Genomic DNA, 267,158 nt, shown 5'->3' on the forward strand with positions numbered 1-267,158 from the left:
ACAGACAGTCCCAACCACAATCATCTGCAACCCTCATCCAAGCAGGATGAACTCATGAAATTAAATCCCACCTACAAAACTCATATTTCCTACTATATTATGAAATATTTCCCGTGCTTACAAAGACATGTGTGACTTTTTCTCGAGGTGCCTGTGTCAACAAATATCTCCTTACATTTACTAGCTACACACCTCTGCAAGGACTGACCTACAACCTGTGTGTCTTTAGGTGTTGTGGAACTACAAGTCCGAGCATGCTATCCCAGCGACTGTATTTTTTATAGGGCATGCTGGGACCTGCAGTCCCACAACTGCTGGAGGGCTACAGCTTGCTGATGTGCACTGTATATCATTTCCATATCACAGTGGTTTTCACATTTGTCATGATTGGAAAAGCACAAAAGGCATAACTGTAATTGTCACTCAGGCCACTGCGAGGTGTGTGCCCAGGTGTGTTTTGATTGTCCTAATTTATTACATGTAGTCCTATTCAGCTATGTCAGCATCCTTACAGAAAGTTATATAGTTGTTATATTTGCTATATATCTATGACATAGGAACACATTCAGTAGGTGATACATACTTTATTGAAGTTGAAGGGCAGACTTCTGTGCCAAAATAAATAAATAAACAAAACAATATCAGGCACCACGATGATGCCCAGTGTAATAATAAGCATCAGGTGGCAGATATTGCATCACAATTAGAATATTAGCACATAATTTAGAGATATGAACGTATAGCCCTATCTCAAAATTATTGTGTATATATATATATATATATATATATATATCTAAATACTGTATATATATATATATATATATATATATACATGCATACACACATATGGGAGCCGGAATCCCGGAACTTGTGTGTTGGATCCATGCTGACAGACTAGGCTTCCCATGCTCGGCTGTGTTTGTGTGTGAGCGTTGCAAGGACGGTATATGGCGAGGAGTGCATTGCACACAACGGCTGCTTATTGCTATGAATTCAGAAACTGAAACTATGAGGCACTGCTGTGCCACAGCTCACCGATCGCCATATTCTAAACCCACACTGACTTAAATCTTTACTCTCCATTGACATTGTGTGTGTGTGTGTGTGTGTGTGTGTGTGTGTGTGTGTGTGTGTGTGTGTGTGTGTGTGTGTGTGTGTGTGTGTGTGTGTGTGTGTGTGTGTGTGTGTGTGTGTGTGTGTGTGTGTGTGTGTTTAAGTCGTCAAAGTTTGTTGAATTAAGAAAATAAAGTGAACAACATACTGGTCACAACTCTGAAATATCTTGCTCATATATTTGTTCCTCTAGTTTTATTTATACCTAGGTACATTTTATGGCTTATATAATTAAGGTAACGACGTGCTCCCTACTGACTGAAGTATACCTTTTTTTTAAGCAGCATAAAGTTAAGGATATACGTTATTATGAAGGACTGTGGTTGGAGACACGTGGTTGGTGTAAGGTGACACCACTTGCCTAAAATATTCTCAGACAAAGGAACCACCAAGAAAATGTGCATTTAACCGAACTAGAGTGTAAAAGGACAGTAGTGAGAGAGCTATTTGGAGTCCACACTGATCCATAGACCATGTTGGGAAAAAGTTAACTTGCAAATATTGATCAATGCAGCACTGTACAGTTTAATAAACAGACAATAAAACCGAGTCACAGTAACAGCCCTGACATCTCCAGTAACAGGGCTAGATTCACACACATGGCTTTCATTAGAAAATACGTTCAATGTTTCCAATCATTTTTCCTGTACAATTAAGAAGAATGAAAAGGGGCTTGGCAAGTGTGTGATAGATAGATAGATAGATAGATAGATAGATAGATAGATAGATAGATAGATAGATAGATAGATAGATAGATAGATAGATAGATAGATAGATCTTCACTAGTCTTCACTGAGAAAAAATAATTAAATTAAAACCCAACTTCATTTTTCATATCAACAGTTTTAATGCAACATTTTTACATGTTCCTTCATTTATAAGCAACTCGAATTTAAACCCCCACAAAACGCTGAACACACCTTTGTTTGTTTTATTTTATCTCTTCACTTAATCAGACTCGATGCTGGAATAATAATAATTCAGGATGTTCTGAATCGTGGTTTTCAAGAAAACTTTTTTTTTTTTCTTTTTAATTTAAAATGAAGGTGAAACATGCTTTTCAACAGTGCAAATTTCATTTTTTTTCTTCTTTTTTTGATTTACTGCTTTCAACACAACATTACACAAGAAAAGTATACACCAAATGGGTCTCTACAATATTTATGTAGTTCAGTCATAAGTGCAAAGGTAGAGAACTGACTCTGATTGTCATGTGCAGTATTCTCCTGTTTAAAAAAAAAATCAGGGTGGTAATGATCATTCAAGTTTTGAACTACAATTAATAATAATTGTAGTTTATAATCGGCGTTAATGGCAGCGGTTTTTTTTTTTTTTTTCAAAAACAAAACCAAAATAAAAAAAATACAAATAAAAGGCAAACAAACAGAATATCAACACAGCACACGCTCAGTCACATTTATACTACGACTCCCGTCTCATCTGCACGATTCTAATGTCTATTTCTTAAGACATAAATATGTTTAATTATTTCTGTTTTCTTCAGTAAGAATGCAAATAGCCAGATGCCTCTCCAGCCATATCACAAGAGGTTATTACTGGAGTGACAGCTAAAGCGAGGCCTATGGATACGATTGATGGGATGCCACTAACACATGTACGATTGTGCAGTTAAAAAGACAGCATTTAAAAAAAAAAAAATACAATGACATTTATTTTACTAGTTGTCGAGGCAGCTTATTTTCCCAAGGCCTGAGATAATCTCAAACCTAAAACCATTCCAGTTCACAGAAAAAAAATGAGTTAAGTGCAACTACTCTTGAAATAATAATAAAGAAATGTTCAATACAACATTTTTTTTTTAACTGCCACATATAATTATTGGTGACCCAACACTGTGCAACCAATTAAAACAGTCAGTCTTCAATTTTAAAAAAATCTAGTGCAGAATCTGCAATGGCTCATACTGTTATTTTATTTTTGTGGAACGATGTGACGTGTTTGTTGCAGAAGAACTGAGGTACCGGGTGCTTTGCAAAAAAAAAAAGATTTAAAAAACAAAACAAAAACAAACCATCAACTTCCATTCAAGACCAGGGATAATGTATGTCTCTAGCACTGAGTAGTCTGCGGAATGTAACCAAACAAACCTCCATATTGCAAATTCAAATTGTATCCACTTTCCTTCTCCACGAGATGTCACGCCATATAATTCCAAAATAACAATAGTAATATTAATATATATATAAAACAGGCTGATGCAACCATTTGTTTGGAGAAGACGATCCCCCAACCCCCAAAAAAAGTGTTATGATTGAAATGTCCTGAATTTGTGACTAGGAGGGAGAGGTACTGCAGTACCACCCAAATGCCATTTCCAAATAGGATGGGCCTTGTGGGGTGGGTAAAAATCCTTTGTACTGTTTAAAGAGTAGGCAGGGACTAGATCTCCGTCTTTGCCAATAATCAATGACGGTGGACTGGGGAAATTTGCCATGAAATTAAAAGGTCTCTTTATTGTGGATGCTACATTGTTGGCTAACCTTTTGCGTCTATTGTTCACTGTCAAACCATCCAGTGTCCCTTCATAAAATTCACTTTTACCTGGGGGCCGAGGGCTCCTTGCTGATTTCAGATTTGGCTTGTTGGGTGGTGTCTGTAACAGAGGTCGTTTTCCTAGCACCAGTGTCCTGTAATTTTTCCTCACCTTAGCACCAAATTTGTACTCTCCTTCCTCAGGCTTGGGTATACCTAAAGTGCATGGAGGAGTCTGACTGGGAGCCAGCAGATTTGCTAGAGAAGTGGTTTGTTGCTCAGTGCACACAGTGTTCTGCTTGGCCTCTAATAAAGCCTCCTCGGTTTTATGCTCGCTCACATCACTGTCAATCTCTTCCTTAGTAACATTGCACTCATAGTTTAGCTTATGTTGTGTAGTTTTGCCATATTCTTCGCTACCACTATTGTCCTCGATTTTAATTTTGACGTTGTGCAGGAATGATAAATCAGTGTATGCCTCCCCATTCACAGCACTGTACGTCCGCTCAGGGTCAGCGGGGAAATCCGCTCCTCCTGGTGTTTTGGTCAATTTTTCCACATTTTCAGAGGATGCAGGGACACAGTTCGGGGGCCTGGGGGCCGAGGTATTCCTTTCCACGCCATGTGTGAGAGCTGACTGAAGGCACTGCTTTGCCTCTCTGTGTATTCTTTGTTGTGGAAATGCATTGTTTTTCTTTGGGCTAGGTGAAGAGCCCCCCTCTGCTGCACAGTTAATGGTCAGGTCAGGTCTCTTTGCATGAGAAGAGAACCCAGAAAGTGGCAATTGAATCCCACAGGCTTTGTTACTACTTCTTGCCTCGGCAAAGGAGCTCCCTAGGCCAGGGGGGCAGCAGATACCGTGGGTCTTGGTGGGTGCCCAGCCTTGGTGACTCCAGTCGTGGCTCTCAGATTTGATCTCACAGTTAATTGCCTTGCTCTCCCCCAGCGTAGCAGAGCTGGGACTGGGGGGCCTGGGAAACTGGCACAGGGAGTTTGGTTGTGCACTGTGCGGAAGTTTATTAGCCTGGCTGGAAAAACTGGTTCTGCGGAAACGAATGCTTTCCACCGAGACCTGGCTGGACGCAGAACTGCTGTCAGACGCAGAGGAACTCTCCTCGTCTGAGCTGAGATCACTGGAGTCAGACAGGCTGCCCTCATCCTCCTCCTCCTCCTCTTCCTCCTCCTCGTCCGAGGAGACAGAGTTGCTGCTGCTGGACAGGCTGGAACCAAAATCCGAGTCGTTTGCAGCTTGCTCGGAGTAAGAGCTGGTCTCCGAGTCGCTGCTGTGGCTCTCCTGCAGCGCGCCCAGATGCTGGGCGCAGAAGCCATGGATGAAGTGGATGCGCTCCAGACACACCGGCGTCCCTTTGGATCTGTAGGGTTTGGGGATGAAGAGGAGCCTCCTGCCGCTGTGGAATGCGTCCTTGCCCGCTGAGGACCTTTTCCTCTTGCATTTGTAAGTCACCCCGGCAGGGCTGCGTAGCCTAGGCTGGGCAATGGCGGTGGTCTGGTGGTGATGGTGGTGGTGGTGATGGTGGTAGTAATAGGCAGGGTGCTTGCTGCACAGCACGCCCCTGATATAGGGCAGGCTGGAGTGGAAAGCTGCAGCACAGTCCCCGGGGATCTGGCTGGTTTCATAGTTCTGGGGGCTTTTGCAAGGCGACCTTGCAATTTCTGGGTAGCTGTGACCAGTGTATTTACTTAAAAAATGAGGTAGATCGGCTGCCGGTAGGACGCTTGGGTCTCCAGGAGCAAATGCTTTTCTCTTTATTGGCTGGGCAGATTCATTCAAACGCAGCCAAACTTTGTTCTCCTTCCAAAAGCTGGAGTAAGGGTCGGGGGATGGGTGCTCCGCTTGCAGATCTTTTGTTGACAGGGGCCTGCTTATCCTCCTCCTTTTTGTTTTAAGGACCCTCTCCGTCTTGCAGGATGTGTACAGGGCTTCCACGTCCTCCCTGGAGATCAGAGTGCACTTAGCTGCATGGAAAGCGATGGAGTTGATCGCCTTGAGCTTCCTCAGCTCGTCCAGGTCGCAGTGGTGCTTTTTCACTTTTAAGTGATCCATGCGCTTGTGCACTGTGGTCCTGGGGATGTTCTTCAGGAGATCTGTAAAGACCTGAGACAGGGCGAACATCTGCTTGCCTTTAATGATCAGGTAACCCAGCCTGACTCCATCCACCTCCTCAAACCCCGACTCCAGATCTCCCATTGCTCTGGTCATATTATCCCCAACATTTGCAGGTGACCATAAAAATTACAAAAAAAAAAAAAAAAACAAATCCAGGGGGCTGGTGCTTGCAGTCTCAAGGCATCCTGCTAGGGAGAAAACCGACAAAGGCTGTTATTGCTCTTCAAACTCTATAGCCACATCTACATTTATATATGCATCTATATCCATGGATAGGCAGTGTGCAATACAGATCCTATAGCCACAGTGGAGCATTCGAGTGGCTCTGCGTAAAAGAGGCAAGGAAACTAGTTCTCCATTGTTAGAACAGTTCAAGGCAGAGCCTGCGAAGCCCCGTACCTGAGTCCTTTTAAAGCCCCCTGCTCCATTTCTACCCTGGAATAATGGAATGTTGCACAGAGAGGAGACACCAGCTGCTGTTCCCGCCGATGCTATAGCTCCAAATAAAATGACACAGTATAGTGAGCCCGTCCGGAGACACCTTCATCAATTAATTCCCCTAAAGCCAACGCTGATTGGACACTCCTGACAGGTGATGCAATAAAAATTGATATTCCACCCCTTCCCCCCCCCCCCCTCCCTCCCCAAAAAAATCTCCGGCTAATTAGCATACTCTTATACTGCCACCTCCCCTCACAAAGTAAATAACGCATTCTACTATGTCAATCTATTCATAAAACTATCCAAAGCTGCGATGTGATCTGACATTTTATTGTCTTTTTTTGTAGAGTGTTATTTCATTTTTTTAATGCAGAGCGTATATATATATATATATATATATATATATATATATATATATATTCACGTACATACAAAAATATATATATTTATTACTGGCATGCTATCATCTACGTATCCAAAGTTACCCAGTCGGCTGTATGCAGATAAAGGAGGACTTACTGTTTCCCTTTCTTGATATTCCTCTTTCAATAAATTATTTTTTCTGCCTCACAGGTTATGAAAAGGTTGGGGCTCCAGCGCACATCATTTGTGCTGCTCCTCTCCTGTATAGCAGGAGATGGTTCTGACATCATGTGCTCAGGAAGACAAGAAGATGAGACACAAATATGCACAATTTCGAAAATGAAACGAAGTGGATGAAAAGCTGCTGTGTGCTCCGGCCCCCTCTAGCCCAGTCTCCTTGCCGTGGTTCCAGACGTCAGAATCCTAGTGAGCTGGGCTGCTCCAGAGCTCCAGCAGGGTGCAGAAATGGGAATGATCAAAGGTGCTCGCCGAATTTTGCCAAAGCTGGACAGAGTTCTATGTGAAACATACGTAGGGAGCTGCTCCCCTGCATCTGTGCACTTCCCACTTTCTTACCTACCCCCACTCCCACCCCTCTTCACTCTCAAATATACACACATACATACTCACCCCCATGATAAGGATATATATATATATATATAATATATATATATATATATATATATATACGCACAATTATACATGCATACATACATACATAAACACACGAACACAAACAAATACACACACACACACACACAGATAGATATAGATAGATATATAAACTCATATACACAATTATACATACATATATAAATATATAAACACACACGCACAAGCACACAAATACACGCACACACAAACATATATATATAATTATACATACATATATAAATACACACATATATACACACACACATCACAGATATACACATAAACATACACACATGTATATAGACACATACATAGGTATACACACACACACACACACACACACACACACACATATATATACACAATTATACATATATAAATACACACATATATATACACACACACACACATATACACATAAACATACACACATGTATATAGACACATACATAGGTATACACACACACACACACACACACACACACATATATATACACAATTATACATACATATATAAATACACACATATATACACACACACACACATATACACATAAACATACACACATGTATATAGACACATACATAGGTATACACACACACACACACACACACACACATTATCATGGATATCTTCTGCTGTTGTGACGTTTGAAGCTGAAATTTAATTAAAGTAATAATGTAATTTCTCAAATAATCACCAAGGGAATATGATTTGCTGGAGCACTTTACGCAGTTTCGCCTTTCCTCATAAACAGGCGACCAAAAAGGACAGAGAGGGAACATTTACATCTAGAATATCTATGCTGTGGATGGTAGAACAAACAAATTACATTTTCTTTTATTGTTATTAATATTATTATTATTATTCAGGCCCTGACTTTTTTTTCCAGCATGGGGTAGTTTATTAGTATATAATTAATGATCTACATTTATAGTTGCATTTCCCAGTCAGCCATCTCTTTGACATTTTAAATGGATTGGCAATTTTAATGAGGGGACATCAGGTACCAAGATTTCAGTTCAGTGCCGCGCTGCATAGAGCAGATGTAAGGCAAGATCACTGCTCTTACCGAGATGTCTCCATGTCTACTAGCCACAGAGTCACCTACGGCCAAACGCCACTGCGTCTACCGAGCGAGGCATTCACACTATATATATGTATGTATAAGTATATATATATATATTGCTGGGACTGTTTCGCGATGCTCCAGACAGACACTTAGAATACAGTTAATTCAACAGACTATGTACATACCCTTCTCTGCATCTGTAAATATTCTTTACATACAGGGAACAGTCATGATCTTTTAATGTTGCTTCTAGGATTAAGTGGAGGGTTGTTTTAATAGCACCCTGCTATCCAAGTTTTGCATTAATTAATTATAAATTATTAATAATTATATATATATATATATATATATATATATATATATAAAATCATACTTAACTATTACGATCTCTAGTTGGCTTGAACGACATGAATGCACATCACCGTCAGAGACTGGTTTTCCTTCGTGCAGGAAAACCAGTCATTGCACACACAGAAGAAGGGACGCTTGCAGCCCGCATGATTTGTGAAATCTCTAGTTAAGAATGTTGTTTGGCCAATCTATAATGATTAGCCTTCGGGTTATTTGGGATCAAATAAAGGTGGCAGGGTCCCACACTCAGAGTTCCTGCGGAATGTGCAGGATTCTGACTTTTTTTTGTGTGCTGTATATCCCCCCATATTATCCTTATTCACTTTACACTGAGGGAGCTTTTGTTACCCCAGAGCTGCCCATCATTTTGGGGGTAATCTTTGACAGGCAAATCAGTCTGGGTCATCAGCACACGTTCTCTATCTGGGTTTCTTTTTTCTTTTTTTTTTTCAGGCACATTGGGGGTCGTACCCGGCAGAATAGACAGACAGGGGCCCCTGTTCTTGCATAAATGAAAGGCTGGAAGTCGAAGATGGATTTGCATCTACACAGGGGGATTTCGATCAATAGTTACCAGCATTTATGGTGCAGATTATTAATGTGAATACTGGACAACAGGATCAGCAGGCAACTCTAAAATGAATGTTATTATTTATGATTAAAGTTGGAACAGCTAGTTTCTTTGTTGCTGTACTGGCTAATCTCCCCTCCAGATGTAACAAGCCACCTCCACAGAGGCAACCCTGCTTCCTAAACAACATATACAGTATAGATGTCCCTCCGACTACATATACAAATAATGGACGTTTTTCGTGTGTGTGTATATATATATATATATATATATATATATATATATTTAATTCACTTGCAAAAGACTTGCAGTTTTTATTACTGGAACGCCTCTTTATAGTAATGGGAAAATGATACCCTGCGTTCTTTGTCCTGTTGCATGGAAATCGTCGTCAGCACACGAAGACATTGACCAATAACCAGATTCATGTGTGAGTCTTCCGTAAACCTATAAACCTGTGGTGCTCGTGCAAAACAGTTTTAGTGACCCATGTGCTCACTATTGGGTGCCCACGTACATGTCAGAGGCTGCACAGTTACAACATGCAGGGCCGACAAAATATCTATTTAACAGCACAAGGGCAGAAAGGGAATAGAACAAGACAAGCAGGAGTTCTCTGGCCCAGCCAGGACATAAACCTATAGCATAGAATCGCATTTGTTTGTCAAAATACCTTAGCCAAATATTGTATTTAAATTCTAAACTGTCCCGTGACTATACAAATTATTCGCACTGAATAGACACGTATTTCTGTAATCGTATTAACTCAGGACAATGTATGGGTTTTATCATATGACTGACAATGTTTTACATATACGCAACAATAACCAATGTCAGCTATCTATCTATCTATCTATCTATCTATCTATCTATCTATCTATCTATCTATCTATCTATCTATCTATCTACATCCTACATCGTTTGTGAGATCATTTATTAGAAAATGAAAAGACAAATAAAATAATTAAAAACAACACTAAATTCCTAAGTAGCTGTTTGCCATGGTTATTGGGGGTTTGTAGACACATACTGCACACCATGTTGTGTAGTGACCCCTGTTCACAATGCAATGACCTCTTACCCTTTTTTTGCCCCCTGACCCATCTAAAATTCAATGCAGCCTTTCTACATTTGCAAATCCTTGGGTGTAAAGAGGATTTGGTGAGGGTTTTTGTTTCTGAAACTGCATTTTTTAATTCAGACAATAGTGCGAGGACAAAAACAAAACAAAACAAAGAAAAAACAGGGAGGGGGGGCACATTAAATAAAAAAAACTGTGAACGTGCTTATATAACAACTTTGATTGGATCTTTTTGGCTAGAGATTGGAATCGATGCGAGATGATTCAGCCAGATGAAAATCATCACCTGATTCGTATATCAGGGTGGCACAAACCCCACTTGTGAGCAGGGCACAATACACACACACACACAAGCACACACACCATCTCAAAGCCACGGGGGGATTGTGGTGACCAAGCAATGAAGCAGCAGCGGGGGGTGGGGGAAGGGAAAAGGGATCTAATCTTGTGCTACAGGCACATTCCCTTATCTGTAATGGTATCAACTGGTCTAAAGGACGCCGTAATTTTGTTGCTGATAAAACAATGCCTTCTTTTGTGACTTAAGTAAATACATTAATATATAATGTTTGTAGAGGAATTATCTTGTAATTCCCAATACATAATTTTAGGGGAAAAAATATATATACTTCTATTTTTCTCCATCGACGGGTCTTGTTTCTTATACATCTTCCCCAAATTGGATATTTCATGCTTGAAGCATATATACACACATATATATATATATATATATATATATATATATATATATATATATATATATATATATGTAGTAATTTACTGATTACCTGTATGTAGGTGCAAACGTGCAAATACAAACACTTTTTCAGACGCATGCCACCTCTTATATATTACACAGACTAAGACTCGGCGAACTTTTCTGGAACAATAGAAAAACATCACAAGCCACTGATGAGAACCATCAGAAAGGGGGGAAAAAATAATACATACATATTGTACATTTATCACTGAGTGGACGCAGATCGTATGTGCTACACACAGTGTTAATTGTATCTGCAAGATCTAAATGGGAGCTGAGCTAAAGCCATTATTCCCTGAATGCCTAATAAATATTAGGCAGATTGGCCAATTTTGTTTATTGAATGGCTTGTTAAGATCGGATCAAATTCAAATAAACAGGTTGCGAAAATACAAAAGGGCTCTAAGTATAGCTGAGGGTTTCACAGTGCTCGCCCAAAAGGTGTAAAACACGTTTCATAGATCCTTATTTTATTTGCATTGCAAAATAAAAAAAAACAACAACAGATGGGCAGAGCATTTAAACACAGGGTTAATCATGCTTGCACAGAGAGCGCACTATTCCTGTACAAGTCTTTTTTTTGTTCCCCCCCCCCTCCAAAAAAATATTTCTAAGTTATTGTTACTTTGCAACATTTTTTGATCTGACGGTGTTACATACTTTTTTGTTTATGTGTAGTTGTTTTTTTGTTTTTACTCTTTTACTAGTGGTAACTTGTAATTGGAAGGTGTAAATAAACAGTCGATTTAACATGTTAACATGTTAGTGAGAGAGGATATAGTTTATATATATATATATATATATATATATATATATATATATATATATATATATATATATATATATGAGAGGTTGAGATAGAGGGCGAGAGAGAGAGAGTGAGAGGAGAAGGCCCCTTCTTTTGAAAGTTCAGACCTTCACTGTTCGCCCTCTCTCCCTCTCTGGGTGGAATTGGAAGTCCTAATCGTGAGAGATTCACAAGGCGGGGGTCTCCATCTTGCAACAACGTGCTCGGCAACTTAATCCTAAAGAAAGAAGAGGGGTATAGCGATTAATAAATGGGATACTCAGTATAATTCGTGCCCTGGGCTCTGCCAGCCTGGATCTACTGCTTGCTGGATGGAAAGCCCTGGATCTTGGATCAGATACAAGGAAAGGTAAGAATTTGTCTTTCTTTGCCCCCTGACTGTAGACAATGGAGGAACAAAGACGGTCACCCGGGTTCTCCTTTGATTCTGTCAACGTTTTCCCCGATTAAAACAAAAGTTTCCTCTGCTATTCCGCGCTGCAGAAAACCTCTCTCTTACACATGGCTTCTCCGGATTTCAGTATTTTTTTCCACTCCTGTCGCACGAATTAAAATGATCTGTCATTTAAATGTAGCGGGTTGATGTGCAATTTGCTACCAGACGCACAGCCACAACGTTGCACCAATAAAATCATTCTGGTCTGCATTACTTGCAGCAAGGGTGTGTAAAAGTTCAACTCAATTTGTAAGTTGTCAGCTGTGGGTTTGGGACTCACACATTGAAAGTTGTTTTGTTTATTTACATTTTATTTTCTTTATAGGACAACATAGGGTAAAATGATCAGAATGTGTAAGCGGGAGGGGGGAGGAGAAAGTAAATAGGAGAGAGAGAGGGGGGTTCATTATCAGCGGCTTCCTTGAATGATCTTACCCGGGTGAGGGGTGCAACCTGGTCGAACACCGGAGCATGGGGATATAGCACAGAACAAGAAGCCTGTTGTGTAAACCGGGATACACTAAAACCGGGGTGGCATTAGGGGAAGGAAGGGGGGAGGGGGGCATGGGGGTACTGTACTGCACGGGTCAATGTGGAGTGCAGTCAGCAGCTGAACGTTGAGTGGGTCATGGAACAGCACCGACACACTTAACTGGATAAGCGGAGAATATCATGGTGGGATGATTAATAAAATCATTGATGGGATTACACAGGACAAAACAGGGCATCATGGTGTACTATCCAGATTACATAGGACATCATAGCAGACTATTGATATTAGATAGGGCATCTGATCCTGGCAGGCTTCTGTGATAGAACAACCCATATTAGCGTGCTCTAGTCTTGAGTTTGCGCAAATAAATAAAGTAATTCCAGGCACTGGCTTTTACACAGACTTCCTGGTAGGCTATTGGTATTGCATAAGAAGCATGGCTGAGGGGGGGGGGGGGGGGTGGCACACAGTAACATGGCAAGCCTGGGATTTCATAAAAAAAGTACCACAGGAAGCACACTAATAGAACTCCAGTTCGTCATAACAGGCCCTGTATTTGCTCATTTCAAGCTACTAGGAAGTTAGCATTGCAGAGGGCACCGCTTTATGTTACATGGGCACCAGGCCTGATGCTGTGGGCATTATGGCACACTCCTAGGGCAACATCATTGCCTCACAGGATTGCACATGGCATGATGGGCAGCGGGTTTAAGTGTATTGGGGCAGGCTATTAGCATTGAGAAGGGTTAGCACGCCTCGCAGGGTGGCACATGGTACTGCTGTAGAAGAGGTACACAAATACATGTTATTTTTAGTAACATCATAACTAACCTTCAGCATGCACAGCAAACAGCCAGGCCCCTGATAATACAGTGTTAACCCTTGAAATGGCATAACAAGTAAGGTGCAAAACATTTCATATCGTGGACTATTGGTGCATAAGCAATATGTGACATATATAATAACATTTCCCAATCGCCTATAAGATCCCTTGCATAACGTCCTGTATAGATAGCTGTCATTTCATTTCCCATATTTTCTGTTGTGTCTATATATGCATGTGTATTAATAGCAATCAGTATTGAACACAAAATCCCATTTCTCGTAGTTTATGAATGTAGAGATGCATTATAGTAAGAAAATGCAAGCAAAACAATAGTATATGTCTAATATGCTTCCCTAATAAATTGGTCGTTAGGCAAAATAATTAGTAGTAACTTTATATGCTCATATTTTGACCTACATGTCTGTATGTATGACATATAATCATTGTAGCCATTTGCAGGCCTCATAAGGCACACATCCCACACCATAGTACATAAATTGTTAATTATATATATTGGCTATCCATACAACATTGGAAGAACGTTTTATCTATGTGTATAGGTTACAGTTCTAGGCCATTTTTTAAGGGAATACTAATATTAATATGACTCAATTGTAGGAGTAGCTATGCCAGTCACAGATCCTATTAAACTCTGGAAACACAGTGGGAACCTCTGAAGTGAAAATACAAAGAAAGACAAGATATTTTAAAAGGCCTATATGTTCATGTATACCATTGTTATTTGTATGTTGAATTACAGTGCCACCAATAGTACATTATATTTTACAGTCAAAGCAACATATGCAATCGTTCACTAGAAACATTGGTAACTGATGTTCCACGATGTGCTTACATTTTTTTAATTGTTTTATTTAAAGTCAGCAGCACTTCATATTTTTAACCTGTAATAAATATTGGCATATAAATTAGTTTTATTTCTATGTAGCACTGCAACTCTCAGTGAGCGCTGTACACTGAATTTTTCCTCTGCAACACTGAGCTATAATTTAATGCCTCTTCCCATGTAGGATCTGAACAAATGATGAACTGATTATAGCTCATTATGCACCAGGGAAGGCTAATAAATGAAGCATTATTTAAATATATATTTGAAATATTTAAATATATATTTGATAAGCACTGCTTGTTTTCAGAATGCAGACAAAACATGGTTATTTCACATTACATATGGGCTTTTGTTTGCTGCATGATTAAAGACCCACACAAGTATGTTAAGCATCTGTTGCTCACTTCCTATCAAGTACAATTATTTCCCAAAGTGTAAAATGTTCAAGCTAAAAGCTTCAGCCTCAATTTTCTTGCACTAATCACTGAAGAGACCTACATCTTGCTCTGGCATGGAGAGTGTTAACCACACATGAGGATGCTACCTTCCTGCTTACAGCCTGACACATGTATATGTTCTATAATCCCCTTGTTTGTAGTGTTGCCAAGAGCTGCAGCCAGGGCAGGGAGTGAGAAGGGGGAGCTGATGTGGTTGGGTTGGGGTTAGAGTAGTCGGGACAGTGACATTGGTAGAATGCACAGCTATTAATATAAATAGACCCCCAATAACAAAGATTTGAGGAGTTACTTAATAAAGCTTATAATTGTTTTGGTTAGTAAAATTAATTTGTTACACACAAGTTCAGTTAAAAGTTGAATGCTACAAATTCCACTATCATTCATTGCAATATGGCACTGCAATAATCATATAAATAAGACAACGTATGCTGCGCAATTTGGTCAAGACAATCTTTTATTGTATTCATACATCATTTTCCTTTTCACATTGGTGTTAAAATTAAAGAGATAACTACTGGCCTATTTATTCATCAAACTGGCACATGCTAATTAGTTCTGAAAATAAATAAATAAATAAACTGAGGATTAAATCTATCAGGTCTGAAATCACCTTATTCAAAATTCACAGCGTCCTGAATGTACATTGTAACCTGAGTCTATACCGTACAGTTTGGTGTTCTTAGCAAACTAAAAGACTCCTCAGCATGACTATATACTAGTATAGAATGCATTTTCATGTTGCTGTCTGTATCTTATCTGTGAAATAATAACAAGGGAATTGGAAAACACAAACTGTACCTAACGACCCAATGGAATTATGCATTTACCTCGGTGATCTTTAGTAAAGGTTGAACATGGTGTATTTTTTTCTTTTGCATGCCTAACCTGCTATCTATGTTTATAATAGATACTCTGAATGATGCTACATCTGGAATCATATTTATCAAACACAACAAAAAAGCAATTATGTATCTCCCCGTCTTTCTGTGTAGAATCCTAATAAATGATTTGAAGTTTTGTACATTTCCCAACAAAAGCCTTCCCTTTGTTTGACATCTGCATACATTATAGGTCAGAGTTACAATTCATTGCTGCTCATCGGCCTTACAAAAGCCTCATCGGCCTTACAAAAGCCTCATCGGCCTTACAACAGCCCTGACAACTTTTTAGAGTATCACAAAATATCGTCTTTTAAAAATAACGAGTGTGTGCGATACGTGAATATAGCACGTTTACCATAGATGTAATATATATGACTTATTGCAACGTTTTGTATTAACATGTGTTTACAATAATACAATATGGCAAAACAAGGTATGACAGTGATACAGTAGGGTGTGACAGAACATTTGGTGATTTCCGAAAAGGAGCAATCATAACCTGCAATCATACACAAGCAGGTCACTACTGTATTACAGAACGGCTCATTCTCCTTTCTGTCTCAGTGATAAGAGCACAGATGTGATAGACTTGTGCATGATTAAATATACATGCAGCAATCATGGCTTGTGCTGCAGGGGTTAAGCTTGCACGGAGTGCATCCTCTGCATCACGTGGTGTGAGGACTGAGTTCCCGAGTTGACCTTTCACCTTCCACCAGCGTTCCATTCAGATCTCTCTCTCTCTCTCTCTCTTTCTCCCTCTCTCTCTCTCCTTATTCAGACCTACCTCTCTCTCTCTCTCTCTCTCTCTCTCTCTCTCTCTCTCTCTCTCTCTCTCTCTCTCTCTCTCTCTCATTCCTTATTGAGATCTCTCTCTCTTTCTCCCCCCCCCCTCATCCCTGTGCCCCCTCTCCTTTCTCTATGCCCCCAGGAGAATCCCTGCTCGGGCCCCGTGACGTCACCCACGGTCAGGGGTTCCATTCACAGGATACCCCTCCAAGCAGTCAGAGGCTCCAGAGCCACCTCAGGGATAAGGAGCCCTGAACACATTGCACCATGTATGTTTTACAATACTGTGCCCTCAAACTCCTTATAATATCATCATTTAATTCTTGTTTGTTCCAAAATGATAAGCTGCATCCTAATTGTATGTATGTATGTATGTATATTATTATTTCTATGGCGCCACAAGGGTTCTGCAGTGCCTTACAAAGTACATAAGCAATTGAGCAGAACAAGAGAACAGTGACTTACAGTACAATGCAGGACAAGGACATGGCATATATACATTGCTGCAATAGCGGCCATAACCATCAAATAAGTAGTACGTGGCAGAAGTCAAGGGTTAGTGCTGAAGGTTATATATATATATATACATATATATGTGTGTGTGTATATATATGTGTGTGTGTGTGTATATATATATATATATATATATCTGTGTGTGTGTGTGTGTGTGATGTATATGTGGGCAATAATAATTCCCATTCATTTCAGTGTGGCATTTTCCTGTGTCATTCTTTTGTGTATGATTCATGCTTCCTAAAGAACTAAGCTGCAGCCATGTCATGGGGCAGAGTGCTGAAAGCAGACACTTAGGGATATTATTATTACTATTATCATTTTAATACCCAGCACTCCAAGATGTTTTACCTCTCCCATATAGAGAAACTGTATAAAGTGCTACACTGTAGCCTGGTAAGAAAGGCACAGGCCAGGCACAAAGCCTTTACAAATGTCCACACTTTGCAAGGAAACAACGGAAAAGCACAAGTGGATTTTATCATGACTGCGTTGACGTTTATGCAGCTAAATGGGAGGGTTATTATTAATACTGGTAACATTTATTTACACAGCACAGTAGTAAAACAAGACTGGGTATTAACAAACAGACAAAAAGGTGAGAGAATTCTGTTTGGGAGCTTACAGTCTATAGGAAAATAAAATTAAAAGAACTAGCAAACGTTTAATTTATTTATTGACAGTTTCTTATATAGCGCAGCATATTCCATTGCGCTTTACAATTGGAAACATTAATAGAAAAAAACTGGGTAATAACAGACAGATATATAGGTAGGAGGACCCTGCGCGCAAGCTTACAATCTATAGGATTGATATTCCATTCTAGATATTCCATTATTTATCAGGGAACAATACTTATATTAACTGTTCATTGAGATACTATTAAAGATGAAAAAACAGCACAGGAATGAACTTGCTCATTCCCCACTAACAAAAACAAAACAAAACACAAAATGATCAGAGGCCGAGTTTAAATAGAAGGAACGCGCCACATGTGTAGCTGTCAAGGTTCAGTGATCTCAATGAGTGAAATTCCTGAGATCTGGACCCAAAAACTATATTTTAATGGGACAATTCCACATTCGACCCATTTACTGATTAAACATCCCACTTTTAAAATATGAAATCAACAGTAACCAAACACCTTTCCAATTTCAAATATTTACATGTTTTAAAATTAACAAAGTTGTTTACAAAAAAAATAGAAACATACTTATATAAATATATCCTAGAAATTGTGCTCAAGTCATGTCAATAGGATTTTTTTTTATGGAATTTGCTTTAGAAAAGGAATGAAAACTGTACATGTACAATAATTATAGATGAGTAAAATCACGTACATGAAGTTTTGTGGTGAAACAGGATGTTTTGCAGTAGTGCACAATATCAACAATGTGTTTGCATTGTGTTTTAGCATTACCATTTTGAGGTGTATTTGTAAATTCACATAGTTTGTATATAATAATAATAATAATAATAATAATAATAATAATAGTTATTTATATAGCGCTTTTCTCCTAAAGGACTCAAAGTGCTTTACATTTGCCTTTACAGCACAAAACAGTCTTAACAAGGGACATTAGTGAAATGCTTGGGTGAATAGGTGAGTTTTGAGTCTATTTTTGAAGGATTCTAGAGTGGATAGCTGGGAGGATGACGACCAATTCATTTTGCTGTGTGGTGTAGTGTGGTCGTGGTAAGACTGGGGAAGCTTAAGGCCAATTTTATTCAAAATGTGGAATGAGGAGAATACAAAACTGCTATATTTAAATAAATATTTTGTAATAATATTTATTTTATTACACACACACACTTCATTTCTTGTATCTCAGTTTTTAAAAATGCTGTTCCTTGTTTTACTCCGTAGAATTCTGTATCTTGCAGTGAAAGGATATAAATTAATATTAACTTTTTACATTGTTAATGTAGTAATGTATTTATATATATATATAGAGAGAGAGAGAGAGAGAGAGAGAGTTCACAGGACAAGCTACATCCTTCTTAAAAGAAAATTATATAAATATATATATATATATATTTTAATTATTCTTTTGAGTTCAACATTTGGTAATGCTGCCTCAGTTGCCTGGAAACCACAAGTTATAGCATTAATGGGGCTACAGAGACTTTATGACACAGGGCTTTTTGCGGTAAGGAGGTTGACTCTCCACCCTATCACCTCATGAGGTTATTATTTTCTGTGTAACAAAAAATAAGAGGAAATTTGAAGCCAGTACTCCTTGTTTGACTCTTCACTAACACTTGTCTCTGGTCTGTTACTTAGAATAAATAAAGCTAGGTACACACTGGAGCGATGTTGGGACGATATGCCATTTCGTAATGACATATCGCCTACGTGTACCGCGGATTAGTGCTTTTTAGATCAGTGCTTTATATATATATATATATTTATATATATATATATATATATCAAAGAATGCTCTTCAACTTGCACTAAATTAGACCAAAAGTAACATCAAATTATATAATAGGCAGCACCTCCTAATTGACACCCTGTTAGTATGATGTCCAGAAAATGGTATAGAAACAAAGAAAAAGAGGGCGCGCCACAATCTTATTTCTTTAAAAAATTAGAGTGGACAGTACCACATATGCCAGAGAAGGACCACACTGGAAATTTAAAAGTTCAATACAGTCCTTCTTGGATGATAGATCAGGTTCAAATGGTTTGTTCAAATGGAAGCTGTATTCCGTCTTTTAGGGTGCTTATCCGTAGAAGCTACCCCGACTCTTCCCTAGAGAGGGCAATGCCCGTAGGACAGTTCTCCAAGGAACCAAATTTTTCTTTGGGTAGTACTAAATAATACCCTCACACCAGAAGCACCCAAAAAGGCCCAAGGGCCAATAATAGTAGTATAAAATATTTATTTGGACACATAAATGATTTAAAACGTAGATAGTCAGCGTACATCTGATAGCTTTCTTTTTCATCAATTGGTGAACATTCACCCACAAATGCTTAAGAACAGTTCAATCAACTAAGTGACCCAACATGCACTCGCTATCTTCTGGAGTCGTGATACTAGAAGCTACCTTGGCACGAGTTGAGAAACTGTAAAAAAAATCTGGGTCAGTTGTGAACCTGAATCATTTCGGATTTGTTCAACAAAGTGTGGATATACCCCTGAGGAAATCCTTATAAGGACAAAACGCGTTGAGTCACTTAGTTGATATCTCTGGGCATCTGTTACCCACAAATGTTTGGCACCAGTATCTGAGATTTGCCAAAACAGGAAAAAGTTTATTAAAAGATTCAACTTACGCAAAACTGCCAAATTAAATATGGCCTTTAGCATACACATGATTTAATAAAATAAATAAGTAAAATCTTAAACTCTATAGTTAGAGGAATACAGAAATTACACAGTGACTAAGAAAAGTCTTGATAAGTCAAATGCCCTGTCCGTCCTTCCTTAAAACGGCCTTCCCACCCATGTACATACACAAATACTTATTATTTTATGCTGCATCTGTGCATGAAAACAAATGTATTTTTATGCTATTTCAATACTGTAATAATACTTTTTTTTGTCGTTGGAAAGTGGCAATAACAAAAATCAGCTAAAAATATGATAACACATTAAAAGCCTGTCGTCTTCTATACACAGATATATATCATGTAAAACTCACACCAGACAATATAGAACTCAAAGCTTTAATTTTCCAGCCACAACGGTGATTGTGTTAGCTATGATGATTCCCTTTGTCTTAATGAAAAAAATGTTAACATGCTATTTGTTCAGCAGTTCCCCTAAAATATAGTTATGTGGTTGTCATGTGGTTACAGTCCTTGGTTCTCTTTTTTTTCTCTTTTTCAGTTGAAACACTAAAAGCAGAATGTATGTGTGTATATATAGATTAGATAGGTGTATCACTGGGGTGGATGAGCCTGTTTGTAACGAATGATAAATAACACTGTTTCCTTCTCTTACCCACAAGTGCACAGGAAGGGGGTTTGCACTAAGTTCCTGTTGAATATTAGCATATTAAGTACATTCATTGCAGGAGTATAGACTCTGAGCTCTCTGTATTTCATTGCTGCAACCCCACATGGTATTATAATTAAAAGAAGGGAGTGAAAAGCTAGAATGAGTTTCTAAACCTGCCCTTCTGCGGTTAGTGTTTTGTAACAACACATTCTCAGTAGAATAGGCATTTTTGTGTTTATACTACTTGCCAGAAAGTTTTTTCTTTGTTTGTTTGTTTATTTAGCTCTTTATAGCAGAATAATTTTTTATGAGCTTAAACTTCAACCTGCTGTGATTTAAAACAAACACTCAGGGCCATATAACTGCCAGGGGTAGAAAGAAGAGGTTTATTAATTAGATTGTAAAGTGACAAATTACATCTGCATACTGGGCACGTAGTACTCAGAGAGTGTTGATATTGTATGTGGTGAGAACAGATATTTGTGCATAGACTCTACTTTTTTTTGTTTACACATTTATAATTTATTGTTAGACAAAATGTTTATCAGGCCTGATTTAAAGCTCCTGGTGAATGGAAAATTAATCACAGACATAGCTCCTATGTATCAAACTGCTAACTGGAAATAATACCTAGCTGTTAGTGACAGTCTGTTGACATTCTCTTCAACCCATTTGGAAAGGTTCATTTATGACCTGCAAAACCTGCAGACCCACAATACTCTTCTTCTATGTTTGCAAGTGCTTGTCCTTCAAGTGTATTCAATGTGTATGCCCACTTCAAATCCTCTGTAAAAGTATTCAGCGCCTAGATTTGTGGGTAGACAGACATGCTGAAAAACGCCCTGTGTCAAAGCAGTCAAAAACGGTTGCAACAACTTCCAGCCTACCACCATGTGGCAATTTTGTTTGTGATGATTTTAATTATATGGATCAGAGACACTTAGCAACGCGTTTTCCCGCAGAAACGCAACTGGGATGTGCAAAGCTCCTCCCGTTATAAGTATGGGGACCTGAGCCGCTCACTCTGACCTCAGAGTAGGGATGGACATGGGAAGTTAATGGTTAGCAACTATCAATGTTCCAATCTTTTCCATTTTGAATTACGGGCATTTCAAGGTTGCCAGATATCGGATGCAGCTTTCCAATGCCCTTCCGATGGCTATCTGCTTCTGTGCAGCTGCGAACACTTGGAAGTGGTGTCGGCAAACCAGCGAATGTGCAGATGTGCGAAGCTCTGTATGCTTCTGCGCATGCACACAGTAAAACCATTGATGGTTATACCATCGAATGGTTGCGATGCGATGAGTAGTAGCCATCGCATCGCTGGATTTGATGTCAAATGGTGGCCGGACTTCCGATGTCCATCCATACCTCAGAGGTGGCGGAAAATTCAAGGCCATTTGAGGAAAAGGCCATGTGCCCAGATAAAAGTTAGGAACACATGTCATCATCATTCTTTATTTGTAATGCTGGATACACATTACAAATAATGGCCGACCCTAAGACCTATCTGGTGTCTGGTAAGTGCATATTCACTTACCAATCATCACCCTGATGTGTCGGGCCAGACGTCACAACTGGGCAGGCATTTAAATTTGCCGGCCCAGTTGAGCTGTCACTCTCCACCGGGTCCCTGCAGAAAGTGTACGGGCTATTGGCATGTACACACCAGCAAATGCACCAATATATATGCAGATATATCGGCCATCTGTTGTGCTGCACAGGTAGACACCCGCTGACGAGCTTGTGATAAATCGTCCGTTCAATTGAACGGCTGATATATATTGCCCAGTGTGTACCCAGCTTTAGTCCATATAATGACAAATCATTAAAGAACAAAGGCCCTCATTCAGAGCCGCTCGTTAGCGGCAGTACGCTCGTTCCGAGCGATGTTTGCACATCTGCGCATGCGTACGGTTTTTAGTACGCATGCGCGAACCAGTCAGTGCGGCCGAAAATCGTTTGTACGCTATATAGCGAGTGCCTGCTATTTTGAGTGACAGAATGAGGCGTATGTGGGTGGTAACAGGGGAAGGTGCTTGAAAATGGGGAGTGGAGAACCGAACGCAGGCGTGCTTAAAGGTCAAAACGGGCGTTTTATGGGTGTGTATATTTAAAACAGCAGCGTCAGTGACCACGTCACTTGGTTATTTTAGAGCCAGAACAGCTCGCAAATTTGTGGTAGCAAACACCAACCACAAGAATAGCGAGCAGTTCATACACTGGTCGATGTACTCGATTAATCTAATAAATAGCGGACATGACGTATGGTGCGAGCGGCCAGGAGGCGTTTTTAACAAATAAACGAGCGTATGTTTTGCTCGCTCGTTCAGACTTAGAGGTGTGAACAGACTGCAATGTGCGTACGGTTCATTTGAATAGCCACCCCTTGTTTTTAAACGAACGACCGCAAATAGCGAACGGCTCTGAATCAGGCCCAAAGAGTATGATTTTATGCAAATTCACATAATCTAGTCCCACAAAACCAAATGTTATTTCTGCATTTCAGTGCAAAAGTAGGTGACTGTACTTGTGTGCCTAACAGCACTTAGCAGGGAACACCCACAATGTGATTAACTTCAGCCCATGCAAACATTTACACATCTGATGTTCCGATCTTAGGGCCTGATTCAGCAAGGATCGCAGTTACTAATACGCACACAGTCGGCTGATTATTGCATGCCGCACATGCGTACGCATCACAGTGCGCGTACCAGCCGATGTGATCAGGACTTCGATTGCAGAGGCTATGCAGGACCATCGCAGAGTGATTGACAGGAAGTTCATTTGTGGGTGGTGATGAGGGGGTGGTTGTGCAAACACAGGCATGCCAGTGCCTCTCAACACCGTTTCAAGGGTGTTCATAAATTATCCTCTGCGTGGCCTAACGCAATGTAAGGACTCATAGCGTGCCAGGCTGTTAGCAATTTTTGAGTAAGGTTAGGGCTTGTGCAAGTGTGCGTATGGGTCCGATGGTATTCGATTGTACCACTGGTTTCGCTATTCTGCTAAGTATTACGGATGTGTGTAAGGATAAGTGGGCGTCCTTATGTAGTGCTGAGTTTGCTTTGCGATTGCAGTGCACTGCCTTGCTATCGCAGTTGAACTGCATTGCGATCCGTAGTAAATCAGGCCTTTAGACCAAATATCCGAAGGCAATCCCATAGTATATCGTAAGCTACCATAAGCAGGACCATCTCTACCCTTTCTCATATCTGCATTTTCTCCGTTAATCTCATATGTCCTTGTTTTGTATCTATGTATGGAATGGTTTTTGTCCCCATGGTTAAGATGATGTCGGTGCACATGTGCAAATCACACCTGTGCTCCTAGGCTTTCATTCAGACCCACTCGCAAGCGGGTTGATGGTGGGGCACGCGCGTGCGCATAGCCCCGTATCGAGTGAGAAATTCACTCGCTCCGGGGCTCGCTACAAACGGGGCGGCTGTCGATGTTGATCCCCGTTTTGTAGGCGGGGAGGGGGGGTGGCTGGACAAACGGAGGCGTTCCTGAGGGAACGCCTTCTGTTTGTGGGCGGCCCTACTGACATATCTCGTGATGTCAGTAGTGAGCTTCCTGTTCTATTTGAGCAGGAAGCTCACTGGGGCTTGCGGCAGACGAGACCCTACCACAAGGGTCTTGTCACAAGTCCGATGGTCGCGATAATCGCGACCATCACCTGGCCGCTCGCAAAAGCTGTGGGTGCTCACCCACAGCTTAGCGAGCGGCCAGGAGGCCGGCTTAAAAAAGAGCGGCCGTCCTCATTCAGTGCGACTTCTCGCTTTTTGCTAACACCTCTGAATAAGGTCCCTAGTGAGAACAGTTGCGGTTCATAAATGACGCTTTGAGACCACTAATATTTACATTACAAACCATTTTCTGTGGCGTTGGATTTCTCAGTCTTTGTTAATTTCGCAGTATGTATTGGGCATGCTAATAAATTGCCATTATTTGCATATGCGTTATCCATTTCTGACATTTGCATATGGGAGGTACAGGCTTTGGTTGAATCACCAGTACAACAATACAGATATAAGAAAAAAGTTTTGATATAGGAAAGGACTGTACACAAACGCATGGGGTGATTTACTAAGGCTGTAACGTTATGGCAATTGACTAGATCTCTGCTTGTCTTCATGTTTTGTTATTTTAATGCATGTGCAATGTGTTTGTTTTGTTTTTCATTGATTGATTCATTTTCATTTGTTTAAGTCTGAACAAAGGAGACAACACAGATCTGAAAAACTGCTGAACAGTTAGGAATAGGATAGTTTAGCTTATTAACAGCGTACACCCACATATATATGAAAGGCAAACGTGGACCACATGCCGTGATTTAAAAATGGCATCACAAAATGGCAGTTGCGCTGCTCCTATTGACGACAAGCACGATTCTCACTTTTAGGGCCAGCCGGAATGCCCGGTGATGGGACAAAGAAGTAACCATACATAATGGTGCCTGGCTCCACAATCATTACACACAGCATTCAGTTTAAATTACGAAATGGTGTATACTTCCGCATTTGCAACAGGAAATCTGTGTAACGATTTACACTTGTACTAGGGCTGAGAATAGGGAAGACCTATTGGAATTGGAGCTTGAAGGCCATTCTGTTACAAAGAAATAAATTGGAAAGAAATGTCAAACCATTGGCCTTGGCACTATAACTACCTCAAGCCTTAAAAATTTACAATTATGTAGTATCCCCAAAATCAGGTGTGACAATGAAGCTGTGTAGTGGAAGTACACACTGACTGGGTTTAAGCACTATGGTTTATTTTGTCAGGATGACCGTAGACCAGTAAGCATTATACAGTTCATGCTCATACGAGCCTTGACAAAGGTTCTCAGATTCATACAGAGACTTCCCAAGTGGCCCTATCACTAACAGAGGGCCTGATTCAGACCCGCTTGCGAGCGCTATGCGCTCGCAAGTGGGTCGATGGCCGGGCAGTGCACATGAGAAATCACTCGCTCCGGTGCTTGCATCCAAAAGGGGCGGCTGTCGATGTTGATCGACAGCTAGCCCCATTTGGTAGGCGGGTCGGGGGGGGGGCTCAAACGGAGGCGGTCCCGAAGGAACGCCTGCCGTTTGGGGGAGGCCCCACTGACATCACGAGTGATGTCAGTGGTGAGCTTCCGGCTCTATTAGATGAGACCCTACCACAAGTGTCTCGTCGCAAGCCCCAACAGCTTAGCGAGCAGCCAGGACGCCGGACTGAAAAAAAAAAAACGCCCTTCAGACCTGCAAGCTGCCTCTGGGTCTGAATCAGGGCCAGAGACCATATCTCTAGCCACTGGCCAGCTTTTCCAGCTTCGGTCACACAGATAAATGCCCCAGACAGTCTTTTAAACTATAAACTCCTCCCCCTCCCAGATTGACAGGCAAACAACACTCCCACCTTGCCTTCTTAAGGTAGTTCCTCACAGCTGCTCTGTTTGGTTAGTCACATGCTGCAGCTGCACCAGGCTGCAAGAAATGCACTGCAATTACTCAAGCAGGTAAGACATATATTTTCTATCCTCCAAAAGCATGACATTCCTGGACTTATCAGCTAAATACCCCTGGTTCCTCTGCAGCATACTGCTTCTATTGCAACATATCCCTCTACCTAGCGTCGACAAGTCAGGTGATGTGGACCTCGCTAGGAGCGCAAATTTCCGGGCAGGGCATGTGAAGTTTTGTGTAAGATTCCAGGCCTGTGCTCTACCGTAAGCAGAAAAGGTTGTAGCGTTAAGAACCACCTGGTAACCTTGGCGTTTACCTCCCGGTTTCTCTGCACCCACTGTAAAGGGGCATAGCCCATTATTAAGGAGTGTTCCTTCCCCAGCAAATAGTACCAAAGTGCCTCTTGGCCCACTTTATGGCCAGGTACTCCTTTAGTACCATAGATTATTTCTGTTCCCACTGCAACAATTTCCTGCTTAAGTACAATACTGGATGCTCTTTCCCTTCACGTTCAGAACTGCACCTAAGCCAACATCAGAGGCGTCTACCTGGAGGAAGAATCTGCAGGCAAAATCGGGTGCCTGCGGGACCCGAGAGTTACCAAGAGCCAGACGAAGGTCTGTCCATGATGTTTCAGCAAGGCTGGTCCACTCCAGCTAAGTGTTACAGCGTTTCTTTAAGTTTGTTAACCCAGCCGCTCTAGTTGCAGAGTGACTGATAAAACACCTATAGTAACCTACCAAGCCTAGGAAGGTTCTCAACTGTAAGTTAGTCTTAGGCTTTGACCAATTTTTGACGGCTTCAACTTTTCCTATCTGCGGTTTCACCTGACCCTGTCCAACTATTTAACCCAAATATTAGCTTCTCTTAGGGCCACTGCACATTTCCCAGGGTTAGTTGTGAAACCTACGGACTTCAATGCGGCCAGTATCGCCTCACCCTTCGGAAGATGTGATTCCCAGTCTTGAGAGTGTATAATATTAATGTCCAGGTAAGCTGTGGCATAGGCAGTATGGGGATTCAGCACTTTGTTCATAACCCTTTGGAAAGTGGCTGGCGCTCTATGCAAACCAAAGGGTAATACTTTATACTGGAATAGGCCTTCAGGGGTAGAGAAAGCTGTCTTTTCCCTGGCTGGAATCTGCCAGTAGCCCTTTGAGAGATCAAGAGTGGTTAAATATTTGTTGCCAGCCAAACTTTCCACCCAGTGGCGGAACTCCCGGAGAGAATGGAGTCATTTGTCGCCGGGTGCCAGCCCTGAAGAGGGCACCTGGCTCAATTGTCACCAAGAGCTGCATGGAGAATGAGCACCGCTGATCGGCGCTCCACCTCCAGTGGCGTAACTACGGAGGGTGCAGGGGGTGCGGTCACCCTCCATTTGCCAGGCGCCAGCTGGTAACAGAAGGCGCCAGGCTCCTTCTATCCCCCGGCGGTAGCTGGAGGACGGAGCTCACTCTTGAGCTCTGGCTTCCGGGTCCCGCAGTGCACTATGGGAGTGACGTCATGACGTCACTCCCATAGTTCCGAGGAGCAGGCGCCGGGGACGGACGGCAGCAGGCACTGGTGCGGGCTTTAAGGTAAGTTTTTTTTTATGTGTGTGTGCGCACGTGGTGGGGGGCACTACGGGGGCTTACTACTGTGGGCATTACTGGGGGCTTACTACAGGGAGCATTCCAGGGAGATGCCACTTATTACAGGGGGTTTACTACTGGGGGCACATTACCGGGGGCATTGCAAGGGGCTTACTACTTGGGGCACTACAGGGGGCTTATTATAGGGAGCTTACTACAGGGGGCTTACTACTGGAGGCGTACTACTGGGGGAACTACAGGGGGCTTATTACAGGGGGCTTATTACAGGGGCACTAAAGGGGGCTTACTACTGGAGGCATTACAGGGGGCTTACTACTGGGGGCACTACAGGGGCATTACAGGGGGCATCATATGGGGACACTACAGGGGGCATTACAGGGGGCTTACTACTGGGGCATCATATGGGGGCACTACAGCAGCATTACTACTGGGGGCATCATATGGTGGTCTTACTATTGGGGGTACTACAGGGGCCTTACTACTGGGGGCACAGCATAGGGGGACCACTACTAGAGGCACTGCATAGGGGGACCATTACTGGGGGGCACTACATATAAGGGCACTGCATAGGGGGACCTCTACTGAGGGCACTGCATAGGGGGAACACTACTGGGGGCATTGTATAAAAGGAACTGCATAGGGGGGCAGCTGCAGCTGGGGCTGGCATAGGTGCTGGGGTGGGTGGTACATTTTAATTTTGGGGGTGGGGGGGGGGGGCACCAACATTTATCTTGCCTCCGGGCACCTGGGATGAAGTTACACCACTGTTTCCACCAGTTCGTCCACCTGAGGCATCGGGCAGGCATCAAACTGGGATACACTGTTTAACTTTCTAAAGTCATTGCAGTATTGTAAGCTACCATTGGATCTTGTAATCAGCACAATCAGGGTACACAATTCACTGGTAGAATCCTCAATTAACCCTAGTTGGAGTATGTTCTCCTCCTCCTTTCTGATTGCACTTTGCCAGGCCTCAGGGATCCGGTAGGGCTTTTGTTTCACTACTACCCCAGGAGACATGACAATATCATGTTCAATCAAAGCCATGCACCTAGTAGGGGAGAGAACACATCCCTGTTCCGCCATTCCATCTCCTCCACCTGCCGATTTGGCTCTGTGGACAAGGTAGGGTCTATGGAAAATGATGACTTTTCCACTACAGTACTCAACAACCCTGGCAGTGAATACTCATCATGCTATGGTTTCAATAGATTAATTTAACATGATATACAGTATCTGCTCTTCCTTCCTCCTTCTGGCCTTCCGGACATTATAGTTCACAGAGCCAACTGCCTCCACCACCTCATAGTGCCCATGTCAATGAGTGAAGAACTTACTCTCTTGGGTCAGCACTAAAACCAGAATCTTATCCCCAGGACAGAAGAACCGGGTTATTTCAGCAGTATCATAATTTTTCTTGTCGACTTTGTGCGTCTTCTAAGTGTTGATGCACCAAAGGACTTATCTTCCCCAACCTTTTGTACATTTAAGAAACAAATTGTACCATGTTTGTTTCCCTAGGTCACTGTTGTTGCCAACCATCCTTTAGCATATCCAAAATACCCCGGGTTGCCTTCCATACAGTAGCTCAAAAGGGTTAAACCCCATTGAGGCTTAGGGAACCTCTCTGACAGCGAACAACAAGTAAGGAAAAAGGGTGTCCCAATCCTTCTTTTCCCGTGCCACTGCCTTCCTGATCATATGCTTTAGGGTCCGATTGAACCTCTCTACTAGTCAATTTATTTGTGGATGGTAAACAGAAGTGTTTTTACCCCTAGCAGCTGACTCATATCCCGCATTAGCCTGGACATAAATGGCGTACCTGATTGGTAAGAATTTTCTTAGGGATTCCAATCGAGTTTATACAAATTTACCAGCTGCCTAGCTATCGTGCTAGATTTTATATTTCCATGCCCTTTGCTCAAAGGGTACTTGTATCAATGGTAGTGGAACAATAGAGGTCCGGTATGATGTTAAGGGCAGGTTCTCTGTCAAATGGTGCAACCCTGGCAATACTTTTTCACAGCCTTGTGTATCCATGGCCAATAAAACCTAAACAGAATCCTCTCCTGGGTTTTGTCTTCTCCAAGGTGCCCCCCCAAACATGGTATGCACTGTTTTCAAGACCAGCAGGAAATGTTCTTGGGCTACTACTACTGTAGGGTCTCCCCCTGATGGTGGGGTTACTCAGGGCACCCCGTTTATCTCCACCACTGCCTTAAAGGCTTGTTCCTGGGAAGCATCATTGACTTGATCCCGTGTAAAGTCCTGTAGTGGAAATCATCTTGGCACTGGTGATCAATCTGTATTTTCATTGTGTCCTGGGATAGGTTAATCTGTTGGTTCTAAAAAAGGAAAAATATCACCATTGACTCTGCAGGCGCTAAAACCATGGAAATATTCTTATTGAAATCGAAAGTCTTTTACGGTGTCCTCCAAATCTCTAAAAAAAGAGAAAATATACACAAACACATGGTGAAGTACATCCAAACTGAAGTGTAGCTTTCAAAAAGAATTAACAAGGTACTCCTACCAGATGTTTTGGTCTACTGTTTAGGTAGACAATAATCGTATTCCTCACACTTTTCTCCAATTTTCACTGTTCCATATTGGGTCCCCGATGTTGTATATGGAAAAATAAAGAAAACTATATAGTATAATATAGTTTTAATAGGAGACATAACATACAAACATGACAAATGGCCTCTTACCAAATATCAATAAAAATAAATCACATACAAAAACATCAATGAATCAAAAATATCCAGAAAAATTCCCATAAGTAGAAACAAGTAATAGATAAGCCTCTCACCAGATGGTAATGTCTACCTAAGTAGACAAAATGGGCATTGAATATGGATAGTTCAGGCGTCCCCGTAGTCCATAGCCAAAAGATCCCAACGGAGAGTGCTATATCGATTGCCTGGATCCTGGTACAGCCAATGCGTTTTGATTTACAGTTTAATCTTTTTCAAGGCACAATGGGAATAAAGTGGGAGGAGATATATATATACCCCTCTTGCATCACATGCTAAAATACCTATTACCAGACATGGAGTAACTAGCAATCTAAAATCCTATAATAAAGCAGTGTATCATCCACCAAAAATAATACATCCGGGTTTTCCATTTATTCTTCTATTACATATTCCCGCCGCTAAATACATGCGGCATCGTGAGCCAGCTGTGTCTTCCGGACCCGGAAGTGACGTCCCATCACATCTACACATACCGCATCTTTATGGTGAGTGTAGCCAGTCCTCCACTCTATCAATACTCTTGCCGCTCAAAGCACGCGGCGGTGGACGGCGGATATTGCGTCATAACCCGGAAATGGCATCTCGTCATGATGAGATTCTCCACTCTATGGTCATTGTTTCCAGTCCTCCCAATAATTATGCACGTGGCAGGAACCGGAAACTTGCTCGCTCTGAATAAAACATCTCATCAAGTTATTTATGTTGCCATGGTGACCTTTTTGTAATAGGAAATAACTGCATACATAAACGCCATGCTGAATTAGAAATACCTCAAAGGGGAAAAGGAATAAAAATATAATAAAAAGACATTAGAGGAAGGATAAAAGATTATATATAAAAAGTCATGATAATCATATGATAAATCATTTATGTTAAAAACATATTAAAATAATTATAAAAACCACTTCATTTCAAAGTCCTTATTAAGGCCCTCAGGGATTAAAGTTCTAAAATTGAAAATAAAATTAATTTCTGCCTTAGCTAAAGCTTCAGCTGTATTAGTGTATCGACAACCTACATTAATTTTTTTCAATCCATAAAAATTGATTATACATTTGCTATCACAATTGTGAACATCCTTAAAGTGCTTTGATAGTGCATGCGTCTCCAAGCCTTTTTTTATATTTCTAAGGTGTTCACCTATTCTTACTTTCAAGGATCGGCTGGTTCTTCCTATGTAGAATTTGTGACAAGCACATTCAATTCCATAAATAATATTCCCAACATTACATGTAATAAAATCTTTAATTGTATGTTTTTTACTATTGATAAATACCTCTGTTTTTTTTATTTCCGAAGGTATTAGGGATATTTTTGCATCCCATACAAATACCACATCGGTAAAAACCTTTTGATGTAATTTGGGTAGGTCGTGATGAAGATGGATGTAAACTTTTCACTAATTTAGTTTTTAAATTAGGTGCTTTTCGAAAAATGCAAATGGGCTTTTCAGGTAGATCTTCTCCAATAATGGGATCCTTTTTTAGGACTCCCCAATGTTTAGTTATTATTTTTCTTACTTGATTATATTGTGAAGATAAATTACTAATGAAAGCCCATTTGAACTTATCATTATTTTTATCTTCAATCACTTTAGGATTCATTAAATCTTCCCTTTTCATTTTCATCACTGTATCCAATGATTTCTGTACTAATTTTTCATCATATCCACAGCTAACAAAATGTTTTTGCATCTCCAATGCTTGGGACGAAAAGACAGATAATTCCGAACAATTTCTTTTAAGCCTCTTAAATTGTCCAGCTGGAACAGTATCCAACCATTTTGAATGATGACAACTCTTCCGATTAATATATGTCCTGGAATCTGTTGATTTAACGAAAGTTCTAGTTTTTATTTTTCCGTCTTCAATATAAATGGTTAAATCCAAGAAATTAACCGATAACTGACTGATTTCAAAGGATAAGATGATCTGATTGTCATTAGTATTCAAGTATGTACAGAATTGATCTAAAACACTACGCTCTCCTTTCCAAATAAATAAAATGTCATCGATATACCTTTTCCATGACACTAGGTTCGCCCCAAATGGGTTATCATTCCATATAGTAACATCTTCCCATGCACCCATAAAGATATTTGCATAACTCGGGGCCAACCTAGTGCCCATCGCAGTGCCTCGTTTTTGAATAAAAAATTGATTTTTAAAAATGAAATAGTTATTATGCAAAATAAAATTGATCCCCTGCAGTATAAATTCTTGAACATTATTCTCAAGTGAAGATTTTATCATTGTTTTTTTAATGGCATCTAAACCTTGCTGGTGATTAATAATTGTATATAAAGTGCTTACATCAGCGGTCACTAGAAAATAATCCTGTTGCCATCTTACTCCATCAATAAAGTTCAAAACATCTCTTGTGTATTTTAAATGGGATGGGTTAGTTAAAACTAGAGGCTGTAAAAATGAATCAATCATATGAGACAAATTTGATGATGGGGAATTGATGCCCGCAATTATGGGGCGACCCGGAGGATGTACTGGGTCTTTATGTATTTTGGGTAGGATGTAAGGATGTTCACAATTGTGATAGCAAATGTATAATCAATTTTTATGGATTGAAAAAAATTAATGTAGGTTGTCGATACACTAATACAGCTGAAGCTTTAGCTAAGGCAGAAATGAATTTTATTTTCAATTTTAGAACTTTAATCCCTGAGGGCCTTAATAAGGACTTTGAAATGAAGTGGTTTTTATAATTATTTTAATATGTTTTTAACATAAATGATTTATCATATGATTATCATGACTTTTTATATATAATCTTTTATCCTTCCTCTAATGTCTTTTTATTATATTTTTATTCCTTTTCCCCTTTGAGGTATTTCTAATTCAGCATGGCGTTTATGTATGCAGTTATTTCCTATTACATAAAGGTCACCATGGCAACATAAATAACTTGATGAGATGTTTTATTCAGAGTGAGCAAGTTTCCGGTTCCTGCCACGTGCATAATTATTGGGAGGACTGGAGACAATGACCATAGAGTGGAGAATCTCATCATGACGAGATGCCATTTCCGGGTTCTGACGCAATATTGGCCATCCACCGCCACGTGCTTTGAGCGGCAAGAGTATTGATAGTGTGGAGGACTGGCTACACTCACCATAGAGATGCGGTATGTGTAGATGTGATGGGACGTCACTTCCGGGTCCGGAAGACACAACTGGTTCACGATGCCGCATGTGTTTAGCGGCGGGAATATGTAATAGAAGAATAAATGGAAAACCCGGATGTATTATTTTTGGTGGATGATACACTGCTTTATTATAGGATTTTAGATTGCTAGTTACTCCATGTCTGGTAATAGGTATTTTAGCATGTGATGCAAGAGGGGTATATATATCTCCTCCCACTTTATTCCCATTGTGCCTTGAAAAAGATTAAACTGTAAATCGAAACGCATTGGCTGTACCAGGATCCAGGCAATCGATATAGCACTCTCCATTGGGACCTTTTGGCTATGGACTATGGGGACGCCTGAACTATCCATATTCAATGCCCATTTTGTCTACTTAGGTAGACATTACCATCTGGTGAGAGGCTTATCTATTACCTGTTTCTACTTATGGGAAATTTTCTGGATATTTTTGATTCATTGATGTTTTTGTATGTGATTTATTTTTATTGATATTTGGTAAGAGGCCATTTGTCATGTTTGTATGTTATGTCTCCTATTAAAACTATATTATACTATATAGTTTTCTTTATTTTTCCATATACAACATCGGGGACCCAATATGGAACAGTGAAAATTGGAGAAAAGTGTGATTAATACGATTATTGTCTACCTAAACAGTAGACCAAAACATCTGGTAGGAGTACCTTGTTAATTCTTTTTGAAAGCTACACTTCAGTTTGGATGTACTTCACCATGTGTTTGTTTGTATTTTCTCTTTTTTGAGAGATTTGGAGGACACCGTAAAAGACTTTCGATTTCAATAAGAACATTTCCATGGTTTTAGCGCCTGCAGAGTCAATGGTGATATTTTTCCTTTTTTAACATTTCACTGTAGAGGATCACTAAGGGTAGATTCTACATCACCATTCTTCACGGGCAGCTATCTGCGCTCTGAGCTTTCCCACATCTTGTGCCTTTAATCTGTTGGTTCGTCCAGGAGAACTGCAAACAGTTGGCCTATGTCTTTAAACTGGTGCTATTTTCATGTTGCCTTGCCTACAACCGCTGGGGCAGCTTCCTGCATCAGCAACTGGGTTGTCCTGAGCTTATTCTCCCTTGAGCATATCCTTTAAAACCGAAGACACGGACAGTGAATCAGTTGCTGGTATGTCCGGTCGAACTTGCTCTAAGATCACCTCCTGGAATAACAGTCACATTGCAATATGAGTGGATATGGCAGTGAATATGGCAGCTTAGGAGTGATCGCCGCCATGGTGCACATAGTCTGACCCCTGACAGTTACTGAGAGGAGGGTCCTCTCGTATTCCTCAGATGTCCCATGAATACATAGGACATTCAGTTTTGGCAACCGAGGTGCTGGCTCCACTGGGATCAGTGAACCCAAAACCAAAGTAAGTTTACTACCCATGTCCACCAAGGTCAGGACCACATTCTGGTTAATGAAGACTGTTATCTGGAACAACCTTCTGGGGTACACAAATGGTACAGTAAATTGGATACACTGGCCCCACCTCCTGGGTTAATGAGTAGTCACAGACTCCTGCAGTAACTATGAACCCCATTCTCCTGGCTGTCCTGCGTTGAGATCTGAGTCAGCACCATGAGCAGCAGTCCTGATCCAATGTAGGTGGTCAGATGGATCCAGCCAGTGTAGCCAACAGTGAGGTGCTGCAGCAGTTATACATACAAGAAACAAGTGGTTCCAGGTTCTTGTGAACTAGCTTGTTGGAGACAACTACTCTCCAATAAATGGCAGCTCCATATTGGTGCATTGTTTGCACTTGCCATCAAGCAATTGAGTGAGGTATGGTAAGTATTGGCAGGTTGCTGACTGTATACAAAACCCCAAACAATCTGTAAATCTCTGACAGGGTGTTAGTAACAAATATCTAGGAAACCCATTCTGGATAATAGACCTGACAGCTGCATTTACATGGAGAGTTCTGCAAATATATATAGAGTGAAGAGTTCTGTCATATGATATAATATGTAGAGGAATAGATGGAGGCCACAAACAAGATAAGGAGAGACTAATCAAATGACTATTTTCAGTAAATCAAAGAAAAATGTAAATACTTAGGTGCGAGTACAGGTCAGGTACTTTCTGTACTGGTGCCACATTTCCTACACGAGTCCTGGTGCGAAGCCAAGTATAGATGGTTGAATGCATACTTGATGCATCACTAACACAATGCATTATAAATGAATTGATCTTTACTCCCACATTACTATTAGTTAGTGCAGCACATATGCTGCACACAGCAGTGGGCTGGGCCAGGAACAGTTTAGCATATGGTCCCTTGGCCAGTTCTATAGTGCACTGCCCAGATTTATATGATTTGACCTGTTTGCAATAAGCTAACATCCATCCATGACCTCTTTATTTCAGCTAACCTCAACCTTCTGGCGATAACAGAAACATGGCTCACACAATCAGACACTGTTTCCCCTGCTGCACTTCCACACAGTGACCTACACTTCACACACACCTCCAGGCATGGTAATCGTAAAGGAGGTGGGGTAGAAATATTACTCTCCCATCTTTCACATACACAGTTCTCCCACAGGTACCTTCACTCACATTTACATAATTTGAAGTACATTCTAACAGGACTTTTACCCCTTTCTCTCTGCGAGTTGCTGCCAGCTAGGCCACCCCAACAATTTCTGGAACATTTTTCTGCCTGGCTCCCTCACTTCCTATCCTCAGACATCTCCACCATCATTATGGGTGATTTCAATATCCCCATTGACAGTCAACAATCTCCTCATGCCTCCAAACTACTCTCTTTAACCTCCTTTCTTGGCCGCTATCAATGGACTGATTCCTTTACTTATCAGGAAGGCCACTGCCTTGATCCTGTAATCACCAGACTATGCTCAGTTTCTGATTTCACTAATGCTCCTTTCCCTCTCTCAGATCACAACCTTATCACCTGCGCACTCTCCTCCATTACATCAACCTCAATGTCATTGAAATCAACCAAACCTCCTAAAACCCGCAGAAATATTAATTCTATTAATTTTCAACAACTATCCACCTCTATCTATCCACCTCTCTACAACTACTCTCACCAATTTCTACATTCAATTCTCCTGAGATTGCTGCATCACACCAGAACCAGATTCTAGAAAAAGCCCTCGATGAAGTAGCTCCAGCTACACATCACACTCCAAGTAGACTTAGACGTCAACCGTGGCATTCTAAATTAACATGACATCTACCAAAACTGTCACATAAAGTAGAACGTCAGTGGCGTAAGTCTCGTGACTTCCTGACATATAACACAATCTACAGCTCTTATCGTATTGCTCTGGATGCTGCCAAACATATTTCCAATCTGTAATCTATGCTCAAGCCTCTAACACCAGCAACTTTTTAATACATTTAATCTGCTTCTCACCCCTCCCTCACCCAACCCACCTGCTACTATCTGTGCACAAGATCTTGCTTCTTATTTCAAGGACAAGATTGATAAGATCTGAAATGAAATGGTGTGCTCTTCCTCAGCTAGTGACCTCCTAAATTCCCTACCTGAACCCTCTGGCACATTCTCTTCATTTGACCCCACAATGAAGATGAAGTATCTACAGTTTCTCATCCTCCTACTCTATTACCTCTCCTCTTAATCCTATACCCTCACAAATCAATAAAGTTATGTCTCCTGTGCTCATCCCACTCTTATCTAAAATCTGTAATCTCTCTCTCTCTACTGGCATCTTTCCATCACTGTTCAAGCATACAGTGGTTAATCCCATTCTGAAAAAAAACTAAATTCTGACCCTAACACTCTCTCAAATTACTGTCCCATCTCCCATGCCCTTTCAAGCTATTTGAGAGACTTGTCTACACCCGCCTCACACACTTTCTGAACTCACACAACTTATTGGACCCACTTCAGTCTGGCTTTCATTCCCAATACTCCACAGAGACAGCACTGACTAAGGTAGTGGATGATCTAGTCACTGCCAAGGCTAAAGGCCATTACTCACTTCTAATTCTTCTACATTTCTCTGCTGATTTTGACACTGTTGACCACTCTCTTCTCATACAAACACTACAATCCCTAGGTCTTAAGGATACAGCTCTTTCTTGGTTCTCATTCTATCTAATAGCTCTTTCATTGTTCGTTTTTCTGATTCTGCCTCCTCCTCGCTACCTCTATCAATTGGGGTACCGCAAGGCTCTGTTTTAGGACCTCTGCTATTCTCAATCTATACCACCTCTGTTGACAAACTAATCCGCTCTTTTGGATTTCAGTACCATACTCAAATCTACCTATCCTCCCCAGATTTATCACCATCTGTATTGGTCCGTGTCACTGAATGTCTTTCTGCCATTTCATCTTGGATGTCATCTCGCCACCTCAAACTTAATATTTCTAAAACAGAATTAATTATATTTACATCGGCCAATAACAGTTACCAAACTGATCTCTCTATCACTGTTGATAACTCGACAATCCACCCTGACCCACAAGCTCACTGCCTAGGTGTCATTCTTGACTCTGAACTGTCCTTTGTTCCCCACATTTAATCTGTCTCAAAATCATATTACATACGTCTAAAAACATATCCAAAATTCGACCATATCTCACACAAGACACTGCAAAAACTCTAATCCATACACTCATTATTTCCCACATTGACTATTACAATAGTCTCCTTACTGGTCTTCCCAAAAACAGGCTCTCGATATTACAATCCGTTATGAATGCAGCTGCAAGGCTGATCTTCCTCGCCAAACTTTCATTGTCTGCTGCTCCGCTCTGTCAGTGCCTCCATTGGTTGACAGTTTTCTACCATATTCAATACAAAATACTTTTACTTACACATATGGCTATTAACCAAACCACACCAACATACATCTCTTCAATCATCTCAAAATATCTCCCAACCCGACCTCTCCGCTCAGCACAAGACCTGTGTCTCTCATCCCCATGCATTACTTGCTCCCATTCAGGGTTACAGGACTTTTTTCAGGCTGCACCCACTCTATGGAATGCCTTTCCACGCACAATAAGACTTTCCTCTAGTCTCCAATCCTTCAAGCGTTCCCTGAAAACTCACCTCTTCAGGCAAGCTTATCAGATTCTAGAACCGCCCACATAACCTTCATAGCTTCTATATCTAATTACATCCCCTTTCACAGTCCACATATAACCTCATACATGCTTTCTTTCACATCCTCCTGACATTTGGCCGACATTCCCGTGTGACTGGATTATGCAGCCCACCAAGAAACTCTGCATTCTGGCTAGACCAAAATGCGTTATATGGCACCTATCCTTGTGTATCAATGACTATTTTCCTATAGATTGTAAGCTTGCGAGCAGGGCCTTCCTATCGATATATCCGTCTGTTATTACCCAGTTTTGTTATATTAATATTTCCAATTGTAAAGCGCAACGGAATATGCTGCGCTATATAAAAACCTGTTAATAAATAAATATTAAATAGTAGGGGTTCACATGAGGGGTAAGCCTACCTAAGTCTTCCCCTCGTTGTTGCCATGGGGATGGAGCCACAGGAGATGTGATAATATTAAGCCCCACCCCTTCCAGGCCAAACACTGTTGACATTTTGAAAGAGACAAGAAATAGTGAAAGGTGCATTAAAAGTGATCTAACATCTCCATCCTGACATCTACAGTTTCAGAGGTACCCTTGTTTGAAACAGGGAATGTCCTACTTTCAAACAATGTGATCCCTAACATGTTATGCTCTTTTGATCATGTGTGATATAACAAAAAAAAAAACGTAACCTAGCCTGCAGAAATCATTATGAAGTACAGGGATGGGGGAGTATTTCCCTGGACTTCATACTATTAATATTTCCCTTTGGGGGTTGGTGGGGAGCTAAAGGGCTCTATTTATCAACATTATTTTTACTAAAATAATGTGAAAAGGGGTGTTTTCACATCCTTTTCACATTATTTTAGTATCACCTATAGTTATTACAGGGCAATTGGAGTAGAATTCGTAAAATTCTACTCCAAGCCCTAAGTATCACTTATTTTTAGTAAAGCAGATCGCATTTCCCATGACTGTAATGGGAAATGTGATCTCACCATAGTTACTAAAAAGGTGGCGTTATCCAGGGTCTTCCCCGGTTACCGGACTCCTGGCCTGCTCTAACGGGGAGAGCAGAGCCGGTCCCAGTGATCATCTGTGTGGTCTACTCTAAACAGACCGCAAGCTGATTACTGTAAAAAAAAAATAAAAAAAAAATTGTGAAAAAAAAAATTACTTACCTGACTCCAGGGACCGGTGATCGGGCCTCCCGAGATGAGTCCCCTCCGGTCAGCTGGTCTCCCACAGTGCACTGCTGCCCGGTCATCAGGTGATCAGGCCCCAGTGCAGTATGGGAGATCACCTGACCGGAGGAATGGAGATCATCACCGGAGGCCTGGAGCATGCAGGTAAGTGTAAGTAAGGGAGAAGGGGGTCGTGGGGGGGAGGGGGGGTCGCGGGGGGTCCGCGATCGTGGGGGGCGGGGCTTAGTGCTGGGGGGCGGGGCTTAGCGCCAGAGGGGGGTAGCAGCGGCGACCGGTCGGCACATGCGCGGGCACTTAACCACGGTATTTTTTGCGAAAATACCGTGATAAGGCTCCGAAGGGGATTAGCAGGGACAGAGCTTTATCGCAAGCTCTGTCCCTGCAAGGGATTTGTAATAAATCCCTGTGATATTGCCTGAATTCGCAATGCGATTTCACTCGGTAATATCACACTACAATCTGCATTACCAATGTGGATTGTAGTAAATAGAGCCCTTAATGTTATGTGGAGACTTATGTGGAGGCTAATGTTACAGTGTGTGGGAGAGTGAGAATTAGGTCAATAATTAGTGAGGCCTGGTATGTATGTGCAGGTTACTGTTAATGCTCTTAATTTGATTTTATGAACGGTTAAATGTTATTGCAATTGATTTAAAAGTCAAGGCTGATTGGGGGAGGGCCCTAAAGTGTACACTCATTTGTTTTGTTTTCCAGCAAGTGTATTGTTCCTATCAAGTATCACCTTCCCATAAAATGCCCCCAAATCCTAGTATCTGGCCACAACTGACCTTACCAGGTGCAGGTAGTCAAAGATGCAAGAACAGGTAGGAGAGAGCAGCACTCTCTGACGATTGTCCCAATTCTGCTAGGACAGTGCCAATTTTGGAAGACTGTCCTGAACACTCTGGACGGGTATGTCCTGTATCATGCTACTCACCTAGTGAAGTGCTACCTTTCTCTGTTGAATAACCTCTGAATAGAGATTAAACTATTCCTTCCCCTTCCTCACCAATCTAATATTATTGGTCTTGTCATAGGCCTGGACTGCACCCAGATATCTACTATATATTGTGCTCTCTAGGTTGTGGTTGTTTTTAATTATCTCCGTGTGGTTTTCTATTTTCTGCAATACCTAATCCTTGAACAATGTACCATGTTTTCTGATGTCTGTAAAGCGACTTTGAGTCCTGCAGGAGAAAAGCGCTGTATAAATACAATTATTATTATTACATAAAAGCGAAAATTTGTCCTTCTGTCTACAATTGTGAAATTTTACATACGAGCGTATTAAAACACGGCGGAGGCAACTAAAAAAATTTGAAATCGAAATTAATTACTGTTAATTTTTAATTAAGAAAAAACACAATTTTTGCATAGCATTCGCCCTCTACAGGTCAGGTACGGAATTACAAAAGGATTTCGCTTATCTACTATTTTTTTTTCTATCTTCTCTACTAAATCGAAATTAATTACTGTTACTTTTTAATTAATTAAAAAACAAATTTTTTGCATAGAATTCACCATCTACAGGTAAGGTACGGAAATTCAAAAGGATTTAGCTTATCTACTATTATTTCTTTTCTATCTTCTCTACTATATCAAAGCAAAAATTTGTCCTTCTGTACTTCTGTCTTTCTATACAAATCCACAGTTTACAAGCGAAGATCGTGACATTTTACATACAAGTGTATTAAAACACAGCGGAGGCAACTAAGAAAAAATGTAATCAAAATTAATTACCGTTAATTTTTAATTATTTTAAAACCACAATTTTTGCAGGACACTCATTGTGGGGCCTCATGGCATATGGGTAGGGCCTCGGAGCAAGCGTTTTGTGTTGTCATGTTTTGTCATGATGTTAATGTTTATTATCGAAGAGAGCTTTAGCAAGCTTTGCCAGCATTCTCAGTTCTCTGACTATACCAAATTATGCAACAACATTTACTTCTTTCCTCCAACTGTGTCAAAATGATGACTTTGCAAGGACCCTGCTATACTATGAGCTGCCAAAATATTACACATGGAATGCTTCTCCCAAAGTTTTTCTGTGCAGAAAAAAGGGAATCACTGTAAATGGTCATCCTGGTATCAGAGCAACAGAAGCTCTTGGCTGTGTTTACACTGTACATCCTACTAATTTTGAATGCTTCTATTTCCAAAGTTTGCTTTACACCGTTACAGGTCCTATTTCCTTCGAAGACCTTAGGACTGTTGATGGGGAAGTTTGTCACACTTTTCGTGAGGCCTGCCTAAGGAGAGGTTTGTTGGAGGATGATGTGTAAACAAACATTCTTAAAATCCCGGGAAACGCTGGGTACTTCAGCTAGTATCAATAAATAAATTAACCACGTATAATAAATTAACAACAGTTTGTTGTTAACAAGAATAGTAAGGATCTTTTTTGAAATGGCAAAATTATATTATGTGTCTTCATTTGGCCCTTTTACACAAGTGCACTCAGTTTTGCACACCATATACAACATGAGAGTGCCTGCAGGGGTGCAGTGTGCAGTCTGATGTGAGGAGTTGGGTGTACAAGGCAGTTAAAATTGACATGTGGGCCGTTCACATGCAGCTCGTGTTCTGCTCATAAATTTTATTTTACAGGTAGACACAACTCACCTGAGAATGCAGAGTATTTCTGTTTTAAATATACAGTATATCTGTGTCTAATGTACAGGTATATTTATATACTGTATGTCTAATGCAGTGGTTCTCAAACTCAGTCCTTAGGACCCCACACAGGTCATGTTTTCCAGGTCACCCAGCAGGTGCACAGGTGAAGTCATTACTCCCTGACACATTTTAAAAGATCCACAGGTGGAGCTAATTATTTTACTTGCAATTCTGTGAGGAGACCAGGAAAACATGCACTGTTTGGGGTCCTGAGGACAGAGTTTGAGAACCTGTGGTCTAGTGTATAGGTATATGTATATCTGTGTCTAATTTTCAGGTATATCTATATAACAATAATAATAATAATAATAATAATAATAATAATAATAATTTATTTATATAGCGCTTTTCTCCAGTAGGACTCAAAGTCGTTTTACAGACATCAGAAAACATGGTACATTGTACAAGGGTTTGGTGTTGCAAAACATAGAAAACCACACAGAGATAGTTCAAATCAACCGAAACCAAGAGAGCACTATAAGCATATTGAAGGGTTGGTGCAGACATTTTGGGAATTATTTTCCATGGATTATATATTCCACCCACAAAAGGTACCAAATGATGCAGCTGTCTTGGGCGCACTACGTAGGATTGCCATGGGTGGAATAGGTTACGCCTAGACGAGATGACAATATATCTATGTCTAATGAGGTAATGGACAACCACTCCATTACCTCATGAACTTTGCAGAGAAATACTCTTTTCCATACATTCAGATAAGCTGCTATATTATCTTTTAAAATATATTTTAAAGGAAACCCGTTCATTTTTTAGATGCTTACCTATATACTTGTTTTATTTATATATATATATATATATATATATATATACATATATTATTTTTTTTTTATTATTATTTATTGTACAAGCACATATTTACTCATATGGTTTATATACACCTCCAGACACATTCAGTAGTAAATGTTAAGAGATTACACCTCCACTTAGCAAACTAGTCGCTATTTAGTCAATTCAGTTTAAATCCAATATATATACATATATATATAAAACATACACTCACACATAAAGAGTACACACAAATACACACATTAACACATACACACTAAAACATATATACACATACACAGTATACACATAACACAAATAATCACATACATACATATACATACATACACATACACACACACACACTGAAACAGTACACAAACATACCTTCACTTGATGCAGCAGCTGCTGCAGGACCAGCACCTTGATTCATGAGCCACCCCCCCCCCGCGATGTAATGCCGCAATTGGTGGTTATATGGGGGCGGGACTTGTCATATTAGCTCCACCCCAATGCGACCGGTCACTGTCAGGGGGAATCTGTGTGTCAGGGGGGTTTTTAGGTACTCAGAAACCTCCCCCGCATTCGCTAGTGTGGAGCCGACCCTTCTCCCTAGAAGAAAACTGATGCAGCAGCATTGACTGTGCTGCTGCATTCAGTACAACAGCCACTGCTGCTTCTGAGCCTCAACTCGGGAACAGGTGTCGCTGGGCACCTGTTCTCTGCAGAGTCACATTGGCCCTGTGTGGGGGCCCTCTGTGTGTGGGGGCCCCTGGATGACCGCCCCTGTCGCCCCTCCCTTAATCTGGCCCTGCCTGGGCCGGAAAGAGCATTGGCACCCCCATTTTTCAAAAGGGGTCATAAGATGCGCGCCTGAAAAAGGGGCATGGTCTCATGGGGAAGGGCCATGACAAATTTTAATTGTCCCGTAATTTATGTACACTGCGCCGGCAGATAAACTCACCAGCAAGGGTACTTGACGTGTGCTGGTAACACCTGGGTCAGGAATTTTGTGCTGTGTTCAGGGCTACCATCAGAAATTGTGGGGCAGATAGATCCATGTGTAAGGTGGCTGACTGGCATGTGAGAGGTGATAGGTTTGAGTACCGGGTATGACAGTATTTTGAAATATGTGTTTTAAGTAAAAGAGGATGTGACTGAAGGTGTTTGGGGAGGTGGCCAGATGGAGGGGGAGTCAGCCAGGGAGGAGATAGGGGTGGCCAGGAGATGCCGGGGATAATAAAAGAGGAAGCTACAAGTGAGAATGATTATTAACAGAAAATTGGCGGTGCCCTGTGCCATGGCACATGTTGCACCACCCTAGTTAGGGCCCTGCATTGATATATATTTCTAGCAGGAATATATACATGTACATTACCCATAGATACATTATAACAGCAATATCTACATATACAGTACACATAGATATATAATTAAAACACCAATATATACATGGACATTAAACATAGATATATTATAACAGCAATATCTACATGTACATTACACATTGATATATAATTATAATACCAATATATACATGGACATACATAGTTATATAATATACAGTAATTATAACGGCAATATCTATAGGTACATTACACAGATAATATTATTTTTCATATACAGTATATTTATTTCTATCAGGAAATTTATACACGTACATTATACATTGATATACAATGTATTTAAAACAGCAATATATACAGATACAATATACATGTTTAAAGATTTATGACAGCAATATACACAGGTATATTATACATAGGTATAGATTTATGACAGCAATATATAATGGTACAATATACGTAGATATATTATATTTATATCAACAATATATACATATCTATTATGCATAGATACTGTATATAGTTATACCAGCATCACACTGCATCTACAAATGAATTAGCATACAGATAAATATAATTGCTGACTTAGGGCCTGATTCAGACCCGGTCGCAAGCGATGAGCGCTCGCAACCGGGTCGATGGTGGCCCAGAGCGCATGTGCACGATGGAGCCGGCTCCGTCGTGCGCATGTGCGAGACCCGGATAGTGACAGGCAAGCCGTCGCTCCAGGTCTCGCACCAAAGGGGGACTGCGGTCGATGTCGAGTGACAGCACGTCCCCTTTGGTGGGCGGGCCGGGGGGGTGGCTGGCCAGACGGAGGCGTTCCCATGAGAATACCTACCATCTGGGGGCGGTCCCACTGACATCACAAGTGATGTCAGTGGGAGAGCTTTCTGCTCTGTTTGAGCCGAAAGCTCTCTGGGGCTTGCGGCAACGAGACCCTACCACAAGGGTCTCGTCGCAAGCCCGATGGTCGCGATGGTCCTGACCATCGCGACCATCTTCCTGGCCACTCGCTATAGCTGTGGGTCAGAGCTGGATTAAGGCTTTGGGGGGCCCGGGGCACTTAAGACAGGGGGGCCCTAAAGTCTAAAATTAAAATCATTCATCATCAATCACTAGAGAGAGAATTACGGTACAATTCGGTGGTATATATTAATATTATATATAGCATATAGGTATCCTGTAGAAAGGAAAAAGCTGCACTCCACAGACTTTTAAAATAGTTCAAATTTGTTTAAATAGTTACCGATATTTCAAGACCTCTATGAATCTTTTCCTCAGGGTACATATTTACACTAATTTAAAAGTATGTGGAGTGATGCTTCTTTCTTTCTATAGGATACTGTACCTATTTGCGCCTACTAAAGTAGGAGTGCACTCCGGCATACTGTTTCTTTTCCAGAGTGCCAAACTTCACATTTAAAAAAAAGTGACTTACCGATAACCTACATCTCCAACTCATTTAGCCAACTGAAGCCATGTCACTTTTGTGGCATCACAGGCATTGTATAACACAGCGCGGTTGCTGCGTGCTGAACAGCGATGCGTTCCACCCGCGGCACGCTAACCCCTGCGCACGTGACCAGTGTGTGTTAACCAATGGGCGCTTCAAAAGAGAGTTGCTATGCAACATGATAAATACACAATCTCGGTATAAAGAAGCATGGATAAGCACTCAAAAAAATACCTGTATAGTCCAGGCAGACTATCTTGTCCAGGGGGTAAAATAATATAGGGACTTGGCCATAGGGACACACAAACCAATCTCCAATTATTGTGTTAAAGTACAAGCATATCACTTCTAGCTATACCAGATACATTATATATATATATATATATATATATTCACACACACATGTACATATACTGTGTGTGTGTATATATATATATATATATATATATATATATATATATAATTATATATATATATATATATACACACATCTATCTATCTCTCTCTATAGATCTATATATAGATATATATGTATAATATATAGATATATATATCTATATATATATATATATATATATATATGGAGAGAGAGATTTATATATAGATTTATATGTATATGATATAGATCTATATATATATATATAATATATACATATGTATATATATATATATACATAGATATATATATACATAGATATATATATACATAGATAGATATATATATATAAATCTATATAACAAAAATTGAGCTGCCTAAACGAATAAGGTCTGTCACTGACTTACCCTAACACTGGGACAGACAGTGCACAGACCAGGCTCCCTGCTGTCGTTGTTGAGCCCAGTGCCCGCTCCTCAGTGGTGAATAAGAAAGGAGGCCAGGGTGGAGGACCGGCGCAGGCAGTCGCGCAGCGTCATGAGATGGGATTGAGTTCATGACGCTGACGCGGCGCCGCGCATAATGTATGCGCAGTGCAAGCATCTGACCTCTGGCGGCAGCGCCCACAGCCCATTCAAGTAAGAAAGACGGGGGCCAGGGCCGGCGGTGGAGGCGATGCAGTCTCCACTTGGAGCCTGGCTTTCTGCCGCGGAAACGCGGCAGAAAGGTGCTTGGTGCCCTGAGCACTCGGGGCCCCTCTGAACTTCGGGGCCCAGCACAGATGTGCCCCTAGTCCCCCCGTCGCCGGGCCTGGTGGCAGGGGGCCCTCTCTGAGAGGGGGGCCCGGGGGTACATGCCCCCAATGCCCCCCCCTTAATCCGGCCCTGCTGTGGGTGATCACCCACAGCTATGCGAGTGGCCAGGAAGCCGTTCTAAAAAAAAAAAAAAGGCCGGCCCTGATTCAGAGCGAGCGTCCTGTCAGAGAGACCGGCTCTGAATCAGGGCCTTAGTTATAATACATAAACTTAAATACTGGGGCATATAACTTATTTTCCTACTAGAATTATTTTATGGGGACGGAATGGAAAAACACTGCGGCCTACCCATATACACAGGCACCTCCAAAGCTCACCACATATTACTTTCTAATTATATGTTTATAATGTTCTTTTGTTTCTAGTATAAAATTCTTTAACTCGCCCACACAGTGGACCTCATTCAGAGGCGGTCGCACGGAGCGATTGGACGTAGCGAGCGATGTTTTTTTCAACTGCGCATGCGTGTACCTGGCTGTGCGCGTGCGCAAGCCTGTCTTCCCGACCGCAATCCTCTTGCTCGCTAGTCACTACGAGGTCGTAGCTGTGATTGACATTTTGTGCCGTTTGTGGGTGGTTACAGGGGAAGGTGCTTGTGAACGGTGGTGTGGTGGTGCGCACGCAGGCGTGGTTGACCTTAAAAAGGGCGTTTTAAGGGCGTGCATATATTACTGAGCGAGTCATCATACACGTCATCTCGTTGCAATAACGACGCTACTGCTCGCAGAGCTAAGGGTAGCCCAGGGTCTACCTTAAGCATTGCGAGTGCTGGCGATGGTTACTGCCTCAACCGATGTTTGTAGGCAATTAACAATGTAACAGGTGTTAATTGTGCTGACGTAGGTTGCCGCCTGCGACCGACTCTGAATTAGGCCGTAGAGATAGGAGGTGTGCTTTCATTGTTGTGGGTGTTTCCGCGCTTACGATGTGCTTTGCGACTGAGCGCTCGTTTTGCATATTCTCGGTCACTTTGGGTGCCACCGATCGCTCCCGAGCGACCGCCTCTGAATGAGGTCCAGTGACACAAGAAGAGAATGTAGAAAGTCTCTGCTGTTGTTATATTTGGTAAAGTAACATCTAAGTTGACAAATTGCCATGACCTATTTAACACTTCTATCCACTTATGGTAGTGCTGTCGACAGTCAATGTTGACCAGAGAATGTGAATACAGTTTTGATGTAATTTAAAGCATTTTTTTAACATTATCAGCATTAATTTATATGTATAGATTAATTGACTAATGGTCACACAGCCTCATACCGCTTTTATACGAAAATTATGGGTCTGACCCGGAGGTTGGAACAGGGCTCCAAACCGGATCAGACCCGGAATTTAGCTGGCGCCGACCCAGGATATTCCCGAGTCGGCGCCGTTCACACCGGAGCTGGGTCTGCAGTGACCCGGCTCTTCCGGCGTGGAAGTGGACACTTGGAGATGACGTCATCTCCAAGCACCACTGAAGCCGGCCAGTCGGCCACCATGCGCCACGCTCCAGATGATCGTGACCCGGATTGCGTTGTTTACACTGCAATGTTTCATGGGTCATTCCCGTGTTAAACCCAGCAAGTTACCTGGGTTGGATTGTCGGGTCACTCGACCCGGGAATCCAACCCTGTCCGCTTTTACACCAAGGAGCTCCCCGGGTTAATCCTGCAATAACCCGGGTTTTAGGTCTGGAGTAAAAGGGGTATGAGTGAAGCTGCATACACACACAACGATTTTGTAAATGAACGATTTTATTAAACGATTTTCGTTAATTTTTTCAAGGGAAAAATGAACGAAAATCATTTACTAAAATTGTTCATTTACTAAATGTAATGAACGATTTTTTTGAACTACAAACGATTTTTGCATATTCCCTTAATGAAAATCCTTGAGTTGGTCAGTCTGACTGAACTACAAACGACAAACGTGAACGCACATGAACGGTAATCGTTCATCGTTTTAACTCAGAAAGTGAACAATTTTTTTCAATGATTGAACGATAACTGATATCGTTATCGATAATCGTTCAAAAAATCGTTGTGTGTGTAACCTTCAGGAATACAAGTGCATGGGTAACTTGCATAGATGTATGTAGTATTTGACACGCTTACAGCATAATGTAATTCAGTCATACTGCATTCCTGCATCCTGCGTCCACTTCCATTTTGGCTGTGAAATTGAATGTCAGGTGGTAAGTACAGTAACAGCAGTGACAATCAATTTATGGGTTGGCAGCTGTGGGTCTCTGAGAATTCTAGGGGGATGTACTCTGTAGATACTGATACAACTTAATTGATTATTGCCACAGTGAGATAAACTTTATCTACTACTGAGTGGTGTTATTTTGTTGTTGCACATGCAACATATGTGTGCAAGCATGTTCTGTGTGATAAATGGCAATTATTGCAGATAATATCTAAATAATGCGGATAGTTTTAGGATTGTAGGGTTTCACTGGATAATGAAAAACTCTGAAATCAGGCAGAAAATACTGCACCATTATTTTTAAGCCCCATTATGTGATAAGATGACTTGCAAATCACTGTTATAATATTTTCAATAGCTTTTTGTTTGTTTCAAGTGCTACATCTTATACATGTCCATTTTGAAATTAGGACACTGGCCCTGATTCAGAGCCGGACGCTCTGACAGAGCGCTCGCTCTGAATCAGGGCCGTCCCTCTGAATTTAAGAGCGGCCTTCTGGCCGCTCGCATAGCTGTGGGTGACCACCCACAGCTATAGCGAGCGGCCAGGAAGATGGTCGCGATGGTCAAGACCTTCGCGACCATCGGGCTTGCGACGAGATCCTTGCGGTAGGGTCTCGTTGCCGCAAGCCCTGGAGTGCTTTTGGCTCTATCAGAGCCAAAAGCACTCCCACTGACATCACTTGTGATGTCAGTGGGGCCGGCCCCAGACGGTAGGCGTTCCCATGGGAACTCCTCCATCTGGGCAGCCACACCCAAGGCACGCCCACCAAAGGGGGCGTGCTGTCACCATCGACAGCACGCCCCCTTTGGTGCGAGACCCATAACGACGGCTTAAAACTAAGTTTAAAAAAAAAACACCCACAAGTTACACTGCAGTAACCATGGAGACCCATTGCAGTGCGATTGACAGGAAGTGACCATTTGGGGGTGTTGACGGGGGGGGGGTTTGTGGTCGGGGAAACACAGGCATGTCTGTGCATTTGAACGCTGTTACAGGGGCGTGCATAAATGAGCCACTGCGATGGCATACTCAGCTTGAGATCACACTGCGTGCGATGATGTTAGAAAATTCTGACTAAGGTCAGACCTGTTGTAACTGTGCGTGAGGCTCCGATGGTACTCGATGTTACCGATGGTTTTGCAGACTTGCAAGGTAATACGGTTGTGTGTAAGGAGAAGTGGGCATCCTTATGTTAGGCTGCGACAGCATTGCGATTGCAAACATTAGCATATTTTCGCAGTTGGTCTGCGTGCGTAATCGCAGCTGCGATCCGTAATGAATCAGGCCCTTACTTATATAGGCAGCACAGATGGCATAGTGGTCACAGCACTGAGGTCATGAGTTCAGTTATTTGTCATGGCCAATGTGTGTGGAGTTTGTATGTTCTCCTCATTTTTTGTTTGGGTTTTCTCCAGGTGCTCTGGTTTCCTCCCACACAATACATGATTAATTGGCTCCTGACAAAACAAATTAACCCTAGAATGTACACGTGTATCCATGTGATAGGGAACATAGATTGGAAGCTTCCCTCGGGCAGGGACTGATGTGACCGTATAGCGCTGTGGAATATGTGTGCGCTATATAATAACTGCTAATAAATAAAATAATAACGAATTTACTGAATCCGGCTAAAGAGTGCTCATTGCTCCTGGACAAACCATGTTGCCATGCTAATGGAGCTAATGCCTCTATATTTTGCCTGTAGGATACAAATACTGACTGACCATATGTAAATATTGTATGGGAATTATAAACTACAAATTTCCTTTGACTATCTGCACAATGTTTACATGCGTTTTTTTTTTTAGATATTATATAGCTAATTATAAGAGTGTGAACTTTCATATATGAGGAAAAGTGTTCTTAGGGCCTGATTCGGCAAGGAACGCACGCACCCGTCTGCTGCAAGAATATGCTCAGGGGTGCCGAGAGGGGGGGAGCGAGGACAGATTACCCAGGCCTGGGCTTCCTGAGGGGCCCGGCGCTGCCCCCCCTCCCTCACAGCAGCCCAGCACACAGCGTGTGCTGAGCTGCAGTGGGAGACTGCTTGTGGTTGCTGAGCAGCAGCCACAGCAGTCTCCTATGCCTGTGGGGGGGAGCGATCACACTGATCGTGCCCCCCTGGCTTTGAGCAGGGCTGAGGGGGCTCAGAGCGCCCCCCCTCCCCAGCAAGCAGCGACGGTTCATGATGCTGCAAAGCTTTTTTATTTTTTTTCGGGAAGGGGGGCGTGGCCACGCCTCCCACGATTAGGCCATGCCTCCTGTTACCCAGGTCCGCCGCGGCTTTCGGCGGGCCTGAATATGCTAATGTATAATCATGGAGACAGCAGCATAAGCCGCCCATCTCCCTCTACTCAAAGCCTGATCAGTACGCAAGATACTGTAAATATCGCACTGGTTAGTTCACTCACACTCATTTGCGATGCATACGTATGCGCAGTGCGAAAACATCGGCCAAGTGCGTGCGTTCTCTCCTGTGCGTTCTTTGCTGAATCAGGCCCAGAGTCACCATCTTTACTTCCTAAAGCTGAGTGCTGGAGCAGTAGGGGCGACAACAGGCTTACATTGCTTAGGAAATTGAATATATAGCGGTTGGGCTTGCACACTCAACATGACTAAACTTCAAGCTAACATTGGGTGAGGGTGCTTACAGTTAATGCACCCCTGTGAAATCCTATTGTGACATTGCAAACAGTGGCGGAGCTAGAGAGTGGTGGGCCCAGATGCAAGAATATGCTTTGGGCACCTCCTCCCCTCTCCCCTTGTGTGTATCCTGATGAAGGGGATGTAACCCCGAAATGCTGAAAATAAAACACGTTTGTTCACAGAGGTAGAAGTCTCTGTAGTGTCACCATAATTACATTATGTCCACATAAAATACGTTGGAAAAGCCGGATGTAAATTAAATACATGAAAAAAGTATAATTTACATAAAATACATTGAAATAGCCACTTCCACATAAAGTACCACCATTACACTTGTGCAGTTCAGATGGTAAGACTTCACTTGTGTTTCTCAGCCCCAAACCCATCCACTGCATCTCTCAGCCACAACCTCAGCCCCTGCATCTCTCAGACCCAACCTCAGTCCCTGCATCTCTCAGCCCCAACCTCAGCCCCTGCATCTCTCAGCCACAACCTCAGCCCCTGCATCTCTCAGCCACAACCTCAGCCCCTGCATCTCTCAGACCCAACCTCAGCCCCTGCATCTCTCAGACCCAACCTCAGTCCCTGCATCTCTCAGCCACAACCTCAGCCCCTGCATCTCTCAGACCCAACCTCAGTCCCTGCATCTCTCAGCCCCAAACCCTGCCCCTGTGTCTCACAACCCTCAGTCCCTGTGCCTCACAACCCCCAGCCGTGCCTCACAACCCCCAGCCGTGTTTCACAACCCTCATCCTCTGTGCCTCACAGCCCCCAGCCCCTGCCTCACAGCCCCTGTGCCTCACAGCCCCTAGCCCCTGTGCCTCATAGCCCCAGCCCCTGTGCCTCCCAGCCCCTGTGCCTCACAGCCCCCAGCCCATGTGTCTCACAGCCACAGCGTCTTCATCTACAGCACTGCCCATACCGTGGCTCTCTTCCCCAGCCAAAACTTACCTGCTGCCTCCTGTGCTGATATGGTGCATACACACGGTCAGATTTTTCTTCAGATCTGAACGATAACGATTTAAAAAATCGTTCAATCTTTCATATCTGAAGGAAAATCTGACATATCTGACATGCCTGAACGATGAACGATACGCGTTCCCGATGGTCAGATAATGATATCTGACATCTGATGTGTTTGCACTTGCAGTCAGACTTGGACGATTCCATTCATTTTAATGCAGTCAAAAATCGTTCAATCGTTCAAATTGTTCAAATCGTTCAAATCTTTGGTAAAATCGTTCAAATCGTTCAATCGTTCATCTGACAGATCTGACAAATCTGACCATGTGTATGCACCGTTATGGAGCGTACACACGGTCAGATTTGTCAGATTTGTCAGATTTGTCAGATGAACGACTGAACGATTAAACGATTTGAAAGATTTGAACGATTTTACCAAAGTTTTGAACGATTTGAACGATTTGAATGATTGAACGATTTTTGACTGCATTAAAATGAATGGAATCGTCCAAGTCTGACTACAAACCCATCAGATGTCAGATATCGTTATCTGACAAACGGGAACGCGCATCGTTGATCGTCCGTCGTTCAGGCATGTCAGATATGAACGATTTTCCTTCAGATATGAACGACTGAACGATTTTTAAATCGATATCGTTCATATCTGAAGGAAAAATCTGATCGTGTGTATGCACCATTACTCTTCTCTGGTGGCCTGGACCTGGCTCCTCTCTGCAACCAGCGGCGTGACATCACGCGCGGCACCGGCATCAAAATAAACTTTAATGCTCCAGGCCTCCCAGTGCCTAGGCTCCGCCTCCCTCTGACTGCCCGCAGCTGCGAACCAATCATAACTTGTGGACCGGCAGCATATCAGTGGGCTTCGGACCGCGAGCTGTGATTGGCCCGCGGCAGGCATTAACTCTGAAAAGTTGCCGTGCTGACTCCGTTTCGATGCCGGTACGTGAACTGCAGACAGAGGGGGGCCCGGGACTAGAGTCTGATGATGGCCCTGCCGGGGGACAATGGCGGCGGGTGCAGCGGCGCTGTCGTATGCAGGCGGCTATGGGCCCCTGCACCATGGAGGGCCCCAGTGCAAGGCACCGGCTGCACCGCCAGTAGTTCCGCCGCTGGTTGTAAATGTATGGCTCTTGGTAGCTCCGCTATATCACAACTGATTCTAAATCTTGCTCCAAAATCTACCGGCAATCAACCATGTTTCTAAAGCAGTGTGAAAAAAGCCACAAAACATGACACAAAGAACTGTCTGTTTACTAATAGCTGACACAACAACTTCTAAAATGCTGTTTGTAAATAATGTGAAAATTATGAATAATGAGAACAAAATTTATAAGGTGTTATTTATAAGGGGTAATGCATCCCCTGCTGTATATTATATGGATATTAGACGTCACCGAGGTGCATCAAGAAGTTCTCACACAAGTAATGAGTTTGTGATCTTTACTGTATTTTGCATATAAAAGTGAAACAGGCGCTAAAACGGCACTAGGTAATGTTTGCACATTAGGGAACAATAATAATGTAATACAGTTAAAAGTTATTTTTTTTTCCCAAAAAAAGATTAAAGACACATTAGATAATAAAAAAGTAGCTAATCTGTATATACCAGGGGTGATTTTTGTTCAGTCTGAAGGCTGCTTTGGGAGACAGCTCTTGTTTGAAGGGGTCACAACAACAAACAAATAAAACATAGGGCCTGATTCAGACCCACTCGCGAGCGGCTGTCCACTCGCAAGTGGGTCGATGTTCTGGACTGAGCATGCGCACGACGGAGGGAGCTCCGTCGTGCGCATGCGCCAGACGCGACGAGCGAAGGAAAGTCCTTCGCTCGTTGTGTCTGATCAAAGGGGGCGTGCTGTCGATGTTGATTGACAGCACGCCCCCTTTGGTAGGCGTGCCGGGGGCGTGCCTCCCTGACGGGGGCGTTCCCACGGGAACGCCTCCCGTCAGAAGCCGGCCCACTGACATCACTAGTGATGTCAGTGGGAATGATTTTGGCTCTGATAGAGCCAAAATCACTCCGGAGCTTGCGGTTCAAAACCTCAACCGCAGGCTCCGGCTCGCAGTTTCGATGGTTGCGATGGTCAAGACCATCGCGGCCATCAAACTGCACGCTCGTATAGCCTGTGGGTGGTGACCCACAGCTATACGAGCGTCCAGGAGGACGCTCCATTTTCATGGAGGCCGGCCCTCATTCAGAGCGTGCGCTCTGCTCAGAGCGTACGGCTCTGAATGAGGGCCATAATTTGCTGGAACTGTGCTTAGAGAAATACTATATTTTTTCTATTTTAGTCATTAAGAATTTGCATGCTTATTAAACAGAATCACTTAGTGCCCTATCACATTTTCTGCACCAGTGAATTTTTGCATTTCTACTAAGCAAAGAAGCAGACTTGTAGGGGTCCCATTCCAGGTACCCAGCTAGCCAGATACATGGACCATGGGTGAGCGGCAGTGCTGCCCATAGAACTCTGCGCTCTGGGCCTGATTCAGACCCGTTCGCGAGCGCTGAGCGCTCGCAAGCGGGTCGTTGTTGCCCAAGTGCGCATGCAAACGAGGGAGTCGGCTCCATCGTGCGCATGCGCGAGACCCGAATAACGACGGCCAAGCCGTCGTTATGGGTCTCGCACCAAAGGGGGCGTGCTGTCGATGGTGATTGACAGCACGCCCCCTTTGGTGGGCATGCCGGGGGCGTGGCTGCCCAGATGGAGGCGTTCCCATGAGAACGCCTACCGTCTGGGGCCGGCCCCACTGACATCACTAGTGATGTCAGTGGGAGTGCTTTTGGCTCTGATAGAGCCAAAAGCACTCCAGGGCTTGCGGCAGCGAGACCCTACCGCAAGGGTCTCGTCGCAAGCCCGATGGTCGCGATGATCTTGACCATCGCGACCATCATTTTGGCCATTCGCTATAGCTGTGAGTGGTCACCCACAGCAATGCGAGCGGCCGGGAGGCCGCTCCAAAAAGGAGCAGGGACGGCCCTGATTCAGAGCGAGCGCTCTGTCAGAGCGTCCGGCTCTGAATCAGGGCCTCTGTGCGGTGGTACCAGTCACCCACAGCTAGTTACGGTCCTGGCGACCATAATATAAAATAGTATAACCATTAATGTTCTTATCAATGTCATATATAAATATATATATATATATATATATTTTTTTTATTATTATTGTTTTATTCTATTTATTTTTTTTAAACCAGGAAAAGTATAAAAATGAAGAAGTGCATTGGATTCATGTGCTAGAAATTGGCATGGTGATTTTCCTCAGCACTTTGGGGATGTTAATTAATGATATATAAGCAAATGCACTTCATCACTATATATATAAAAAAATCAATTATTCTTATTATTTATTTATATATTCACATAGAGTGCATATATGTTATTCATATATGTCCCTGTCCCATTACAGTCTAAAAAGGAGATTCATCAAAGCTTTCAAAAAGTGGAGAAATTGCCCATAGAAACCAATCAGCATCGAGGTAGCAATAATCCAGCACATTCTATAAAATGATAAGCAGAAAGCTGGTTGGTTGCTATGTGTAACCTCTCCACTCCACAAGCTTTGATATATCTCCCTCCTCAATTCCCTAACATACAAGTGCAAATACACACACACACATGCTAGGGTTCACTTAGACCTACAGTAGCACGGAGGGGACATATAAACTCAGCACAGATGAGTCACGATTGGGAATTGAATTTACGACCTCATCGCTGTGAGTCTGTATTGCTAACCACTATGCCACAATGCTGCCAAATAAAATGACTACAGTGATTGCAAGATAATAATACTTGTCTTCAGAGTAGAGACTCTTTCAAAGATAGTCAAAAGTAAATATTATTGGTTCCAGTGGCATATTCTGCAATAATCCCACATTATCTGAAACAATGATCAATATAACTGTCCGAACTAACAATAACAGTTAATTGCTTAGAGCAGGGGTGGGGAAACTTTATTCTGCTGAGGGCTATTTTGATATATATAACATTATTCGCAGGTCGGTGCAGGCCACGCCCCTCCATGTGACATCACACGAGGGCGGGGCCACAATAGCCGGTGATTACAGCAATGCCCGGAGCATTCTGAGGAAACTTCGGGGAGCTGTTAAGGCAGCGTTGTGACCGTCTGAAGGACGATCCAGGCGGCACTGCTGCATAGATTCTGGCTGCAGGGTGCCGTTTTTTTTAATATATACATATACTAAGGTACACTTGAAATATGATATAATTTTCTCTGGACCGAGGATATTAGAATGGCTGTACACAACATTAAAAGGACACCGATTGGGTTACAGAGTCTGTGCCGTTCTAGGCACCCTGATAGCCAGATGAGGCTAGTAGAAAACAGCTCTGGGGGCCAGACCAAATGATTCCGCGGGCCTTATACGAACCCCGGGCCTGAGGTTCCCCATCCCTGGCTTAGAGAAAGAAGTACTTTGTACATGGGAAGACAAACTAATAGTGCTAGTTTTGCAATTTTATATCCCACTACTGGTGTATAAAATAAGATAAAATAACACACTAACAGTATGTTCAAAATTGTACACACAGCCGGTATCCGGTCAGAATGTTGACACCAGCATGTCGACAGGTTTTGAATTAGGGCTGTCAGAGTGTTGACATGGACATAAGGTCGACAAGAAAAATTACGACATTCACAAATGTTGATATAGTTAAAATGTAGACATGTTCACAATATTAACATTTAACATGTCAACATCAGAATATCGACAGTACATTTTTTGTGTTATTTTTTTAAGTTAGGATTAGGTTTGGGGTTAGGGTTCGAGTTGGGGTTTAGGGTTAGACTAAAATATGCAAAGAAAAAAATGACGGTGTCGACATTTTTAATGCCGACATTTTAACCATATTGGCATTTGTGAATGTTGACATTTTGCTTGTCGACCTAATCTCCATGAAGGCATTCTGACTGTTGATATTCGGAACCTGTTGATATTTTGAATGTCGCCTTTTCATACCACGCCCATGCAGCCATTATGTGCACAACGCAGATTTTATTTCTGTTTTGAGTTTATCTTCACATTTTGATGGACTGCACACACCTAATAATTGTTATTTTTGTATATACGCGTTATCTCTCATTCAAAGCAAATGATGGATGACTTTGTTCCGGGTTGTTTGCATTCACACACAGCGAAAACCAGGTCAATGCGCGTTCACGTGCAATAACCCGGGTTTTTGCTCTATGAGTGAAAAGGGGCATCGGTATGTAATCCCCCTTAGTGGTGCCTTACCCTAACCGCCCCTTCCCGCACCCTAAACCTAACCCTCCTGGGGGGTGCCTAACCATAATCTCTCCCTAGTGATACCTAACCCTAACCCCCCCTTTCCCTAGCCTAACCCTAAACCTCCCTAAGTCCGCCCCCCGGGGGTTCCTAAACCTAACCCTCCCCCCTGCGGCTACAACCTAAGACACCCTGCTTACCTTTGTTCGGTATGCCGGGCGTCGGGATTTCGATGTGGGGCTAATGATAGGCGTCGGGATTTCAACGCCTATCTTTAGTCCCATGTCGGGCTTTCAGTGTCGGGATTCCGGCGGTCGGAATGCGGTACATCCCGTGAAAAGAATGCAATTGTGTTGGTAAAAGCGGAACTCCTGAAAAGGGCACATACATACATATATTAAAATGTTTATTGATATTAAATATAGTATTAAGTATAGTAAGGAAGCTGCTACTCTATCTAGTGATTGACTGGCAGTGTAAGGTATCAGAAATGGTCTTTATACACTGAAAGTCGGGGAACCGTAGAAAGGAGCTAATTACTAATGACAAAAGGAGCCTGTTTATTACTAATGACAAAAGGAGCATGTTTATTACTAATGACAAACAAAACTGACATGCTATACTTTGTCATTTTCATTTTTCTTCCTGAATCTGTATCACTTTGAATTTAAAAATGATGTGCTACTGATTTGTTACTTTCTGATTTTAAGGTACTTGCCGGGTTAACCCGGGTTGCTGCTAGGTGTAAAAGGGGCCAGAGTTGGATTCCCGGGTAGTTTGCAGGGATTAACATGGGAACAACCCGTGTAACCCTGCAGTGTAAACAGGTAATCTGGGGAGTCTGACCCGGGTCTTGTCTACAGGAGGGTGATTTTCAGATCTTCCGGCGCTTGGGCATGATGTCATCTCCAAGTGCGGGCAGACCAGTTCCACTGCACCCATGTGCAGTGTGAACGGCGCTGACCCAGGAATAACTCGGGTTGGCGCCACGGTTTGAAGGGGAGCTGTCCCGGTTTGGAACCGTGTTCCAAATACTGGGTCAGTCTCAGGAATTTTGTGTAAAAATGGTAAAAGAAATAGCAAGTAACTGTACCTGGACAACCATGCTGCAATGCAAGGGGTGCAAATACATACAATTTTTTTGCCTGCAGCGTAGGGTAGGGACATCGAAAGAAAACATTGGAAGTACCGACGTTTTTAACATTGGATGCAAAACATTGTTTAGTCCTAAACATTGGTTTTGGAACATCGATGTTATCCGATTTTCTATTTTTTAAGTAAACTACCTACATAAACATATAATACACTTATAAACTTCTGAAATCATACTTATGTTTATTTCATGGAGGCTTACAGTATATACAGTGAAGCAGTTCAAAAAACAGCGGCACTCAGAGGATTTAAAAAATGCAAAATTCCTACTTCTTAAGGCCCCCACACACGGCACGATTTTTTAAATTTGGACATTTACGACCGATGAGAACGACAAATCGTTTAAAAAGTGCAGTGTGTGGTCATGATAACGATGCCGATGCAGATGCTGATCGTGGTCGCTGATCAATTGAACCTGCAGAAAGAAATCGACCTATCTTTCACGATTTGGCACACATCGTTTCGTGTGTGTGCACAATGAGCGATGCGATGGACGATTTGTCAACACTGATCCTGGCACTCCCCTCCACAATTTTATATGTTCCAGCAGATACATCGTGAGGTTGTTTGCTGCCAAACGATATATAACGATTTGCAGTCGTTAACGATCCATCTATATCGTTTGGTCGTTAGTACAATCATTCCATGTGTAGGCACAATATCGTTTGTCCTGGAGTGTTCAGGAGTTCAAGGAAAATCGCAAACGAGATTGGATCGTCGTGCCATGTGTGGGGGCCTTTAGGCAGCATATTGCAAGCAGTCCCCATGAAACATTGGCATTAAATGAGGTATTTGTATTCCCGGGACGTGGGCATCTAGCACCTCGGCCGAGACTGTGTGATGTAATTTTTGAGCAGTTTGCTGTCTGCGCCTCGTGGTTCTGGCGGTCACTCACTGGGTCAGTATCTTCTCTATTTAGAGCGGGGTAAGTAGCATCTATTTGTGGCTGCAGGTTTTTTATTTTGCTGCACTATTGTCCCGAGGACGTTCTTTATATATACCGAAACATCGACTGTCTGTATGTATTAATGGTTTAAATACACTTATTTATTAGAGTGCTGTACCTTTGTGCCTGGATATATATATATATATATATATATATATCTATATATGCTGTATATATATAAAACAGACAGCAAGAGATAAAAGTGAGCTGCTAATGTACGTGTATTTACGCCAATGCACTCTGATGATGGGTATCAACTCAAGTGAATGGATCGGGGTGGTCTAGCTACAGAGATGTGTACAACTCAGCCTAGGGGTGAATATCTGCATTTAGGGCCTGATTCACTACCGATCATAACTGCGATTACGCACGCAATAGGCCAATTGTTTGGTTCTGTGCATGCGTATGCATCGCAGTGCACGTGCACAAACCTGCCACTGCGATCGGGACTGCGATTGCAGTGACTACGCAGACCCATCACAGAGTGATTGACGGGAATCAGAGCCGTAACTAAACTTTTTGGTCCCCTGTGCCATAGAGAGCATTGGCGCCCCCTACCCCATTTTTTAAATAGGGACATAAGATAGTGCACCTGAAAAAGGGCCATGGCTTCATGGGGAAGGGCCAGGGAAGAGATAGGGGTACTCCTGGGGCAGCCAGGAGATGCTGGGGATAAAAGAAGAGGAAGCTCCAAGTAAGAATGGTAATAAACAGGAAAATTGACAGGCCCAAACAGCGCCTCCTGCCCTAGGGTGCCCTGTGCCATGGCACAGGTTGCACTACCCTAGTTATGGCCCTGACAGGAATATTTTTATATATATATATATATATATATATACAATATATATATATATATATATATATACTGCACATGCAGTGAGTGACTGACACTCACGCACTGCTCAGTTACGAATAGCTGCTGATTGGCTGACCAGAGTGTATTTCACTGTCAGCCACTTCCCCCAGCAGCACAAATGCAGCCAGCCCAGCCCTGCAGCCAGTGACTCACTGGGAGCAGCACCAGTGGCAGTGAGTTCGGGGTGGGGCTGTTCTATTTGCTGCTGCTGATTGGCTGTCCAGAGTGTTTTCACTATGTTAGCCACAGCCCCCAGCAGCAGCATGCACAAACTCAGCAGTGCGTGTAAAACCATCTGGGAAACATCGGGGGAGAAATCTAGTGATGGTGATGGAACATTGGATCCTCATCAATGCAGGATTAAACATCAAACATTGGAACCATCTGACCGATGTTTCCGATTAAACATGAAATGATTCCCATCCCTACTGCAAGGTAAATAATGGCTGCTTTTGCATGTAGCCCACAAATGCTGGACAGCTTTATTGCAACACTGCAATTTAGTTTTCAGTTTTGGAAACCCCCTCACACATCCAAATGACTCGATTCTAATTAAATCGCTTCACATTGGCCCTGCCTCCTCCATATTCACCCGCAAGGGGGTGGGGCTTAAGCATACGGTGCCTGCACTCCAGTCTGTCAGGGGGTGTTTCTGGGTACCCAGAAACCCACCTGCGTCCGCTACTATGTATTTATCCTTTAAGGATCTCTGGGCCTGATTCAGAGCCGGGCGCTATTTGCGCTAGCTCGTTCAGAAAAAGGAGCCGGATATTTAAATAGAGCGCTCGCTCTTTGCGGTCTGTTGACGCCTCTATGTCTGAGTGAGCGAACGAAATATGTGCTCGCTATTTTGTAAAAACACCCCCTGGCCGTTCGCATCATACGTCATCTCCGCTATTTATTAGATTAATCGAGTACATCGAAAGGCGTCTGAACTGCTCGCAACCAACCGTCAACCAAGTGACGTGGCCGATGACACTTCTGTGTTAATTATGCACACCCTTAAAATGCCCGTTTTGACCGTTTGGCACGCCTGCGTTCGGATCTCCACTCCCCGTTTTCAAGCACCTTCCTCTGTTACCACCCACAAATGCCTCATCCTGTCACTCAAATTAGCAGGCACTCGCAATTTTACGAACACACGATTTCCGACCGCAATGACTACTTGGCGCATGCGCATTACGACCCATACGCATGCGCAGACGTGCGAACATCGCTCGGAGCGAACGAGCAGCCGCTTACAAGCGGATCTGAATCAGGGCCCCTGTTCTACGGGCCTGATACAGAGATGTACACTAGTGCCATCGCAGCTGCGATCCTGTACACTGCTGCTGTGCAGAAATATGCAAGTATCGCAGACACCGAGGAATATATGGAGATGGTCGCCTGTGGCTTTGCAAATCCAAGCATCTGCATACATTGACGCAGTATCGGTTGCAGAACCTTCGAAAATCTGACTTCTGAGTATCCCCATGGTTGGGCAGAATGGCCGCATGTACTAAGATGCCGGAGCAACTTTCTCTGCACACGGTATCACACACGCAGGCTGTGACACTCCTTAAAAAGGTTGTGATATACCTGCGCTCTTTGCCGCCACTCCCTGTTACCTCCCAGAAATGCCCCCTGACTGTTAATGACACTGTGAGTAAATAGTTGCAGTGAGAAACTAGTGTACACTGAAGCATGCGCAGTGAGACTCCGATGCACGCAAAGAATTCCGATCATTACTCAACTGCGTAAACATCGGAATAGCATACAACTTAGAATCAGTCCATATATACATGTATACATTAGTAACAAACATAGCTGAGCCCCTCTGCAGTTACTGTGTGGGTCTCAGAGGTATGATTGTGTGTATCTGTGTATAATAGTATGGCTTATTTGTTACCCATATTATTCATCTTGAATGTCTAAGCAATGGGCTCTCTTGATAATTCATCTTACTTCTTATGCAACATGACAACTCATTTTAGAATGAGTTGCCCTAATGCATAAAAAGCATATAGCATAGATATTTATGTAGATAAGACAAAGGGGACAGGGTCCTACTTAAGCAATCTTACAATCTATGGGATAGACATTAGAATAAAATAGTATGGTGCAGTACAGTTCCTAATACTAAATAGAATGCAGGTGCAGTTGTGTGTGTATTTATATGCAATAAATGCTGTGAACACGATGTAAAAATAAAATAGCACAATAATAGAATAATACCCCTTTTCCACTGCCGCTAAAGCCCGGGTTATTGCCGTGTCAACCCGAGTCAGGGCTCAATGGAAACAGCTCCAGCTCCGATCCGGGTCCCATTTACAACTTAAGGAGAGCCTCATTCCTGGCGCTTGGAAATGACTTCATCTCCAAGAGCCAGCAGAGGTAAGCCCCGGCAATATCCCGGGTCCATCCTGCGGTGTAAACTGGGTTTAAGTTGCTGTGACACGGCTTGAAACCAGTGTTCAGTGCAAAGGGCTGGATCCGGGATTTTGGTGGAAAAGAGTTATGAGCTATGTATATATATTTTCACAACATGCTTTCTTGTACAGTTTTCGAATTTTTCATTGTGTCCCTAGGACACTGCTTTGCCTACAGTATATGTCTAATTATAAATAGAGTATCCAACCCCTACATTACAGAAACTTTTCAAGTACCCATAAAAGTCACAGCAAGCATCCCATATATATATATATATATATATATATACACACACAAACTATATATCATTGATACATCCACACAGATTATATATATATTTATGATTGCTCAGTAATACCAAATTAGGTAATTCGGTCACTAGAAGGCACTGTTCTTGTGCACTATAATGGAGTTACTTTTTTTACCATGGCCAAGTAATAAAAATGGCAACTTCCATGTCCAGTGCAAGTATTCTGCGAAATTATTGGCTTGGCTGTGTGTAGAATATAGTATTATCTGCATTCTAATCTAAACATGAATTGATAAAAAAAATAAATGAATAAATAGTTGAAATATTGCATATAATGCAATAGAATGTAATCTCTAACAAGCAGGGCCCCCTTCTCCCATGTGCTTTTCCTTCCCTTACTTATACTATCCTCTACTCCATACTTCCTACAAAGGCACCTAGCCCTTGATTTCTGCCACCCTGCTGCTTATTTGAGTGTTATGACCACTGATGCTGTATTGTTTATAAAACATGTATTTGTCTTGTACTGTAATGGTGCATACACACGGTCCAACTTTGCAGGACGATATGGACGATAACGATATTGTTTATCGTTATATCATTTACTTTTTTGCATTGAACGACCAACGATGCACGAGGCCGTATGGACGATAATGATATCTGAGGTCAACCGTACATGCAGGCCAACTTGGTCGATTTAATCATTTAAATACTGTCAGATATCATCCATCGTTCATGAAATCTTTCATGATCGTTGATGAAATCGATCAACAATATCGTTCATTTTTAAAGTAGAAAAAAATCATTCAACGATATCGTTGATCGATCAAGTTGGACCGTGTGTATGCACCATAAGTCACTGTTTTCATGTTCCGCCCATTTGTTTATGTCATTTGTTAGCTGCTGCGAAACTCTTGTGGCACCATATAACTACAGGATAATAAATAATTATAATAATAATTAATAATAATATAAACTACACACATAAAACCAAGGTGTGAGTTGTGTCTATATTAAAGATACATAAATAGGCTTCCAAAACATATAATTAACAGGCAACTGAATGACAAAATATTATTGTAGTTCAGAAAAGCACTAGCATTGGAATCATGCAAAAAAAAAAAAATCCTAATACCAGATTTAAAAAAATGTGCATAAAGAGGAATGCAGTCTGTAACATTCATAGGTTACTTATGCCAGTAGATCATTTGGGGAGTAGATTTACAGCGAAGGGAGGTCTGTATAGGGGGCTGGGTTATATAGCCAGGAAATGCAGCAAGTTTGTACTAGTCTACTTCTCCTCGGGGCACTGCCATTGTTCGCAACCGTTCTTGGCTGTTTTCAAGCAGAGAAAGAAAAGAGCATGGGAATGGGTGGGGAATATACAGAACACTTTAAATAGGCTCCGCTCTCACAAGGTTCTGATCTACACGAGCTCACTCATGGCAGCACCGGTTTATTGCCCTGCATAGCACATGTAACTAAATGGCATGATCATGCAAGCTTTTTTTTTTTAATTACTTATATTTTACTATATGCCAAACATATAAACATTCTACCTAGAACTTCAATTATTAGGCTAACATATATTAGACTTCAAAGGATTTCACTGCTCACCAGAAAGCCTCATATAACTTAACCTCCCACATAATAATAAATATTAACAGGCAGAGGCTATGGTGAATTTGGATTCCTGCTCCCGAGGACCACAGCTGAGGGGATAAGATAAACATTTCCATTTTATATGTATCATTTATTGGAGAAGTGAGTGAGACGTCGCGTATGGAACTACTGTAACGATCGGATAGAACTTTGTTACACATTGTCATTGCAGAGTTTTGCTTGGAAGCACATGTTGCAATCAGAAGCACCTAACACACTGCGGGGACTGCTTTGTGCAGTATGTACATAGTTTAGTCGGTATTGATTTACGAACACGCATGGTGAAGCAGTACGGGGGTAATGTCACCCGTCAGGAAAGGGGTTTCTTATCAATGAGAAATTACCTTTTCCTATTTTATTGTTTGCTTGAGATAATTCAATTAATTATGGTGTATATTCATGCGTGCTGATTAGCTCTTCTCACATATTTTCAATCAATATCGTGCATACATATATAACTAGCACTTGCATGAGAGTACAGGACACAAGTGTGTTACAACATTGCATTTATTGCAGTGACACTGAAGTAATATACATGATACATATATTTGTATATAAACACCCACACACATATGATTAAAACACATACAAAATGTGGCAATAAAAAGCAATTAAAGAAGACGTTTCAGAGGTAATGTGAACCTCAGTTATGAAATGACTATTATATATTTAGACATATATACATATATAGATGTCAGCGGCCTCAGAACTAACAGCACTGATGTGAGCCTAGAAGGACGCAGGAGACCTCAGCTGCTCGTCAACGTTTCAGTTATCTAATAACTTTCGTCAGTGCAGCTGCCGCTTACATCCATATCTACTTCATTATTGCAGAGGGCACCCAGGCGTCTATACGTTGGAAATAAATAAGTGCCACTGCCAGCTGTGTGTGTGTGTGTGTGTGTGTGTGTGTGTGTGTGTGTGTGTGTGTGTGTGTGTGTATATATATATATATATATATATATATATATATATACGCGCACATACACACGCATGCGATATACATATCTCCCTCTCTGTCTCTCTCCACACACATACAGAAGACAGAGTACAGCACACCCTGTTAAGTAGAGATGTAACTTCACCCCGGTGCCCTCCACTCACTGACGTCATCAGATATAGATAGATAGATAGATAGATAGATAGATAGATAGATAGATAGATAGATAGATAGATATAGTAGAGTTCGGCACTCACTGCGATATGAATCATTCTCGCCAGTCCCATATATTAATGCAAATATATACAGTCTCATGTAATGTTGTGGTGTGCACCAAACACCCAGGATGGGTTCTATACCATTTAGAAAATTACTGTATTAAAAAAATAATAATTTTTGGGCTGCGGAGAAAATATGTTGTTTGTAGATCCTCAAGACAGTGCTCTCTGCAGCCCAGAAACGGTGATATCTTTTTAATACAACAATTTTCTAAATCCTAAGTGCCATCCTGGGTGTTTGTTCAGTGCACTTCACAACATCTAAGACTGTTGATAGATAGATAGATAGATAGATAGATAGATAGATAGATATTTTAGGAAATGCTTGGTATTCCCCATTTTTCAAATGTAATGTTCAAGATCAACCTGAAGAAAAAAAAACCATAAAAAGAACAGCATACCATAGTTATTTATACAGATAGTACGCTAGAGCTTGCGGTGTGTGCTGCTTAGGGTGCCCACTTCCTTTCTCGTTCATTTCACAATAACCGATGCCTATAGAAAGTCCCTGGATGAAATTGGGGCACGCTCTCTGGCCCAGCTGTACGTGTAATAAGCTCAGCCTTGAATGTTGGTTATAATCCCTGACAATAAAGGATAGGGTAATGTAGTGATCAGCAATACGGTGCTAAGGGTTACTGGGAATACCAGGTTAGTTTTTTATTATTATTATTTGCATTCTTAACCCCCCTCCCTCCCTCGTTCTCTTTCAGAAACACGATACTATTAATATATTCCAGGGTCAGCTGGAAGGGGTGTATTGTGCTTTGAAACAAAAACATGGTTAAATATCACCTAATTCCACCAAAGTGTATTTCGGTAATTCCCCTGAATGTACAATTTGCACACGACGAGACATGTTATGATTTTGGACACAGAAAGTAATTTATTATACTGATTTTACCCCATGTATTAATGCTGTACTTGCACATGTAAAAACACTGCCTGGGCAATTACTTTTAAAACCCCAAACCAAAAGTAAGCAGCCTGTGGTTGTCGTGTAATTAAACAAATACGATAAGACCTGCCAGTTAGATCCCGCTGAGACTTGTAGTTCCACAGCACCTGGGAACCGATAGGTTGCCCAAGAGTATACTGCAGTCCAGTATTTCCAGATTGCAAAAACGTTTTAGCGGTCAGCATGCAAAATACGATTTATAGGGAATACGAATATTTAGCAATTCCTCCTTTTAACAACCTCACAAGAACGTGTCAGGATTTCTAGAAATGTCTCAGGAAAAAATAAAAAAGTTTTATCGCTAGATACAGGATCTAAAAAAAATAAATCTCAAAAACGAGCCTTAAATTTCAGCAAATTTGTGTCCATACGGTTCTTCTATAGATATGTTTTCTTGGCTGTGAACCTTCCTGCAAGTGGGAACTGGTTGGAATTTGCTGAATATTAAAGATGAATTAGCAGCGTCCTGCCAGAGACACAACCGCACATCGCCTCTGCTTTCCTATAGAGAAACCAAACCACTGCAAAAGAAAAGGCAATTCTGGGGATTTTTTTTCTTGTAAATTTTCACTTTATATAATGCAAAATATGCTGACAAAGAGAATTGGCTGCATATACTTTCAAATTATAATATATTGCAGCATGCATGTTCAATTACGTGGATCCTTTGCAGATAACGTTAATTCTATACAAAAGTGATCAGAACGCGAATAGCACACCAACACAAACACACACACACACACACACACACATATATATATATATATATATATATATATATATATATATATACATACTCCATGTTCTGTACGTGTACAGGTAAAGTAGTGCTATGTAAAAAGTCAGCTGCAAACCGAGGCGTATTTTGCACATAAATATATAACATAAATGCTGTGGATATATTAACAGCTTTTTAATACAGAACGAGTCATATCATGTATCTTCTTTAGCTGAACCATGGGCAGAAATAATTTTGTTGGATCAAGGCCAATATTTCATTTAAAAAAAAACAAAACCGAATATTTGTAGAAGTTTATACAGCAAAGTCCTGTAAAAGGGTGACCCCCCTCCCCCTATTTGAACAAGCACAATGACCGAGACGTGTTTTCACTGAGGCTGTTTTGTAAATTGGTTTATAGGCTATAAACGCAGAGAGGGGCTCATGCAAATGATGTCACCTGAAGGGTTAAAGGGTTAGAGAATATTGTCGGTATATAAGGAGAGCCTTGCACCAGATACTGTTACAGACAGAACAATGTGTGCCAATGGAGGGAACTGACATAAATCGCAACAATCTTGCAATACTGATAATTATGTTTGACATGATCATAGTGCCGGGGAATCGCCCAATGTGTCATCTAAAAATAACATGGAACGATCATATTTATTTATTTATTTATTTATTTATTTTTTTGTACTTATTTTCTTTATGTACTTAGCCGCATAAGATATTTTACAGCGCATTGCGTGGAAATAAACGTGCATATTAAAATATTGTCATAATGGCAAGATTATTAGGAATTTCGGAATGGCATACAGTACTGGTCTTTGACTCATTTTTATATTTAGATATTAGCATGGGGTAAACATGCTGGATACACTCCTCTAAAAGATACAATGTATTTCCATGTTAACCCCCTCCTAGTGAAAGGCACAGCCCGTGGCAAAAAAAAAAAAAACCTATACTGTTTTCCTAGAGATTTTTTTTTCCATGTGCATCAAGTGGAAAAAAGCACATTAGGGCCTAGGCAATAGGAGGATTTTCCCAAAGGCACAGCATGAGAAAGCCCTCTCTGTATAACACTGTAAGGGGTTTCCTCAGTACTATTCTTCCCTAGGAGAATCCGGCCACAGATATTCTCAACATATTCTCAGGGTGGAGCCTACAAAGGTTTAAATCTTACTAGAGAAAACATTAATTTACTACATACTGAAAATAACACAACAGGCTTACCCCATTGGTCAAAAATAATAAAAAATTTAAAATTTACAATTTAGTGTACCAACTGCTTGTGAACTGAATTCTCTATACCATCACTCTATCAATCAATCAATATATATATCCATCCTTAAATATAAATTAAAAGATCTTAAATGTCAGAATGAAATCTCTCCCCTCCTAAAATAGTTGAAACCACCAAAGTATTATGTTTTACTTTCAGCATAGTACAAACGTGCCCTTTAAAAATTTCCAGTATTATTAGCAGGTTAACTCAAGTGGTTTAATTCATCTACTGGGCCTGTTTAGGAGCATCAGTGCCCCCCACACAAACACATTTGTAATAAATGTAAATATAAAAGCTGCCAATTTCACACCATAACATCACATTATTGGGAGGCCCAGATAAACACAGTAGTTAAAAGTAAAAAAATAATAATAAGTAAAATAACAAAGTGATTCTTCTGTAAATGAGCCATAACTCGGTCTGTATGCACAAACAACTACCTACAATGCATTAGAAATAAAATGAATGGGGTGAATTATTTAGAGCATTGAGGCTTGACTGAATTTTTCCAGCAAGGGATAGCATTTCCCAATTTACTGTGGAGATCCCCATGAATATTGGGTGTACTGTAGCTACACAAAAGCCCTTCTCACATCGGCCTGGAACTGGTTTATCTACACGTCAGAGTCATGAAAAATGTTGTTAAAAGTGTGAACCTGAATTATTAAATCATAACAGTGAGTTTATAATCTCCCTGGGATTACATAGTCTAAATACTGGGAAGTGCATATTAGGATTATAAAACCTGGTATTTGGCAGAGAGAAAGAGATTATGCAAGATGTCTAGCTAATGCTATTTTATTAGCTGTTCACAAGATAACACTGCCCCTTACCTTTCAATGAATGGCAAATAATATATTAAAATATTCATGCTTTTGGTATACCATAACTAAAAAATGGGAATAGAGAAATGTGAAAATGCCTTATTTTTGTATTGATCAAGTACACATATTAATATAATTTCATTTTCATTACAAATGTAAAATGTTGCATTTTTCTTGATTTAGCAGACAAGGAGATGTAACAGGAATATCAGGCTAGTAGGTTGCTATATTTTAGCTACTCGCAGGAAGTGGTCTATAAAAGTGTTCTCTGGTTTATAAATATGAGACAGTTAAATGTCTTTTTTTTTTTAAAAAATCCTATAAGCAAATACTCCAAGAAAATGGCAAAAGTCTAAGAGGTCCAGGCACACAAATCAACCTCATAGGGTGGAAATTACTTTTGGCAAATTGTAGTAACGCTTTTACTGCAGCATAATTCTGTTGTGACTTCCCTTTCTATGTTAAGGCCACAACATTTCTGTGTATATACAGTGTGTCAATGTTGCAATCATATTCCTGTAGCCACACCATGCCAACATTTCAACAACTGTTCCAGGAGAGAAAAGGCTGATTAAGGGATGTACTAAATTGCAGGACAGTTGGTAAATATAGCTCAAAAGAAAAAAATAAATAAACAATCAAGAACAAATAGAACACTTCCACACTAATATTATACTTTTATAAAATGTAGGCTATTTAGCTGTACAGCATGGACACAGGTGTTTAACAAATACATGTATTTTTAGCCTTAGACCCTGCATTAATCTTTCCAGCATTAGTTATTGTAACATAAAATTTGAGGCCATTGTGGAAGATTTTTAGCAGCAGCATTTAAAGTGTAAAGCAATTAATGAAGGGAGCGCACCCCTCACACACTTTTTTATATTTGGCTTTACATAGGTTTATTACAGATGCACAAATGTAATCACTTATGCAAGAGATATTAAAGTTATAGTCACTTTACATCAGAAATAGGAAACATCTCAGTATTTATGAAACTACAAATTGCAGCCATTCAGGTTAGCTTCTAGTTGTCTGACCATACAGGGAGTTACAGTTCTGCAATAGCTGGAGAGTCATTTAAATAAACCTTATCTGCTGATTATCTCCAAATATGTAACAAACTCATCAATAGCTGCTATTCATCTGTACTACAATATATTAGAGTATGCTCTTTCATCCAGACTGAATTCCAAAGTACAATACAGAAATATGTATACAATATAGAGCCATACACAAATCACTCTGATAAAATTGTTTACTGCACACACACAACAGCATTTATTATCTTTTGCTTGAGATAAAAGACAATAGACTGTCCACTGCAAACAGGCTCTGTTATCTGGGGAATGTCATTAGGTAACATAATTACAATAAGTAAACAATACAAAGAAATGCAGAGAGGGCCATTGCTGGAGAGCTGTAGTGAGGAAGCCTGGCAGTGTAATTTAAGGAAGTATAAGGGTGAAATCTCACTATTTTAGCTACTTGGCTGAATGTGAAGACATTTTCTGGGATTCGCAACATCTGTGGCCTCATGCATACACTTCAGTTGAGCCAAGCTCTTTGATGCGAGGATCATTGCATTAAATTGATGTTATTTGGTACAGGACCCCCAATTCCACTAATTTGAGGCATTGGACCGTGAGCTCCATTTATCATGTGAAAAATGCATACACAATTACACAAGATCACAAAGTTGGATGCAATGAACAGTTTCATATTCCATAACATACTGAGAGAGCAGAGTGAACAAACAGATGGAAAAGAAAAGGTTGCATTGACATTTTACACTGTATGTTTGGATGCAAACAAATGTATCACAATGTAAAGTTTGGAATAAAACAACACTGGGCAGCTTTCATATTGTAATATTTAATATTATACACAAGCAACAAGGATTACAATGTACTAGTGGCACTCGTGCTGCCAGTCCTTTGATGCACAAATTATATCTCTAGAACAGCTACAATTGCTCCTGCATCAGACATCACAGCTAACACAGTGTCACTATATTAAATCACCTATGAATTTGTACAATTTCTATTGGCCCTGTAAGTCTATAATGTAGAATTCATTGTAGATGTCACCCCGCCGGTTTATTTATTGCTTGCTTTGTAATTCCATAAAGTCCGATTCATGTGCTGCCATTCAGCAACAAAGAGGTTAATGATGAGTAGCTGCAGCTCTGTCTTTGCTTCCCAGCTCTGTAATCCAGAGCCAGCCAGCTGCCCCTCTCCTTTTACTATCACTGCTCCTGGAAATGGGCGGCCCCAGCAAGGGGGAGGGGAGACTCTTTAACCCTTAATTCTGTACACAGTAGTCTGGAATGCATTACATACTGTATGTCTTCTGGAGAGGAAAGAACAAATTTATATATGGGGTAAGGTAAAAAACTTAATAGTAGTCACAGAGGAATATACTTCTTATATGAAAATCACAAGGTCACAGACAGAATGCTTTTATATAGGTCATAGAACTCTGATGTGACTGTTAAGCGCATGTAACATTTATATTATATATATATGCTATAGGCCAAAAGAAACACTTAAACACTTATGTTGATATTTTTTAAACTTGATGCATTCACACACTGGAGTATGTTTTTATTTTATTGTATTTTATCTATCAATTTCAGCAAATTAATAGGAAATGAGATTTAACATTTATACAAAAATGAAATGGTAAAAGTCATACCGCAACAGAAAAAAATATGTCTGAACCCATGAACTGGGTCTTAGGCATCCATGCTTACATATAATGGACTGTTGCAGAATCTCATTCATGGTATAATACCTATTATGATGCTATACAAATACTAACATCTCTATAAATACCAAAAATGTACTGTTTATCAATTGATCCACACATTCCTATACTTGTATTAGTGTATATGATTCCAAAAGAAAAGGCTATTTAACTCTCCAATGTAATTCAGCATTGGATGGTTTTTCAGTACATTTTAAGGAATTATATTTGTTACGCTAGCACGCTGACACAATTTTCTATATATTGTGACTTTATATGGATTCAGCTTACACACTCATCTTTTTTTTTATTTTGGACAGAGTTGCCGGTGAGAAAATATGGAAGCCCCAGAGAAGTCTTCTTTCAACAATGGACCTCTCAGAAACACAAAGGGAAGGACACTGGAATTCCATCAAAATACCATATCATTTGCATGATAAGGTAGGTATAAATCTAGGTAAACATGGGCAATAATGTTTGCAATAGCCTTCAGTGCATCTACCATTTAAAGCACTTCCACTGTGGCAACAACAATATTGGTAACTTTAATGTATTCTGTGCAGACATCAAACAAACTGTGACCTCTATTATACAAACATGTTTATGTACATACTGTAACAATGCATACACTAATTGTGGTAGGTAAAGATTAATGAAGGTGTAGGCTTTTATAACGCAGTGATGCTTGCTTATCTCATATACTGATGGAGATTTGAAATGTTAGACTACATTTCTGACAAGTGTTTGCCAATAAGTGTTTGCGGTGAGCCTAAGTAAAACATCTGTACCATGAAGCAACATTTAGTACAGATAATAAAACTGTCGCCCTGTTGGATCAATAAGATGCTATTCATCATTTTGCCCATTTTCTTCTTTGATTAATATTTTTGCATAAATGAGAAATGATGATGGAAAAAAAAAAAGAACCTTATAGTTGGGAGCCTTCTTTCTAGGCTCTCTTTGTAAAATATCTCCCATTCTGTTCCTTAAAGAATAATTCCACCCAAAAAATACAATATCGTCTTTGGGTGGAGTATCCTAACCAAACCATGGTCCCAAAGGTGTCTTTAAGAATGGTCTAGCATCCTGCATACTGCTCCCAACTTATTTCATTCTAGCATATTTCATTCTAGCATACCACCCCTCCTCATAACTCTGCAGCCCGTCCCCTTTTTCTTATTGTGTTCACCAATATCCACTGTAGTTTGCAAGCCTGTGCGAGCAGGGCCCCCTATCCGCTTTGTCTTCCCTACATAATTATGCTAACTGCCCATTGTAACATGAATTCATGTGAAACTAAATTTTTTTTGTATTGGTCTGGACTCATATAATGGGGGCCATACACCTACGGTTCCGATCCCCCATTCTACCGATCCGCGGATTGGCAGCCATCGATGATTTGTTAACAGTCATCGGATCAGGGAAATTCAATTTATAAAAAATCCCTGACTCACCGATTCTGACCAATTTCACGTCGGATTCGAGGAATAGAGATTGGCCAACATGTTGAATATACTTGATCCCCTGACCCCTGCATTGGCAGAACGGGGAATTGTGGCAATCAGTCGCAGATGTATGGGCCCCTTAACTTATTTCCACTTGTATTCTGTTTTTGGCGATTTGGAACCCTTGTGGCGCCTATTGCCAAACTTCCCCATTCTGTGACATTGGGGTCGGGGGATCAGGGATATTCAACATGTTTAAAAATGTTGATTCCCCAATCCGAAAATGGTCAGAATCTGCGAGTCAGGTATATTTAACATGTTGAATTTCCCCGATCTGCCGATAGATCGCCGATCATCGATGTCCATGGATTGGCAGTTTGGTACGTCGATCTGGTCGTCGCCAACAGAACGGGGAATCGCTGCTCACGCGTATGGGGCCCTTTATAAATAAATAATAATAATAATAATATAAGACAGGGTTGGCAGGATGGAGTAGAGCACAGCAATGCCTGATACAATCTCGGTCATCTTTTATACAAGCCACATGCATGGGTGAAGGCACACAGGGAGGCAACAAATAGCCCAAAGGCCAAACACAAGGTAAGTAGATTTTGAGGACTGTGGTTTACTTAGGATGTTCCAGTCAAAACCGACTTTCCTATCTTTACGGCAATACTTGCAAAGGTGCCTACTATATCCTATTTTCAGGTACAGTCCCACATTTAGTGGATCCCTGAATTTTTCGTCCCTAACATAACTCAGTTGTTTTTTTACCTGACCACAGTGCTATTCAAGATTCTTGTATTGCATGTTGGTTGCAATTTTGAATATAATTTTTTTTATAGGCTTTGTATATTAAAGATTAGCAAGAACTATTATAAAAGAGGGTGATCTTGCATTTTCTATTTACCACATGGATGCAATGTGCAGGATCCCAGGAAAACCAATATGGAGCCCAAGCCAACTGCGAATAATTAAACCTCATGTGGGTACATTTATGAGTGTTCTTTGTTGACTGAACAATTATCATTTTAGATTGTCTGAAAAGGGGGCAGATTACCAGAAAATTGAGGGAGAAGTCTTAAATTAGGTGCAGACAAATAATAATAAAAAAAAAAGTTGCAAAATTGTCTCACTGGGCGGCGACTGCACCTTCTATTAGCATTATAATAATAATACCATCTCTCCCTCCCTACCCTAGTCTCCATCTTTTCTGTGTTTATCTCTCTGACTAGTTGCAGGGTGCAGGTCAGGGATTAAAAAAAATAATAATAAAACGATTTAAAAAATTGTAAATAGGACTCAAGAGATCCTTTTACATCAAAGACACTTTTTTGAATGTCCGTAACAATGTGGCATAAACTCTCATCTTTCGTTTAGACACATCAAAGCAAAAAGAGCTAATTTATAAATGTACCTCATAGGCTTTATTATTATCTAATGCACAGTACAGAATTCACGATATATTAAAAATAAAAATATTGTTTAAAACAGAAAATGATGCATGGCCCAATTAGAATATTCTTAGCCAGTGCATCAGGACACATTTGTGTGTCTCAAAAAGGCATTGCAAATATCAAGCTTAGGGTACGCCACTGGATTTGAACAGTTAAGCTGTGATTCATTTTATATATATCAGTGACGTGTGGTGAGGTAAATGACTGGGGAGGCACTGGCTAGTATTAGAGCCAGATATACAGATACCTATATGAACCCGAGGATTCATGTGGAAATTATACAAAGTTGCAGCAGTATATAGTGCTGGAAATTTGGTGAGTTTTGATCAGCGATGTGCGGAAAAGGTAGACAGGGGAGGAAGTGCCTCACCTGCCATAAACTTTTTACTACAGAGTGTTGACTTTAAAAATTATTAGAATAATACAAAAAAGCTATTTATATTTTCTTTGTTTTTTTCTTATCATTTTTATAGTCAAAACTCTGGAGTATACCTAAGTATGACAGGAAAGGCTCTGCCTCACCTGACCGCACATCACTGATAAGTGTATACCTGTATTTAATATATATACTTATCATATTTTGTTAGAATTCTGGTTCTATTTATTGCAATATTTATGTGCCATATGCCAATATATGAAAGGAAGCCCAGGACATATACCACTTGGCAGCTCTATTAGACCCTCCAACATGACCCATTCCATTAGGTACAGAATACTCTACTCATGGACTTCCTTCTGAATTTATGATTGCAGCCACCTGTTTAGAAACTCCTGTCTCATCAAATACCTAGTTCAAAACAGGTGTCTGCAATCATACATTAAGCAGTCCATGAGTAAAGGCCCCCATATATCAGCAATTGATTGCAGCAATCGTGCAATTTGCAATCGATTGTGTATAAAAATATTTCCCTTTTTCAATCGATTGTGGCAATTCTAATTGCACGATTGCTGATGTATGGGGGCCGGAAAATGGACAAAAACTGTCGTTTGAACAAATTGTTTAGATCAGACATTTAACAAACTTGTCTGAACGACCATTTTCATCTGTTTCCTGGCATTTTGGAGCAAATTGCTGATCGATCTACTAGTTGGCTGGTTGGACAGAATCTTTAGATGTGTTGCCAGCTTACGTCTTATGGTCCATACACACGGTCAGATTTTGTGTCAGATCTGAACGATAACGATTTTAAAAATCGCTCATATCTGAAAGAAAATCTGACATGTGAGCCTGCAACGATGAACGATGCGCGTTCCTACGTCAGATAACGATATCTGACATCGGATGTCTTTGCAGGCAGATTTGCACGAATCCATTCATTTTAATAGTCTGAAATCGTTCAAATTGTTGGTAAAATCGTTCATCTGACAGATCTGACCGTGAGTATGCACCATTATATTTTATTCCAGAAGACAACAAACAGGAAAACCCAAGTTCTCCCTGAATATTATACCTTCTAATGTTTCCATATCTGCAATAACTAGCATTTGGTTTAGTTTACCTCAGAAACTCATCTAAAAAAAAATGACATATTACATAAAATCATGAGCCAAAATGGAAGCTGCCCTAGTTGTGACAGGAAAATATATATATAGCAGCAGGCAATATGGAGTTCACCACGAGTTTAGAAGTAAGCTTCTGCTAGGCACTGTGTGTGAACAATAACAGAGGATATTCATTGGAATGAACGTGTGTGCGGCAGTGGGTGTCGGTGCCTCTGCGCACGCAGTGCGCGAGCCCAGGCCAGCACGTGCGCACTGTGTGTGCGCGCCGAGCGCGGCGCCAAAAACGCACACAGGCCAGGGGGAAAACAACACACACAACCTAACCGTCATCTGTAACCCCGCCCCTCTTTGACTTACCGCCACGCCTACTCCAGCACTAACGCCTTGCCCTGCCCTCAATACATCCAGCTAGGCTACACACAGTTGGTGGGCTGAAGTTACAACGAGGCACCTCTAGGGGTGCTGTTGTAGCACTTTGACATCGGTGTCATCATCGCGCATGCGCCCCCTGCCCCTCTCTCCCGAGTCCTCCTCGTTGTGATCCTGCTGCTGCCGCCTCAGTCCGGGCAGCAGCCCCGGCGATATGAGGCGACTAATGCGGGAGCCGAGCGTCGGCCGGCGCGGGGAGCCGTGCCCCGGCTGCCAGGCGGGAGTGTAGAGGAGTAATCGGTTGCGTGTGTTTGTCTCCCTGTGACCGCTGTCCTGTAGATGGTGCCCGGAGAGCTGTCCGTGACAGAGGAGGAGGAAGAAGAGCTGACGACTAGTATGAAGGAGATGATCGGAGGCTGCTGCGTGTGCTCGGACGAGAGGGGCTGGGCCGAGAACCCGCTGGTGTACTGCGACGGGCACGGCTGCAATGTGGCGGTGCATCAAGGTAACCTGCCTGACACGGTGACGGGGGGGAGGAGAAGGAGGGGGCGGAGAGGGTGGGAGGGGGCTGTCATGTTAGCTCAGGTACACAGGCTAGCTCACAGGCACACTCATAAGGCTCTCCCAGTGATATATTGGCCAGGGGGGCCTGGGCACTGGTGGCAATGTATTTGGTGGTGGCTGATGTCAGGCTTTGCCCACTTACTGTTATGGCTGGAGACCCGGTGCTATAGGTGAGTTATGGCCTTGGTGGACTGCTGACTTTATTATTATTATTGTTTATTTATATGGCGCCACAAGTGTTCCGCAGCGCCTTACACTTTAGCACCTTGCTTTTGTAGTGTTTGAGCCAGGTGTGTTTGGCGCCGTGGCATTGGCCCCTGTGTGCTGTGGGCTGGTGCTGCAGCATTGGCCTCTGGGTGTCGTATCTGTGCGCCACGGCATTGACCCCCCCCCCCCTAGGTGCTGTAGCATTGGCCTCTGGGTGTCGTATCTGTGCGCCACGACATTGACCCCCTAGGTGTTGGCCTCTGGGTGTCGTATCTGTGCGCCACGGCATTGACCCCCTAGGTGTTGGCCTCTGGGTGTCGTATCTGTGCGCCACGGCATGGGCCCCCTAGGTGCTGCAGCATTGGCCTCTGGGTGTCGTGTCTGCACCACGGCATTGACCCCCTAGGTGACATGTCATGGGCCCCCCCCTGGTTGCTGTCATTGGCCCCCTGGTTGCTGTCATGGGCCCCCCCCTGGTTGCTGTCATGGGCCCCCCCCTGGTTGCTGTCATTGGCCCCCTGGTTGCTGTCATTGGCCCCCTGGTTGCTGTCATTGGCCCCCTGGTTGCTGTGTCATTGGCCCCCTGGTTGCTGTGTCATTGGCCCCCTGGTTGCTGTGTCATTGGCCCCCTGGTTGCTGTGTCATTGGCTCCTTGAGTGTCATGGCAGGCCTTGGTCTCTGGCTGCCATGACTATGCGCCGTAGCCTTGGTCTCTGCCTGCCATGTTAGGGTGTCGTGGGCTTGGTACCTGCCTGCCATGGCTGGTTGCTTTGTGCTTTTTTTAATTTTATTTTTTTGTGCCGTGGTTAGATGCCATGGCAGTTTCCCTCATGAAGTTATCCCATATTTTTGCTTAGATTTTTACACAGGTGTTTGTTTACATTCTGCTTTTCCAAGTTTGGTACAACCCTTTGTAGCTGTTTACATTCTGCTTTTCCAAGTTTGGTACAACCCTTTGTAGCTGTTTACATTCTGCTTTTCCTAGTTTGGTACAACCCTTAGTAGCTGTTTACATTCTGCTTTTCCAAGTTTGGTACAACCCTTTCTAGTTGTTTACATTCTGCTTTTCCAAGTTTGGTACAACCCTTTGTAGCTGTTTACATTCTGCTTTTCCAAGTTTGGTACAACCCTTTGTAGCTGTTTACATTCTGCTTTTCCAAGTTTGGCACAACCCTTTGTAGTTGTTTACATTCTGCTTTTTCAAGTTTGGTACAACCCTTTGTAGCTGTTTACATTCTGCTTTTCCAAGTTTGGCACAACCCTTTGTAGCTGTTTACATTCTGCTTTTCCTAGTTTGGTACAACCCTTTGTAGCTGTTTACATTCTGCTTTTCCTAGTTTGGCACAACCCTTTGTGGCTGTTTCAGTTGCACAAGTAGTAGGTAGTTTTGGTGACTTATTTCAGTGCTGCTGGATTACCATGCAGTGTGGGCCAAGGGCAGAAATCCTAAACTTTGGCCGATAATAAACTTTATGATATTGGAGGGTGTTTGGTGATATGATGAATGAATGCAACAGAAAAATCTGCAGGTGACGTTGAATTGTGTCGAGTGACATTGTCTTGGGCATTCCAAGCACTGCCCATTATATTTATAAACAACAAAAATAGGCTAAGTTGCAGTCGATGGAGCACAAAGATCTATCGCTCATGTGGACTGAAGTTTGTGCTACTCGTTCCAGATGTATTCTTGCTGTTTGTGTTCTTGTCATCCTCTAATTAGCCTTTATCGTAAACCAAGCTGTAACATGTTCAAAACATTTCTGTTCTTCTCCCTAGGGTATTTCAAAGTATAGTCTGGGCTCACTCTATCAGGCTATTTACTTATATTATTCAATGCGAATGATTGTCTAAGAACAGAGGACTCTTTTTCTTAATATTGTGTCTCTTTTCCTTCTGTTCCTAAGTGCTTACACGTTAGACAGTGAGAGTTTTGTGTAGATTAAAATCAAATGTTTACAGTGGTAATTAATTTTTTGTGTGTTCAGTATAGGTTGTATAGTTTTGGCTTCTGTTGCCTTCCTTCTGTATTATACTTTCACATTGACACGTGCCGTTTCACTACAGCCTCTATAATGGGTGTCTATATATACTGCCTTCCTGCCGCTGGAACATCTGCTGAATGTGAGCAATTTTGCACACACACGTGGAAGACACAATTACATGAAGCTGATTGTTTAGGTGATGGGTGAAACAACTGTATGACAATGCATTTGTAACTTAATTTTTGGCCTTGATGACCCCACATACTGTGATCAGTGACCTCTGTTTTCTGGTCTACTAAAGGGGCCCATACACTAGCCACGGGTTGCTGCGTTCCAGCAATCTTGCAGCCCGGTATCTCTGGATCGGTGAAATCCATGTTGGATTTCACGGATTTGCCGATCACGTTCAAAATATGATCGTGATTTGCAAATCTGTGAAATTTAACATGTATGTTTTCACCGATCCTCCGGTGGATTGCGGATCATCGATGGCCGCCATATCGCAGTTTCCGATCCCATTGCAAGTTCCGGCAATCCGTTGTTGAGTGTATGGGGGCCTTTAGTCAAATCCAATTGTGATATTAACAGTATAGTGCACACATACTCCTCACCGCTTTACAGAGTAAAGGGGGGGTTGGGGGTGTGTGAGAGAACACTATAGCAGGGAGACTCGCAGCATGGGGGTCCCCCTGCCATAATGTTAACCAGGTCCAAACTGGACAGCCCAGCTCCCCTGGGCTTTGGGTATGTGTGTAATAGTGAATAAATAGTTAATTTTGTTCGTTACAGGTGGACCACAAGTACTAGCATGTCCGGATATTAGGCCTGCTGAGCCTTTTAGTCCGCATGTAAAAAAAATAAACCTAAAAAAAAAAAATATATATATACACATATATAATAAAGGGGGCGATTCAATTCAACGCAAATTGAATAGTGCCGGGAGGAGCTATTCAATTCAGTGCGCTGTGTGGTCTTAGAATGCCGGTTATCGCGCCTTAACAAGAGTGTTAAGGCGCGGTAACCGGCATTCTCTGACCAAAGTGCCTGGCGCGCGGCTTTTAGTGCCGCACTATGTAGAAAAACAGCTGCGCTCTCTGAACTTTGGTTGGATTTCTCATCGCATCCCCAGGGGGGTGGGAGAAGAAATCCTTAGCGCGCCCAAACAGCGCGGTGTATTTAATAGGTTTGGGAGTGCCTCCCGTCGCTATTCAATAGCGCGTTGAATTGAATTCCCCCCCTCAGACAGCTTACTGACGGTCACTTAACATGTAGTGAGAAGCGCCGATTGTGGTTCTACAAGTGCCATCATAGCGGGGCAGGCTTAGTGGGGCTTGTAGTCTGCATCTAAATAAGAATATTATTAACTATTTAATGACTATTACCCACGTACCCAAAGCCCAGGGGGTGCGTGGAAGAGCCCTGGGCAGTTGTCCCTTGCTGTGTGTCTCCCTGCTGTAGCGTTATCACTCCGGCTGGTCAGCCTGCTGCTGGTTATTGGAAAATGGGGGGAAACCCAATGCCGCTTTACTCCCACTATTAATACCAGACCAGGCTTCAAGGTCCAGGGCTTGTTATGGATTTGGGGAAGATCATGCATTTTTCTGTACAGATCATGGTTATCTGTGCAGTGCTTCACCAACACATGCATGACATAGGCAGGATTAATGTTTGGGCGGGTTTGCCGCCATTTTTACGACAGCTTTCAAAACAATCGCTTGTAAAATCAGGAGTTACTGTTCTAAGTTTATTTGATATTACATTCTGTTCTATATTAATGTGTGTTTTCTTGGCGGTTTAGGCCTTAGTCGGCAAATAGCAAAACTGCTGCCAAACCGTCGGGATTTAAAACCCGTCCGTGAGGGAGCATGCTGACGATTGCACAACTGTGCTGTCCACTAGATTTAGAAGGATTTTTGAAGCCCACATTTGTTAGGCCCAGTGTGTCCTAAATACCTACCATGATTGTCCAGTTAGTGGATGTTTAGAAAACATTCATATATATCTCTATTGGCCTTAGAATCAGTATGCTCTCATTATACAGCAGGGCTCTACAAAACCCGGGGGCCATGTTGACCAGATTTTGCTACCTGGTGACCAGAATATCTGGGGTGGGAGGAAGCAGATCCTCGTCAGCCCCAGCGTAGATTCGTGGCTGTGACTGTAATGTGGCGCCCACTTCATGAAGAGTTCATGTAGTGAAGACCGCCGGTTCTGCTGTGCTGACTCTCCGTCCTCCACACTTCAGCTGTTTAGGGCCCTCCAGTAAGAGGGGCTATGCGTGGCTGGGGTGGGGCCTCCAGAGCAATGACATAAGCCGAGCAATGACATAAGCGTGTTGGAGGGTTTGCCTGGGGGGTTGATTGCCTAGAGGTAGCCAAGCTGTATGGCTGTGGGGAGTTGTTTACCCGGGGGTAGCCGAGCTGTGGTATGGCTGTGAGGGGTAGTTTGTCCGGGTGCAGCAGAGCAGTGGTGTGGCCGGGAGGGGCTGGCGGCTTGCCTGGGTGTAGCAAAGTAGTGGTGTGGCTGCAGGGTTGCTTGTCTGGGGTAGAAGATCAGTGGTATGGCTGTGAGGGGTGGTTTGCCTGTTTGCCTGGGGGCAGCAGTGGTGTAGCCGCGGGGGTGTTTTGTTCGGATGTAGCACTTTCGAACACCATTTTTTTTTTTTTTTTTTACATCAACTCGGTTTGTTATGGGGGGAGGGGTGGAGCTGAGCAGTGGTGTGGCTAGGTGAGGAGGCACCTTCTTCCTGGTGGTTCATATACTTTTATCCAAATGCTATTTCTTTATTATATTAATGTGCATTTGGATCCTACTGTGGCATAATGAGAATTTGTTTCCTTGTGTGTGGCATAATGTGCATTTGGGACCCACTGTGTGGCATAATGTGTATTTGGGTCTGCTGTGTGGCATAATGTGTATTTGGGCCTGCTGTGTGGCATAATGGGCATTTGGGACCCACTGTGTGGCATAATGTGTATTTGGGTCTGCTGTGTGGCACAATGTGTATTTGGGCCTGCTGTGTGGCATAATGGGCATTTGGGACCTACTGTGTGGCATATTTTGAATTGGGGCAGGTATAGGCATGTGGCAGAATCTGATGACCAGTGAAGAGGCATGTGGGGAGGTTGAGGGGCATGTGTGGTGGTCTATACAAGTTTTCATTTACGTTGGTCTGGCTAAACTTTTTAAGATGGCTCCTATATTTCACAAAAAATTGTCGAGCCCTGTTATATAGTGTTCCCGCTAGGCTGTTTTAGCGGTGCGCGGCGCCCTGCCCTCCTTCTGGAGGGCAAAAAGCACCCTGCCCTCCAGGAGGAGGGCAAAAAGCGCCCTGCCCTAACAGCCTGCGGGAGCCGTTCTCACCCGCGGGACGCAGTGTCCCGCGGGTGGACAAACATGCGGTGATCCGGTCACCGCCGGAGAATAGACGCCGGGCGCATGCGCCCGGCATCTATTCTCCCTTTCTGCACCGCTTGGGGGCTGCCCGGCATGTCCGTAAGCGCCGGGCACGCCCCCAAGTATGACGAAAAGGGGACGCGTCTTATAGACACGCCCCCTTTTCATAACCACGCCCCCTTCTCGGCGGGGTGGGGGGGGAGTCACAAGCGGGTAACTACTTACCCAGGTCCGGCACAGCAGCCCAGCACACGCTGCTGTGTGCTGGGCTGCATTGGAATACTGTCTGAGGCTGCTAAAGCAGCAGCCTGAGCAGTCTCCTATGCCAAAGGGGGAGCGATCATGCTGATTGCACCCCCCCATTGACTGTGCGTCGGGCTGAGGGGCACACAGCGCCCCCTCCCTAGCGCGCAGCGCTGTCGCAGATGTTTTTTTTTTCCGAAGGGGGCGTGGCCACGCCTTCCACGATTATGCCACGCTCCCGGCCCGAGCTGCTGCAGCATGCAGATGATGATGGTCGTTCAGTGTGTATGAACGACCATCATCTGCAGATATATCTGTCAGGTGTGTATCCACCTTAAGAAAAGGCAGTTGATTTGTTATCTTGGGTAAAGCAGGTACTTTAATTACTTTGATCTGGAGGCCTGTTACTCATAATTCAATTGTTTACTCTGTTCCCCCTTTTCTCACACCACATCTGCTCATTTACTGCTTTGTCCCTAATCCAGTGTTATATAATGTGACCCAGTTTACAAAACTCTCGCATATTCCTACCAATCACAGACTACAGACAGCCGTAGCTCCAGAAACAATGACACCAAGAGGGATATTCATCTGTTTTATAGCTCCCATTGCGCCATTCCCGGTGCATTTGGGCACGACAAGTAATGGGTGCCCAGTAACTTGCACCCAACAGCACAAACCATTGAATATCGCCCGACACCTTAGATGGGAGTTGCGGGCACGAGGAAACAATTGAATCACCTCCCCCGAAATGTTGATTCTCCCTTTTCTATTAATGCCAAATGATTATCCTATTGCCTGATGCTCTGGCTAGTTTTTGGATTAGACTCCCAGACTAATGAAATCTCCATTATTTTGTCCACCTCTGCACTAGCTGTTTCATTCATTTATATCTGTTGCAGTTGGTAAGAGAAGCGTGTGAGCCTCTGATACTGCATCCTATATGTGTACTCTTTGACGTTCTTGCCACTGATTTTCTGTCAGTCCTGTATTTAAATTCTCTGCTTTCCTTGGTTGACGCTCGGAAGCTGACAGACGGCAGCATGAGCCCTAGTGATGTACTCGGAGCATTACCATTCCCTGCAGACATTGTCACCCTCCGGATTGTTAATAGTAAACTCTGCTGTGTAACCTTTGTCCCGTATACATATGTATGAATCGCATTATAATGGATGTAGCTCCGCTTTAAAGGCAAGGGCTATTGAATAAATGAGGCCCTGAGGAATGGCAGCAGCCTCTGTTTTATCTTACTTGGCTTATATTCATGATTGTTACTGTCACTTTTTCCCTTTTTGCTTGTCATTCCTGTGAAACAGGTGATTTGCCCCCATTGTACAATCAAACACCAGTGACTATGTTGTTAACTAATACCAGGAGTAAAAATAATCTTCTGAGCTATACAGTGTTTTCAGACAGTTTGTGTAGGATTAAAACAAGTTTGTATGATTTCCGTATCATATTGGGCACATTACTGTTGATGGATGTAGAGAACTACAATATCGATTTGCTTTTAAATGCTCTAAGGCAGTGATTCCCAACCTCGGTCCTCAAGGCACACTTAACAGTCCTGGTTTTAGTGATATCCATGATTGTGCACAGATGGTTAAATCAAAATAACTGAGGCACTAATTAAGTCACTTCTGCTCAAGTATGGCTATCCCTAAAACCTGGACTGTTAGTGTGCCTTGAGAACCGTGGTTGGGAACCCCTGCTGTAAGGGGACAATTCAATTCCCAGTGCGGTGATGTTGCTCTGGGGATGAGTGCCGGAGCTATTCAATTGGCCGCGCTGTAAATCCACGACTATAGGATTTCTACTTGCACCCTCCTGAGGTGCGAGCACAAATGCGACTTTAACTAGTGCCTCGGGGCAGCAATGCCTGCGGTAACAGCACTGCGCCCGACACTTGCGTTGGAATATGCAGTTTAGCGTGACTAAGCCCTGGGCATTAGTCACGGTAAACTGCATCTCCCGACTTAAGTGCAGGGCGCGATGCGGGCAATTAGCTTCGGGCATTCATCTTAGGAGCTACAGCGTTGAGATCTAGAAGAGGCGTAAGAATAGGACAGATTTATATCTAACAAGCAGAAAGGGAGAAATTTTGTTGTATGGTTGATCAGTATTGAAAGTTATGGATATTGCCATGCGGACTGTCCTTGGAAATAAAGGGTAGTAAGTTGCCCGCTATGAAAGCAGAGCTGTCGGCTCACTAACTGTGTGTATACTTTCTATCCCTATTATTAGTTTATGTACTCTGTAAGGCACTGCGGAACACTTGTGGTGCCATATAAATAAAGGATAATAATAAGCCTGCCTGGAGAAACCGGACTCATTGCAATGTTAATGTGCTAAAACGACATGCAACATATAATGGGAGTGGCTTGATTTGGTGACTATAATGAAATAATGAACTTGATTCATGAGTTCTAAGATGATTAAAGTTACCATCCCATGATCATATTAGCATGCACGTAATACACAGGTCTTCAGCAGATTATGCATGGAAAAGGAATGTTGCCAATGAATGTTGCCATTCTGCATTCCCATTAGCTATGCTTTTTGCTGAAAAGCAGACCCTTAGCACAGGGCTGAGCACATTTGTTAGAAAACTAGGACAAGGGGCATAGCACAAACCAAACATTTTTAGAGACAAGGGCTGTGAACATCAGTAGGTATCCCCATCCTGTTTAATAGTAGCAAGAAAAGGATTACTGGGTATAATATATTGTACAGCCCAGATGACCTGACTACCATACACAGCCAGTGCCCAACATAATATAAAGCACAATCAGGGCATTTAAAAATTATTATACCAGCCTCTGCCACCCAAACATGTAGCACACCACAGCCTGCTCCTACCAGTTTGGAAAAAACAGCCTGCGTCCCCACAATATCTACCCAGTCTTTCTGCCGGTGCCAGTATAAAAATATTACACACTAGCTGATTTCCCCCCAAAATGATTAAATGCCATAATGTGCCACCCCAAAAATTATAATGTTTAATTTTATACACCCGCAAGATCACCCTTTCATCCCCAAATAGTCTATTGTCTAACCTGTGCGCCTGCAGAATTGCTGCACACAAACCCATATCTCATGTAGAATTATTGCATGACATCTTGTGCCACCATAGATTGACACAACAGCTTGTGCTACCAGAATTTCTCAGCATGAGAGTGGGGAACATGGGCGTGAGTGCCCCCCCCCATCAGTGTAATCGCTCAGGTGTATCCAATGTAGACACAACTTTGTCAAGTTCAATCTCTCTGTGCTTACTCGCCAACCTCCTGGCTTTCAGATTGCAATACACATATTACAGCCTGGTTAAACGTATGAAATTACAGTGCACAGCATATCAACCAATCGGATTCTTTAATCTTTCTGGGGAAGTTTAGAAAATGAAAGCAAAGACCTGATTGCTTGCTATGTGCTCAGCTTACCACAGAAAGGCAGATCTTGCTAATGACAGAATCGCTTTCCAATCTGGCTATGCATGTGGGTGATCATAGTGCACGGGGTTCGGTTGAGACAAATCACTTTCAGTGTAAGTGGGACCTGATAATGAACCAGTCGTTTGGGATAGTCTCTCATCTGGTATCACTTTTGTTTTGCAGCCGCACTATTGTAACATTTCATAAATTTTACCTTTTTAACAGTTTTCAGAAATGTCACTTATAATTTTATTTAAAGAAAGGCCCAAGGCAGTGACAACGCTGTTAAATGTGAACCACAGCTAATGTTTATTTTATTTTTTTGCCCCCTCCCCCTTCCAGCAAAACATTAATTAAGAGAGCAAGTTAAGTGATTATCTGCTTGACGACCGTTCTGTTCTCAATATTATTGTATTGGACGTAATTTAAATGCATATTGTCACACTTTCTATATCTCTAATTTTTAGCCTCTAAGCTTTTCCAAGCATGTCTTATTGGTGATTTACTGTGGTGCGGCACTGTTAGCAATAAACAATTTTTCTTTATATTAACATGAGTTGTGTTTCGTCTGGAAAATTCGAGTCTGCTGGTTGTCACTGATGCAGACGTCCATGTATTGAAAAGATGAAATAAGATTTGAAAGCATGGGTAGTCACATGGTGTGGCCTCAGGGTAACTTGTAGTTAGATGGCGATCATATGACCTAGATCCTTGTATCACATGTATCTCTAGTGCACAGGTTCTCAAACTCGGTCCTCAGGACCCCAAACAGTGCATGTTTTCCAGGTCTCCTCAGAATCACAAGTGAAATAATTAGCTCCACCTGGGGATCTTTTAAAATGTGTCAATGAGTAATGACTACACCTTGTCACCTGCTAGGAGACCTACAAAATGTGAACTGTGTGGGGTCCTGAGGACCGAGTTTGAGAACGACTGCTCTAGTGTTAGGGATTTTGTCAAGAATGCTCCCACAGTGGTACATCATCACACTGCGGCCGCCTGCAAATTAATGCAGTTTAATTGAACCTGATGATTTATTAAGCACTTTCAGAGACACTCTGTGCACCCAGTGGACTATTTTGAAATCTATACTGTTGTAATACACTGCACTGAGGGTAAAATGTATAACCTCATGAGTACATGACCTTGCAGACTTCCGCACCCTCCCCTCCCTTCCCTTCCCCCTTGCAGTTAAAATATGTGATTAAAGGGATTCTTTCTAAAACACAGCCACACTTTAGTGACCAACAGAGAGGGTGTTCAGCAAGGATTTCTTCTGTCCTAAGCTGTAATGTGATGGAGAGTAGTAAATGTGTTTTGTGGGGATTCTCTCAGCAGTTCTGACAGACTGGCTGCCTGTTACGTTATGTATGTGTCCTGCATGTGAATGAAAGCTGTCCCCTTTTTCCTAATTTGAAGGACCTGTTCATAGAAGGGCTTTCTGATATTCTATATTATGGGTTACTGATGGCGAGCTGATTTTTACGCGAGGTAGTTACCTGTGACTGTTTAACAGGGGGTAGCTGCATGTGGTGGGCAGTATCCATGGTATAAAGAGGGGAGTGGAGGGCTGTATATAGCAATACACTAAAAGCTATGTAATGCCTCAAACAGCTTTCATGTTACACTGAAATGTGTACTTGTTGCTAGCTGGGTCTAGCCAGAAGCTTTCATGTTCCCTTACGAAATTGTTAAGGAGAATTCTTTCCGATTGCCTGTGTTTTTTTTTTTTTTTTTTTACTTATGTTTTTGTTGTACTATAATGAATAACACTAGTTGTAAAGGCGACAAAAGGGTTAAGCCCGGGATTCCTTTGCTCCCTGTTCTCAGTAGACGTCCCTCCCCCCACTCACATTACCTGTCTGCACTAGCCTGAGATTAGGCTGCCTTCTGGCAGTGAGACAGCTGCTTTGTTCGGCTGTGTGACTGGCCTGGTGTGAGCTGTATGTAGGAAGAGAGAGGAATGACAGGGAGGTGCGATGTTCCCAGGACTCCTCCTCTCCCTGCACACAGCAGCACTGTTTGCCCTTTCTTGTGGGGGAAGACAAGGATCCAGCTGCTGGTGTTTCTGCTGAGCTGTCTCCTTCTGGAGCACGCTTCCAGGGTGAAAAGCTGGGATCTTCTCTTCCCTTTTTTTTTTTTGTTTTAATTTTTTTATTTTCATTACCCTTCTTTATTTCCTTGATTTAAGATGTGGCCGTGGAAATATGTGTTTCATTTAGAACCCACAATGTGATCATGCAGCAGTGACTTGTCATTTGGAATGGGATTATGGGCAGGACATTAAAGGGGCTGTAGAACTGGTTAGGTTTGATCTGTGGGTTAGTTTGGAAAAACAAGAGATTTCACTACTTGTCCCCTTCAGAACATTGCAGAAAGTATTGAAATCCACGTGAGCCCAGTGACGTTATCTACAGCATTGCAGCCTGTTGTTTTCTAACTCTCTGTACGTTTGTTTCACAGCTTGTTACGGCATAGTGCAAGTGCCAACAGGACCGTGGTTTTGTAGAAAGTGCGAATCGCAGGAAAGGGCTGCCAGAGTGGTGAGTTATTTTCCATTCATTTCTGTTTCTTACACTATTTGGAGAAGAAATGTAAGCTGATTGGCTGGGTGTAGCATCCGTGATGATCTCCATGACAACAGATGGCTTGTACGCACGTATATTACAGAAAATTATCATTGAGTTAGGAAGCAGCGTGCGCTGTCATTTCCAGTTTCCACGTGTATCGGTAGTTTGGTTTTCTAAGGCATCAATAATCTTTTTTTTTTTTTCCGAGATTAGCGCCATATACCTGTGAGCAGGAGGGATATAAGTAATATAAGAAGTGTATTTCGTTATATAAAGGAAATTTATTTAATTTATGAACTCCATGGTTTTCCCCTAAGAGTCCACCTGTGCAGCACTACGATTCCCTCCCCTGCCGGTGCTTACCCGCCTGAAATAGACAGTATTTACAACACGTCCTGCGCCTCCATCTGGCTGTTTAAGCCAAAATAGCACAGTCCTAGCTCCATGTACGTGCTTTAAGGGACACCGTACTAACGTGTAAATAATGCTCTTATATGTGATAAATATTCAGTAATGATGGAGACCTGGGGGCCGATGCAGACGGCCACAAATGCTTCCACACTGTGTGCATGGGGATTAGATGTGTATATTAACCCTTGTGTAGAGTTTTACGCATGTGTGCACCGGCTCTCCTCTTGGAGCAAAACCTAATTCTGAAAATGGCTGTTTTGCTCTTTACACTTTCGACCAACTCTACATGGCCAGAAATTCCTTTGACACCCCCTTACTGAGGGCTCGATGCAGAGGTGGACGTTATTGCAACCGCATTTGTTTTTTGTTTTATTTGCAGCGACTGTGATATACAAATGCTAGTTTCAGCCTTATGTACTAGCACCGGACAGTGCCAGCCCTGGGACTTCCACTTTCAATGCCAGTGAACAGTGTAATAAGGCCGGTGGTTATTAATAATCCCCCATCCACTATCAGCGCATCATCTCGTTCACCATCAATACTTACAGCTGCCTATAATAAGTGCGGTGCCTCCTTCTCACCTGTAGCTAAACATGGCCGCTGCGGCACTGCATCTGAGAAGCAGGTTGCATAGACACACCCAGAACACGCCCACAAGATGCCTTTTTTTTTTTTGTGTACACTTCACCACCCAGGAATACCCAATGTCTCCTTCAGCCGCAATTAGAAATGCAGCTCTACCTCGCCTGTACTTGCGTATGCTCAACTTTAGTGGTTGCACCATCCACAGACACACAAGTTATGTCCACTAATCTGACTGCATCATCCCATAGTGCACAAGTTACTACATTCAGTGTTATTTTGCTTCCTTTCCTTCTGAGGTCTCTGGTTCTCTTTCAACAGTCCTTGGTCAAAAACAGCTGATAAATTCGGTAAAACCTACCTGCAGTTTGTGCTAAGGCTTTTCCTTCGAAATATATAGTTGGCAAATATTTAGGGCCCGATTCTGAGTGGAAATGCGCATGGATCTCACGGATATCGGCATACTGCGAAAGCGCAGCAGAAAGCGGTGACTGCGCATGTACTGGACGAGGCTTACGCACACGGACGGGAATCTCAAGTGCGGACAGATTGATCTGTCCGTCCATGGAGCCCTCTGTCAGTGAAATGGGCGATTATGGTAGCTAACAGGGCAGCGACCAAGCAGACGCACGGAACTGTTCTGTCTCGGAGTGTTGTCGGCGTGCAAGCCCACTTGCGTTCTTGACCATGGTGCGCAAATGGAGATGGGATTTTTTGTTTCAGATGGGTCTTTTGACAATTTCTAGATAGACACCAGATATTAAGACCCCCATACACTGTGCGATATATCAGCTGATCCATCGGATTGTTACGATTTCGCTGCTATATCGTACCGTGTATGAGCATGTTAACGGACAGAGGCTCTGATTCTGAGCTGGACGCTCTCACAGAGCGCTCGCTCTGAATCAGGGCCGTCCTTCCTGATTTTAGAGCGGCCTCCTGACCGCCCACGGCCTCCTGACCACCCACAGCTATAGCGAGCGGCCAAAAAGATGGTCGCGATGGTCAAGACCATCATGACCATCGGGCTTGCGACGAGACCCTTGTGGTAGGGTCTCGTCTTCCACAAGGCCTGTCCCCAGACGGTAGGCGTTCCCATGGAAACGCCTCCGTCTGGCCAGCCACGCCCCCGGCACGCCCACCAAAGGGGGCGTGCTGTCACTCGCCATCGACAGCACGCCCCCTTTGTAGCGAGACCTGGAGCGACGGCTTGGCCGTCGCTATCCGGGTCTTGCGCATGACGGACCCGGCTCCCTCGTGCGCATGCGCACTGGGCCAACATCGACCCGCTTGCGAGCGCTCAGCGCTCGCGAGCGGGTCTGAATCAGTCCCAGAGTGCGCTCCCTTGGAGTCATACCTCGCACCTCCAGATCTTTCTACAGGTTAATTTGATCTGGGGATGCGATGTACAATCCCATGCAGCGCTATGCGGGTGGGGGAGGCGGGTGCTGGCATATTGGGCGGTTGGCCATCCGATATGTCGTCCGTCGGATCCCCCGTTGCGTCGCAAGGTGCATATCGCACCGTGTATGGGGGGCCTTTAGACAGGTAATAGGGCAACAGGGACAAAAGGTCGACATGTAAGAATGTGCATATGGTCGCCATGAAAATGGTCGATACATGTTGTTGTTTTTTTTTTCTAACCCTAATCTTCACCCTAACCCTCCCTTCTAGTGCTTAACCCTAACCCTCTGGTAAGTGCCTAACCGTTGGGATAGGTGCCTAACCCTAACATTCTGGTAAGTGTCTAACCCTAAACCTAGCAAAAACAAAAAAAATCATGTGTCGACCATTTTCATGTCAACATTTTGACCCCGTCAACCATTTGTACATGTCGACCTTATTACATGTCAACCCCTAGTGTGTCGACCTTTTGTCCCTGTTGGCCTATTGCCTGTCTAACATCTGGTGTCTATCTAGACATTGTCTTCCTTTTTACTGTAGATCTTTAGACCGGATCCCCATCAAATAATGGGCAACGAAGTGCCCATGATTGAAGAAACACCTCTCCTAAAGCTAGACTAAATGGGACATCTTCAGAATGGAGCAAACTATCTAAGAAGGGAGCAATGGTCTGTGAAATTCTTTTCCACACGCACTAAACACAACATACTGCAAGTTTCTATTTTCTTTATGATGACTTACGGTATAGCCATTTGCATTACATGTTCCTGTGATTAATTAGACGCACATTTTAGTGTTTGTACATTGCTGGTAGTTCCTTTTCTGGTAACATAAATTCAGAGCATATTACAGTTCAGCAGTTCTACAAGAATATTTCAGTTGCATATTTATGAATGTCAGATGGCTACATTTCATTATTGTGCCTGGCTTGATGAATTCCTGGAGTTTAAATGTGTTTTTCAAATGTTGTTTTGTTTTCCCAGAGATGTGAATTGTGTCCTCATAAGGATGGAGCACTAAAGCGCACGGATAATGGAGGTACGTCCACTTTTTTTTTCTGCTTAGATTATTTTTTCATTATTATAATCTAATTACCACATCGAAGGTAGAGGATGGTTTATGCTTGTTTTATGTGGGAGAATGCAGCGGTTTCCTCATAGCTTTGTGGCATGTCACATGACAGTCTGAACATGAAGTAAATGAAAGGCATTGGATTTTTCTGGGGGCTGTGGAGGGGTTATTTCGAGGCAGGAGAGGCGTTAATAGATTTGTCAATTTGTGTTGCCTGCTGCTGCTATGTTACAATCATCTCACAAAAATGAAACTTGTATTTGTATGTGCTTTTTTTGGCCATGGTAAGTCTTTCCTATACTTCATTCATTCCACAGGCACCATGAGCCCTATGAACAATTAGCCAGTCGTACACACAGGCGGTCAGACTGAATGCAGCGTGCCCTATTGCCTTGTTTCACTGATCTCTGCAGCGTTCATGTGTCAGAGTTCTCATGTTTACTATTGATGCAATTTTCAGGCGACCGCTCATGTTCATGCGTTTTATTTACGAAAATCGCCCATAGATATAGCTGTAGACCAATCTGGTCTCCAACTGCTTTGAGACAAAACTGAACAGCATTAGATGCTGGAACGTCTGCTTGGTCAGTGAATAGGTTCTGTGCAATCTCTGTGACGTTCGGCTGTACAACGCGAAGTGAATAACGCATTGTGTACATTTCTACTTAATTGGACATAGATTTAATCAGTGTAGCAGAGCAGACAGATCTGTCTGTGATTAGTCCCCTTTAAGGCTTGTGCCGTACAGGCTTTTTGGGCTTGTGTGTATTGGATTTGGCATTCCATGTGATCTTTGCCTCCAAATAGCAGACAATGGAGGCCATTCAATAGAACACGATGTGAATAGCAGCCGGGAAGGTGTTTCTGGAACTATTCAATTGACCACGCTGTTAACTCAATTAAGGATTTCTTCTCACACACTCCTGAGGGTGCAAGCAGAAATTCGACTAAAGTGCTGGCTGCGATGCTGTTTTTCAGTTCAGCACGGTGCTAACAACATCGCGGCCGACACTTAAGTCGGAAAATGCTGGTTAGAATGCCTAAACACCCGGCTTAAGGCGCGCTAACCTGCATCTCCCGACTAAGTGCCGGGCATGGGAACAATTTAATAGCTCCTGGAACTCCTTTCCAGCATTATTCACATCTCATTTAATTGAATAGCCCCCAATGGTGGCGATTCAATTCAGCACGTTGGTAAATAGTCCCGGGAAGGAGTTCCCGCAGCTATGCTATTCAGCGCGCTGTTAAGTCTGACTAGAACCACTTAAGTCGGAGAATGCCGATTACTGCGCCTTAAGCTTGTTTCGTCGCTGTAACCAGCATTCTCCGGTTAAAGTGCCAGTTGCGAGGCTGTTAGCCCTTCGCTAAGCTGGAAAACAGCATCGTGGCCGGCACTTAAGTCTGATTTCTGTTCGCACCTCAGGAGGGTGCGAGCAGATATTCTGTAATCTGACTTAACAACAGCGCGCTGAATTGAATAGTTATGGGATCTCCTGCCCGAGGCTATTCAGCATAGTGCTAAATTGAATAGCCCCCACTGTGGGTAGAGGGTTAAGCTGCATACACACGGAACAATTTTGTAACCAACGATTGATTATCTGTCAGATTTTCCCTTGAAAAGTGAACGATTTTTACAACTATGAAGGAAAAATGTTCCTTCCCTTAATGAAAATCGTTATGTTGGACAGTCTGAAATGTACTACAATCGGGAGAGCGCTTGAACGATTTTCGTTCATCACTATAATTCAGAAACTGAACGATTTTTTGAACGATAACGACGTCGTTATATAGTGTTCACTCTAACTCCAGTGGCAGGCATGGCGCCGGAGCTAGAGAAGGCACAGCTGCATGCGCCTAAGGCGCGTGCGTGCACCCGAAAAAATGGCGTGGCCATTGAAAGGGGGTGTGACTATAAGACGCGTCACCCTTGGGGGCGTGCCCGGCACTTATGGACACGTCGGGCAGCCCCCAAACGCTGCTGACAGGGAGAGTAGATGCCTGGCGTCTATTCACCAGCGGTGACCGGGTCATCGCACATTTCCCCCACCCGCCGGACACTGCGACCCGTGGGTGAAGACGGCACCCGCAGGCTGTGAGGGCAGGGCACTTTTTGCCCTCCTGCAGGAGGGAAGGGCGCTTTTTGCCCTCCAGAAGGAGGGCAGGGCGCCGCACCCCGCTAAAACAGCCTAGCGGGAATGCTAGTTATAGTTAAATCGTTCAAAAAATCGGTACGTGTGTACGCACCTTTACTGTAACACTAGTGCTTTCTGCACACGGACAGCAGTCTTCAATTATGTCCATGCTCATTGTCAGTGCTAATAATGCCTGTTATGTTTAGGTGTGTGAAAGCGCACTACATGAAAGGTGGAGATATTCCCAAGGAAGCATTTTGATTGGTCTTCAGTAGAAATGGGGATGTCCACATAAGTGGGCACATTAGAGATCTCATCTAATTCTGGTTACATTCAGGGTTAGTGTAGTAGTTTTTTATTTTATTTTTATGTTTTAAAGTCCCGTCCTGAGCATGAAACTAGAGCCTGGTTCGCAATTATTTATTATTTTGAATCTTTAAAAATGAACATGTTTGAAATGTAGCTTTTTTTTTTATAAAGTTCAAAGGAACACTTATTTTATTTATTTCCTTCTAACAACACAACTAAAACTAATTTAATCTTTAAAGGCTCGGGTATCTTGGACGTCCTCCAATATTGCCTAATAAGCAGACAAACAGAAGTAAAGGGAACAGACCTGAATAATCACTAATCTTAAACAGCCAAACCTGCTTTATAAGAAGCCCCATTTACATAGAACCCGACCACGTGACATTAAATCGTTGACCCCTACATCAAAGGATTTTGCACTTTGATCCTATCTGAGTGCGCATCATTACTAGAAGATTTTTTTTTCCGTGTTTGCTGAGATTTGGCTCCCAAGATTGCATAGCTCCTGAGGAGGAGCCTATATGTGAGAGAGGTCACCTAGCTGATTGACGCTGCCCACAGATTTACTGCTCCAAGGCTGATTATCATTAAACTCTTTAAATGTTTTTTTTTGTACAGTTACTTTTAGAATTCTGACTCCATTACATACATTTATTAATTTACCACTGACTAGAGAAATGATACGTGCAAACAATGTTTTCAAGTTCTTGTAGTTGATATATTGTACAATTCTGGAGGCTTGGTAATATTTTGGTTGATGTTTTTGCAGTTTAAGGGGGGAGGGGTATCCAATTAGCCGTGATCGACGGAAAACAGGGAATTTTTTGCTGATTATCCCCGTGCAGGGCCCCCTCCTCTCTCCCCAGTGGCCGGCAGCCGACTGACGTGGCTGGGCAGCCACCGGAGCATTAATAGACTCTGGGCACTAGAGTGTGCCTGGAGTCTACTGCGCAGAACGCTGGCCGCCGCGGCCATTTTCCGGTGTTCTGAGCAGCGCTGACACCCGACACGGTACCACGGACAGGTGAGTTTAAAATAATATGGGTGCAGGGTGTGCAGGCCCCCCCTGGACCCGGGGGCCCGTGTGCCCCGCACACACTGCACCCATATAGATACGACACTGCTTCCGAACAACGTTTAGTTGACTCCGTGCTGTGATTGTAGATGGTCTCAGCCCGTCTTGCAGTGTATGCTGGTGCGGCGATTACTGTCCCTTTTCCCCTCCCCTCATCTGTTCTTTCTGGTCGTGCAGTCTATGACCAGCTTTAGTACTTGTTGAACAAGTCTTTAGTTAATTCTATTTGTTTATTTTATCAACTGTATGTTGGATTACTTTCTTTTTCATCCATGTCGTAGGGTAGTTGCTGAAAAAGGGCCAAATTGTAGCCCTTGAGAAGCTTGGTTCTGAATGGAAAACTATTGCCTTTTATTGCTCTTTGTCTTCTTATCACTGTAAGCCCAGCATGGTGCATGTAGTTGGTTCACACAGTCTGTGCCGTAAAATACATGATGGCATTGTCTGGCAGCTAAATAAATATAAGGGACGACGGAGACTGCCACGATTGGCTGACAAGGGACGACGGAGACTGCCACGATTGGCTGATGAGGGACGGCAGAGGCGTCCATGATTGGCCGACGAGGGGTAGCCGAGACGGTCACAATTGGCTGACAAGGGACGGTGAAGAAATTAAATACTGTATAGTGAGTTTATGTGTAAAGCCAATTGCTCTGGTCCCATGATGAGTGATTTAGATGATTGTAATACACTGTGGCTCTGAAAATGTAATCTGCTTGCATTTTAAGGATGACAGGGCCCCTATTGGTCACCTTTCTTTTTGGAAATACTAAATTATGTTAGAACACTCATTAGTCGGTGAACATTCTGTTTTCATAGTTGGATTTAGTATAGATTTATATTTAACTGTTGTATCTTTACTCTGAGAAATGTGTGAGATTACGAAGTATTGAGCTTTTCTCCCTTGCTGCCATTGAAAACATTTCAGTGTACTAATAGGTGTAAATGAATCCCCAGTGTCTGTGTGTGCGATCCTTAACAATAAGTGGATTGGGTCAGAAAACAATGTATCTCCTTAATAAGAAATAGTCTGAGGACAACGCCTTTAACCTTATTTCCAGGCATCCAGGAACCTACACGTGAAGGTAATATGTTTCTCTTGCTGTGTTAATCCCTATGCAGCCGTGTAGGCCCGGTATGCATCATATGTTGTTCTAAAACTCCTGGCACAGTACTAGCTGAGGTGGACAGGGAACATCAAATTGCCAGATGCTGTTTATAAAATCTCATTTTTATAGTATTCATTATGTATCAACGTTTTGTCTTCATTAGCCTCAGGAATAATACATGCCAGATGGAATGGATTTATCTCTGTTCCAACTTGTACCTTTAAGCTTTAGAAGTGTTTTCTCTGTACTTTTGGGAAGAAGCCAGTTATGGGGTTTAAACTTGTTCAGCAGAAAAAACTGGCCAGTTTCTGCATCGTCTTTCACCATCCTGCAGTATGTGTCAGGGGGCGCCTTGTAGGACGCCCACTCACAGATGGCTATACATCCATCAGCGGCGTTATTCGGATGGCGAATTCTGTTTAAGTGGGTCTGAAAATTGGGACCTGTTGATTTGACCATGCTCGCTGGATGGACCAACAAATTGGTGACTTCAGTGCCTTTGTTTTTCACTTTTAAACTAAATATAATATTGACATTTTATTTTTAGTTTCCAACGGCATACTAATTGTTACTTTACATGGTAAAACTAATTTGAAAGATTAACCTTTTGTAGTACAGTAATGAAAATAAGTGGTACTTTCATTTACAATAAGGTTAGTCTGCCATTCATCCAGACCCTGTGGACATAGGACCTGATTCAGACCCGCTCGCAAGTTGCAATCACTCGCTGGCAAAAAAAGAGGCCGGATATGTAAATTAAGCGCTCGCACTGCGTCGCGTAAGGACGCCCACTGTGTTAGCGAGCTACGGCAAAGTGCGCTCGCAAGTGTCTGAAGACACCCCCTTGCCACTCTCAACACACGTCATCTCCGGGAAATGTATGATTAATCGGGTCCATCGTGAGTCATCGGAGCTGCTCGCTGCCCTTGGGGTTGCCTTAACCCCCCGCAAGCACTGCGATCAGTGCGGCCTGAAAAAACATGCAGGTGACGTGTACAGTGACACAACTTTGCTAATTATGCACGCCCTTTAAACAGCGTTTTGGCGGGCAGACACGCCTGCGTTCGCAACACCACTCCCCCGTTCACATGCACCTTCCCCTGTTACCACCCACAAACTGCGCTATTTGTGACTCAAAGCCGTGACCCGATAGTGACTTACGAGCTACCAAAATCAGATTGCAACGAATGGCTTGCGCACTGCGAATTATACGCGTGCGCAGATGGGCGAAAATTGCTCACAGCGAGCGATCGCGCCTTAGCGAGTGGGTCTGAATGAGCTCCATAGTGTAGAGGTGCTGGATACACTTTACAAAATACATTTTAGTCTAATACATTTAGAGCAACCAATGATGTAATATATCATCTGGTTTTCTAAATAAAATCTGCATTTCAGTTCTGACCGATGTCAGTGTGGACTAGCAAATGGAAGCATGGGTATTGGTTGCCAATAAATATTCTTGTAGAGCTTTTTTAAAGTTATAGGAAGTGTTTTGCCACTATCTCAAAACTTATTTTATAAACCGCATAGCGCCTAGTACCGAAGTCACTCCATCTGCCTTTTTATGAGCCGTCTGACTGACGCCTCTTGTAAAATGTTTACAAAGTTTGTGTGAGTCCCGCACAGATTATCTTGAATTATCAAATTTATTGTTGTCCCCTTTTCCCCTTGGTATTTTAACTTGCATTATATTTGAGATATGGTGTATGTTCCATAATTTATTTTAAGCCACTGTAAAGGGAATGGTGCTACCTAGCTCACTGATTACTATTGGAATTAATAAAAGGAAAGTATGTGTAGTGAGAGACTTCAAAGGTGCACTCCAGGGCCTCCTTGGAAATTGGTTACTCCTAAATAATATTTCAAATATAACTTTTCTTAACCTTTCTATTACAATCACAGACAAAAATGAAAAACGAAGAGAGTAAAGAAAGTGCTATAAGAATAGAAATTGTGTATTAATAATATGATTAAAAAACCATTCAGCTGAATCACTTTAATGTCAATTGCTCTGTATTATTTAAAGTCCTTATATATCATGTATTGTTGATATGATCCACCTATGTAGTTAGGCAGTACTGTCTCCTCTGAAGACAGGTTATTTGTTGATGTAGTAACAGAACAATTGTAATATTGTAAACCAATATTGTTTCAATGTTACTAGGGTCCACATATAATGTTAGTGTAACTGTATCCTTTAAGGCAGTTTTTTAGGAAGATATAAAACAGGATAGGGGGAGATAATAGAGAAAGATGTTTTATAACATTTCTCAGTGTTATCTAACAGTAAAGGATAATGTCACACATTTATTGTCTCTCCAGTCCTTCTCCACATTGATTTCACAATATCTATTCGTGGAGTGTACTTTCCCCTTATTTGATGGAGATCTGAGGTATAGTTAGTCTTTCTCAAACATGTGATGCACAAAATACAGAATTCCTCACTTATATATGGGTCCCCCTTCCTATTACTAACATAGTGTGGGAATGCAGCCGCGGGTCTGACACTGCCCGCCGTTACTGATTCCCCTTCCTATCTGCGGCTGCGATTGCCTCGTGGATCTATTAATGTCCACTGCGGGTCTGACACTGCCCGCCGCCACTTCTCTTTAAGTCCCGTGTGCTTCGGACTTAGGTGCTGTTATTAATAAAAGTTATATTTTAAATATTATTTAGGAGTAACCAATTTCCAAGGAGGCCCTGGAGTGCACCTTTGAAGTCTCACACTATACTTACTTATCTCTTGTAAAATGTAAGAATATAGGGGGCAATTACATTATTGTGTGGGTGCCTATAAGTAATGGGTGCCCGTTGGCAGGTATTCAATTATTTGCCGATCGGATGTGAGTGTGCGTTATTTCTGCTCGCAGACCTCAGAAGTGGCAAACAGCAAAAACCGGGTGTATTTGGGCACGATAAGTAGTGCGGTAACGCCCGACCGGCAAAACAATGTAATCGCTCTGTTGGGCGCCCATTACTTATCGCCGGGCAAAAAGCTATTTAATTCTTCCCCCATAGAGTGAAGTTATAGCCCGTAGGGATGAATGTCAGGATCTAGCACAAACCACAGGAAACAAGTGCAGCTCTTTCCTTCAGATAGCTTTTCCCACTTTCCGATAACTTTAATGATTGTTTTGTTCACCATCTGACAACATACACAAAGTATAATACAGCTTTATGTTTTAGGAGTACTTTTTGTTTGTTTTCTTGGCCATTGTATGTAACACAGCCTTGTCCTGCTCGCGGCATTCGCTGAAAGCATTGCAGAAAAGCAAACTAGAAAGCTTGGCAAAGGTAATACTGAAATCTGGTTCCCTCTTGTCTATAATCCTCGGTCCGTATTTACAAACGTCACCTTCTCGCACAGAAAGTATATTACCTTCTAGTTTGGTAGATGATGGTCAGATTCTCGTCCAAGCTTTGTGCAGAGCGAAAAGTCACTTCTTTGCGTTTCTGAATGTTACACAGTGGGGTTTGTACAGCTCTCCCAGGTATATGGAAGTAAGTAGTTACATTGGAAGCTATCACAATCTTTTTTTCAATTTTGAGAGCAATTATCTGCAACCATAAAAAAAATGTATATCTGTAATTTCACAGACAATGTCAAGCGCCAATTAAAAATCTATTAAAGCTGGTGTTGTAACACCTCAATATAGTGTTCACTTTGAATCTTAATGTTTTTATGCCCTGAGCAAAAAAATCTTGTCTCTTCAGTGCATACCACACCCATGTAACCTTCACTGTATTTGAGTGTGTGTATATTTATTTGGAGAGAGAGAGAGATTTAAACATTTTTGGTTTGTTTTTGGTACTGCCCCCTCATTGTCAATCATTTATCCGTCTTCCCCGCCCCTCCTGACGTAAGGCCGGCTGGTGTCTGGCCCTGAATAACCCAGTGTATATTAATGTTTTGTAATAGTGCATGAGCCAGTTAATGTTAATAGTGTGGTGACTGACCTTGCTAGGAATGTAGAATATGGAACTGGAATGCTAGTTAGTTGATAGAGGAACACATGTGGAAGTAATTAGGCCTCACATGATGCAGCAAAGCCCACATAGTGTGACGCTGGCTGGAGCATGTGGTATGGTTTAATGTGCAACTGATCCCACATACTGGTCATGTGACACTGAACTGGTCATGTGACTTTATTACATACAGTATGAGAGCAGAGTCCTGCCGAGTTGTTAAAAGGATGAATTCGCCTTCTACAACTGAAATTTTAGACCCTTATTTTTGGTTCGGTGCTTCCATATGCACCATTTGCTTATACTCCGTGAGATCAGAGATGTTTTGTGAGTTGATATTCATGAGAATGCAGTCTACAAGTTCCCTTTTGTACCTTTATTACCCATTGGTGTCACTTGTTCATAATGAATGGATAGCCTGAATATTGGTTCATTCCTTCACTGTTTTATAGGCGACGGGTCCAGTCTTATGGGCTACAGATTTCCTGTACAACGCCAGCGGGATAAAGCTGTTCTTGTATGAAGTCTAGTGTTAGCATAAAGGCTCGGGGATCCCTGTGCCTGCTATGGCTTCGGTCTCTAGGAAAACATAACTGCTAATTAGGGCTTGTTCACATTTATCCTTTTGTGGCTGAAGAATGTACACGTGTGCCATATCTGCTTCTGCACATGCTCTTTACAGCTTCAGTTTCTGTTTTCATTTGGTGGCCTCTTGGCCCCCAGTGCATGCTAATTATATCACTTGTGTGAGATGGGACTTCTGTAGGGTGTAATACAGTCTGCCTTCAGTTGTAATAAATGGACATGTACATCAATGACGCATAGTGCCTGTTACGGATACAGTAACATTAGGCTTGATTCAGTTAGGAGCAATGCAGCGTGTACATCAGCTGCACTTATGGTAGCCCCTGAATCACATTTTATTACGCACCCCTATGGGGCTGTGAACTAAAATAGGAGAAATCAGCACGATTTAGGGTGCAGTTGCAATGCTGTCACAACTGCACATCACAGATCTCATAAGCAATGACCTCTGTACCCATTTACTTGTTGCATGTGATCTATCCATTGTTTTTGTTTGTACTATACTTTTAACAGTGATGGCATCCTATGAATACTATATAGAAATGATTGTATTCTAATAATATAAATGAAGTGCCAAATCGACAACTTCGGCCCTGATTCAGAGCCGGTCGCTCTGACAGAGCGCTCGCTCTGAATCAGGGCCGGTCTTTTTTCTTATTTTTATTTTTAAGAACGGCCTCCTGGCAGCTCGCAAAGACCTACAGTAAAAGGTATACAATGTCTAGATAGACACCAGATGTTAAGGCCCCCATACACTGTGCGATATAACAGCCGATCCGACGGATTGGTACGATTTCGCTGCTATATCGTACCGTGTATGAGTATGATAATGGACAGAGGCCCTGATTCAGAGCCGGACGCTCTGAGAGCGTTCGCTCTGAATCAGGGCCGTCCCTGCTCCTTTTTGGAGCGGCCTCCTGGCCGCTCGCATAGCTGTGGGTGACCACCCACAGCTATAGCGAGCGGCCAAAATGATGGTCGCGATGGTCAAGACCATCGCGACCATCGGGCTTGCGACGAGACCCTTGTGGTAGGGTCTCGCTGCCGCAAGCCCTGGAGTGCTTTTGGCTCTATCAGAGCCAAAAGCACTCCCACTGACATCACTAGTGATATCAGTGGGGCCGACCCCAGACGGTAGGCGTTCCCATGGGAACGCCTCAGTCTGTGCAGCCACGCTCCCGGCACGCCCAACAAAGGGGGCGTGCTGTCAATCACCATCGACAGCACGCCCCCTTTGCTACGAGACCCATAACGATGGCTTGGCCGTCGTTATTCGGGTCTCGCGCATGCGCGCGATGGAGCCGGCTCCCTCATGCGCACTTGGGCAACATCGACCCGCTTGCCAGCTCTCGCGAGCAGGTCTGAATTAGGCCCAGAGGCCCTGATTCAGAGCCGGACGCTCTGACAGAGCGCTCGCTCTGAATCAGGGCCGTCCATCTTCATTTTTAGAGCGGCCTCCTGGCCGCTCGTATAGCTGTGGGTGACCACCCACAGCTATAGCGAGCGGCCATGATGATGGTAGCGATGGTCAAGACCATCGGGCTTGCGACGAGACCCTTGTGGTAGGGTCGTGGCCGCAAGCCCCAAAGAGCTTTCGGCTCAAACAGAGCCGAAAGCTCTCCCACTGACATCACTTGTGATGTCAGTGAGGCCGCCCCCAGACGGTAGGCGTTCTCATGGGAACGCCTCCGTCTGGGCAGCCACCCCCCCGGCCCGCCCACCAAAGGGGGCGTGCTGTCCCTCAACATCGACAGCACGCCCCCTTTGGTGCGCGAGACCCGGAGCGACTGCCCGTCGCTATCCAGGTCTCGCGCATGCGCTCTGGGCCACTATCGACCCAATTGCGAGCGCACAGCGCTTGCGACCGGGTCTGTATCAGGCCCTTAGCCTGCATTGGGTGTGATGGTTATTTATTTCATATATTGTTAAAAAGCTTTTAGGATTAGTAAAATAAATGCTTATTGTGATCCAGACCAATAAATAGGTATATTTTGCTTTAAGGAGCGAGAAAGCAACATCCCAGTGTTTTATAAAGCCTGTTTTACACGCTGCGGATCTGTCCTCCCCCTGGCCTGAAAGCTGGTGGGGGAGGATTGTTACAACACAAAAGTTGTTAGTGAAATCTGAACCATCTGGCTGATTATCAGGAATGCTGTGTAACTGCATTCTGTGTGACAGCTTTTCACCAAGATTTACCACGTGTGTCTGTCTGGTATTAGGCCAGGGAACAGCAGAGCACTGTTCCTACATGTCATAGCCTTTCATTTAGAGGTTAGCACAGGGATCTCTGTGGAAATTTGCATGCCAACCTTTTAGTCAGCAGGTTTATTTTCTCATTGTGTTTTTTTCCTTTGTGTTCTCCTCTGGGTTCTTTCTGTTCTCTGTAACAAGGTTTATGCCGGGTACTGTGCATGATCTGGTATAAATAATGCTGGCCATACACTAGACCTTCCAGCTCTCATCTTAACTTGCTGCTACATACTCCTTCCTCCCTGCCTACCACATCTGTGTCACACCTGTTTGTCTGCCCCTCCCCTTTAGAATGTAAGCTCTTAGGAGCAGGGCCCTCTACCCTCTTGTGCTTCTCCGTTCTCTACTTTCATCTACTTACTCCCCACTAGGGCACCTAACACTTGGTTGCTTTGCTCTGTTGCTTATCTGGGTGTCATGGCTGTGAATGTAGCAATGTATATTATCCATGTCCTGTATTGTATTGTACTGTAAGTCACTGGTCAACCTATTTGTGTACTTTGTAAGGCGCTGCGGAACACTTGTGGGAGGTTTGGGAGCAAACGGCTGTCATTTGTTCCCATACATTACCAGCTTTTCATACCAACCAACTAGTAGGATGGTTGGATGAAAGTTGGTCTAGTGTATGGGCAGCTTAAGAACATGCTCATCCGATCCAATAAGACTGTATGGAATAACAGGAATTAGACAGTAAATAGTATGAATTGGAGGTAGCCAATAGCAGGAAGCGGACTCGGCTCTGTAGATCTTTTAGCAAACGTAGGAATGCTGGGGCTTGCAGTTCCTCAGCACCTGGTTTACAATTTAAAGGGAATGTTTGCATTTGCACAAGGAGGTGTTTTAGTGCACAAAACACATTTCTGTAGGTTCATGGGTTCTGTGAATCTGTAATTATTGGAAGGAGTTTGTTATTGACGGATTGTAATTACTGTTTAGAGACCCGTAAAGGGTGCAGGGTTACAGGTGTTCTGTTTATAGGAATTTATTTTGGGGCACAGGTTTCCATGGTTTTATTGCCACCAGTGACCGTAACAGATGCAGTGCATTCCGAACAACACGTTCTGCTCTTGAACTGTTATCTGAAGTCATTGATAAATGCAAATGGTATTTTAAACCTCACATAGGATGGGAAGACAATTCCACGCACATACAGATTACTCTACAAAAATAAAAAGGCTTAATAAGAAAGATTATAAGAAATGGGCAAAAATGCTGAGCTACATAAAAGCTGGACTGCCCCATAAATGGTACCAAGTGCCAGGCCTGACTCTCTCTATCAGGAAATCCCCCCCCCCCCCCCCAAAAAAAGCACAAAACGTCCCTTTCCTATAACAGCTAGATATACCTATTTACAGAACTGACACTATATTGTCTGTGATAACTCCCAGCAATGACTGTATCTTCAGTTATCATTTTACTCTTACCAAAGCTATGTTTCTTTGTGTAATGTAATATAATCAATTAGCACACAAGGATTAGCTATCTCTTGCTTGGTAATTTCAGGAATATTACTCAGTTATTGTCCTAATTATTAGTACTGTGCATTTTACTTTTGTATAAATGTAACCTCTTTGTACACAGCTGGAGACGATCAGAGCTTAAGGTGCGTACACACTGAGCGATCAGGAAATACAGTACAATTACGACATCGTAATCGTACCGTCGTTCCTGATCCCCTGTAGTGTCTGCACTTAACGATCAGTCGTTCAGTGCAGGTACTGTCCATCATTTCTGAACATGCCAATCTGTCGTTATCGGCAGATTGTGCTGCATGTTCAGGCGATGGACAATGTCGGAAACGACCAGCGTGCGCATCGCTGCTCATTTCCTACATTTTAGTGCACGAGTACCTAGCGATTGCATGATTACGATGTCGTAATCGTGCAATCGCTCAGTAATATCGCCCAGTGTGTACGCACCATTAGTCTGTGTAAAAGGTTTTTTATGACCAACTACAAGGCGGAGCAGACAACAGGATGTGTATCACAATAACCCCCCCCCCCTTCCCCGCTGCCTAAACCTAAGTCTCCCAGGGGGGTGCCTAACCCTAACCTCCCCCTGGGGGTCCCTAACCCCCCCTAGCCTAACCCTAACCTCACTGGGGTGTGCCTAACCCTAAGTCCCCCCCCCCCCTCCCTCCCGGGAGCCCCTAACCTAGCCCTCCGCCCCCCCTTCGATCTTTAAACCGGGTGTCGGGCTCCCGGTGTAGGTCTAATGACAGGCGCCGGGATTTCCACGCCTGTCATTAGTACCGTGCCGGGATTAGACAGTCGGGAAGCCGGCGGTCAGGATTTCGTCCGTCGGCTTCCCGAAGTGCAAAGGAACATAATGGTGCACATCGGACTGCCTGCGTGGTGGCGGGTGTAGCAGTCAGGTTGTTCTGACCCATCTAAGTGATTAGGTTGGACATGCAAGGAAACGAGAACAGCAAAGTAATGAGTGATTTTTGTATTATATACTGCAGTTTCCCTAGGGTTTTCAGCTGTATTATTCTAATGTCCTAAAATGTGTACCGCGTACCCCGTTACCACTAATGCCTGTAAATTTGTTTTAACTACCCCCAAATATATCTTTTAAGCTAATTATTGATGCTTCCCGTAAGAAGACACTTGGGGCTGATAGAGAGTTGAAGGCAAAATCAGGTATTTCCACACATACGCAGAGCCATACATATCTTGAGATGCATTTGCCTCTGCATTATGTGTGTATGTTATGATCATGGTGTATAAGACACATCTCCTAACAGTACTATATGCGCATCATTACTGGACGGTGTGTGCTGCACTTGTATGGAGATGTCCTTACTGAACTTTTACCTACATGACAACATTAGTATGTGTCCCCCTTACCGTTCCTCCTGTTCTGTCATAAATTTTGATTTGTGAATACATTTTTTTTTGTTTGGGGTTTGTATGGCTTTAAACAGAAGACCTGCTGAGAAACTTAATTTCTCTACCAGCACCTATCCCCATCTTCCCCCTCATCTGCCATGCAAGGTTGCTCTTGTCCCCTGTTATGTGTCTGCAGTACTCCAGGAGAGTAGACTCACAGAACCGATGCCTTGCTCCTCGTCACACTTTTCTGGTCTGCGGACAGAAATGACTGGCAGATGTGGCATGCAGTGCTATCATTTGGTACTGTGGCCTGGAAGGGTCAGAACATTATTTTTATTGCAAATCTACAAGGATAGCAAATGAACAATGGAACACAGACTGCGGCTTCAGTTGCTCTATCTATCCTTATATACATACACTGAAATGCGAAAGTCATGGGATAGCAGTATGTAAAGGTAATGGTAGGTGGCATCACCTTACTGTGACGTCTTGGAAATACCCAGACCTGCATTGTTTGTAGCCTGATCTCTCGGGAGTCGGTTTGAAAGGCTAGGCTGCTTATGCAAGGCAACGTGAATTATCGTAGTTCGAAACGGAGCATGATAGTGGGTGCCCGACGGATGGGACTTTCCATTTCCAAAGTTGCGCGGACATTCTACGTTCCTCGATCTGTGTCAAACGTGTACCGGGAATACCTCATGGAAGGCATTACCACCCACTGCGGACAACGCAGTGGCTGACCATGGGTGCTCTGGCTCAAATCACATCCGCATATCCACATTCAATTCAGGAGATACCAGACGCATCTCCTACAGGTCAGTGCAGCGTTCTTCAGCTTCCATGGGATATGGGAGCAGAAGACGCACCAGAGTGTCCTTGTGAACACTGCTACAGCACCTCACCTTGGCTTGTGACTTCGCTACTCGGACCTTGGAGGACTGGCAACATGTGGCGTGGTCCGATGAGTCATGGTTCCAGTTGTTTCGGGCTGATGGTAGAATTTGGCTGTGGCGCAGACCCCTGGACAAGACACTGTGCAGGCTAGTGGTGGTTCCATGATGGTGTGGGGTGTGTTTATATGGCATGAGCTTGGTCCACCTGAGCACATCATTGACTGGTAACTGCTATGTTGCATTGCTTTGATGACCATTTGCAGCCCTTCATGTACCCCCACAACGATGGAATATTCCAGAAAGATAATACATGGTGTAATCTGTCCCAAGTTGTCCAGAATGGGTTCTGGGATGATTTTAGAGTGCTCTGACAAATGGTGTGGCTACCACATTTGCCCGACGTGAACCCAATAGAGCATTTATGGGACGTGGTGGAAAGGTCCATTCGCACCCATGATTGTGAACCTACAAATATCAGGGAGCTGTGGGAAGCTATCCAGTTGGCATGGGTCAACATCTTTCCAGAGGCCTTCTATGCCACATCAATTTGCTGCACTTTGTCGGGCTAGAGGGGGTCCTACACGATACTAGGCATCTATCCCATGACTTTTGGCACTTCACTGGTGTATATAAAATATATCTCTATATACATATCTCTTTCTCTGTCTCCCACACTTAAAATTGTTATTTTAATGTATTTAGCGTTCCCGCTAGGCTCTTTTAGCGCGGCGCCGAGCCCTCCTTCTGGAGGGCAAAAAGCACCCTGCCCGGCATCTATTCTCCCTGTCTGCAGCGCTTGGCTGCTGCCCAGCGTGTCCGTAAGTGCCGGGCACGCCCCCAAGAGTGACGAAAAGGGGACGCGTCTTATAGACACGCCCCCTTTTAAGGCGCGCGCGTGATCCTTCGGCGCGCCTACATAAGTGTCCTCTATAGCTCCGGCGCCCTGTATTAATAAAAAACCTGTAGCTTTTCAACTAATTTTATTTACTGTCCCCTGTAATATACTGGTAGGTTAATTGGCTCCTAACAAAAATTACCCCTAGTGTGTATGTGTGTGAGCATGTGGTAGGGAATATAGATTGTAAGCTCCACTGGGGCAGGGACGGATGTGAATGGCCAAATATTCTCTGTAAAGCGCTGCGGAATATGTGTGCGATATATAAATAACTGGTAATAATAATAATAATAATCATAATATTTGGCACTGGCAAATGACTTTGATAGTTTCAAGCTAATTATGAGGCACTATATAAATTGCATGTAAAAATAAAGAGATTTACCTTTTTAGAACCTCAGTTTGCGTTTATTGTCCTATTTCTTTGGCCGATGGAGGGGGTGGGGTGTACAATCCCATAAAACATTGACTTGGTATTTCTGTTCTTACATGGCAGAAAATGTATGTTTAGCTCTGGTGTAAATGTCCATTTAAAAAAAAATGTGGTCATTTTCTTGCTTTTAATTTGGAAAAGCTGCTGCTTTTGTTACCATAATTATTCCTGGGCACTTTCAAATCCAAATGAGCGTTTAATATTTGGAAGTATCGTTTCCATTTTCTCCCTCACAAAGAATTTTTTTTTCCGCTGAGTGACTGAATTACACTAGACAATCCCATATGTGTTTTAACAGAATGCTGAAAAGTATATTGACTTACTGCATTTGCCACTCAAGGCTGTGTTTACCTTTAGGGACTAGAATTTGGACGCTGGTCAAGTCGTGCAGAATTATGTTGGCTATTAAAGTAGTCAGAAATCTGCTGCTGTTTCTGGCATAACCACAATAGCCTATTCTGGGAGAGGCAGCACACACATTATGACTTAAAGCTGATTTTCTTCATAATCCAACATAGTGCAGCTTATTTAAAGCGGCACTAACAGCTAAACCCCATTCTTCTAATATTGGCTTAAAGACGACCTGTACTCACAGCTAATGTTAATTACGCAGGAATGACAGGAGAATTGCTTCCTCGCAGGGAGGTGTTTATACATAGCTATAAGCTTTGTATGTTTCATTTAATTCAGAAGCACATTTGGTTGGAGATTTTGGTTGTTCTGTCCCCGCAGGCAGGTCATTTTCTGCCAAATTGGCACAATATGTTTGTAATTCCCCATTCAATTGCTTCATGTGTAACCAGCTTTATGCTATATCAGTGCTGGCTAGAGCCATGGAGTTAGGTAGCCAATGCACCTAAAATAGCTGCTGCTGGCACTTACCTTTAATTCACTTCTATTCATGTCAGTGACTCAAATCTCTTAACAGACCCTGAATTGAGATAGCCCAGGGGTCACTGCTAAAAATAATATATCTGTCTGTCAGGACAGGTCCCTGGTTGGATAGTGGATGTTGTTCTCATATTTTGTAGACCTCATGATAACTTACTATTAATCTTGTCAAATGTTTAACTCAATTCCAGAGATAAAAGAAAATACATGTAGTAAAATATTTCAAAACCTATTTAGAGCCAGTGGGGCATATTTATCCATTTTTTTTTTATACTAAAGTGTTAAAACGGGTTTTCACACTTTTTCACTATATTTTAGTATACCTCAAATCTATGAAAGGTCTTTTGGAGGAGAATTCACAAAAGTCTCCTCCAAGCCCTCAAATGCACATATTTTTAGTATGCAGCTCACATTTTCCATATCTGTAATGGGAAATGTGATCTGTTCCAGATTTACTTGGAAAATTGTTAAATAATTTTGGAGTGAGCATTGCGACAATAATGCCATATTCAGATGGCGTTGTGCATGATTTCCTCAATTTCCCCTATTCCTGCACTGCCCTGTCTGCATGCAGACAGAGAGCCGGCTTCTGTGATCAGTCTCTGTGTCTAAATAGACCACAGGCTGATCACAGAGAAAATAGTTCTAATAGAAACTAAATAAAATAAAACTTAACTGCATGCTGCACCCAGGGATCAGTGAACTCCTTATTTAATCCGTCTAGCTAATCTGTATGATCAGCTGAAGTGTCGGCCTGCAGCTGTCCGCACAGATCAGCTGACCAGTGTTTGCAGAAGCAGCATGCAGGCAAGTTTAATTTAGTTTAGTTTCTATTAGAGCTATTTATGAGCTGTGATTAGCATGTGGTCGATTTAGGCATACAGGCTGATCACAGAAGTGCAGGGGCATTGACGCCAGCACATGCGCATTCTCACTAGATTTTTTGTGAAAAAGACCAGAGAAGTGCGGGGCGTGGATTTGCATGGACAAAGCTTTCTTGCATGCTCTGTGCCAGGATGCGAATTATAATACATTCATGCGATATTTGCAAATATCACATTACGGATATATTCACATTTTTGGCATCACAACTGCAATTTTCAGATTGTGATAAATATGCCTAAATGTGAGTATATGAAAATGTGCACGGATATCCCTGATGATAACCATATGGATAGATAATATCAGATGATAGCGGCCAACACTATATTCCCTAAAGTATTTTATGCTTACACAAAGGTAACTTGGTATTCAGCACATATGAAATTATTTTCCTCTTATGGTAAGAGCAAAGGATCCGGTTTGCTGATATCTGGGTTGCGGCATTCGACGCACAAATCATCAAAACTTTATTGTTCTCAGGTTCATGTACGGTTTAATGCCGGGAAATAGAATTGTCCATGTCAACATAGTGTAGATTTACTTTTTATAGTATCCAAAAAATTACTGATATGCCAGAGCATGCAACAATAAAACAGTGTCATTCCAATTATGGAAGGTTTATTACTTCTTTGTTACACCTGACAAAAATATGCAATTGTTGTTGTTTTTGTTGTATTTGAGTGCATATAATGGTAGAGCAATTCAATGGCTTTTCAGTGGGTGAAAGGCAGCTTCAAAGTTTTCCTCATCCTATGCAAGTGATTGTCGGAAGATGCTGAGAACTATAGTTTAATAGTATACTTAAGCACACTTTAATATGTTTATTTTGTATTTTCCTAAAATGTTAATATTCTTTAAAAAAAAAAAAAAAAATGTATTAAATTGATATTAAATGTTAAATAAATAAATTAAGCAGAATTGGCAAATTAAACTTGTATTAATAAAATTATACTAATAATAAGTGATGGATGTATAATATTGCATTGCAAAACTTTCCCTAGCTTTAGTAAAGCTTGCTATAGTTTGCCATTGTTTTGTCTTCCATAATATCCACTCCCAAACACACCTTAATTGAAATATGGATTGTTTATCCATGAGCAGAACATAGGATAAATGGTGCCTGCAGTAAAGTGCTTATGACCTAAGTAAATTCACATGTGTTTTTATGAGGATGTAGTTTACATACCGGCGGATGGGATGCCGGCAGTCGAAATATCGATGCTGGAATCCCGCTGCCCGGCAAAATGCAGATGCCGATATTCCAAAGGGGATCAGGATACGGGCGTCTGCATCGCCACCGCCGGAATTCCGAACGAAGGATCCGGGTAAGTATCAGCGTGTAAGCAAGGGATGGGGGGGAAGTGTTAGGCTTAGGGACCCCCAGGGAGGGTTAGGTTTAGGCACCACTAATGGAAGGTTAGGGTTGTGGGGGGGGGGGGGGGAGGGGGGAGGGATAGGGTACTTACCAGCCTCAGTCGGGATTTTCAATAGTCGTGCTTCCGGGGTCGGGATTTGAACCGGCGGCTATTGTTTCATACCCAACCTGTGTTTATGTACAAGATTAGGATACCTCTTCAAATTGAAGCCCGTTACTGACTCTAACTATAAGTAAACAAGGAAGAAATAGGTGGTCACTGTTGTATGCTTTGAAATATCATTCCTAAAAAAATATGCAGACTCATTAAAGCTAGGCAATGCGGAATACCCATGAAAAATATACACGTTCGAGATCAATTAAAGTAAACCATATTTCACTGTCTGTACATCTAAGGGATGCCTTACAAATGGGGGCCAATACATCTACAGCCTCTAGTTCCTCATTCTGCCGATCCGCTGCCATCAATGTTTGGCGATCCATCGGCGGATCGGGGGAAATTCAACATGTTAAAAATCCCCGATTGTGACCATTTTCGGGTTGGGATCTGGGAATCAAGTTTGTTGACTTTCCCCGGTTTGCTGACCCCAAGGAATCGGGCAATCCATCTCAGATGTGTGGGCCCCTTTAGGCGTAACCTAAACCATAGACAGTTGATGTTGAGTATACACATGGTTTAGTGTTTTTATATGGGTGTGAGTCATTAACTGCAATGGAACTTTGTTCACAGAATACAGCCCTCTTAAGTTGGGTACACTATATGGCGGTGCGACCTTGTGATGCAGTGTAACGGTACATCACGTCGCTGTACACACTACACAATCTGGCGCAATGTGTCGTTAAATGCTGCATTTAACAACACCACGTCAGTTGTAGAATCTTTCCATCTGATGTGCAACACAGAAGATGTGACAATTCAGTTAACGACGGCAGTAAAGGACGGATCGGGCATACATACTATACGATGTGTACGATAGTTTCTACGCGGATCGGAAAGATATGTATACTGTGTACCCAGCTTTAGAGAGTCAATCCTTGTATAAATTCTAATCGCAGCAGCGGGATGCGTTATTAGTAACACGGTTGGAATAACCAAAAGATTATGGAAATTAGGCCAAGAGGGGAGAGATTTAACCCCACTCCCATCCCACGCATTTGCCTTCCTTTATCCCACCTGTTCTAGACACAATGAAGCAAGGAACATTTGAATTTAGCTTTATTATGTTTTAAAGCAGCTGAAAATGTATGTGTAGCTTGCAGTAACACAGACCATTCTCTTTTTCCAGGTTGGGCTCACGTGGTATGTGCACTATATATTCCAGAGGTCCAGTTTGCAAATGTTTCTACAATGGAGCCTATTGTGTTACAGTCAGTGCCACATGAAAGATACAATAAGGTAAAAAATCTCTACCTGCTACAGTTTGGAGGAAGTGTGTGCGATGTCTTACATAGAGATCAGCACAGAATATGGAGACTGGCAGTGGAGTTAAGCTGGGTACACACTGAGACAATGTCTGCATGAAATGTCGTATCCGACCGAATCAGAACGACCTATCGACCGCATCGCTCAGTGTGTACGGCCAATATGCACGCTCTCCCGCGGTCGCATGCAGTATCGTCCGGTCGGCTGTGCTGCACGTCCACCCAGACTATATCGCATGCAGGTAATGAAGGACGGAACGAGGGATTTTTCCGTTGTTCATTATTTCGTTCTAATGTGCCGACATATTATCCTGGTTCACATCGCTCAGTGTGTACCCAGCTGTAGCTCTGGAAAGTGGCATTGCTCCAGCTATGAGACTTTTATGAGACAGTTAATATATATATAAAAAAAAACACATTTATTTCTATACAGATCGCTAGAAGCTTAATCATTTAAAAATTGCTACAACTTTAAAATGCTAAAGATAAATTAACAGAGTTGAATGAACCTGTATGTAAACCCACCCTTTAGCTTGAGGGTAAACAATGTGGCTTTTTGATATTCTTCAAATGAAGACATTACTATTTTAATCCATCATGAGCCTTGAGGGGAATTTGGTGGCAATTCCACAATAATTTTTTTATTTTTTTTTGTTTTACGGTAAAAAGAGTCTTTGTGTTCTCTTTTATCCTTACTTTTTTTTTTTTCTTCAAGCTGCTATTAACAAAATTATGTTCTCATGTTGTTAGCAAGGCAACAGTCATTGCAAAGATTATATTTATATGGGGTCAATTCAATTACCCGCCATGAGTAAGTGCGGCTATATGCCACACTTACGGCACCTACAGACTTGTGGATTTTTGTTCGCAGCCCCATAGGACTGCGTACAAAAATCCACGACTCCGGGACGAGATTGGAGGGGTATGGTGGTGGGGAGTTGCTTAGCCTTAATGATGTTTCTACACGGTCACAATTGTAATTGAATTGACCCAAAGCACATTGGCCCTTCCCATTTCTCCTGCCATCATGTACAGGGAGTGAAGGCTCTGCCTCCGAATTCAGGTGTCTTTCACGAACAAGTATGTTACAGCTGAGAGACTCTGATTTTGGAATAGTAGCCACACAAGTTTTCCCCACAGAGAGATTTTGTAAATGGGAAAACAAGTTTATAGGAGGACAACCTACTATTCTTCATATTAAGAAAAAAAAAAAAAAAGTACTAAACTTGTGATTGAATATTTTGAAAAAGAGAAAATTTATATTTACACAGATCACCTTTATATTAACACTTACTTTTTGGCTGAGATATGTTTTTAATGTTTGATAAATATGCCTCTCTGTATTAATCAGTACGGAGCTCTAGTGCCGGGAAAGGCATTCCCGTTTCAAGGGGTGGTAGGTAGCCTGTGTAATAAGTATACTGCCGTGATACATGTCCAGTTCTCACCAGAATGTCAATAACACATCAAATAATTTTTTAAGACTGCTTTAGTCATAAAATCTAAATTACTTTTTTTTTTTTTTTTAATAAAATTAACATTTCAATTATAACATTTTAAACCATTTTTATAGTTGTTCTTTTATTTTATTTTTTTTATTTCCCCTTCCCTCACGTTTTCATTTGTGGAACAGAAGCACAAATCAGGGATCGCAATATCTCTGAGCATGCATGAAACATCAAACCTGGTCACGTATGTGCGTGTCTGTAAAATGTGGGCAGTTAACCCTCCCTGATCCGGGCCAGGGGCGCATTGGATTAGCTGTCTTTGCACTAGGCAATTGATAAATTAATCAGACTTGTTGCCGTGATGGTCCTTTCAGTAGTAAATTGACCCGAGAATGGGATGCAAACCTTTGCCTCCAATCAGACAATAGCATTCATTGGTCTAGTGTAAATTACAGAAGGAAAGCAAATTTCATTCATTCATTAACAAATGTCGTGTTATGGTTAGTGTACATCATCTCTTTTCTATTATGTTGGTAACTGACCTCGATGGATGCAATGGAGAAAAGTAACATACAGGCTTGTCTCTATCAATCAGTAACTTCTGAACAAAGTAACCCTTTGATATTGCTATGCACTGGTTTAATCTGGTTTATTTTGGTAACTTATTGCGTGTAAACCCTGTGCTTTAACTCAGAGCACTAACATGACCGCATGAAAGGGTTAAAATGTAAGTAGCAATTGGGTAGGGTCAGCCAGTGAACAAACATTTTCAGGTTTAATACAGTATGTTACATTTTAGTGCATGCAATCTTAGATTAGATCTGTTGACTATATTTTATTGATGCAAGTCATACAATTCATTTGTTCATTTGCTAGCATTGTGCTTTCATTCACTGGTACTTTGTACACCTCTCCTGTATTTTGGTTGTAAAATTCTAACTATTACTTAAATATTTAAACCAAAAATGTATTTTAAAAGTATACATAGTTTGTTGTTTCTTCTACATACACCATCCCCTTTAAATATGAGAATTCCCTTAACCGTCCATTCATTGGACGATTCACCCTACATCACACCATTTCTCTATGCAATATTTTTTAGAATTTTTCTTTTTATTCACACGTCTTCCCAGTTAGGAATTTCGGGATATTGGAGATTTACCATACGATTAGACTAGTGCATGTGATTTTTGTTTTTAACTTGCTGAAGACTGCTGACTTTAACCTTTTCTTAATGTGTGAGTTATGTGTATTTCTATTTGGGATATTTTGGATTTTGAGAATATAGCAAAAATATTCCAATTATTATTATCATTTATTTATATAGCGCCACAAGTGTTCCGCAGCGCCTTACAAAGTACATAAATAAGTAACCAGCAACTTGGAATACAATGCAGGACACTGACATAGATAATAAACATAGCTATATATTAGCAACCTTTACACCCACATAAGCAGCCCAGTGTTAGTTGCCCTAATGGGGAGTAAAGATGCGTACACACACGATTTTTTGAACGATTTCACTATAACGACGTTGTTATCGTTCAAAAAAAATCTTATTTTTTAGCCTGAACAATTATCGTTCATGTGTTTGTAGTTTGTTGTTCATCGTCCATTCTGACTAAACAACTTAACGATTTTCGTTAAGGGAAAGTTACAAAAATCGTTCATTACATTTTCTAAATAAACGATTTTAGTAAACGATTTTCGTTCATTTTTTTCAAGGGAAAAATGAACGAAAATAGTTTACTAAAATCGTTCATTTAGAAAATCGTTGTGCGTGTATGCAGCTTTAGAGATGAATGAAAATACAGTAGGGAGAAGCACAAGAGGGTAGAAGGCCCTGCTCGAAAGAGCTTACATTCTTCACAGTTAATTAGTGAAACGAACTATTTTAGATATTGACAGAATTTGCCAGGCTGGTTCTTGGCTTTTAAAAGGGTAGAGAAAACTATGCAAATAAATGATTAGAACTGTGTTTCTATTTTTATAATGTTTAAATTAATTGGTAGCTAATGACATAATTTTTTTTCAAAGCCATTTAAACCTTCATTTGTTTTTATTTTGGAATATAGAGAATTTAATTTTAATAATCCTATTGCAGGCTTTGTTTACATTCTATAAAGTGTTAAGCTGGGTACACACCATATGGCGGTGCGACCAAGCGATGCAACTGGCGATGTAATGACACATCGCGCCCCGCTGCCCGATCTGGCATACGATGACTCAGTGTATTGTTACATGCTGCCTGTAACTACACCGCATCAATCATTGCATCGTCCTATCTGCAGGACAGCTGGGAACGACGGACGGGCACACACTATACGATGGGTACGCTATATTGTTTCGATCAGTATCGATACTTTGTATAGTACGTACCCAGCTTTGGACTGCAGTGGTAGCTACAAAAACATGCCACATGACAGGGTAGCTACAAATAAATTACAGCTGAACTGTGTGAAGAAACCCATTGTAAAACTCATACATGCATTAAACAGGAGGTAGTTGAAATCCAGGCTGTTGGCGTTCTGAATGCTGGCACTGGAATCCCGACGTCAGTCAGAATCCTGGCGCCGGCATCCCGACCGAAAGTGTGGTTAGGGGGGGAGGGGTTAGGCACTAGGGGGGAGGGGTAGGATTAGGTTTAGGCATTAGGGGGGGAGGTTAGGGTAGGGTTAGGACACTTACCTACAGGTGTCGGTATCCTAACCCTGTTGGGATGCCGGGGTTGAGGTTCTGACTGCCGGGATCTTTAGTGCCGGTATCCTTTACCCAAACCCCTTTAAACATGTAGTAAGCATTGTTATGGAGTTTGCATACAAATACTAGAAACATAGAATTTGACGGCAGATAAGAACCACTTGGCCCATCTAGTCTGTCCCACTTTTAAACATATTATTACCTCAACCCTTATTGATCCTTACTTCTTCTGAAAGATATCCTTATGTCTATCCCATGCATGTTTAAAATGCTCTACTGTCTTAGCCTCTACCACCTCTGATGGAGGGCTATTCCACTTGTCCACTACCCTTTCTGTGAAGTCATTTTTCCTCAAATTTCCCCTGAACCTACCACCCCCCAGTTTTAGAACATGTTTTCTTGTTCTAATACTTCTCTTTCTTTGAAGAACGTCTCCTTCCTGCACATTGTTAAAACCCTTTATATATTTGAATGTTTCTATCATGTCTCCCCTTTCCCTTCTCTGCTCCAAACTCAATAGGCAGATGATCCGAATTCAGGTGGTCACTACTTCTGCAATGTATTGATGTCTTCTGAGACCATTAATGGATTGAGGAATCTGTTTCTTACATTACAAAACTTTTCAATGCTAGCGGGACACTAGTGGTAATGTCCTATATTGGAATTGTCAGGGGTCTTAAGAGCGCTCATGCAGTTTGCAGTTATGTTAATCTAATTACACTATAGAACAGAAATGTGGGAGAACTGCTGGAGCTGGCAGCAGATCAGCATTGGTCATTAGAGGCATAGGCTCCTGTACCTGACACTACTGCTGAGGCTTTGCACGGGAGACATTTTATGCTGCTGTTCAAACTTTAGGCTCAGAGGAGTAATCTGACTTGTACAGAAATATAGCAGATCATAAAGTACACTCCTTTTGTGTGATAGACACCCCTGTGGAACAGTTTGAGGAATTACTGCGTTTTCCGATGTAGAAACCAGTTGTATACACTGAAGTAGTAATTAGTCAGTGGCAGGATGTTTTACTGCTATGTACACACAACTGTTTCTTTTAGTTTTTTTGGGAGGTGGGGGGGGGGCTGCTATATGTATTTTGAGCCTTGAGGGGGGAACACCTGAAAAAGGAAGCAGAGATTCAATTGTAAAGTCCCTCAGGCCTCATGCTTAGGGGCTGTGGTAGAGTTGACCAAGAGGTGAGCACCATTTGGGTGGTCCTGAAAATAGTAATCTTTTTAATCCCTATCAGTATGTCAGTATTGTCATTACTCACCCTCAGATGAACACAGAACAACACACCTATTACCATTCGCTGTCGCACTGCGTTCCAATCTGTCTCTATTCTCACACGACGTTATATTCCTGCGAACGCACTGATACGCAAGTAACAAATGTATGTAGGTTTCTCTGCATGCACTCCCTGTTTACATTTAATATACAGTAAAGGAACATTTATTCTCAGTATAGTGTTCGTTTGTATTCTATGCCTTTGTAATAATATGCACACGTGTTCTGATCAGTTGTAATGTAATCCATACATAACGTAATAAAATATGATATGGCCGATTTTAGATTAATCATAACGACCAATCGCGTGCGGTATTTGTACGATGACGATGCACTGTCTTAAATCTGCATTGTAGATCTTATGGAAAAACGGTAAGATTACGATCTATATGTACGATGTACGAGGTCTTGCAAAATCCCCGCTCCCCCCTCCATTTTATGAGAGACGACACATCGGTATCTTATACAATCGTACACCATTTGACCAAATCGTATAGAGAATTTCAGGGGAAATCGTACAACACATCTTAACGTTAGGAAACCGCACAGTGTGTGGCCGGCTTTAGCGTTGAAAACATTGACATTTACAGCCCACTTGTTTCCTACAGGCAGTCAAGGCAGCTCATTTTGGGTAGAATATATTCATTAGATCATAGAATATGAATTCACTGGGGTCATTCATGGCAGCCATTTTGTGGACTGTGCTAATTTTCATTAGAATGCAGCTACTTCATTCGCTAGAAACCAGTGATGTCATGGAGGCCCAGATATTGGCTCCGCCTACAGAATGACTCCATGTAGGTGACAGGTGCACTTGAAAGGGTTTATTTTCACCTTTATATTTAAGTAAATATCAGGAAAATATGAGTAGCAGTCAATCAGTATAAAAAGCTGGTTTCTCTTTGAATTTACATAGATAATATCAGTGGCAGCTTCTTTATTACATGGTGAGGTCTAAGATTGTAGCTGCATAAAGATCAAACTATGCTAAATGATTATAGAATAGAATGCTTTGTTTCTGTACATGTGGTTCGCATGCCTTGTTATCAGTCCATTATGTGTGTGATGTAATGGTCTTTAAATGTGGGTACACATCAGACAACCCACGATGCAACAGACAACCTATTGTGCGATCCGTACACACCGCACGATCTGGGGAACGACTGCTCGATATGTCGTTCACCTGCCGCATCAAAACGCATGGGGTTGTTCATCAAATGTACAGATAGAGCAGCATGTACTGCAGATCTGCTGATGCGGTGAAGGACCCCGGCAGGGCGCGCAAGGCCCGACATAGTGGGTGCACGATATTTGGGCCTGATCCGCCGCATGGGGCCACATATCCTCTGTGTACCCACCACAAGGCCCATCCTTTTAGTAAATCCGCACCTATAAATACTTATTGAATATACTTAATGGCCTTTTTATGCTTTCCCCATGCTAGTGATGGCATTTTCACCCTCCAGATTTCTTTGCACCCATCTGTAACACTTACTAAATAAATTGCGTCCTCCACCCTTTTCTCCCCTGAGCTTTCAATGTCTTTGTATTCATTCCATTGCCCATTGCCAGATTGTGCATGGATACAAAAAGCAAGGCATTTAGTACAAGTTGCAGGATGGCAATGTATACATGCACCAGGCTCTTGCTGCATCACAGAGTTGGCACTGGTTCATAGGACGGCAGCAGAGCGATGGCGTTTTCGTAGCTGGAAAGGAGACTGCCCCCCAGAGGACTTCTCTGTATTAAGGCTAAGTAACATAGCGGGCACAACATTTTCTGACTCAAATGGAGCAGGAGACAAGACAAGCAGGAATAAAACATACAAAGTTACAAAAGTAACATGACAATAATCCTCATGTCACAGCCTGCTTGTGACAGGTCCTCTGTACATAAATGTAATGGGAAAGTCCATAACATCAGCGTTGTCCAGCCATCACTGTGTAATTGGCATTCATTACATATTCTCCGTGCAGTTTCCCCTGTGCCCATCAGCGGCACTAGGAATAGAGAATGGGGTGGGGGGATGCCATATTTGACAGCAGAGATCCCATCTCCACGAATTGCAGCAGGATTAAAGCCTGGGGTTAGTTGTGGCTCCTTTATTTGACAGCAGAGGTACCAAAAGCGCCAATTACGTAGAGTTAATTGCAGTCCCCATTTCTATCAGTCTTGCTTTCAGCACCCTGAGATTTGTGTCAGAATTATATTTGTTAGATTAACCTCCACTCTTGTGTTTGTGTGTTTCTTAGTTATTAGTGAAAATGATTGTTTCTCAAAGAAAATATAATTTATAGATACATTGAAGGGGTGCTATGAAAGTGATTGAGAATCTATGTGGAGACCTGACCATAGGACCATGATGTATTCTTTAGTGAGTGTTTGTGTGACCTGGGCATTACCATAATAAATGCAATATACACTGCTGTCTCTATTCTGACAATCGGTATGGTGAGACGTGTGAGGTAGTGGAGGTGTAAAACATACATAGGGTGTAGTGATTATATAGAGCTATTATAATATCCCACTTAATTATTATTAATAGCTTCTTATATAGCGCAGCATATTCCGTTGCGCTTTACAATTGGAAACCGTAGTAGAACAAAACTGGGTAATAGCAGACAGACGACATCATCTATATATATATTTTTTTTATTACCTTTCCTGTGCCTTATTGTGACAAATACTATAGAACCTTATACCGACCTCTCTCCCCCCAATACCTATTCTTTTAAAATGAACAACCACAGAAAAAAAAAAAAAAATCCTATATTTCCCATTGATCTGGTCACCACATCATTTTGATTGCATCACATATGGGCTTATTGCATGAAAGACTACAGGATCTTGTCTTAAAGCCGTTTATTAAAATTCCTTATGTCGCAGCCACTGTTTCTCGGACCCTTCATATTATTGCTGCTAATCTGACGCCGGACTAGACAGCAACAGGAAATGAGGGAATCTGGGCTGTAGACGGGGGAAGAGCAGTGGCTCCCCTTTGATGTGTGCAGGAATATGCATGGATTGTCATTGATAAATAAACCTGCCCAGATCACCAGCACAGACTTCAGACACAAAGAATTTACCTCCCAACAAATAGACCTGGGGACCTTGGAAAGGGAAACCGAACAAAGGGGGCGAGGGAGATTCTATTAACCCCTAAATGGTTCAGCACAATACAAAAGCAGTTTATTTTTCCAGGGGATATTTAACCTATTTACTGCCGAGCTCAGCCATATGGCGCTGTGAATATATTCACTTTTGTAAAGGGTGTATTTATGCTTATGTGGTGGTTTTCCCACTTAACTTCCCTGCAAGATGTATAATAAGATAATATTCTATGCGCTGTCTAATCATTAAAAATCGATACTTTAGTAATAATATATGCATTGTAAAAATGGTGACAAGTTTTGAATAGCTTATAGTGCAGAAAACGAGTCAATAGCCTTGTTTGTTGGTACATGGTGACTTTCTAGATCAGATATATATAGATATATACACATCGCATTTATGCATGAATTTGTTATGCATTTATTCATGTGTTGTTTTTTTTTTGTTTTTTTTTATCCCTCTCCCCTTAAAAATTGATGTGCACTTTAGACAACACAGGACGTTATCTTGTTAAAGCCAAACACATGGGAATGCTACTAAGCAGCATCTCATTGTGTTTAACACATTTTAAAATTTAAATGAATGTTTTCAACTAAGTTGATACATATCAGACACCTTAAAATAAAACTAAAAACCCCACTGTAGCGAAAGTTGAATGTAAGATGAAACAAAACGCACAACTGTGAATCTCTATATGTACACAGCCTAAACGTGGGATCTTCTGTTTATGATTTTGTGGTTTATATAATAGGTTTTTTGATTGAAGGTTGAGTGTTGTAACACCTTTTAATTTGTTGTGTTTATTATGTTATATATGTTCAAGGTATTTATTGGTCCAGGGGTGTGTTGTAGGTGTGTTTAAAATGTGTTTTTTTTTTGTTTTTTTTTCTCCCCAATGTTAGTAGTTAGAGTTGTATGGAGATTCTCCTGGCTTGCATTGCTCTTGTGGCCGGGCTGCATCTATACACTGCGTCTTCTTATCTCGTGATACCAGGGAACACACTTGGGCTAAGTAATACTTTTGGCAAGTGTAAGGTATATGTATATACATTTAATTCAAAAAGCCCACTGAAGAGGAATCCTTCATTTCCCCCCATTTCAAGTCAGGCCAAGTGCAGCCATTTACACACAAACGTGGGAAAGTCTGTAACACAGATTTGGGGCATACAAGTGATTTCTGTCTCATAAAGGGCTAGACCTAGCCTAGAGGCCTCGAAAAGGGAAGGCTGCATGTAAGCCAGGGCTACAATGAAGGCAGAGACCTGTGTAACGCTACCCTGCCAAGCCTCACTGCCTTCATCGGCAGCCAAGGGGTTAAATCCTTTCTGGACAGTGAAACCTGTAGTAGGCCTGAGGTGTCCTCTTCCCGTGGGAATGCGGCACTCTTTGCCCCTTTTGCATGGCTCTGAACCAACCAAACAAGTGAACTCCCCAATCACTGGCTTCAGTGCTCGCTTCCTTACAGCCGATTCAGTTGACTGGCTGGGAGGATTTATTTATTGGAAGCAGTTTTGTCTTCACATGATCGGGGACCCACAATATTTCATTGTCTGACTAACTGGAAATCTAGTCTCTTATTGTCCCAATCCTCCTCTAAGCAGATTTGACTGCCGAAACAGCAGGAGACCTTTCCATTACTCCAGTGCCTATAGTAATAAAGTGTGCATTACAATAGTATACATACTCCATCGTCATAATTTGCATTATTAACAATTTAATAAAAATTCATGCCTTATGACACACGTATATAAATCTACCTTTTCTCCCATTGCAGTGATCAAGTATAGAATACATGACCGTCTCAGCTTGCTCTTTTCAGGGCCTTCCTGGCTTAGTACTTCCAGCTGTTTCCCTGATTGCTTTTAATACCCATCCCCCTCTAGCTTGTTATCACTTAGAGGCTACACATGACACTGCTCACCTCCTACCTTCCCCCCACATCCTCCATTATGTGCACTGAATTCTAAGTCACACTGGCTCCTTAACCCTTGTGCGCACACTCCTCACCAGTAATGTACGATTTATCACACGCGGACTGCGCTAAATTGCAATCCTCCGAGGCGTAAGCACTTACAAGTGGTCCCGCTACATGTTGTATGGATATGTATAGCTTTTGTAATGTGCATTAGTCCCTTCCTCCATATTATGGGGGGGGGCAGAAGCAGACTTCCAGCCAAATTGTGTTTTTAGTAGTTTACTTTAACAATGTGTTGAACTATTGTGTGTCTTTCTCCTGTGTTCTTGGCTGGCAGAATAACAATATACAGGGGTAAGCAATATGGGAGCGAAAACTCAGTTTTTGCGTTAATATCACACCTATGACATGATTATCGCAGGTTTTAGTTTTACACCGTATTCAATTTCAAAGACTTTTCGCAGGTTCGAAAAGTCTTTGATAAAAAACGGGGATAACTTTTCACCATTTAATAGGTGTCGAAAAAAAGTGCAGAATTGGGGTTTAGGGGTGCAGGCTTAAAAAAAATAGCCTGCACCCCTGGGAATGACATTTAAAAAAAGAACTGTGCCAAAAAAAGTTAAAAAAAAAATAGGGACACCCCAAAAAATGTGGCAGGTGTTTTCTAGAATAGATTTATAGCGGCAGGTGCACAAATGCAGAATTTTTAAAAACTTACTTTAGGGACATCAAAATATGCTATTTCCCATTTTCATGTACCCCAAATTTGATGGGACCACTTAAAAAAACGAAAAAAATAACCTAAGTGCTCTTCTGCAACACTTCTTCAATGTCGGGAAAAAAACACCTGCTGCGGCTATTTAAATCCCCGACTTTCATTTACAGGCTAAAATGGGGGTACCCATAGTGATCCCCCATGTTTTTACAACTTTAGGGGGGTCCTACAATTTTTTTTAAGGAAAATTTCGTAACTTTACGCAAATCCCACTTCGCCAGGTCCCGTTTTCGTTAGTTTCATATTGAATACGGGGATATGCGGGCGCGCGCCCAATACTTTATCCCAGGTAAAATCTCCGATATGAAGCGTAAACTTCGACAGCGAAGTTTACGTTTCATATTGAATTCCCCTCTTAGTGTTGGTATTCCCCATATCACCACGACTGGTACATGAAGTAAAGATATCACTAATGCTGGGCATACACTGCCAGACAAAATGTCTGTCAGACCGACAGACATTTTATCTGGCTGCCTGCCAGCCGCAGATGTCGCCGGCATACACTGTGAGAGAAATCTCACAGTGTATAACCCGACATCCGCGCTCCGCCCCCGGCTGAGGAGACATTTCCCTGTTCCTTCCGTAGGAAGGAACACAGGAAATGTCTGTCTGTCGGCCGCGCTGGGCATACACTGCCCGATGCGGCCGACAGTTTCCCGGGTAAATATCGCATCGGACGGGCATGCTGGACAATCCAGCATGCCCGACCGAGCAATATTTAACCCTCGGTCGCCCGCATACACGCTGCAATTATCGCGGCGAACCGCCGATATCGGGCGGATCGTCCCGATAATTGCAGAGTGTATGGCCAGCATAAGCATAGTTGTTATAATAATTTTATAATATTTACACATTAACAGCACTTTTACACTGCAAAACATGCTATATGCTTTACCCCCTCCCCCCATATTCTGCCCACAGGTTACTAGGAGATTGAAACAAATTGGTAATAATACATTTACATACACAAATGGAAATGTAGATTTAGTGGGGAAACAATGGTGGATATTTAACTGTAGTTCATACTCTATATTGTGTGCGAACAGCCTACTTCTGATCACATTCCATAAATCCAATTCATTAGCTCTCCGTATGCTAGATAAATCTATGGGATTACTATACAGCAATGGTTCCCAACCACGGTCCTCAAGGCACACTAAAGCTGGCCACACATCTAAAGATTATCTGTCCAACCAGCCAACTAGTTGATTGGTTGGAATGAAAATCTGGTAAGGTATGAAAGCAAATGACAATCAGCAATTTGCTCCCAAACGCCGGAAAATTGATAAAATCTGTTGTTTGAACAAATTGTTTAGATCAAACATTTAACAAATTGTCTGAACGACCATTTTCATCTGTTTTCTGGCATTTAGGAGCAAATTGCTGATCATCATTTACTCCCATACGTTACCAGATTTTCATTCCAACCAATCAGCTTAACAGTCCAGGTTTTGAGGATAGCCATCCTGGAGCACAGGTGACTTAATTAGTACCTCAGTTATTTTGATTTAACCATCTGTGCTCAAGCCTGGATATCACGAAAACCAGGACTGTTAGTGTGCCTTGAGGACCGAGGTTGGGAATCACTGCTATACAGGGTAAACCACTGACACACAGTTGTGTTTGAATATAAATACGTCACACACCCAAGCAGACACTAGTTGCATTATGGTAAGAGGATATGTTTAGGTGTTGTATGGTTTAAAATACTTTGTGCAATTTACTTTTTAATGATTTTAATTTGCTTTGACAATAGTTACATTTTATTTATTTATTTTTATCATCAAACCTGAATAATTAGGTTGTGGCATTAATACAATTCTTTGTTTGCCGATGTGATTATATACATATTATAGGCAGCACAGTTGGCATAGTGGTTAGCATTACTGCCTCACAGCAATGAAGTAATGAGTTCAGTTCCCAGTCCTGGCCGAATTGCGTGTAGTTTGTATGTTCCCATGTTTGCTCTGGTTTCTTCCCACATTCCAAAAACATAGTGGTAGGTTAATTGTCTGCGCCTTAAAAATGAACCCCGGGGCTATATTTACGAAACAAAAGCACATAAACTACATACCTTTTATACCACAGCTCGCCCCGTGCGTCCCAGTGTCCATCCTGGCGCAGGATGGTGACGTCACCCACGTAAGACGCGGGCCGGAGCTGCGACCATGACAACCATTGTCATGGTTGCAGCTCCGGTCCACATAGCACGCGGGTGACGTCACCATCCTGCGCCGGGGTAGTTTATTTATGTTATTCATTCTTGACAAAGGTTGAATAAACCGAAACATTGAGAAGGAATTAGTTCCATCATTCGTTTGTACATGACCTGTGAGTGCGGCCTTGACTTGGATATGTATATGGGCTTGGAATGTGGACCCTGGAGGGCACTTGGGGAAGTAAATCATTGGATATGGACCGCCGGCCTATCTATCTTTTATATATTTATTTTCCTGAAGACCGTGCTGTGTATATAAAATTGCACTGAAACGTTGAAGTTAAACCCTGTTGTCATGGTGAATTATTACAGCACATATTTAGTTTGCTCTATCTATTTTTGTGTGTGTGTGTAAATGTATATTATATATTCGTAGAGCGTGGCAGATGTGCTTTTTGTTCCTTTAAATATCAGCTGTTCTGTTTAGCCAAATCGTTTGGAAGTTCCTCACCACAATTCAGCAAAATGTTGGGATGTGATTTGCCAATGCGGACATTATCATAGTGTTGTCTATAGGATTTAATTAGGGTAGGTCTCCAACCATGATAAAGGGCACACCTGCGCCCAAAAGGAGAGTGACCCCTACCCGCATTGTGAATAGATGCCGTTCGCATGTGCACAGCATCTAGTCACCAGTCAGTAAGTGTTCTTCCTAGTAGTTCTATGGTCTTTTTTTTTTTTTAAATGCAAGGGTCATATTTCTCTATTTTGGAACATGATCTGAAAATAATAATACACAGAATTCTTAAACTGTGTAAAAATGATACACCCAATTGGGCAGGAACCTAAATCCTGAGAACCAGTGTAAAAGTCAAATTTTGATGGTCCTCAGAGTGAGACGGGATATTTGGAGGGAAGGGGCAGTTGGTTAGAGGGTCAATACAAACAGTATGCAGTATAGCTGTGTAGTGCACTATCCAAGTTACTATTGTCCAGATTAATATTTGGAGATTCAATGGTTACACTACATAATGGATATGGGATATAACCTAAGGATAACAGACAAAGACCTCTTCATAGATATTTTAGATAGTTATTGCTGTAACTTATGAAAAGCTCCTACGTGTTAGCCTGACAAGTCCACAATGGTGCATATACAAAAACCATTACATACAGTATACTCTACATTAATAATGTTTAGTATTTATATAGTTTTATTCTATGTTTGTATGTTAATGATCTGCTCATATCTTCATTATTCTTTCCTATATTACTCTGTGACTGCTTTTTCACTATAATTTGGTGGGATTTTGCTCCAAAACATATTGCTTTTAAAATATAATTGTACAGTTCAGCGGCATGTGCTGTTGACGTTGTCATAATTTTTGTTGCGTTAGAAGTGTCCTTTTAGCATTTCTATACACCCATTAGCCATAACATTAAAACCACCTGCCTAATATTGTGTAGGTCCCCCTCCTGCCACCAAAGCAGCTCTGAGTCTATCGAGCCATGGACTCCTCAAGACCACTGAAGGTGTCCTGTGGTATCTGGCAGTAAGACATTAGCAGCAGATCCTTTAAGTCCTGTAAGTTACGAGGTGGGACCTCCATGACTCGGACTTGATTTTCCCACAGATGCTCCATTGGATTGAGATCTGGAGGCCACATCAACAAACTGTTTGTCTTGTTCTGAAACCATTTCTAAATAAAATTTTCAGTGTGGCAGGGTACATTGTCTTGCCACTGCCATCAGGGAATACCTGTTGCCATGAAGGGGTGTACTTGGTCTGCAACAATGTTTAGGTAGGTGGTACAGGGGCTAAATAACTTCCACATGATTACCAGGACCCAAGGGTTCCAAGCAGAACATTGCCAAGAGCATCACACTGCGACCGCCGGCCCCGCCTTCTCCCCATAGTGCATCCTGGTGCTAGCTGTTCCACAGGTAAACGACGCACCCGGCTGTCCACATGGTGTGAAAGAAAACGTCAATCATCACCACCTTCCATTGCCCCATGGTCTCATTCAAACAGAAGCCCATTGTAGGCCCTTTTGGCGGTGGACAATCGTCTCTGACAGTCTGCAGCTACACAGTCCCATATGCAGCCAGCTGCGATGTTTCTCTCATAGCCAGCATTAACTTTTTCTGCAGTTTGTGCTACAGTAGCTGTTCTGTGGGATAGTACCAGATCAACTAGTCTTTCGCTCCCCACGCACATCAATCAGTCTTTGGTACCCATGACCCTGGCGCCGGTCCACTGGTTGTCCTTCCGTGCACTAATTATGGTAGCTACTAACCACTGCTTATCTGGAACACCCCACAAGACCTGCCGTTTTGGAGATACTCTGACCCAGTCATCTAGCCATCACAATTTGGCCCTTGTCAAAGTCGCTCCGATCCTTACACTCGCCCATTTTTCCTGCATCAACTTCAAGAACTGATTGTTTACTTGCTGCCTAATACATTCCACCTCTTGACAGGTTCCATTGTAACAAGATAATCAATGTTATTCACTTCACCTGTCAGTGGTTTTAATGATATCTCTGATGGGTGTATGTCACTTATTCCTCAATGCTGCATAGATCTGTTACTAGACTTTTATAACCATGTCAATTAACTGTTTCAGAAGTGTGATTTGCTACTATTCTTTTCTCTGGTCCTATTTAGACTTGCTACATTTGTGATGAGCAAGGGCGAGAGAGCAAAGCTGCTACTGGGGCTTGTATGACGTGCAATAAACATGGATGTCGCCAAGCCTTCCATGTAACTTGGTAAGTTATCAGATGTTTTTAACCATCTTGTAAGTTCCAATAGATATACCAAAAGTGGTCCAGCTGGAGAAGTGTAAGGGGTGCCAGCAGCCTTGTGTTTCTAAATGCTTTTAAGAAGACATGGTGAAAAGGAGCGCTAATCCCAGAGAGGTTGATTAAGACAACCTAGCAATACAGCATCCACCGTGATCCGACCGTAATGTGCAGTAAAACTTCTCAACAAAAAAAAGATCCCTGCTTACTGATGACTTCAGCAGCTCTCTGAAATGTGCCCAGATCCGACACCAGTCGCTCCTGTTGTCCTTTCATGTCTGCCTACATTAGCTGTATGAGAGTGAAGTACATTCCACCACGGAAATTGCTGACGTGGAAACACTCTTAAATGCATCTTCTCTGTGACATTTTGTCAGCAGTGACTGCACCAACCAGAATCGGACACGTGGGTTTATCCATTGGAGGAAGTGCAGCTTACTCAGGTTTTTAAGATGATTATTTTCCTCTATCTGTGCCTGGTAAGAGCTTTCATTGCCAGTCGCACAATTATACCGTTGGTCACCATGAAAACATTTTAGAATGGGTCAGTCCCCTTAATAAACTTAACCTAATGTCCTTTTAGGTCTAAATACAGGTACAAATAGATAAATCCCCATCCTTGGCGCAAAAAGAGCTGCCTGGCTTAGATTCACCAAAACAAAACCTCACCAAGTTTTAACACAAACTGTATGACAAAATATCATGGGACTCATAAGCTGGGTGCTTTTACAAACCGAGAGTAAATATCAACAGATAATGATAATACATCCCTTATAATGATCGAGGGAGGTATGTTGGTAGAGATAAAAATCCTTCCTCTTCGTCGTCTTCACTGAAATGCGAAGTATCATGCAAGTGACATAATCCAATATATGTGTAGCACAGTTTTTCTTCTTTCTCAAGGAGTTGCTCAATTACATTCTTAATGCTTCCACTGAGGGTAGTGTGAAAGAATCGGCGTACCCCCATCTCACAATTCTGTATGTGTTTCACCACGTATAAAGGTATCTTTACCACCCATGTGTGACCCATGTATAAAGTAGGGATGTGCAGGCTCGGATAGGTTCGAGTTTGCACGTTGAGTTCAGATTTTTCCCTCCAAAAAAACGGAACTCAGAAAGAGGCAAAACGTCATCTTGCATGGACGAACATCATCAATCCTGGACTTTTGTCCAGGAATGATGATGTTCGTCCATGCAAGATGACGTTTTGCCTCTTTCTGAGTTCCGTTTTTTTTGAGGGAAAAATCAGAACTCAACGTGCAAACTCGAACCTATCCGAGCCTGCACATCCCTAGTATAAAGTGGCCCAAAGGTATAAATATAGCGTACCACACTCACTAAAAGTGCAGAGGGTTTCAAACATGTAAAGGTATCTTTAAATCAGCATGCACTCTATAAGGTTGGAGGGCGTACCCTTCTCACGGTAGGTGTAGCTCTTTCAAAGCAAATCTCTGTATTTTTTGTATACTTCTGACAATCGTCACCAATACATAAAATTTCTCCACTTTCAATATGTAATCCAAAAAATATGACCCAGGTAGATAGTACAGCAAAAGAAAGAGAAAGAAGACTCTTTGTTGGGGGCACTCTTATGATAGTATAAGTAGATTAAAACTTAACTTTTAATATATTAGGTTTAGGATATATGGGATAGGAGGGTTATTTTTAACCTTCAGTAAAAGTTCTGACTCTGGGGAGCACCACCAACCAAGAATTAGGGAGCAATCACTACTATTGCTTAGAACCTTATGAAGTTGTTTTTTCGCATACTATAATATAATACACTCTACTGAAAAAATCTCTTATATCAAGTATACGTACAGTGCCAACCACCCCCCTCTTTGTGATTGGCCAACTTAGACTGTTTTTCTCAAGTGTGGTCCCAACTCTTCTGTTCCCAGGTAGATCGTACCAAGAAAAAACTTGGATTAAAAAATCCCTAACAAAACAGGATATCCAGAAGTAGGAAGAATGTTTAAAAAAACACATGCCCAATCAGGCGCCCTAGAAATAAAGGTTAAGGTATATTCAGTATACACAAAGCATGTACATAGCACTATACCATTGCCACTATTAGAGTTGACGTAAGCAGTGTCTCAATGTAGTATTGGGGCTCTGTGTGTGTCAGCACTACATAAGAACAAGTCCCGGCCGAGATATGGAGGCTCAAGTTGGCATATTATATTGTACACCTCGCTTTGCTCATGGTACGCTCTATAGGCAGGCTTGGACTGCAGAGCCTCACACCATGTGCTGTCCTCCTGCCATGCCAGTAATGGTAGTGGCCAGGTGCCTCTGCTCTGCCTAATGATAGGACACCCTCCTTCCTCTCTATCTTTAATCATCAAGTGGGGTGAACAATCCATGGAGCTGATGATTTTGCAGGTATCCTATTTATCGTACTTTATACCACCCTAAAGTGTAACGGTAACTTATTCTGCCCACTGTAACCTGCCTCGTTTGGCATTTTTGAGGGTGGGATGAACAATATGTGGAACTGACGATTCTGTGTTTCTGTATTTCCAAGTTTTCTATTCACCTACTTGTAACCATTGTAGCATGACCAAGATGGCTGCCTCCTTTGTAAGATGGCTTATCTCTTACCAATATAAAGTGCTTTGAGTCCTTTGGGGAAAAAAGCGGCATATAAATAAACGTAATAATAATCCCCCTTATCTCCTCCCTACGCCTGATCTTCTTATGTCTTTTAACTCTTACATTACTGAAAATGTCTCTTCCAGTAGATATGCTAGTTTTGATTTTGGGTACTTCCATTTGGTACAGTACCATATATCATTGTATCTTTGCTTCATTTTTTACTTTTTTTTTTTTTTTTCTTTGTTAATTTTTATTTTTTGCTAACCTTTTGTTGGTTACTCTTCTCATGTATTTGTTATATTAACAGGAATATTTTTCGTGCCCGTTCTGATGTTTTGTGTTTGCTCTTTTAGCGCACAGTTTGCAGGGCTTCTTTGTGAAGAGGAAGGGAATGGAGCAGACAATGTCCAGTACTGCGGTTATTGTAAATACCACTATAGCAAACTGGTAAGGATTTCAATATTCTAGTTTTAAATATTATATTTTTTTTTTTTTTAGTGTAGTGACTGTTAAATTTTTTGTTTGTGAGAGTTGAATGAATGATCCCATATGGCTGTCAGAGTTGACCAGTTAGTGTAAGGCATCACACACATGGGTCTCTTTCATGCAGCTGCGATTCCTTGCTCCTAGATACCTTACAGTGCGCAGAAAGCGCAGCTTAAACGCACCACTGTGCTCACTGGCGCTGGTCTTGCTGCCTCGCTTCTCAGTAGATGACGGGTACATGGAAAGCTTTCGTGTGTACAAACACTTAATGTAATCATCTTCTGTTTGTTTTTTTTTTCGTCAAGTGTCCTAACACGAGGGACAATGCAAAACTCAGACACGAAACCAAAAATGGGTCCGTGTTTATTATAGTACCTTGCAAAGCCCTTTGTATATGGCAGTGTAATTGTAGTACGGCTACCCATCTGTTCAGTGCCATTTAACATTTATCTTCCATGAAATACCCTTCAGGGTCATGTCCTCAGACTTCAGCCTCCACTTTCTGTTGTATGCACTTTGCCCTTCTAGGCACATTTCTGTCACTGGAATAAAGATCTTCAACTGATACGTGACGCATGTAATATGTCACCTCACTCTCAAGATTAAGAAAGTGTGATATTAATATAAGCGATGGTCCTACAGCGGTAGTAAGTTGGCCTTAGAAGTTATGTACTTAATCTCTCCACCATGTGGATTTCCAGAAATATTCCTCTGCTTATAGAATTATATTGCATATTTTGCAAGTACTAATGGAGTTTTAGGGGTGGAATTCAATTTTTTATTTTTATTTTTTCATGCCCGGCAGACACGAGTTACTAGATACCCATTGGTTTAGCGCATGTCGCATCCAAATGCACCAGGGTTATATGTGCAAAACAGCTAAACCGGACTTTTTCGCGGATTTCTGCTCACGACCTCAGCAGGCTTCTAGCAGAAATAATGGGTGTCTGTGGCACTTGTGCCCATCGGTAGAACAATTGAATAGCTCCTGCCCAAAAAACAATTGGATTCCCCCTTAGTGACTGTAGTGAGCAGCCATGATTTGGGTATAGTGAAAGCAAGGACGATTAAAAGGATGCCGTAGTAGTGAAGCTGCTTTTATATTACATAACTGTGTGTTATAACCAGATGATAGGCCGCCTCCGCCACTCACCCATTTAACCTTCTACAGATTTTCCTGTGCCAAACCCTAGATAGTCCCATTCTGTGCTCTGGCGTAGTCTGTTTCTTTATAAATAAATAAAACAATTGTATTTTATAACTCTAATGTTCTCATAAATTCTGTGAAATGTTGTAATTGATTAATTTAGTTATTTTGTTTCTGGAGGGCACAAAGATCTCACTAATGGTGCATACACACGATCAGATTTTTCCTTCAGATATGAACGATAACGATTTAAAAATCGTTCAGTCGTTCATATCTGAAGGAAAATCGTTCATATCTGACATGCCTGAACGACGGACGATCAACGATGCGCGTTCCCGTTTGTCAGATAACGATATCTGACATCTGATGGGTTTGCAGTCAGACTTGGACGATTCCATTCATTTTACTGCAGTCAAAAATCGTTCAATTGTTCAAATCGTTCAAAACTTTGGTAAAATCGTTCAAATCTTTCAAATCGTTTAATCGTTCAGTCGTTCATCTGACAAATCTGACAAGTCTGACAAATCTGACCGTGTGTACGCTCCATAACTCTTTATAATAATTTAAATGCTCTCTCCTGGCCTCATTATACCTTCTTCCTCACCAACCAGCTAGACTAGAATGGGAAGAACTGTAGATTGTCATCCTAACCATTCTGCCTGCTTGCAGCATAGCTGGGTGCAGGAAGAGGGCCGGGCCATAGTAGCCACACCCCCTGGTTGTCTAACCGTTCCGCCAGCTTGCAACATAGCTGGGTGCAGGAGGAGGGCCGGGCCATAGTAGCCACACCCCCTGGTTGTCTAACCGTTCCGCCTTTCTTGCAACATAGCTGGGTGCAGGAGGAGGGCCGGGCCCTAGTAGCCACACCCCCTGGTTGTCTAACCGTTCCGCCAGCTTGCAGCATAACTGGGTGCAGGAGGAGGGCCGGGCCATAGTAACCACACCCCCTTGTTGTCTAACCGTTCCGCCCGCTTGCAGCATAACTGGGTGCAGGAGAAGGGCCTGGCCATAGCAGCTGCACCCCATGCACATATTATAGCTATGCCCCTGCCCAACCGAAAGTTTAGGACTGCAAATGCCTGGTGTCCCCACCCTGGCCAACAGGCTCAAGAAAGGACGTGAAAGTCCCCATGGCGAAAAGTGACCAAAATGGGAAATTCACGCATCATTACTTCTCTGGCTATAGTGCAATTGTGACTTGGCTGGGAGAAGACCCGACATGCTGCAGCTGCTACTCTGTAGATATAAAGGGTTCAAATACATTTTATTGCATTAGCAGAATTGTCATTTATAGGTTATAATTCTCTCACAGTGCAGCCACTTAGAGGCAGTCTGTGTGAACTGACAGAGAGCAGGCAGCGTGTTTTTACATTTCGCCACCATCATCGGCACTAAGACTAGATTTCCTCCTGGACCCTAGAACCCTTTCACAGTGTGCAGATCTCCGAGGTATGTACCCAGGGTTGTGTGACTTGCATCTACAAAACTTAAAATTGTGAGTTTCAAATAAAAGTTTAAAATGTTACAGTATCTACAGGATGAAACTATGTGATTTGGCTGTGATGGAGAAACATCCATTACATCATAGTCTTGTGCTGTTTTAAAGCATACCAGTCATACACAGTCACTGGATTCAGCCAATTAGTGGGCAAAACAAATAATTGGCCTATCTAAGGTATTAGTGACATCGCTGAGGCATAAGGAACACCATGCCTGATTCACAGAAGTACGCTAACGGCATTGCAATTCGTCTGTGTACGCAGCTACTGTGCGAGAATATGCAAATGTGACACCCGCCGGGAGATGTATTGAGACCCCAACCGGTGACTTTGCAAATCCAAGCATCTGCGTAAAAAGTTGCAGATAATTTGAATATCGCAGTCCCGAGTCAGTCTACGGTCCATCAGAATGGCCATGGTAAGTGAGACGCCGGAGCATGCCCCTGAAACCGGACACCACTGCCCATTTTCACCCACAAACGCAGCCGGCCTGTCGATTGCACTGTGAGTAAAAGTCGCAGCAAGCGACTACAGTACAGTACTTTGACACGTGCAGTGCACCGAAAATCGCTCAACTGCAAAAACATGGGCATGGCGTACAATTCTGCATTAGGCCCCACAGTGCCTCATGGCTCAGCGACATCACTAAGTCCTTGTGCAGTCTTGTGAATATTGGTTCCGCTGCCTCCAGTGTGTCCTGTGGGTACAATTTCTAGATGTAATGAATTTATGTTAGTGGAAGTGGGCAAGTAATCAGAAACCTGAACATGTGACGATACCTGTGACATGTCAAGTAAGGGGCAACTTGCTTGACATCACGGTACATAATTTAGCAACACTGCATATTGAATGCTGTGTTCTAATAACCATGTTAATTCCGGAATGTATAATCCATTCACAGAGATTATTATCTACAATGTAATCACTGCATAGTTGGGGAATATAGAACACATTTAGACAATGGGTCCTTGACGCTTATTATGAATTAGACGTTCGTGAAATAAACCGCTTTAGTGCTGAATTTATTGAATTCCTACTTTGTTTGCAGTTATTCCCTTTTTGTGTATGTCTGGTCTGTTTTGTTATTATTTTTTTTTTGCAAAAAGTGGGTCAAGAATATTTTATAATGCATTTATCGAATGGCTGGGTGGTAAGGCTTGTACTTCATTGCCAACTGGTTTTGTGCAGCTTCCATGATACTTAGCCAACTGCTGCGGGCGACCCCACCCTGATGTTTAGGTGTGCGACGTGTTGACTTGCATGCTTATTGATACGGGGAGTTGTTTTAAGCACATGCTGACACCAGAATGGTTTTGGTTGTGTATAACGTGTAGTTGTTGCCTTTGGCAAAGCGCACTTGAATAGTGTTTTTGGAATTGTCACTGAAAACTGCAGAAGTCACATAACAGCAATGAGTATCATGATTTATGTATAGTACAGAATATGCAATAGAATAAGCCTATAAAGTTATACATTCCTATTTTTTCTCTACCAAGTACTTCTGGCTTTAAACAATGTGTCCACGTTTTTGTACTACTTATACCCTTTTCACATAGAAAAGCAAATTGCCGGTTCAAGCATTTGGACCCGGTAATTTGCGAATCAACACGGGTCCTTTTCTGTGTGAGTGGGTCAACCCGAGTCAAAATTCCCGGGACTTCGGCCCTGGTTTTTACAAATTGCGACCCGGTATGACCCTTTCATAAAGAAGAAATACCCGGGTTAATCCGCAAATGACCAAATGTTTGACCCGGCAATTTGCTTTTCTGTGTGAAATGGGTACAGGCTGGGACTGGAAAAAACAAACAAACCTGTGCGTCAAATGCCAGACAAAAGCTGGTTTTTGTGTGAAAGTGGTATTAGTGACATGTTCTAAAGTTCTATTATGCTGATAACTTAAATCGGCTTGTGTCCCTGCTACGCGTTTTGTTTGCTCACATTAGGACTTTATTACAATGCAGTCATGAGTAACAGGATTGTTTACTACCCACAGAATACAAGTCCTTTCAAATGTTTCCTTGTGTATATGTGTGAATTTAAAGGCCCCCATACACGGTGCGATATGCACCTAGCGATGCGAAGGCCAACATATCGGGTAGTCCCCACACACGGAGCGATCTGGTAGCAGACTGCCTGATATGCTGGCACCACCCTCCCCTCCCAACCTCTCCCGCATAGCGCTGCATAGGATCATTAATTGATCTCCTAGATCAATTGAACAAGCAGAAAGATCTGGGGGAGCGTCGGATGACCCCACTGGAGCGCGCACTGGCCGATTTCATACCCACACATGGAACGATATAGCGTTGATATCGTTCCAATCCGTTGGATCGGTCGCTATATCGCTCCGTGTTTGGGGGCCTTAACTACGAACTTCTATGTATAGAAGAAAATTAAAAACACAATGTAGCACTAGAAGACCGTCTTAGAGACAAAGGGGGCAATCCAATTAGGTGCAAGTTGCTATTTTCTCTTGGAATTCGCATAGCGAATTCATTTTGCAATCCAATTAGCAACTCACACTGAATCAGTCAGACTGAATTCGCATCTTTCCATTCTCACCTCCCTGAAGGTGAGAGATGGAAAGGAAAATCTTTATTTTAAGGTTAAAATGTCGGGACACTGTGCTGAACCCCTTGGACACCTCCCTAATGACTAATTCAGCCAGTGATTTTAAACCTTTTCAACTCTAGGCACACTACACAAGATTTTAAAATTGCCAAGGCACACTATCTGGTGATACGGTGTGCGTGACGAATGAAAAAACATATACATTGGCTCCCACATAAAAAATACACACACATTGGCCTCAACAGGAATAAAACCCACTACATTGGCCTCCTCAGGAATAACTCCCACTACAGTACTAAGCTTACCGCTGTGGCACACTTGGCAACTGCTCGCGGCACAGTGGTTGAAAAACGCTGAATTAGGCAATTGTAAGTTTCCAATTAGTTTAATTAGTCCAATAAAAACAGTAATTTTGGGGGATTAAAAAAAAAATTGTCCTCAAATTTCCCCCAAATCAACTTTTTTGTTAGTTTAGCACCCCAAATTTAATTACAAATATTTTTTTAACTGAAAAATAATTGTTTTGTTTTTTTTTGTGCAATTTTTCAAGGTACCCTCAAAGTACCCCAAAATCACCTTGTTTTCTTCCTTTTTTTTTGTTTAATTTGTTTGAGATTAAGCAGTTGTTGAGGATTTTTTTTTTTTTATGATTTTCTTGCATTTGAAAAAAAATACAAATCAGCCATTGGACACCCTTTAAAAACCTACAGTACCTTCCTAATGCCCACAACCCGCCTTCTATAGGGTCCGGCTAACGAAATTATCAAATTTGGGGGGTCCAGGATGGTGTGCCCACTTTTTCATGCACTTCTCTCAAATCTCATTTGGCAGTCAATTCGCACGCCTCCGCTGCGAATAAGGATTTTTAATTGGATTGGAGAATTCTTGGGAGTGCGCTTCGATGCGAAGTCTGCGAGTTTCAAGAAACAAACTCGCCATTCGCACCTAATTGGATTGACCCCATACAGCCATATCCAAGAACACTATAGATGTAGATTTATTTTTTTTTCCTATCAGCTGTACAGTAACTGTCATTGTAAATGGCATTTCCTCATGGTCGCAAACATGCCTTTTAGACTAATGGGCCCCTCTTTCTGCAGGGCAATACATGACAGGTCCCATTGCAATGTTTTCTAGTAACAGTGAATGAGCGTAAATCAGTGTAATTAGCGCTTTACCCACCAGTATTCTTATGAATGATTCTTGGATGGTAGAGTAAAAAATACATAATCTGACGAAGGTAAAACCGATTATTATGAAAATGTTTAGACCGCAATCTTGTTTATTTAACCACTGCTATATTAAGTGCAAGGGGCTCTTGTATGAAGGAAAAATTTCTATTTCACTTGCTGAAATTACCCATTCATAGCTGGGTGATGGTTATGTAACAGTATCAGGAATAGCATTTTTGCTGTGTGGGTGCATCTAGCCATCTCTGTATGGTAAAAAGCAGTGATCTTACTTAAAAGGAGGGTTATCGTATGGATGAATTCCAGATGGTGATTCAGGACTGGGATTTTCAGTTTAGCTGGAAAAGGTAGAGGAGGTGGGAAAGATCTACTTTAGGTAACAGACACGGCAAGTTGAGAGGGGGTGAGTGTTCAGACAAAAAAGGATCCACAGGGGCACGTTTGAAAGTGACTTGAGGCATTTGAGTGCAGCGGGTTTTAGAGAATTGTGAATCTCAAGTGCTCCTTCGGCCAGTGTTCACATGTATGTTTCCATCTGCCGTATGGGACAATGTGGAGTATGATATCACTGTGTGTGGTGCGGATAATGTACACTGCTCTGCACAGACTCCAGCACCCCTCTATACAGGCAGATATCAGTGCTGAAATACTCTGCGCTGCACAGTTACAGAGCTGCCGAATTTCATTTTCTACAAGGGTGCCATAGCTTATGCCAAATAACAAGGCTGCATGCACCACCACCTAAATGGTGAACATTTCATTTTGCCACTTTAAAAATGGCTGTGGGGGGTGAGCCGGAGGCTCTTTGTGATTTGCTGCTTTGCATTGGTCCTCACCTCATTCCCCTTCACAGCATGGCCTGGCCCCACGTATTCAGGCGAGTCAGGGAGACTGATCAGAGCCCTGGGGAAACATGCTCTGGGGTGCAGAAGGACCAAGGACACATACAAAGTGGTAGTGCGAGTCTAATCTTGTTTTAATAATGTACAGAATTTAGGATCATCGATCCCTATGTGACATAGATAAACAATATTTTAATGGTCTGTTTTCCCTTTAAAGAAATGTTATTGTGTATCGGTGATCTATTTCGCAGAAGGGAGCAGTGATCCCTACATTTCACCTGCCTTAGAACACTGGAACATGTCTCTGTGCATGAGCCCATACATTACAGCATTGTCTCTTCCACAGTGCTACATTTCACACACCGTACCAAAGGTTTTACTTCTAGGTACTTATTTCTATTACTTCTGTACTTTCTGTGTTTTTATAGAAAAAAGGCAATCTGGAATTTAGTAGATCATTTGATCAAAGTTTAAGTGATTCTTCCTCTCACTCTCAGGATAAACCTCATGAGAAGGAGAAAAAAGTAAGTTTATTTGCTATATTCGGATGCATGGAACAAGCGCTCCATCACGACCTCTCACCGTTCCTGTCCATTAGTTGAGCTTTTTCCATGGTTTCTCCTATTGTGCCATTCTTAGTGAGCATGTCCTAGCTTCTCATTCATCCCGTGCATGTGCTTCTAGGCTCACGCACCCATTGCCATTACATGAACTCATTGGGGAATCATCCACTCTCCACTCTTAGGGATAGATTTACTAAATGTCAGTTTGTCAAAGCAGCGGCTTGGACCGATGGATTTACAGCGGTTACAGAAATAAATCAGCCTGGTTTAAACCTGTCTGTCAGAGCGACCAATCATTGACGTCTTTGACAAACTGCTGGTCAGTAAATCTAGCCCTAAGTGTTTATTTGAAAGTACCCAGGTTTCATTGCCAATATATATATAATTTTGTATGGACGTTTATTTAGCATGTAGACAATTACATTTTGGTATTGTAAGTATTCTTTGACTTGGCACAGTCATGAAATGCCTAAGGAACTGTGTTAAATGAGAAGTCCTGGAACTACATTGTTTTAATAATACAGGTTGAGTCTCCCATATCCGTAATTCTATTAACCGAAATATTCCAAAAACCGAAGTTTTTTTTTAGGCAGCAGTGACGTCATGACATGACCTGGCGTCATGACGTCACAGATCAATCACCAATCACTAGCGACGTGAGCGTGGTCTATATGCCGCGTCCCCCCACTGCAGCGCACGCCAGGCACTTCGTGACACCCGCCAGACTCCCCCGCAACACCTGAAGGACCCTATTGCAGTACCCAAACCCGCCGCCCATGCCGGGACTCACATGACACCTGCCGGACTTCACCCGACACCCGCCGGATCACTTGCGACATCCACCGGACACCCCCACAGCACACGCCAGGCCTCCTGTGACATCTCCTGGACCCCCCCTGCAAGGTATTCTGAAAACCGAAATTATCCAAAATCCGAAATGCTCCTGGTCCCGAGCATTTCGGATATGGGAGACTCAACCTGTAATTGTATTTATATAGCGCATTTTTCCATTAGGGCTCAATGGGGCGAATCAATTCTTTGACATAATTGGCTCCCGTCTAAAGTGGCCGGGAGCTAATTCAATTGTTTGTGCGACCTGCCCTGTGCTGGTGGTGATGGCTGCATTCTCGCGTGAGAATGCAGAGATTAGCCGCATATAGCAGCTTCTCCTGTGCCAAGTGCCCGTCCCGCAGCAGTTATGGCGCACCTGACACTCGTGCTCAGATCCGAAGCCCTACATATGTGCATGCCTTTCTGCTCACACCAGAAATCCGCTGTAAATTCAGCCTCGGAGCTGATTGCTCAAAACAATTCATGTAGCTCCAGGCTACGTAAGACTGAAGCTAATTTTGTCAGACCATTGAATCGCCCCAAAGTGCTTTACATTTAAGGAAGTAGGGCAGATCTCTTGAGCGCACTGCAATAGTTACAGTAAGGAAATGCAACATGCTCATTACAATTATAGTGATCGCAGTGAGTAAAGCAAAATCCGGTGAGGCAGACATCTTGGGGGCACTGTGACAGAATAAGCAATTTGTAGTACTATGGTAACCAGTGGCTGTTATGTTTCCTTTTTTACTCTGCTTGTATATAATGACAGTGTTCTCAGAGTTATATACTTTTTATACATTTTTGGTCTTGAGTGATATTTTCCCAAAAATGTATTAAAATGCCTACTATTTGTGATGGAACTTGTATAACCGTATGTGAAAGCACGATCTATACAGGATTTTTTCATATATAAATGTAACTTACTAAGGGTGGAAACCAATTAGCCATGATGGGACGTTTTTTCACAAAACAAACGGCTAATCGTGCAACTAAATACTCATCGCGCAATCCTTTTAGCCGTGGTTTTCGCAAGGGTGACTTCTCCATAGCATTTATTGAGCATTAGTTAGGACCACCTCCTGAGCAGGTGAAAAGTTGTGGAAAATCCCTATTTTAAGGTAGAAATGTCACGTCTCGGTTCAGAACCACTGGGACACCATCCTTAATGATTAAGTAGGCAAACATAATTTATTAATTTTGCTTCATTTTGCCAAGTTATTACCTTATCACGGGTAATTGAATTCCCCTATAAGTCAGCTATACCATTCTCCTGTAACTGCACTAAATAGTATGGAAACTCCAGCCAAGGACAATGTTCTCTAAATATCCCAGTACAACCACCACGTATTGCCAGTCATGCTCCTCTCGCACTGCGTTTAATAGCGAAATTTGAGAATAACCTGGAGTTATTGGTTGCAAATTGCTCACTTAGAGCCTAATGGAGTGCTGGCCGCAAAATGAGTATATTCTATGGTTGAAATAAAGAGAATATGCAAAGGCTGCTTACACCCATACTGTGCTCAGGCTGTGTGAGCACTACGCTTCCCACCCCTGTTCCACCCATCCAGACGTAAATAGACTTGCTTTCAGTATGTGTGCAGAATAGCATTTTGGCGTATGTTTGCTTTCTGAGCATACCCACTGTATAAATATACTATGCTAATTGGCATAATATTCATTCTGTGCATCAACCCATAGTGTCGTCACCAATGATCTCAGTTTACTTGCCAACTTTTCCCAGCTGTCAGCATGTAGTAGACCAATCCGGCAGTGTCTGTTTTTTCTACTTTGAGTTACAAAATTACTTGAATTTTCGTGTTAATGAATAAGGCCTGTAAGTTAACGCGTTTCACCGGATTTTTCCAGACTTGTTGGTTCACAGTTTTCCAATTTATTATTATCTCTGTGTTCTTGTTTTGTTGTGTATAACATTTCAGAAACCATGTTATTTATTCCAAACAATACCTCTTTGTGTTTATTAGCATTTGGTTGTGTGTAGTTCTGGTGGTTCTTGTGGTTATACTGTGAGCTTGTAAGTAGATATTCTTTTTTGGGCAGACCAAACTGGATGATCTAATATAGATAACTGGTAATGGCCAGTGGCATAGACCAGCACTGCATGCTAGGTTGTGGGGGTCTATAATGTTGTAAAAGCATGTGAAAAGTATGAGGCGCTTGTAATGAAGTGCAAATAGGTTTTTTTTTTTTTTGCTATAATAGAAGAAATTGCTGATTAATGTGAGACTTGAATGCGTGCCAAGCCTATGGTTTTAATGTATCACATGGGCTGATAATACCACTTAGAACAACATTGTGGTGGCGAGGAAATACATTTCTATACAGTATATTCTGATTTGAATGTATAGGGGAAAGGGAAGATGTGCTTAAATGACTCATAATAATTAGCTGTTGGCAGTAATTTTGTAGGTGAATCCGCTACCTGTCGCCATTTCTTATGTGGTGTTGCTTGTGTTAGTTTTTCCTATTGTCCTCTTTAATCTCAATGTCCTATCATTGTATACATGCTTTTCTCTAGAATGAATCATTCTTTTTGCGTTAGCTAGCATATGAGCTGACTCGTTTGTTTTAGCGATGTTATAGCAGGAAAGTGTTACTTCCTCATTACCTGCAGAACTGACATTTGCCAAATGATGCAAATACATAGACATATCACCTGTTTATAACATCTAATTAAGCTTCTGTTTTTAACGTGTTTCTGCAATTCTATTAAAATATAGTGTATGTACACATACAATACTCTTAATGCACTACAAGTAAAGATGATCATTAATTTGCATATATGGGCGTTTATTTTTACACAGTGACTTAACACATTTTAGATGTTGCCTCCTGGGAAATATTTGTCCACAATTGTAACTGTTTCCCGACACTTCATCATTTTACTCAGTTACTGTGACAAATTCTGAAGAACAAAAATAGATCTTTTAACACGATAGTTTTAAGAAGTCAACCATTTATTTTTATTTTTTTCCAAGATCACATTTATTATATTTAAACACCTCTTTCAAACAAGCAATTTTTATATAACCTACTTGTTTTTTTATGTAAATATATATATTATAGAATAGAAAGAAAGGATGCTAGAAAATTATAATATATACGATTTATCTTATTATAGGTCCTCCTATTATTATATACCACTTATAGATAAATATATTAATAGTTCATTTGTAAATGAAAGTCCCAAATAAGATCACTCCTGGGTTGGTGAAATAATCGGTAGGATTCCTTTCCTGTAGGTCGAATCGGCAATTTAAAAATTCTCTGTAGGAGATGGGAGAGCAGAAAAGTGCCCCTTCGGATATTTGATTTTCTTCTTGATCTTCACTGCAATAGACTCTCGCACCAGAAACTCACCCAAAACATGGCCCAAAAAGCCTCCCTTAATAATTAAAAATATTTATTCCATATAAGAACAATTTTTAAAAAGAACTTATCAAGAACTTTTTTTAAAATTGTTGTTATATGGAATAAATATTTAAAATTATTAACGGAGGCCTTTTGGGCCATGTTTTGGGTGAGTTTCTGGTGCGAGAGTCTATTGCAGTGAAGATCAAGAAGAAAATCAAATATCCGAAGGGGCACTTTTCTGCTCTCCCATCTCCTACAGAGAATTTTGAAATTGCCGGTTCGACCTACAGGAAAGGAATCCTACCGATTATTTCACCAACCCAGGACTGGTCTTATTTGGGACTTTCATTTACAAATGAACTATTCACTTATTTGTCTATAAGTGGTATATAATAATAGGAGGACCTATAGTAAGATAAATCGTATATTATCATTTTCTAGCGCCCTTTCTTCCTTTTTCCATGTTATCACAAAGACCCATCTAACAGGGACAACGGAGAGGTGCAGCTAATATTACACACATTGTTCCCATAAATTGGGTTTTATCTATAATTTTATTAGCGCAAGTTAACGGCTTTTTTGGTAAAAACAAAATAAAGAATTTATATATATATATATATATATAAGTATTTTGGGGGAGGGGTGGCTAATAAGCAGCGGCTATCGGAGTAAGTTGTATTTTTCAAGTAAAACGTAGAAACGGGTTTTTGCTCACACTCTGGCAGATGTGTCGTCATTCTGTAGCATCCGCTCTGTTCACCTTCTCCAGCCAGCGCCATGCTGCAGCATAATAAGCTAATCGCACATTCATGGATAAGTTAAGTGTAAACATGTGCTCTGAGGTAGTTCATTGATTACGTGCACCATCTGGTCTGTCTGTGGGGCGTCCAGAGGTTTCTGTTCATTATGCCAAGGAGCTCGTCTAAGGACTGATGGAGATGTCATCCCCACCCCTTGCCTACAATTAATCTGTTTCCAAAATTAGGAGGATAGGACACTGTTTATTTCCTTCCTGTTGCTGACTGGGTAAAATCAGTCGCTGCCTGTCTGATAGGTTAGTCTGTAAACACTAAAGGGATTCACACGAAGCAATTTTGATAATCTGTAAGTCCAATTTATTTAAAACCTATTACCTCTGTCTTTTCCCTCTTGTGCTGAAATCCTTAGCTGTTCTCATTAATTATATTGTTTAGAGAGGGGAAAAAAAAAAAAAAAAGTCTAACTTACCATAGTAAGGTTTCGTGAATGGCAACCCCATTTCTTGAGCTTAGATCGATTCCTTGTTGGCATGCGTTTGCAGTAGTACTGGCAGCCAGCCCCTGGATGGTGGCAGCATGCCATGCATTTCACACGGAGTTTTAATCTTTTAATAAAAATATAAAGAGCATGACTAAATACTAATTTGCCTCCCTGCTGGCTTGCGAGTCGTCTACCACTTTGATTTAGCTAGCCCAGTGGAGTAGCTTTATCCAAATGTAGACGCACTCGCTCTCGGCTGTGAGGCTCTGTGCGAAATGTACAGTAAAATGCATTTCATTTATAGCACAAAATAAGGGGCAGCTTAAAATGTCACCATTTAGCTTCTACGTGTTTTACAGAGCGCAAGCCCGAGTCCACAAAGAACAGGGAAAAGTGTCAGGCATACACTATATTATTGCCTACAGAAGAGCCATTAATGGGCACTAAAAGCTTGTATTTTTAAACCTGGTATATTCAATAAAGTATTATTTTTATGTAAGATTATTTTTGAGCGCTATATCAATTTGAAAAGAAAAGTGAATAGGTATTGATGTTAGTTTGGATGTTCCTTTATGTTCTGCAAATCTGTTATCAAATGCATTTAAGGGTAATTATTATGAGTATGCCATGTACAGTGCTGGAGAGAACCCCAATAAAGATCGAGCACACCTATTTTATTGTCACCAATGTTTGTCCACCTGCACAAATGTGACTGAAGGGTCTTTGAATAGCCCAGTGGAGGTAAACTCCTCCCGGGACACCCTATCTGCTATTATACCCAGCCACCCGGCTGAGACTTGTAGTTCCATAAAAGCTGGATAGCTATAAATCTTGTCTACAGCATAAAGTACATATTATTCTACCTACAAGAATTGTAAATTAAATGTTTCTGCCGTAAAATGTAGTTCCAAAAAAAACATAGTATTTTTGATTTATATTTATTTTTGTATTAGCAATGTATTTTAGAATCTTGCGTGGCTTGATGTGAAGCCTAGTGGTGAAATAGTGCAAAGGCAGTGTGTAAGGCTTTGCTATGGTCTCTCAGTTTCTTTTTTACTTTTATTTTATTGTTTGAACTGTAACAATAATTGAACCTTTATTTTCTATGTGCTGCATCATGATATCTTGATTCAGCTGAAGACAGACACTTACGGATCAATTCAATTAGGTGTGAGCAGGGCAAAGTGCAGTTGCAACTAGGCAGAAACGCTGGCAACGGCAACTCACCTTGCCCCTATCTGACCCCGGACTCTCGGATGTTTGTACGCAGTCCTATTGGGCTGTGAACAAAAATCAGAGAGCTTGGGGCGAAATGGCTCGCCGGGAGAGCCATTTTGCCCCTAATTGAATCCAACCCCTTTAGGTGTGAATTGTGCCCCCCACAGAGGTGCATATTAAAATAAGTAAATTAGGGGCTATAATGTAAGTGCGGCTTATGTCCGTATTATATGCTGGGCATCGCACTAAATTGCCCCCTTAGACATCATTCACATTAGCAGTACTTGGTGTAAAATCCATCTTAACAGCACAGGACATGCATTGACGTGACCATACATTTACATATCTGCATATACATACACACTTTTAACATTTTTAAATTTATTCAGATCTTATTAGCAAATACATATTATTATTATTAGAAGGCGCCACAAGGATGCCTTAGTGCTGTACAGAGAGGATAGGACTAACAACTTGCATAACTACATAATTACAGTGTTCAATTACATAATTGTATAGAGAAGACAATGGGGAGAGGGCATTGCTCGCAAGAGCTTATGCTGGGTACACACTGCCCGGCCTATTCGCCGTTCAGATGATTAGCCGATATATATTGTGGGCGTGTAGGCCAGTTTGTATAGACGATACGCATGTGAACGGCGTCATTCATAGATATATCGCGACGGTTGTGCAGATATATCTGCACATTGTGCTGTGTGTACGGGTGGTCAGACAACGGTCCGCCAGGGAGGGTGGCGGGACGCGACCATCGGCCAGATTTAATCTTTAGATGGCAGTGATGGTTGTTCAGTGCGTATGAACAACCATCATCTGTAAATAGATCTTTCAGGTGTGTACACAGTTTTATAATGTTCTATACCTGTTCCTTAGGCCAGATCCACACTGCTGTAGTTAGCATTTTTAAGTGCCTGTAATAGTAGGCAAATGGGGATATAACGTATTGACCAATAAGTACATTCTACCAAGACCAGCGTCATTGCAGACTGTTGATTATTTTGTATGCCAGTGATAGATATTGTGTTTGACATACAGGGAGGGAGTATACAGCGCTTAAACCTGCAGGTGGTAGAGGAAAGTGATGAAAGCTGGAGCCTCCATTAATCCCTTTGCATTCAGTGTAGTTGAACATGCGTGAAGGTGCAGGATGTGATTATTGGAATAAATAGGTTACATCTCCATACCTACTGATATGCTTTTACTGGTGTACGGTAAAGCTATGCACTCTTATGTCGGTGGGTAACACTTGGCTTTTGATGCAGCGTGTGTTCTTGGTATTTTCAGTGCTTGTTTCCACCTCTAGAACAGTGTTCGTTGTAGTGATTATTGATCCCAAAAGTGCTGTCAGGTAATGCACAAGGTTACTGTTTACCTGCCTGCATGAGAATGTACAATTCATGAAGACGTCCACTATCATCTCTGTGCAGTGTGATTAAATCCTAGGGCAGGACTTGACAAATTTTTCTACAATCTAGGAGCCACGGCAAAAGTGTAGGAGCCAGACACCCCCCCCCCCCCCCCCCCAAAAAAAAAAAAAAAAAAATTGGTCGGGGAGACGACGACGCAACGCCAGCGGGTCCTACAGGTCCCGATCAGTTTTTAAAACTGCGATCACTGGCACGCTGTTCGTATGAAGTGCCCACCACAATAATCTCCCCTGGGGTTGATAGATCTGCTTCTTCCCTCCCTGTAAAACCTGGTCGCCAGGCAGCAAAATCTGGTTGCCATGGCGACCTGGCCCCCGGGATTTGTTGAGCCCTGTCCTAGGGACATATTAAGTAATCTGTGTCCAGCTGCGCAAATTACAAATAATTTTGGGAGAGCATCATTGCTGAATTTATTGCCCACCCCTATGGTGTTGCGATGTACTGCCATTATGAGTGTTCCCAACAGTACATCACAAATAATTGAAATGGCCCCAAATGCCCGCAGCAAACAGACCTTGTCAATAGCTTTATTTATTGTGAGATCATCGTAACCACAGTACAGGAGCTAACGTTTATATAAAATGTCTGGTAATTATAGAAGGCTGATATTAAATGATTGGCAAACCTCTCTTTAGCCCAACCTTTATTATTTTTTCTAATCTGCTATCACAATTGAATCTATATAAAAGCAGGAGACCGCTCATTTGCTTAACAAACACTTACATTTTTGCCTTCAAACCATCCCAGCTTATTTGGGTCTAAAGCATCCTGGGAGTAAACAGGACGTCATCACTGAGACTATGCACAGATTTAAATCAACAAAGTCTATTGTTCCCAAAAACAAACGAGGGCTGATGGCAGACTTGATATATCACAGGTGCAGAGACAAGTTAAAGGCTAAACTCTGCTTTTCTCTATCCCTTAATAAATTATATCCCAAACCCTAACTTAACAGTTCCTGTAACAGAAACCCCTTCTTCCTAGACGTCTTCATTTTTCCATTACAGGAAGCGATAGTTATCTGTAAAGAATCCAAACTAATTGCAGTTTGCTTCATGGATTGGACGAGCCTTATGTAAACCAGCATAAAAATGGAATGGCACTTTGATCGTGCAATAATATAATACTGATCATCTCTAGTAAATCACTTTGTTAGTGTGTCAATTTAAATATGACTGAAGATTGCAAATTAATTTAAATACTTTTTAGCTTTTGATTATTTTTGGTGCTTAGGTTTTATGAACCTTACTTTAACATGTTACTATTTGTGGAAAACTTTTTCAAGGTTATTGATACCTTTCTATAGTAGATTTTACCTAACCACACCCATACCTGAATTACAACTGTCCCTCCCATCCTCTGTGCTGTTGGGTTCCATGATCTTATTATGTCCCCACAGTGGATGCCCGGTACACACCAGTAACTGACTTCTATGTAAGCTCCATATCTGGATATTATCATGGCTCTGCCTCTGGCTGATTACATTTTGAGGCCTGGGCACAATGCTGTAGCTGCTAGGACCTTGCACTGGAGTGATGACCAGAACTGGAGACTGAGCCGACATAAGGGTTGACTTGCGGTCTACTTGTACATTGGGACTCCATTATGATAACCCAGTAGAAGTGTTGACCCAACAGTGCAGAGGAAGTGATATTAGGGGAGGGACTTTTTCACTAGTCTTTCAGGGTAGAGCTTCTTTCCTTTTCGCGCTAGGGACCTGGAAGTGACGTGAGTGAGGGCGGAAGTGCCATTCCATGCCCATAAAGGCCACCTAAAGAACAAAGTTGTCCGCTCGTCGCGCTTCGGGCCCGGTGGCCTCGCTACGCGCACGACAAGACTATATTCCCCCTCTATGCCACATGGATGGTAGGTAATGACGTTGGACAGTAGCTGATGACGTCGGGGTCCTGTCCACGAAGGGAATCTAGACACTACCAGTCTTTCAAGTGTCAGCACAACAGGAAACTATTATTGTTTTTCTCTGATTTAAAATGCTTCCCTTATCCAGCTGACCCTGCAGCACTGGTCCTGATGATGATCAAACATGTTACACCTAAGATACCGCTCAGTTACTATAATGCTTTTTATCCTCTCTAGAATCCTAGAGAAGATGTCCAACAAAACATACCTTTTTCTAGTGTATAAGTTACAGAACTGTGTTGTAGCGTATCTTGCACACCAAATTAAAAATGGTGTCTGAGCGACGCACTTACATGGCCACTGATTCTGCTTATTCCCGCCCCATTTTCTATAATAGAATGAATAGTTGTATATTTATACACTTACTAAAGTAACTTGGTATAGAAGCTTAATGCAGCCTTGTTACCTATACACAGTTGGTACAGCCATTATTCAGCCTATCCATTTTCTAGGACGTAGAGCCATCGCTGAGGCATGAGGCATCTGGTGGGAGCTTTTACTATGTCTTACAGTCTCTTTAAATCTGACAATTCTGCACTATTCCCTCATATTTCCTAATTCACACACTGATTTGAGCAAGCGTTTTGGTAGCGATGTGTGGCTTGGTGGTTGCGAAAGGGTTAAAGTGAGTCAGTTATGCACTTAAGACCATAGGGGCACGAGATCAGGTTTGGTTCTTTGTTTTAAATGTTATTGAGCTTTTGAAATGTGGCAGCTTAACTGATATATTGCGCAGATGGCAATCCATTATTCCTTGCCTGTCTTCCTGCGACTTCATTCACGTGGAACCTCAGGAAAATACAAACTCTTTCTATTGTGAGTGGCATTCCCAAAGGTACAGGGGAAAGATCATGTAGCTGTGCTTATCTGAAAAGGGCTAGTGATGTAAGCAGGGGAAAAAAAAGCCCCCAGGCTGTTGCTTTAAAAATGAGTTTGCTCCGATTACCGTTGATGAAGAAATGCTTTTCCTCAAAATCTCCTGAAATGGATTATAAGAAAGCCATACTAATGTCCTATATAGCAAGACTGAGTGCTTATTGTACAGCCTGTGCTCTGCTTCTTGTCCCTGTCACTTCCAGTGCAATGTATGGGGTCTCTTACGACTCTTAACATTTTGTGTAATGAATATATGTTTATTGTGTACATTTTCTTTTTGACGTAGGACAATGAGCCACGACAGAGGAGAGATCTGGTTAAAAAAAAGTTTGTGTGGTGCAAAATGCCATTAATAGTAAGTGGTATATTTCATGATTATTAAAGTATACCGATTTTTTTGGGGGGGGGGCTCAGCCAATGCTCATGGGAATGTAGCATATCGGTACACAGGCATGAGGCATCATGGTTACATGCTAATGGCAGCTTACACTTAGTGCAGGCGATTGGCATATTTTAAGGGGCACTGTTGCTGTCAGTAATTATTGGCATAATTAAAAAGCTTTTTCTACCTAGTACCATATTTCACTGCCCAATAGGGGGAAATGAAAAAAAAAAGCATGTCATAGTTACATTGTCTGAGCAGTGAGGTAATTAACTAGTTCCATTTTTTTTTTTTTTTTTCCCCAAAACACAGTGGTGAGGAAAGAATGACACATCTGAAATGTTCTGACCCGGAATCCCCTTTCACTTTTAAAGCAAGCATTGATATCCCTAACTACAGCCCTCTGGGCTGCCAGCCAATTGCCCCTCCCAGCCCAGGCGCATATTTCTGAAATAATTTTTCTCTTGTTGCTAAACAGTAACTTAAAGAAACCTTTTTGTTTTGTTTTTTTGTTTGTTTTTGTATTTTTTTTTTTCTTTAACATTTTTTAAATTATTATTTTAAACATAATAACTGTGGTTAGTTCTTCCTGAAAGTGTAGTTTACATTCTGTGTTGCGATATTATGTTTTTAAAAATGTAAATATCTGCTGGTGAAGAGTCTTATGCCGTTGTGTAATTTTAATAAGCTATGGTTATAACAGACATTTAATAGTCTCCTGAAAGGTCTCCTGAGATCTGAAAGCCAAAGGGTCAGTTAACTATCAAAATTGGCCCTGATATTTAATAGGGTAGATTGTTTTCTTCAAAGTAGAAATGGTCCATCTGTCAACGCAAAGCTTTTCTATAGGTTTTTTTTTTTTTTAACTCCTTAAATAGAAAACGTTAAACGTGCCTTATTGTTGAGCTCTTTTAGACGCTTTACAGGTTTCTGCCAACATGAAATTGCGGTGACACCTTATATAAAGCAAATCTAATTTGTTTTGTACTTCTGGGTCGGTCTCTGTACAAGACCAGCTACATATTTGCAAACACAAATATTCACTACTTATTTGTGCAGTTTTTATTTCCTTTCTGTATGTGTTCTCTGTTACAATATATGTATTTTCCCAGCTAATGACATGTAGGTCAAGCTTGTTCAGGATTTGTCCATGCCAAAATTATCGTAAAAAACACGCAGACTTCATGGAAATTGTGCACCTTGTTTCTCAGTGTTTCAGACTTACAAAAGCATTTTATTATGTACACTGAATGGCCTATTCTTATTAAATTCTTTATTTTTCTTTTGATTCTGTTTTTTTTATATATATATATATATATATATATATATATATATATATATATTTTTTTTAATACTGCTGGGCTTTCTGTAATAGATTTCTGATAATATACAAGAAAGGACCGTGATCAACACACTGATTGAATTGTAAGTAATTGGAGTAGATGAGACAGAATGGACCAGTCGTCCCCCCCCCCCCTAAGAAGTTTATTTTGCGCACAGGCTTTTAATTTTTATCATTTGTTCGTGTTTGGCATATAGGTTAGTGTACTAAATCCACCATGGACGCTCTGGGATGCTGCTGGTAAAAGAACACCATTAATTTCCTCCTATTGGACAGTTCATAGGACGGATCCATTGCCATCTACATACCCTGTTCTTTTTCGGTTTCTGAAGACAGTATGTGTGGATATTTAAAACTTCAAAGGTCTGCACCCGCACTCTAATGGGGTTCCCAAGGACTAACAAAATGCCCCTTTTAAATATGTTTATGCGCATAATGAGTCAAAATAATCCTTTTTTAGAATAAGATTCTCTGCATTTGTTTCTGAATAGATATTTTTATGTCCCTTCTTATCTCAATGAGTTTGAGATTTGGACTTTGACTTGACCAGTCCAAAACCTTAATTCTTATATATTTGGTGATGTGCTTAGATTCTGTGTCCATTAGCTGGTTATATCTTCAGACAAGTTTCAGTTGTTGGACAAATATCGTCACATTTTCCATTGTAGTCCATGTTGGACTATGTGATTGTGAGATGTTAGGTCCTGTGGCCTCACATTGCCACTGTACATTGGAGCTTGACTGTTGGTCACATACTGTCTGTTTTCACCACATTGCTCCAGTCTTTTAAGATGCAACTTTGTAACCTAATTCTTACTGCACTGTTTTGTTTGTTTGATTTTTTTTTTTTTTTTTTGGAGGGAATGGGTCTTCCCCTTGCTACCCTTAATTGAAATTATTGGTCTTTCTGGCGTCATTGGATTGTCAACATGGCAAATGTTAAAGTTCATGCCTCTACAGAGGTCTAAAGATCCCTGGATGTTGCTTTGGAGTGCTTTTCTTTTTTTCAGCATTACACAGCCTGATCTTTGGGTGAATTTGCTGGGACACTCCTGGGAAGAATGGCAACTATCTTCATTGGGAAACTTTTTTTTTTCTCACTCTTGAATGATAGACTTCAAATTGTTTGGAGAAGACCTTTTGAAACTTTTCTAGATTGGTGAGAAGCAACATCTGCTTCCCAGAGATAATTGCAGATTTTTCCTTTAGCATAGTGTTAAAACAAACCTGAATGTTCCAGACTGAGCTGCCAAAGGTTCAACTGTGATATAGAGGGGGTAGCACTTCCTGATCAAACGAGACTGTTTCCTTGATTGGCTCAAATTCTTTCTTCATTGATATGGAAGCAGTGAGGATGTACTTAATTCTCTGCACATGGTTTCTGTCATGTTGTGGATTATTTGTCAAGGGAAATTTAAAAGGATCACATTTCTGGACTTTGTCAGGACAAGATGATTGATAACTTTATGTCCTGTAATCGATTTGAAAGCGGGTGTACTTTCCTTTTCACATGACTGTGAAGCTTAGGCTGGAAGTGGTAAGGTTGGGCAGAGAATAGACTGCTACATTTAAAATATAGATTGCTTTATGTTTGCTATGTAAAAGTTTTAGAACCTGTTGCCGTGAGACACGGTTGAGATGGTTGTGGAAGAGAGGACTTTATGTTTATCTCTCAATAGCCAGGCAGATCTGGTCTGGCTTCCAGTTTTATGATGTTTATGTGCCCCAAATGGTGCGAATTGCCAATAACCATTCATTATTATACCATGTTTAGCTTTTTTGTCATTCCTAATGAAGATCTAAGTGATCCGGGTCAGTTTGGGATCAATGTTACATAAAGTGACCAAATTGTCCATCAAAAGTAATGCGTGTATGGGGCCTTAAGTGTACAATGTTTTGAAAATTTAAAGGCATGTGAAAAGACCGTTTTGTTCATTCAACCTTTAAGGCAGTAACGCATAGCCTAAAGACTCGTGTCGGTTTAGGGTTTCATGACTTGGATCAAACCATGTGCATGGCTGGAGACCAATCAAATCTCAGCAAAGTGATCATTAGCCATCTGCTATTTTTTGTAATGCGGCACAATAAGCCAAATAATACCAATGCTCCGTTATTGTTCCTTTTGCCCTGTATGTTAGAATATTGCAGGCCACCAAGTTTTTTTCTTTGAGGCTGAATGAAAATTTAGTAATTTTTTTTTTTCTTGTTGATTTCAGAAACATAAAGAGAAAGAAAAGCACAGGCAGAGATCCAGAAAGCAAATGGAGCCTTTGGCGTCATTAGTTCCCTCTCTGACTGTGACTACTGAAAAGGTGAGCCCGGCCACTCTACAGGACACCAGGGAGAGAGGCTTACTTTGTAGCCGGTGACATTTAAGCCTGAACAGGTTATAAACGTGGCACGAATGCAGGAATATACTAAGATGTTTGTTGTCTATTAAAGACCACAGGTTTTTTTTTTTCCCAATAGTCTATTAATGTATTTTATCTATAGTGTATGTAATACCTATTTGCTCTTAAGTGTGGTGCATGCGGTAATTAAGCACAAATCACAGCATGTATAAGGTCAACTGTTTCTTCAGCAGTACGTGTACTAATTAGATAGGACTTTAAGTCTGTCCAGCGATTTTGTTTTGATATTCTTGATGCATTCACAAGTCAAGCTGAATGTGATGCCCCCACCTAAATGAAATGAAACCTCTAAAACATGCATTAAACAAATAAGGGGCTGATTCGATTAAAGGCGATACGGACATCAGCCATACATACAGTGGCCACGACATTATGCATTTTAATACTCTCCTCTATGGGGACGCAATCCTAAATGAACAATATAGGTATGAAGTATTATGCCATTGCCAGTGTACCAACACTCATTGCCTTCCAGCTCTCATTCTAACCCGTTGCTACACGCTCCTTCCTCCCTGTCTACCCCATCTGTGTCATCCCTGTCTGTCAGACCCTCCCCTTTAGAATGTAAGCTCTCACGAACAGGGCCCTCTTCCTTCATGTGCTTCTCCCTACTTATACTTGCATCTACTTCTAATCCCCACAAGGGCACACTGGTTGCTGACTCCCTGCTGCTTATTTTGAGTGTTCATGATGGCTAATGCAGCAGTGTTAAACCATGTCCTTGTCCTGCATTGTATTGTACTGTAAGTCACTGTTTTCCTGTACACTTATTTGTGTATGTACTTTGTAAGGCACTGCAGAACCCTTGTGGTGCCATATAAAGAAAGGATAATAATAATATTCAATCAACCCCTAAGGGTGCACATACCACTAAACAAAAGTACTGTAACTTTCCAGGAAATGTAAAGCTGGTGAGCATATCCACTTAAGAGGGATCTGATAGAGAATGTAATCTTTCTTTAGGTGCCTACACACCAGATGATATTTTACACGGTTCGCCCGGTTTCGACGCATCGGAACGACAAATCGTGTAAAATATGTCCAAATCATGAGTGTCCTCTCACGATCCTGATGCGCGTACCCGCTGGTTGTACATCGCATATTCAGATCTTGCCTGCTGCAGGTAAGATATGCCAATCTTATACACGATTTTGTGCAAGATAGATCTTTAGTCAGATTGGACACTTTTTAGCACCATATCGTGTCCTGGAGATGCCGGGGAGAGTTCAAGGGAAATTGCCCTTGATATCGCATCGTGAGCACATCGTCTACTGTGTAGGCACCTTTACATTTCATATCAAATGTATCATGTGCTGGAGGGTTGCTACTTTAAGCACAATAAGCGTCACCAAGCTGAACATATATGCCAGTATATAGCTGATCAGACATGTATGTGGGGCAAGAGGTTTATTACAATGTACGATTACAAGTCTCCTTATCAGATTTCCATTTGTGAAGGAAATGTTTCATATTGTTTTAATAATCTATTGATTCTCTGTATATGCTGAATTTGTTCTTATATTGGGATCACGGATTTGACATAGTACACCTGTGACATGGCTGAATTAACAATCTATATTTGTAAATTTTCAATGCTAATGAAGACTACAGTCGCAGTGATTGCAGAATACGCGCTATAGCGCGTTTTTACATACTACAGGCACTGTGGGACTCAGGGCCTGATTTAGACCCGCTCGCGAGCGCTATGGGGGTCGATGGTGGCCCAGTGCACATGCGCACGACGGAGGCGGCTCCTTCGTGCGCATGCGCGAGACCCGGATAGCGACGGGCAAAATATCGCTCCGGGTCTCGTACCAAAGGGGGCGTGCTGTCAATGTTGAGTGACAGCTCGCCCCCTTTTGTGGGCGGGCCGGGGGCATGGCTGCCCAGACGGAGGCATTCCCATGGGAACACCTACCGTCTGGGGCCGTCCCCACTGACATCACAAGTGATGTCAGTGGGAGTGCTTTCGGCTCTGTTTGATCCGAAAGCACTCTTGGGCTTGCGGCAACGAGACCCTACCACAAGGGTCTCGTTGCAAACCCGATGGACGCGATGGTCTTGACCATCGCGACCATCATCATGGCCGCTCGCTATAGCTGGAGGCCGCTCTAAAAAAAACAGAGGGCTGGCCCTGATTCAGAGCAAAATGTGCTCACCGCAGCAGCCAATAACAGCCCTCAAAGTCTCCTCAACCAATCACAGCCGGCACAGTTTTCTCATCCAATCACCGCCCAACCACCCCCATCTGCAATTTCTTAAAGTGAGGGGTCCTTGGGACCCACTAATTTTTGCACTCAGTGCGATCACTGCAGTTGTGTTTCAGGCCGGCTGATCAAACCCTGCTTTGTAAACCACGTTACTGCTCATGTAATAGATGTCTCCAAGCATACTGATTGGTGGATGACACTGGTGGCGGGTCCACACAGCATGGTCAATGGCCAGAACTATTCACTAATCAGAGTGCAGGGAGCTATCTGCAGGGCATGGACCATATTTAGGGAAGGCCAAGCAATTTGCAACATGCCGGGAGACCGTATGGGATTTCAGTAAGGTGTTTTCTGTATTGAATATCAGTTATTTGAAGTGCTCTCTGTATTGTTTATTGGTTGTTAGGATGTTGTCTGCATTGTATAGGGATCATTAAGATGTTCTCTGTATTGTATTGGTCAAGGGTGCTCCCTGTATTGTATATGTGTCACTACAGTAGTCTTGACATGTGCAGTGCTGGTAGGGGTTGTATTGATTATAACTTTTAACCTAATACTTGCTGTCTATAATCGCATCTACATTATATAAACCACATCTGCACATTTATTTCCATGCTCCTTTTTCTGTTGCAGCGCTCTGGTAAAAGTCTATTCCCCTTCCATGTGTTGCCTCCCAAGCCAAAAGTCACCAGCTATTCTGCGATTACCAGTCTCACATCATCTGTGCTGCAGTGGTGTCAGGAGTGATCTGTAATTAACCCTTTCACTTTTGAGGCTTCTACCATCTCAGTACTGACCCTATTTCGGCAGTTTTACTGAACTTTATTTTTCAAATAAAGGTATAAGTTTTATAGCCATTACTGATTTCTGCAGTAGGGGTTTATTCCTATGTGATCATACATGATCACCAAAGAAGTGGCCATAACATTTGAAAGAGGGTACTTCACTTTTCAAAAATGTTACCCCTAAAGCTGGCCACACATCTAAAGATTATCTGTCCAACCAGCCAACTAGTTGATTGGTTGGAATGAAAATCTGGTAACGTATGGGAGTAACTGATGATCAGTAATTTGTTCCTAAATGCCAGAAATCAGATGAAAATGGTCGTTCAGACAAGTTTGTTAAATGTCTGATCTAAACAATTTGTTCAAACAACAGTTTTTGTCCTTTTTCCGGCGTTGCTTTCATACCTTACTAGGTTTTCATTCCAACCAATCAACTAGTTGGCTGGTTGGACGGTCTTATTTACTAAGCAGTGTTAGAAGTGAAGAGTGAAAAGTAATAAGGTGCCAGCCAATCAGCTCCTAACTGTCATTTTTCAAACATAGCCTGTTGAGATGGCAGCTAGGAGCTGTGATGGCTGGCACCTTATCACTTTTCACTTCTCCTAACACTGCTTAGTAAATAGACCCCATAATCTTAGATGTGTGGCCAGCTTAAGTCTGTGGGTGCCATTCATGTGCAGATAGTGATTTTAGAGCTCTCCCCCATCCCACCCCCATTCTGTGGCACTTTATATTTGACTGCAGCGTTTCAGCTGTGAGAACGGAAGGCTTAATTATGTCATCACCCTCCCTGGCTCCAGCACCATCCACAAGCAATTGAGCAGCATTTTAGGGTAGATTTTCCCCATTTGGATGTCTGTACTTCTTAGAAAGTGTGGAACACTTTTAAGGTATGTAATCATTATTAACTTCTTATGGTTTTTATAGCGCCACTGACTTATGTAGGGCTGTACAAAGAACTTATGCCATTCATATCAGTCCCTGCGCCACTGATAGTCTAAATTCCCTACCAACCCACACACACACACACCCACACACACACACACACACACACATTTCTGTCTGGATCCAGTTAACCTACTAGTATCGAGTGTGGGAGGAAGCTGGAGCACATGGCGGAAACCCATGCAAACACATGAAGTACATGCAAACTCCACACAGATAGGTCATGACCAGCAATTGAACCCATAACCATAGCGCTGTGAGGCAGTAATGCTAACCACTTTGAATAAGGACAAGTCACATTTCTCTGTAGCACTGAAGCTGTTAATTAGGAGGATTTCCTTCTATTTTGACAGTAAATTATGTAAATTATGTGTAGGCAGAATATAATGACCAGTTGTAAATTAGTTTTCGGGTCTAAGAATGAAATGAAGATTTCCTCCATCCCCACAACGTTAATAAAAAATAAATAAAACAAAAACCGTATTCCGTGAATGCTTGTTGCAAATTTGTTTCTTTTCTCTGTAAGGTTTCTCAAATCGAAGCATAATCCTGGCTTACAAGTGCACTGGGTGGTCAGATATGTTAAGTGGCTTGTAAAGAAAAAAAAATCCCTATGGCTTTCAGCGTTTTCCGCACACCTGTGTTTGCAAGGAACAAGATATCGGGAACATCTGCATGCACAAAGGGGCGTCCAAAAACTGAAAAATAAAACCACCAGCTAGAGCAGCTAGGCCAGGGTTAGGAATGTCTATTGAATAGGTCTAAACAAAATAATCTCAGTGGTCAAAAGTTGTAGTTCGTTAGTAGCGAAAGGTCATTGATAGTTTGTGGTGAAACATTCTAGTGAGTGAGGAAAGGAAAACGAGATGAATCCTTTATGGAATGTTGGTATGTGTACACAAGTGCATTAATGGACCGTCCGCGTCACTCCGAGTGATGGTTGTCCGGGCTTATGGTGATCACACAGGTGAAGTTTGTTCCTTTCAGTCATGCATATGGTGCTGATGGAAAGGGCCCTTAAATTGAACACATTTAGTGGTACTTAACGTGAATTTGTCACCAGGACGGATTGGCTTTCATCCAACAAATGACTTGCATGTGAAAACGTCGGCCCCAGAAAGTGTCACAGTGAAAGCTTTAAAGTGCGTATAATGGAGTGCGGTTATTTTACGAGTGCAGCCTGTGTTTTCACTAGGACCCCGGAAAATATCTCAAAATGTTGACAGTCATTATGTGGCCAAAACAATGTAGCCTGTCCATTCGTGGCTCACTATGGTATATTGATTCATTTATAGTTTCATTCATTTCTCACCGTGTTTTGGCAGCGATAGTACATGAAAGAGAAGGTAATCCTAAAAGGTGTAAAGTGCACCCATCACTTACACAATGTTTTTCTGTTGATGCCATTTGTGTCAATAGTGTTTCAACACAAATTAATATATAATGGCTGCTTTATTTTTTTAATTATTATTTTGTGGCAGTTTTGTTGACATTAGTGGTAAACAAATGAGCAGAAATGCCAATTGCTTCCTTTTCTAATGTGTCTCCCTCAGCAGAGTGTGTGCCCGCCCTGCGCCTTTACTTTACCTCTGTATAATTAGGAAGCCATGTTGAATGCTTGTATTGATTTGGGTGCTTATAATGTAATGATGAGAATTGATCAGAACAGATCCGTGCAAAGCACGACCATTGCGATATTTTGCTAGTACTGAATGTGTGACCTTGTTTTATTCTCTTTGCTATTGTGTTGATTTGTTTGTAAAATATTTAGGTCTGTGTCTACTTGTTTGGTTTTTGTAAGGTTATTGTTTTATTTATAAGTTTGTGAGACAATGGTGTCGGAATTAATTAGATTTGTTCCTCATTTTCAAACCGGTATTAGCAGTTAGCTGAGAAGTTATTCCAATTCTACATTTGTTTTGCAGGGGAAAGGTAGTGATTACTAGGTGTGGTTGATGTCAATAGATTGCGCCACCTAGTGGTTGGCATGTAACCCATGGTATCAAATTTGCTGACTGCAAGCAGAATCGTCTGAATCAAACATCTATCTGAATAAGAGTTCCCATGTTTAAGTTGGCAGTTACATATTGACAATGTCTTTAAAACGTCCCCTCCCCCAATATGATGTCCATTTAAAATAATTTTACTGTGCATATATAATACGTAGAATTCATTATATGGCTATAACTGGTGAACAGATTGCCCTGTGCCTGAGGTTTGCAGCACAGTGAATGCAGTTACAGTATTATGCATGATCAGGGATCTTTTAAAAAGCTGAGTCACTTGAGTTCTTAAGATGTAATTTGGCTTAGTGTGTTGTTGCAGCTTTTTGTATTGCATTGTTCTTGGTTAGTTGTTTTTTTCTTGTTTTGCAAAATTGGCAAGTGGTGGGTTGTAGTTTTGTACTTAAAATATTTTTAACTGCAATTCTATTGAGGCAATACTATGACCTGGCCTTAGCAACGATAGTTACAAGGACAATCTTGTTTATAATCCTAGTAGTCTTGACGCTACTTAAGGTGTGTATATATAATTATATTAATATGCATTTATCAGAACTGACGTTATTTGAGATAAATATGTTGTGGGGGAAATGGGAGAGATGTTATTCTTGTACACAGCAGAGTTCCTGTCTTTAATCCAATTGAAGGGCTTCAGTCAGCCTGTTTTGGTTTGATGGAGGCAGGATAACAGGATTGCTAGAAATTGTAGTATTAAATAGATCAGGTTCTGTTGAGTTGGGAATAGGTATAGTGTCTGCCTCACTGTAAGGTAGAAGAATATTAGAAGTCACAGAGCAGTTGGATTTTGTATAGATAATGGAATTGTAAGGTGACTTATTCTATGTTTAATACACCAGCCTTCCTTATTGCGCATGTGTTTGTGTGGTGGTTGTTTGGTCCTATATTGAGCAGCGTTGGTCTGCTATTTCTGTATGATATGATTGGTGCAGGCTGCCAGCAGAGCATCATGATATTAAATATAAATAGTTACATAGTCAGTGTATTATAATATAATTACCCACAGTTACGTCACAGGAAAAATGCTGGATGCAAAGGCATTACTTTTATTTTATACATTATTTTTCAGTTACCATGACAGTTTGTAGCCAAACACATATTAATATAGTATTGTCCTGCTAAGTGAAACATCATTGGCTCCAAATACAGTTTTTTTCTTAAGTCTCTTGGTAAGTATTCCCTTACACTACAACCCCTGTGTGAGTGAAGGTGCCTACACACACAGCGATGTGCTCACAATCCCACAATGTGTACGATTTCCCCCTGAACTCTCCCCGGGCGCTCCCCGGCAGTCGTGGGCACGATTTGGTCTGAAAAAGCTGCAAATTTGACACACGATCTATCGTGCCTCCTAAACTATCCAATGCATCGTGACTTGAGATTGTCAGATCTGCCCTACAGCATGGCAGATCTGAAGATGCGATGTGCGACCTGCGGGGACGCGCATCACATCGTGATCATGAGTGGGGACTCGCGATTTGGGCATATTTTACACGATCTGTCGTTCCGATGCGTCGGAATCGGCCAGATCGGGTAAAATATCGCCATGTGTATAGGCACCTTGAGATGTTTATCGTGTGAGCCTGTAACCGTCACTCTCCATAACACATACAGCGGCGGTGTTGAGTCAAGGCTATATGTTTAGTAATTATGACTAGATTTCAAAAGATTGAAGGAAGAAACTTTTCTAAAACAATGGACTGAATCACTGGGAAACCTTTCATACTGAAGGCAAAACTCCAGATAGTAATCTTAGTAAAAATGTGATGTTTAGGTTTAGAATAGTGATCTGAGGTATAGCGGGTCTAAATACAATTGGTTATATTGTATTTGTTTGTCTTTCTGTATTCATCCTCCTTTCTCTGACTTTCAGACTTACACCTGCACTACCAACAATAATAACGCAGTCACGAGCTCAGTAAAGCGTCTGGAGGAAACCGCAGCGCGGTTTACAAATGCTAATTTCCAGGAGGTTTCTGCACATCCCTTAAATGTTAAAGATGCTCTGGAAGCACGGACATCAGAGAGCAAAGTAAAGAAGACTGTAAGTCACAACCCCGTACAGCGGGGGCGGAAGTCTGCCAGTGGGAGAAGCACCGCAGGACCCGCTGCAGCAACGAGCCCCTTTCAGCAAGGTAACTTACTGATGACCTGATCCTTGTATAAGATCCACTAGTTGATGTCTGTGGGTGGGGTATGGTCAGTGTTATATGTATGGGTGATTGTCTGGGTATGTAGTACATCTAGTCTAGCTCAAATTTAATGTGTTGCCCCTTGTGAACAATTTATTGCCCCCAGTATCTGGGCTTCGTGGTCCAAACCTCCACTAAAATCACATATATGTAAGAAGCTTTCAATGTATCTGTCAGATATGAAATCGTTAATTTTATTTTTTCCAGTTTATTTTAGTAAATTAACATATTGAAAACTTTGTGGTAAGGTGTCAAAACGTGACACTTATAGACCGTGCAGTGTGTCCACTCTAAGGACAAAGCTGTGCGTTGTCATCCGTTCCCCATAATCCAGTGGGTTATTATTATTTAGAGATGAGCGGGTTCGGTTTTACTCGGATCTCAAAACGGCATTTTATTGGTTATCGGCTATCACGTGTTTTGGATAGCCAATACAATAAATCCGAACTAATCCGAACTTGCGGTAAAATGGCGATAAGAACCGAGTAAATCCGAACCCGCACATCTCTATTATTATTATTATTATCATCATTTATTTATATGGCGCCACAAGTGTTCCGCAGCGCCTTACAAAGTACATAAACAAATTGTTGACCAGTGAGTTACAGAACAATACAATACAGGACGAGGACATGGATAATATACATTGCTGCATTAGTGACCATAACACCCAGATAAGCAACAGAGCTTAAGCAACCAAGTGTTAGGTGCCCTAGTGGGGAGTAAGACGTATATGAAACTAAAGTAGGGAGAAGTAAGAGCTTACATTTCCTCCCTGTCTACCCCATCTGTGTTGCACCTGTTTGACTGCCCCTCCCCTTTAGAATGTAAGTTCTTGCGAGCAGGGTCCTCTACCCTCTTGTGCTTCTCTGTTCTCTACTTTCATCTACTTACTCCCCACTAGGGCACCTAACACTTGGTTGCTTTGCTCTGTTGCTTATCTGGGTGTTATGGCTGCGAATGTAGCAATGTATATTATCCATGTCCTGTATTGTATTGTACTGTAAGTCACTGGTCAACCTATTTGTTTATGTACTGGGTAAGGCGCTGCGGAACACTTGTGGCGTAATATATAAATAAACTATAATAATAATATACCAAGGAAAACTTATTAACCTTTGCTGACCAGTTTTTAATTTTTTTTTACATTTTGTCCTATTATTACTGTTAAATTCATCTGTGGATTTATTTTTGTATTCCCCTTTATAAAACATGACTGAGTCATTTGGCATAGGATTGTGGCAGTTGATCCAACTCTTCCATTCTGTAATTTTTTGTCGGCTATCCCACTCTTCTAATGTGCTATATCCAACATAATTACGTTTCTGTTTTAAAAAAAAAAAAAAATCAAATAAAATAAGAATTTCCAGAAACCCTTCCATGGCTATATAGGATTAGAAGAAGTTTTAGAATCCTAATGAGCTCTTAACAGCAGCTGTAAAAACAAAAGGCTAAAAGGAAGACAGATGGTGACAGTCAGATCCGCTAATGGAAACCCATTTTACATAGCTGCTAATTAAGTGACAAAATAGTGCTTGTCTTAAAGCCTCCTTTTTGAAATATTACAGCATTGTGTAATCGTTTTAATATTTACTACCGATTTGTGAACAGTATGAAGAAAGCCAAAGTTAAGACCAGGATGGCAAACTTATGCCAACTTATTTTGAATGACCCTATTAACTTACTTTGTAATGTGTAGTTAATATATGGATATGTCATATCTACAGACAGTTAACTCAAATAGAAGCCAAGCTAAAAGTGTGTGCCTAACCTCCCCCCTAGTACCGAACTCCCCTTCCCCTTAGGCACCGCCCCCCCCCAGGGAGGATTAGGCTAACCATAACACCCCCCCCTCCCGTAGCTAAGGGCTAAACCGCCCGGACTTACCTCGATCGGTCCGGCGTCCTTCTGTATTCTGGTGTCGGGATTAAGATAGGCGTAGGTATGTCGACGCCCATCTTAAGTCCCCCTTCGGGCTTTGGTTGTCGGGATATAGACCGGCGGCATGTAATCCGCCGGTCTATTAACTACATCCCCTGTTGTGCTGGAGTGTTTGTTTGATTCTATGCACAGGAAATGCAGTATTACTGTTTCATGATGTAAATGATAAGCTTAATGGTGCAGGCGTAATTGTTTCTTTCAAGTCATTTGAAGTGTATTCATTTAGTCTATTTTTATTTATTATTTAAACACATTTTTTTTTTTAATTCTTGTGTATTTCTCAGTTTGCACGTGCTGCAATTATAATGCTTTCCGTTTGATGTGGTGCACTGTTCTACTGAGTCTGGGTGCAGAGCAAAAATAGTCATGTGTTTGTATATGTAGGCTACTAGCTTATGTTTACCCATCAATGGGAATTCTTCAGACAACCAGAAACATTGCAGACAATAACAATGTAGTAGCCTATATATATATATCTGGTGAGAGTGCTATGTAAATTGTTACAGTAAGAATCGTGGATAAGTTTATGGGGTTATGAGACACACACACGTGCGCCTATGAGCAATGCGAGCATCAAGAAATGCCAAACGGAACCTGTGCAATAGTTCAGGTCTCTCTGTTTACTTGTTTTAGTTTTTTTAGGATTATCTGCCACCTACAGCACTTTCTAATCTTTAAATGAATTAAAGTAAGTGACTGGGATGTAACCTGGGTTTTCAGTAGTCGTCGTGCGACTTCCAAGTAGTTTGCAGAGTAACCATAGCCACAGCTTTATTAGCATTTTTTTTTAAAGATTGATTTGACTGTAATACTTCCTTCTCATCCATATTGAACTAAAGAATAAAAAGTAAGTAGTACATTCTTATTTGTTTTAACACTCATTAGGTATGAACGTAAAGTACTACAATTCTGGAATGATTTTGGTATTTTAGCTTTAAGCACTAGGGCTGCCTGTATTCTAGCCATCTTCTGATTTTGTCTTTACAGGCAGTTTTTCGGGAACACCGAGTAGTGTTAAGTCGTCTTCTGGGAGTTCTGTGCAATCGCCGCAAGAGTTTCTAAACTTTACAGACTCTGAACTGCGAACGGACGGCTATCACCTGACTCAGCAGCCCCCGTTAACCAAAGATGTATTGAAAGGGGAGCCAGGACTGCAGGAGGGGACAGTAAACAGTTTTGGTTCCTTAATGGGCCTTCCTTCAAATCCAGTTATGTCTTTCCAGACCAAAAACTTTGATAGTGTTCCTGGAGATTATGTTAATGCAAGCCTTACTGTATCGGGGTACAAGCGGGTACAGGCCTCCATGATGGAAGACGATGCCGTGAAAGAGAAAAAGAGGAAAGGAAATAGGCAGAGTAAGCATGGGCCTGGTCGGCCAAAAGGGAGCAAGAACCAAGACACACTCTCCAATATGTCTGTTTCCTCTGCTTCACCAACCTCTTCTGTAGCGTCTGCAGCGGGCAGTATAGCCAGCTATGGTCTTCAGAGGTCCCCGACATTGCTCAGGAATGGCAGTCTTCAGAGTCTAAGTGTTGGCTCGTCTCCTGTTGGGTCAGGTAGGTGGCATTCATTAGTTCATACATGCAAAAAAACTTTACTTTGAATATTCTACTATCGGAAGCTATTGTAATAGCCACACTTTGGGGACAGTTCTCATTAGGGGGCGCAATGTGTCATTCTTGCTCAAGACATCACAAGTTTTCTCATATATCCCACAGAGGTGCACAGGAAAACACGTAGTGTTGGGAATGCATTAACTGGGCGATATGTTCACAGCCGAATATTGCAGCAATACTCTGTAGCATATCACCAGTAATTGAATTCCCCCCCTTTGGTTTTAATTGTGGATTTGCATAGTGAAAACTCTAACGCCAACACTTTAATGTTTTTGAAATATTTTTTTTTATGTTTGTATGATTATTATACCCTGATTTTTAGCGCTCACGTTTTATATTTATTATTTGCAATTTAATATTGAGCTGCTTTTTTTCTAAACAAGCGCAGGACACTTTATATTGTTTTTAATAAGAAGTCTGCCAAAATGTTTGTTTAATGGAAGATATCTTGAAATTAATACCCCGTCTTCAACTAGTTGAACCCACTGTGTTGAGGCCCCTGCAGTTTTGGGAAAAAAAATATCTGCAGAGTTATAATGCTTAAGGGCTCACAGCCTGGAGTATAAATGTAAACTGCTTTTGTTCATGGCCTAGATATTAATGTTAGGATCTGGTTCTGATCGCTGATATTAGGACTTTTCACTTCTAGAGTACTAAAAAAATAATGGCCTTTTCTCTTAAACCAGTAACCAGTAACCCCTAACCCCACGCTTCTTATACCCTATTGATACTATGGAGGTGTTTGTCTGAAGTTACCTCTGTTCTTGCCGGAATTGCTATGTGTGGGCCTCTGGCAGAAGATACAAATGGCCGATGACAGTGATCAGTGTGTGTTCTCATTGGCTGACTCTACTTGTCTCCTAGGATTTAGTCTTTTGGCAACTGCTAAATTACAATCTATTACATTTTGCTATCTATTGTTTCTGTGTTTGTAAATTGAACCTATGTCTTAATAACTCAATGTTTTAACTGCTTTGTTCACACACAGCAATATATTATGGAGGAGGCGCAAAACTAAAGAAGGTGTTGTCATGAAATAAATGGTGACTTTTAAAGGACTTTTCCCCAACACGGAGTTATTTTTTATTATGACGTTTCCGTGGAACACCTCTAAATAACGTGGTTTTTGCAGATCTCTCTTCACAATCATGTCTGACGGATGGCATGCTAGTCACACATCCCTTGTACAGTAACCTGTGGCTTTTCCCTGCATTCTATAGAATGTGTGGTTATGCTGTTTTATTTGTAGGCGGGGTATGCGTTAGGCAAGCTTCATACATGTGTACCCGTATAGTATGCATGGCTGACCACCGTGACAAAATCCCAAAACTTTCAGAAGAATGGAGTGTACAATATAAGTACATATTATTAAAGCGGTCTTTCCCTGTTCATATTAAAGTATAATGTTTGTGTGAAACACCTTTTGCTTTGTATAACTTTGTAGCTACAGAGGTGTCCTCTTGCATCTTTGCCGACTTCGCTGCAAATCGTGCCACAACGCCATAGGATTGCATGGTGCAAACAGCGCGTAGTGCGTGCGGATGCGGTTATTCGCATGTTTATAGTGCGATCAGCAAAGATGCAAGAGGACACATCTGTATGTTAATATGCTTTAAGTCTTAGCGTGTCCTGTTTTGCAGCATCTAATGCTAAACGTTAGGTGATTTGTAGGTGAACATATACCATGGAAGGATCTCTGGGCCTGATTCAGACCCGCTCGCAAGCGGGTCGATGGGGGGTACTGCGCATGCCCCATGCATGCCCCGGAGCGAGAGAGAAATTCTCTCGCTCCGGGACTCACTACAAAAGGGGCGGCTGTCAATGTTGATCGACAGCTCGCCCCGTTTTGTAGGCGGGGAGTGGGTCTGGCTACACAAACGGAGCAGGAAGCTCTCTGGGGCTTACGACGGACGAGACCCTACCACAAGGGTCTCATCGCAAGCCCCGATGGTCGCGACCATCACCTGGCCGCTCGCAAAAGCTGTGGGTGGTCACCCAAAGCTTAGGGTGCAGCCAGGAGGCCGCAACAACAACAAAAAAAACCCGTCCTGATTCAGAGCGGGCTCTCTGAAAGAGCATCCGGCTCTGAATCAGGGCCTCTATTCGATATAAAGCAGGTGCCTGTGTCATCTGTAATAGATGCACCTACTTGGCTGTTTAGGTGCAGACGGTACAGGACCAGGAGACGATTCATCACATCTCTGGAATTCAGTAGTTTTCTCCAGGGTAAGGGGGTAAAAGTATCTTCATGTCTCTCAGTGAAAGGGTTAATAAATAGCAGTGCTATGTGATTTACAGAGCCGCCTTTGTGTGGTAATACTGGGGTATGAAAGCTGTAACCAGTATTTACCACTCTAAAACTGCGGCTGTGTTCTCCCCCTTTGTGTTGTCCTGGCATCTGTAGTGGGAATAAGTCATGCTGCAGAATGAAGGGACATAAGTGCACTTTACTTAACTTTTCAAATGCTGTATTGAGCTAAGATTTCATATCCTTCTTTCTTATATAGTATAACTGCATTGATTCAGTGGTTAGGTAGGAGGTCTTTACTCGCATCTAAAGACTATATACTCCCTTGAACCTACTGGAGACCACAAGTTCAGATGTAAATAGGGTTTTAAGCTGTGCACTGGTTATTGAATGACATTTCATTCTCCCTTGTCTGCATGTAACTGCTTCTTTACAAGGAGACAGATGAAGGGTGAACCCAGTAGATTAAAACATTGCAGCTCTCTGTGCCTAAAAATCCAGTCCTTTGTTATGCTCTACAATAACTTGCTGCAGAAATACTTGGGCAATGCTAGGTGCAAGCTCTATGGGACAGCTAAGGCTTTGAGGCCCTTGTACAGTACAAGCGAAGGACACTGAGGAGGGTGAACTGATATGCTGCTTATGTCTATATGCCACTATATAGTTTGGAGTGAGTGATAGGAAGGCACTCCACTGGTAGCTGGACTCCAACGTTTCTGATTATACTCCGTCATCGGGGAACAAAATAGCAAAAATGCCCCTTACCTTAAATAGAAATCCACAGCGACAACTCTGCGCCATGCTACTGGAAGCTGCAACCAGAGCTCTGTGTGGGTCTGGAGATATATATATAGAGAGAATATAAATATATATATATATATAAATGTGTGTGTATCAGCCAGTGAATGAACACTTTATTATTTTATTTATTTATTACCAGTTATTTATATAGCGCACACATATTCCGCAGCGCTTTACAGAGAATATTTTGGCCATTCACACAAATCCCTGCCCCAGTGGAGCTTACAATCTATATTCCCTAACAGACGCTCACACACACACGCACTAGGGTTAATTTTTGCGGGGAGCCAATTAACCTACCAGTATATTTTTGGAGTGTGGGAGGAAACCGGAGTACCCGGAGGAAACCCACGCAAGCACAGGGAGAATATACAAACTCCGCACAGTTAGGGCCACGGTGGGAATTGAACCCATGACCTCAGTGCTGTGAGGCAGTAACGCTAACCATTACCCAGTCTGTGCTGCCACTACACGAGAGTGGAACGACTGTACGATTACAACATTGTAATCCTGCAATCGTTATTCATCCTGTGCAGTGGATAATGTTCCCACACTGAACGATATGTCGTTCAGTGCAGACCCCTCCCTTATCCCCGAACATGCTCGACCTGTCGATATCTATAGGTTGGCCTGCATGTTCAGGCGATGACAGATGCCGACAACTACCAGCGGGAGCGCGCATCGCTGGTAGTTGCCGGCATTTTACTGTGCGATTAATGAGCGATTGAACGATTACGATATCGTAATCGTTCAATCACTCATTTTTCTCGTCTAGTGGATACGCGCATTAACAGTGATTTAGTAATAATGATGGCGCATGTCTAAAAATAGTTTTTCTGTTGTACTTTCTACAAACACCATCCCCTTTAAATATGAGAGTTCCCTTTATTGTTTAGTCACTGGACGATTGAAAAGTAATGAGACTGATTTTTTTTATTCAGAATTGGATGTCTCCACAGAATCTGAACATTTTTCTTTTTCAAAGTAGCCTTTCACATTCAATACATTTTTTGCAGCATTTCAACAGTGATTCAGAGATGTGCAGTAGACGGTTTTGTGACATCACTTTTAGTGTTGCAGCTGTAAAATTTTTCCAACCGAAAATTAAACCGATTGCACGGTCTGTTCAGGTTCCCTCCTGTAGTTTTGTTGAGAGAGTGTCCTCGGAGCCAGCTGTCTTAAACCAAAACAGAGATGAGCCTGGTGTAGAAGTGGGCACATGGCCTTACAATATTTATTTCCACATTGGCTTTGCTTAATTTACATAAAAATAAAAAACTCCCATCCCAGTAAAAGAGCACGCTAAGCCACTGTTTGTCATAGGGGGAATTGTTTTTTCTCTCGCACCCACAGCTCCCGTCTAAAGTGACAACTATATTTAATTGTTGGTGCCTGCCCATTACTTATCGTGCATACCGCACCCAAATGCACTGGGATTAGTGGTTAAACCCATGCAAACTACTGGGCACGCTAGCATTTTGGGCACCCAAAGCCCAACTTTGGGCGGATTTCTCCTCGCCACCTCGGGGATGCAAGCAGAAATAATGGGCATCTGCGGCACTTGCGCCCAGTGGCACCAACAATTGAATATCGCTTGTCTCTTAGATGGGCTGTACTTCCTTAGCTAAATGGGCAGACAGCAAAATTTAGGGGTCACCCATTATGAGAATGCAAGTGACCTACCTTGTTCCTGCTTTAATCCAGTCGCTGTCAAATGATGGTTGCCGGCAGTGACAAAACTACCCCAACTTTTCACCGCTGAGCCCTGTAGCCACTGCAACCTCTGCAATGATGGTAGTTATTACACTTGCACTGCTTGCAATGCTTTGCAATTGTGGTAGTTCTTGTACTGTGGCTTTTGCAATGGTAGTAGTTCTGCCACTGCTGGAAAATCCTACTCCTCGCCGTTTCAGGTTTAGGCATGTTGGAAGGGTGCCCATGTCGGTCCAGTGAGTGTTTGTCGGAATGTGATAGATTGTCCTAACAAACTCACCTCTAAGAATAGAGGAGGAGTTTGGAAATGTGACATAATGCTTCAAACTCCCCCAGAGTGTCATGAACAATGCCCCCTTTTCCGTGATGGTTTACCAACTAGGAAAGTTGGTCCCGGACGTTTTTGGGTTCCAAAAATACTTGGGATGATAATCATTAAATCCCAGGTGTTACGAGATTTAAAACAGACTGGGCCGGGGGTAGTGGGATAGTAACTCCTTTTCGGTTCCAGTCCTCTTAGGCCCTTCCAATTGCCCATAGACTAGATGGAGTCCCATGATGCAGTTGTTCTCAGTCACTGATAGGCTGGGATCACACTGCGCAGTGACATCATCCCTATGCAGCCAATCAATGACTGAGAGTAGCCGCATCACAGATTACCCCTACTGTCTTTTGAATACGGAGCTGAAGACAATCATCCGCTTGGTGCTCTCTGCTTTCCAAAGTACCTGGTGTATTGGAGATGTTTGTGGGTCATTGTATACTATTAATGCAGCAAGAGATGGAGAAGAGGTGCTGGCTATATTCCTGTCTGTGTGTGTTTACAATTCAATCCTGGGATTACAAAAATGGGGTGGGATTGGCTCTCCTAGTACTGACACTGTCCCAAGGTGCATGTTTTAAATGATGAGGCGGTGACTGGTATTTTAACCGCAATCTATAGGGGAGATGTATCAAACCTTCTAAGAGCAGAGAACTTGTCCATAGCATCCAATCAGCTTCCAGCTAGCATTTATCTGGATGTAGTTAAAAGGTCGACAATCATAAAATTGATAGTGTCAGTAGTTATGATGTCGACATTGTTAAAATGTCCACAGGCAACTTGTCATGATTTTCAGAATGTTGACATTAGGGTTAGGCTGCTGGGAGAAGTTATGGTAAGGCTGCATGGGTGGGGGCGGGGGAGTCAGAATGCCAGAGGGTCACAGATCTTACCTGGAAATCACATGACCAGGCAGCACTCAGGAGCAGGTAAGTCACCGCTGGGCCACTAGGGACAGTATATCGACATTCTAACATGTTGACATTTTATCACTCTACATGATGAATTTCGACATGACTGATATCATGTCACACCCCATTTATCAGTTACATTCTATAAAATGCTAGATAGTAGTTGATTGGTTGCTATGGGCATCTTGTACACTTCTCCAATTTTTATAAGGATTGAATCATCTCCTGTCTGCAGCATTACATTGCATGGGTTTCTTAATTCATATGCAGGGACTAAGGCCAGTTATGTCACAGAAACGGTCTCCACTGTCTCACCCATATCCGATCCCATCGGTATCCTATCCTGCATCAGTAGCCAAATGATGAGAGAGTTCTGTAATGTGTAACAGAGGTGTAATGGTGTGAGGAGGTAGTACTGGGCTTTGTTACAGAGCTGCAGTGCAGTAAGGAGGGTATAGTACTGTGTAACAGGTAGTGGTGTGAGGAGGTAGTACTGGGCTTTGTTACCGAGCTGCAGTGCAATAAGGAGTGTATAGTACTGTGTAACAGGTAGTGGTGTGAGGTGGTAGTACTGGGCTTTGTTACACAGCTGCAGTGCAGTAAGGAGGGTATAGTACTGTGTAACAGGTAGTGGTGTGAGGTGGTAGTACTGGGCTTTGTTACACAGCTGCAGTGTAGTAAGGAGGGTATAGTACTGTGTAACAGGTAGTGGTGTGAGGAGGTAGTACTGGGCTTTGTTACACAGTTGCAGTGCAGTAAGGAGGGTATAGTACTGTGTAACAGGTAGTGGTGTGAGGAGGTAGTACTGGGCTTTGTTACAGAGCTGCAGTGCAGTAAGGAGGGTATAGCACTGTGTAACAGGTAGTGGTGTGAGGAGGTAGTACTGGGCTTTGTTACCGAGCTGCAGTGCAATAAGGAGTGTATAGTACTGTGTAACAGGTAGTGGTGTGAGGTGGTAGTACTGGGCTTTGTTACACAGCTGCAGTGCAGTAAGGAGGGTATAGTACTGTGTAACAGAGGTGTAATGGTGTGAGGAGATAGTACTGGGCTTTGTTACACAGCTGCAGTGCAGTAAGGAGCGTAGTGTACTGTGTAACAGAGGTGTAATGGTGTGAGGAGGTAGTACTGGGTTTTGTTACACAGCTGCAGTGCAATAAGGAGTGTAGTGTATTGTGTAACAGGTGGTGTGAGGTGGTAGTATTGGGCTTTGTTACACAGCTGCAGTGCAATAAGGAGTGTAGTGTACTGTGTAACAAGTAGTGGTGTGAGGAGGTAGTACTGGGCTTTGTTACACAGCTGCAATGCAGTAAGGAGTGTAGTGTACTGTGTAACAGAGGTGTAATGGTGTGAGGAGATAGTACTGGGCTTTGTTACAGAGCTGCAGTGCAGTAAGGAGTGTAGTGTATTGTGTAACAGAGGTGTAATGGTGTGAGGAGGTAGTACTGGGCTTTGTTACACAGCTGCAGTGCAGTAAGGAGCGTAGTGTACTGTGTAACAGAGGTGTAATGGTGTGAGGAGGTAGTACTGGGCTTTGTTACACAGCTGCAATGCAGTAAGGAGTGTAGTGTACTGTGTAACAGAGGTGTAATGGTGTGAGGAGGTAGTACTGGGCTTTGTTACAGAGCTGCAGTGCAGTAAGGAGCGTAGTGTACTGTGTAACAGAGGTGTAATGGTGTGAGGAGGTAGTACTGGGTTTTGTTACACAGCTGCAGTGCAATAAGGAGTGTAGTGTATTGTGTAACAGGTGGTGTGAGGTGGTAGTATTGGGCTTTGTTACACAGCTGCAGTGCAATAAGGAGTGTAGTGTACTGTGTAACAGGTAGTGGTGTGAGGAGGTAGTACTGGGCTTTGTTACACAGCTGCAATGCAGTAAGGAGTGTAGTGTACTGTGTAACAGAGGTGTAATGGTGTGAGGAGATAGTACTGGGCTTTGTTACAGAGCTGCAGTGCAGTAAGGAGTGTAGTGTATTGTGTAACAGAGGTGTAATGGTGTGAGGAGGTAGTACTGGGCTTTGTTACACAGCTGCAGTGCAGTAAGGAGCGTAGTGTACTGTGTAACAGAGGTGTAATGGTGTGAGGAGGTAGTACTGGGCTTTGTTACACAGCTGCAATGCAGTAAGGAGCGTAGTGTACTGTGTAACAGAGGTGTAATGGTGTGAGGAGGTAGTACTGGGCTTTGTTACACAGCTGCAGTGCAGTAAGGAGCGTAGTGTACTGTGTAACAGAGGTGTAATGGTGTGAGGAGATAGTACTGGGCTTTGTTACACAGCTGCAGTGCAGTAAGGAGCGTAGTGTACTGTGTAACAGAGGTGTAATGGTGTGAGGAGGTAGTACTGGGCTTTGTTACACAGCTGCAATGCAGTAAGGAGCGTAGTGTACTGTGTAACAGAGGTGTAATGGTGTGAGGAGGTAGTACTGGGCTTTGTTACACAGCTGCAGTGCAATAAGGAGCGTAGTGTACTGTGTAACAGAGGTGTAATGGTGTGAGGAGATAGTACTGGGCTTTGTTACACAGCTGCAGTGCAATAAGGAGCGTAGTGTACTGTGTAACAGAGGTGTAATGGTCTGAGGTGGTAGTATTGGGCTTTGTTACACAGCTGCAGTGCAATAAGGAGTGTAGTGTACTGTGTAACAGGTAGTGGTGTGAGGAGGTAGTACTGGGCTTTGTTACACAGCTGCAATGCAGTAAGGAGTGTAGTGTACTGTGTAACAGAGGTGTAATGGTGTGAGGAGGTAGTACTGGGCTTTGTTACAGAGCTGCAGTGCAGTAAGGAGCGTAGTGTACTGTGTAACAGGTGTAATGGTGTGAGGAGGTAGTACTGGGCTTTGTTACACAGCTGCAATGCAGTAAGGAGCGTAGTGTACTGTGTAACAGAGGTGTAATGGTGTGAGGAGGTAGTACTGGGCTTTGTTACACAGCTGCAGTGCAGTAAGGAGGGTATAGTACTGTGTAACAGAGGTGTAATGGTGTGAGGAGATAGTACTGGGCTTTGTTACACAGCTGCAGTGCAGTAAGGAGCGTAGTGTACTGTGTAACAGAGGTGTAATGGTGTGAGGAGGTAGTACTGGGTTTTGTTACACAGCTGCAGTGCAATAAAGAGTGTAGTGTATTGTGTAACAGGTGGTGTGAGGTGGTAGTATTGGGCTTTGTTACACAGCTGCAGTGCAATAAGGAGTGTAGTGTACTGTGTAACAGGTAGTGGTGTGAGGAGGTAGTACTGGGCTTTGTTACACAGCTGCAATGCAGTAAGGAGTGTAGTGTACTGTGTAACAGAGGTGTAATGGTGTGAGGAGATAGTACTGGGCTTTGTTACAGAGCTGCAGTGCAGTAAGGAGTGTAGTGTATTGTGTAACAGAGGTGTAATGGTGTGAGGAGGTAGTACTGGGCTTTGTTACACAGCTGCAGTGCAGTAAGGAGCGTAGTGTACTGTGTAACAGAGGTGTAATGGTGTGAGGAGGTAGTACTGGGCTTTGTTACAGAGCTGCAGTGCAGTAAGGAGCGTAGTGTACTGTGTAACAGAGGTGTAATGGTGTGAGGAGATAGTACTGGGCTTTGGTGACGAAAATATGTCAGTCAGTAGCTGCTTAACAATGAATGAATGTTTCACTATGTAATCAGAGGTAAACAAACTTTTCTTGTGCTCATGACCCAGTTGTGTAAGTACAAATAGTGTTAACCTAGCGCAGAGCTGGATACATCTTCTGTAGCGTCCAAACGTATGTGTGCATAAATACGCTATATTACGTACAGATTTTTAGATCTTATGGGCAGTATTCAATTGTTTCGCCCCTTTACATGCCAGACAGGAGCTATTTAATTGTTGCTCCTGTCGGGCGCGATCAGCTGCCGGCGCACCATTTCAGCTCGCAGCCCCAGGGGGGTGTGAGATGAAATGGGCGAAAAGTGACCTGTTTGGGTGCCCAAACAGCACTTTTCGCGATCGCGCCCAGCACTTTGGTCAGGGGTAGCCGTTTTACACGGGTAACCCCGACCACTTTGGGTGCGATCTGTGCGAAAAACAGCAACAATTGAATAGCGCCCCACGATCTCCCGTCTCTTTAGACGGGAGATCGGGCACGCTATAACAATGAATACCGCCTATAACCGCCCAACTGGGCATCACCCCTAATTATTATTTTTTTTATTCGATCTTCTTATTCCACTGCAAATAATTGTTCTTTCTTTTGTTATGGTGCCCTGGAAAATTGGCACATAATGACTGTATGAGGTTAGGGGCATTTTTTTGGTATATACTATCAAGTGCATTGCTACTATTTTATAGCCAGGACTGCTGCACTATTAATAATTGTTTAGCTTTCAACAGTCTGTTAAGGCACCCACTCTTCTACATACATTGTACTATTATAATAGTGTAATGTTCTTTATCTGCACTAGGTCTATGAGTTGTTTTTACATCTGCACGTGTGATCTGGTGAAGATTCTAAGTATCAGCTGAGTGCCTATTGCCTGTGGGAGGTGATCATACACGTGGAAGGGTTAACATGTCGGGGAAAGCCACCGCTTCCATGCTGCTTGGTTAAGTGGTTTGCGTTTTTTGGCAATGGAATTTAAAAGCTGATTTGTTTAACGAGATTATAGAAATCTAATTTTGACTGATATAAGGAGAAACCGGCGTGACACTATGCAAATGGCAGTAGCCATAGTAAATTGGATGTCGTGAAATTTTTAATTACCTTTCTGTCTGTTATGCAAAGCAGAGCAAACATTCCCATAAAATGATTTGAGTGTAAATGGGACCATTTCCAGCAAAGAGCTTTTGGTGCGTGTTTTATTACAGCAAATTGCCTTTTTTTTTTTCTATTGAAGATCTTTATTCATAAATGTAATTTTATTATTTCTTTCATGTTTGTAACCGGACATCACTGTTGTCTTTTAGTAGCAGGAAATACAGCATTTCTTGTATACACTGGCTTTCCAAGGTATATAGATAGCTGGATCTGTAGAGTGTGCCAACAATTCACTATCCTACATAGCAGAGTTCAAAGCTGCATATACTTTTTTAATGTTTGAGCCAGCACCTATCGCTCCTGTGCACAGTGGAGGCAGACAATTTTTGGGTGAATCAAATTTCATGAAAATACATCGGATGGGTTAACTAGGAGCTATGATCTTCACTGAGCCAATATGTCCCCTGTCCCCGTGGTGTCAGCCGACAAAATGGCTGCCTCCTCTGCATGTTTGTAACAAGTGCCCTATTTACAACATATAATGGAGTCTATAGAGGATTCCAGGGAAGCTGCAGGCACACATGTACAGTCCTTAATTAGATTAGGCAGTATGAAGGACTGCATTGTTTGATGTTGGACCTTTCTGCAACATCAGTCTTTGATCTTCGTTATGTTCAGATTAACTGTATGACGAATGGAAGAGGATTGTGGGTGGGATAATGACTGTGCACATTACAGTATTAGATAAGCTTATTGACTTCCTGGGTTTCATATTCTAATAATTGCCAAATCTATTGAAAATGCTGTTGATCTGTGGTAGGATGGTTGTGGCGTTTACAGCAACATTTTTGTTGACCGCACTTAGACAGATCCATGCTCTATTTACCATGTAGTGGTTTTTGTAAGTCCAAGTTGGATTCCATTAAAATTAAGGAATCGCATATCTATTATATGAGGTTTTCAAAGGATGGGGCAGTATAGTGAAATAGTACTTATTTAAAAAACTTCTTGCCGAATAGAATGAAGATCCTTCCATGTTTGATAGATGCTTTGTGTAATAGTTAATATTAGGAGTTGCATAGTGGTTACGTGACCCCCAGATTTTGCTGGAAACCTGCGTTCATGTGTCAGCTGTTTGTGATTAACCAGTCAGTTTATCCCATTGTGTCCTAGATTGTAAACTAAATAGGGTAGGGAAATTGTGCTTGACGACATAGATGTATACAGCACACAGTAAGTAAATCCAGGCAATTCTATTCCAGACTTCTAAATGTGATCACTTCTGCTTTAGGTCTAGGGATGATATTTTGTTTTAGCTTTGCTAAGCAAGTGGTATCATATTGCCTGGTTTAATAAGTGCAATTATGCAGAGAAGTGTGTATCTCGGTGTATGATTACATGCTGTACATGTTCTATTAGATGTTTTTGGGAACATTAACCTGCCCCCACCATTGTTTTTCAGTGTAAAGTTGCACCACCAAGATGACGATGAGTTGTTTAGTGACCAAACTTCTGTTGTTGTTCCTTACTGAATTAATAGATGCTGGCGCCCAACTGCTGTGATCATTGCTTTCCATAAACAAATGTCTATAATTAGGAAACGTCATATAATACAACTACTTACCCTTATAAATGTTACATTGATCCACAGTTTCTGACAGGGAATTATATTTTACTGATGGTTTTGGTAACCATTGTTGATGGGCATTAATCTGTTCCATCGACATTTCAATCCGTTTGAGTTTTGTTATATATATATGGTTAATGTAGGCGAACTATATATGTTATTGGCGCTCATTAAATAGCTGAGGGACGAATAATCTGGAATTGCCCTGTAGGAAATGAACCTTAGTAAATTAATAGTGGTAGGTACACCGAACACCCTTTGACCTGCTATTCTCCCTCTTGGTACAGTTGGTGTCAGAGGAGAAAGGAGCATGCATTCAACCTCCCAATCTTCCATCACGCTGCTCTTTGTGTTCCTACAAGAAGACGGATGGGTGCCAACCTTCACAGAGGCCCCCATGAAAGGCTCCTACCTTTCTCCAAGTCCTGTGATTGATCTGTTTTGTGCATCCCACCAGGGTTTATTCAAGTGCTGAAAACCGGCTCCTTCACTCTCCCTTTTGAGTGATCTAAGTCCTTTATATTTGAAATGTCCTAATCTAGCACGCGGTAGATAAATTAGAGGGCCTTATGTATTTCACAGATGGCATAGGTCCCAAATGAAATGAAAATAGATGTAATATTTCATTTTATCTTCTCAGTTTAGTTCTTTCTCTTTTTGTTTTATTTCTTGATTGTCACAACCTCGTTCTAGGCATATTTTCCCTTTTTTATTCTTCCACCTCCCAAAGGTCATTTTTTATTATTATTATTATTTTTCAAGGTCTTTTTTTTTTTTTTCGTTGCTAATAACAGCTTTAGTGTTCGTATTGGCTTGTTCTCACTGCTTAATCAGTATTTATTCTTCCAAATAGGCTTGTATTTTCTGGTTACCTAATTTTCTATGTATTCTCTCCCAGGGGTGTTCAAAATTGGGCAGAGTGGAATCGTTACACAACTATTATTATTATTATTATTATTGTTATTGTTATATGTGAGATAATAAAAAGGTGACTATATAAGATAAAACCATATATATATTGAATTCAGTAAGTGTTCCATTTGCACACACTGTGCTCTGTGGCAACATATTACTGCACATTGTCATTATTATAGTGTTGCCAGCTCATCCCTAAAGGGGACATATTATATGATTGACAGATCATGGAAATATTTTCCACAAATCCTTTTATAGTAATGAATTGTAGATCAAAGAAAACATCCGGAAGACTGGTTTTGGAGTAAAAGTTGGAGCTCGCATAAATGTTTTTGTTCTAAGTGTCGGGTGTCGTACATGGTTGTATTCCATTATTTTAATGTTTTAAATTCCTTGTGCTCTTGAAAACCCGTTGTAACCTTTTTACAATATGGATGATTTTTGGATTTCAGTGTCCATATAATACAGCGAGGCCTGGAATTGGGACAACCCCCCACATAAAACCTGACAGGCGTGCTGGGCCAAAATTCAGGATATTTTGTCTTGTGTATTTAAGAATTCATTTTTTGCTTATTAATCTTAAACAAGAATTGAAACCCGACTTAATTATTGATGATTATTTCCTTTATAGAGGTGGGATACATTGACAGCTAAGCTGTATGGGGTGCAGAGGGAGGTGGTAGAGGTGGGCTTTAGCTATGGGCTGCTCCAGCACGAAGACACACGTATGGGCCGATTTAAACAGACAACTATCGCATACACAGTCAGATGCTGTCATCGCCCAACCGTATTTATAGGCCGCCGCCCACTCATGCCGCGACCAATTAAGTCCAACGAAGGGCAGTAAATGTCTGTCTGCATTCTTTGTGGGACAAACAGTGAATGTGTCACAATGGATTATACAGCATTGTGCTTTTTTATGTGCCATGGTGTAACGTGTGTTTTCCACACTTGTATTGCAGGCATATTCAGCAGCAATGATGTAGCAGCAACCTTTCCCAGTGCTTTATCTGGCTCCAGTACTCCTGTGTTTAACACCCATGTATCGCAGTGTGCTGCCACTCATTTACAGCACGGAGCCTCATCCCCATTGCCCTTCTCATCTACTGCTCCTGCCAGCACTACTACAACTCAGGTAAGCAGGCTCGTCTTTACTGCCATATTGTTCTGCACATCGCCCTGTCATCCTGCTGGGTAATCCGGCAGCCGTTTGTACATCACCATGGCTGCATGTGGCGATACTTTCCATTAGTACAGTTCTAATAAAACATTGTTTGCTGCTCCAAATCTTCTTGCCGAATAATGTATCTGACTGGTAGTATCTGTATTGGTGAGGGAAACGTGCACGGTCAGCATGGATTATTTGCATGATGATAACGAGACCTGGTAATTATGAAGAATGCTTGATGTGATCATGTGACGACTTGGTGTATTCGGCATCTCCCTCTCACACCTAGTTACTTTTCATGGGGAGGTGTTTTGTTTGTTATGGACCAATCATTTGTTGTGGCTGAGAATGATGTCATTACTAGGAGCTATGACTATGTGCTCTTACTGTGTGTTCATTTTCCTTCTTTTGGAATTCTATATACCGATTAATGTTTTTGTTTTGCTTATCTTATCATTTTGAGAAAATAATTTAAACGTAACTTAAACCCCTGCATGCACTCCCAATACAAAAAAAAAGTGTTGTTTTTTTTTTAGTGTGCATTTAGTTTTATCTTTCGGCATTAAAATGCAGATAATATGCATACGTGCCCCTAACCTTTTAAGGCTTGGCAATTTAAAATAAATAAATGTGATATTGTACATAGAAAATAGGAATGAACTTGTCAGAAATGTGGTGTTTTTTCCTTTTTTTTTTTTTTTTCCTTTTGCGGAACCAAAATTGTCAGTATATGTATTTTTAAAACCCATAAGAGACCTATCTGACAATGATGGTGCATACCCACGGTCAGATTTTGTGTTAGATCTGAACGATAACCATTTTAAAAATCGTTCATATCTGAAAGAAGATAGCGATATCTGACATCTGATGTGTTTGCGGTCAGATTTGGATGATTTCATTCATCTTAATACTGTCTGAAATCGTTCAAATCGTTTGTAAAATCGTTCATCTGACAGATCTGACCGTGTGTATGCACCATGAGGGGATCTCTAAAAAGCCTCTGGAACGTTAGTTTTAGTTTCAAGGCCCACAGTCGTTAATCCTTAAGCTGGGCATACACGTGCAGATAAAATGCCTGTCACAGACATTTTATCTGGCAGCCTGCCAGCCGCAGATGTCCGCGGCATACACTGTGAGATATTTCGCAGTGTATTAGACCCGTCATCTGCGCTCCGCCCCCGGGGGAGGAGACAATTCCCTGTTCCTTCCATGGGAAGGGACACAGGAAATATCTGTCAGCCGCGTCTGGGCATACACTGTCCAATCCAGCATGCCCGACCGAGCAATATTTAACCCTCGGTTGCCCGCACACTCTACAATTATCGGGGCGATCTGCGGATATAGGGCGGATCGCCCGGATAATTGTAGCGTGTATGGCCAGCTTAAGTTACACATGGTTGTAGATTGCTCTCTGTACAGACTGTTAGCAGCTGTGTCTGCTTTGTCATGCATTGGTCCCCTACACTCAGGTTATGCTGTGATGTCTCTGTCCTTGCTACTTAGACACTGCCGAACTGTTGTTTGGTGTTTATGTGGGAACTTTCTAAAGAAGACCAGTGGAGAAGGTGCCCATAGCAACCAAACTATATTACATTGTATAAAATAATAAGTAGAATCTGATTGGTTTCTATGGGGCAACTTCTCCTCTTTAGAACAATTGATGCATTTCTCCCATTATCTCTTATGCATAACAGCTTCATAAAAAGTTGTGCTGCACAGTGGCAAAGGCCACACTTCTACATGGAAACCCTGGGTACAACACTGCTGTGTGTGAGTGTGATAGCACACTACTATAGATGACGTGTCTCTTGGATTGCTATGTATCAGAAATGGACACAAGTGGCCTTTGTTTCATGACCATAATTATTATGGCACTCATTACTTAATATGATTAGTTGAAGTGGTATAAACTGGTGCTAGTTGGGTTTATCTGTAGCCCATATTGTAACTGGCTCAACCCAAAAGAAAAATAATGCAGCGATATTGTTACAATACCGAGTCAATGTTAGCATAAAGAAATACACTAGCAGGGAAGTCAGAAATACAATAGTGGTAAAGTGATAATAGAAATCACTTCCCTTTTAGTATTTGGAGCTTTTGTGGAGGAGCTCCCAAGTCAGATCCAGGGTATATAAAGGAAAATAAAAATAATGCATTAGTATAACACCTATTTACACTGGCTATTTTCTGCAGGGTCCATCCCTAGGGAACCACAGGGATACCATGGGGAAAATGTGGTTGGAGTGATCCAGGCACCAAACAGTTAAGCTTTCAGCTCCCAGGATGCCTCAGGTCCTCCTCCACATATACCCCTCCTCTGGCCACAGGCATTCAGTTTTGAGTTTGGTCAGAGGCAAGCTTTTTATGTTATGATTTTATTTATTTTTACATTAGAGCAAGCAGCATTAAATTTCCTTTCATATGATATATGAACCATTGCACTGCATGAAGTGTAACAGTTGTTATAAGCATTCGAAGTTGAAAAACATTCACATTTCAAAAAGTGTCTGCAATTTTGGCCACCAGTGTGTAAGAGATGAACAGCAACCACTATCATTGTTGTGCTAAAGCTGCTGATCTCAGGAGGTTTGGGTCTTGTCTCCCTGTATACCTCTCCCCAGAGGCCAGGTTATGGTTATATAGTTATCAAAATCCTACCAAGCCTTGTGCTTTGAGTAGTTGATTCATGGCCCATTGCAAGTATATTGTATATGCATTGTATGTGACTTGTGCTAGCTCTGCTGTGTTGTTACTGCCTTTATTTCTGTACAGTCAGGTATAACTAGCACTACTATTTCTCCTCAACCTTTTGCTACAGGTGTGTGGGGAATATTTTTTCTTTTTTGTGTGTTTTTTTTTTTCAAATTGTACTTCACATTTATTTATTTGTGAAGCTAGTCACATTTGCATTTATTTATTATGTCAAAGAATAAGGGTAAACGGGAAACTCAGGCCCCGGTGCTGGTTTCATGTAAAAGTTGTTTGGCGGGCTTGTCCCCTAAGGACTTTATACAGGATAGTTTCTGTACTGTTTGTTATAAAGAACCACCTAACCAGTCCAGTTTACCAGCCCCCCTGTACATGAGCCATCTTGGGTGTCCTCCTTGTCTCAGGTTATGACACAGCTAGTGGACCGTTTGGCTACTCCCACGCTGCCTCCCTTAATGGGATACCCACAGCAGTTCCAGTCTTCCTGGATGGATGTTTATGCCCACTCAAGTCAGAGTACGGCTCAGTCAGCTGCTGCATTTAAACAAATGTTGCAAGTGAACAAACCGGTAGTCACTAAAGCGCCTAAGCGGACAGTATCATTTTATCAGTCTGCTCAGAATTTAGATTCAGACGCATCATCTGAGGAATCAGATGATGCTCCGGGTTCTTCTCTAGGGTCTATCTCAGGAGAGGATGACCCTTCTTTGATGAGGCCGGTCATATCAATCCTAAATATACAGGATGATGAGCCAGCTCCTAGACCTAAGGCTCCAGTGTTTAAACACCAGAAGGTGGTAAAAGCTTAGTTTCCTAAGTCTGAGCAGCTAACTGAACTTATGGAAGAAGCATGGAGTAACCCCGATAAACAGTTCCATGTTACAAAAAGATTAGCATCTTAGTACATTCAGTAGGTTGGAAAGGATACAAAGTGGGAAGTCCCTCCTACTGTGGTTGCTCATGTGACACATTTTATTCAGGAGTGCTACGTTACCTATACCATCAGCATCTTCCCTTTAAAGATCCTACAGATAGAAAACTTAAAACATGTCTTACGTCAGTGTTTTCATTTTCTGGAGCGGTTACTCCACCAACTATTGCCACGGCTTGGATGTCCAAGGCTGTTGAAGAATGGACGGGGGCATTGGAAGATACTCTACCGAATGCTACCAGAGAACAGCTGACATATATCTCCCACATACAGGAACGGCCTCTTATTTGGGAGAAGCTGCAATAGATGATGCCCTCTTGGCTTCTAAAGCATCGGCAGCTTTGGTTGTTGCTCGTAGAGCCCTTTGGTTAAGGTCCTGGAAGGCAGATTCGGCATCCAAGAAGGCTCTGGAATCCTTACCTTTTTATGGAAACATACTTTTTGGAGCTGAATTAGATAAGATAGTGGCTATCCTGGCAGCCTCAAGATCTGCAGGTCTGCCATCAACAGCTACATCAAAGTCTAGGCAATCTTCTTTTCGGTCCTTTCGCCCTCAGGTAATAGCAAAAGGACAGACTTCCTCCAGACCGTCTAGCTCTCGCAGGACCACCAAGCAGCAAACCAAGAAGTGTTGGCTGTTCAGACGTCCAGCCTCTAAGCCGGATGACAAACCCTCTGCCTGATGGGGCGGTCCTCCACCTGGGGGATCCCAGGTTGGGAGGCTGACCTCTTCAATTTGCGGACTACTGGCATCAAACAACAACAGACGTCTGGGTGCGAGACATGGTCTCTCAGGGGTATGCTCTCACTTTCCGGAGGCATCCTTCCTGGAAGTTTTTTTTGTACAACTCCCCCATTAGATTCTATCAAGGCCTTTGCCCTTCAGGAGGCCATTTACTCCCTGCTGCGGGCAGGGGTGATAATCCCGGTTAATGTGGTTCAGTCTATTTCAGTCTATTTTTCGTTCAGAAACCAAATGGGTCTCATCGCCCTATTCTTAATATGAAAACCCTCACCAAGTTTATCCATGTACCCATGTTCCGTATGGAGACTCTTAGGCCAATTATTTTGGCAATGGAACCTGGGGAGTTTATGGCTTCACTGGACATTCAGGATACGTATCTGCATGTGCCTATTACGCCATTACACCAACAATTCTATAGGTTTTTGCACTTTCAGTTTGGTTCCAATGAAAGATTGCTTCTCTACTGGATGTTCAGGGTCTTCTCAGAGTGCAGCCACTCTTTGTCCAACCGGTGGCACGGCGGGATTTGTCTTTAGTTCTCAAGGGGTTAAAAGCGCCCCCATTTGAACCTTTGGACTCAGTGGATTTGAACTGGTTGACAGCTAAAACACTTTTTAGATAGAGCTTTCCTCCGTACACGGGTGGGTTACCTTCTAAGGTAGTGTCCTGTTTTCATGTCAATGAAGACATTGTGGTTTCAGCTTTTCAGTCTTCATGACCTTTCTGTAGGTGATGTGGTTTGTGCTCTCCGTATCTATGTGGATCGTACTAGCTCTTTTAGAAAATCAGACGCTCTTTTTGTGTTGTATGGTTTTCACAAACGAGGCTGGCCAGCTAGTAAACAAACTCTGGCTCGATGGTTGGGTATGACTATCTCTCAGGTTTACACGCAGACCGAACATTTTACCCGGTCTGCGGGACCATCGTGGGCGTTTTGTCGTGGTGCCTTTGCTGAACAATTGTGCAAGGCAGCCACGTGATTTTCTGTCCACACTTTTCTACGCTTTTGACACTTTTGCCTCTCGGGATGCTTCCTTTGGGCGGTAGGTTCTCCTTTCTGCTCAGGAGCGTCCCCATCCTTAGAAGGACTGCTTTAGGACATCCCCATGGTATCCCTGTGGATCCATATGGACCCTGAAAAAGAAAATAAGAGTTATGGTAGACTTACCTTTAACTTTTTCTACGAAGTCCATAGGCTCCACAGGGCACCCACCCTGACACACCCAGCCTACATTGGGTAATTTTTCTGTCTGTCTCGGATTCCCTCATCTTGTGTGCGAGTGTTTCTGGTGTACATGGTTCTTCCTTCTCCTCTTTCCTTCTCCCGCTTGGGCTTGTTTACAAAACTGATTGCCTGTGGGAGCTAAAAGCTTAACTGTTTGGTGCCTGGATCACTCCAACCACATTATCGCCCATGGTATCCCTGTGGACTCGAAGAAAGAGTTAACATAGGTATGTCTACCATAACACTCTTATTTTCTGTATTTAAGGTCTGGCAATATGAAGCATTTTCTGTGAACATCCCATTGGTCATCCTCTTCATACACACTGTATAAGTTGTTTGTTTGATGTGTCCTTTCCTTAATTATATGGAAACCACTTCTCTGCTTAGTGTGACGTCCATCTCATCCCATATAAATAAAAAATAAATTCATTGTAGGGCTATATCTTTAAAACAAGTTTGTTCCTGAAAAAGCATCATTATGTCACCGTATCAAACTAGACTGGATTACACAGGGGTGGACTCGTACTGGATAGCAGCATGTAAGTTCATAAACTGGTGTATTAGAAGGGTCTGGCTCTTTCTTTCCCTTCTCCTGTGATGTGCCATGCTGCATAGATAAAGTCACTGCACATCCCCTCATCCCATCAGAAGCCCTCTGTCATATAGCCGAGGACAGCTAGTGTATATTTTCATGTTAACAGCGCCAAGTATTGTAACAGCTTAATATATATTTGTTCATGGAGTACGTACATTGGTGAACCTATTAAATACACTTAGTGTCAGCCTGCTCCATCTAATGATTAGAAGTTTGCAGTATGCAGATAAACCATTATTAGTGTGATACCTAAATCTTCATGTCTAGCTCACTTGCTGCGTTACATAGTAGCCTCTCAGGAGTGGTGACATTATGGATGTAATAAGTGCTTACTTCAAAAGAAATAAACACATTGAAGGCAGATAAACTACCAGACCATAACTACGACTGATGCAATTCCCACCTCTGGGGGTTGCATCACTTGCAGGCTCCTACCTTAGTTCTCTGTTACTCAGTCACCTGGGACACCGCTGCTTTTACTCCTGTCGGCTGCTGCCAATCAGTATAATTTGGCACGGTAAAATCTCATACTTGCCGAGTCAGCTTTGGAGCTGTCTGCAAGCCACAGAGGTAGGAGGAGGTAAGGCTTGCATCAGTCCCTCGCAGTTCCTACCAAGGCATTGCCAGTGAAATATAATTACTAGGGTCTGCTAATCATTGCCGAGCATTAAATAAATTAATTAATTCAGATTTGTTATCATTAGTTTGAGTAACATCACCAGTCAGCATCAGTCATTGATAGGTTTCTTTTTTTTTTTTTAAATCCTGTCGATGCTACAATTCAGGTTGTTGTAGATGAAGAAGTTCAAACACAAATTTTCTCAAAATCTAAAAATGTAGTGTTGGGCTTGGTGCACAAGAAGGAGACTCACGTCCATCTGGCAAGTCCCCCTGAAGTAGATGAGACCCTTTCTCAAACAAGTAGCAGCGTTGTGGAAACCTCTCTCTGCTTAGCCTCATGAATCCTTAGGGCAGTTTGGAATCTAACGAGGGCAGGACCATGAGAGAGGGTTTGCAGTGCACGCCACCCAGGACTAGGAAAAAAATTAAATAACATAAAAATTAGTTATTAAGGTACCTAAACTAAGTCATTATCAATGGGCCAGTCGCCCTAAAATCCATGTTACCTTATGTAAGTGAGCATTGGCAAATATGTATTAACACAATAAATAATATTTGTGCTAAGGCTGCAAGTGAGCAGAAGGCTTTACAACGAATCAACCATAGGAGCTTTGGTCATAGGCTTATTGCAGAGCTAAGTGTAAACTACATGAAGAGCACATGTGATACTATGCAGTCTCCAGTATGCTATGAACTAAGGAATATGCAGAGATATATATTAACATAAATGCAAAGCTATATATAAAAATTTACCTAAATGCATAAAATTACGCTCCCCCCCCCCCATTCGAAGCTGCATTCCTCTTCAAAGTTTTGAGACCGACACAAATTCCCAGCGATAGACACTTATGATTACACAAGAATAGACATTTGCACAGAAGATTATATATAAATATCGTCTGTGTGTATATGTGTGTGTGTGTGTATATATATGTGTGTGTGTGTATATATATATATATATATATATATATATATATATAAAGATATAGAAATACTGGCGCACAAATTTTTTGAATCCCTTCTGTGAATAGTCTTGTGACAAACAATGTCACCAATTAATTCTTTGTGATATATGCGAATTGCGAAAAAAACACTCCTGATGATAACAGGTGGCTGCAATCTTCTAATGATCCGTATGGCCACGGGTAAACAAGGGTGCTGAAAAATAAGAAGACGTGCGCCTAATAGTGTAGTATTTAAATAACAGCAAATAGTGCTCAAAATAAGTAATGTGCGTACCAAACAAAAACTTTCAATAAAGCTTATCTGATGTCCAGGTCTCCCTCATATGGTCAGGAAACAACTGCCAATAGATTCCGGAGATAGGTACCCTCTTATATGGACCTTAAATGAAAAGGCTCCAGCCAAGCCCATACAGACAGGAAGTAGGCTGTGTAACAGGTTCTGGGTGACGGGGAGCTGTGGCTGGCGGGGTGAGCAACTATACAGGCTGGATACCCCCGATGTATGAATTAGAGGGTGAGTTCTGGTAACTTACAGAACAGGAGGGAGCTTATCTTTATATGCATCACTATTCGCTACATCTGGTACGCAGAAATATTTATTTACTATCCACTCTAAATGGCTGAAATTACTACACTATAATATATGTATGGGCTTGGCTGGAGCCTTTTCATTTAAGGTCCATATAAGGTCCATCAGATAAGCTTTATTGAAAGTTTTTGTTTGGTACGCACATTACTTATTTTGAGCACTATTTGCTGTTATTTAAATACTACACTATTAGGCGCACGTCTTCTTATTTTTCAGCATATATATATATATATATATATATCTTACCCTGCCTACACACCCACACTTGTATGAATGGACACACATTTACAGACACACTAATGGACATGAGTTATTTTTTGCATAGACAATGGCCAGATCACTTTTGCTTGTGTACCTGTTAGAAACAAAAGACTGTCACTATTTATGACGATAGTTTTCCATTTAAAGTTGTTTTTGCACTTTGCAGTTCACTTCTTTTAAAAATGTGTAAATATTTAATTACATGCGTACTTCCTAAACATTATTTGTTAATTAAGTTTGTTACGTTATCTTTAATTTTGTGTTTGAAGGATTGTAGCTAAGAAGAAAAATTGTATATGAATAAATTGTTCTTGCATATAATTTGTATTTCACTGTTTATTGTGCACCATTTCTCAGCTACATGTAGATAATCTTGCATGGGTCATTACTGCAGCCATATCAGATATTAAGAAGCCACGGAAAGGCGCTTACCCTCTTCTGTATGTGCACCCAATACATAATGCTGATAAATAGTTGGCTGTTGAACTGTTCTACAAAGTTAGTGTTTCTGTTGCTGACCACACACTGGGGGCTGGGGGCAGTCATTTTGCCATCTTCACTAATATCCAGCTGATCAATTTATTGGTTAATGGTGATATATCAAAATAGTGTAAAGAAAAGGGGGGTTAGCTAACAAGGCAGAACAATGATTGGTATGATCTTTTATGTATATGGTGCCACCAGGTGTCAGTAGGGCGATAAATTCAGCAAACAATTCAGTGATTCAGACAATTCAATATACACATGTTCAGACAGACGGGGGAAAAAATAAATGGTGAGACAGACAGCTAATTGAGTGACCATTAATACAGGAACACTCAGTGACCAAATGCCCTAGGATGGGCGGACAGGAAGGATCAAAGTCGCTGACTGTGAGTGGGTGTGCCCTGGAGACGAGGACAGTGCGAGAACTACGAGGCGGGAGGTCCAGCTTGTGAGAGTTTACAGTATAAAGCTGGGTACACACCTAATAAATATATCTGCAGATCAACTGATCTGCAGATGATGATTGTTCATACACACTGAACAACCATCATATGTCATATCCAGCAAGTGTACGGGCGGTTGGCTGACCGCCGTACACACAGCACGATGCACCAATATATCTGCAGATATATCTGCCATCCGCTGTGCATCACGGCCGACGCGATGTGTCTGTGAACGACGTCGGTTCACAGACACATCGCTGGAACACACTGGCCGACGCACAAAGAATATATAGGCCGATAATTGATCGGCCAATATATCTGCCAGTGTGTGTCCAGCATAAGGGATAAAAGTATTTGTATTGTGTTTTTTTAAAAAAAATAAAATTATCTTTTGCTTTGGGTACAGTAACATTTATAATTTATTGAAATAATATTTTGGATTTGCTCCTGTCTTAAATATGCATATTGTTTTTTGTTGTAAATACCGTAATCTGGTGTGTAGAATGGTGTGCCTCTCCCCATGTACACATTATTATTATTGTTATTATACGGGCAATATATCTAGTGCATGGTCTGGTGTGTACAAGACTATATGCCTATGAATGACAATGTTCAGACATATCTCAACTGTCCTGCAGCACAGCCAATATCTCTTGCAGATATATGGGCATGTCTGGCAGTGTGTACGGGCGACACGACCATCCATACACTTGCTGCAAGGACTGCAAATGCCCGCCCAGTTGTGATGTCAGCGCAGACGCTTCAGCTGAACGAGTTTATAAGTGTGTATGGGTCGGCCTGGTGTGTACCCAGCTTTAGCTGATCATACATTCTTGAAGAAAAATAAAATAAACAGTTAATGGATAAACCCAATAAGAAACAATAAAATCAGTGGACTTAGGGCTCAACTAAATATGAAACATGTACTTACCACCACTAACCCTCCCCCCCCCCCCCCCCCCCCAAATGGCTGCAGTTGTTCCACGTAAAACGTGTGTTTTTCACATCTGTAGCAATGTTGTCAAGTCCTCTGTTCTATGAAATTCCCTTTGGATGGATGGAGAAGCTCACAGGGGAGGGGATCTGACACCCGTGCCATGAGTCTGAGTCCCTCTTCTTGAGCTGAAGAAGAGGCTTTAGTGATTGCCCTGTTACAGCCATCAGTGTACCTGCTGGCACGGAGTTTTTTTTGGTATCGAACAGATTTTCCACCCAAAACTACATTTAAAAAATAATAATTCTAAGACAGTGAGTGCCAGATAGATCTGTTACTATAGTGTTCTTAATCCAGATTTAGTTTATATTTACTATCTGTCTATCCATTTTTCCGTCTATCTTATATAAAATATTACAAATATTTCATTATTACTTCAGTAGTGATAGTAAAAAATCCCTGAAATGCGCTTTTATGCTTTCTGAACGTCTCCATATTTTAGTGAAGAAATAAATTGCCCAGCACTGTAATTTGCTGCATTAGATTAAAGCAAGCCATCCTTCCAGCAGTACACTTCTATTTTGTTCTGGTGAGTTTTTTTTTTTTTTTTTTTTCCATTTTAATCTTATCTGGTATTCATTGTTCTCTGCAATATCTATTTAAACTAATTATGCTGCAATCATTTGTCAAACAAAACATGTAGCTGTTTACATACAATCACAAGAGATTTGGCTAAAGAAAGAAGAAAAGAAGAAGCAGGCGTTCAGTTGCTGGAGGTTCCTTAAAATCCCCAACTTTGGAAATACTTTTATCTGACATAAATGACCATTAACCCATTCGCTGCAGATGAAGAGTGGGACTCATCCTCTGCAATTTATGTGTATATACAGATGACAAGTCCCACTCATCCGCATGGAGGGGCTGGCACAAAACAAAAACTACCTTCCCCACCGCTCTGTTGAGGACTGCTCCTGGCAGGGGAGCCGGGTTCTGACGTCTGTGCGCATTTTCATTTTAACTACAGGGGTTTCTTTTTTTGTCAACACCTATACGTTGCGTTATGCAAGATTCAATTTTTTTCTTTTTTTGGGGCATTGGTTGGGTGCAAGTGCTGCGAAGCATCCCCATACCTGAATGGTCTCAGGATGCTTTACTGTTGGCATGACACAGGACTGATGGTAGCGCTCACTTTTCCTTCTCCGGACAAGCGTTTTTCCAGATGTCCCAAACAATATGAAAGAGGATTCATCAGAGAAAATAACTTTACCCCAGTCCTCAGCAGTCCAATCCCTGTATCTTTTGCAGAATTTCAGTCTGTCCCTGATGTTTTTCCTGGGGAGAAGTGACTTCTTTGCTGCCCTTCTTGACACCAGGCCATTCTCGAAAAGTCTTCGTCCTGTGTCATGCCAACAGAAAAGCATCCTGAGACCATTCATGTGTGGGGTTGCTTCTCAGCCAAGGGAGTGGGATCACTCAAAATTTTGCCTAAGAACAAAGGCCTAAAAACACTGAAGCAGCAAACTTTGAAAATAAATACTTTTGTCAGTCTCAACTTTTGGCCATGGCTGTCTAATTTGTGTGGATGACTTCTAACGTTGGAAAATGGCCTCAGTGAAGGGTAAGAAAACCATCAGCAGCAAAAGGGACATGTCATGTGAACACCGTAGATTACTATTTACATAATGACTAGCACAGTGGTGTCAAACTCGTGGCCATCCATCTGCAGTGGAACTACATATCAAAGGATGCACTGCTGCAGTTTTGCTATTAGGGCATGCTAAAACTGTGGCAGGACATGCTGGGATATGTAATCCCACAACAGCTGGATGGCCAGGAGTTTGACACCCCTGGGTCATTAGTAGATTGTCGCGTTGAATACTGGTACATTCCAGAGAATTGTTGTGATACAGTCCCACATATTTATGTAAAAAATTTAAACTTATAAAAAAATGTTTGAAGTGTCTGAAGTCAAGAAAAAATATTCTGCTTAGAATATGCCATAAAAGTTGAATACAGACATTATGACATTAGTGAGAGCTGCCATTATGCAAAGGTAAAACAAGTAAGTATCCTAGTAGCTTGCAGTAGAGCAGTGCCCTTAGTGGGTAAATGGTGGTACAGAATGCTACTATATATACAGGTTGAGTCTCCCATATCCAAAATGCTTGGGACCAGGGGTATTTTGGATATCCAAATATTCCGTATTTTGGAATATTTGCATATCATAATGAAATATCTTGGGAATGGGACCTCAATATACGCACAGAATGTATGTATGTGTTATATACACCTTATACACACAGCCTGCAGGTCATTTTATACAATATTTTCAATAATTTTGTGGCCCAAACAAAGTTTGTGTACATACATAAAATTCAGTTATGTTTAATATAAACCTTATACACACAACCTGAAGGTAATTTTACACAATATTTTTAATAATTTGTGCCTTAGACAAAGTTTGTGCACATTGAACCATCAAAAATTAAAGGTTTCATTATCTCAGTCATGTAAAAATAATTCCGTATTTCAGAATATCTAGATATGGGATACTCAACCTTTACAATATTTTAATAGTTTTGTGCCTTAAACAAAGTTTGTGTACATTAAACCATCAAAAATTAAATGTTTCGTTGTCTCATTCATGCTAAAAAAAAAAAAAAAAAAAAAAATCTGTATTTCGGAATATTTGGATATGGGACTCAACCTGTACGAAGAGTTATATTAAGGGATCATACATAAAACCCGGAATTGCCATTTTTTTTTTTACGATGAGAATTTTGTAAAAACAGCAGGGATGTACAATTTTGCGTCAGACAGGAATATTTTTAATGAATAGTGAAATATGTAAAAAAGATATTAAAATCTTAGCTACTTTTAGTTTTCTAGCTAATATTTGCTGATTCTACCTCATTACTGTTTACTGTCACCTTGCTTTTTCTACGTAGTGTTTACATATTGACTGTTCTACTTTTTGTCTCATATTCACACCTGTAGATTTACGTACTTTCACTGCAGTCATGCCCCTTAATCCACAGCTCGCTGACCAGTTCTAACCTTCATTGCGAAGCAATCTTATTTTTTTTTTACCGTTAAATGTCATGTTTCCGTGTAATGTCCTCACCACACCCCTGACACTAAGTACTGACAGTCCTTCAGCCTTGATGACTGGAAGAATCTTCGGATCTCTCCAGGGCTTAAATCAAGGAAGGCCGCAGCCCTCCAGACCGAACGCCGGGCTTGAAATACAAATGTTGCATGATCGCATTGGAATCCATCCAGTGTTTTCTGTTTCTGGCTTCCTGCTCTCCAACTATGGGAAATTGAAATTGACAGGCACTGAGCGCAAACCCATCGGGACCGACTTTCCTGGGAGTGTATTAGTACGAATTCGGCATCTCTGTGCGCTGTCACATGTAGGAAAACAGCGGCCTGTGTTATAGCTGCAGTGTAAATGCATTGTTTCTGGAAGTAAAGAATAAAACTGCCAAAAAAAGATCTTCCACATAAAAGCAAATTATATATAGATCACTTTCCAAATGTCATTTTTGCTAGATAAATATGAGATCGAGATTTTGTGCTCTGTAATTGTGACAATACACCATAATTGTCATCGTACTATAAATGTAAACACTTTAACCGTGCCAAGCACAAGAGCCTTGCAGGCCAACTGAGCTTGTGGAGTGAACTCCTTTTCTGCAGGCATTTTCGTGTAGGAAGAGGTCAGGGAGTAGGGTAAAAGCAAAAGGAATTTGCAGCTGGGGGGGGAATTCTTAGGTAACATGTGACCCAACAGGAAGAACAAAGGCGTCCCAGTACTAGAGTAATCCTGTATTCCGTCTAATTAAAATCCTTCCAATCTTATTTTAGCCCTTGTCCCAGTAAGATTGGCTTCACATTTAAATCATCATTCAGCCGGAGTGAAGTGAAGGCAGTTGCATGGTCTTGTACAGTGCTGCATGCTGAGACAGCTGCATCTTGTGTTTTGCTCTTAGCCGTAAATGCTTTTTGCCTCCTAGCTGAAGCTTATTTAGTATGGCTTATCTGGTGCTCCTGTAGCAACCATCAGTCTCCAGGCAACCCAGCCGAATTGACCTCTTCATTGAACTGAGTGTTGCAGGACCTCAATTTAGCTGCCTAAAACAATAGTGACGGAGGCGAGTTTGAAGACCATATTGTATAAAAGGAGGTCTGGTCCTTTTCTTTTCTGTTTCCCCAGGTCCCCCCGCCCCCAATGATTCCAAGCTATTTAACCTTAAATCGAAGATGCACTTTTTAATACCAAAGACAAGTTTGAGAGATTTATACTCCATTGTTTACTTTTCACATTTTGTTTTACCCTTTTATGTTTTGCACACTCTAATCTGGGTAGTGTGTGGGTGGTTTTATAATAAAAAAAATATATAAATGTATGTGTATATGTATATATATGTATATATGTGTGTGTGTATGTATGTATGTATATGTGTGTGTATATATATGTGTGTGTGTGTATATATATATATATATATATATATATATATGTGTGTGTGTGTATATATATATATATATATATATATATATATGTATGTGTGTGTGTGTGTATATATATATATATATATATATATATATATATATAATGTGTGTGTGTGTCTCTTAATGTTAAATTAGTATTTGGGCTTTTTCTTTCACTCTGATTTGTGTACAGAAATTCTAGTATATGATCCGTGGGCCTCATGCTGAATTACAGATAAAATGTTAGTGCTATATAGTCTGAAAGAATTAAAAAAAAAAAAAAAAAAAAAAACGACACTAATGTGTAGAAGAGAGGTGTGTGTGTGTGAAAAAAAATGTGTGTCAATTTAAGTGTGACTTGTTGCCCTATTTATAGCAGAACAAATTCACATTGAACTTAAATAATAAAAAGCTGTTATGGCGTAAAATAAGTAGTAATAAGATGCTGTCGCAGGAAAATTGCGTGATCCGATTTTTACTCCATTACAGTGGCCGGTGGCTTTTCATGTCCATGTAGCTGATCATCTCTGTATAAAGTTATTGCATTTTTGTACGTCATTTTTTTTCTTTATTTGCCACAATGCACTGTATGTAAATGTTTGGTACTGATCTTATCATACATAGTAACATTACACAAATGTGTAATATAGGGAAAGATATCTAACTCTACAAATGCATAATCTGTATTGTCCTAATATGACCTTCATATAAATAAACTGGCTGTAAGGCCTTCCACACAATATGCATTTAGCTAGAGTATAATTACCTTATGTAAAGCAGTATTTAGCTGAAGGTGTACTCGTTTATTTATTTCTCCCACTGTAAAATAGTGCACCGAGTGTAGTACGGCACATGGGAAGATGGTTCCTGCTCTGGATAAATATGATAAATGTTATTTTATGGAGTCATCGCATAATGGTAACCGTGATGGAATGACACTGAACTGGACACAAGCTGTCTGTGGACTTAAAATGTGGTTTAAGTAGTGTGCCTGTCAGTTCTATTGTCTGCTCTCCAGAAATCTCCCTCTTCCTGATGTCATCGAGATGAGTTTAATAGCATGTCAAGTTCCTAATTTCTGACAGCTAATTCCGTGCCAGAACAACACAGTCACTAATGTAAGAAACAATTCAACTAGACTTGTCATTGGGTCAGGTCCATTCTTCTGCAAATGTGTGCCTAGGCCACAGAAGTATAATGTATTAAGAAAATGAGAGTACAAATGAATATGTGTGTACAAATGTATACCTCACTCACAAATTGTGTAGGGAAGTCGGAAATAGTCTACATACATCGAAGCATACAGGCGCACACACGTATACATATATTTATAAATGGTCTCTTATGAACACCTATTGTCAAGCTTTGCAGAATGTCAGGGCTTTATAAATAAAGAATCACGGTACTTGCAGCGGCACAGCCAGGCCTCTGGGCCTTTCCGTCAATTATCAACCCATAGAGCTGCACTTCTAGCTCTCACGCTCCAGTTCATATAACACTAAGCTCGTGTAGTTTCTCATTTAAGTTTCTGCTCATTCTTTGTATTGGTTTTAACTTTTAAAATCTCGCACAAAGTATGTTTCTCCGTTAAACAAAACAACATATGGGTCGCAGCCTCTAGCAGTCTTGTGATTTGTAAACATATTTGCAGTTTCCTGTCAACCCATCCAGTTCCTCCAGCTATTCTGCAACATTAGAGATTCATGCCCCATCCATTGCTTCTAGATGCTGATTTGTTGGTCACAATTTACATCTCAGACATTGGGTCCAGTCATATAGCAACACGCGAGCGTCACTTAACCAAAATAATGATAATCATTACATGTTATTTTGGTGAGGAAAATCCGCTTTTTTTCAGGAATTGTTTCTTGTTTGCAGTGGAAACAAATAAAGTACTAGAAAAAAAAAAAAGAAGAAGCAGCAGCAACCTTCTATTTGTCAGCATTGCACTTTCCGTCCGGGTCCTCGGCTTATTCTCTCTCAGTGATACAATGTAGTGACAGAACAGGAAGCGAATAATCTGCTTGACCCCATCGCCTTATGAGCAGGATAAACAATGCAACTGGATAAATAAGCGCTTTTTAGCCAAGGCAACGGATCTTCAGAGATTTCTAAGGGGTTTCGACATGGTTTCTATTAGGTGTCACATCTGATATTGGGTACAGGAAAGAAAAAAACTTACGGAGACTTGTAGCTGGAGGAAAAAAGTGCAGAGGATTGAATGGAGCTCTCTTCTGCAATTGTATCGAGCCAATGGAACTGTCTCTGCTCCAGTGCAACAAAATCTCCCGCTATATATCTATAGTAATAAAATAAGAGGCTTATTGATAGTATATAAACTGATTAAAGCAGTCTCAAAGTCGCTTTTTCATACATGGGATGGCACCAGAGACTACGGTGGCGGAGAGTTCAGTATGGTTTAAGTACAATGAAATCCCACCCCCTTCTTTATGGAAACTCGACTTGTGGGCATTCAGCATTAGCCTAAACAATGGCTCTGAATATGTTAAGCCCCTAACAATTAGGGAGCAGTTTGGGGCATTGAATAATGTCGAATGATGCAATTGAACCTGACAGCTTGAACAGTCAGCCCCCTCATGGGACCTGAAAGTTGTTCACACTTGGCTTCATCTCTCATCACACGCTGAGTATTAAAGCCCTACTTGTCGGGAGCTGAGGCAAAAAAAACGAGGGGCCTGCTGAAGAAAATATTTTGTGTTGTACAAATTTAACCCCACGGTACCCCCCCCCCCCCTTTATACAATTCATCCTGGTAGATTTGTTCGAAGTGTAAGTGGAAATGTATGGGGTTCACCTCCGACGGTCTTAAGTGATCTCCCGCATCGGTTGACTTTTGACTTGTCATTTCAAGACTACCTGACAGTGACCAACCTTGGTTTGAGGTTACCAAAAGAGGCTGCTTTTTTTTTTTTTTTTTTATTTAATTCTCATATTTTATAATAATACATGTATTTATGTCAAGTTTATATTTTCAACCAGTCAGAGAAACTCCAAGTAAAAAATAACCAAGATTAACCAAATTTAATTTGCAAAGTTTTTGTATTGTGTGTGATTACACTTGGACAATGGCTATTCTGAAATGAAAATTGCAGACTGGTATATTGAAAGTGATTTCACTAAAATTCCTCCGACCTTTCAATGTCTAGAAAGTTCATCGTGATAAGATCACATGCAAGGGTTATCGTGTTTTAATGGCGGTGTGTGCTATATAAATAACTTAACAAATTAATATAAGTGGTGGCAAAAACTGTTGTATGTTTTTATTTTACATGAAGCACACTGATTCTTGGCTATATCACATCTATAAACCATTCTGAAATAGTTTATGGAACAACAGTCTGTGTGATCTTAATATTGTACCAGGAGCATCTATGAAATATAATTACATTGGCTAGTACTACGGAAACATTACTATTTTTGACTAAGTTTCATTTTCAGCTGTTCTAATTTATTAGAATAAATGTTATTTTACATTTAGTGGGTCTTACACTAATGAAGCCTCAAAATATCAATACATGTTACAAGTGACCACCTTTTTTAGAATTTGAACTAGTGCAAAGTGTTCCGTCACTAGGTACTTTATTCCAAGGCACTATGTAATAATCCGTAAGCGATTTCAAGTGACTTCACTGCAGGTTTCTTACTTTTATTGATCCCTTTAATCAAAATATGTGTACTTTGAAATCATTTTAAGTAGAGTAGACCTGTAACCCATAGCAATTAAGCAGGTTCTACTTATTTTTTTCCCACTGTTCAGAAAATTTTAATAATTCATTTGATTGCTGAAAAAAAAATTGTAAAATTTTAAATTTGAATACCATTGGAAACATTGCAGTGTAATTCTTCCCGAGAGCTGAGCGAAACTGTTGCAGGAATTTTTTTTCCATTCAGAGACATCCGTTTTCCTAAAGTGCCATCCATTGTTAGGAGCCAGAAATAGCCGATTTCAGCTGTGGAATTTTCCAGCTTGTTGGAATCCTGTGCCCTTAATGTGTATTGACAGGATGATTGCACTTTGTTTAATAAATGCTTGCTGTGGCCTGTTTTTACTGTGAGCGAAACATGAATCTCCCGCTTCACATTTAATCCCTGCGCTGCCATTAGACCCGCCATGCAAAGGTGTTAATAATGCACAACTTAAATATTTATTACTTTTTAGTTCTAAGTGTGCTGGAGTTTGCCTGCCACCTTTTTAAGGTGTTTTTTTTTTATATTTTCAACTGATATTTATAAAATTTAGTCCTGAATTTAGTCTTGGAGCCATTCATGCAGTTGGTAGTGCATCAAATAAATGCAGATTGATATGTGATAATATGGTGGAACATATAAATATCAACCAAAATTACATTTTGCCTAGCATCACTAATACATGAAAATTCTATGTTTCCAAAGGAGACTTCATTAAATGGATTGTGCACTCGATAATATTGTACATATGCATTTTACCACCTACCTCGCGCATGTTTGAATTGAAAGGTTTTTAAAAACACTTTTTAGAATATCCGGATGCTGGTTTAACACGTCCTCTGGCTGCTCTGGATTCCTCCCCAGACTTCTCTGTCCACAGTGCAGCAATCTCTAATGTCTACGTTAGCCAATTACAGTACAGTAAGGAATGGGTGTGTTTCAGAATCCACATCATGGTGAGGCTTGCCCAAGCCATCAGACTGGAGGCTTCAGTGCCTGCATCTTCTAATAACATTTTGTGTGTTTAGTGGGCTGCTAAATGCTAGTGCGTTATTGAGGGGAAGATCTGGGCTGTGAAAAATAATGTTGAATTCAGCAGCCAGTTCATCCGGCCTTGGCGCCAGTAAGATATATTAAGGACAGGGTAGAAGTGTTTAAGTTGACATCCAGAGAAATGACTGTTAAAAGTTGTGTATCCGCCTCAAATGTGTAGGTGTTTTTGCTACCTGGCTCTAGGTATATATTTGGCCTTTAGGCATTCCATTATGACACCTACTAACGGTTAAGCTGGATGTATCTCTCAAGCTGATTTTTGCTCACAGCCTATGGCAGTACGACCAGAAATTCTGTTTTAAATTGTATCTCATGTCCCTGTTTTGCATCCATTTAATCCTGATTTTTTTTTTTATATATATATATTTTTTAAACTGGGTGGGGGGGGGTTGTTTTTTCATGGAGGATAGGGGCTACTCGCACAAACGGAATTTCCAATGCCTAAACTTTGGTGTAGCTGCTTATGCTAATTATGTCTTTAAACACAGTTTGCATGCCACTTACAATTTCGGTAGTTATGCTAATAAATGACAATATTGTCAGCTTGGCTAATGTACATCTGTGTATTTTGCTTTTGCAGCGTAGAGTCCCGTGGCAGGTACAATGTTACTTTATGACGCAAGGTGCGTCAGGTGTATAGTTTTGTATGATGTGGACACTAGCCGGCAGCGAAGGGGTGAAAATAGCCACACATTGGTCAAGCAAGATGAGCAGCACACTATAGTCAGGAACAGTGACTCGGAGGAGATTGAGGAGTGTGTGGAACAGCAGGGGCTTGTTACCATTCCCTTCACCGGCAAGTGTCAAGAACCGTCCTTAGGAATTAGCGTATAGCCTGTCAGTGTGACATTAGCATAAGATGGCAATCAGGGTAAGTGTGTTTTTAAGTAATGCGCTCACTGATTTGTATCCAGCTCCTCTTCCTGATGCAGTGTTCCCTCTATGTGACATCAGCTTGGAGCAGGGAGCAGCATTATAAGGAGTCCCTTAGAATACAATTAGTAAGCAGAGTGAGACCCTCACAATAAGAGCAGGTACCAGCATAAAGACATTGGAAGAGGTGGGCAAAGTTTTAGTATTACAAAATAGTGGCTGCTCAGATCAACCTAATGGTCTCTCACAGGTGCATGAAAGGCAGGGGTTTAATCTAAGCAAGAAAAGAAAATCCCCCAGCACACTGCAAAAGACCAGCAATAAGATGAATACTACATGATTCTAAGAATTCAGAGATCTTTTGTTGCATTTTTTTCATCCTTTAATGCATACGTGAAACACAGGATGGTAAAGGTATGAATAGAAAAGTCAGTCTTTTGCTTGTATATTCAGATCCAAATGCTCTGCATCATGCATATTAATGTTCGAGACAGACTTAAGCACTGTATAATTGTCCATCCTACAGCGATATTTGTCTGCGGATAGCTTATTAGTGGACTTAGAGCACGCTCTGTATAAAAGCTAAGGCGTTTTCTGTATAGCCAGTGTCAGATTAGATTAATGTTGAATATTATAGGCTGTATTGATTGGTCACACTATCCTGTGTTTATCATTTTTTTTAAATATATAGAAGAGGGCAGATTGAAAAGTAATAAGACTGCCTCTGTTTTTCTGTCCCATAGGTAGATGTGGCAAAGCTATGCTGGTTATTGTGAAGCTCATACATCAATGTGTCTGAACCTTCGGTTTGACTGCCGTAGTCATCTTTGTTTCTTTGGGCACAGCGAGTGGAAGATCTCCATACGTTTTGTCATGGCGGTTGAGGAAGACGTGTCTGAGATTACATCAGAGATGTGTGATGAACTCTGTGTGAAACTTGGAAAAAGCGGAAATGTTTCCGTACACTGGACTGTTGTTTGGATTCCGGATTATAATGACGAATCCACGATTCCTCACACGTCACAATCGATGTCAGGAAATTGGGTCTCCTCTCCGACATTCTAGCAGTGTTCTTGCATGATTCAACTTGTCGTCGCATCTGCTCTTCTGTGAGATTTCTGGGTATCCACCTGGCACACGTGATGCATTCTCAGTTCCTTTGTCACATATGCTGAACCCGTTCGAATGAGATGCCAGGTGAAGCTGAAAGTGCGCGTAAAGATAACCTTCTGTCATTTTGTAACGTATCCCCAGCTTTGGCAATGTTGATCTCTCTAACCGTGGTGGATGGTTTCCCAGAACGCGCTTCGTCAGTCACTCGCGTATTACCTACCTTGAAGTGCTTCACCACCGAAATACTGCAACGCGGCTAATTTTCTCCACCGTATGCTTGCCGTAACACTTCATTGGTTTCATTTCCGCTTTTTACAAGTTTAACAAAATTCAATCACACATCTCTGACGTATCTTCCTTATCCGCCATGATGAAAAGTACGAAGATCTTCCTCTCGCTGTGACCAAACAAAGCATACTACGGCAGTCCAACCGCAGCTACAGATACATCGATGTAGTATGAGCTTCACAATAACCAGCATAGCATTGCCACATCTACCTATGGGACAGAAAAACAGAGGCAGTCTCATGACTTTTCAATCAGCCCTCATGTGTCTGTGTATATATGCATGTATTTATGTGTGTATACATGTGTATGTGTGTGTGTGTGTGTGTGTGTGTGTGTGTGTATGTATATATATATATATATATATTTTATTTTTTTATAAATTTTGGTCTGAACATACTATTGTATTACTGGAGCAGGATTTAGTTTTGGGGGTATTTATCAAAGCTTGGAAAGAGCTAAAATTGTGAGAGATAAAGTACTAACCAATCAGCTTCTAATTTACATTTTACAGGCTGTGCTTGAACAATGACCGTTAGAAGCATATTGGTTGGTATTTTCTGTCTCACAATTTTATCACTCTCCAAACTTTGATAAACACCGACAACTAGTAACCTAGTTGGAGACAAGTTATATGTGGCAGCCAGTGAGACGCTTATGGCATGAGGACAATGGCAGCTAGTGGGGGTGGTTCTGAGAAGTAGAGGTGAAGAGGATGAACGCAGAGAAAATGAGTAAAAAACCTATTTACCAACACTATATATTGCTTGCTTTGAATCGGTTTGCATTTCCTTGGGAACAAATTTTATTTGATTTCAGTTTATACTTATAGGACATCTGTTTTCATCTGACTTTTGGTCAGCAGTTCAATTTTCAAGAACATATTAACAGTATTAAGCAGCCGACTACTATATAAATATATCTCCCCCAAAAATCATATTTATTTAAATTTCTCAGAGACCTTCATTCGTACCTATAGATGCGCTAAGTTCTTGGTTAAGTTTGTAATTTGGCTTAAATATCTATTTTTCTGCTGGGAAAACACAATTGTGATTTTAATATTAGTGTACCAAATACTAGGGTTATTTATAAAACCCATTTGTGATGAAAATAATAGTAATGGAGCTCAGTGTAGCTCCTTGCAAGACTTAACAGAAAGGGGGATGGGTGCTAATTGGTATGGACCATGTTTCCAGAGTAAAATGTATCCTCTGTGCCAGGTCTGGAATATGTAAAAGATGTGCAGGGTGCTAGCCTGGGCTCACTTATGAACACGGTCAGTGGCGTAATTATATACATAGGGCGGTATTCAATTGTTTTAGTCCCCCTTCGCGCCCGACGGAGATATTCAATTGTTGCTCCTGTCAGGCGTGGTCAGCTGCCGGTGCCAGCATTTCAGCTCGCATCCCTTGGCATGTACGAACTGAAATACACAAAAAGTTACCTATTTGGGTGGCCAAACCCGACCTCTTTGGGCACGATCGATGCGAAGATCGGCATCAGTTGAATAGCACGTAAAGGAATGGGCGCCCAAAAACAATTGAATACCACCCCCTGGTTTCCCGTCTTTGTAGACTGGAGATCGGATGCGATAAAACAAATGAATCATCCCCATAATGTTAATACGTAAATTTGCATAATAATTATTACATGGCAGAATATTATGTAAAAGGATTTGTTTGGCTGAAATACCAAAATATAGATTTGTGGCATCTGCTTGCATCGTTGTCACTTTGCCCGAGCTCTAATTTGCGCTTGATCAATCCGTCTGTGTGTTTGTATGTATTCAATAAACAAAGTCCACCCATTTACGTACTCCGGGAAATGTGTCCTGCCATAGAGTATTCAGCTTGCGTATAATGCACCTAGGACTGCTTTTGCTCTTTGTTTTGTCAGTCTCCTGCCACCTTTCCTCACACCTCGTTATAATTTTTATCTCTGTTGTGGCAGCGGTTTCAGCACGGCCAGGGCTGCCCTTAATTGAACTGGTTTCGTTTTTAAGAATGACTCCTTTACTGTAGTGCACAAGTTGTTTCTATTCTCGAAGCAGAGCGTGCAGTAGGACTGACACAGGAATGTTCTTAGAAAGGGAATGGTGTGTGCAGCCAAGGGAGAGCATTTTATTGCTGCGGATTATGCAAGACTTTGGCTGCGTATGTTGAAGGGCTCATTTTCACGTGTTTGGCACAAGGCCCAGCCCAGGCCTTCAGAGCGGTGGTTAGCGACATGAATGAATACAAAGTTTTGAAGAGCTGTTCAGTAAGTAGGGCTGGGAAGCTGCCAAAAATTCAGCTCCTTATTTGGGGTCAGGGCACGGCGCCTATTCGTGGAGCTGTCTATTGTGTTCAACACATCCTTCTTTTTATGCTCCCCTCCCCTTGAGAGAGAAAACGTGGAGCCAGAGTCCTAACAGAGCAGAGGGGGGAAGTAGTAATCAAATAGTATGCAGATTTTTTCTCTCTGGTAATGACGGCACACGTTGGAGGAATTATGTCGTCATGCGGATTGAAGGATGCATCTGAAAGCTGGAACCCTTTGACCTCCACAGCCGGCTTCAGATGCACAAGGCCAATCATTTGTGAGACATCTGTTGTCTACCTGCTCTTATGTTCTAAATGGTTTAATAAGATTAAATAATTAGCAGTATAACCACACGGCCACCATGCGTCCATGTCCCGCTATTGACTAGATACTTTAGGGGTGAATGGAATTCTTCATAGTGTGTCATTTACTTTGGTTCTTTGGCTGTTTCCCAGAATTCCAAGCTGGGAGTATTCCGCTACAAACTATTTAAGTGTTTTGCATTACAGTATGATTGGTACTTATGTTGGCTGTATTTAAAAGCTCTAGTCAGAATAGATTTATATATTTCCTGGGAGTGATCGTCTCTCCTATCTTTTTAGTGTAATTTCTTGAACAGAACTTATCGTTTACGTAAAACATCTGCTTCTGTTATAGGGGACTGCTAATTTGATAGAAAGCACATTGCATAGCCACCGACTCACCTGTTCATGCACGGTCCTGAAATGGACTTTGTAGGATCATTTTTTTTTTTTTTTTGAAGAATCCAGCCCCCACCTCAGATGCCACTGCTTTGTCTGAAGGAAGTGATATCTATAAAGGCTACCGATGTCCATCAGGGCCAGAACGAGACTTTGATCATCTTTGCACATGTGGTTTCCATGCTTTAATGGTGTGTACGAGGATGGTCGTTTTTGGTGATGCACATAACAAAGGTCCATGTAATAAACTTAAAAGCCTAAAATACTCATTATTATTGGAAGGTTTACTTGTATGATAATACCAATTCATTCATTTAACGGAACATTTCCAGAATATGCGGATTTACTGCAGCAACTTCTAGCTCTTGCACACAAAATATACTGCATTGTCTATTGCAGTACCCTTCTTACCAGTCCTCCCTTACCAGATGCTCATCCCTACAGTCTGTTTTGAATGCAGCAACAAGACTGATGTTACCCTACCCCTCAGTCAATCACTGCATTGGTTGACTATATTTTACCAATTCCAATATAAAATACTTCTACTAATACTCACAACCATTAAATAAAACTGCACCAAAAGGGATGCTGTCGACAGTTATGATGTTGACATTGTTGAAATGTCGACTGCTAACATGTCAACATCTGCAAAATGTCGACATCGTAAATGTAAAGAAGTGAAATGCCGACGTTATCGATAGTGACATACCGTGTTGCAGCTTTAGTCGCAAGTTGCAACATTTAAACGGTTGACAAAATATACTGAACCACACCAAAATACTTCTCTAACCTTGTCTCAGAATAGCTCAGTACGTTTCCATCCGCTTTGTGGAAGATCTGTTCTTCTCACCCACACTCATTACCAGCTCCCATTACTGGTTGTAGGACTTTTTGGGGTGTCTGCCCTTACTCAGTTGAATTTTAACCCTTGTACAACACTTTGATCTAGCCTCCAAGCCTTCAAACTTCCCCTGAAAACTCGCCTCTTTATGTAAGCTCATCACACTTCTCACCCTCTTCTTAACTATAGTGTACAGTTCACTCACAACTTACATTTATGCCCCTGCTATATTAAAAATCTTCTCACCCCCAACTGGATCACTTAGCCCCACTTAAGCACATTTTTACTATTGCTATTTGTGACATTTAACCACATGTATTGATCTCTTCTTGTCCTATAGATTGTAGGCTGACATGCAGTTTCCTCCATCTGCTCAATTTTAATGCATTATGGAGTATACATTTAGTTAAAAAATAAATGTTAATAAAAGTATCCAGGATCAATTTGAGTTTTATGGTTAATTATTTTTTATTTATTTTTTTTAATTAAACCCGAGGTATAAATATCCAGGTTTGATCATTGCTAACGTTCATTCACACTATTTTGTTCTCCTGTCCATTAGCTGCTTCTTTTGATAGGATTAGGTAGTTCCTAGTTTCCCTCTTGGAGGGCCAGCCAATGCCGAACACACGTCGTAGAGCTCGGCTGTTGCTAAAGATAAGGGTACTTCAGTTTAAAATGCAGATTCTGTGATCATAAAGGGGTAAAAGACTATATAGTATTAAGAGGTCACTTAGAGGGTGATTCAGCTGCAGATGCAGGAGCTATCGCAGCTGCTAAAATGATAGCTGTAATATGGTAATGCAGCAGGAGGCGTCACGCCACCTGCATACATTACTGATCCGAGCTGCGTCCTTGGACACAGCATCGGATCACCTGCGTGTCCCTCGGCCGGCTGAGTGACCATGGGGTCATTGCAAGCTGGTCATCGCAGATGCCCAAAAGAGGCCTGGAAATCTTCATCTGCCAACAGAGATCCTAGCCTCTCAACCCAGTGGCGGTGAAACACCTCGGTTTTGGGACACTTAGGCTGTCACCGCCTATAAACTTTAGCAGACTTTTGCACATGCAGAGAATGGAAATCTGCATTCAGCATTGCACGTAACTGAATCAGGCCCTTAGTCTGTTTGTAGATGGTTAATGTTCTGAGAATGTTATTCATATTTACATTAATCATGTGCAACACAAATATGTACGCTTTGCTTTGTGTCCAGAGGGCAGCACTGATATTCTCACACTTTTGCAATTCGGTAAATTCTGTTCAAAATGATGAATAACCATTTCAAAAGCTGGGTGTGATGTGTAATACCGCCGGCCGCATGGTTCAATTCCCAACAGTGGCTGCCCCGACAAAGGAGTAAATCCCGATCGTCGCAAAGGTAAGAATTTACTAACCTAACCCCCCTAACCCTCCTTAGGGGTGCCTAAGCCTAACCTCCCCCCCTGTGCCTAAACCTAACCCCCCCCCCTTCCCCACTGCCTAAACCCCAAGGGGGTGCCTAACCCTAACCCTCCCTCCCCCTAGCCTAACCCTAACCTCCCGGGGGGGTGCCTAACCATAAGTCCCCCCCGGGAGCCCTAAACCTAACCCCCCCCTGCGGCTTTTCGCTGCGGCACCCTGTATCCGCTCGATCGGGATGCCGGGCGCCGGTCTCCCGACGTCGGGCAAATGACAGGCGTCTAGTTTTAGATTTAGACGCCTGTCATTCGTCCCTAGTCGGGATAACAATGTCTGGAAGCCCGTGGTCGGCATTTAGACCGTCGGCTTCCAGACTACATCCCCAAAAGCTGATATAACGTCCCTTATTAAATACTGAATTCCCTCACAGAACTCTGTTCACCAGTAGTAATGAAATTCCAATGTTTACACCTTGCGCTGTGTTTTGACTTATGTGAATGTGAAAAGCATAGAGAACATATTATAGAAACATTTGCTTAGGCTTTTTCAAGCTCTACCATGTGTGCATTCTTGGTATAAGGTGTTTTCCTCCTATCATTAATGGCCTGACCCAATATTCATACGCTGCAACTACTGGGAAGTGACCTCATCCAATAGTGGTTTATCCCACCCAATGGCTGTGTCTCCTGTGAGGAAGCAGATTACCTTTAGTATGTTCTCTTATCACTATAGTGTTTAGATATTTGTTCATTTAGCGTAGATTCTTATGTTAATTCTGCATGTAGAAGAAGCTTTCTTGGACAATACATTTACATGGACGTTTCCACTTTATGTGCCTGCGTAGAGATGTAGGGTCACACAATCTTGTTAGGTATTCTATAGTGTGTAGATTCTTATGTTACTGAATCTGTATTGATCGCTCAGTGGACTAAGGGCCTGATTCAGAGCTGAACGCTCTGACCAGAGTTCTCGCTCTGAATCAGGGCCCTCCTCCATGAAAATGGAGCGGCCTCCTGGCCGCTCGTATAGCTGTGGGTGACCACCCACAGCATATGCGAGCGGCCAAAAAGATGGTCGCGATGGTCTTGACCATCGCGACCATCGGACTTGCGACAGAGACCCTGCGGTAGGGTCTCCCTGCCACAAGCCCTGGAGTGATTTTGGCTCTATCAGAGCCAAAATCACTCCCACTGACATCACTAGTGATGTCAGTGGGGCCAGCTTCAGACGGTAGGCGTTCCCATGGGAACGCCTCCGTCTGGCAGGCACGGCCCCGGCACGCCCACCAAAGGGGGCGTGCTGTCGATCAACATCGACAGCACGCCCCCTTTGGTGCGAGACCCGGAGCGATGGAAAGCCCGTCGCTCCCCGGGTCTCGCGCATGCGCACGACGGAGCTCCCTCCGTCGTGCGCATGCGCAGTGGGGAACATCGACCCGCTTGCAAGTGTCCTGACGCTCACGAGCGGGTCTGAATGACCCCCTAAGTCATCGCAGCAATCTGTAATGAGGCTGTGTTTACTGCTCTACTTATCCTTTCTTCTTAATCCTTTATATGTTTACATTTTTCTGTCATTATTATCAAAATTATACTTTTGTTTAATGAACCATATAGGTTTTTACATCCCTCCTCTTCAGTCCAAGCCGCTAAATTGTTGTAAATTAACATTTGAGAATGTATCCTGATCTAGCTCTAGTCTAATATTAAGGGGTCAAACCAATTAGGTGCGAGTCACGATTTGCCGTTTTCTCAGCATATTCACATTGTGAATTCATTTTGCAATCCAATTACAAAATCGCATTGAACCAGTCAGAGTAAACTCACATTTTTCAGTTCTCACCTCCCTTGGGGGTGAAAGATGGTAGAGTAAGTCTTTATTGTAAGGTTAAAATGTTGGGAAAATGTCTAATTAGGCAATTGTAAAGTTTAGAATTAACTTAGTCCAATAATTGGATGCAATTTTTTTTTTGTGGGGGGGTTAAAAATGGAGTAAAATGACCCCAAAATCAACTTTTATACCCCCCAAATTTAATTACAGTTTTTTTTTTTTTTTTTAAGAATTTTTTTTTTTTTTTTTGAAGTCACCTCAGAGTACCATAAAGGCATAATTTTTCCTACTGTTTTGCATTTATATTGTTGCGTATAAAAGTAAATGCAGAAATCAGCATTTAGCACCATTTTAAAAAGCTCCAGTACTATCCTTATGCCCACTAACAACCTTTCTGTATGATTCTGCAAACAAAATTGTCACACTTTCGGGGTCCAGGAAGGTCGCCCCACTTCCTAATGCACTTCTTTCACATCGCATTGGGCAGACAATTCGCAAACCCCCACTGTGAGTACCGCCCTTTGGCATTTTTAATTGGATTAGAGAATTCGGGTGCGCACATTCGTGCGAAGTGAGTTTCATGAAACAAGCTCGCAACTTGCACCTAATTGGATTGGAGAATTCTGGTGCGTATATTCGTGTGAAGTGAGTTTCATGACACAAGCTCGCAACTCGCACCTAATTGGATTGATCCCTATGTTTTCTACACCAACGCTCTTAATAACAATGACCAAAAGGTTGCTTGAAAAGTAAAAATGATTTTGAAAAAAATAGCTTTAGCTTTTTAGATGTATTGAGTTGCATGAAAACACAGAAAATAAAGTCCCATTTATTACCGATATATATTTTATAAATATTACATTACAAAATGACAGTTGTGGTTTAGTCTGTTCCTGTTCTATATGAACGAGCCTCTCTGTTATGCACCCTGGGCAGGTAAACTCCCTTCCTGGATCCTCAGTGACCGTGACATCATCTCATCAATGCGGAAGCCGGTTGAATTCCACCTTTTCTGTTGGACCACTTCTAGGGCCAGCCGATAACAGCCAACCAGGTAATGACCACACACCATATACTTACATCCTACTAAGGTTATCCATGCAGTGTGTTTGTGCGGTTTTATAGCCATCGCAAAACATGAATATATATTCACAGTACAAAATTGTAAAAAAAAAAAAATACTAGTGAGAGATATAAACTGGAAACGTAGTTTAGAATTTTACGGCTTCAATTAGATTGTAAGCTCTTCAGGGACAGTATTCAGGCAGTGAAAGCTTATAAGGATGCTAAAAAAAACCTTTTAAAAAAAAAAAAATAGTAGTCAAAGACACATTATATTGGAACAAAATGTTGTTTTTGTACGCCTACTGTAACTGCACAATGCCAGTCAGGAGACATTGGTGTGTGATGGTTCTTACTGACATGTCCGGCTCCCGTCATGAATGTTTGAGGGAGGAGGGTGGGTTTACCAATGTACCAAGAATGGATCAGTCATGTCTTTGCCAGCCAAGGGTCAGAGGGCATTTGACTCAGAATGAGGGGAGGATAACCTCCAGAGGGGCCAGCCTTAGGTATGGTGATTTTGTTGCTGGCTACAGGCACGTTTTTCTCCTCTCCCTTACTTTCACTGTTATTGTTTTGCCAGGAGTGGTATTACACAGGCTTGTCCTGCTTCTTTCCCAAGGAGATCCATTTCTAAGGCTGGAGACAGCCCGACAAGGGGGAAAGCAGTTTTATGTACATTAAATAGACTGAATACGCGTCGCACTGCTTTGTCCCTTTACAGCAGTAATTCCCAACCTCGGTCCTCAAGGCACACTATCAGTCCTGGTTTTAGTGATATCCATGATTGTGCACAGATGATTTAACAAAATAACTGAGGCACTAATTAAATCACTTGTGCTCAAGTATGGCTATCCCTAAAACCTGGACTGTTAGTGTGCCTTGAGGACCGTGGTTGGGAACCCCTGCTTTACAGACTGTGATAGGTGACGTCAGATACTGACTTGTATTTACACAGTGTCAGGGCAGCAGAGCAAATGACAATGCATCACTGTACGCACACAGTTGTTCTTATATAATACAGACCAAAGGACAGAAATGGAGTCTCCCTTCTTAGTTTGTGCAAGTGGATGTAAAGACTGGAATTGGGGTCTTCCACGGAGTGGAAGGTGTTAAATGGCACACCACATTGGGATTTGCTGTGATAAGCATACAGATTAGCTCCTCACAGCTGTGATCCATTACTTTCACTGGTGAAATTCAAAGTGGCAGAGGGAAGATGTACAGCAAATGGTAAGCACCCTCCTCCGTGGCAGAACCACGACATAGGTCCAGGCGTGGCATTGCATTGTAGTGTGTATATGTATGTATATATGGAATTCTTTGCACAGTTGTTATATATAATATAATATAATCTCGTTTTCCATAAATCAATTATGACCATTGTTCTAAAATACTATCTTGTGAATAAAAACTAATCTTCGCTGTGCAGGGGGAAGATGGCCACTGGCAGTAAATCACTGCTTTCCCTGTAATGTTTATGCCGCCTGTACTTAGCCTTTTTCATTTTCCAGTTGTTTGTAAAATTTCGGATGTAGCTTACGCTGAGGAAAGCCAGACCACACATTCCAGCCAGCCTGCTGTGCACTGCATAAAGAGCTTTGTGATGTCAAATCCCCAGCTCAGTGGGAGCTGGGAATTATTAATTGGCAACACATATTTTATGTAAAATTAGGTCATTTCTTTCTATTTCAAATGAATTGCACTAAATGGGTAAACCGATATATGTATACTAAAAGAAGCAGCCACATTTTAATTTTGTTTTTATTTACAGTAAATTTTATTGGTGATCAGAAAAATAATGATCTAGGTTGATTTGCAATAATGGCACAATCAGGGTTGTCAGATAAAATAACTGGACCTGTAGACAGGCCGTATTCATTGTGCTATGCGGTGGACTTGTCATAAGCCCTGCACTAATGTATTGATGTTTTGTGACCTGTTTCTCAGCAGATCAAGATCTCGGAGACAATGGTCGCAGTCTGGTTGTGAGGGGAGCCTCCCCTAGAGGAAGCCTGTCTCCTCGGTAAGTATTCTTTCCACAGCCTCAAACACTCTGAAATGAGGAAACCTCTCATCGGAGGCCTGGGATTTTGTTGACATTTGGAAGAACAATAATACAGCCTTTGGAGGTGGCGAAACTGCTGCTGTTAGAACATAAAGCCGTGTGCTGACAAACTGTACAGTTACACAGTAAATCATTCTCAATATGTGGCATGTAAACTTAATCTGTGAAGCAGAGAGTCAGGAGCTGTGTAAGATGTTCTTATCGAGCACCTCTCCAATGGTATACACGTATATGACACCCAAGTACCCAGTTTTTTAAGGGTGACTATCTGGGAAGCAAATACATTTTTATTTCAAAACTGAACAATGGATCTCCTTTCCCAGATCTTTTCCAGCACCCAGCTGGGCAATTTTTGGTTAAGTTGGAAAAACATGACCACGTAGATAGACTTAATATGCGTGTACTTGATAAAGATGTGTTTCTGTTCTGGGGTAAAAGGTTACTAGTGACATCCACGTGCCCTCTGCTGTAAGCCATATTTGTTGCTCTGTTAGATCTAGTAATAAGGTCACTATAGTGAAAAAAGGAGCTTTCCAAAAATAGAAAAACCAAAAGTAGCAAATAAAAAATCTAAAGCTATAAACAAAACGGAACAAAAAATTGTATGTATGTATATGTGTGTATATACATACATGTGTGTATGTATGTATGTATTTATATATATATATATACACATACATACATACATACATAAAAGCAACTTGACTAAAATCTTCATTTAGGCTGTTGTGTGCAAAAGAGTTCAGCCTATAAATCCACTGACTTTCCTGTTTTCCGGGGGCAAAAACGTATGACCCTTTTCTTTTAAAATTGTCGGCTACTAGTGGTGTGCTCTGATCAACCTGATGTCCTGCTTTTTTTATGGGTGAACAATGGAGCGCAATTATGGAGCACAATTCTCTCCTTTTTTTTTTTTTTTGCGCGCATATTGTTTTTCCCACATAGAATAGTTAGCATGAGCAAATAATTAAACAATGAATTTACTTTCGCAGTCCATTCAGTATTTGAGGTTGCCAATTCTCCCAACTTGAGTATGTTTAAACGAGGTACACATACTCATGTGCTTACAGATGACACATCCAGTACATTTGAAGGCCCCCGATTTCAGTGAAAGTAAAATTACCACCTGACCTAGTTGAGCCAATTATGAATACAACGATAGGGTGAGGAGATCCTGGCACTGGAGTTAGATGATCTGTTTGCAGTAATACATCAGTTGTAAACGAAGTTAATAAAGCTCCCAAGTAAGAGAGAGAGAGAAAAAAAAAATCGGAACCAGGGTTGCACCCAGAGTAATGGGTAGGTAAGGAAACAGAAAAATAACTCATTAAAAGGGGCACAGGCTGGAAGATCTGAACATATAAAACATTAACCTGATCTTTTATTTTTAATCAAACATTGCTAAAATTAATTTATTCTAAGCCTCCAATTTTAACCATGTTTAAATAAAAGTAAACTGTTCAGACCTACCAGAGTGCGCCCCTTTTGTTGAGTTCTTTTTCTGTTTCCTTACTAGTTGAGACACAGTCAGGATAGGTGACAATATCCTTTACGCTGGAGCTACAGTCAGGTGCATAAATATTGGGACATTGACAGAATTTTCATATTTTGGCCTCTATTCACCACCACAATGGCTTTGAAATGAAACAAACAAGATGTGCTTTAACTGTAGACTTTCAGATTTAATTTGAGGGTAATTACATCCAAATCAGGTGAACGGTGTAGGAATTACAACAGTTTCTATATGTGCCTCCCACTTTTTAAGGGGCCAAAAGTAATGGGACTATCAACTCAAAAGCTATTTCATGGACAGGTGTGGGCTATTCCCTCGTTATTTCATTATCAATTAAGCAGGTAAAAGGTCTGGAGTTGATTCTAGGTGTGACATTTTGCATTTGGAATCGGTTGCTGTCGACTCTCAATATGAGATCCAAAGAGCTGTCACTATCAGTGAAGCAAGCCATCATTAGGCTGAAAAATCAAAACAAACCCATCAGAGAGATAGCAAAAACATTAGGTGTGGCCAAATCAACTGTTTGGAACATTCTTAAAAAGAAAGAACGCACCTGGAGCTCAGCAACACCAAAAGACTCGGAAGACCATGGAAAACATCTGTGGTGGATGACAAAATAATTATTTCCCTGGTGAAGAAAAACCCCTTCACAACAGTTGGGAACATCAAGAACACTCTCCAGGAGGTAGGTGTATATGTGTCAAAGTCAACAATCAAGAGAAGACTTCACAAGAGTACATCTTGTGGTGAACCCTCTATATTCAAACCATTGGTGAGCCTCAAAAACAGGAAGACCAGATTAGAGTTTGCCAAACAACATCTAAAAAAGCCATTACAGTTCTGGAACAACATCCTATGGACAGATGAGACAAAGATCAACTTGTACCAGAGTGATGGGAAGAGAAGAGTATGGAGAAGGAAAGGAACGGCTCATGATGAAAACATACCTCATCAGTGAAGCATGCTGGTGGTAGTGTCATGGCGTGGGCATGTATGGCTGCCAATGGAACTGGTTCCCTTGTATTTATTGATGATGTGACTGCTGACAAAAGCAGCAGAATGAATTCTGAAGTGTTTCGGGCAATATTATATGCTCATATTCAGTCAAATGCTTTAGAACTTATTGGACGGTGCTTCACAGTGCAGATGGACAATGACCCGAAGCATGCTGCAAAAGCAACCAAAGAGTTTTTTAAGGCTAAAAAGTGGAATGTTATGCAATGGCCAAGTCAATCCCCTGACCTGAATCCGATTGAGCATGCATTTCACTTGATGAAGACAAAACTGAAGGGAAAATGCCCCAAGAACAAGCAGGAACTGAAGACATTTGCAGTAGAGGCCTGGCAGAGCATCGCCAGGGATGAAACCCAGCGTCTGGTGATGTCTATGCATTCCAGACTTAAGGCTGTAATTGCCTACAAAGGATTTGCAACAAAGTATTAAAAAGTGAAAGTTAGATTTAGGATTGTTTAGTTTGTCCCATTACTTTTGGCACCTTAAAAAGTGGGAGGCACATATAGAAACCGTTGTAATTCCTACACCGTTCACCTGATTTGGATGTAATTACCCTCAAATTAAATCTGAAAGTCTGCAGTTAAAGCACATCATGTTTGTTTAATTTCAAAGCCATTGTGGTGGTGAATAGAGGCCAAAATATGAAAATTCTGTCAATGTCCCAATATTTATGCACCTGACTGCTACATTTTAGCAAAAGAGGGGAGTAGTCCGACAACTTTTAGCCAACAGTGGGTCCACCTGAACAATCTGCCAGTGCTTAAAGTTAGATAGATTGTCTTTCTCAGAATGTACTAGGAAAAAAAAAAAATCATACAGTCTGAGAGAACTCTACTAGAGAACTATATTATGACCATGTACCCTGGTTTGACCCCATCTTCACTAATCGGCAATCCTGCCCAAAAAGACTTGTCCATTTCTCTGGGATCTGTGCAGGCTTCTTTTGTTTAAAAATGCAATAAATACATTTTAAAAAATTATGTGGGATCCCTCCCAAAATTTATAAAAGCCATATGTCTTAAAGCCTAAAGCTGGGTACACACTGGCAGATACAATATATCTGCCGAACAATTGATCGGCCAATATATCTATATGCCCATCGGCCAGTGTGTGCCAGCAATATGTCTGTGAACAACGTTGATTAGATATATTGCACCTGCAGATATCTGTCCATCGTGCTGTATACACTTGCTGCAGGGGCCACGGGGACGGGGCTCAAGGCGACCCCCGGCCTGCGAAACCCGCGTACAGATGACAGATGGTTATTCAGTGTGTATGAACAACCATCATCTGCAGATCACTCGATCTGTAGATCTATCTTTTAGGTGTGTACCCAGCTTTATCTGATAGGGAGACAGAGTGAGTGGTTTCCCCAGATTTTCCACTAACCAGCAGTAAGCTTTACCAGCCAGGGCTGGTGGAATGATAAGCGGGGAGACTCACTGTGCAAGGTTGCAAGGCACTATTCACCTCAATATTATTTATCGTTTATTTATATGGCGCCACAAGTGTTCCGCAGCGCCTTACAAAGTACATAAACAAAAAAGTTACAAGTGACTTACAGTACAGAACAAGACAATACAGGGCAAGGACATGGATAATATACATTGCTACATTGGTGACCATAACACCCAAATAAGCAACATAGCATAAGCAACCAAGTGTTAGGTGCCCTAGTGGGGAGTAATAAGTAGATGGAAATAAAGTAAGGAGAAGCACAAGAGGGTAGAGGGCCCTGCTCATGAGAGTTTACATTCTAAACGGGAGGGGCAGACAAACAGGCATGACACAGATGGGGTAGACAGGGAGGATGTAGCCAGCAAGTTAGGATGAGAGTTGGAAGGCTTTGATGAAGTAGTGGGTCTTGAGAGCCCGCTTGAAGGATTGTAGAGAGGTGGAGAGTCTGATGGGGAGAGGGAGAGCGTTACAAAGGTGGGGAGCAAATCTTGGGAGGAAGTAGTCAGTCGACATGAGAGGCGGCGTGCATTTGTTGAACGAGGAGTGCAGGCAGGAGAGTGAGGGGAGATGAGGTCACAAATGTAAATGGGAGAGGATTGGGTGAGTGCTCTTAAAGTGAGTGTGAGAACCTTGAATTGGGTTCTGAAGGGGAGCCAGTGGAGGGCTTGTAGGAGAGGGGTGACAGATGTAGTGCGTTTGGAGAGAAAGATGAGCCGAGCGGCAGCAAGTGGGGGGCTTGTAGGAGAAGGGAAGCAGATGCGTTTGGAGAGAAAGATGAGCCTCTCCTACAAGCCCTCCACTGGCTCCCCTTCAGAACCCAATTCAAGATTCTCACACTCGCTTACAAAGCCCTCACCCATTCCTCTCCCATTTACAACTGGAGAGGAGAGAGATGGGAGTTGGGCAGGCCAGATATGAGGAGGTTACACGAGTCCAATCTGGAGATGACCACTGAGTGTATTAGGGTCCTAGTACCATGCTGAGTGAGAGCTGGTCTGATCCTGGAAATATTTTTGAGATGGAAACGACAGGACCGTGAGAGGTTCTGGGTATGAGGTTTGAGGGAGAGGGAGGAGTCCAGGATGACTCCCAAGACAGCACACTTTGGGGCTAGTATTGCTACCCTGACTTCAGTACAATTACTCCCTACCCTATAATTCTTTTATAATTTAGTTGTAACTACTGCAGTTTAGTCAGTGGATGAGGTAGATTGTTTTTTTGTATGGTGTTTATAGGAAGTTCGAGGGTGAGTCAAAAATTATCCGCACTCCAGTTATATTAAAACTTCTGTTGGCCGCTTTCCGTACTACGGCGCTGTCTCCCCAGTCAATTGCTGTGCAGGTTTGAACATGCTAAGTCAGTTCATTTGTGACTGCAGTACAAGAAAAGATGGCTGCCCAACTTGTGATTTGCACGAAAGAGCAGCGTGCAGTGATTTGTTTTTTTGTGGTCTGAGGGTGTGTCTGGTACCGATATTTATTGAAGGCTTTGTGCACAGTATGGAGAAAGTGTTCTGTTGCGAAGAAGTGTGTATGAATGGATAGAGAAATTCAAAGAAGGTCGCACACGTGTCGGCCATGAAGACGGAGCCGGACACACGTCTACGACTGATGAGAACATGGAGTGTGCATGTGAACTGATTCTGTTGGATAGATGAGTGACAGTGGATTATGTTGCAAATCAGAAGCCCTAAGAGGACGAAAATTCACGTCTGATATAGAGGTGAAGACAGCGGTGCTTTTGTGGCTTGCAGCTCAGCCTAAAACATTTTTTAATGAGGGAATACAAAAGCTTGTTGACAGTTGGACAAAGTGTATTGAAAATCGGGGAGATTATTTAGAAAAATAATGTATTTGTATTTTCTGAAAGTTGATTAAAATAAATTATACAGCTTGAGTGTGGATCATTTTTGACTCACCCTCGTGTAATGTATAACTTAGGTGATTACAGGTGACTGATCCTCACTACCTCTATGTTGGGCTATTTGCAGGATTTGAGAGAGTGTTAAAAATCTACTTCTCCATAGAGACAAATAACTACCCCTACTTATTCACCATTACCTATTCATCTATACTAAGCAAACTTATTTCTACCTTTCTGCATCTTTTAGCATTATTCTCTCTGGTTTTCACCTCTAACGGACATGACCTATATGGTAGAAAACATAACTGCTGACCTGAAAACGAAGGATAGGGAGGGCCCTGTTCATAAGAGAGCTTAGTGTGTAATTAATATAATGATATACACAAGCCATTTCTACAGCTGTGAAGCCGAAATATAAACCTTGATTGCTGTTCTTGAAGATATATGGTTTATATGCGTTCCCAAGTTAAAACCAGCAGTACCAAGAGACAAGAAAAAGAAGGTATATATAGTGGCTTTCCTGAAACGAATTGAACGGTCTTACAGAAAATTAATTTCTTTGCCAATTAATTGAAAGTTTCATTTACAGAATGCCAAGTGTATAGTTTAGCCCCTATCGGCGGTATCCACCTTTATAGAGCCAACCAAGTGGGCTGACCTAGCACTGGGTGACGTCACAAAAACAAATCTATGTCCATGGGTATCTCACCTAAGTGCACACATCAAACCACTTCTAGAACCGTATTCACCGTGCAATGGATAACTCGTGCTCTGTAATTATGTTGCGTTTATGAAGAGAGATGTCTAGTGTAAATAAGTAATATGAAACTTGGGGTGGGCGCCTCTCCCTGTTGCTCATACGCTCCACAATTCATTTCCGATGGAAAAGTCTCACTTAGAAACCAATACAATTCAGTGCGGCAGAAGCCTACTCCACTCCATTTTCTAGAGAACTTGAAGCCGAGCTGGATTTGCATGGAAGGCTGTAAGAAGCGACTTTGCAATTTTTTCGTTCTTGGTCTGTTTCTCCAGAATGCTATAAATTTAATGATAATTCTTCAGATTTTTCCCAGAGTATTATGTGACTACCATGGCAACAGTCACATGGTATATTGTGTAGTGAGCAGGGATGTTGTGGATAACTTTTTATTTTTTATTTTGATCTCGGTTTGCACTGTGGCAACCTCCACCTCCTTCTTTCCCCTCACATGACATAGTGATAGCTATGAGCCTGGGCTGACATTTTTTGTTTACTCTCCATAGAGGTTTTGAAAAGGAGATAATGATCTGTAGTAAGCTATCTAAAAACAATGACTATCGCACACTTAAAACAGCAATTCTTTAAATAGCACGTTAAGTTATGAGTCCAATTATGACTTACTTATGCTTGTTTTTTTAGATCAAACCAGGAATAATTATTGGGGGCTCTTGCCCCTGTAAGGTATTCCTAATTGAAAATTCTAAAGTGTTACTGGGTTACATATCTATATATAGGTGAAATAATTAGGTATATATTTTTATTGCTATTAGCCAGTTTGAGAGGTAGGTTTTTCTTAGTTGTTTTCTTTCCTCTCCTTCCTTGTCTTAGCAGTAATTACTCAAATAAGTTAGAGATGAGGCAGGAATTTCTGCTTTGAAAATAAGTGGGTTCTATTCAGCAACTTGAGCTTGTTCCCCGTGGTTCTCAATTCTCTCTCCTTGGAAGCGCTCGTCCATCATGGTCCTAGCAATTCATTTGAGGGCCCCAGACTCCTGGTAGCAAGCCTGCGATCATAAGTCAGATTGACTAGCAGTCCCAGGGAGAATACTTTCGCATTTGTTTTTCAATATGGGGATTCTCCTGCGAAGGAGCACAGTTGACAGTTGAAAGACTGATCACAGCTTTTTAATCCCGTGTACATTTTTTAGGGAAATTGTATCTTGCTTTGGAGAAAAGGCTGGTTCAGCCGTCCATTAGGTGGGGTATTGTGAGGGACACCTGTTCCCGAAGCTTGTGTGTTTTGAATGCAAAAGCTTTACTTTGCATGTAAAGTAATGTAAACAGCAGAACAATTACCAGTCCTGCTAGTTGGAAAACCAGATCTCTGCATTCTTTTAACCAATTAAGATTTGCGTTTCTATGCCATAGTGTTTTGTATTGTTTTGTTTTTTTTTGAGGGGGAGGAGGGTAGATTTGTTAATTAAAAAAATTAGGATATTTTAGATTTGCTGCATATCTCCCAAACAATATTTTAATAATGTTTTTAGAACTTTGTACATTTTTTTTTTTAAACTTTTTGTTAATAATGTCTATCCTATATTTCTGGTGGGAAATTGCCTCTTTCTATTTCAAATTCTGACACAAAAATGCAGATACTTACAGAGCTTTTAGCATTTAAAGTTGTGTTTATAGTCTATATTTGCTAAATCTGTAGCAGTATGTAAACTCTTACTCACCCTTATCGGCTGTCTCCTGACTGGCTGATTGCAGATAGGGAGTCTGTGCACACAACGGGAACAAATATTTCTCTACATTAAACAACTTTTTATCTTCGGTTCTGGAAAGTTCCTCAGAGGTATAAAAATATATATTTGTGTATGTCCCTAATAGCTCTTTTATATGTTGCAGGTTGTGTCCAGTGCCTTCATAATAAATACACAGTGATGATTGCTAATTCTTCAATGCTAAAATAGAAAAGCTTTATATAATATATGTGACTGATTTCACTATTCAAAGTTCTGGTCAAGTGGCTTAAACAATAACTTTTTTTTTTTCCTGCAGGTCCCCCCTGAACAGTCTGTCGTCTCGCTATGATCACTCAGGAGGCAGTAACCCAGAAAGTGTTCTGCCAGTGGCCACCAGTATAGAGCAGCTTCTGGAGAGGCAGTGGAACGAAGGGCAGCAGTTTCTTCAAGAACAAGGGACAAATAATGACAGTAAGTGGCATATGTGCTGATGAATCTGACCAATCTACTCTCGTGGCAGTGCTTCATTCCATTCAGGTCTGCCCTTTGTGGGCACCTCGAGCACCTTCCTGGTTTAGTGCCTTTGCTATTACCGTTTTAGCCATTTGAAGAATGGGTAATGTCTTTACTTCCAAGCGAATTACTGGAATGAATGTGCTTAGTGCACAAAATGGCAGCCGCCGCAGTTTACAGAGGAATGGTCCACTTTGAAGTGTTTATCCCTGTGACCTTTTGACCTCTAGATTTACAGGAATTATTGAAGTGATGGACATAGGGAGAGAGGAAAAGTAAGTTTTGCGTTTTGCTGTTATACACATGGCGTAAACCACAGCACAACCCAGTGCTTCCTGAAGTGCGTTTGTTACACAGATGGAGCAAATCGTAGGGGGAGGGCAGAGTCCAGCTCTTCCTGAAGAGAAGATGATGCAGCGGATTATGCTGGACTATCCCAGTCCACACCATGGAGCGCGACTCTGCTAGAAGTGGCCGGCACACGTAGTATTCGAACAATGGTGTGACTTCAGGGCCAGTAAGATTGCTCCTAGATGTGCCAGGCAATTCCAAACCTTTTAAACCTGAGTTGTCTCTTTAGTCAATTTTGTTACAAAATAATAATAAGGCCATGTATTGTTTTCCAGTTCTTTTTATCTATTTAAGTGCAGCATTATCAGAAACAGGCCTGTTTTCCTCTCTGTAATTGGATCAATGGCTTTCCCACGTGACTGTGACTCTGTAACCTTTACTGCTGCTTCTGAGAGCCGTAAACTTTCAATTGAATATAAATGCCATCTGTGTCCAATGCTGGGATTTGTTCACTGTACAGTATAAATAAACTCCCATCAAGAGCCGTTCTAAGTAATTTCAAACGATTCAGGAACCGATTACATGTATATATTTTTTCCCCCACCTTCTACGGTTTGTTGCATTCATGCAAATGTCAACATGGTTTCCAGCTGAAAGCTGCAATTAAGGACGCTATTCCAGACTGTCCTATGTAATCCTAAACAACTACTAAAATAAAAAAAAATAATGCACCACTTACTACATGACATGAAAGAATATAGACAATCAAACTAGATAAAACATTTTAGGTATTTAATGAGTCCAATCCAATTATCCCTTATTTTGTTTGTTACTTTTTAGTCTGTTCCAAGCAAAATAATGAAAATTGTTGTAGAGAGGAGAAATGCTATTACCATGTGGTCCATTAATATCGTACTTGTGTACAATATTGATGATATCCTGACAAAATGCTAATTGTGAGGAAATGCATGCAGGGATAATCCTTATAAACGTGATAGCTAGAGGACAGGTTTACTGACGTTGTCCTGCATCTCATTTGGGCACACTAAGAGCCCCTTTGTATGCGCTTAGAGAGAGGGGTCAAGTAAAATCCTTGAGAAGTGACCAGATGTGACTATTCCTGATTCAGATTTATCATCTGAAATACAGGTCAATCAAACAAAGAAAACTTTATTGTTACCTGTACATTTTTGTACAAACACGTAGAAGAGATGCAGAAGTGTTTTAAACAATCACACTGTGTACACAATTGGTGTTTTCAAAGCGTGGGAGGACTCATAGGATTCCATATGGAAGTTTCGATTTCTAGGGTCCTATCCGTAATTATTTGCAGTACTGGGTTTCCTATCCGTAAACCTTTACAGTACTTATTCCTAAACTAACTGCTAGAAATTGGGCACTTAATGACACTTTTATGGTTCGAAAAATATAATAAAATTCTAGTAAAACTTTGTGGTAGAAATTTGATAAAACACTTTGCATATTGATAGTGTTTAAGTTTAAAGTTGATTGCCTTAACCCAAGCTCATGTTACCATCACTTATTGCTGGCTGTGAGTTTGTCAGGTCACTCATGTGACGCCAGTACGGTGTGTCGGGAGTATGTGCTCCATTCCATCTCATCAGAGACCAGGAAGCCTCTGGCGAGCATAGCATGGTACACAGGCTCCCGGACAGATTATTTGGCTGGGGAATCACTGTACATCTCTTCTTAGCTTTCCATTTAACCTGCAATACTTGCATTATTTCTGTGGGCTTCATATTTGCCAACCCTAAAAACAAAACTTTGTTTCCGTGTGATCTGTTTTTGTTGTGTGTTTTTTGTCGTCGTCTTTTGCATTGTGTTTTGTTTTAATCTTGTATAGATCTTTCATTTCCCTGAAGGGTGGTTAGTGGTTATTCAGCTTGTGTTGTGATGTAGTACAGTTTATTGTGCTACTTTTACTAGTGTCCTCTCTGACTACACTGCAACAAATAACGTCTTTAAACAGACCGTATTTAAAGAGATACTAAAGTCAAAATTCAACTTAATGTAAAGTTAAAAAGTAAAGAGTAAAATTTGCAATTCCTTGACATAAGTTGAGCTGTTTTACATTACATTTATATTTTCTGTGCTGAAAGAATAAGGTACAGCTGTCCTGCTAGTCATTTCATTCTAGGAGAATCCCACAGACCATCATGTAACAGACTAAGGGCCGTAGTCAATTAGCGGTGAAAAGCCGTAATCTGTGAAAAAGTATCGCCGATGATGTCATTTCGCCAGGCGGAAACTTTTCATTGTATTCAATTGCAAAGACTTTTCGCGTACGCAGAAAGTCAATGCAATGTAATAGGTTAAATAGTTTCGCCTATGAATAGCAGGCGGAAAAAAGTGCAGAATTGTGGTTTTGAGGTGCAAAGGTGGGAAAACCACTCTGCACCCTTGGGACAGCCCCCAAGAGATAACTGCGTCAAAAAACCCATAAAAACAGAGGAACACCCCAAAAAATTACTTTGAAAATGGGAGTAAAGTACAAAGTGGGGGTGCACACATAAATAGTATCGAAATAGACTTTTGGGGGGTCTGCAAGTATGGGGTAGGTGTTTTTTTGATTGCAGGTGCTTGCTGAAGGTGTGTTTTTGACGTCACTTAAAACTTCAATTTAGCGTATTTAAACCATGCTAGCACCCATTTTCAAGTACCCCAAATTTGACAAGACTACTTATTTTCATGAAAAAATACTAATTGCTGCTATTCTTCACCACTTGTTCAAAGGCGCTATATAGAGGCAATTGAAAGCACTTAAGTACCCCAAATAGCTTCAGGAGCGCTATTCGGGGACATCTATACTGATCCCCAATGTTAGTGCATCTTTTGGGGGCTGTTAGGCTGATTTCCCCATCTTTGACAGCACTTTTCGCCTGTTTGAGCTTCGCATCTTTTGGAATTGAATACGGTGAATAGCGGGGACGCGTACGAAAAGTTTTCATGTACAAAACACGCGAAGTAGGCGGAAAATGATCGCGGGTGCGAAACTAATTGAATACGGCCCTTAGGGGGAGATGAATTACATTTTCTAAAGTGGACAAATGACGAAGTTGCCCAGCAACCTATCAGCTTCTAGCTATCATTTGTATAGGGTGTTATTAATATTGATAAATAATAGCTAGAAGCTGATTGGTTAGTGCTTGGTTGTTATGGGCAACTTTTCCACCAGTCCTCTTTTGAAGGTTTGATACATTCTTTCCCTTAAGATGGGAGCACAGTGATAAAAAAACAAAATCTCCGGATTCATGCATTCATTTAGTTTTCAAACAACTGATTACATTTCTGTACGGTAACATGAATATGCCATTAATGCACACACATTACAATACAATACTTTTTTTTTTTTTTTCACACCTTTTTTTTTTTTTATCAGATCATAAGTTTACCTAAATAAATAAATATGCAAGCGATTGCTTCGCACACATTTAAAATTTCTGATTAGGAAGAGGAGAACGACATTTGCTGTTCATGGAACAGTTGTAGGATTAGTAAACATTGGCTAAACAATACCTATAAGAACTCTAAAAGTAGCTTTAATCCGGTCACTTTCACATTTAAATGTCCCACAAATTATGATTGGCTTGTCAAGTCACTGCAACCATGTACATATTATCATACTGGATTTTTGGTCATCCACGATCAAGTTTTTTTACAGTTAGATTAAAAAAAAAAGATTCAATTTAATTAGCTGATTGTAATGGAAAAGGTTGTTAAATACACTATTATCTGAAATATCTTAATTTCTGATCCCTAAATCTTATACACAACATACTTGCTAGTGGTCCTAATTCTTTCTATGATTAAAATTGTAGGTTAGGCTTAATAGTCATTTTCAAACCATCATATAAAAAATATAAAGCACCTCTGCAATACCATAAGTGGTGCACTTATAGTGCGATCTGACAACGATCTCAAGCGACACGATGAGTATCAAACTTGGCCACACGCACGTGTCCATTTTGGGCGAGGCTGCCATTTTGTGGGCTGTCACCTTATATTCATGAGAATGAATACATCTGCACACTAGAAATGTGAGGGTGGCCTTGTACTGGTTTGCAGTGAGTATGACTTATATTTAAAGTAGTCATTATTTTCCCTCTAAAATGCATTTTCCAGTGAATTCATGTAATGTATCTAATATCTGGGTGGGGTATGTGTGGATTTCCTCATCAGTTTAATGAGCATTCAAGTGCTGTTGAGATTGTGAAGTAAATTAGTTACAAGCAGGAAACACCAGGGCACTCCGTTACTCCACTGTATATCCAATGATGTTTTGCTGTCTAAGGACCTTCATCGAGTTCAGATCCGGCACCGAAACATTGATTGATTACACCCTCATCAGAGAGTCCTGTAGTTTCCTGCTTGCATTACGGCTCGTCAGTGAGCTAAATGATTTCACCATAAGAAACGCAAGTGGAAATGTTCAGGCCGACATTCTTCTGTGCTCTTAGTCCTAGGCATGCTGAAGTCACTGCACCAACTGCAAGTAGAGAACCAGCGACTAGGGGAACAGATCAAGAACCTCACCGCCAAAAAGGAGCGCCTGCAGCTCCTAAATGCACAGCTGTCTGTTCCCTTCCCAACAATATCTTCCACCCGAAACACCTCCCCCCAAGTGCATTCGTACCCGTTACAGAATGGTAAGGATACCACTGAGCTGTACGTTCTAATACAGTGAGAAATAAATGATCCGAGTTTCGAAAGAGTTAGCGCTTGTTTTTGGTTGATATAAGTGTGGGAAATGTACGAATCTCAATATCCTGTTTATTTTAAACATTACAGCCATCATCATTACTAATCTCTTGTTAATTAGCACATGTACACAGGGTTACTAGGCGGATATTACTCATTCTCTGCAAAGGGTGCATTGACGCCGGAATTCTTACAAGGAGGGGAATAGTCTATTTTTCTTGTTTTTAGTCTGTTGCACTGTTGACTTCTTTACACAAACCTGATTAGACTTTTATACAATGTAAAGTATGGCTGCAGATTGGAAATGCCAGACAAAAGAACGGATACGGTCTGCAAGAGATGAATATACATATTATAGGAAATACCCTTGTCTCCTAATATGATACAGGAACATTTACCAGAATACAAAATTAATTTCCTAGTATCCGTAACTAAAACCATCACATGTATTATTAAATCCAAATGCCACAACAATGACATGGCTAGTTCATAGCATCCACCATAAACTGAAGCTCGGTTTAAAAGGGGAAAAAGACTAAACAAAAACCCACAATTTTTTCCACGACTCCTAATTACATCAGTCACTGTTTCCATTGGAGAATCTTATAGATGGTGTCCAGTAAAGCTGGCTTGTAGAGAGGTAACATACTGAAACTGAATGATGATGTACTCCTGAGCAGGTCATTAGACAAAGCTTCCACACAAATATAGACTGGAAAAGCTTAATGAGCACTTATAACTATGCTCTTTTCATATCATTAGTATTAATATTGCTTAATATTTAGGATATCTAAGCAGTTATAATGTTAACTTCTCTTTTGCTTTGTTACTTGCTCTTTGTCATGATATGAAGCCAGCATGCTACAGATGTGTTCCCGATACACCTATCCTCAAATACGCCAAAACACTAATCCTAAGGAACTAGTACCGGATCAGTGTACTAAGATTCAAAATGGAGGAAAAAACAAAATGAAGGAAAATGTAGCAAAGTTGAGGAAAAAGTACACATTCCAGGTTGAACAGGAAAACGACCGGTCCGATAGGAGTGACCCGCGTCATGCATCATCATGCTTCATCCAGAGGTACCCAAACGCGGTCCTCAAGGCACCCCAACAGTTCAGGTGTTTTAGAGATATCCATGGTTGAGCACATGTGGTTAAATCAAATTGAGGTACTAATAAAGCCACCTGTGTTCAATCATGGATATCTCTAAAACCTGACCTGTTGGGGAGCCTTGAGGACCGCGTTTGGGAACTTCTGGCTTAATCTGTGACTTTATACCAATTCCTTTGTGACCAAAAAAGTAATCCTAAACACCCAGTACACTGTAAACTAAGTCACAAAATGGAGGGAAAAGAATGCGGCACAGGAATCGCGCCAGGCATCTTCACTATAAGGCTCAAAAAGGATAGGTGTTTGGGGACACATCTGTATACGAATACTTAAGATTATTATAGATTACATATTTTAATGGTCACCATCCAAATGTAATCAATCATTGCTTGCTGCCGGAGATTTTAATATATGTTTGGATTTTTCTAGCATCTAGCACGGATTCATTGAATATAAGTAAAAGTCCTCGCCTGGGAAACTTTCACTCAGAGAACGCCCATCCAGCTACACATCAGGTTTGTCACTGGCTAGCTGCTTACCCTTCTGCCACAAGCCCAGTTTTCATGTTGAAGTAAGAAATGCAGAAAGCCTCTAAATTGGGCTGAATACTAGAAAATTCTATATATACTGGGTACAAAATATCAACAAATGTCTGAGGTGTTTCAGCAAGTCACAAATGGTTTTTCAGAATATAAATTCCTCTCGAAAACTGGTTTAAAATCAAACCTACGATTCACTTCTGTTTTTCCATTCTGAAGTGTAAGCAGCAGCGAATCTACATTCTGGGTGAATCCTTTTTAACTAAGTGGAAATTATGCTTAAAGTGTACGGTCACTTACACAAAGTGGAGGCAGCCATCTTATGCGCTGAATGGATTTTCATGACATTGTTAATTAGTGAACTATTAATGTCTTTAGTTCGCAGTGAATTCATAGATTTCACTCTTGATTAATTGATTCATCCCACAAAATGTCAGCTTCCACTGACTGTCGTTACATTGTAGTGCATATTTCTGCGGCCCACAAAATGGCTGCTCCCATTGCATGTAGTGTCAGACAGGGCGAGATGATGTCTGTATGTCATGCTACAAGCAGCGCCTGATTGTTACAATACTTACTACTTGCATAGATATTGACATTCCTTGAAGTAGGTGGAGTGATTAGAGAGGTCTTAGAGGTCTTGTATGGATTTCCTTTGTGTGCCCACTTACAATGGTTCAGAAAGTACTGAGGAAGCTTTTGTCGTCTTCATTTTCAGGACCTTGCCTCAAGTAGGCAAAGCACCAGCAGTTCTTCATCACTTTCCACGCCACCCCCTGATAGGCACAGCCCAGCACAGCAAGTTCAAGGGGTGCAGAGACTCAATGGCGTCACTATGGGAACACTTACAAGTGGCATTCAGACTGTCACGCCAGCTCTTCCTGCCATGCCGGGAGTGGGTGCAATAATTGGAGGTTTGCCAGCAAACCAGCTAGCAATTAACGGCATTGTTGGGGCCCTGAATGGAGTGATCCAATCTCCGGCTACATTGCCCCAGACTACTGCATTAACGCATGGAACAATATTGCCTAATGTAACACACCCAATTTCTTCCACATTAACAAACAGGTAAGGCCACAGAATTGTCATCTTAACTACTCTCTGCCTATGTGGTTTTGTTTGTTTGCTTATAATATAGTGGGGTGAGATTGTCACAACAAGTGGGACGGTTTTGTGCAGTGGTCACACATTGATACACGGTTGTGTTTTGTGTTGCAGTGCCTCGGGACTAGGCCTCCTCTCTGACCAGCAGAGGCAGCTTCTCCTTCATCAGCAGCACCAGCAGTTCCAGCAGCTCCTGAGCTCTCAGCAGCTCACGCCTGTAAGTTACACAGCAACCTCCATGTAACCAAGCCTAGAAAAGCACCACCATGGGGCCATAACAAAATAGCGTAGCAGCCGCATATGTATAATCTGGGCTCCCGGGGCCTGCTGCCATAATAAACGCCTGGTCAATTTGTAAGACATGATCCACTCATTTGTAGCCTGGAGTTCCCAGGGGTTGGTTATGAGATCCCAGCGGTTGGGATGCCACTGGTTAGAATACCGACAGTGGCATCCCGACACCCATTAGGAGCTAAAGTAAGACTAACCCTAGTGTCTAAACCTAATCTATCCCTCCCCCTAATGCCTAACCCTCCCCCTAACGTCAGATACTTATCTTCGGGATTCTGGTGCCGGGATCCCGAAGCTGTCGGGATTTCCACGCCCTTGTTTCGCCCATCGGCATTCCGCACGGCAGGATGCTGACTACATCCCGTTCCCAGTCGTGCCATTTTACAGTAGGCAGTTTCCATACCGCAGGGTACAATCTAACCCTCAAAGGTGAAATAAATGAAAATGTTGCTGTTTTACATGGTATTGGCACTATAACCATGATGCAGCCACTAAATGGTTATGGGGACAAGCTTAAGGGCTGTGAGAAATGAATGTTGGATTTCCCAAGTCACTCTATTTGAGTCACAGATAGAAATACTGTTGTTATGCAGATAGTATTTACGTGATAGTACAGTATTTACGGCAGGAGGAGCATGCAAAGCCACCTGACCGGGATACCTGAATCATTGCTGCGGTTGATCTCTCAGTTTATATAGAGCCGAGGGTAACCAGTCATATGTGTGACCGCTGAGAGTGGACAAATAGAAGCCAGCTCTGATAGAGAGATGCTACGCACCAGCAGTTGGTTACAGTGATATCTTCATTTGTCATGTGTTTTCCACCCCCAGGAGCAGCACCACGCCCTCTTCTATCAGCTAATACAGCAGCAGCAACACCAACACCCACAGCAGCACCACCACCAGCCAGAACTTCAGCAGCTGCAAATCCCCGGAGCGGCTCAGTTACCACTCAACAACCTGCTGGCCGGAGCACAGACCTCCTCGCTCCACTCCACCGCTGCCAACCCTTTCCTGGCCATGCATGCCGACAACGCAGCGCAGAAAGTCGCAGTAAGTGCTCACTACATCCTTGAATCCATACACCGGTTATACTACATCACTGAGCAACTCTGTACAGATTTACAGCTGTAGTCTCCACTGTGACTTCTCATTTATCTATCCTCTCATATACAAGCATCAAGGGGCTTCAAAGTAATCTGTGGTACAGTAAACAAGGGGCTACAAAGTCATTACAACCTCTTTATTCATGTACAGTATAGAAGCATGCATCTGATTGGTTACTGTTCTTTTTAGCACAGGTACCTGTATGACACATTTCATAAATGCCCCACATAGGCTCGTATTCAATTAGCCGCGAAAAATCTGTGACTTTTCGTCGGTTGTACTTTCCGCCGCATTCGCCTGTTTGGGACGCGAAATCGCGGCGTGCGCGTCCCTCCGCGATTTGCCCTATTCAATTACAGAACAGGCGAATATGCTAATAGGCGAATATATAACAGGCGGAAAGTACTGAATAGAATGGGGGAATCAGTCTGTACCTAAAAATAAGACGCACTGACACTGGAAATCATTACAGATATGTACTATTAGCCCTAATAAATATACTTTGTGTCCTTAAGTTGTGTTAAAAGCTTTCTAGATGCGTTTATGTAAAAGTGGTGAAGAATGATAGAAAACAGTATTTTTTGGTTAAAATATATAGTCCAGTCAAATTTGGGCTACTTGAAAATGGGTGCTAGCATATTTTTGTGTCTCGAAGTGCACTTTTTTTTTTTTTTTTTAAAGAAGAGTGAAAAATCCACCTGTTGCATGCACCTGCAATCCTAAAAACACCTGCCCCATCCAAACATCCCCCCAAGAATACAATTTCGCTACTTTTTATCCTTGTCCCTCCAATTTTTTTCATTTTTGCCGTAAAAATGACATGTTTCTTTTTGGGTTTTCTGAGGTAATTTTTTTGGCTGATTTGTCCTTTGGGGGGAGGGGGGGGTCCAAAGGGTTCTAAATTATTTCCCCACATTTGCATCCCAAAATAGAGATTTTGCACTTTTTTCCGCCTGCCATTCATTGGAGAAACTTTTCCGCCTGTTTCAGTGCATTGAGTTTCCGCTTAAGCGAGAACGTCCTGGAATTGAATTTGGAGATCAGATGCAAACAGGCAAACTCAGTAGAGGCAGCCATTTTGTGAGCTGAGCCAACACTGGAGATTGCAGCCTATCCATTGCCCAGGTTATATTGATATCATTGCCACACTTGATTCAACCTATGTAATGGCAGTCACACATATTATTCATGAACATTCATGGTATCAATTCATTATAAGGTGTGGGCAATATCTCTGAAGTATTGCTTCCTAAACATTGTCCATGAAGCACCTCGGTGAAGTCACTGGTTGCTAGCGGTTATATAGGGCTCTATTTATGAAGCTGCGGCTTTTGTAAGCTTACACATCCTGGCGGGTTGGAGTTGAAAATTTAAAACGGCACTTACAGTTAGTGTAAAACCTGGCATGCTTTACACTGACTGCGAGTGCCGTTTTAAATTTTCACCTTCAACCTGCTGAAAAGCTGCCACTTCGTAAGTAAAGCCCATAAACGTAATTCTAATAAAAATGTCTGCATCCAATGTGTGTTTCAGATGTTTTTTAAAAAGTTGTTTGTCCTTTTGTTTAGGCACATTAAAGAGGACCATAGTAATAAAGAGAGAGAGCAGACCCCATGGCCTATCACTTAATTCTCATTTATTACATGCGTATATGTATTGAAAGCACTTTTTGTTTCTCCTTAGAGACTTGGCGATAAAACGGGACCAGTTATGCAAGATAAGAGTTGATTTGTGAGGGGAACGGGTCATACGTCCACCTGGCACTTAGCTCGCTGCACACAGATGTCTTCCCTTCTGTAGCAAAGAAAGAATGCAAACGAAGTTGACTTGACAAAATATTCATTGTTATCTCACCAACTCAAGATGGACAAGCAACACATTGCAGAATGTTGCGGGCCCACGGGTCCAGATAGGTGGGAAATGACGACAGCCTTGCCAAGGCTTTAGATATTTATTCGTTTAAACTTTCTTGTTGCTTTGTTGCACTGAAATGTGGCTAAATTAAGCCCGGGAAAGGTAAAACACTGTTGTCATTATGGCTGAAATCCTGAATGGTGATCAGTGACTTCTGGCTGCTAGGGGGCGCTTGTCGGTATTTGGTGCAATTTCTGTCCAGACATTAAGCTCTCACCACTGGTCACTTAAAGGTATTGGTGAAATATAATTGCTGCCCGGCATGTGTTCCAGCCGTCGATGTTCGTTTTTTCAGACTGAAGTAATAGAGTGCAGAGGACGGTGGGGCTGCCGGAGGCCATATTGAACCATTGAAAGTGCCTGTTGATAAAGCTCCCTGAGCGGACCGTGGGGCCGGACTGCAGGAAGCATTCACATTGCACTAGTGGCTCTGTCTGCTATGCCACTAATACTGGCTGTGGTTAATGTTTATTTATTTCTGAACAATCAGTTATGCAACCATCTAAATTCCACGATACACCTCTTTCTGAAACAATTCGTTTCAGTGGCACCATTTTATTTTTGCTTTTTTTTCCAAATGTGAGAACTGCCAGTGACAATACAAGCCTATAAAGCATCCTTCCTATCTGCTTAATTAGGTGAAAGTACTCCCAGGGCTGTGAGTTGCTCCTTTCAGATCTTCCTGCGGATCAGTCGGAAGACTCGCCATTTGCTCATTTCTGCAGTAATTTGGTACTCCCAACTAGTGGGGACCTCTGCTGGTCAGCGGGTCTTTTAACATCACAGGGCCCTCACCCAGAGATCATGGAGACTGGCCAGTGCAGGTCCTCACTGGCTGTGACCCTGCTGCATTGAACATATTGATGGCACTGAGGAAAAATGGGTAAGAAATAATGCTGGAGCTGAATTATTTGGATCGGTCATCCCCCACATAAAACCACACTGGTTCCTTCAAGGCATTAATAACAGATTGCCTATGCCACTGCATATTACCCCCAAATATGCAGAGCCAGGAGCTCTGTAGTTACATCCTAAGCGATGTAATGCTGAGCCCATACCATCCCTCTTATTTATGTCATTGTATTGACATCAAGGAGGAGCTGTGAGCACAGAGAGATTTCGAAGACAGATGAGCTAAAGGATGTAAGCATCTCCTTTAACAAGTTACTAGCGTAACACATGGGTGTTTGTTATGTACAATTGAATCAGAAGATGATAATTCACGATGATGGATCCACTTTCATGCGGGGGAAGCATTTTCAGAAATAAGTAATGCTTTCCGTTTAAATTCTTGGCTTATGTGAGTAATGTCATTGAGAGATTGCTGCCAGGCTTCATATCATTGTGCGCACAGCTACAGTGATTACGCAGTTGGTAAAAGGACTGCTGATCTGTAGTTAAATGTTTGCATTATTAATGGTAATAGAGAAACTGACCCCACTGTAATTTGACCTCCACTGTGTCTGAGAGAACCCGTTTCTCCGGTAATGTGTCTACGGCACAGTCCTTACCTCATTGTGTACATAAGCTTTTTGTGACTCTCTTTTTTTTTTTTGTATTGTTTAAGATAAAAAAAATCATATGGAAACAATATTTTGATTTGTAATATTTGTAATCGGCTGATAAAGAGAAACAAAACAAAAAAAAAATGTAAAATTAATTTATTTTTATATTTCAATATTTCAGGGCAATTTTAAAACCTTGGTAAAAATGATTTTTGTACATGCTATTATGTAAAATGCCAGCAGGGTGGTTCGGTTTTCTAGGGGCACCAACTGCTTTAACAAATTTGGTTTGTGCTAATAATACTTACAATCCCGGTGTACTGAAACAAATGTACAGGAGTTTTCAGAATAAATTTTAATAATGTATACACAGTCTGGCTATGTTACTACATAACTGCTTGTTTCATAGATTAAACACGTTGCAGCAGCTGCATTGCTGATGGTTTCCTCCTGTCTGTGCTTCATTTATTTTCTCATCCGTCTACAAAGAGTCTTCCTGTAAATATGTGACTGTGTTGTTGCACGTGTCTGCAGAGAGCCGTGTGTTTTGTGCGGGGGTAAGGTGGGAAGCGGAGTTATCGTCTGATATCATACGACTGTTACGTCTGCAGTTTCTCGTCAAGGAGACTGGGCTGCAGGTGTACAAAAAAAACAACTGAATATACCGAATGTTTTTATTATTTAAAAGGGGAAAAAAAAAAAACCAAAATCCTTCGTAAGGGGTTCCTGCACCTCAGAAATTTTTTTTTAATTTTTTTTTTTAGAAACAGAAAAAAAAAAAAAAACTATAATCTAGTATTGGCATAATGAACAACCCATGATTCCCCATTAGGGTAGCCTACATGTAAAATTAATTTGAGAAAAAAAAAAGTGATTATACCTTGCATACATGCAATCATTTAAATTGAAGTCTTCCTTACTATATGCCCGACGCATTTCTGTAAGGTGCTATGAAAAGTTCAGTTTTGCTGTTCTATGTGATGCATAAATTACTTTGATGTTCCTTTAGAGAGGTTGGGGGAGGGGGGAGGGGGGGGTCTTCAATCCAGTGAGTTTATTTTTTGAGATTTGCTTGTAACGCTGCAGCTTCTCAGCATGATTTAACTCATTCATGGGTTTCCTTACACTTATGGACTAGGATATGCAAGTAGTGCGTATTAAATATTTTTTTTCTTTCTAACTTCCTGAAGCTCTAAACTACCAACATTTTATTAAAAATATAATAATTTAAAATAATGTTCACCCTAAAAAAAAACGTATACAAAATGAAAGTAAAAAATAAATATTGAGCCGATTTTCTATGGTAAAAAAACAAACATACTTGTTTTTTATACTTTAAAAAAAAAAAAAACTTTTTAAAAGTTATTAGCATACACACCTTATCTCCTTGTCTTTTTCTAATATTCACGTATACGTGTATTATAGGAATACCATCAGACAAAAGGTAAAGTTCATTACAGGTGAGCTACGTAGAAAGCCAGTTCATCTTTTCTGGCCAACTGAGGACAACATTTAAGCTGTGAAACAAAATCTAGACAATAGCCAATCAGTTTATGTACGTTTCAGTGCTCAAAGCTAAGCCATCCTTCATTAACTGTAATGCTTTTGTAACCTCTAGGTGTCATTGTTGCATGTAATGTCTGTTGGCTGTTTTAGTCGCAGACTAAACTTTTCATTCTTTTTATCCCACCGTCAAAAAAAATTAAATAGTTGAGTGATGGCAGTACGAGAACGCGATGACTGTATTCAGTCTATACACGGTTTTCTAATGAAACATGATCCATAATATTTATTTCATATAGCATTTTCAGTTATATTTGATGATACGTCCCTTCTGTTTGTGGTCGTCACATCGCGAGCATTCAATACTTTGGATCGGATTGCACATTTTACTTCTGCTCCTGTCTCAGTACGTCAGCATGGAATTCTCAAGTTCATCGTCACTCCGTAAAACATTCCTTTGTGTGCAGAGTAAAACTGGCAGTTTGTGATGTGGCAGCGACATGATTTTTTGCTTTTTATTAAAGATTCCACAATAACCAGTACTGTTAGTCTTCCCATATGTGCAATGCATTTGAAAGAAGCAGATCAAAGTACACCATATTTTATTTTACAATGCAAAGACCAGGACTTGCCCTAACATAACTAGCACCCTATTAATCATAGGCTTGGCAGGTCACCACTTGGAAGATTACAGAATATAATTTAGCCTGATGGTATCGACATCTGTATATTGAATGTAACCGAGGCAGACTGCACTGCTGAAAAGCAGACGTTGGATGTTTACATCTAAAATCATTGATAATTCCCTATTCTAGGTGTCATTTATTTTGTAATAATTAATGTAGAGTATTGAGTGTTGTACAGAATGTGCCAACATGCATAAAAAACACTTTGACTAGATATCTGCACATTTTGTGCTTTGTGCGAGTTCCCCTGGACTGCACCAACATTTAGTGAATGCAAAAAAAAAAGTACAGTGGCCACAAGCCGTTATCATGCCACATTCCCAAAAGAGAACCCTCCTCTGAAGAGGAAATGGTGGATTTAACCTAGGTTTTCATATGCTTTATATGCAATATTCATGCCAAGATATAAATGAACTCTTGGAGGTATATTTACTAAAGTGAGAGTTTTTGCAGTAGAGATGTTGCCCATAGCAACCAATCAGATTCTAGCTATTAGCTTCTAGAAGGTGCTAGTGAAATGTTAAGTAGAATCTGCTTGGTTGCTATGGGCAACATCTACACTTCTAAAAACTCTCACTTTAGAAAATATACCCCTTAGGGCCTGGCTACAAAAGCCTGGGCGAGATCTTTATCCGGCACATCCCTAATAGAAAGTAAAAGGAACACATTACTACCTACAGTGCATCCGGAAAGTATTCGCAACGCTTCACTTTCTACATCAGGGTCCATAGGATATCCACAGGATACCTTGGGGGTATAGGTGATGATGTCAGGCATCGGGCACCGTAGAGTTAAGTTTTCAGCCTCCCAGGGTCCCCCTCCTATACCCCGCCTCCAAGCCAAGGCATCTCAGTCGGAGCACCTGTTTAGAGGGGGGCCAAGGATAGCCCCTGAAGTTTTCTTCAAGGCAGCTGTGGCTGCCAATCAGGAAGTACAGCATGGACAGTCACTACTGACGTCCATGCTGTCTTCCCTACACCCCCGCCGGTACCAGAACGCCGGTACTGATCCGGGGATGCTGGTAAGCATCTGGTTGTGATTCCAAAAAGGATTGGAAGATTTGCCCTTTAATGGAGAAGTCCTCTTTGGTCCGGATCTGGACAAAATTGTGGCCACGCTGGCGGCAGCCAAGTCTGCATGTCTCCCGTCTGCTGCGGTCCCTTCCAGTTTGGGTGCGTCGTCCTTTCGGCCTTATAGGGCCCAGGGTAGGCCTAAAGCACAGTCCTTTCCCCGACAGGCTGGCCCCAAGAAATCGGCCAAGCCCAGGAAACAGGCCTGGAGTACCAGACGTCCGGCCCCTAAGTCTGATGACAAGTCTGTGGCCTGACTGTCCGGGCCTCCCTTTGGGGGATCCCAAAGTGGGAGGCCGCCTGCTGCAGTTCGCCCAGTATTGGTTGGCAACTACGACAGACACTTGGGTTCACGAGGTGGTTTCTCACGGGTATGCCCTCTCCTTTCGGCACAGGCCCCCATCCCGATTCTTCACCACGGGTCTTCCCTTAGACCAGAAGAAGGCCATGGAACTGCGGAAGGTTTTGCACACTATGCTCCAGGCTGGAGTTATAGTGCCTGTTCCATTCTCACAGAGGGGCCAGGGTTTCTATTCCAGTCTATTTGTGGTGCAGAAACCCAATGGGTCCTACCGTCTGATTCTCAAACTCAAGGCCCTCAACAAGTCCTTGCGGATGCCGCGGTTTCGGATGGAGACTCTACGGTCCATCATTCTGGTGCTGGAACCTGGGGATTTCATGGTTTCGTTGGACATACAGGACGCTTACCTGCATGTCCCTATTCTTTTGCGTCACCAACAGTTCCTCAGGTTTGCAATCCGCAACGATCACTTTCAGTTCTGGGTGTTACCTTTTTGGCCTGGCGACAGCACCCGTGTGTTCACCAAGGTTATGGCGGTCATGGCGGCGTTCCTGCGGCTGCAGGGAGTCCGCATTTTGCCGTACCTAGACGATCTTTTGTTGGTAGCAGGGTCTCCAGAGCTCCTTCTACGCCACTTGGATCTGACGATTGCAGTACTGCAACGGCACGGCTGGTTGATAAACTGGCAAAAGTCCATCCTGATCCTGTCTCAGAGAATTCTGCACCTCGGAGCCGTATTGGACTCCAGTCAGCAGAGGATCTTTGTGATGGGGGGAAAAGATCTCTGCCTTGCAGTTGAGGGTGTGCAGTTGTCTGCAGAGTTGCCGTGTGTCTCTACACTCGGCGATGAGGTTACTGGGCTCCATGGTGTCAGTATTCGACATGGTGGAATATGCCCAGTTTCACTCCAGACCTCTGCAGCAATTGATCCTGTAAAAATGGAATGGACTGCCTCAGAGTCTAAAATCCCAGACGATGGTGCTCACTCTGGAGGTTCGCCTGTCTCTTGCCTGGTGGTTGCAGACGACCCATCTCAACAAGGGTCGTCCGTTTTGGGTGGCGAACTGGGTCCTATTGACAACGGACGCCAGCCTTCGGGGCTGGGGAGCGTTCACGGGTCCACACTTGTTCCAGGGCAGATGGAGTCAGGCGGAAAAGGAGCTTCCAATAAACATCTTGGAACTCCGCGCCGTTTTCAATGCTCTCCAGCAGGCACATCGGGTTCTCCAAGGTCAGCCCGTGCAGGTCCAGTCAGACAACGCCACCACCGTGGCCTACATAAATCGGCAAGGAGGAACCCGGAGTCGGGTGGCACTCGTAGAGGTGTCCCGCATCCTGGTCTGGGCGGAGCGCAATCTCCCAGCCATATCAGCAGTATTCATCCCTGGAGTCCTCAACTGGGAGGCGGACTTTCTCAGTCGCCAGGACGTTCATCCGGGGGAGTGGTCTCTGCACCAGGACGTCTTTCAACTGCTGGTGGACAGGTGGGGTCTTCCAGAGATAAAGACCTCATGGCGTCACGGCACAACAAGTTGCCGGTGTACGAGTCTCGCACAAGAGACGAAAAGGCGTCTCTGGTGGATGCTCTGTCCGTCCAGTGGACGTTCCGGTTTGCTTACCTCTTTCCTCCATTTTCCCTTACACGGGTAATCCGGAAATTCAAACAGGAAGGAGGGACGCTCCTGTTGATAGCTCCCGCGTGGCCCAGGCGGCACTGGTTCTCAGACCTTCAGGGTCTGTCCGTGGACAATCCTCTGCGGTTGCCGCTACGACCGGACCTACTGTCACAGGGTCCTTGTCTTCACCTGGGCCTGACTCGGCTGTCTTTGACGCCGTGGCTGTTGAGACGGCCATGTTAAGGTCCAGGGGGTTTTCCAGCTCTGTAGTACGAACTATGCTAAGAGCTCGGAAGCCATCTTCTGCAAGAATATACCATCATGTGTGGCATATGTTCTTCCAGTGGTGTCGGCCTAGAGGTTATGCACCTCGGGAGTTCCGTCTGTCTAGAGTGTTGGCTTTCCTACAGGCGGGACTAGACCATGGGCTTCGCCTTACTTCTATGAAGGTGCAGGTGTCTGCCCTGTCTGGTTCCATCCTAGGATTGCTACAATCCCTGATGTGCGCACCTTTATGCAAGGTGTTCTTCGAATTCAGCCGCCATTTGTTCCACCGGTGGCACCTTGGGATTTAGCTGTGGTCCTGAGGGCTCTCCAGGGACCGCTGTTTGAACCACTGGGCTCAGTGGACCTTAAATGGCTGACAGCTAAAACAATTTTCCTTCTGGCCATCGCTTCGGCCAGACGTGTTTCTGACTTAGGGGTTCTATCCTGTAGACCCCCTTTCCTGATTTTTCATGGGAACAGGGCAGTGCTGCACACTCGTCCTGAATTTCTTCCCAACGTTGTTTCTCGTTTTCATATCAACGAGGAAATCGTTGTGCCGGCTTTTAACTCACCTGACCTTTCAGTGGGTGAGGCCACTTTGGACGTTGTGCATGCCTTAAGGATTTATGTTGACCGCACTTCTTCGTTTAGGAAGTTGGACTCCTTGTTTGTCCTCTATGGCTTCCGTAAAAAGGGTTGGCCTGCTTCAAAGCAAACTTTGGCAGGTTGGATTCGTATGGCCATTTCAGAAGCTTATCTTCATGAAGGCCTTCCGGTTCCTTCCTCTGTGAGGGCTCATTCCACTAGGTCTGTGGGTCCTTCGTGGGCAGCTCGACGTGGTGCCTTTACAGTCCAGATCTGCAAGGTTGCCACGTGGTCCTCTGTCCATACCTTTGTGAGGTATTATGCGTTTGACAACTTTGCCTCTCAGGATGCTTCCTTCGGGCGGCGGATTCTCCTTTGAGCACAGGAGCGTCCCCACCCTTGAAGGATACTGCTTTGGGACATCCCCAAGGTATCCTGTGGATACCCTATGGACCCTGATGTAGAAAATATGAGATATGGTAAGAACTTACCTTTGTTATCTCTATTTCTACAAAGTCCATAGGGTTCCACAGGACTCCCGCCCTGTCGCACCTGTGCTGCAGATGGGCTTTACTCTGGTCACCGGTTTTTCCGTCTCCCTCTGGTGAGAATGTGATTCTTGTGTGTGTCCAAATCTTTTTTCTCTCTCTTCCTTCTCCTCCTCCGGCCTATGGCTTGGTACGTAACTGAGATGCCTTTGCTTGGGGGCGAGGTATACATTAGTGCATCCTGGGAGGCTGAAAACTTAACTCTATGGTGCCCGATGCCTGACGTCATCACCTATACCCCCAAGGTATCCTGTGGAACCCTATGGACTTCGTAGAAATAGAGATAACAAAGGTAAGTTCTTACCATATCTCATATTTTTTCCACATTTTGTTATGTTACAGCCTTATTCCAAAATGGAATAAATTCATTTTTGTCCTCAAAATTCTACACACAAGACCCCATAAAGACAACGTGTAAAAAAATTTTTGGGAGATTTTTGCAAATAAAAAAAAAAAAAACACTAAGAAATCACATGTACATAAGTATTCATGGCCTTTGCCATGAAGCTCAATTGAGCTCAGGTGCATGTTGTTTCCACTGATCATCCTTGAGATGTTCCAACAGCTTAATTGTGGTAAATTCAGTTGATAGGTGTATGCTTTTCAAAATCATGTCCAGTCTATATAAGGTCCCACACTTGACAGTGCATGTCAGAGCACAAACCAAGCATATGTAGTCCAAGGAATTGTCTGTAGACCTCCGAGACAGGGTTGTCCCGAGGCACAAATCTGGGGAAGGGTACAGAAAAATATCTGCTGCTTTTGAAGGTCCCAATTAGCACAGTGGCCTCCATCATCCGTAAATGGAAGAAGTTAGGAACCACCAGGACTCTTCCTAGAGTTGGCCGGCCGTCATGCTAAACTGAGTGATCGGGGGTGAAGGGCCCTAGTCAGGGAGGTGACCAAGAACCCGATGGTCACTGTCAGAGCTACACAATTCCTCTGTGGAGAGAGAAGAACCTTCCAGAAGGACCACCATCTCTGCAGCAATCCACCAATCAGGCCTGTATGGTAGAGTAAAAAGCACATGGCAGACCGCCTGGAGTTTTCCAAAATGCACCTGACCATGAGAAACAAACAAAAAAAAAGCTCTTTGGTGTGAATGCCAGGTGTTATGTTTGGAGGAAACCAGGCCCCGCTCATCACCAGGCCAATACAATCCCTACAGTGAAGCATGGGGGTGGCAGCATCATGCTGTGGGGATGTTTTATAGCGGCAGGAACTGGGAGACTAGTCAGGATAGAGGGAAAGATGAATGCAGCAATGTATAGAGACATCCTGGATGAAAACCTGCTCCAGAGCGCTCTTGACCTCAGCCTGGGCTGACTGTTCATCTTTCAGCAGGACAACGACCCTAAGCACACAGCCAAGATATCAAAGGATTGGCTTCAGGACAACTCTGTGAATGTCCTTGAGTGGCCCAGCCAGAGCCAATACTTGAATCCAATTGAACATCTCTGGAGAGATCCGAGAATGGCTGTGCACCGACGCTTCCCATCCAACCTGATGGAGCTTGAGAGGTGCTGCAAAGAGGAATGGGCGGTACTGGCCAAAGATAGGTGTGCCAAGCTTGCAGCATCATATTCAAAAAGACTTGAGGCTGTAATTGCTGCCAAAGGTGCATCAACAAAGTATTGAGCAAATGCTGAGAATACTTATGTACATGTGATTTCTTGGTTTGAGATTTTTGCAAATTTAATTAAAAAAAAAAAAAAACTTTTTACACGTTGTCATTATTATGGGGTATTGTGTGTAGAATTTTGAGGACAAAAATGAATTTATTCCATTTTGGAATAAGGCTGTAACATAACAAAATGTGGAAAAAGTGAAGCACTGTGAATACTTTTCTGGATGCACTGTATATAGGAATCTCATTGCTCAAGTTGACACCAAATAAAGGGGTTGGGGAATTGCTCTATGGGCTGTTTAATGATACACTCAAGTAAATAGACTTCAGTATATAACATAGGGACCAATATGAATGTGTGTGATATGGGCTGCGCTCGGTGCTCGCTTTCCTCCTTCGATGCCATTACTACTACTCTCCTGTGTACATAAAGCAATGAAGGATTTTACTTATCCCAGCTCCATTTTATCCCCAAAGTAGCAGCTGGAGGCTTTCTTTCCCGTATAATCATACTATAAACGTCACGCGACTAATAGCCCAGATTTTAATGCAACGTTCCAATTGCCAACTAAAATATATTTCCAGACTCAAGCCGATAGTCCATAAAATGTGTGGGCGATGTAGTGCCAAAGAATGTCAGCAATAGATGGAAAGTAAGTAGGAGGAGGGCCCAGGACCTCATTTTCAGGAGGGTAAATGAAAGTGTGATCACTTGATACAATTGATTATTATGTGTTATTTCAACAAGGAATCTACATTGGCATCAAAAATTAGTCTGATGGAGGAAACCTGGAGCCATCGGTGGATTCGTACTTCATTCTATTCTTGTGAGAGCTATATTAAGTGGAAAGTTTAAATAAAGTCTAAGCTCAATAGTGCTTCTTGCTGCCCAGTGCCTAATACAGGGGAAGGCTATGTTCTGGCATCATTCTGTGCAGGCATATGGAGATGGCTGAAGCCTCTCGCTGCTTTCTCATACATTTTGGATTCAATAACCTTCTCTTACCACCAATGATGCCCTTGCCAGATTCTTCCCCATGCAATGGCTCTTTGTGATGGAGAGTGGAAACAATGGTACTCTACTGAATGAACTTCGTGATGACCTCATAATAATAATAATAAAAAAAAAAAAAGTTGAGCTCCTATAACATGCTGTGATTTCTAAATATTTCAATAAAACAAGACAAAATGAAAACACAATGTTAAGTGGGTCTTTAAAATTAGGTTCTTAAACTGCTTCTGAACCGTATACTTTCTTGCATTTTGAGAAATGGTGCCATGATACACTGGCAGTATGATATATTTTCTGGATCTATTTAAAATGTTGAGGCTTCTCAAAGCTGCTGATTATCACGGGTTTTGCACGCAGAATTTAAAACGGCAATAAAATGAAGTGCAACCAGGTGTGTGTTTTTTTTTTTTTTTACACTTAATAGTATTGCTATTCTGTGGTGAAAAACACGACGGGAATATACGTCATCCAGGGGGAGGAGCAATGGGGATTGATGCCTGTATTTAGTCTGGGTAAGTCATTCTCTCACCTCGCTTCTGAGGAAGGACGATCAAATCCGAAACGCGCTATGCGGGAGAGAGTACTGTGGGACGTGGACTGAAGGACGGTGTAAGAAGTGGGTTAGTGTCCGAGACCCCCACCTTTTTGCTGTACATTACTTCAACATTCTGGTACCCTTATCCATTTGAACCCCTCGTCTAATGCGTCAACTTGGCGACGCTATATGTTTTTAACTTTTTGATGCCATGTGAGTTTAATAAAAGCATTGTTTTTATTCTGTATACCAAACAGAGTTACACTATGTGCTTTTTCTCTCTCTTTTTGAGAAATTTTAATTGAGAAGTGAAAGGCTATGATCCCTGAAGGGAAAAAAAGAGAAAGAAAGCAATAACAAGGATGAAAATTTGCTATAAGAACATTGTTTGGATATACATTTATTGATATAAAAAGGTTTTTTTCTCATTGTGAACATCAGCCGCGCCTGGTTAGAACTCTCTTTATTAGCACCTTTGAGAAGCCTCTGTAAAGCTGCCATTTAGAAACTAAACCCCAGGTGTGGGGCAGGGGGCTGGTAGTGCAACAGCTTTCTACTACCTGTGTAGAAGATACTATGGTCATGATTCAGCAAGGATTGCTGTTCTGTTAGCACGCATGCACCGCAGTTACTAATATCAGTGGTGATAAGCAAAAGTTTGCATTCGCATTGCGTTCACAGCCTAACATAAGGACGTCCACTTCCCCTTACACACATCCGTATAATTAGGCAACATAGCGAAATAATCGGAAACATCGCGTAACATCGGACCCATACGCGCACAGTAAGGCAGGTCAGACCTCACTCGGGAATTGCTAACTTCAGCACACGCTATGAGCCCTCATGCTGCTTATGGTATTGCAGCGGATAATTTATGCACGCCTCTGCAACGGCGTTGCAACGCCCTGGCACGCCTGCGTTCGCTCGACCACCCCCCGTCACTACCCACAAACTGCACTTCCTGTCAATCAATGTGCTCTGGGTCTGCGTAGCCTCTGCAAACGCAGTTCCCATCGTAATTGGTAGTACGTGCACTGCGATGCTTGAGCAATGCAAATTAATCGTCAGTTTGCATGCGTCTTTGCTACTGTGATCCTTGTTGAATCAGGCCCTATATACGCTCTCTTGTGTGTATTTTTGCTCTGAGTAGTCCTCTGAGAGTATCTCGCTTAAAACTTGAAAAAGGCAACTGTAGAGCCGTATTTTGTATTGAGCTCAATTTGCTGCTAGGCCTCTATAGGACCCTAACTTTGCAGTGTGCTTTATTCTGAGATGAAGTTCTCCTGCTAACAATTTTAAGGATAACATTTACTGTGTTGCACAAACATGTTATATAGCTGTGGTCCTTCAATAAAAAAAAATGCCTGTCTTAAAGTAAAGTAAGACAAACTCAAAAGCTGGGTACACATTAGCTGATATGTAGACGAAATGTCCAATGTGGTGTATCGAGCTGACACATCGTCAATATCGGCCAGTGTGTACGCACTACTGAAGGCCAAGCGCGCTCCCGTTTGGTCATCGGTCGCATTGTCAGGTTATCCCTGCATGTAATTCAATCTGACAATGCGCTTGATGACCCCAGCGGTCGGTATGTGGCTGGTGCTGACGTGTCGGGCACCGGATCATGTAATGTTTACCGGCCCCACAATATGTCTGCACGTTGGCGGTGCACTTGTCAGTTGCATCGCTGGGTACACATGTCGTTAACTGTGTACCCAGTTTAAGAATCCTTGTCTGCAACGATGTATTAGTAATATATCACAACTACACTCATCAGCCCACTGAATTCACATCAATTTCATCAGCATTGGTAATCATTGTGTGATACAAGCTTGAAGGATAATTCTATCTTTATATATTATCTTGATGTAGAGGGTATTCCAGTGCAAATGGACCCCACAAATGAAGAAAACTGTACTGCTTAGGTAAAGGTGTGAGACGGAAGTGTCTCACACCCTATGAGAAGGTGGACAATTATAGTGCTGTATTAATCACTGTATATAATTCTTTGATCCCGACGCCTGTCATTTTCCCTACTACGGGAGCCCGACAACTTGCTTACTGATCGAGGGGTGGGGGAAGGGGGGGGTTAGGTTTAGGGTTCCCGGGGGGGACTTAGGTTTATGTACTTAGAGGGGGGGATTAGGGTTAGGCACCCCTAAAGGAGGGTTAGGGGGTAGAATAGGTTAGTCAATACTTACCGTTTGACGATCTGGATTTTCACTGCTGCCGTGATGCCGCTGTCGGGATTTGAACCGCCGGCCATGCACTAATGTGGGCCATACATCTATAGCCTGATTCCCCATTCTACCTATAGGGGACCATCAATGATCGGCGATCCATCATGGAATCGTGGAAAATTCAACCTGTTAAAAAAACATTTTCTGGCTGGAATCAGGAATTTGTGATTGTCCAACATGTTTGATTTCTCCAATCCCCCAGCAGCCTAAATGTATGGGCCCCATAACACACCGTTTGCCACAGGTAGATGCCACACTGCTGTATCTTCTAAACTAACTCTCACAGTTACCAAGCGATATTCATTCCTATGTACATTTCTGCCTAATAGATATACAATGCATCCGGAAAGTATTCACAACGCTTCACTTTTTCCACATTTTGTTATGTTACAGCCTTATTCCAAAATGGAATAAATTCATTCTTGTCCTCAAAATTCTACACACAATACCCCATAATGACAACATGTAAAAAAAATCTTTGAGATTTTTGCATATTTAATTAAAAAAAAAAAAACTAAGAAATCACATGTACATAAGTATTCACAGCCTTTGCAATAAAGCCCAAAATTGAGCTCAGGTGCATCCTGTTCCACTGATCATCCTTGAGATGTTCCTACAACGTAATTGGAGGCCACCTATGATAAATTCAGTTGATTGGACATTATTTTGAAAGGCATACACCTGTCTATATAAGGTCCCACACTTGACAGTAGACGTCAGAGCACAAGCCAAGCATGAAGTCCAAGGAATTGTCTCAAGGCGTAAATCTGGGGAAGGGTACAGAAAAATATCTGCTGCTTTGAAGGTCCCAATGAGCACAGTGGCCTCCATCATCCATAAATGAAAGAAGTTCGGAACCACCAGGTCTCTTCATAGAGTTGGCCGGCCATCTAAACTGAGCGATCAGGGGAGAAGGGCCCTAGTCGGGGAGGTGACCAAGAACCCGATGGTCACTGTCAGAGCTACAGCATTCCTCTGTGGAGAGAAGAGAACCTTCCAGAAGGACAACCATCTCTGCTGCAATCCACCAATCAGGCCTGTATGGTAGAGTGGCCAGACGGAAGCTACTCCTTAGTAAAAAACACATGGAAGACCGCCTGGAGTTTGCCAAAATGCACCTGAAGGACTCTCAGACCATGAGAAACCAAATTCTCTGGTCTGATGAGACAAAGATTGAACTCTTTGGCATGAATGCCAGGCGTTATGTTTGGAGGAAACCAGGCACCGCTCATCACCTGGCCAATACCATCTCTACAGTGAAGCATGGTGGTGGCAGCATCATGCTGTGGGGATGTTTTTCAGTGGTAGGAACTGGGAGACTAGTCAGGATAGAAGAAAAGATGATTGTAGCAATGTACAGAGACATGCTGAATGAAAACCTGCTCCAGTGCGCTCTTGACCTCAGACTGGGGCGATGGTTCATCTTTCAGCAGGACAACAACCCTAAGCACACAGCCAAGATATCAAAGGAGTGGCTTCAGGACAACTCTGTGAATGTCCTTGAGTGGCCAGCCAGAGCCCAGACTTGAATCCAATTGAACATCTCTGGAGAGATCTGAAAATGGCTGTGCACCGACGCTTCCCATCCAACCTGATGGAGTTTGAGAGGTGCTGCAAAGAGGAATGGGTGAAACTGGCCAAAGATAGGTGTGCCAAGCTTGTGGCATCATATTCAAAAAGACTTGAGGCTGTAATTGCTGCCAAAGGTGCATCAACAAAGTATTGAGCAAAGGCTGTCAATACTTATGTACATGTGATTTCTTTTTTAATTTCTTTTTTTTATTTTATTACATTTGCAAATATCTCAAAAACACTTCACACGTTGTCATTATGGGGTATTGTGTGTAGAATTTTGAGGGCAAAAATTAATTCCATTTTGGAATAAGGCTGTAACATAACAAAATGTGGAAAAAGTGAAGCGCCGTGAATACATTCTGGTTGCACTGTACATAGAAACCACTTGTTTCAAAGTGGACATATCCTTTCCCATCTGAATATAGAGCGGACATTACAGTCATGCAGTGGTTTGACCTATCAACAGTAATCTAAAGTTTCAAACACTGTACCCAACCAAGAATAAAACAATGCACTAAAAACAATGTATTGTTTCTAAATTACTATATATAGTTACATTATGCTTGACACTATATTAGTTATTCTTATAGATAGATAGCTTAACCCCAGTTTCTTAGTTCACGTTCATGGTCAGTGCTGAAAGTGATGATAATAAAAGAATCTCAGTGGAGAATTGCACAGTCAGAAGTCTCAAAAGTGGAACCCAGATTCCAATTTGCAGCTCTCGCAAGAAGTCCCCCTGGGTTGCTATATGTGAACATGATCAAATTCGGAGACTTCAAATAGCTCCTGTTATAGTCTATCATCAAAAGTGAGAGTCCTCGCAAAGGTGATGATGAAAGTGATCATCAAAGGCTGTAACCTAGCAACTCCAAAGACGACCTGCAACTCCTCGGCTGTCAATCCTCTTCATCACCTAGAACTCCTCTCCAAAGTCGTCTTCACTCAATGGATCTATAAGTTTGTAATCTTTGCATCAGTCACTGTACTGTCAAATAAACACAAGGACTTGTTTGTAGCTGCCAGCAAATGACAGTGTCTAAACCGCAAGAGTTACCTGCCCGAGTCATTTAGCTTGGCTCAAAGTATGTAGCCAATATCGAACAATTATTTAATAACTGCCACTATTAGATAAGTCAGATTTGAGTAGATCTGAACTAACAGGAAAAAGTAAAACCAGTATATTACACACAAAAAAATTACAGATCACAATTGTTATTTGCAGTTCTGCATATATACTGTGTATGTATATATATATATATATACACACACACACACACACAGTGCATCCGGAAAGTATTCACAGCGCTTCACTCTTTCCACATTTTGTTATGTTACAGCCTTATTCCAAAATGGAATAAATAAGTTTTTGTCCTCAAAATTCTACACATAATACCCCATAATGACAACGTGTAAAAAGTTTTTTTGAGATTTTTACAAATTTAATTTACAAAAAAAACTAAGAAATCACATGTACATAAGTATTCACAGCCTTTGCCATGAAGCTCAAAATTGAGCTCATGTGCATCCTGTTTCCGCTGAACATCCTTGAGATGTTCCTACAGCTTAATTGGAGTCCACCTGTGGTAAATTCAGTTGATTGGACATGATTTTGAAAGGCATACACCTGTCTATATAAGGTCCCACACTTGACAGTGCATGTCAGAGCACAAACCAAGCATGAAGTCCAAGGAATTGTCTGTAGACCTCCGAGACAGGATTGTCTTGAGACACGAATCTGGGGAAGGGTACAGAAAAATATCTGCTGCTTTGAAGGTCCCAATGAGCACAGTGGTCTCCATCATCCGTAAATGGAAGAAGTTCAGAACCACCAGGACTCTTCCTAGACGTCACACGCCCCAAGTGCTTCCACCGCCATGTGGTGTACATTATTTACCGTTTTTTCTCCGGCGTGCCATCCAAATGTTGTTTTCTATATTGCTGCACCTCCGTATGCTGCGGGAAGGGCACCAGGGACGCTGAATATCATTTATATAGGAGTGCCGGGCATCTAATTCTATCTATGCATATATATATAAAACCTACTTGTGGAATTTATTGTGCACAAAAAGTCAACAGTTTTGCAGATGATTTTCATGGCTGCTTCATCAAACAAAACAAAAGGATATTTTTTTTCATTAAGTTATTGACTGCCATGATCCCAATATCAAATGTGTTTGTTGGAAAATGTATGTGAACCTAAGCTTTATGTAACTGGCATGACTACCTTGAATAAAAATGACTTCAGTCACAAGTTTATGGTAATTGTTAATTAGTCCCCATCATCCGTCTGCAGAAATTTTGGCCCATTTCACTTTACAGCACTAGTTTAGCTCATTGATGTTAGTGGGATTTCTTGCATGAACACCCTGCTTAACTTCCATTCAAAAAAAATCTATTGAATTCAGTTCTGGACTCTGATTTGGCCATTCCAAAACAAAATTTCTTCTGCGTCAACCTTGTTTTATTTTCTTTTTATAGACTATTGTGTTTTGAGTTGTTTCCCTACAGGAAAATACATCTTCTGTTGAGCTTCACGAATAGTTAGCCTTACATTCCCCTGTAGGGATTTCTGGTACAATCCAGATATATAATTTAATTCCATCAATGCCTAGACCCTTGGCAGCAAGACAGCCACTAATCAGCCTACTGTCACCACCGCTTTTCATGGCTGGGATGGGGTTCTTATGTTGCAATGCAGTGATTAGTTTTCTCCAAATATATATCTCATTCTTCCAGTAGTCTGGCTCAAACAAGTGGTCTTTAACAAACTTTAAACATGTACTGCCATGGCCAAAAGTTTTGAGAATGACACAAGTATTGGTTTTCACAAAGTCTGCCACTTCAGTTTTTATGATGGCAATTTACATATACTTCAGAATGTCATGAAGAGTGATCAGATGAATTGCAATTAATTGTAAAGTCCCTCTTTGCCATGACAATGAACTTAATCCCAAAAACATTTCCACTGCATTTCAGCCCTGCCGCAAAAGGACCAGCTGACATCATGTCCGTGATTCTCTCGTTAACACAGGTGAGAGTGTTGACTAGGACAAGGCTGGAGATCACTCTGTCATGCTGATTGAGTTAGAATAACAGACTGGAAGCTTTAAAAGGAGGGTGGAGCTTGTTCTTCCTCTGTTAACCATGGTTACCTGCAAGGAAACACGTGCAGTCATCATTGCTTTGCACAAAAAGGGCCTCACAGGTAAGGATATTGTAAGATTGCACCTAAATCAACCATTTATCAGATCATCAAGAACTTCAAGGAGAGAGGTTCAATAGTTGTGAAGAAGGTTTCAAGGCGCCCAAGAACGTCCAGCAAGTGCCATTACCATCTCCTAAAGTGGATTCAGCTGCGGGATCGGGGCACCAGCAGTGTAGAGCTTGCTCAGGGATGGCAGCAGGCAGGTGTGAATGCATCTTCACGCACAGTGAGACAAAGACTTGTGGAGGATGGCCTGGTGTCAAGAAGGGCAGCAAAGAATCCACTTCTCTCCAGGAAAAACATAGACAGACTGATATTCTGAAAAAGATACAGGGGTAAAGTTATTTTCTCTGATAAATCTCCTTTTCAGATTGACAAAAGTCCAGGAATGATGATGTTTGTCCATGAAAAATGATGTTTTGCCTCTTTCTGAGTCCCGATTTTTAGCGGGAAAAATCCGAACTTGGCATGGAAATCCGAACCTGCTCATCTCTACTAAAACACTGAAGCAGCAAATTTTGTGAAAACCAATACTTGTGTCATTCTCAAAACTTTTGGCCATGGCTGGAGCAATGTTCTTCTTGGAGAGTAGTGGCTTCCTCCCTGCTATCCTCCCACATACACTATTTGTGTTCAGTGTTTGTCTGATGGTGGACTGATAAAACTGATCTTAGCCAGTGAAAGAGAAGCCGACAGATCCTTTGACAATACACTGGGTTTGTTTGTGTTCCGAACACCAATGGGCGGATGGTTGAGCATGAAAAAACTTTCAACATGCCTGACAGGTGCGATAATTGGTGCTAACAGTGGTTATATTCACCATCGGACAGATAGACATCTGACATGCCATCAGATAATTGCTCTGTCAGTCTGATGGTAACCATCATCTCCCAGTGTATGGCCGGCATAACTAAGCTATTAATATAGAGGTTCACAAACTTTTTCTGACAAAAACTTAATACTGAATCATTTGAACAATTAAGTAATTAAAATTAATATCCATTTTGATTTATGGTCACATTTAGAAGAACATTCTAAAGCAGGGTTTCCCAACATTGGTTCTGAAGCCACTCTAACAGCCAAGGTTTTAAGGATATCCTAGTATGTGTACAGATGCTATAATCCAGTGTTTCTCAAACCTGCTCCTCATTGAACCCTAACACGTCCAGATCTAGCTGGAGCACAGCTGTGTTAATTGACTAACGAAATAGAACTACAGAATAACTGTTTAGAATCCCAGATGTGTGTGTAACCGTATCCACTCCCCTCATTAGAGGATCCATTATTATCAAACTGTGTCCACAAAGTTGGATGATAATGAATCTCCTAATGAGTGGGCGGACACTGCTATATATACCTGTCTGGGATTGTAAACACCTATGACCTGCTCCTGATGAAACCAGGATTTGATAACTCGGAGAAACGTGTTCCCATCTGGTGCCTTTGTTTCATCACTACTTGCCATATTTTCAAATACTCCTACTTCATAGCGCATTTTGGATACCTGGTCACTGCCACCCATATACAACATTTTACTTTCTCTCATACCCCTTTTACACCAGAGCTAAAACCCGGGTTATTGCAGGGTTAACCCGGGATGCTCCTAGGTGTAAAAGGGGCTAGGGTTGGATTTCCTTGGTCGAGTGACCTGGCAATCCAACCCAGGTAACTTGCAGGTTTTACACAGGAACAACCGTGAAACCCTGCAGTGTAAACGGGTACCCCAGGTCATTCGACCCGGGTCCCATTTACAGCATGGGGACTTCCGCGTTTCTCGGCACTTGGAGATGATGTGGAGAAGTGTTCCACTGCACTCGTGTGCAGTGTGAAATCCAGGAATAATCTGGATTGGCGCCGCAGTAGAAAAGGTCTGTTCTGGGTCTGACCCGTTTTGGAACTGTGGGCCTGATTCAGACCTGCTCGCCAGCGCTATGCGCTCGTGAGCGGGTTGATGTTTGGCCACTGCACATGCGCATGCCAGATCCGGCTCCGGCGTGCGCATGCGCGAGCCCCGGCTAGCGACGTTCGCTCCGTCGCCACGGGTCTCGCACCAAAGCGGGGCAGCTGTCGATTTTGATTGACAGCTTGCCCCGTTTTGGAGGCGGGCAGGGGGGATGGCTGGCCAAACGGAGGCGTTCCCAAAAGCTCACTGGGGCTTGCGGGAACGAGACCCTACCACAAGGGTCTTGTCGCAAGCCCCGATGGTCGAGACCATCGCGACCATCACCTGGCCGCTCACAATAGCTGTGGGTGGTCACCCACAGCCTAGCGAGCGGCAGGAGGCCGCACCCAAAAAAAAAATGCCCTGATTTAGAGCAAGCGCTCTTCCAGAGGTGTAAAAGCAGTGTGATCTCTCCACAGCACTTGGCTCCACTGCTTTGACACACTGCAGTGGACGTGTTTGAGCTTGGGCAGGTTTTGATTATCCAGCATACTGCTAGGTTCCAGGCAGCCTCTTTCTGTGCACTACACCTACTTATAATACTATAACCACATCCAAGAGTACAGAGAAGGGGACAACTCTATCAGGATATAAAGGACAGCCTATAATTAACACCTTGTCTGGAATACACTTGGGATTGTCCTAAATTACGGCTCAGCTCAGCGCCTGTCTCTGGAGTCATACATCCTGGTGGGACATCATTTCTTATTTGGTGAATTGCGGTGCTAATAAATTATAATTAACGGGTCTAAAAACCTGAAAATAAATAGACCCAAAACATTTGTGAGTTAACATTTTATGAATACAACATCCTGTCTGTTAATTGTATTGCTGGGTACACACCTGACCAACGCAATGCAGCGGGAGGCCAACTGAGCAACAGATATTGTAAGCATACACAATTGCTAACACCCTTCTGATATTTCTGCCCAGACATCACAACTGGTGGGCATTTAAATTTGCCCACCAGTTGTGATGTCCGTGTCCCTGGTTCCTGCTGCCATCATAACGAGTTGGTTGCTTGTACACACAGATGTGCATGATATATATAACGGTCGGTCACCCATACACACAAGCAGATGAGCATTATATATAAAGGTCGGTCACCCGTACACACAGGCAGATGCGCATGATATATAACAGTCGGTCACCCGCACACACAGGCAGATGTGCATGATATATAACGGTCGGTCACCCACACACACGGGCAGATGCGCATGATTTATAAGGGCCGGTCACCCATACACACAGGCAGATGCGCATTATACATAACGGTTGGTCACCTGTACACACAGGCAGATGTGCATGATATAGAACGGACGGTCACCCGTACACACAGGCAGATGTGCATGATATATCTTTTAGACGACATTCACAGATATATTGTGCGTACACAGCCGCAGATGCACTGAACGATATATCCGTTTGTAGGCTGTACAAACAATATATCGTACAGTGTGTACCCAGCATTACACTAATGCCGTGTCGATGACGTTGCCGTCATCACGTGCTGAGTCGGAGCTTCCTATGCAGTGAAAGGGATTCAGGTTTTATCAACCTGATTTACCCGTTCACACTGCACTGCGAGCTAGGTTGAACGACCCTTCTCGTGACCAGGGTTAAAATGCTGGGGCGCTCGACTCTGCTTATTTTAACCTGGCCCTTTCACACTACACAGTAACCCGGGTTATTGCTTGTAGTGTGAAAGGGGTGTAAGTTATTTCCAAAAAAAAGTTCCACATAGGTGGACATAGAATTTAAACCAAGTATTGACAAATGTATCAAGCGTGTAAAATATGTTATGCAGGTGACAAGACAAGCAGACATTTACAATCATTCAAACAGGAGGTCAAGATAGTCTCTATGGTACGGTCTATATATGGCAATTCTCTGATCACAGGTTTCAGTAATGAAGGAGAGGAAACTTATGGAGTAGAATATAAATGAGCGCTTGAATGAGTAAAAGAAAAATGAGCCTGGCAAGTATACATGAAAATGTGCATATGGCTCAGGTATACAAATAGAGAGGTGTGATAACTCCTGGAGCCTCTAGGTGCCCATACACGGGATGATTTATTACACTATATGGCCAGTTACGACAGGTTGGACAGACCAATCGTGTGAAAATAGGTGTATTTTGTGTGTTCTGCGACCCCGATGCGCGTCCCCACCGTCCTCTAGTTGGATCGCAGATCAGATGGTTTTGCAGAGAGATCAATCGTGTACGATGTGACACACATCATATGTACTTTTGCTCATCTGCGATCCGATGTACGATCTACGATGTCCCTGCCACTCCCCGCCGCCATTTTGTGTCAGACGTCGTGGAGAAGAAGAAAAGAACAAGCAGGATAGATTGTGTAAGTAGTTGTCTTGATTCATTGTTTTCAAGTGAGTATATACATCACTGCTCCACCAATGTGTATAATAAACCCACTGCCCCACCAATGCATACCCCTGCCCCACCAATGTGTATAATAAACCCACTGCCCCACCAATGCATACCCCTGCCCCACCAATGTGTATTAACCCCCTGCCCCACCTATGTGTATTAACCCCTGCCCCACCAATGTGTATAATAAACCCACTGCCATACCAATGCATACGCCTGCCCCACCAATGTGTATTAACCCATCTGCCCCACCTATGTGTATTAACCCCTGCCCCACCAATGTGTATAATAAACCCACTGCCATACCAATGCATACCCCTGCCCCACCAATGTGTATTAACCCCTGCCCCACCAATGCGTATTAACCCCTGCCCCACCTATGCATATTAACCCCTGCCCCACCTATGCATATTAACCCCTGCTCAACCTATGCATATTAACCCCTGCCCCACCAATGTGTATAATAAACCCACTGCCCCACCAATGTGTTGTTTATAATACACACCATGCATCTTCTCCCCCTTTAGAATTTATTACAAACCCTAACCAGTTAGAAATGTATTTTATATAAATATAATTTTATTAAAACATTGTAAGCCATATACACAGATTTATAACATTAAAAAACAACAAAACCTTAACAAAACTATTTAAAACCTTCAAACATTCAAAATGTAAACAATTTTTGTAAACTAAACGCATCAAAACAATAAAAGGATAAACTTTGAAAAATATATATATATTTTTCCAAACAGGAATGTCAAATGCCATGGATAAAAAAATCCTAATGGAATTCATAGAAGAGTTCCATCATCAGGAATGTCTGTGACAAATTAAAAGTGCCAATTATCCGAACAAAACCATGAGAGCTGCTTCAGTCCAGGCACTTGTGAACCTTAGCAAGCCCTATTATAATGAGGCGGATGGAGATTGGGTAAAGCGCAAAATTCAAACTTTGCGCACTGTTTATGTCCGAGAGAATCGGAAGCAGAACGAGTCTCGGGCATCCGGAGCAGGGGCAGCAGATGTGTACAGAAGTTCACTCTGGTACTTTGATCTTTTAAAATTCCTCCATGAGCAGGAGCCTCTCTGCCAGTCACAGGCCTTATTGGTGGATACTGAACCTGAGGAAGCTGCAGGGGAGAACCCTGACAATGTAGAAGCCTCCTCCAGCGAAATTGGAAGTTTTAAAGGTTTTAATTCACAAAATTTTTCATACATTTACAGGCAAATTAAGTTCATTTTCGTATCCTGTCCTCCTGCCACAGTACTGCCCCCACTCTGTTGAAGTAGGCCAGATATTGTTCTCTGACTTCCTTAGCCCTTGCAGTCCCTGTTGTCACCAACAGTGAGGATGGGGCTACAGAAACCATCGATGGGGTCTCCTCATGTTGTTCCCGGTCATCAGGCACAGCTGTTTCTGAGACCATACTGTATCCAGGTGCTTTGTTTCTTAAGAAATTGTGGAGAACACAGTAGGCCAACACAACTTTATCTATTTTCTCCACACGCAGGTTAATGCTTGTGTGAAATATCCGGAAACGGTTGCTTAATATTCCAAATGGGTTTTCAACTACTCGCCTTGCCCTGGTAAGACGTTAGTTGAAAATGGTTTTGTCATGTGTCAGGGCGCGTTGTGCATATGGCTTCAGCAAATGCTCGTGAAGAGCAAACCCCTCATCAGCCACAAACACAAGTTTAGGCCGTGCTTGGTTTCTGTAGTTGGCGGCAGATTCAGGCGTTGGGATGCCAGTCTCTCATAGAAGAAGGTTTGCTTAAATGAACCCCTATCCGAAGCACGGCCATTTTTGCCCACATCCACAAAAATGAAGTCATAATTTGCGTTGACAACCGCCATGAGCACTATACTGTTAAATCCTTTATAATTGTAGTAAAAGGATCCGCTGTGAGCAGGTGGATTAATCCTGATGTGTTTCCCGTCTATGGCTCCTCCACAGTTCGGGAAGTACCATCTACGGTCAAATTCCTCTCTGCCAGTCCTCCACCATTGTCGGGAACTAGAATAAAGAAAAATATAATTAAACATTTGTAAAACCTAAATTTAACAGTAATCAATTCTGTCTTTCCTCCAACAGCCTCCAACACCTAACCTCGACTTGATGGTCAGCCCGCAAATTCCCTCCCAAAGCGTCAGTGAAGCCGAAGTAACCGAAGTCTCGCAACCTACCCCTAAATGCAGGAGATACCAACGCAAGAACCCGGTTACACAGGATCCGCTGTTAGACCAGGTGAGGATGGCTTCAAGCCCCCTGATATGTTTGACCACCTCGGAACACACACAGCGAACATGATCAGAGAAATGGTGGAGAGCCAACAAATTCACACTCAGCGGATTCGCTATGAAACCATAATCCGGGGGAGATGCCAAAATCTAACCAGCGATACGGGCTGAGCCCGTCCACCAGACAACGATGCAGCCCTGCTATAGGCCATCTGCATCCCAGAGTTACCCTTCGCTGCCAAATTACCAACCAACACCACAAATGGGGGTATCCCCATCCCAGCTAACGCCCCATCCCAGTCAGCCATTGCCACAAATCAGTAGCCCCTCAACATCCTCAGCCGGTGTATATAGTGGAATATTGGCGGAGGATGAGCAAGCCAGCCAATGGTTTATTCTTTAATGTAAAAATAACTTGTTGCTAAAAATTATATTTGTGTCTTCTTGCAAATGGGAAAAAGTTTTATTCAATGTTTTACAACTGTATCAGCCAGTTTTTTCTCTCTCAGTACCTGCTGCATGGTATGGGGTGTGGATGATGCGGATTGGGCAGGTCCACTAAGCGCATGGCGCAAGGACAGATAGTTGGTTGCCGGGGCCTCATTCTGTCCTTGTGCCATGTGCTTTTGGGCCTGTTCAATCCGTCATCTGACACACCACATACCATTCTGCTGGTACTAGGCGACAAAAAACTGGCTGATATTGTAGTTTTTACATAGTTTATATACTATTTGTTTTTTTAAAACAAGAAAAAGCAGTCATGTTGGTTTAGTCTTTTACTATGCAAACATTTTATATAGATAAACAGCCATGTTGGTTGATTTTATTACACACACATGCCCTGATTCAGAGCCGCTCGCAAAAAGCGAGCGCTCGCTCTGAATCAGGGCGGCCGCTTTGTTTTTAAAAACCCAGCCTCCTAGCTGCTCACTAAGCTGTGGGTGACCACCCACAGCTTTAGCGAGTGGCCAGGTGATGTTCACGATGGTCGGGCTTGCAACGAGACCCTTGTGGTAGGGTCTCGTCTGCCGCAAGCCCCAGTGAGCTTCCGGCTCTAATAGAGCCGGAAGCTCACTACTGACATCACTCGTGATGTCAGTAGGGCCGCCCACAAATGGCAGGCATTCCTTCGGGAACACCTCTGTTTGTCCAGCCACCCCGCCTACAAAACAGGGCAAGCTGTCGATCAACATCGACAGCCGCCCCGTTTGTAGTGAGCCCCGGAGCGAGAGAATTTCTCGCTCCAGGGCTTGCGCACGTGCATTGTGCACACCACACGTGCGCAGTGCCCCACCATCGACCCGCTTGCGAGCGAGTCTGAATCAGTGTGTTTACAAAAAAAATTATTTTTGGGGGGGATTTCACAATATAAACATGTGTAATGTTTTTACTTACTTTGAAGTAGACGAACTTCAGGACATTGATAATGGCCACACAGGTGACCGGGATGATGCGCCCCAACGCCTGGACGGAAATAAGGGTCCCAAACTTTAGGTCTTCAAAAAACCGTACGGTCGCCAGATACCGCAGGGTAGCCACCAACCTCTCCTCAGCTGGGATGGCCATCCTCATATTGGTGTCCTGCCTCTGGATAATGGGGGTCAGCAGAAGCAGCAACTCCTGGACGGTGGCGTCATCCATACACAGAAAGTTGCGGTAGTCGTCCGGGTTATTCTCCCTAAGCTCCATCAGCAGGGGCATATAGGAGCGAGTCTCCCTCCTCGTCAGCCACTCCTTGGTCCAGCAGGACCTCATCCTCTTCCGTCTCTCCTGAACTCCTTCACCTTTCAGCCTCAGATAGCCATAGGCTAGCAGAACCTTATACATACTTGCTGACATTCAGCTCCCTCCTTCCTATGCCTGCATACAGCGGGGGGCGTGGCCGTGCTATGACACCATTTTGGGGGCGGGGCCAGGGGCGTGACCGCACAATTGCGTCATCATGGCCCCACCCCCTCTTCACAATGCCGAAAATAAAGGCATTGTGAAGCAGGAGGCGGAGCCATGATGACGCGATTCAGAGCGTCAGAGCTTCAGAGTTCCTAGTACTAGTCCGGGGGGGCAGGCGGCAGCTGAGAGGCTTTCCAGGGGGGTAGGGAGCGGCACCTGATATTTGGGAGGCTCTCAACCAAATCGGGGGGGTAAGCAAGCCTAGGAATCCATCAAGAAAGCTGAAATCACACTTTGTAAAGGCAAGCCTTTAAAACAAAGCAAAACACACTAGCCAAGTACTCACTAGTCACTGAGCAGAGTGTGCAAAAATCTTAAAATGGCTGCTGCCTTTATAGCCACTAGATGAGATTAATCGTGTCATAATGTGCTGCATACGATCAATCGTATACTATTGATCAAATCGTATGGTCTTATGTGGCATTGTTGCATTTTAAATACAAATCGTCCTATAGCTGAAGGGAAGAATTTTCAAGGGAAATGATATGCGACTTCAGATACGATTACAAATCGGCCTTCTGATTACAACACCAGATGTAAACTAAAGGGAATAGAGACTAGATCAAATATTTTCAATTCAACTGCTCAAGTACCCTCAACAAGACATGTTTTCTATATTTCTTTAATCATGCACAGAGTTAACATATTTTGCTAGATCTTTCCATAGTCACCCACACTTGAAACACTTTTTTGTCTATTAGAACCTTAGAACGCTGACATGTCAGGGCTATTCAGTTACTATTAGCCATAAGGAACAAGCTTGCTGCTGGGCAGACTGTAAGTACATTTTCAATCAAAGAGCCTGATTCAAAGATGGATGCAATGGCTACGCAGCATGCGTTGGAGTCACACTGCGCATATGTCAAATTCCATTACCGTTGTTGCTCGCAGTGAGGATCTATTTGCAAAGCGAATGACAGAGAGGGACAGTTTATGGGCGGCAATGGGGAGGTGGCAACTCACATGCAGCTTGTGTCAGTTTAGGGGTGTGTCTGTGCGCAGTAAAAAATATCTCCAGCGTCTCAGTCCCAGTGGCCATAGGGTTAAATCAGAAGTCCGATAATTGACTTATCTGTGACCGATGCATCTTTGTACACAGTCGTTTGGATTCGCAACGCCGCTGGTGGCATCTTCAATACAAATCCTGGCGACTGCGACATTTGCATATTTTCGCACAGTGACTGCATACAAGTTGGCGGCGGCGGCGGCATTAGCTGACGTCTGTGAATCAGGCCCAAAGCCTTTACCAAGGGAGGTGTATGATATATACAGGATCTGTGGCTAATATAACCCAGATAAAATGCAGACGTCTATTACTTTCCAAATTCTACACAAAACATTTGCACAGACGTTATGATGTCTGCACCTCACCTGGTGCTACAGAGCCGGTGTAATTCATGTGTGTCCATAACTAGAGAGCCGAACAACAGGATCATCGGCCAATTTGTCCACTCACAAGTAACATATAGAGTCAAATTCCACAGCTGAGAGATGACATCCAGGACACACTGGCCATTACCCTCTCTCAGTACTTATATATTACCAGTTATTTAAATAGCGCACAAATATTCTGCAGCACTTTACAGAGAATATCTTACCATTCACATCAGTCCCTGCCCCCGCAGTGCTTACACTCTATGGGCCTGAATCAGACCCGCGAGCGAGCGATATGCGCTCGCAAGCGGGTCGATGTTAGGCCACTGCGCATGCCGGAGCCGGCTCAGACGTACGCATGCGCGAGACCCGGCTCCGGGTCTCACACCAAAAGGGGGCGGCTGTCGATTTTGATTGACAGCTCGCACCGTTTTGGAGGCGTGGCGTGGGGGTGGCTTCACAAACGGATGCGTTCCCATGCGAACGCCTGCCGTTTGTGGGCGTGCCCACTGACATCACAAGTGATCTATTAGAGCCAGAAGTGCTCTGTGGCTTGCGGCCATGAGACCCTACCACAAGGGTCTTGTCGCAAGCCCGATGGTCACGATGGTCTTGACCATCGCGACCATCATCCTGGCCGCTCGCAATAGCTGTTGGTGGTCACCCACAGCTATGCGAGCGCCCATGAGGCCACTCCAAAATAAAAAATAAAAAATGCCCTGATTCAGAGAGAGCGCTCTTTCAGAGCGTCTGGCTCTGAATCAGGCCTACAGTCAGGTCCATAAATATTGGGACATTGACAGAATTTTCATATTTTGTCCTCTATTCACCACCACAATGGCTTTGAAATTAAACAAACAAGATGTGCTTTAACTGCAGACTTTCAGATTTAATTTGAGGGTAATTACATCCAAATCAGGTGAACGGTGTAGGAATTACAACAGTTTCTATATGTGCCTCCCACTTTTTAAGGGGCCAAAAGTAATGGGACAAACTAAACAATCCTAAATCTAACTTTCACTTTTTAATACTTTGTTGCAAATTCTTTGCAGGCAATTACAACCTGAAGTCTGGAAAGCATAGACATCACCAGACGCTGGGTTTCATCCCTGGTGATGCTCTGCCAGGCCTCTACTGCAAATGTCTTCAGTTCCTGCTTGTTCTTGGGGCATTTTCCCTTCAGTTTTGTCTTCATCAAGTGAAATGCATGCTCAATTGGATTCAGGTCAGGGGATTGACTTGGCCATTGCATAACATTCCACTTTTTAGCCTTAAAAAACTCTTTGGTTGCTTTTGCAGTATGCTTCGAGTCATTGTCCATCTGCACTGTGAAGCACTGTCCAAAGAGTTCTGAAGCATTTGACTGAATATGAGCATATAATATTGCCTGAAACACTTCAGAATTCATTCTGCTGCTTTTGTCAGCAGTCACATCATTAATAAATACAAGGGAACCAGTTCAATTGGCAGCCATACATGCCCACGCCATGACACTACCACCACCATGCTTCACTAATGAGGTGGTATGTTTTGGATCATGAGCAGTTCCTTTCCTTCTCTTCTCTTCCCATCACTCTGGTACAAGTTGATCTTTGTTTCATCTGTCAATAGGATGTTGTTCCAGAACTGTAATGGCTTTTTTAGATGTTGTTTGGCAAACTCTAGTCTGGTCTTCCTGTTTTTGTGGCTCACCAATGGTTTGCATCTTGTGGTGAACCCTCTATATTCACTCTTGTGAAGTTTTCTCATGATTGTTGACTTTGACACATATACATCTACCTCCTGGAGAGTGTTCTTGATTTGGCCAACTGTTGTGAAGGGGTTTTTCTTCACCAGGGAAATAATTCTTTTGTCATCCACCACAGTTGTTTTCCGTGGTCTTCCGGGTCTTTTGGTGTTGCTGAGCTCTCCGGTGCGTTTTTTCTTTTTAAGAATGTTCCAAACAGTTGATTTGGCCACACCTAATGTTTTTGCAATCTCTCTGATGCGTTTGTTTTCATTTTTCAGCCTAATGATGGCTTGCTTCACTGATAGTGACAGCTCTTTGGATCTCATATTGAGAGTTGACAGCAACTGATTCCAAATGCAAATGAATCAACTCCAGATCTTTTACCTGCTTAATTGATAATGAAATAATGAGGGAATAGCCCACACCTGTCCATTAAATAGCTTTTGAGTTGATAGTCCCATTACTTTTGGCCCCTTAAAAAGTGGGAGGCACATATTGAAACTGTTGTAATTCCTACACCGTTCACCCGATTTGGATGTAATTACCCTCAAATTAAATCTGAAAGTCTGCAGTTAAAGCACATCTTGTTTGTTCAATTTCAAAACCATTGTGGTGGTGAATAGAGGCCAAAATCTGAAAATTCTGTCAATGTCCCAATATTTATGGACCTGACTGTATATTCCCTACCACATGCTTACACATACTAGGGATAATTTGTCCACAGGTCCTCAAACTCTGTCCTCAGGACCCCAAACAGTGCATGTTTTCCAGGTCTCCTCACAGAACCACAAGTGAAATAATTAGCTCCACCTTTCTTTTAAAATGTGTCAGTAAATAATGAATACACCTGTGCAGCTGCTGGGTGACCTGGAAAATGTGAACTTTGTGGGGTCCTGAGGGCCGAGTTTGAGAATCACTGAAGTAGTCAATTAACTTACCAGTATATTTTGGGAGGAAAACCCAGGCAAGAATGGGGAGTCTATACAAACTCCACGCGGTATCGCACCCACAACCTCAGTGATGTGAGTCAGTAATGCTAGCCATTACACCATCCCAATACCATTTTTCAACATGTCTGAAAATGACCTGATCAATTTCATATGGAAGTGGCACTTGTATTGGTTTTGTTTCTACACATACCTCCCAACTGTCCCGCATTAAGCGGGACATTCCCATTTTTCTGGGACTGTCCCACTAGCGGGCCGCAGTGTCCCGCGGTGGGGGGGAAGTTGAGGGAAGCATACACCGCTGCTCTGCATAGCAGAGCAGTGGGTATGCAGAGCGAGAATACGGGGGGAAGCCCGGGGGCAGCCCAGCATCTCGGAGATGCTGGGCACGCCGCTTAGTGATGTAAATGGGGGCGTGCCATCAGACCACACCCCCTTTACTATCGGA

The 267,158-nt window shown here is 42.0% G+C and overlaps 2 protein-coding genes across 11 annotated transcripts; one reads left to right on the forward strand and one right to left on the reverse strand.

Moving 5' to 3' along the window:
• Positions 1-1,907: 1,907 nt before the first annotated feature.
• Positions 1,908-6,260, reverse strand: SKIDA1 (SKI/DACH domain containing 1). The gene has a single exon (XM_088454202.1). The coding sequence runs from the start codon at positions 5,825-5,827 to the stop codon at positions 3,380-3,382; it is 2,448 nt and encodes an 815-aa protein (XP_088310328.1). The 5' UTR covers positions 5,828-6,260; the 3' UTR covers positions 1,908-3,379.
• Positions 6,261-74,178: 67,918 nt separating this feature from the next.
• On the forward strand, positions 74,179-237,808 carry MLLT10 (MLLT10 histone lysine methyltransferase DOT1L cofactor). Of its 10 annotated transcripts, XM_088454236.1 has the most exons (22): positions 74,179-74,265; positions 78,938-79,103; positions 90,885-90,964; positions 94,372-94,426; positions 115,375-115,484; positions 131,569-131,672; positions 134,659-134,752; positions 142,469-142,564; positions 153,791-153,859; positions 157,445-157,540; positions 165,474-165,735; positions 168,721-169,290; positions 183,539-183,711; positions 213,780-213,897; positions 215,856-215,931; positions 224,583-224,737; positions 229,549-229,737; positions 231,332-231,417; positions 232,160-232,509; positions 232,660-232,762; positions 233,667-233,888; positions 235,626-237,808. In XM_088454236.1, the coding sequence occupies exons 1-22, from the start codon at positions 74,194-74,196 to the stop codon at positions 235,668-235,670; spliced, it is 3,291 nt and encodes a 1,096-aa protein (XP_088310362.1). In that variant the 5' UTR covers positions 74,179-74,193; the 3' UTR covers positions 235,671-237,808. The 10 variants fall into 10 exon arrangements, with proteins under 10 accessions (XP_088310362.1, XP_088310363.1, XP_088310354.1 ...); XM_088454228.1 differs by lacking the exon at positions 74,179-74,265 and having other exon boundaries at positions 78,620-79,103; XM_088454229.1 differs by lacking the exon at positions 74,179-74,265 and having other exon boundaries at positions 78,620-79,103; positions 215,859-215,931.
• Positions 237,809-267,158: the final 29,350 nt, after the last annotated feature.

This window comes from Taudactylus pleione, unplaced genomic scaffold (assembly GCF_031769625.1).
Source record: "Taudactylus pleione unplaced genomic scaffold, aTauple2 ptg000610l, whole genome shotgun sequence".
In the NCBI taxonomy this organism is placed as follows: Eukaryota; Metazoa; Chordata; class Amphibia; order Anura; family Myobatrachidae; genus Taudactylus; species Taudactylus pleione.

Bases quoted from the DNA above. Each gene is read 5' to 3' on its own strand.
- SKIDA1 (XM_088454202.1), bottom strand. From the start codon at position 5,827: ATGACCAGAGCAATGGGAGATCTGGAGTCGGGGTTTGAGGAGGTGGAT.
- MLLT10 (XM_088454236.1), top strand. From the start codon at position 74,194: ATGGACCTCTCAGAAACACAAAGGGAAGGACACTGGAATTCCATCAAA. The intron at 79,104-90,884 runs GTAACCTGCCTG...TTTGTTTCACAG, and splicing joins CAATGTGGCGGTGCATCAAG to CTTGTTACGGCATAGTGCAA. The intron at 224,738-229,548 runs GTAAGTGGCATA...CTGTGCTCTTAG, and splicing joins ACAAGGGACAAATAATGACA to TCCTAGGCATGCTGAAGTCA.